This window comes from Zonotrichia leucophrys, chromosome 5 (assembly GCF_028769735.1).
Source record: "Zonotrichia leucophrys gambelii isolate GWCS_2022_RI chromosome 5, RI_Zleu_2.0, whole genome shotgun sequence".
Lineage (NCBI taxonomy): Eukaryota > Metazoa > Chordata > Aves > Passeriformes > Passerellidae > Zonotrichia > Zonotrichia leucophrys.
In genome coordinates this window covers 46067979-46352831 of record NC_088175.1, presented here as the reverse complement: position 1 = coordinate 46352831, position 284853 = coordinate 46067979, and the positions used below count along the sequence as shown (strand labels likewise).

Genomic DNA, 284853 nt, shown 5'->3' with positions numbered 1-284853 from the left:
CCCAGCAGCAGAGGAAGCCTTCAGCACACAAGCTGCCTTTTGCAGGGCAGGAGAAGTGAAATCCCCCGAGGTTTGGGAAGTCTGAGTGATGTAGTTATGGTTGGCACTTTGAATATATGTGTAGACTACTTCAGAATAAATATTTGCAGTTCTACTCTAACATACATCTGGGAGGGTGAGAACTAGCATGTATTGTTCCTTCAAATTAATAATTTTGAAAATTTTACAGTGAAATAATTTTGCTGTTGCACATAATAAACAGAGGTTGCTGTGGGTGCATACTGGGGAGAGAATCACCTGCCCTCTGTGGACACCATTTCCTCCTGTTTTGAAGGGAACCAGCCCTTCTCACATTTCAGCCCCTTTAAAGAAGGGAGAACAAAGGTAAGGGAGCTCTTGCAAGACTTGCCATTTTAATCTCTTGTTTTGACATTTGCAGCTTTTGTGTTGCTGAAACTCTCATTCACCTGCTGCCTGTGTGTATGAAGAGAACCAGACAGAAAAATTCATTTCAGTCCCCTGAGGGAAGTTGTGCAAGGTCTGATTTCCCTCCCAGTGTCACTGTGCCTCTGCTGTGTGCTTGATGCCACAGCTCAGGCCCTGCACAGAACACTCAGGGGGGAAGGAGGCTGGAATTGCACCCAGGATAAACACAGATGCCCTGGGAATTGCTGTATCTATGGAATGCCTGTGATGGGGCCCAGATCCCAGCCCAGGAGGTTCTTTCCCTTGGTCAGCACTGGAAACACAGAGGGTGAGTGTGGAACTACTCAGCAAAATGGGCTACACCTCTCAGGAACCTCAGCCTGACTCTACCTTTGTATGTTAGAGGGTCTCTCCAGCTCTATCCACAGTTTTTGTCTAGCTACAAGTGATAATTAAGTAGCTCAGTAAATCCTTCTGGATTTTGGAAGCCAAGGATTTTAGAAAGGACTGGTTTGTAGTCTCCAAATTATTCCAGTTATTTTCTTGATTATGCTAGAACTGACCCTTACAAATGCACTGATACTAATTTTAATACATCAATTATTGTGATTTCATTTTCTTAAGCTCTTCACGGTCTTTTCTCTGGAAATGAATTCTCTAAAATTTTTTCTTTGTGCTGAGTAAATTATTTCTTTCAGACTTACTGCCTGCTTCTGTTTCCATTAAATTATACCACTCTCTCCTTTCTTCAGAGTTTTCTGGGGCATGTCTGCATTTCTTCAGGATGTGGCAACCACTAACAAATCACTTCTTTTTAGGGAAAGATGAGAAATCAAAGAAAAGGAGGGGAAAAAAAAAGGACCGACCCAGTTCCTGTGTTGCCTGCTGCTGCTTTGCTGCTTTCCCTTTCACCAGGAGGCAGGAAAGAGCAAGGAAAGTGGGTTTGTCCCTTCAGCTTTTCTTGAGTAAGGAACAGTGGTCACACACAGGCTTGTCTCCGATGGGGGATGGGAATTTTTCTGAAATGTGCCCCTATTTAGATACATTGTATGGGAAGGGGGAGAAACACCTCCAGCTAATCTCTGCAAACAAATGATTTAACCACTTAACCAGCTTAACTCCAGGGTTTGAGCTGTCCAAACTGAGCCCCTCCTTCAGAGGGGATCCTGCACTATTTGAGCAGGTGATTTACTGCTTCTTCCCCTTTCCTCTTTCTCAGGATTAAAAACCAAGAGAGGAATTAGGCTTTTATCTCGTTTGTTACTCTTGAGCACTGAGCAGATTTTCCTCAGAGCTGTTGGCACAAAGTGCATTTGTAACACACAGCAGAGGTGAAACTGCAGGGCTCAGACAGAATGCTTGTGTGCTGAATCAAAACTCAGGCTGCAGCCTCGGAGCTGCCCTGTGAGGGGGCTTTCCATGCCCCACCGGGACTTGCAGCTTTACTCTTGGTGAAATAAACCAGAGCTGACTGGGCATTGTTAATACATTGGGCAGAGTGCTGCTGCTCCATGAAGCTTTTATACTAAAAATTGCCTCCTGGTTTCAGTGTCAGCCCTTTTGCTTCCTCCTTGCCTTCAGGAGAGTGTGGATGCAGTCGTGTATCTTTATTTAATCAGCTGGAAAAGTGCCAAATGGTTCCCAAGGTGAAAAATAAGGTGCTTTCATCCTCCTGGCCCTGTGTGCCAGAGTGGAGCAATGGTCCTGCTGTGTAATGAGCTGAGTCAGCACAGGGAATACAAATTATATTCCCCTTCAGACTGTCAGCCCTGTTATCCATCTGCAGGCTGCCACATTCACTGGGCTGGTTCGTGTGCTGTGGCCTTTCTGTGAGGCTGTGCAATGATGTGCTCGGGTTTTATGGCATTCTGACTCATCAGCTGCTTTGTTTCCCTCCTCTCTCGCAGGTCATATGAGAAGGGGCTGAACATACGTGGTCTGTCCTGGCTGCAGAGCTCAGATGTGTAAGTTTGCCCACGTAAAGGGGGTTGCTGTTCTGGCATCATCATTCCCCACTCTGTGCCAGCCCCACTCCCCAGGCCAGGAGCAGGAGCTGCAGGTGCCTGTGGTGCCTTGGTGAGCAGAAAGTGTGAGCCCAGGCTCTGCTGGTGGGGGAGAGCCAAGGAGAATCAGTGTCCCAGCTCTGGAAGTGTCCTACAAGTCTGGCTTGGCATAAATCCTGGGCTAAGCTCTGCTTTCCTTGTGCTTTGCCTAGCACATCAAAGGTCTCTCAGTTTAACAAGAACCAAGCCCATGGGGAGTGTTTACAGATCTGTGCTGTCTCTCTGAGGCAGAGCTGCATTTTTTCTGCGCCTAGTCCATGCAACAAATTGCTTGGAAAGCAGAAAGTTCAGGGAAGCACCTGCTGCTCTCACCTGCTCTTGTAGTGAATGAAACCCAAGTGTGCTATGAATCCTGATAAGAAAATGACCTTCTGTAACTATTACATTAGTCAGTCTCTATAGTATGAGACTCTATTAAGTTTGTTAATGTGTATTAGTTCATGTTGTACACTGTAATGTGTCGCAGACATCTTTTTGTGAAAATCCTTTCTTAGGATTTTTTCCTTCTGAGAAGCCTCAGAAACAAAATGCAAACAATGGTTATCTGCTGCTGTAGAATGCAACAGGTGGATCTGTGATTGGTCTCGTGTAGATGTTTAGATTTAGTGACCAGTCACAGCAGAACTGGGTCTCTGTCCGAGCCAGCTTCCTTTGTTTTCATTCTTTTCCTTTCTATTCTTAGCTTAGCTAGCCTTCTGAGATGAAACCTTTCCTTCTATTTTTTTAGTATAGTTATAATGGAATATATATATAATAAAATAATAAATCAAGCCTTCTGAAATCTAGAGTCAGATCTACATCTCTTCCCTCATCCTGAAAACCCCTGTGAACACTGTTACAGTAATGGAAAGAGGTATAGGAATATTACTGGAGGCTTTGTTCATGTTTAAATAAAACAAGTTAAAGGACAGGCCAGCCCCAGAAAAAAGGACTTTGCTTCTTGGAAGCCTAAAGCTGCCCATGAAGAACAAAGGACACCTCTAGGCAGCCAAGGTAATGCCTGCATCCTCTAACACATCTCCCAGCTTTGTCCGGGACCAGAGGTGAGTAACGACAGCAAGACTGGCTCCAGCAACAGCTGGATCATTGGGCAAGCAGCCCAAAAGCTGTAAAACCATTGCTGCTTTGCCAAGCTTGCTCTGATTAACAATCAGTGGTGTGGGTGCTGGTGATTAGTCACATTGTGCTATACCTGGACATTTGATGCGTAAAACCACATTTAAGGTGCCCCAGTGTGGCCGGGACATCTTTTGAGAGAGTTTTCCTGGGTGCTTGAGAGGCCAGTGATGATGCAGGCTGCTGCTGGCCATGCAGTGATGAGACCGAGGCACCCCGGGCACAAGGCACCAACCCTCCCATGGCCAGCGGGGCTGCATCCCCCGGCCCGGGGTGCGGCTCTCGCAGCTCCGGGAGCCGCGCAGCGCCCGCGGCCAGCCCTGCCGGCAGGGAGGGAGGGCGGGGAAGTGTTATCCTGTGTTATCCCCGGAGCAGCCCAGCTCCCCCCGCCGGGTGCTGGCTGCGCGCAGCGCTCGGGCCGCGCTACCTGCGCTCGCTCCGCTCCCCGCGTCACCGCGCCCGGCGTATAAAGCGCGGCCGGCCGCGCATCCCCGCATCCCCAGCGCTGATCCCGGACCGCGCATCCCCACATCCCCAGCACTGATCCCCGGACTCACAGCTCCGCATCCTCTAACCCATCTCTCGCCGAGGCAGCAGAGATGTTTTATTCGGGCATCCTGACGGAGCCGAGCAGGAAAGAAGTGGAGATCAGGGAAGCGGCGTCTCTCCGGCAGCAGAGGAGGATGAAGCAGGCGGTGCAGTTCATCCACAAGGATTCTGCGGATCTGCTCCCTCTGGACGGGCTGAAGAAGCTGGGCACATCGAAGGATACTGTAAGGCTCTGTTGTGTTTATTGGAAGGACTGCTAGGGCAGTGTCTGTGTCTTTCTTCACGTTGTTTTTCTGTTAGGAGAAGTTGGTTGCATGTGGGAACTGATTGTAAAAAATTGGACGTTTTGTATGTAAAAGGAAGGGGGTAGAAATATGATATTAGTTATAGCATGTAAATGGAAGGGAGTAGAAACATGATGGTAGTTATAACCACAGCTGTTTTCCTCTAGTAAGTACTTTTAGATGCCTGCCATTCAGAGTTAATGGCATTTAGGGTTTTTTAATTTTATTTTTTTAACTTTTGCATGAAAATGGCATTCTGTTTGCAGTACAGAATTCCCTCTGGGTCAGAGTAAGTCAAAATGGCTTCATACAATGCATAGGTACACACACATGTTGGCATGTGATCTATAGATACACACAACACATAATCATAAAGATTCAGTAAATATAGTCACAGCTATTTCAGAATATAAAACTCTCAAGATCATGCTCCAGTAAAGGCCAATGCATATATGGGGTTTCTTAAACCAAGGGTTTCTTATACCAATGAGACATAGGTTTAAAATATTTACATATGTAGTGATCTATGTGATCCTCTACTTGGCGTTATTCACCACGTCTGGGGGTTGGAGAGCATTTCTAAATACTGTGCAAATGCTTCAGCTTTCTCTACTGGGAAAGGGTACTCCAATGTGACATCAAAAGTTCTGACATTAGGAGTAAAATTTAGAAAACATATCTACCAGGGAAAGCTCCTTTAGGATTTTTTGCCCCAGTGTTGAAAATATTGTGCACCTTGTAAAACAGTATCTTCTTTTTTTCCAATGTTTGATATGGATTTTATTGAAAACCAAAGTAAATATTTTTATTTTTAGTGTTCTGTTTTGTCAGAGCCTTTCTCTTCAGCTGGGTTAGGCTTGAGACAAGTGGAGTGAGTTGGCTGTTCTCTGCATTGCACATGGAGGTGATTTTTTTTTAATATCCCAAGGGTTTTGCAATTGCAGGAAGTGAAGCTCCTGCCCAGGGAAATGGTCAGAAGGAGATTTCCTTGTTGCTACTGAATTGCAGCTCTCCAGCAGAGAGCTGAAGTGCTTTCTAGGGGAGAGATGGCTTTATTACTTTATTTTCAGCAGATTCTAAATGACATTTTGTGGCTCTGTGACCCCCAGTGAGCAGGACTGAGTCCCTGATGTGGGTTCTGCTCTGCCCAGGTAAGAATCAACAGGTAGTAGGAGCCAGGGGCACTGAGCACTGAACTCCCTTGCCCAGCAGAGTGAGGACCAGGTTTTGTGGCTGAGCAGGGGCTCCTTGACACCACCTTGGACACAGAAATGTCCCTTGGGGTGTCCTCCCTGCTCCTGTGCCATGCAGCACCACCCCTGCTGCACCACAGCCCCTGCAAGGAGGAACTGCCTGGGGGCTCTCTCCAGGGATGTGCCAAAGCCTTGGGGAGGCCACAGCTCCCAGACCCCTCCAAGAACAAAAAGAAGGATCAATGTGGCAGAGGTTAGATGCCCATGGGGATGGGGTGAGAACACAGCTGGCCTGGGTCCCCCACTGCAAAATGCCAAAATGTCCCTTGTCCCCATGCCACTGTGGGGGTGGTGGCACGTGTGGCCAGGGCTCCCTTGCCCCCAGCCTGCTGCCCCATGGGGTGTGCAGGGAGCCCCCAGAGTGAGAGCACTGGCACTGGACTGTTCCCACAGCCACAGAGAGGATCCCATGACTTCAGAGATGTGTCCCTGGGGTGTGTTGCAGTGAAGTGATGCTGCCACACTCACCCCTGACACAGCCAGGGTGGGAAAGGCACTGCTGAGAGGACACACTGTGTGTCCCCACTGCTGTGGCTGCCTGCAAGTCACAAGGGCTGTCCCCAGGAGGAGAGGGAGATTGGGCATCTCTGAGACTGGAGATGCTCCAGAATATGGGGCTTCCTTTGGCATAGCCCCAAATTGAGAGGCCCATGCCCAGAGGGACTGAACAGCATGATCAGGAGGCCCAGGGCATCAGAGCTCTTGGCCCAAAGTGTTTCATGGCCTCCCTGAGGATGGCTGTGCCTGTCCCCACGGAGCAGAGGTTCCTGTGCTGGAGCTGCGTGGCAGCCGTGGTGCACGGAGGGGCTCCTGGTGTGCCTGGTGTAATTAATGCAGGGCTTCCCCTGGGGCTTTTCCAGCAGCCTTGGCAGGAGCAGAGACGAGGGAACAGCTCCTCAGAGATGGTGACAGGTGGTGAGAACAGATCCTGTCTGTCACTGAGGCAGCTGGCACTGCAGCTTTGGGGAGAAATCCCCTTCCTTGTGGCCCTGTGCGGGGATTCTGTGCACAGTGAAGCTGCAGCAGGTCAGCAGGGTGGGTGTGCTGGCATGCCCTGTCTGTATGCCACCATCCAGCTCTCATGGTGATGCTGTGCACAGGCAGGTTTGATAAATGCTTCTTGTGATCATCCATTTCAATGCTCGCATTCCCAGTGAATTACTCTGGCTCAGACAGAACTCCAGCTCCTTGTTCCCTTTATGTACTACCCTCTGTCCAGTATGACACCAAGACATAGCAAAGCATGCACTGAATTTGGCAAATGTTATGCTGGATGTAGAGAGCAGAAATGGCTTTGTTTTGATGTCTCTTCCCTCTATTAGCCTCTTTCCTGAAGCCCAAAAACTGGGATGAGATTTTCTCTAGCTGGGATGGGGATTCCTGACGGGTAACCACAGCCCCCTTCCCAGCCTGGACAGGCCATGCTGCCTCTTGCAGCTCCTCTGACACTTGTTCCTTGCCCCCAGAGCCACCAGACCAGTTTGGAGCAGCTTTGTCTGGAGCAGCCCTGCATCATTTGACAACTTGGGCAGCAGAATTACAAATAGTAACAAAAGCAGCAACAGCAGCAAAAGCATTTCCCATTTCCCTCATGCCCTAAGAGCTCCCCTGGGCACCCTCAGCACACCCCTGGGTGGCCGCTGGCCCCAGCTCCCCACATCTGGGGCAGCACTGGATGGACTGCAGCACGTTCAGGTGTCCCCACTCCCTGCTGTGCACACCCAGAGTTTGGTGTGTCTTGCCTGAAATGCAGAAATCTGTGATGCTGTGTGCTCTGCCTGGCCCAGAGAGAGAGCTGGCTGCTGCCTGGGCACACAGGGGGCAGCTCTGTCCCCCCTCATCACCCTAGGAGAGCGGCTGGTAGCACAGGATGCTGTCAGGGACATGTGAGCTTGGGTTAAGGGTGGGAAGAAGAGAGAGAAACGAATTATTTCTTGGGATTAGCTCTGTTGATGCATAAAAACTCTTTTCCCCTTCCCCTCTACTGTCTAGGTACAAAGGGCAAACCTCCTGAGATGGGTTTGTGGAGGAAGGGAGCTGGTGTCTTCCCTGACCTTCACCTCCACCTCAGTGAAATTATTGATGGGTCTTGTCATCCCCAGATCTAGAAGCCAAACAGAGGGAAACCTGCCAGAGAAATGAATACTGCAAGCTGCAGCAATGCACTTGCTCACGAATCACAGAGGAAAAAAGCTGGGCAGAATTATCTGTGCTTTTGACAGACAGTGGTAAATAAGGTCAGCAGTAGATGGTGTCTCCCCTTGCTTCTTCAGGTTTTCACTGTGACATTTTTAGGGGATCATAGCTTTTTGCAAATATTGGGGTTGGAAATGGACCCATCTTGTGAAAAAAATCCTGATTTGTATTTATGTAGTGGTGAATGATAAAAGGAAAACTTATTGTTTTGCTGACACAATGAAATGTAACATTCTATACTTTTATAAAACTTTCAGTAGTTTTTTGCAATGCAAAGGAATATTGTGCCAGGTGATCTGGGTTCCTTCAAACACTGGAGGGAGAACACAGCTGCCTTCCTCACTGCTGTCAGGAGGAGGTTTTCCTCCTCTCCCTCCCTCCCAGACACAGTCTGCTTGCAGTTTGCCAGCAAAATGTGCATTTGCAAATGTCCCCTGGCACATTATCCATTTACCAAGTACGTATCCATCACTTGAGTCATTTCCGTGACTAACATCCCTCACTCTGGTGCACACAAGAGTCAAGGGAAATCCAAGTTAAAGCAAACTAATTAATAGCCTGAGACAGGATGGTGCTGCAGGGAACCTTTTCAGCCCCCTCTTGCCAGATTATTGCTGTATTGGAGCACAACATAAGGAATATTTGTCTCCCCAGAGGCAGAATTTGCTGTGGTTTTCAGAAGGGCAAGTGTCAACAAAAGGCAATCCCATTTGTGCTGGTAACTTGTGACTGCTGACTGATGGATTTGTTCCTTTTGGTGATGGATCCCATGTAAGATTCATAAAATCCAGGGTTTGAGAAAACCCATACATGTTACTGATTAACAATCCATAGGAGAATGTGTAGTTTAAAAAAAATGGGATTAATTCAATGTTAGATGACAGCTAAAATTACAATGAGGAGTGTGCTGGAGATTGAGGCCAGGCAGATCAGGAGAGCACCCAGACTGTCCTGGCTGATGGCATTCAGGAATTTCTCTTGGTGCTGCCTGAGTGGGGCTGGGCACAAGGACATGACGCTGTGGGACAGGCTGTCTTCTGCCAGCTGGGTGAACCTCCTCATTTATTTCTGCACTCCCCTATCCTTTCTTTTGTTGTTTTTAAATGATGTGAGCAATTAGTGTTCCAGCTGTGTTCCTGAGCTGCAGTCAAACCTAAAGGGTGAAAAGGACATCCCATTCACTGTCAGAAAACCCTGGCCTGCATTTTGCTCTGGTGAGGAGCACTGGAGGTGATCACAGGGCTGGAGGTGATCACAGTGATGACTGTGCACCTACAGCTTCTGCCTTACACAGGGAGCCCTCACTTCCAAACTGCTCTGCTTGTTCCCCCACACAGGGCCCAGTACCAGTCCAGCCAGCCTGCCTTTAGTGCAGTTAAGTGATGCTGGTTTCTGCTCTTTGGCCTCACTGGGAAGGCAGCACCATGTCAGAGCTGACTCCCCCCATCAGAGGTTGCTGCTCAGACTCAGGACGTGCTCTGTGACAGGTTGGTCAGACACAGCACCTGCAGCCCCAAATGGCCATGGGATTTTATTTCAGGCAGGAGGGTGGAAAGAGGGGACACAAGGAGCTGCCATGCCCCAGTGCCCACTGGTGCTGTGCAGCTGCCCCAGCCCACCAGTCTGGTCCAGCTCCGCTGCGCCCACAGCGCAATCTGACACACTAGTGTGGCTGCAGTTATTTTAGGATGATGCCAGGTTGCATCAGACTTTTGGAGTGGTGTTATTTAACATGCTGTGCACAAGGGTGGGCACTGCCCAACTTGGGGAGCCACAGCCCAAGGTTTTCAAAGTTATCTTGACTCTGATATTCCCTTCCTGAACCAGGTTTTCTGATTCAGATGTCTCTGCAGGCACACAGGCATGTTTAACATCAATGCAAAAATTCAGGGATAAGCCAGTAAAAATGTCTCACCATGGTGAAATTAAAATCAGAAGGAAAGGCATTAATGGGGAGGGCAGATTAGCCAGGCAGAGAAATGAGCAGATAATCAGGCAGAGTCATTTCACCTCCAGCAGAGTGTGTGCATCCATCTGAGATGAACATTAAACATAAAAAGGCTTTTGGGAAAGAGGTTGGGGGAGATCTTGAGAGGCAACATGCTTCTCCCAGAGCAAATGGAAATAACAGAGAGAGAGAGAGAAGTGCTGGGAATTCTGGGAGAATACCTACCAGTCTCAGATGAGCTTACCTCTTTCCTTCCTCTCCCCTTCCTCTTGTGGTATGGCACTCACGATTGGTCCCATTTAGCTGCCCTTAGCAGCTAAATAAAAGTACAGGGGAAAGAGGCACAGAGGGCCATTTTAGACATTATTCGTACTAAGGTGGTGAATATCATTGGAAAGGTGATTTGTTACATCCTAATTTTTCACATCACTATGGAATTCCCTTCATCGAGAGATGAAGGCAGTTGTGGTTGAAGCACCACCTTGAAAAGCTGGACTTGTTTGGATTCCTATATGCAATCAAACCTTGAATTTGAGCTTGGTAAAAGAAAGGCATCCCTCCAAGGTCTCAAAGGTTAATAGTTCGAAAGTATTGTTCTCTTTGCAAAGCAAAGCTCTTTTCAGTCAAAACAGGTAAGCCAGAACTAGCTGGGAAGAATAGATGTAGGCTGGGAATTAGGGAGAGTGAGACTTTAGGACCTACCTCCCATGACAGCAGTGCTGGCCATGGGCACCACAGGCAGTCTGGTGGCACAAGAACACTGTGTGGCTTCCCTCTGACCTCACCCTGCTCTTCTGTGTGTGCTCTCCCTTACAGCAACCACATAACATCCTGCAGAAGCGCCTGATGGAGACAAACTTATCCAAGTTCCGAGGCAGCTGGGCCCCAAAGGATCTCTCATCACAGACCAACAAGCTGAACCAAACCAGACTGGGCAGCTCAGGGAAAACTGAGGATGAAGAGCTCATAGTGGTGAGCTGCCAGGTAATAGTCCCTTCACAGCCTTTTGTGGGTTATTTTCCTGCAGATTTCATTTCCCACAGTCCCAGGCTGTGCTCTTGTTCTCTGTGTTTCCCAGCCAGGTTTGTGCTCCCACAGGACTGTCACAGCTCTGGGGATGCACTCCCTCTGCAGCTCCAGGCTGCTGTGGCAGAGATGCCCACCTGGGAATCACAGAGAGAACTGGTGTGATGGGTGTCTTCCCTTACACCTCAGGGCAGGGGGGACAGCTAAGCTGGGGCAGCATGCTGAAATGCTGGGGTATAATTATCCATGGCGAATCCCTGTGCTCACAGCCTGCTTGTTTTCCTCAAGTGCCATCCCTATTTTCTTTCCTAACGGCAATTTCACATTTCTCTTCCTTAGCCCCATGCTCATTTGTATTTTCCACTCTCCACAGCATTCCCTCCTGCCTGGGCTGTCCCTTCTACTCTCTGCAGGGGCAAATTGTGGAAACCCAGGGCTCCAGGAATATTTCCCTGTCTGTTCTGGGGTGCCCTGACCCCCAGGGGAGCACTGACTTTGACCCTCATTCATGGAGAACGTTTCCTAGACTTCAAGATAGACTGGAATCCACAAAAGTGTGAAATAGATGATAGAGAGTAGTGTAGGTGTATCACTTGGTGAGAAATTTAGCTTTTGGGATTTTTAGTGTGTTGTGGATGGAAGCAAGATGGAGGGCACAGGGTGTTGTCCTGGGTTCCTTCTTCATGCTTCTTCCTCCTTCTTCATGGGTTTGGGTGGCATTTTGTAATTGGGCAGAAAAGTCCCCATTGCAGGCTCTTTATTGGGTTAAAAGGGAAAATAATCTGGGTGTCAGTTCTTCATTGGATAGTTTAGTCTTAAAAAGACCTTGTAACAAGAGATTGTTGGCCATTTTGTGCCTTCTAATGAAAAGCTCCCCAACTCACAGTAGTGAGACTGTTTTACTGATAAGAAATAATCAACACCTGAGGCCAAACATGAGCTACTGTCTCAAGAGAACCTGATACAAATGAGCCAGGAAGGGATTGGGACTCCACAAGCATCAGAGTGTGCAGGGAGCAGGGATGAGCTGGCATGGGATAGTTCATGGGCACCAGAGCTGGTGCTCCTGGGCACTCTGGTGCTCATCCTGCATCCCACACATCATTTCCCATCTGCTCTTGCTCTTGCAGTGTGCGGGGAAGGAGCTGAAGGCCGTGGTGGACACCGGCTCGCAGCACAACCTCATGTCATCTGCCTGCCTGGACAGGCTGGGGTAAATATCCTGGGTGTCTGTTCTGCAGGAACAGGGCACCTGGCAGCACTGGCAGTGTCCTGGGGCTGGGGCTCTGCCCATGTCAGTGATGGTCATTCTGGAAGGGCTGGGCAAGCCCCTGACCCTCCTGTCACAACCAAACCCTGTCCCAGTCTCAAATGGCAGGGAGGTGGAACAGAACAGGGTGCCACCCTACTCCCCTCTGAGGGAATACCTTCAGAGGGCTGGATGCATTCCCATTTTTTCACTGCCTGCTTGTCACTCAGTGCCTCATGAAACAGCTGAACCTTCCCCAACCTTCTGTGTCCCCAGGGCAGCCCAGCCCAGCTCTGCAGGCTCCTGTGGCAGGACAGGGACCAGGCTGCAGGACATGCCCCCAGCCTGCTGGCCCAGTAATGTATTTACATTTTCCCATGTAAAGAAGCAATGTGCATGCATGTTCTCAGAAATGGGTGTCTGATGCTGTTACAAATTTCCCCAGTTACAAATTTCTCCTGGTTAAAGGAAAAGGGAATGTATTTATGGATTATTAGAGGTGCCTGACAGCCATTTGCAGCAAAACTTCCTGTCATCTCTGAGGAACAAGACCAGGCACCAACTCTCAGGGTATCAAGGTTTTGGCACTTTATTCCCATGGAGTCATTGCTTTTTGCAGCTAAATTGCAATAATTACGAAAAAAAAAAAGAAAATTACCCCTGCTCACTGAGCACTACTGCACAGCCCTGATTGAATGGTGCCTGTTCTCTCCTAACATTAATTACTTCTTTGAGCAACAGTGCTTAGTGACTAGAAGGTGTTTGTGCTTAATACAACCTTGTCACAACCTGTGGAGCAGCTCAGGCAAGCTTAGGATGGCATTTGGAGGCATTTCCAGTTCCTCTGCTCCCTGGGTTTGTTGCGTGTGTCTAGTGCAGTTCTTGCAGCCCTGCTCTGCTGCAGCAGCCCTTCAAAGAGCACTGAAGAGAGGTCAGAGCCTGTTTCTCCTGCCCAGCTCTCAGGGCACCTGGTGCCTCAAAGCAGCACTTGTGTATCTGATGCTTAGGCTCAATTCCCCCTTTCTTTTTCAGAGATTTTTTGTGTTTTGTCATGATGCCAGTCACTCTCTCCCCCTCACCCTGAGGAAAGCAGTGGAGCAGGCTCACAGCTTGCCAGTAGGAGAAATCCCCTGTGGAGCTGTAGGAGGAGCAGAAGGCAGCCAAGGAACTCACAAACTTCTCATTGATGTGTTCCTGCTGATTTTTAAGGCCACACTACAGGAAAGCAGCAGGGAGGATCCGGCTCCTTTCCCTGCTACCCCTCACCTGTGTTAAAGGGTGTGGGCAATGCCCACCTCAGTCCTGGAGCCTCTGAGGGGGCTGGCGCCCAGGACAGACAGACAGACACAAGCACTGCTGCAATGCGGCTCAGCAGAAAGGCACCTCAAATAGCTGAAATTTGATCTGGCTTTTATCTGAGGGAGAGATCTGCACCTCAAACAGCCTTCCCATTAGATTCTAGTTCAGTTTAAAAGAGAAACTGAAGCTAAATATTTAATTAGTATTGTCAGACTGCTTCAAAGGGTGTAGATAGAAACTGTACCTGAGGTATCTCTGACATCCTTTTTTCTTTTCTTTGGGCTGAATGTGATTGATCTGTCCCCATTTCCTCAGAACAAAGCCAGCAGCACCTAACAAACTAACACACACAGATTGGGCCACCCTGGATGTGAGGCATGTTTGGCATGGAGAAAAGGGGATTCAGAGGGTGCCTTTGTACTCTCTACAACTCCCCAAAAGGAGATTCAAGTGAGGCAATGAGTGACAGGACCAGAGGAAATTTCAGGTTTCAGGTTGTGCCATGTGAGGCTTAGTTTGGGTATCGGGAAAAATTTCTTCCCTGCAAGGGTGGTCAGGCCTTGGAAGAAGCTGCTCAGTGAAGTGGTGGCATCACCACGCTCAGTGAAGTGGTGGCATCACCATGCCTGGAAGTGTTCAGAGTATGTGTGGGTGTGGCATCTGGGGACATAGCTGGACTCGATGACCTTAGAGGTCTGTTCCAGTCTCAGCATTTCTATGATGCCATGGGGACACAGTGTCAGCTCCACTCGTGGAAGCTGGAGTGAACAGACCCTTCTTTACACCCACACTATGTTAGAAACAATTCCGCATTCCTCAAGTCTCGGGAAAATGTAGGAAAAAGATTCTTCTGGTAAAACCCCAAGTGCAGCACAGAGCTGTGCTTGGGCAGCACTGTGGGTCATGCTGAGTCTGGTGGCTGCCTGCAGAGCACCCACACACAACCTGCCTGGGAAGCAGCTTTCCAACAACAGCGTGGTAAATGAGCAAGCTAAGAGCACTTCAGGTGTAAGCACCCTCCAAACACCATGTGCTCCTTGCTGGAACAGCCCAGCCATGGCCATTTGATGTTAGGAGTGTTTTCAATGCCCACAGGTTAAAGGAGCATCTCAAGGCACTCCCTGTGGAAGAGGAGATGGTTTCCTTGCCAAACAAGATGAAAGCCATCGGACAGATCGAGGGTCTGTCTCTCATGGTGGGAGCGGTCCCTGTGGAGTGCGCTGCCCTCGTCGTGGGTGAGTGCACAACCAACCCTCTGCTCCCCCTCCCTGGGCTGGGGCTGCTTCCTCCCACCCCAGCAGGACAAACAGAGCTCTAGGAAGATGTTAAAATGCAAATAGAGTCAGTTCTTGTTTGGGTCCCCAGAGGGAAGGGTGAGGATGTGCTCACAAGCTTGGCTTTGCCATGCTGATGGGGCAATCACTGCAGGCACATCTGCCTGCCCTCCTGTTCTCCTCTGAGTCAGTCCCTCTATAAACAGGGTTTTGCTTAGCACAGCAACCACGAAGGAAGGATGGAGTCACTGACAAAAAGCCCAGGAGGGCATTTTGAATGTATAAATCTGAAATGTCCTGTATTTTTTTCAGAAGACAACGACCAACCCTTTTCCTTTGGGCTGCAGACACTGAAGTCTCTGAAGGTAGTTTTCCAGCAGGATGCTGATGGGGGAGCTGGGACCACTCTAACTTGCAGTTTTCCCTCTTACCTGAGGACATTTTTTCTCTCCAGTGTGTCATAAACATGGAGAAGCACCACCTGGTTCTGGGGCAGATGGACAGGGAGGAAATCCCGTTTGTGGGTGCTGACAGTGCTGAGGCAGGAGAGCAGTAAGTAGCCTGGGGAGGTGAGCTGCATGGGCATCCCTCAGCCTGCTGTCAGTGCCCCCTGGCAGGGCCACACAGAGCTGCCAGACCCTTTGCTGGAGGTGAGTGAGAGGTCAGTGGCCCCGGCAGAAATTGTTTGCATCAGCTCATCAAATTTTGAAATGGAGTCCCGAGTTTTCAGCAGCCTTTGCCAGCTTTTACTGCTTTTTTTCTCCTAGTAAACATTGTGCATCAAAGTGGGTGTCTGACAAGACATGCACAGGGGAATGCCTTAGGAAATGTACTTTTTGGAGGTCACCAAAAAGACTCCTTGAGGCTGCTTTGACAGCATTTCCAAACAAATCTCTGTCTGGAAAATATTTATGAAGCAAGGCCAACAAACCCACATGAATGTTTGAGAGATCCTGCCTGCAGATAACGGTGTTGCCACTTCTCCCCCATCACCCCAGCAGCCCTCCTGCCAGCTCCTCCTGGTGTCCCAGATTTTTCCAGCGTTATCTCACTAAAGCAAGAAAAATATGTGCTGTAAGTACAGCTCATATTTAAGTGTGTGTAGCTGTGGTGTCTGGCTCTGCAGGCAAGCAGGCAGGGCAAACCCCCACTCCCAGGCACTGCAAGGGGCTCTCTCTTGCAGGGTGCTGTGAACAGGAGATGTTTCACTGATTGCTGCCTCTGACTCACCAGACCTGAGGCACCGAGTGCCTGACAGGGCGTTTGCACTTCGGTGCCTTGGCAGGCAGCGCTTGTGGCTGCTCAGCAACCTAAAAAACCTTTGCTCACTGCTTAACAAAGTGTGTCTGGTGGGTGATGTGGGTCAGCATCTTCCTTAGCTGCCTGTCGTGACCAGCCAGGGGTTTGGGATGCCCGGCAGCCCCGGGGTTTGGGATGCCCGGCAGCCCCGGGGTTTGGGATGCCCGGCAGCCCCGGGGTTTGGGATGCCCGGCAGCCCCGGGGTTTGGGATGCCCGGCAGCCCCGGGGTTTGGGATGCCCGGCAGCCCGGGTTTGGGATGCCCGGCCAGTGCCCCGGGGTTTGGGATGCCCGGCAGCCCCGGGGTTTGGGATGCCCTGCAGCCCCGGGGTTTGGGATGCCCTGCAGCCCCGGGGTTTGGGATGCCCTGCAGCCCCGGGGTTTGGGATGCCCTGCAGCCCCGTGCTGCTCACACCTGCCGTGCTGGGGTTTGCTGAGCTCCAGGAGCCTCGGAGGGAGCAGACAAGGAGCGCCCTTCCCTCAGCTGGTTGTGTGCACGGGGAGCGCAGAAGGGATGCAGGGGCTGGTCCATTTCAGGAGCAGAGCTCAGATGTCCCTGCTCCGTGCCCAGCTCACCCCCTGGCGTGTGGCCGGGACAGCTGCTGGCCCTGGGGACAGCGTGTGAGCCCAGGGACACCAGGCACACACCGTGAGGCAGCCAGGCAGGAGGACAGCCTGGGCTCGCTGCCTCCTTTGGGACAGAGATGGGCAGACACAGCGTGGCTCTGTCACCATTGCACTGATAAATTATTTCTCAGAACTGCTTTCAAGGCCAAATTATGCTGCTTTTGCACCTGTTTTACTAAATGTCTTTTCCTTCTTGTTTCAGTTTGGAGGCATAAAGAGAAATTGAAACACCATCCCCACACAGGAGCTTGATATCAAAGAAATCCTGTGCAGCTGTTCCAGATGAAACAGCAACGTGCTGCTTTGAAAACGTTTATACCAGGCTACAGCTTGAGTAGAGCTAAATGAAATCCTGTTTGTAGCCAGTAATTTAGAGATATTGTCATGTCTCTCTATGGGTTTTGAGAAACAAACGTGTGCTTATTTTCTGGACTTTTCTATATAGTGTCCTCTTTATTACAAACAGTTGGGAAAACCTTATGAATTTCTTCTGATGAGAAAAATACTTTTTATAATGGCCTCCTATGAGTAATTGTACTTAGCTGTGATTAGAGGCTACCAGAATGAGATTTTTATTAATGATTTTTCCAGGGGCTAAGCGTTTATATTCACTTAATTGATATTGCCACATTCAAATGGCCATTACCAGGAAGTTACTCAGAGTAAAATAACAATGTTAATACCACCTAGGAATTATAGCTCATCCTCTTAGCATAGTATTGTTGCCATGTAATTAGGGATGCAACTGCTGGCTTGATGACAAAGAGCAATTGCAGAGTTATTAATGGGTTACAGGCTTCTCTGCAGCGGCGTGGCAGAAGCACAGGAACAGGGTCTGGGAGGGCTCCCAGGGTGATCTCCCACCGTGGGGCTGGCACCAGTGCTGGGGCTTGAGATCCTCTGGTCAAGCCTTGGCTGCTTTCCTGTGGGGGAAGTCAAGTAAATCAATCATTACACCCGGCCAAAAAGCAACAAACGAGCACAGAAGTGTGCTGTCTGGAAAGCAGTACACCCTTGGCTGCCCCTGCCAGCAGGACCTGTGCCTCTCCCTGCCCAGCCAGCCCCCAGCCTGAAGCCCCTGCAGTGCCCAGGCCACGGCTGGTGCAGGTTTTTGTCCCCAGCTGCACTTCAGTGCTGCTGCCAGAAGTGCCATGTTTTTTATACCTGTCTACAAACTGCTTGGGCTCTTAAGTGATGACCCTCAGGGTAGGGAGTTTTTGCCAGGCCAAGCATTTCATTTGGTGTCACTGTCCTGGAGCAGCAGGGCTGCTGCTTCCCGTGCCACACGGTATTGCCTGGGGGAGCCTGGCCTCGCACAAACGCGGCTTTTTATGCTTTCACAACCTGCTGGGAATGAATCGCTGTCATCTGCTGAAGAGGCATCTCTAAAATTCAGAATAATCTGCTTGTGACGTTGTGCATCTGCTGATGGCCAGTCCTGCTGCAGCTGGGTCCTTAAGGGATGCACTTGTGCTGCTCTGCCTTTCCAAAAGCACTTTGGCCCCGCATCAGCACCGCCAACATTCCCGCTTTGGAATCCTCTTGATGGCTCTGGCTGAGGATCAGAAAGTTTTGTCATCTCATGGCCTTTGGCAACCAGGCTCCTGCCAGCAGATCCAGTGTGTGCCCACTCTGCCATCCCATGCCTGCCAGAATATCTCAGCTGGAGCTTTACTTCCTGCAGTGGGTTTGAACCTCTTTTAGATATTTGGTATATCCAGCAAACCTGAGCTATCTGTATTTTGAGCTATTTTCTATTTTGGTGATAAGTTTCAGTGCTTTCTCTACACACAGTATTTTATATAACACAGCTATAAATATAAATATATAAATATATTTACAAGGTTGGGCTGCCCAGGGTAGTCCCACTGATGTGTTGTAGAAATATTTCACTAAATGTGAAATATATTTGATTATTTTATATGCTATGAGTTTGGTATTTTGGTACTTTTTTCTTTCTGTGCATATTACTGTGCTAAATGTCAAATTAAATCTAAATAAAGTTACACCTTTATCACTGTTTATTTGCTTGTGTGCTAGATAGGCTGTTTTTTATTTTGTTTTCAGAGCATGTCTCTGTTAAGAAAAGGGTTTGTTTCATTCTTAGGTGTGTTGGGGCTCTACAGTGCTTTTGGAAATGCTGTTGGGAATTGCCATTGAACCGAGAGAGTGTCAGTTGGGATGAATTAACCAGGGCAGGTTAAATGGCACACAGCACTCGGGCTAACAGGTGAGCACTTGAAATCCCAACCTTCTGTCACCATGGCTCTCCCTCCCAAGGGAGGAATGAGGTCTATGAGATCCTGCTGTTTCCAGGTTTACCCTTTGGACAGCTGTTTAGGTGTTTATGTTGTGTTCAGTTAGCTTGCAGGATGGATATGAGAGTCCTTTGTGAGTTCTGGAAAGCTGGGAAAAGAAAGTGGCCAGCACAAGAGAGGTGAGGAATGAGTGCCACAGCTATGTGACCACAGGCAGAGGTCAGGGTCTTCCCCAAAGCTTTGAGTCTGGATTTAGGGACTTCTAGCTCTGCCAGGATGGCTTTAGGATGCTTCAGCAGTAGTTGAGCTCTGTCTTACTGATGAGAAATTATCCTTTCACCCACTCCAAGTCCCACAGCTACAACCTTTGGTGGAGCAGCAATGCTCCATGCCCAGTGAAATTGGTTCTCCTCAATGACATTTTCTCTGAGCATGGAAAGAAACCAGGTTCCAGCAATAAAATCGAGAAAAAAATGAGAAGAATCAATGTACAGGCAAAAATAATGTCATGCTTCCTGGAGCTGCTACAGGATTCTAGATTTATTCGTGGTGCTAAAGAGCAGAGTCCCAGCACAGGCAAAGAGAAAATTAATGGGCAAAATTCCATCCCTTCTGCACAGTGGGGCTAGCCCTGGAGCTGGGGGCCCTCCAGAGGTGGCTCCTGTGAAGAGGATAAGACAGGACAGCTGCTATGGGAGACATTCACCTCAGTCTAGAGGGATTACAGAACAGGGGAAGTAATATCAGATCTCTGTGCCAAGCACTTGCATGGTCACAGGGCTAAATGGAACAGCAGCTGAGCATTGCAGACCAGCTCCACAAGCCCTGGGTGTGCTCCTGCTCCTCTCCAGCACAAGTGTGTGCCTGTGTCTCGCTGGGAACCTCTCCCTGGCATGGGTATGCAGGAAGGCCTTGTACCCAAGGGAGCTTGGCAGGAGGTGGGGGCAGAGAAGAGGGCAATGCCTGCAGCCATGTGGGATGAGGAGGACTCAGGAGATAAAGAAACAGCTGTGAGAGGATATTATGAGAAGCCTCTGGAGTGGGAGAGGGTTTTGTTGCATGTTTTATTCAGCTGGTTAATGTCACCATGCTGCACACAAACACCTCACAGGTGAGGCCAAGCACAATCCCCTTCCCAAGCAGCCTCAGGGAAAGTGAGCCAGCTGCTCCTTGGCCAAGGCACTGTCCCTTGTGCTCACGTGGTCAGCAGAATGTGGTGGGACAGAATGCCTTTGCTCCCTCTAAGACCACATCTTGTCTTTGTTTTGGTCATGCTTAGAGCCAAGCTAAAGCACTCAAAGAAGAAGACATTAAACAGAAGACATTAACTCTGGTGAGCTCATTGCAGAGCTTCAAAAGTGAAACATATGGGATCTTGATTCTTGGGCCCTTGCAATTAAGATGGCCCATGTGGGCAAGGCATCAACACTTGCTGAAAATTTTAGAGACCTGGAGATCTGGTGGAGAATGGCTGTCAGCTCCCAAACCCATGTCTGTACCTCATTGCAAGTGATGCACCTGAGGGCATATGGGCAGGCAGCAGAGGAGGAGCACCCTGGGGCTGCAGAGAGGGGCTCACCCCACAACCCAACCTCCTTCCACCACATTTGCTACTTAACTCCTTCTGGGCTGGCCACTCTGCAGTGGAAAGTCAGTGGCCACTGCCAGGAGCAGCCCTACAGTCATCACTCACTTGCACTTTGGGTCCTGCTGGGATCCACCAACATTAGTTCATCACCAGCAGAGCAGCTGATTAGATGAGAGCTGCTGGGGTGTCTCTTCACAGTTATCTCCAGGGTAATCTGTCATCTAATAGCTCTCCAGGGAGGTCCTTTTTACAGGCCTTTCTATTACTGATGATGAAGTGATGCTCAACATGTTGTGAAAACAAATCTAATTCTTATGTCTCAGAAGCAAATAACTTGATGACTTATTTCTATATAAACATATGCCTTGGGGCTGTATATTGTTGGGTTTATTTTATGGGGCAAACATCAGCTGAGGCCTGTATTGCTTTATCACCTGCTGCTTAATAGATGGAGGTGAAGTATCACGTTTCCATTAACTGAAAGTCTGCTCCTTTCCTAAACTGAGATTCCTCTTTTTTTCTCTTTTCCATGGGTCCTGCACTGCAGGAGGAGACCACCATGTGAGACCACCATGTGCTGACCACCACCTCCTCCTCTGTTAACAAGCACATGGCTGATGAGAGGCTGCAGGCTCTGGAGATGACACTGCAGGTATCAGTGACATTTCACCAGAGATGGCTTTGCTGCAAAGGCAATTGATTTAATGATTTTGTTACTAGAGCGCTGCTGCAACCACTTCCCCAGGATGAGATCTCATCACTCCCCAAGTGGGTGAGAAGACAGTCGCCAACCTAAAAATATCGGGAGTTTAGGAACAACAGGAAGGCGTGGCAGCAGAGAACTAGCTGGGGAGAAAGCTGTAGGGACTTTCTCTCCTCTTTTTGGCTGCAGTGGGATCGATGGATGAGCGGGGTTTGTGGCTGCCCCCGCAGGGAGACGCAGCTGGATCCTCCAGAAAGGCGCCTGGGCTCGCTCAAGGAGAGCTGATGTAAAGTTATTAAACATACGTTTAATAACATATAAACGTGCTAATTAAACATAAACCCACCCAGAACCCAGACACGGGTGGGGGTCTGCAGAAGGTGGGGAGCTCTTAATGCTGGTTCAGCCTGTGGTACTCACATGCACTCTGAACAGAGAGAGATTTGGCTTTCTCAGATTTCTCCTGTGAGAAGCTGTGAGAGAAGCAAAGAATGACCAGAACAATCCTTATCTCATTTGCTGCTCCTGTGTTTGTGCCCATGTGGAATGTGTTCTGGAGATTGTTTACCCGAGGTGATTGCTTGATTGGATTCTGGTGATGGTTGTTTGGATTCATTGACCAATTAGATCCATGTGTGTGTCAGGACTTTCAGGCAGAGAGTTACGGGTTTGCTAGTTAGTTAGTTAGTGATTGTTCTTGTTAGTGTAATATAGTTACAGTATAATATAGTATAATAAAGTAATTATTTAGCCTTCTGATATCATGGGGTGCTGTGCATCATTCTTCCTGCCTGCTGGACATCATAACACCGATATCAGCCCCTTACGTCTCCATCTCCTCTCCCTAGACAGTGCCAGTGCCAGCACGGATTTACTGCTCAGCACCTCTCACCTCTCCCTCTCAGAAACCAGGGGAAACAACCTCCTCCCTTCAGTGGAGCTGCTGCAGGGGAGGAAATCACTGCCTTACACCTCGAGGTGCCTCTGGGGTTTCATTGCCAGTGGGGCTGGCCCAGCCCCTGTGCTGTGGTACCCAGCCAGGGCACAGGGACCATGCTGGGGGAGAGCTGTCCCTGTGCTTTGGTTAGTAAGCATCTCGATGGCAATGCTGGCAAAGGCAGCATTGAAAAATACTGTGTAAGGAAGGAACAATACTGAGATCTGTGACCTCAGTGAGAAAGCCAATATATTTTAAAGTGTTGCTATAAATCTCAGTGCTCTGTTCCTCCACAAACAAAGTCACATGGAGAGATCAGGAGAGTGATCAGGCACTTGACAGATGCAAAACATACTGAGTCATGGAGAACAGGGGCAAAGAGAAACTGTGCAACACCAGACGGCACAGGCTAATAATTTGAAAATAAAAGTGTAATTGGGAGTTAATCACTGGTCTTTCCTAGATCACAAATCAAAAAACCATTTCAAGATCCCTGAGTGGAAGACAAAGCCTAGGATGAATGAGTTGCAGCCCAGTGACCTGGTTTTATCGAGGCCAGTAGAGATCAGGACACATGAAAATGTTCAGGACATTGCCACTAGCCTTTTTGATTGCTGGTGGGGAAATAGAAAACCCACAACTGGGTAAAATGTGGCTTGGAGTTGGAATAACAAAGAAACTGGGCCTCAACAGTGCAGTCATATGAGAATCCAGTGAAGTGGGTCTGCTGTGAGAGGTGCCCTGGGAAGGCTGTTCAGCCTTCTGGTTTGGCAGGCTTAGAGAGGAAATCTGTGGATTTCAAGCTCCTACTCACAGAGACCTTCTCTACTAAAAGCATCGTGATGCTTCTTGGTTTAGACTTCAATGGCATTTTTCAATTGACTTTTAAGGGTAACAGAAGGAGAAATGGGCCCTTGTTCCTTCAGGAGATGACAGTGTATTTTTAAAAACAAATTATGCATGAGGGCTAATTAACTTGGCATTTACAGCTTAGCATTCTCCTGGTTAAATCTGCTCCAACTGAGACCACGTTTTGTTGCAAGAAAACTTCTGCCTGGCATTTCCTTCCTTCCTTCTTTCCTCCTGCTGCTTCGTATGCTGTGACATGAAGGTCATGAGCCACCTTCCAATGTCCTTTTCAGTGACTTCCAGTGAAGATTGAGTGAAGATTTCAGGTTTAGCTGTGAGGGCTGAGACATATCTCAGTGGGGACATCTCTCTCATGGTCCTGGTCAATGCTCTCACAGCTAGAAAGTGCCTACTGGGTTCACCTGTACCTATCCAGAGAGCATCTGGGCACAGTGGCAGCTGCAGAAAAGCTGCTTGGAGAGAGCTCCAGCACAATGAATCCCTGCAGTCTGTACAAAGGGAGCTAATAGGATGCTCTCATTCACAAATTGTGTTAGAAGGCACTGATGACAATGAGCTCACATCAGTTGCTCACCCTGCACTTCCGCTCTCTGCCATCCCAAATCAAGTTAAGGTGATCTCGATGTGCCTCTTATTGCTTCAGGGGAAAACTGTGTCCTGCTTGCTCCTGGGGGTCACAGGTAACCACAGCACAGGCCAGGCACAGCAAAGGTACAGCCCCATCTCTGGCACTGTGAGCTGCCACGTTTGCAGGGAGGTCAGTGGTGAATCCCAAGGGCCAATCCCCAAGGCTCAGCTTCAGAGAGAAGCTCCCAGGGCTCTGCAGGACAGGATGAAGGGAAAACATGCACCAGCCTTAAGATTGGTTTGTGGGAGGGCTGCATGTCTACATCACTATGTGCTCATGTGAAAAGACAAACCTTGAGTTTCTCTCAGGGTTAGATTGATAGAGCTCTTTTAGATTCTTTTCTCTTGATTTTTTAAGCCTGAACTGACAAATCTGACCAGGAAGGTGAGTTATTAATCTTCCCTGTAATTCCTACAATACAAAACTATAAATATAAGTAGTGGTGGTGGGTAAACAACCAGATCCAAAGGACACAAACACAAGTCCCAAACAAAACACTCAGCTGTTGTAAAGCTCAGAAGCTCTAACCAGTTAAATTGTATTTAACAATACAGTTTGTATTGTTAAACACAATACAAATGGAATGGACTCAGTGTCCAGCTTTTGAGGCTGATGAGTTAAAATTAGGGCAACTTGGACAATCAAAAAGAGAGGCAGGATGGCAAAAGGAAGGACATGAGGTTTTAGCAGAATTAACTGTGTGCTAAAATAATTTTTAGGGGACTGGTATTAGTAACCAACTCTCCTGACAGCTCCTTTGCATGGAATATGCTGCTCACCCATCACAGCTGCATTTAGGTGTAGAAGCAGCCTGCCAGGGAGCACTGCTCAGAATGGAGGTAAGTCTCCAAGTAAGTCCCACTCTATGGAGGAAAAGCAAGGCTGTGTATTTGGTAGAATCACCTGCATGCACTTATTGACCTCCCCAGAGATCCTGGCTGCTCACCAGCACTAAGCCACAGGCTGGCACAAACGGCTTGCAAAGAAAGCCACCCAACTCTCTGAATAAGGCCCCAAATTTTAATTTTTTAATTGATGCAGCAAATGTCTTTTCTGCCCTTGAGTTGAAAGAAGTGGGTGCTCTTGTCAGGCAGAGAACAACCAGAAGCACATCTTAGAAGCACAAGATGTACTGAACTCTCTGGAGACTGCTAATGATGTTTGATTAATTTTCATTATCAGTGTGAGCAAGCTTTGAGCTCTCTCTGCATCTGTCTTATTTAGAGTTGTCTTTTCTTTCTTAGTTTAATAGCAGCTTCTACAGACAGTGATCTAATTGTTCCTCAGCACCTGCTTGAAGCCATCCAAGTTAAGGATGGACATTGTGTAATTTGCAGTACGTGTGATTTGGTCTTTAAGGCTCAGATCAAATAAAATGGAATAGCAAATGAGGCAGTAATTGAGTTAAGTGGAAGGTTCTGTGTAGGCTGATGTTGGGGACACAGAAATGCTTGGGCTGGACAACACTGGCAATGGAACAAATCAAAATACGTGTGTTGTGGCCACTCAGCAGCAGGATGATCAGCCTTCCAGTGGATATCCTGAACTCAATAACCCACAGAATGCTTTCTGTCTAACAAGGTAACTGGCTTTTGCAGTGGATTTTATTCTGAGTCTTTGCTGTGTTGCAAAGCCCTTCAGCCAGGGCCCAGTGAGTTCAGGTGCTGCTGTTAAGGGCCCAGGATGAGCTGTATGCTGTCACCTATGGGCCTGTTACCATCCTCAGGTGCAGTGCAGGGAGCCCCTGTCACACACCTCACAAAACCTGTCCTGGATACAGCCATGGCCATGCCAGGACAGAGAACTTCACAGTCAAAGAGCTGTTCATGTGGGAGAAAGGGGATAGATACCCTTATCAGCTGCAAGCCCCTCTCAGTCAGGCAGTCCTGAAGGAGTCCTTTTGTGGGTCGTTTGGTGAGTCCTAGTAAGGATCTCAGCCATTTTTTGGTTATCAAGCCTGATTTTGATTCCCTCCTAGCCAGATAGCAACATGCGCTGTTGAGGCAAATACTGAGCAATAGGGAGTGGTACAGCCAAAACCACAGTCTGAGCTCTCAATCTACATAGGAAAAGCTTAAAATCTGTACAGAAAAAAAGTTAAAAAAAAAGAAAAGAAAAAAAAGAATACCATCTTCTACCTCACTATAGCATTACACTGGACAGGAAGGCAGGAAAACTTATCCTACTTTCCTCCACACAGCTTCAATACTCTGAACTCATCTTTATGCTCCATATTTCTCATCTGCTCCTGCTCATTGTCTTGATCAGTCTCAAGGCTTTGCTCATGGAATGCCAGGAGGCACACAGCTTTTGGAGGACTGGCAGGACAAGGCTCACCCCCAAGAAAAGCAGATTGTTTTGTCCAGAACATTAGTCCAACCAACTATTTGTCATCTACTACATGAAACCAGGAGTTACTTGAAGTGCTGTTAGATATTAATTCACTTCAGCACGCAAGGAGAAGCAGCACTAATGAGGAAAAGAATATAGTACTGGAGCCAACCCACAAGCATGAATGGCAAACCAAACTCAGCCCTTCTCCCGTGTCTGGGTGCTGGGGAGCTTAATACCTCTGCTCTGCCCATCCAAACACCATTTGCTATTTCAAACTGATCTCTGCTCCTCGGAAAAAGCTTTTGGCAATCGAGGGAAGAGGCGTTGTCAGGGCTGAAAGCCGGAGCTGGGCACGCTGTCGGGCGATGAGGCATCAGGGGAAGCTGGCAGGAGCTGCTTTGCAGGGAGTTGTCATGGGAACGGAGCAAGTAGGGCAGGAGTGGCTCCGCATCCTCCTCCGAGCGCGGCGGCACAAAATCGATGCTGATTGCAGCGCCAGCAAAGCCAGCTCGCCCATTGTCTCCGGCAGAGACTGAACCTGAATGAAATCTCTGGCACAGGGCACAATCTCCCTTTGTGGGAAAGGGCAGTCACTCCTGATTTGAGTGGAAGACTTTGGTGCACATTTTAGCTGCCTGTGAATCTGTCACCCATAATGGTCAGTGGCAGCACACACTTGATCTTGGTCACATTTCATCTTGGTCACTTCCGTGGATCAGCATGGGCAAGCTCAGAATATAAAATATTGCCATAATGTCAGTGTTTGTGGTCATCTGAAGTATCAGGCTCACCTTGCAAAATGCTGGATTTGAATGCACCTTACTTTCTCTGTGTATGTGGAATTGTTGGAATTTTCTTTATGAGAAATATTTTTGTGATACTGTGGTTGCTAGGGACAAACAATGGTAGTGAATGGTTTCCTGGATAAAGAAGAATACAGAGATTCCTGCTCTTTCAATTATTAGGAATATGTATCTAAAAGGAAAAGAATACTGTTAATGTGGCACCACAGAGACCAGTGGAAGTAGAATTAAATGCAATAGGTAAGAAAAGATCTGACAAAGGCTGAAAATGCTAACAGGAAAAAGAGCAAAAGGCAATTCGTTGCCTCCAAGGTTTCATTTTGCCTATTTTATTTGCCCAGGTCTGCTGGCAAATAAAAGATCTCCTAATTAAAGCAGGCATCTGCAGAATGACTGCATTGCTGCCACTGACCCAGGCCAGCAAGGTGCTGAGTGAACACTCCTCATTTCCTATCCACAGTGAAGTGTGAATGAGGGGCCCGCAGCCATCCAGGGCTTGCTTGATTCGTGCTTTGGAAAAGTGACCAAAAATAGCAGGCAGGGAAGAAAATGGAGCCAAAGCATGGAGGGGTTCCCAGTTTGCTTGTTGAGGTCATTGAAAGCCCCCTCTGCTTAGCAACAAGTTTGAGGCAAGTAATGATGAACTTTGCAACAAAAATGCTTGGAGTTGTATCATAAACATAATCTTACCTTGCCTTTAACCTCTCTCCCTGGCTCTGGAGTTTTCAGGCAGGCTGCAGCAAAGGCTGGAATGAAATGGCTGGCACTGGGTAGAGCACATTCTGGATTCATAGTGACTTCATTCTAGTGCTGATCCCTTCGAGCATAAAACAGGAAGCACGAATGTATTAGAGCAATCCTTGTGGATTACTCCGTATGAGGAAGAAACTGTGGCTCCTTTTTGGGCATGTTTGCCTCCGTGCCTCTAGCAAATGCTCTCTGGGGTAGAACAAGGAGCAGCAAAGTGTGTGAAGCAGCACTGACCTTGTCTCCCCCATGAGCAATTCATGCAGGGCATCTGAGGCCTTGCTGGGTCAGGGCTGGCAGAGGCTATTTATAAGTTTTGCATTAAACAAACAAATGCAGAAGCTGTTCTTTGTGCTGCAAGGGATGAAGCCAGAGCTGTGGACTTGGAGACGGTGGTTAAAGAGCTGAAGCCCCTGCCTCAGCCACAAGCTGCTGTTTCTTGTATTTGCAGCATTGTCCTTTGCTGAAGGAAGGGGCATGCAACAGGAACTGCACTGACAAGAGCATGACATATGTCACTAATTGAAACCACACAGAGAATAGGGCATTCTCCCCATGTATGTGATGTGGGGACTCAGCTGCTGCAGTGTGTGAGAGCCCTGACTGACCTTGCATTGGCAGAGAGGGACCTTGAACTCTCACAGCCTGCAGAAAAGTCAGGGGTGGATTCATTGAGACAGAAAGATAAAATAAATGCACAGCTCTTTCAGCACTTCCCTCCATTTGCTTCATATCATAAATATCAATACAAATATAAAAATACAGAGGTAAACAGTTTGCCCAGCCTGCCCTTTTCATATGCATGCATTTCTGCTGTGAAAGGCTTTATGTAACTCCTGACAGCAGATTGCAAAATAATGCCTGGGTTATGGAAGGAAGCCACAAGCCATTACATTGCATTACTGTAATGTAATGGGTCCCTGAGATGAGCCAGATTTGGAGAGCTTGCTTTTATTGTAAACCTTGTACCCCATCCAGCCCACTGGCATTGATTTCTCTTTGTTTTCCCCAGAGATCAAAGACCACAAGTCCAGAATAGCAGCTAGACAGGAACTGAGCCACTGGGGTTTGGCCCCAAACAGAAACTCATCAGACAAAACTCTGCTGTTTATTTGAAGGGATGCAATACCAGTTACAGAACTTCTTCAGATGGAGGCTGATGACCAATCTGCTGAAAGGTGAATTTCTCATTAGCCTAGAGAAATGACATTGTAATTAATCTCTTCCTATGTTTCTTTGCTAAGTAAAGGCTGCTGTGACAAGTGCTGCCATCATTTAAATTTTTTAACTGAATGTAGGGAGTAGATGAAAAAAGAATCTGTATTTACTTTGTTTTTCTCCTGTGCAAATGTCACACCACTTTGATGTTGGCAATAAGTGCAGAAGTGCTGATTCGATCACTTATTAACATAATCCCCTCAATTTTTCTTTTATATCATTGTTGATAATGAAAAGATTTTCTCAGCTGGGAAAACAAAGGGAACTAGGCAAGTTCTGAATGTGAATAGGCTGAAGTGACATAAAAAGATGGTAATTTGCAATAGTAAAAATAATCAGAATGTGGATGACTGAAATGGTGGTAAATAGCATCTATCCCTACCTGCCCTGAGGAACATCCACCCCGCGACAGTTCAGCTGCAGCATGTGGAGCAGCCCTGCACCAATTGCTTGACACAGCACAGTGCAATTACCACAGAGCATGGAGGAACTTTGCAGAGAACACTTTTAAAATACTCATATTCACATTTTAATAATGTGCAGTACACTAAGGAGGAGCAGAGGCACAGCTTAGGGCACTGTTGGCTGCAGAGACCACGTGGATCCTGCAACAGGGAAGGAAATGCAGGAGCTCACCCTGCACATACAGTGCTGGAAATATAGAGCTCTTGATAAGCTATTCTTGTGAGATGACTGAGCAGGAAAGATGTGGCTCTGGAGCAGCTGCCCTGCCTAGAGATGCACAGCCTGAGCTGTGTCTTTGTTGCACAGCCTCAGTTCTTGTTCCCAGGAGCCCAGCTCAGGCTGTGCCCAGCAGCTCAGGGGGATGCACCCCTTCCATGGCTGGGGGGACCAGGGCTGCCTCCATCCCAGAGCCTCAGAGGCAGAGCCTTGAATAACCAAAAATACCTCCAGCAGCTTTTGGGGGCACTTGGTGTGTGAGTTTTGATAATGGAGACAAACATGAGAGGAAGCACAAAACTGTCAAACCTGTCATTCGACACAGCACACTGACAGCAAAGTGCAGGGTTTAGCTTAGAGAGGCCAGCGTAGAGCTACGACCCTCAAACAAATCTTGTTATTAAAGCAGGGGGTGTGTGTTTTAAAAAGCAAACTGGATGAGAGAGGTCATCTCCATTAACTTGAAGAGGATTGGTCCAGTAAGGAGAGAGGAGTGCAGGGAGCAGCCTGCTGCCACTGAAGCTCAGACTCTGATAATCCAGTGAGAGCTCTCTTGAAGATCAAACACATCTTCAGCCCTTCTGTAAGATTAGCAAGCTGAAAAGCAATTATAGTCATGGCAATCATTTAATAATTTCCTTAAAATCAAATTTGTATACATTTTTTAGCTGTCTTTCCCCTTTTTAAAAACTGTAGTTTAATAGTATTGCTTCTGATATTGGTATGATGACAAATGCATTAAAAAATAATTGAAACAAAACTGAAAAAAAAATCTAAATGTTAAGACAGAAACTCCTAAGTGTTATTTTCTTAATAATTCTTCCAGGAGCTTTGCTGACCTAACCTCTTATTATTGTTTTCTAGGGGAAGAATGGACTCATCTTCTGGAAGAAGTAACCTTTACCTCCTGCAGCACCAAGAGCCTGTGGCTCACAAGATCCTGTTTTGATTTTTTTAGTTCCTGGCTTTGATGAAGCTCCAGGACTGGGCTTGAAGCTCCCAAAAGCTGTTCCAGCCACCTAAATAAAAGCACATTTATTACCTGTGTATCAGAACCCTCTGAATGGGTAAAAAAAAGTTAATTTATCAGGCTCTCTTTCCCATCCCTTCCAAAGGCAGTGATATCTCTGAAACTGCGTATTGTTTACTTCAGCTCAAAATGTGATCTTTGTTTTTCTAAAGATTCAGCATGTTTTTCAACTCAGCAGTCAATCTGCCCATTGTAGACTATGGCTGTGGGTGGTGGGGAAGACACAGAGCCACCTTCACACTTCAAAACACTTCCATTGCAGATCCAGGCATTAAACAGACAAATTGTTTGGCTCAGGCTGAAACCTGATGTACGCTCATTAAAGTCTGCTGGCAATTTTCCCTGAATTTTAAAGAAAGGTGTTTTGTGTTTCCATAGTAACTCCAGCTCCTTTCCTGAGCTGTCTGATGCACTGCTGGTATTACACAACCTATTGTGTGAGGAGGGAGTGAGGAGCAGTGTTGAAAAGTCTACTGAATTTAAGGATTATGAAATTACAGCCACTGAGTGGGGGCTGGGGAGGGAGAGGGCAAACACAGCAGCTTTTGGCCATGTACAGTTTTGCTGCTTGAGAGTTTAGACAGAGAACCATGGAATTGAAGAATGGTTTTGGTTGGAGCAACCTTAAAGATCCTCCTAGTTCCAATTCCCCTGCCATGGGAAGGAACAACTTCCACCAGAGCAGGCTGCTCAGAGCCCCATCCAACTTGGCCTCGAACACTGCCAGGGATCGGGCACCCACAGCTTCTCTGAACAACCTGTGCCAGCCTCTCAACACCTCCACAGTAAAGAATTCATTCCTGATATCTCATCTAAACCTGCTCTCAGTCTGAAGCCATTCCTTTATCCTGTAAAGAGACCCTCTCCACTTATTGTGTAGGCTCCCTTCTGCCACAGGAATGGCTGCAAGAAAAACAGGAGGAATGGAAGGGAGGAGAAGGAATAAACAGGCTGAGTCACACTGCCTGCTGTTCCTCTGTGGAGCTCTCAGAGATGAGCCCGAGCTGTTTCCCAGGCTGGGCTCAGGCCCCTTTTTAGCAGTGCCAGGGACAGGCTGGGTCCAGCCATGGCAGTGCCAGGGGAGTTTGGGGTCCCTACACAAGGAGGGAGGCTCATAGATGGCTTCACTTGCCAGCTCCTGGGGAGCACAGCTGGAAATGCTGCTTCTCACCAAGGCTGGCTGCCCCCTGCAAGAGGGGGATCACAATAATTAATCACTGACAAATAAGGAACATTGCTGGATTTTAGTGATGTCTTAGAGAAACAGCTGTCTGTAGGGGGATACAGTATGGGTAAATGCACGTGGTATAGAATGTAATCTTATCCCCTAAAGAGCTGCAGCTGAACCAATTACTAAAGATTAGGAGCAGGCCTGATGTTAACAAGCCACACCTATAGCCAATAAGAAGAGTGTTATAAAAGAGTGGATTGGTGGGATCTGGAGTTAGATGACTGCTGCAAGGATGAGTTAGTGTTTAGAGGAGCTGCCTATGAGAAATATCAAGGAGGTATGAACCTCTAGCAATATGGAATGCTTGCAATGTAATGCCAATACAACTCTTGCACCATAATGACAATAGCTGTCTATAAAAGGCATGAAGATTTATATAACTGTGTGTCCAGATGTGTAAAAACTGGGTTATGTGCTGCTCACACACCTCATTTTGAGTGGTACTAATGATCAATCCTTGGATTAAACCCATTCCAATAGGGCCAAGATTGTGGGAACTACAGGCCAGCCAGCCTGCCCCACCTCCCTTTAAAAAAGGGCATCTTGATACTAAAGTGTGTCCAGAGAAGGATAACAAGGCTCCTGAAAGGCTTTGAAAATGTGTTTTATGAGGAGTGGCTGAGGGAGCTAGGTTTGTTTAGCCTGGAGGAGGCTCAGGGGAGAGCTCATGGCTCCCTACACCTGCCTGAGGGGAGGCTGCCGTGAGCTGTGGGCTGCTCTCTCCTGCAGGGAGAGGACTCGAAGAAATGGCTTTGAGCTGAGCCAGGGGATATTCAGATTACACACTAGAAGAAATTCTTTCACTCTCAGCGTGGTCAGGCACTGGAACGGGCTGCCCAGGGAGGCGGTGGAGTAGCCATCCCTGGAGGTGCTCAAGGCATTTCTGGATCTGGCGCTGGGTGACACGGTTTAGTGGTTACAGTGCTGTTTTGGTACTTGGACTGGGTGACTTTGGAAGTTCCATCCCTGACGATTGCGCGATTCCAGGTATATTTCTGTGCCGGCCGGCCCGCGCCCGGAACCACGGTGCGGCGCCGCCGTTCCCGCGGGGACGCCGCCAGGAGCGGCCGGCGCCCCACGTGAGGCGGCGGCAGGCGGAAGTGATGGCGGCGGGGCCCGGGCGGCGGTGAGGCGGCCACAGAGCGCCGGGCCCGACATGGCGGCCCGCGGGGCGCGCCTCTGCTCGCTGCTGCTGCTGGCCGCACTGGCGGGGCTGGGCGCCGAGGCCAAGGTGAGCGAGGCGGGGGGGGGGGGGGGCGGGTCACGGTGGTGCTCCCGGTACCGGGCCCTCCCTCCGTCCGCCGCCCCCGCCGGGCGCTCGGTTCCCGCGGGTGGTTCCGCCCTCCCGGCCCCGCTGCTGCCCCGGGAGCTGTAGGGGAAGGCCGGAGCCGGCGGTTTCGTGCGGGCGCTGCCCTGTCCCGCTCGGCGGAGCAGCAGGGCCCGCCGGCGCGGCCTCGGCGCCGGCCCCGGTTCCTGCGCTCCCGGTAAGCTCGTAGCCATTGTTGTCGCTTTGCCATGGTGCCTGGGGACACCGTCACACAGAGCTGCGAGTGGACATGGAGGTGCCGGGGCTGGGGGGGGCCTGAGCTCCGCTCGGTGCCCGGCTCAGCCGCGCTGGGCGCGGGCGCTGCGCTCTGGCCCTGCCCTCACAGCCGGGACTGTCCCGCGGCTCTCGGCGGCGGGCGGCGACACCGGGCCCTCTACGGTCACAGCACCCGCGTTTGAATTGTCCCCAAACACCTGTGGATTGTCTCCTTTTTAATGGTAGTCAGCGGTTTGACTCCTCAGCGGGGAGAGCAGGGTCGGTGTAGGGTGCGGTACATGGGGTGTGGATTTACATTCCTCTCCTGAGACCCCCTGCCCTGGTGCACCCTGCTCTGGCTCCCCAGCACTGCAGAGACGTGGAGCCAGTCCAGAGGAGGCCATGGAAGGGATCACAGGGCTGGGGCACCTCTGCTGTGAGGAAAGGCTGACGGAATTGGGGTTGTTTAGTCTGGAGAAGAGGTGTCCTAATTGCAGTACCTGAAATCCTCCCAGTACCTGAAATCTGTAAGAGAGATGGAGAAGAGCTGGTTACATGGGTAGGTAGTGTCAGGACAAAGTTTTACTATGAAAGTGGGTAGGGTCAGGTTGGATATCAGGAAGAAAGCCTTCTCTGTGGGGGTGGTGGGGCACTGGCACAGCCTGGCAGGGTTCCAGGCCAGCTTGGGCAGGGCTTTGAGCAGCCTGGCATAGTGGAAGCTGTCCCTGCCTGTGGCAGGGGGGGAGTTGGAGCTGGATGATCCCTTCCAACCCAAAGCTTTCCATGATTCTGTGCTAGTGCACTCAGGGTTTCCCAACTGACCTGTGCTCAGTGTTACTCTGACTTGGCTGCTCAGTACAGGAGTTCATTGCCAATACTTGTTCACACATTCTTTTGTAATGCCACTAGAAATTGTCCTGAGCTTTAGATAAGCCATGTTTATCCTCTCTCTTGTTATTTGCTAAAATAAGCTTAGCATTCTTTAAAGCTCATCACTGTATCTGACAAGCAGCTGTCCTTGTAAGCTGAGTAGTTGAGTAATCAACATCAGCAATTTCTGCATGTGTGGTTTTTCTTGGAAAGAGGAATGAGTTTAACTCCATTTTTCCCCCTCAAGAATGTGTTTCTATCTCAAACAGTAGTGTACTTCACAAATTGCTCTACTCACTTAGTAATTCTGAAGTAATTCTTGTTCTTAAACTTGCAGGAAGCCCTGAGTAAGACTCTTCAGAGATACTTGCAAGTTATTTGTGTTAAATATTTCAAGTCATTTGTAAAGAATGCCTGATAATATAAATTACATAATAAAATAATTTGTTCTAAGTGTGTTGTTTGCTTCACTTTTAGAACTCTGAGGATGTGCGGTGTAAATGTATCTGCCCTCCTTACAAGGACCATTCAGGCCATATTTACAACAAAAATGTTTCACAGAAAGACTGGTGAGTGTGTGTGGCACATACAAAATGATAATAAATCTTACTGGTTAAAGCCTTGCTCTGTAGAGATTACATATTGATCTCCTGTGGTGGTGCCAGGGCAGAGCAGAGCATTTCCATAACTTACTGGAGCTTTTCTTTCAGAAGTACTCCAGAATTCAGCTCTAGCAAGGGACAAGGCTTCAACCCTCTAGCTTTTGCTATGTTTTCTCTTTTGGTTTGCTTGCTTGCATGTTTAATTGTTTTTTTAGACTTGGAAGTAGTAGAAGGGAAGAAAATGATGTGTTTTGAATGCAGTGACTTGGAATGGTGTAAAGGTAAGGGAGCACAAGCCTGGAACTGGGGCTTGGGAGTGTTTTCTTTGCTTGCTCTACGCAAGCATTTCATCATTTAGGAACTGTTGTTTCTGGAGTTTTATGAGGTTCTAGTAGATTTTGCACTTTCTAGTAACTTGGAGAAGAAAAAATTCTGATGCTAGTATTTCTTATATTCTCATTAAGAGACCTTCTACTGTACTTAACCAACATACAAGATTTCTGCAGAGCTTGGGCAGTGTATTGATGCAAGCTTTCAGCCACAGGAACAGCAATTGCACAGAGTGCACCTGGCATGTATTTTTCATTTTTGTAGCTTGAATACTGCATTCTTCCACAGAGGAAAATGTTGCTCTGCTTTCACACAAATGAGACAAATAAACCTTCCACTCCTCTCCAGAGGCTGAGAGGTGGCACTCAGCAGTTGCAGCTATGAAGAAGAAGTACAAACAAGACAGAAGAGATGAGCTGGCACCTCCTGAGTGTTTGCAGCACTGTAATTTACCAGTAAAGTGTTGAGTGCCAGGCTGCTGCTGTCACTTGAGGCCTTGTGTTTCACTCCCTGCTGCTGCCTGTGCCAGCACTGGGGTAACCAGGAGAAAGGTGAAACAGGATCCTGGTTGTGCCAGTGCTCTGCAGGGACCTGGGGTCTGAGCTGTGAGTAACAGCCTGAGTCAGCAGGAAGAGCAGCATTATGGAAGCTGTTGTTGGAAGCAGTTGTCTCATGGCAGCTGGGTTTTAATGCTATAGAGAGCCCATAATATTGTCAGCCACGCTTTTCCACTGGGTACTGACTTACATTTGGTAATCTTTTAAGTCAAATGCTATTGCTGAAAGCTGAATGCTCTTTATTCACTGTCTTGGTGCTTAGAGAAACAACCCATCTGACTTCCTTTTTTATTTCCCCAATGTCTGTACCTTGTGATGACAAGAAATACAGTTTATGAATGTCAAAGAAAAGCTAATCTCCCTTCAGAGAGAGAAAGGATGGAATAAGGCTCTTTTGAGAATGGTGAAGAAAGAAGGGGAATTAGTAGCTGAAATTTACTTTTATCCATGATGTCAGTGTCAAATGATGCATTGTGCTGGATTCATATCCTTGGACTTGCTCTGCTAACAGCTTTAATACTTTCTCTGAAAAAGGAAGACATTGAGTTAGATCTTAAAACTTGTTTAGCAGCTTGTCAGTAGCTGAATTTCTCATTTAAGTGACATAACTGTGCTGTAGTGATTTATTTGCACCTGCAGTTTAGAACAGTTGAACTTAAGCAAGCTGAGCTCCTCAGCCCCTGCAGCAGAGTGGAACAGCTCAGCTAAAGCCAGCTCCAAACTGACTGGGCAGTTTCTGTGTTTCCTCAGTGATTGTCTCCATGTGGTGGAGCCCATGCCTGTCCCTGGACCTGATGTAGAAGCTTATTGTTTACGTTGTGAGTGCAAATATGAGGAGAGAAGCTCAGTCACAATTAAGGTAAGCAGTGAAATTCTGTTGGCATGTATCAAAGACTTCAGCTGTTTAGTAAATATGTCTATTGTCTTTTAGAGAAATGCTGTTTTTAAAGGGAAAACTGTTCTAAGGCAGCCTAAAATGTAACTTTTTTGTAGTAGCTGTTTACAATCTTGAGCAGTAACAATAGCATCAAACCTTAGCTGAAGAAGAGACCCTTTATTGAAAACTCCACTTTTGAGATCAGACTTTACATCTTGCTGAAATTCCGAGTATTTTAAGACATTTGGTCAAGCTTTGTGCTTTGTTTTCCTTATTATTTCAGAGGACCTCTCATTACACAACTGCCTTACTTTCTTACTGTAATTTTTCTTTATCTGTATTTATACTAACAGATGTTTTCTGTGCTCTTCACATTCTTGTCCCATTGGAGCCATTGAGGCCTGGACTGCTGTGAATGGACTGCAGAATGTCTTTTGGTTTTTGACAACACAGATGAGTTTGTTTTGGGATTTTAGAAGTTTGGTGTTTTGTTTTGCTTGGTGACTGAATTCAGGTCTGTGCTATACAAAGGGAGATCAGTGGGGGATGCCCCAGATTTGTCACTTGTTTAATGGCCAGGCTGGACAGTTGTCCTGGTGGAAGTGAGAGTTATAACACTGAATTGTTTACAGAGGCATAGCCTAAGATTCTTTGCAAGGTCTCACTGTTTCAAGCTGCCCTAAACCCTTCTAATACCATGTTGTAGTCTTTTCTTTCTGGGCTTTAAATCTTCTGGTGACTCTACCAAAGATCCAACTTTGCCTGTACTCATCTTATGGTCCTTGCTGCTTGTTGTGAGAGTGGGGGGAAAAGTCACAATCTTGGCATAAACTGTGCTTGCTTATGTAGGTGACAATCATCATATACCTGTCCATTTTGGGCCTGCTTCTTCTGTACATGGTGTACCTTACCCTGGTGGAGCCCATCCTGAAGAGGCGCCTCTTTGGACACTCACAGCTCATACAAAGTGATGAAGACATTGGGGTGAGTCCACCAGAGTCTTTGTGGACTTGGTTAGAGTGAAAATTGGGGTGGTTGGTTGATAATTAACTATTTGGCATGAGCAGCTTTTTTTGCCAGGCAGTGTAGATGCTTTTCCTGCTGGGAGAGGAAAAGAAAGGTGTGTGGTGACTCCTGTGAAGCCACTCTTTCATTTTTCACTGGGCTGGAAAGCAGTGAGAGCTGCTTCAGTTATGCCAGCTCTAGGCACAGGTTATTCTCACAGAGAAGAGACAGTGTAAGAATAGAGGTGAGAATATACAGCAGTACAGCTTTTTAGGAGTTAATGATCCAGTCTTGCCAGGCATCATGTTTATGGGAAGTGTTTACTGTTTAGATTGCTCTCTACAAAAAGAAAGTTGTGGGGCTTGCATCTTCTGTTGTTCCAGTTTGAGTTTCTTGATGATAAAGCTTCAAGAAGAAATTGTTATAATGAAGCAGAATAATAATGGATGATGAAATAATTTCTTAGTATTACAGTCAGAAATCAGAATGTGGCAGTAAATTCCAACAGGTCAGAAGAGCTTTTTTTGGGAGAAGAACGGGAGCAGTCCAGTAGTGACAGGATTTTCTGTCATTAATGCCCTTTCCAGTCGCTAGCACTGGGTAACAATCACATATTTTTGTTATGAAATCATGGTACATAAAGCATAGCTGATAAAAGGTATTGTCTAGGAAAATCCTGAATTTTGAGTACTTGATTATCCCCTTAGCAAACAGAAACACCTTTTTAAGTGAAGATGGCTGATGATTGTCCCACTACTTCCCTGTGTATTACATGTAGACATGTTTCAACTGTCTTTATAATGACAAAATAAGATTTTCCCAGTCACCTCTAGGAGAATTTTGGGTTGAGTGTTTGTTGGTTTGTGGTTTTTTTGTTTGTTTGTTTTTTGGAAGGAAGTATTTGAATGGCTCTTCCTCTGTGTGCATTCTTATAGCAAATTGGGCAGCTCCTTCTTGAATTAAGTGAGCTTGTGCTGTATGCTAGATCTCAAACAAATTTTTAGCTTAGATAAATTATCTTAATGCCTCCATGTGTGAGTTAGTCTTTTGACTGTAGGTGGAAGAAGTGAAATAAGTCCATGGCAGAGTTCAGGTTAACTGCAGAATGAATTTACCTCAAAGTCTGGGTCCATCTTAACCAATGTTATGTTTTGCTGTAGCTGTTCTGTGAACATAACATAATTTAAGGTCCCTTATGAATTATCCCCATTCTTGCCTTCCCTCTTGCAAGCTCTTGAGATATTCTTGTGGCACTTCAAAAATACCATATCCATGGATTTTGTGGCTGAATTTCAAGGCACTGTGTTCACTCTGTTGTTGCCCATTGGTGGCAGTGGCAGATGATGAGTGTAAGCCACTTCTGCAGTCCTCTTTCCTCTTAAACTCTTTTCCCCCCGTATTGTCTATGTAGAAATTGACAGTATCTGGCCTTGGAGCTGAGAATGTTGTTTGTCAGGAAGGCCAGTACCAGTATCAGTATCTAGACTGTCCTGTGTTCCCCACCATGTGTTTTACAGCAGCAAACCGTGTGTTGCTATTATGACTTTTTTCCCCTGTGAATGAAGTGATCTCTCTCCTGTTAAATGCCATTCTAGGTACATGCAAATTTTTTTGGTCAGGGCTTGTCTGTTGTTCTCTATGGGAATAGTTTTTAATGCTCATTGTGGCTTTAGGACTCAGAGTAATCATTTCAATAGGTGTCATTAATAATAATCTGTGTACAGCTTACAGTTGTCATTAAGCTGCTCTGCACAGTCATATCAAAAAGTATCCATTAATAGGAATGTCTTCAAAAGTGTTCTGGAAAAAAAAGGATGTGAAATGTAGGGATACAAAAAGACAGTTATTTAATATAGGACAGTTATTTAACATAGTTATCTATGTTATTTTTCATTATTTGTATGATGCTTTCTGATGTAGCTTTAGCAGCATAATTTTGTCCAAACAGTTTAATAGCCAAATAAGAAGTTCAGTTCCAACTCTTACTGTTTAAAACTTGGCTATATTTGCTAGCAGAAAATAAAGCCTTGCAGGTACTGTTAGAAAACAGAGTAAACATTAAACATAAGCACTTGGTCCTCACTGAGCTGTGTCACTTAAACAGCTGTATTGACACTGTGCTTTCAGACAGCTCATCACAATAGGCTTAGTTTGGTAAACACCAGGGTGTGTTGGTTTGATATAGAAGCTGTGTGTGAACATCCTGAACTGCCTGGCAGGTATGCCAGGAGCTGGCAGGGTACTGACCCCAATTCAGTTGTGGATTCACCACAGCCATGGGTCTGCTCTGGGCTGCAAATGGATGCAAGACTGCTGTGATCCTGGGCAGCAGCTAATTGACAGTGCAGTGAAGTTTGGGAAATCTGGATGTTCCTGCCAATGAGAAATCGAAGTACGGTTCCAACAATTCAAAAACCTGCTTGGTCATCGTTACTGGCCAGCTTGTTGGGACATCTCCTTTACCTTAAAGACAGACAAACCCAGCCAGCCCCCAGGTGCTGTGGAGTGTAGCAGCCCAGCAGGGCTGGAAGCTGCAGCAGTGACAGTGGCTCTCTCTTTGCCCTCGCAGGACCAGCAGCCCTTCGCCAACGCGCACGACGTGCTGGCGCGCTCGCGCAGCCGCGCCAACGTGCTCAACAAGGTGGAGTACGCGCAGCAGCGCTGGAAGCTGCAGGTGCAGGAGCAGCGCAAGTCCGTCTTCGACCGGCACGTGGTGCTCAGCTAAGGGGGCTCAGGGAGGAGCTCCAGGCGTGTGGACTAGTGCAAAGAGCTTACAGAAGTCTTCCTGATCCTGCCAATTCAGAAGGGTTTTCTTGAATGATTTGTTATTGATTTAAAAACAAAACAAATTAAAGTAGTATTTGAGCTACAAAGGGATGTACTGGAATGGAAGGAGTTTAAACAGATTAGTTAACCAAAAGCTTAAATCTTTATGTTTTCAAATGGCTTTTACTAACAAAAACAGAAAACAAACCCTAGGATACCTTGGGTTGCCACTGTGGTACATTCTTTACAGTTGTGACTTTATGGTGGTTTTTAACTATATATTTCTCTTTACTATTTATGTGGTTAAAAAGTACCTGAGAACACAGTAATAACTTACAACTCACTAATCACTTTATGTAAAGACCTTTTGTAAATATGTTTGGATTTTTTGCTGATTGATGCTAGGTATTGGAAGTCAAAGTCTTGCAGTGTAGTTTTGGCCTCAGAGAATGAAACCCTGCTGGCTGTGTTCATTTGGTTTCTTGCACTCATACTTTCAAGATGCTTGTATGGCAAGTGATGTCTGCAGACTTAAAGCAAAACATAAGTGGACACTGACTCCTGGAGCTGCATATTTCAAGTACTGTGATGTAGATAAATTCAAATGCAGTGCACATTCAAGACAGTGTTGACGTTTTGTTCTATTTTGCTTTAACAGTTTAATATATTGTAGGTGTATGATAACTCTTATAAAATCTTTTCCCTTTCTTTTCATGGAAGAAGTCTCAGGAGTAAGTATATGATGAAATATTTATTATAAAAATCTTCCTGCATTTGTCTGGATTGATGGTGTAAGGCACATACTTTCTCTAGCACCTGTCATCTTAGGAGTTAGGTGTATTTTTTTATCTGTGACTCTGTATTCAGCTCTCTTCAGAGGTTATACAGTTGCTGGATGACTAACTTTCATATATCCCCTTTGGAATGTAACAATTAAAGATAAAACTGATTTTTGAAAAATGGATCTGCGTTATCAGTTTGTCATCATTTTTCTCCTTCATTATGCTGCATGTAAATTCCATCTATAAAAGTGCTCCTCTAAACACGCTTCAGAGTAGAAATGTGTGCTTGTTCAGTGATTAGGTAAAGAAAGGCTCATCAAATTGTTAATTGAAAAAAGTTTTTAATCCCTGACTCAGATGTAGCTTGCATATGTAGTTGCATTATTGTGTGACAGTTTTCAGTTCAATGTGGGAGGTGGTCCATGGAAGAATACTCGGTTTTTGGGGATAGTTTTGGCTTGCTTACTCCATGCCTGGGGGACAGCCAGGTACACAGCTTTGTTTGCATGCCAGTCCTGTAGACTTCCAAAACTGAGTTAACCTGGAGTCATTTAAAGCAGGTGGTGAATTGGTGGATTTACAGGATTCTTGCTTTAAATTGAAAAAAAAATACTGCATGAGGATTGACAGGTCAAAAAAATATTCATGCTTGGGTTCAGTTTTTATGTTGAACGTGGCCCCAGTGAGTGGGAGCTTGTTCAGTTGGTGCGCTTTGGTTACTGATTGTGACACTTGGGGTCTACTAAAGAAAGAGAATGCAACTCGTTTGTGGAATACATGCCTTGATTGTTGAATCTCTCCCTGTCTCCCAGTCCTGGGAGTTGTTCTATCTCTTGGCTGCCTTTCCTGTGAGGCCTGAAGCTGGTGTGGGAGGGGGGAAGTTGGATACAGCACTGTGGCTCACACAGGGGCAGCAGAAGGTGAAGTTCTCTTGATTGGTGACAGTCACAAGAAGCAGGACTGAGTGTATGTCCATCTTTTCCTAGTAAAAGTATTTCTGTCTTACAATTTTAAGCTAAAGTGGTTTGAGTTTGGATTTTTGTGCGTGGTTATGATTTGATTGATAGAAGGGCCAAACCATGAGATAGTCCTAAGTGTCAATCCTGTAAAATGGGGAATTTTGAAGATTGGTGTCCTATTTTGTTGCACCTGTACAATTGGGCAGGTATACTGATATATGTAGCACCTAAGTATGTGTATACATTGCATTATAGATTCTGTACTGTTTCTCTTTTTAAGAAAAACTTGTGTTGATGCTGTTGGCTCACTCAAATCTTCTTATATATATTCACCTTTTATATGGTGTTACTCAACACTAAAAGAATTTCCCAAAATTACAGGTATAGTGATTAAATTTAAAGGCATTAAGCTGGCTAATAATGTGTCCTCACCTGTAGTGGAGAGAAATCCATTACAAATTTCTAAATAAATGCTGTTTTTCTGTGTTTAAAATGAAGCTATGGAAATGAGTTTGCTTCTGCCTTGACGGTGAATATTTACCTAAATTCTAGCCAATTGTTCTATTTAGATATTAGAGTACAAAATACCAATAAATGAAAATTCTGCTTTGTATTTTCATTACTATACTGTAGTAGTCTGCAGCAGAAGGCAAGCAGGAAGTGAACAAGCCACATTCCTGATTACTTTTTCAGGTAATCTGGATGTGTTCAATAGCAGTTTCAAAATTTCTAGCCCTTGATGCCAAGTTTTGTTGCCATCATAGCTGTGGTGTGGGTGGAAAAGCCCAACCAGAAATGAGCAGATCTAACTGTAAGCTACTTTGCATGTTGTCAATTGACTATAAATTGCAGCAGTCATTGACTCAGTGGAACAAGCTACATAATTCAGGTAAGAGACTTGCATGTTGCTGTATCTAGCCACAGATCTTCACTGAATATCAATGGTGCATTTGCTAACAGTGTTTTCATAGCTTTTTAATGAATCCTGTTTAATGTGATCTCTTATTTAATAAGGTGTAAGAAAAAATGGAGCTTTAACATCTTTTTTTTTTCTTAATATCGTTCAGATATTTTCGGGTATTCATCACTCTTTAAACAGCACATCTTGTTTCCCTGGATTTTACTTTCATCTGAAGATTGGTGAGTCTCTAGTCTAAAGGGAAAATGTTCCTAACACTTTTGTGCAGGTGTGGTGGCAGCAGGTAACTGTTTTATGTAACCTTGTTACACAGCAGAAGTGTCACTACTAAGCAACAAATACTGCAAGTGTCTCTTCTTGAGGGGTTGTGTTGGTTTTGGTTTCTTCTCTGGAGTGATGTTGTGCCATAATTTTTTTTGCTATGTAGCAGACTTTCCCTCAGTGTTTTTAAGTTGTTAGCAGCAGAAAGTTTTTAGGCAATAAGCCAGTCTTATAAGTAGAAAAGGGAAAGTTGACTGGCAGCTATTTTCATTTTATGAGGAGTGTATATTCACATATGTAAAAATATGTGAGTTTTTTGCATGCATAATAATGTGAAATGGATGTGTGTTCATGCTTTTAGCCTACCTACAGAAGTACCTGTTTAAGATGCATGGGACTCCCACTCATGCCTAACAGCTATAAATGAACTCTTCACTCACAGGATGTCTGTTGTGAAATCTATGTGCATTAGAAAAAGAGAAAACTCTGCATACTGAGGCATTTTCATAGAATGTTGTGAGAACAGGTCCATACCAAGTAAATATTCTCTGTGTAAATGTGGCAGGTATGAAGTCAGTAGAAAATATTACATTATCCCTATATCCTTGTGGTGGATTTGTGTTATGGAGTTGTGATTGGAACATGTGAAGCTTTGCCAGATTTCTGTGAGTATGGAATCCAGCAGGTTCTGGTAATCCAGTTTAATGTTCAGGTGTGGTTTCCATTTTAGAGGATGCAATAGAATCTCTGCTTTGGACAACAGTGTATGGATGTGCAAGTGGATGGTGAGTAAGAGCTTTTTGGATCAATTCTGTGTAGGCAAGTATTGGTTCCAATCTGTGAGGGTGGCTCATGGTGACTCTTTAAAAATTAGGTGGTTATTTAAAATGTATTTAAAGAAGCTGTTAGGTAACAGTCATTACATCCTTAGCAGTTAGGCTGATGTTTAGCTGTTGGAATAATGATATTGAGAAGGCACCATAATGCAGCTTCTTATAAACCACTGCAAGAGTATCTGTGTGACAAATATGTCAGGGTGATGTGAGTGGTTAGAGCTGCTGTAATGCTGCTCTGAAGAGAGGGAGTGAGGGTAGGCCAGTCTGACTTACAGGCTTCCAGCAGGGCCCCAACAGCTGGGTGCCATCCCTTCTTTGTATTACTAGGACATGCCTTTTTCCTTTAATAAAGTGTTCATTTCATAAATGTGACATATTTAATATTTAATTTCTAGCAGTAGAATTGTTTTCAGTGTTTCATGTCTGTGTTTAATCTGCAGGTAGGTGGAAAAGGAATGTGAGGGCCCAAGGAGGAGTTAGATTTAGTAGAAGTACTCTCGTCTCTAAATCTTTGTATGAGTGGATGTCATACCTGAGAGATGTGGAATTTTAAGACTGAAATCCATTGTCTGCACAGGTTTTCCATTTTGTTAAAATGATATATTGAATGTAGCATCCCATGAATAGAGAGAAAAATATTTTGTCTTTGAAGGCTCTTTGGTATGAATAGGGAGACTTTACTTAAATTGTAGATTTAGTTTTTTTCAGGGAGGGAAAGGGAGTGGGGAGAATGCCTCAGGTGTTGGCCTGCTTTATTTGTTGTCTGTAGACATGTAAGTTTTGGTGGATTTGGAACAAGCTAGACCTATGTGGAATACATATAGGTAGAGTCTCTTAATTTCTACAGCTGAGGTGAAAGGAAGCTGCTTTCTCTTTCCTTTAGGAAACTTTAGTGGCTTTATATTAATATCTGTTGTGTATTAATTTAATCAGTGTGACTGACTTGCACTTTCTTGTACTTTTCAAATGGGATGTTGTCTTGTTCCACCTGATCTCCCAGCATCATTCTGAAATGTCACTAATGCATTGAAAAAGTCTCTTCTGGAAAATGTCAGCAAGGCCTAGAGTTGGTAAATCCAGGTGAGTTTTTGATACTGTTCAGTGTGAGTTGTTTAAAGCACTCTGTAATTATGTGTTTCCAGGCTAAATGCAGAACCTGATGGATGGCAAAAGCTACTGTAACCTCATCTGTGCTGAGGCACAGCACATCCAGCTGGCAAGGCCTTTCTGTGCAGACCCACTGGTCACGTTTCACGTGTACCCAGAAGCACCAAGCCAGGTCCCTTTGGCTGAAGATTTGGCATTCCTGCCTTTCATGTCAGAGCATCTCATCACAGACACCTTCTACAGCGAGCCCTGCCCCTTTCCCTACCAAGTGCCCCACTCCAGTCTGCACAAAAGTGAGTACTCCTACGGCTCAGCTTTCATCAGGAAGAGGAATGAGAGGGAAAGGCAGCGTGTTAAGTGTGTCAATGAAGGCTATGCCAAGCTGAGGCACCACCTGCCCAAGGAGTATGTGGAGAAACGGCTCAGCAAAGTGGAGACCCTGCGTGCTGCCATAAAATACATCAGGGACCTCCAGTCGGTGCTGTGCACTGACTCTGGGGTGGCAGGAAAAGGTGTCACAGAGCCAAACCAGGCTCCTAAAGGCACTAACAAACCAGCCCAGTTTTTGGAGACGATCTGAAGAGTTCCAAAGCCAACCCAAGGTATCCTGGCAGGAATGTAGTAGCCGCTGTGTCAATGACGTGTGTGTCCTGGCACTCCTTGGGAGCAGATCGTGGCACACGTCACTGGCAGCCCACACAAGAGCTTGAACGTTGCACATAGTTACTACACTTAGATATGAGAGGGACAACTGGCAAAATCTCAGCTGAATGACTTAAGTTAATTCATGAAAATCAGAGCGAGTTTCTAAATTTGTCACCAACCTAAAAATGTGACACCTATATGTGTGAAGTTACTGTATGTATCATCACAACCTGCATGCTTTAAAATAAAATCTCTCTACTTATGGGACTGAGATTCTCATTTTCTGTCATGTTATTGGTTTAATCTCACATGCACTTTCTTAAAATATTCACTCTAATTGCCAGTGTTTCTTTTAAAATGCCTTTTTAAAGGTTCCAAGGAGGGTTTGTTAGATGCCAAAAGAAAGGATAATTTAGTTTGAAAGAGAAAAATGGAGTAGGGTAGGAGCTCTTTGAAGCACCGTTACTGAACATAGGAAGAGCATAAAGTTTTGTCAGTGCTGCTCCATCATTTTCTTATTAGTGAACATTTTAATCACATTGAAAACTTTTTGACATTGTGTAATTTCTCTTGAAAATTGGATTCTTGTACAGATGTCAGTGCCCTTAAAAATTTCTAGTACTGCTTATAAAATACCCAGTATAAAGAGAGCTGGCAAGGTTTTAGCCATCAGCATAAAAATAAACTGCAATAAAAATTTTGTTTGGACTTTGACTGATAATGGTTGAGGTCTGGAGTGGTCTTCCCCAACCTCCCAGTCTGTTCCTCTGTACTGCTGATGGTTTCAGTTAAGTGTTACAAAATAGAACTGTATGAAGATGATGAAGAGAGTTTAGCTCATAACCAATAAAATGTCTTAACATTTCCTCTGTGTAAGGGAATCATTGATACTAAATAATTCTGCTGACAGCATGAGAGCTTGTAGGCTGTCTGTGTAGCAGAATGTATAAAAAAAATGGTTACAGACTTGCCAAGTGATGGATCCTCCCTAACTGCCCTTATCCCACCCTCTGACATTGGTTTTATAGCAGTGAATTGAAACATGCCTAATAAAAGGCAATTAAGTATTGCAAGCACTTCTTCCCCCCAAAAAACCACAAACAAAGCTAACCAAACAAAAACCAACAAATGTCAACTGTCTTTCTTTTGAGGAGGCTGTGAAAATTAGGGATCTCAGCAGAGATTAACAGCTACGTTTCTGCATTATAATATGACATATTTTTGATAGGCACTTTGTAAGAGAGAGGTAGAATTCATTAATCCTTCTCCCTTACTGTGAAAGGAGAATGTTGTAAAGTGATTTGACCGTGGTTTGTCTCAGCTTCAACCTTTCTGTGCACGTTTCAAACATGTTGACTTATCACACCCTGTGGTGGTGCGCTTTTTTTAAAATTTTCCTTCACCTGAACTGTAACTTTGATGCTGGGTTTTACCCTGCAATCACTGAGGACACTGAGCTCTCTTACAATTCCCTCCCTGTGGTGCAGGAGATCCATGGGGAATTGAAAATTGAGCAAATGTGTGGCAGTCAAATGGTCCTCTCTGAAGTCACGTTCTGCTGGGTTTTAACCAGTCAGGTCAGGGTGCCCAATCCTGGCAGTAACAGCTCTGGCAACCTCCATAGCAACTGGGAAACACTGGCAGCAAAAGGCTCCCTGTGTCCAGCAGGAAAAAGGGTGGCATTTCTGCATTCAGACTAAATCCAAATGGTGTGTTGTTACCAATAGCAGGTAAGCCTGAAATACTGCTGTGCCAAAGTACTTGGAGCTATCCAGAAAAAGCAGCATAATTGCCTTTGTCAATGCACTGTTGTGTGTACAAACAGGGGTGTTAAAATGTGCTTTAATGTAGAAGTGATAGTTGCCTTTCTTTGCAAAGTATTACTGATTCCATCTTGTTTTGGTTTATAACAGCAGTTTGTGCATGGAATAAATGGATATATTGTGCTGATTTCCGGACCTAAATATGAATTTTTTAGCAGTTAGTCCACTCTTCTTGCTGGGTTTGCTGTGCTAGTTATCTGAAATTATGTATCTATCTGTCTCCATAAAAAAGACTTTCAGATCATATTGCTTAGATAAGACGCAAAATGTCATCTAAACATGAGTGCTTAAACTGCATTTTGTAAAATAAATTAAGCATTTAAATTTTATAGGTTGTTGAGTTTCCATGCAAATGTTATCATAAGTGTTTCTAAGCAATATTTAAAAAGAAAAAGATTAATGGAAGCTTGTCTGCTACATCTTTTGAAATTACCAGAGATAGCATCACATCATTGATCTTACTGTGACAGCCTCTGAATAGTTATCACTTGTCACATTTGAGCATCTCATTCTTTCATGTTGCAAGCCATAATCCTACTGTTAATAAAACATGACAGGGCAGCTGAAACATCAAAATATTTCCTCTTAATACATCATTATAAATAAATAACAGGGAAATGTAATCTAACATCAAGTTCAAAACCTGTCACGTTTACTCAGCTTGTCAACTTCAGCTGTAATTTCTGTCTCAGCTTGTAAAACAGGGAAGGTTTGGCTGGCTGTGTACAAGACAGCTTTAAAGGAAGAATGTATGTGTAAGAAAAGAGAGCTGGAAACAAAGAGGGAAACAAATATTGGAGGCAGGTGAAAGTTATTATTTTTCTGGGATTTTCACAGCATTTATAGTTTTCTTGAGTGTTTCTGCCTTTTGTCCAGGTTAGGATTTGGGTGAGTAAAGATCACTGAAGCCAGTCATGTGGGCTCATCTGGCCAACTGCCAGTCTGAATATTTTGAATTCAGTGTTTTTAGACAAAAATAAATGATTAACCAAAATTATAGGGTTCTTGAGGTACACTGGCCAGCACTTACTTATTGTCTCTTCCAGCAGGTCACAGCTGAGTCCTGCAGGCAGCAGCTTATCCAAGTATGGCTCGTTTGGAAGGGTCCCTGCCCAGGGGTCTCAGGTATTGCAGTGTGAGGCCAGCTTTGGACAAGTTTTCATGTTCCACTGTCATGTCCACAGTAAATCCCTGCTGCAGGAGTTCTTTTGTTGTGTACCCTGCCTGGATTGCTGAGCACCTCACCCTCCAGAGGTAAAATCAAGTTCCTGTTTAAGTCTGGGATTTGTTTTTTGTTTATCTAAAGGGATAAATGAGGCTGGTGTGTCAGATTAATAAATTAGCTTCTTGAACATCATTTGAGCTTTCCCACCCCTGCAGTGGCAGTTTTTTAGATGTATTAACTAAAGTTATTTGCTACCTTGGAGATTATGAAGAGCAAAGCTTGAGTAAGCCTCCTATCAAAGAAACATGCCTTTAATATTATTGGGATAAATAAAAGCATCTTGCCTTAGCAGTCATCTTCCATGAAATGTTGCTAATGCTTTGTGACAGGGGATTATTTTCCCAGTTTTGAACTAGAAGCTGTCATCATCCAGCAGCTTTGTTGCTTCCTTCTCTGCTTTCCCTGAGCGCTGCAGTGTAAACCATCAGCTCCAACACTCTGGAGCGCACCTACGCTGTGCTCTGTGCTGCAGTGGATCTTTTCTCCTGATCTAAGGGTTGCATTGTCTTGCCAGGTAAACAGCAAAGGGGCTGGTGCAAGTAATGCTGGCCCAGGATTCCAGCATGCTCCTGGCTCACTTCCTGTAAGCCCCAAAGCAAAGAATTCTGAGTAAAAGCAGGCACTGATGTGTTTTCCCCAAGATCAACGGATTATCCCAGCACAAGCAAGTTTTCTTTTTCTTCCCACACTATTGGGCTTGTGGGAGTGCTACAAAATGAGGTGGAGTGTTCCAGTTCTTAAACCTTACAAGATGATTTTTTTTCATGACCTGCAGAATCTGTTTCTTTCAGGGCTGACCCATTTCTTTTCTTCGAGGTGCCAATGGATCAGCCACTGCCTCCCCTCCCCTGGCCCAGCATGGAAGAGCCTTGGGGAATCAGGAGGGACAGACAGCAATGTGCCTGTGCTGGCTAGAGGGGAACAAGATGGATTTTATTACCCTGGTAGAGTAAAAGAGGAGATAGAGGTAAGTGATGGCTGCTGTGTGGTAGCTGGGGACATGTGTAACAGGGAGCAGTCCTCACACACCTGAGTTCAGTGTAGCAGTTTTTTGTTTTTCAGTGTAGTAGTTTTTGGTTCAGTTTTTGATGATATTAGAGAACAGATCACCAGGACAGCAGATGCTTGAGCAGCCTTGTGCTGGTGCTGGGCACTGAGGCAGCCCCAGTGCTGCTGCCAGCAGTGTAGAGGCTGCTGTTGTGTGTAGACACAGAACCATCAACAGCACAGGAAAAGGTTTTGTGTTTTATGTACACACGTCCAGCTTGAGTCAGCCCCAGACCAGGCTCAGGGTCTTTCCAGAAAGAGTAGTGAAAGCTTTAATTCATTGGTTTGTTAGCACTTCAAACTTAACACAAAAAGGAGCCTGTTCTTTCTCAAGAACAGGGAAGTACCTCATCTCATTGTTGATAGAAACCCTCTTGACAGGCCTTAATATAAAAGAAAATAAAAATTCCCAACAACCCCCCAAGAAGCAGAGCTAGTGTTGTATGTAATGAGGAAGGACTTGGGCATGAGTGATGAACAGGTCTGAATGGTTTCAGTTGCACACACAGCATGGTTTGTGAAATATACTTGTCTATAGCTTTTTCTCTTGAGAAAGAAAATACAGATCCTAGTGGCAGTGAATCTGAGCATATGCTTCACTCATCTTGCTTTCAGGTGAGCCTCATGGAATTTTTTTGGGGCTGTCTCAGTGCTGAACTAACACCACACATCCTAGCTGCTGTTCAGGCTCTTTTTGCCCTAGTCATATGGGCACAGGATGGTCTCCCAGCAAAAGTTGCATTATTGGCTGTTTTTTAGTGCAATTGTTATTTTGTTCCTGCTAACAGAGTGAAAAAGGCATGTTCCTGGTAGTTTGCCAAACCACTTGTGTCACGTGGAAGGCATCCAGTGTGTGTGCAAAAAACAGCACAGGGTGACATCCTGGAATATGTGAATGGGATGAAGCACTCCTTGCTCCCTGGAGACAGAGTGCTGGCACCCTGGGAGCCAGATAGGGCCAGGTATGGCCCAGGAACTGTCCTCAGAGGCATTGAGACAAGGGATCCCTTACGAGGTAAGAAAAGTGCTGCTCTCCTCCTCCTCTTGTTCCTCTGGCACACCAGTGAGATGAACTCCTGTCACGGTGCTGCAGCCAGATAAACAACAGAGCACAGACTGCAGCCCAGTGTTGCTCCAGGCTTGCAGGAGCTGATGAATTTCTGTGTGTAACTTCACCAGTGTGACCCTAAGGAAGTTGTGACCCATAAAAATGTCATCATCTGTGTCTGTGAGTGTAGCTGGGACAAGGCTGTGGCTGCCATGTGCAGGACTGTGGCCTTTTCATGACAGATACAAGTGAGACAAATTCCAGGAAGCATTCATCTGAGCTTAAATGCTTACATTTGTACCAAATGGTACATCTGGGGGTGATTTTATCAGCCAGACGTAGGAGATTTCAGCAGCTCATTCATTTTTCCTGTGTCTGACAGTCAAGCTCCACTAACTTACCAAAATACTATTCTCAGAGCAGTACTGCTAAATTTGGCAGCAACAACAGAAATTACTGTCATCTTGTTCTGTTTTCTTGTTCATGTAAAACTACTGTTTTCTTGTTCCTCTGATGACAGATTGGGAGGAAAGATGCTGCCAGGCCTGTTGGTTTAGTGATGGTGTCCAGGCTGCCCACTCACCTCTGTGGTGAGGTGTTAGAGAGGGGCAAGAGTTGATCCTGCCTCTTGACAGGAGCAGAAAGTGCAAAAAGCTGCAAAGCCTGATCTGTGTTTGTGCACTGCCCAGCTACTTAAGGCTGCTTGCTGTTTCTCTTAACAGCCTCAGAAGATGAGGAAATTACAGTCCAGTTCTGGAATGACAATCAAGTGAAAGTCCCCCGTGGTGTGGCTCTGTGGATCCCTCCCAGCCTGTGGGAGAGGATTGTGGAGATGATGCACATGCCCTTCACCAGCAGGGTGAAGCCCAGACCAAGCCAAGACTCTGACTCTTGCATTTTTCCCTGCAGTCCCAAGGCAGCCCTGATTCCTGTTTGTGCTCTGTGTAGCCTTGCCAAGCACTGCTTACTCTGCTCTCCCTGCTGGCTACATTCCCACCACCACTGTGCTGGTGGAATCTGCTGCTCACCAGCCTGGGCAAGGTGCATCTGCTGCAGCCATCCCTGTGCTGCTGCCTGGTGGCCTCTTCCCTCCAGGTCTCTGGTCTTTCAGGACAAAGCTGAAGAGGCAGAGTGCAGCAGTGAGCTCTCTCCAGGCCTTCTAGAACTGAAAGGCACAAAACAAGGAGAAGCTGCAGCTGTGGCAACGTCTTCTTCCTCTTCTGGTTCAGAGAGGGACCTGAAGCCATCCCCCACTAAGGGTACTGTGGGGGACAGTGCTGTTAACACAGGCTCCACCTGTCTTGAAAAGCCCAGGCCGAGGAATTCTGTAAGACCTGAAGGGGAATACTGGAAAAGAAGCCACAACAAGTCCCATTCCAGTAACTCAGGTACCTTCAAACAGCCCCACAGGAAAGAAGCTGTCAGAGGGAACAAAACCAAAAGTCTTCTGGGCAGGGCAGTCACTTTGCCTGCAGGTTATTGGTATTAATACTGTAAATTTGCATATCAGACTCTGGTATAATTCTTTCCCCTCCCCAGTGTTTCTGCTGCCTCATCTGGCTCTTCTTTTGGCCACTCTTCCCTTGGAAAACTACCAGAACAATTAATTTCATTTGGAAGCACAGATATTCCTCTCTGTTTTCTGTCATTTTCCTATGCCTTTTATGATGCTAACATCTTCATTAACCTGCATAGCTCACCCATTCAGAATAACCTGAAAGAATTAATTTCAGACCTCAGGTGCATTTTTCTCTCTTCTGAAATGAATGTTTCTCCATTTCAGTTCTGGTTTCACTCTTAGACACAATTTTACTCCTTCCCAGGACCTGGAAGTTGTACAAAGGGCCAGCTGGAATCCAAAGCCATCTCCACTGGGTACGTGTCCAGTGTGGCCCCAGCTCAGCAGAGTGCAATGTTTGAAACCACTGAGCAGACTCCCAGAGGGCAACTCACACTGAAAACAATCCTAAGAGACCAAGATTTCAAGCCATCATTGAGGGTAAGATAGTCTGTATTAATTCTGTAGTTATGTAAGCAGAAGGTTTGTTTGAATGGAAGAAACATTCTTAAAAATGGTTTGGAACTTGGCAAGAAAAAGACATTGTTTGTAACTGCTTCCTGAGGCCATCCACCAGTTTTGTGATAGGGAGGAAAGTTGTCCACTAATGAAACCAAACCAAAAATCCCCAAGCCTTTAGGAAGGGCTGGAGCTACGTGGTAAAGTGGAAACAATTGTCAGTGTGAGCATTCAGTAATGCAGATTTCAATTCAGAAATCTGCCAAATGCCCGTTGACACCTACCCAAAGAAGTCCTGTGTTAAATCCATAGAAAGGTGCTGAGCTCTGCCTATCAAATTGTGATAGTCACAATTTCTGTCTCTTAGAGATAAAAGCAGATTCTTTGGTAAACAGTCTTTGCTGAGTTTCTTCTCTCCCTCAGTGGAGGCAAGCAGTTTAACCAGCAGATTCCTGCTGTGAAGCTGGGAGATTCAGAGTAAGCAAACTGTGACACAGCTAGGAACAGCACCACTACCCTGGTTTTTAGGCCTGGTTTCCCTCATGTTTTAGAAAAATTGAAAAAAAAATCAGAACATGAATGCTAAAAAAAGCAAACTGAGAAATATGGAAGAAAAAAGTTGTTACAGGAAGAAGGGGAAGATGAAAGAGAATGTCAGGATGAACAGAAACAGTGCTCTGCACAAGAGCATCAGGGTAGAATGAATATATTATATTCATGAAATCAAATATTAGCTTCTCTGTACCTTCATTCTCTTGCTACTGTGAGCTGACTGCAAAGTAAAACTTCAAATGTTCTAAACTTGCATGGTTAGAGATGAATCCATTAATAACATGTCTTGGTGAACAGAGAATATACAGGAATACATCTTGTATTCTCACAACTGTACTCATTCATTTTAAGCAGATGCCAACTTATCAACTGTATGGTTCCTACTTTCTGTTCTACTTTATTGGTTAAATAATCATAGTTACATAACCACACACCTTTGTAATTGATTTCCTAGGAATTTTCAGGCCAGTGTGGAGCTCCAGGCAGGCATGCTCGATGTAAGCAGTGTCAGAGCTGTGCACTGAAGTGACATGAGTTGCCTTTTGGTAAAACTAATAAGAAAGCAGAATTGTTTCATTCCAGCCCCAAAGCAGCAGCATGAATCACAGCAGTGGATGCAATGTGGCAATACAGGGTATAATGACAGAATTTCATTCCTGTAAATCAACCCCTTGGGGTTTTTAGACCCACAAGATCCATTGCTACTCTGAGATAGCTGAAGCAGTTTTATCACATGCTGCAGGCTGCATCAGAAGTGGTTTGCAGCACACAAGTGGAGTGGGAGGACAGGCTTCCCAGAGGTACTCTCTGGGGGGCTGATGTCCCCTCACTGCAGTCAACAAAATCCTCCTGACTTCTGAAGTAGAAAAGTTTTTAATCAAAGCCTAGCAGCTTCTGAAAATCCTTTGGTCTTGCTGTCCTATTGTGTGTTTCAGCAGTAAAGTTTGTGCCAGCCCAGAAAATAGACCAGTATTAAAGCTGTGTGAGGCACAGGTACAGCCAGCAAAGCAGCAGTTAACAAAGACACTGATGCTTTTTTTAGACCAGACTTCTGAAGGATTTGTTTTCTGTCTTCCAGGAAGGCTTTGCAGCATCAGAACAAAGATACAAAGCAGCATCTGATGATAAATGTGAAGCCACTTGTGTTGGAGATGACAAACCTGATGTTACAGACCCTGTCAGAGCTCACTTGCAGCAAAGCAGAGAGAGACATGATCAACCAGAATTCAGTACATGTACAACTGATCAAGTTCAGGGGCTGAAATTTCAGGTAAACTGTTTCTACTCTATCAGTGTTATATTTTTTAAACAAATTAAGTTCTGCTTCAGGTACAGTCTCAGTAGAATATCTTTATGGATGACTATATAATTTTAATAAGTGAGAAACTCTGCTGTCACCCACATTAAACTTGAGCATCCTCATTCTTTATTCCAGAGTGCTACAGTAAATTCCTAACTATTTGGACTTGACTTTACAACTCTGGAGAGATCAGATGAGCTAGTAGGAGCACTAAAAGCCTGAACAGATGCACACCAAGAATCCAATAAACCTCCCATTTGTCTACAGCTCTCTGGAGTGAGCCACAGAAATTCATCAAAGCAGTTTCTGTTTGTAGAAAGCTAGGAGGAAGGGAGAAAAAATACAACCTGACAGCTGAAAGATTTTTTTGGGATTAAAGCACAAGCAAAAGTAGCCAGAGGCTAAAGGACCTGCTACTGTAGATACAAACAACAAAATGATTAGCATTCAAGCCACTGATTTTTGTATTCTGATGAAAATGAATGGAAACCTAAATAGTATCAGCTACAGAAAGATGACAGATCACATCACTAATTCTAAACATGGAATCTGGTCCTTTGGCAAAGCTAAGCATCCAGGGAGTTTTGTAAGTGGCACTGCTCGTGTTTAAAGCATATGAACTTGGCCATAAGCTGCAGTGTGCAGTTGTTTAGCAGTAAATTGGATAATTTAGGTTACCCCAGAGCCCTCAGAAAAGAGGTTTAGTGTAGTCTGCAAAGAGACAGGACCTGAATCAATAGTTCATGTGCCTAGACTGAACACCTGACACATATTTCAGCACGTTTCTGAGTTGGGGTTCTAGGTAGGGAATTTCATTTGCATTTCATTTCTTTACCAGACTAGCAAAAGTACAGACAGGAGAGTGGCTTGTGAGCCAGCTGCTCCAAAATCAATGCCAGCTTACAGAAGCCAATGTACACACGCATATTCACACCACATGGATCATGGTCTCTGGTCAACACTGTGACATGGGGGTTCTCTCTGAGGGTGATACAAAAGAAGCTGTCATCACAAAGGCTTGATCATATATTTTATTTCACTGATTGTGTCTTTAATTGTTTAGAGCAGAAGAATCTGGAATTACACAGTCACATAATTGGATTTAAAAGGCACACAATGTACAAATATTTATAAAAATCAATGTACAAAGTGGGCTGCATATAATTGCATTAACTAGAAAACAAATATACAGGCCATAAAAATGGAGTCCCAGAGAGGAAGCTACTGTTAAAGTGCTAACAAGAAAAAGATATTTATAGCTCATTACACACATTAAAAAGAGCCTCATGTTTTATTCCTGCCATTGCCAGGAAACAACAAATATCACAGGACAAAAGTTAAATCAATACTTTGTCCTGCACTGACATCTACTATGTGGGTTTGTTCCACCATGTCTTCTGAGATTGCTGTGACAGAATAGATGCCAGGAGAAACTTCAATGTAGAAATCTTTGGAATGTCTTCTGGGCTTTAAGAAAAAACCCAAAAAGTTATTGGTTAGTTATCTTAGATTTCCCAAAAAAAAAAAAAATTAATTTGCGTTTGGGTAAAAAAATTACATTTCAGCTGCTATATAAATATACTAAGATTTTTCTCAATATATGGAAGGCAGTGCAAGCAAAACCTTAAAATGTTTCTGTCAGTACAAAAATTAGCAAGTGCCATACTCAAAGTATTCCAGCTAATGTTTCAATTGGTGGAAATAATCACTGTGCTGTAATTTACATCTTACTAAACTGAAATTTACCAACTTAGACAGTTCTGAACATAAACCTGGGAATTCCTGTTCCCTACCCAAAGGTGCTCTCACTAATTAATAGTGTGGTACAGATTCAATGTTTCTCATCTTTTCTGGCTTGGAAGTTCCTGAAATTGATTTGCTGAGGTGTTAAGCTTTGAAAAATAAAACCAGTTTTCTTCTCCTTGAGAAACAGGAGTCTTCAGAGCCTGTGGGAGGGCCAAGTACAAGAAACAATTTGGTTTCCAACTAATTGTGCAAGTCTCTGTATGGCCATTTGACTGCCTATACATATATTATGATTGTGAATCTGCTGTGCCATCAAGGTCTCCAGATCTGTCACAATTTGTAACCAGCTGGATTCAAAATGATAAAAGAAATGCTAGCAAATACCTCCACTTAAAACCAAAGTATTCTATACACTTACCCTTTGCTGGCAAGCTTGAGCTTGGCTGGGTTCTACAGTACCTTCAGTCTCCTGGAAAGAAAAAGAGAATTATTTTCTAATAATCCAGCACACAGTGCAAATCCTGGCTAAGAAAGGGGAAGCTTTAGGTGCACAGAAGGATGGATAGGACACTGATAGGTGCCACAAGAAGTGACTCTGCCTTCCCCCAGCCCAACACAGGCTTGGATCAGTCCAGGTGTTTTTATGCCACCTTTCATCAAAACCAGAAGTACCTACTTACCTCTTCCTCTGTGGGATCCATCTTTCTTTCTACTGACTTGCCATGGTACTTGCAGAAATGTCTGATTTCATTCTCTTTGCACTTGTTGGTTGCCATGGACCTGTAGCACTTCTGGACAGCAAGGGAAACAGAAAATATCATGTGGGAGGTATCAAACCATACTTGCAGCCACTGCAGATTTACAATTGAAAGTAGAACTACACAAATACTGATGCTGTGTACTAACTGGCTGGTTTGTTCTCTGTGGGGGTGAAAACAAAGCCTGTACCTCCAAAGGCCACCTGCCTCTGCTGCAGGACTCTCTCAGGCAGGCCTGACTTTGTGTTCCTAACACAATATGTTATTGGAATTAAATACCAACAATATGTAGGGCAGGGACTCTGATCAAGAAAAGCCCTGATGGAAGAAGGCATAGTTTATGGGTCCTTCAGAGGACATGTATGCAAGCCAGGTGCTCTGCAAGCCAGTCAGTGAAGGTGGGTTCTGCAGGCCATGTGCAGCAGCAGTGCTCTAAAAGCAGAATATGTTAATATTGAAAAATAAATCAGTAAAGAAGCTGAAGTGTCTTCAAGGCTGGTACCATTTCCACAGCAGTTTTGGGAAGTGTATTAAGCACACAGCAGCCTTCATCTGGTTGCACTGCAGATGTGCTGGCATCTTCTACATGGCAAGTTAAACTCTTGAGTACAGTTCTGCTGCCATCTGTTGTCAGCACAGAACTCCTCCCAAGGTTACCTTTTTGACCACAGGGGCCAAAAAGATCCAAAATATCTCTTATTTCACGGGTTTTTCTCTTGTCCCTGACTGTCAAGACTAAATGTTACAAAATTAAGGCAAATAGAAATCCTTATTTCCAAATCTACTGCTGTGTTTTATTCCTTGAGCTTGTGCACAAATCAACAGATCTGGTTGCTTGTAGTGCAGTTTTTGTGAAGCTACAAAATATATCAGATTCTCTGACCTGGTGCATAATGCTTTGCAGAGCATCTCTTTTACATGATGGCACAGAGCAAAGAAATGAAATCCAACTTTTGGTGAGAAATGGGTAAATTTTGATCCCTTAGCAACCCCAAACATCTCATCTTAAACTACAGATTTAATTGCTTGCATTCAAGTGCCTAAATCGTTGTGTTCAGCTGTGGATTTTTATCTGCACTTTGTAAAATTTACCCATGAACTTATGGTCTGAATTTCCCCCCTTTTATGACTCTTCTTCTCTACAGAGATGACTGAAGCAGTACCTTCTTGGCTGATGCATAAATGTGGAAGTCATCCATTGCTTGTTCCAATTTTAATACTCTTAACAGGGCAGAAGATAGACCCAAAGAATAATTTAGGTTGGAAGACACCCGTAGCATTATAGAGTCCAACTGCAAACCTAGCACTGCCAAGTCATTGGTAAGGATGAGCCCCACTACACTTTGTTTTGTCTTCTGTAAAACTCTGTTCTGCCCCAGTTGTTCTAGCATCAACTGCTTACTGTGTATGTAGTGTTTTGAAATTATAAAGGAGTTGCTTGAGAGCTAATTGCTTGGTGTGCTGGAGTACTGTTTTCTCTAATTTAATTGCAGACTTGGTCTCTGTATTAGCCCTGCAGGCAGTGAGCTCCCTGCTGAGTTGGGATAACAGATCCCTAGGGGCACAAACTGAATGGAATCCTCAGAGTTCAGTGCAGGAGCTGGGCTGCAGGGCTGTGCTCACAGGGAGGGGCTGGCAGAGGGTGGCTCCAGTCTGCCCCTGTCACCCAGCAGAGCAGGGACACCTGCCAGCCAGAGCACAGTGGAGCTGAGCACCTGCACACAAACCTCTCCATTTCTGCTCAGCACACACAGAGCTGAGCCCATGCTCCCTCCCAAATCCAGTTTGGCCTGGTTTTGTCTGGGATACAGCAAGTTTTCCTCCTAGCAGTTGGCAGAATGCTGTGTTTTGGAGTTAGCAGAGTACAGTGTCGATAACAAAGTGGTGTTTTGGTTATTGCTGAGCAGTGCTCACCCTAAGCCAAGGGCTGCTCTCATGCTCTGCCAGTGGGGAGCTGCACAAAAAGCTGGGAGGCAGCAGGGCTGTGACAGCTGAGCCAAGCTAGCCAAAGGGAAATTCCATACCATAGAATGTCATGTATATAAACAGGGAGAGTTGTCTGACTGCTGCCTGGGCACTGGTCAGTGAGTGGTGATCAACTCTATTGTGCACTACTTGTTTTTCCTGGGGTTTATTTCCCTCTCCCTTTTTCATCACAATTATTACTGTCATTACCATTGGTATTATCATATTTTACTTTGTTTCAATGAATAAACTGTTCTTATTTCAACCCACGAGTTTTGTTTTCTCCAGAGTCTCCTCCCCATCCTGCCAGGGGAGGGGAGCAGGGAGGGAGTGAGCTGTATTGTACTTAGTTGCTGGTGGAATCAAATCACAACAGCAACACTAAATTCAAAACAAACACAGGACACAAAGCATCTCTGCACTCGAGATTCCAACTCTCCCTTATTTCCAGCGCCCAGAACAGGCTATCTATCAGCCAGCAGGAGTGGCTCACGTTCCCCTGATAACAACACCAGGTCACTAGGTCACAAGGCCGTTTCCCAGCAGAGATACTTTGGAGCACTGGAAACATTCCATACCTTGTGACACAATGTATTTTGTGATGCCACCTGACATTACTGTCTCTCTAACCATACCAAGAAATGGAGAAACCTTCTGCTAAAATCTGTACCAGGCTACTTATACTGTCTATAGAAAATGCAGATAGTGGTGTTTATCAGCCAGGGTGGAAACAGGACAACACTGCTGAGCTGTGCCCTGCCATGGTGCTCAATGCCCCAAACCTCCTCATCTCGGCCGGCACCCCGGGCTCCCTGCCGAGCCCCTGCCATGCCAGGAGCAAACCTGAAGCCCGATTTCTGCAGTACAGGCAGCAAGGCCTCCGGCAGGCACATCCCGAGCGTTCTCCTTTGGGCGGCTCCGGGGCTGGCCCTCACCTCGCATTCCTTTGAGACTCCTCTCATCAAATTCACAATCGAAGCGAACGCTGCATTGAGGCGTTCCCGGTCCTGGTCCTGCAACGAGAGACATTCCCGCTCACCCAGCGTGCCGCCGGTCGCTTAGAGCCACAGGGCGGAGGGCACGGAGCCGCAGAGCCCTCGGGGGCACCGGGCGGCCCGTACGGAGCTGCATCTCCGTGATCTCCCGGTCTCTGTCTGCATCTGTGTGTGTGTGTGTCCCGAGTGCGCGCACGGCACTGACCAGGACCGGGCCTGGGCGCGGGGCCGCGCCCGCCGCGCGCCGCCGCGCCCGCTCCAGCACCTCGCGCGCCACCGCCATCCCGCCCAGCGCCGCCGCCGCACTGCGCACGCGCCGCCCCGCCCTCAGCCCTCCCCGGCCCCGCCTTCTGCCCCGCCCGGTGGGCACGGGGCGGCCCTGCCGGCATGTGGCCCCGTGGAGGGTTCGGGGTGCTTTGCTTGTGCCTCGGGGCGCTTTGTTTGTCCCTCACGCTCACTCCCTGCCCTGCGGTAACGCAGGAGAGGCGCACCCGGACAGGCTTTCCCGGAGAGGGTCAGCGAGGTGGCCCCGGATGCTGCCCCCTGGATGTCGCCGCCGTGCGACAGCGGGGCAGAGCCCACAAAAGCCGGAGCCCCGCCGTGCCCCCTGGTCTCTACAGGGAAGCGGCGCTCCCCGATGGCTTTTGGTTAAAGTTGCGCGGTATGAGCTCCCGGTGCCGGTAGGGGGCGATGGCCGGCCGAGGGACGCGGTGCGGGTCACGGCCGGGCTGCACAGCCCGCTGGCCGGGCGGTGAGGGAGCCGCAGCGCTGGGCCCCGCCAGCAGCACTGCCGAGCAAACCGGCCCTGTCCCCGCAGCAGCACTGCCTAATAAGCCGGCCCTGTCCCCGGAGCTGGGTCTGTCCCAGCAGGGCAGCGCCAGGCTTCGGTCACCGCTCGGAGTTACCGGAGAGGCTCGGGAAGTGGCTGTGGCTGCGTGGGAGCAGAGCCACTTGGAGCCTTCGCTATCCTCGTGTGCACCGTGGTGACAGTAGTAAGGAAAAATAAGCATAAACAAAATAAGCATAAATCTTTCTTTAAGTCCCATATGGCCCAGGTTAACATGAGGCCCCGATCCTTCAAGTCCTTCATTCTTGTTGAGAGCTTTGCTAGCTGTAATCTCTCTGACAAGCAAGAAAAATAATCCCCTCCTAGTTTACATTTTATTGTCATCTCCCAGTTGCTTAAGCAGAGCAGCAGCCAGCCCCCGCAGTAAACAAACCCTTCACAGGCTGCTTGCTCATGAAGACATTGAAAGCCCCCATTCACTGCTCAAATCTAGCTTAATTTTAAGTTTGGTCTCCTGTACTCAAAAGAAAATTTCGGCAAGCTGCTGGAGTGCTTGAGGTCTGAGGAACTGAATGCAACATAAAGTGGGGAGGGGAGAAAAATAATATTTGATAAAAGCAATGTTAGTGTGTTTGATGTGGTGGAGAAGCAGCCAGAACAGCCTGCTTCCTGCTTAATTGGAAGTTGAACGTCCTTGCATCATGCCTTGTTAGCAATGGTCGCCTGGAGAGGTGAGTGGGTTTGCTATGTTGCTGCTCTTGTGAAATAGACTTGGAAAGGCCCTCCTATGTCGTTTTCATAACATGCAGAGAAAACTGATCATTTTTTCTTCCTGACAGGTACTTGCAGCAGTAGCTCGTTGTTCAGGAGGTAAATTATTTCTGTTGTGTTGAAATTTAAACTCCCACTATTTTTTGATGTTTGATGACACAGTACTCCTTTGCAGCTGAGTAAATACATCTGTCCCAAGAAGGCTGACAGCTGAAATAGCTTTTGCTTTGAAACACACATTCACATCAGAATCCAGATGAGAGTTACCCTTATTTCCTGTACATTCATTCTTTTGAAATATAATGATGGTTTGTGAAATGCTGGGCATTTCCACCAGATTCCTTGTTGTGTGGGTTGATGGATCAGAATATCTGAAGACAATGTATTTCATTTTGCTGGTGAGGTGGCAAAAGCCAGGAATAGTTTATCCTGAGCACAATGGATTTCCTTTTACTGGTGAGGTGGCAAAAGCCAGGAATAGTTTATTCAGAACACTTGGTTCTGGGCTCAGGAAAGCATCCTTGAGTAGGAAACCTCATAAGCATTTGCCTGATTGTATTTTGCTTCCCTTTAAGTCAAAGGAAAGAAAGTCAGAAAGTGCTTAAAAGTCCTAGAAATGTGTAGTGCTGGAATTTGTATTTCAAATTGCAGAATACATTCTACTCTTTATTTTTCTTCTGTACCTAGTATCATGTGGTTAATCTGTTGTGAACTGACTTGTCTTATCAATGCCTACATAACACTTCAGGATCTAGGAGCAGTCTCTGTATTTTGCAATACTCATGGTCCTGCTAAGAGCTAGCATCCTGCCTCTTCTGTATTATTTTATATCAACAGTTTTGGGTTGGTTTCTCATCTGCCAAACCATCGGAAGCCGTGGACACGTGTGCCAGGGAGGTGGCCCGCACAGACAATGCCATGCAGGGGCTTTCTTCCCCCCAGGTACGCGATGCCCTGGGGAGCCCTGCCCAGCCAGCGGGACACATCGGACTGCGCTGCGCAGGGAGCTGAGCGTTCCACACTGCTGCCAGGAGCTGCTCCGGGGGCTGCATCGGAACCCGTGCACCCGGCACGAATAGTTCAGAGTCACGCCGCTCCTCCCCGGGCCTCCACAGGTGCTGTGAGTGCTCGGAAGGCGCTCCGGGTGCTCCCCGGCCCGCAGCTCCCGGCTGGGAGCCATCGGCCCCGCGCCCGGCGCAGGAAGCGCGCCCCCCGCACTCCTCCTTCCTTCCGCTCTGCCCCGCAAGCGCCGCTGCCCGAGAGGAGCCCAGAGCTCGGGGGGCTTGAAATAAAACCGAGCGCTATCGCCCCTCCGGGCTAGAGCGAGGGGCAAGGCTGTCAGTCGGGGGGGCTCGGTCCTCTCATTTTCCTGTGCCCATCGCATCTCCCCGCGGACCAGCCGGCCCTGCCCAGCTGCTCCCCTCCCTCCCCCTGTCCGGGACCCGGGTTTGGGGCTGGGGGAGGCGGTGCCCACCCTTCCGCGGGGCCGGCGGGAGCGGTGGCTCGGCAGCCCGGGCCGGGCTGCGCTGCGCTGCGCTGGGGGAGCAGGTTTCTTTGTTGGCTGCCGGGTGACTGGTTCCCATTAATCTCCCGCACTGGTCGTGGCCGTCTCCACTTCCTGCCTTTGCATACTTTTCTCTCCCTCGATCTCAGTCCCTTCCCACCCCCCTCCCTCCCTCCCCCCTTTCTTTCCCTCTTCCCAGCTTCTCCAAAAAAGCTACAACCGCCCGGGCTGCGGGACGGGGGCTGCAGGCGGCCGGCGGAGGGAGCGCATCCCTGCGCACCTCGGTAAGGGCCGGGGCGGCGCGCTGCCGGGCGGTGGTCGCCTGCGGGGACCCGGGCAGGGGAGCGGGACCGGGGGGAGAAGCGATTGCTCGTGCTCCGGGTGGCCGTCCCTGCGCGCCGGGAGCTCCCCGCCAGCGGGGCGGGCCGGGGATGCGCGGCGGCGGCAGGGACTCGCCGGGAGCTGCGGCACCCGCAGCGCGGAGCCCCCGCGGCAGCGGAGCCGCCGGAGGCCGTGCGGGTGCGGGCCGGCCCCACGATCCCTGCGGGACCCTGCCCTGCCCTGCCCCGGGGAGCGCACACGGGCGGGGGTCCCTGCGCACGGGCGGAGCGGGGACTCGGGGCTCCCGCGCCGGTGCCACCGCCGTGCCTCGCGGGACGCTGCCTTTGGCGGGGGTGGCGAGGGCAGAGCCCACGGAGGGACAGAGCCCGCGGGACCGCTTCGGCCGGAGCGGGGTGACTCCGATCCGGCCGGGGAGCCAGCGCGCCCAGCGTGGGGCTCTGAGCCGGGGAGACGGGAGCTGCGGCGCTTCCCTTCCAATGCCCGCTCGCATCGTCCGGCCGGCTGCGGTGCTTGCGTGAGTGCTGAAAAGCGTAGAGGAGCCACCTGGACTCCGGCGGAAGACTTTAGGATCCCAGGACAGATTTGGCTGAAGAGCTAAGGGAGTTGTGCCGCAGTTCACTTGGTGGGAAAATCAGATGTCCTCCTCTTGGCTTGGTACCAAAAGTTTGCGTTACTAAGGTCACTGCAATGAAAGAGTAGCGGTTACATATGAGAGAGCCTTCTTGTGTTTACTCCAGTTTTATCACTCAAATGTACTTCGAATTTAGTAGTCAAGCTGAATGAAGCTGGGTGCATAGTATTACTGCATGGAGTATGTCAGTAGTAGTGTTTTCTACACCTTGTGCTGACTTGGGGAATAGGATTCCTTTCATTTTTATGCCAGCTAGTCAGACTTAACTTCAGGCATATATTAAATGATCCAAAAAATAGGAGCAATCAAAACCCATGGAAGATGAAGGACGAAACTGCTAGTTGTAGTCCGGTTTTTGGTGACAGGATGAATTGAAGTGAGGCTGATTTGCCTTTAAGACTTAAGAATGTTTTGTTTATACATGATTAATTTATTGTTGGTGGATGAAAATTTCCATATAGTGGAAGGGTAAGTTAACAGGGCAAAAGTAGGAGTATCATGCACTTAAGATGAGGTTTGAGGAAATAATTTATGTTTTAGGAGCACTAAAATTTAACTTTCATTGTGGTGATCAGGTTATGCACGTGACATAGTGGAAATCTGTCCCAAGTTGACATGTAAGAGTAAGATTTGTGGATTTGACCATTCATTTCCCTCTTTCTTTAAGATCAGTTATTTAAAATAAAACTGCAACACAATTATAGCAACGACGATGTCTTTATTAAGTTACCCAGGAGTATAGTCAAGCACCTTTTAAAATTAACTACTGTCTGTGCACTGTTAAGGGTGACAAGACTGACATGGAACTGAAATCTTGCTTCTGGGGTGGAATCAGTCTTCTCAAGAGTATGGAGTGAGGAAAGGGGCTTTTGGAAAGGTTGACAGGGATGATGGTGCTGGGCTTCCCTGGGGCATGGAGACTGTCCTGCTCCTAGAAGGATGTAGCATGTGTTCTCCTCTTGTGTGCAGAAATAAGAGAGCCCTGCCTGGCCTGGCTTTCTGCTGCTCCCTTCAGGGTGCTGAACTCCCCCAGCCAGCTTGGGTGGCATAGTCACTGCCCTTCCTGGCTTGGGGGAGAGGTGCCTTCTATCCTCTCCTACCCCTGCGGCAGGTCTGTGCTGTGGATGTGCTCCAAGAAGCTCAGCATCAAGCATTGCTTTTTCCCTTTAAGCAAGTGCCTTCATGTACAGTGTATCTCTTTAAGGAGTGTGTGACTCCTTATTATTGGTGACCCTGTAAACCATTGTGTAATCTGTTGACTGTGACATACCATGCCAATTTATTCTTGGTTGAGAAGTCTTGCCAAGGACTTGATGGAATAGCATGATTTTGTCCACTTTATTGTTTTCATTGTGTTTCATAAACATCTGAGACTCTCTGGGAAGAATCACTGGGGTGGCTGGGCCCCCTTTTCTTTAATTGCTGGTTAAATAAATGTTGCCAGTTTAAAAAAAAATTAAAGTGGTATGCAGGATCTTAAAACGCCTGGAACTGCTAAACACTCATGTTTAGGAAGCAGAACTATTTTTAGTGTAGGGGCATTTAAAGAAATGATACAAGCCCCTTGTGAAGAGGTCACTGTGAAGTACACTGAAGAGCTTGCATTTAACTGGAAAGTAAACCCAAGTTTCCCACAGCTGAGTAAAACAAAATAACCAGATTCATGTTTTTCCTGCTTAACTGATAAGGGAAAGGATGGGGTTTTTTTGTTAGTCTACTGTAGTGGAAGTAAGGATGCCCAAATTCTTATACAACAACAACAAAAATGCTGGTCTTAATAACACCCTCAGCTCTCTGATTTCCTCCAGTGAGTATCTGCAGTGAAGATGTAGGACTGAAAGGCATTTGACACTTTTGAAGAGCGGGTGGGAATATGGTGTATCCCTTGGGATCTGTGTTTGTAGGAGGTCAAAAGTCCCTTGCATGAATCCATGGTTGCCATTCTTATCTATACCTAAAAGAATAGGGGTAAAATTAGGGAAGAAAAGATCTTGAGAACTCCAGGTGATCTGGGCTCCTAAATCACTTCTGAATATGGGACTGAGGTTGCCAAATAAATTACTGTGATTCCAGAGAAGTCTTTCCTCAGTTTGTCTGCCCGAGAAATGGAAGTCCTTGCTTTGGATGGCTTAGGAGAATGTGGTTTAGGTCAAAGTTACCACTGTGTGCTACAAACATCATGTTGTCTATGAGCTCTTGAGTAATCTAGCTATGTTTAATGTTACCCAGGCTCCTGCAGGGCAGAGGACCAACATCTGGACTGATCAGACTTTCAAAATGTATGAAATGATAGTAGAGTTGATTTTTGGTCCAAACTTCATTGATGTCTTGTTTAGAGTAAGTTTAGTTTAGATTATGAATTGGGGGTTTTTCCTTCTTTTTTTTTTTTTTTTTTTCCTGTTGCTGAGTGCCATGTGTGTTAGTTTTGTCTGTGTGCTGTAAAATGTGTGCAACTGTTGCTTTTCAGATTTTTTGGTCTGCAGTTGGGATTTAGTTGGCAGTGCAGACAGAGACAAGTTTGGGGAACTGAATCCAAATATTTACATTCTCAATTTGGCCTAGTTTTCGTGCTTGTAAACATTTTTAGTCAAATTGAACTTTGGTGAGGTTATAAGTGGCTTTGCCAAGCTTTGGAGAGTCACACCCTACAAGACCTGAAATTCCCCCTTTTGGGAAGAGTTTTGGATGTTTTTTGGGTGTACATCCATCATTTGAGAGTTAGTACTCATCATTTTTATCCCTTATTCGACTGCAAAATCTTTTCCTGTTTGTTGGGATTTTTCTCATGTAGAAATGCCTCATGCTGGTGAGCTGTGTCAGTTTAAGTGTCATGGAGGAGAAGTCCTGCCTACTTATGAGGTCCTGTGCAGATTCCATAAATCCTGGCCAGATTCCATAAATTGTGGTCTCCTTTGCTGCTCTAGAGCTCTGCCCTGCTAGAGAGGGGCCATGGTGGAGATTCCCCTCCCTCTGTAGTTGCCTTTTTCCTGGCCCTTGTTGTTGCATTGTGCAGAAGATTTTAAGACTGATTTGAGCAATGGGGATGCTTGCTTATGGAGTTTCAGATTTAAATGCTCTTTTAATTCTTGTAGGCTTTGAACAGCTGTCAGATTTTACCAGAAACTTTTTATTCACTGAGGACTGAGCCTAAAAGATGAGTTCTCCATTAGCAGTTGAACTTTCTGAAGTCAACACTACTTCAAACTGTAGGGAGAGGGATAGCTACTGCATTAACACTTCACGGCCAACCCACCTTCTTGTGTGGGGATTGTGTGCTCCTATTTGGGGCTGTTGCTGATAATCAGTTTGCAGTTAGGATAGTTCAGTTGCAGAGAACTGGAGACCATTCTGGTCTAGAGGTGACTGCAGTGAGTTACAGTAAGAGTTCTTACTCATCAGCTGAGGTCTGGAGCTTTGTGTTCTCAGCCAGCCAAGTCTGGCCTGCCTTAGCTTAATCCACAGTGAACATGTTTAGAGCAATGTAACTTGGAGTGTATTCTCATGTAGTTAAAGCTGTTTGGGAAAATGAATGGTCTAATTCCTACAGCCAGTGCTTTGCAACATTCTGCTGAGAGCTTCTGACCTTGGAGATGTGCTTGGGAGATTGAGGAACACAGGACAGGAGTAGGTGTTCACTTTCAATGCCACCTTCATCCCTTCTTTGAAGACATGTTTGGTGGAGCTGTGTCTGTGGGCTGCAGAGCTGTCAGCTGCTGCAGTGCAGTTGAGAATTCAATGAACTTGTGCAAGGGGAGAAGTCCTGAAGGACTCAGGGAAAGCATAGTGGGTTTCTGTTGGAAGTGCACCCTGTGTGTGTTCACACACACAGGAACGGGATGTTATTCCAGTGTGAGTGTATCTGTCTCCTAATTGCTCTTTAAAATGAAGATGTAAGAATGCTTAATGTGTTAACATTTAGTGTTAGGACTGGTGCCAGCACAGGAAACCAGGTCTTTGAGTTGAAACTTTTAACATTATTCTCTAACTCCCAAGTTAATAAAAACAGTCACTGCATAAAGTTTTAAAGCCATAATTCATTTTATCATTTTGATGAAGTTGTCACACTGAATTACTGGTTTGCATTTTTCCCCTTAGGAAAAAGATTAGTAGTCTTCATGGGACACCCAGTCACAATCACAGGGGATGGATGCTAACTGACTAGCACTGAGCAGAGCACTCTGCTCAGCCTGCTGTTCCAAGTACTAGGGCAGAGACCAAAAATTTTGGGAGGGCTGGCCTGGAAGATCTTGCAACCCTTCTTCAGCAGGGAGCAGATGTTTCAGACACTGACTCTGCTCATTGTTCTGGGAAGTCCTTCAAGTTAGGAGATGAATCTGTCTCTTGACATTTTTCCTTTCAACTTGAGGGAGTACAAATAGTTTTTGCAATATGGGGTGAAATTAATGAGGAGTTCTAATGATTTTGATCCTTTGTCCTGATGAAAACTCCTATCACTTGAAGTCACGGGAAAGGGCCTAAAGTCATGTTTCTTTCTATGTGGGCACAAAGAAATGGGACATATTGATTGGCTCACTGTGTGTGAAAGTGCTTCTCATTTGGGCTACTGGGATTGTAATCGTTGAAGTTTCCAGTTTGCCTTGTATCTTAATCCTGGCTCCAGGCCTACAAAATCCTGTTATCCAGTGTTGTTCAAATGAGCTTTATGAGCCAGGAATATTGTTTTGAAGATATGGCAAATGAGGAAAGTGCAAAACCTTATCAAATAATCTGAAAGCTCTGATTATTTCCACTGTGAAGTTGCAAATCAGGCTGCAGTTCCACACCACAGCTTGTGTTTTTACTGCCTGCTATATTCCTGCTATATTGTTAACTTAATCTTTGAGCAGAACATCACCTGTGCCACTCAAACTGTATAAGAAATGACTGACTTGAAAGGAAGTTGAGATCAGGATAGGAAAGGGAAAAAAGGAATCATAAGGAAGAGTCATAAAATCATCTGCACCTCCCTGAAGGCTGTTTGTGAAGCTTACTTACTTAACAATCTCCAAAACCATAACATAGCATTCAGTTCTCATCAATACAATTCACAGAGCTTTAGGTTAGTGTGCATATTTCTGTTGTTGTTTTATGGATGTATCCATCACCATTTCTCCTGTGGAAATGAGTAAATATCTGGAATCATTTAATTACACTAAAGGGAAAAACAAGGACAAGCACAGAGAGTTCATGCTTCCTCCTTCTTGTTGCCTGTCTTGTTTGAAAGCCCTTGGGACACTGGGGGTACTTGCAAGTTTTAATGGCACAATCCTGATTGCCTGGCTTTGTCATTACTCAACCTCAGGGTATCCTGCAAGCCTCCCTCCCTGCTCCCACATGTGCTGTGCCTCTGCTCTTTCCTTCCCAGTGCTAAGGATTGGTGCAGAGGTGTTTGCTGCTGATTGGCCCAGTAGTTATTAGCCTCTGAAGCAGCACTGTCCTGGCTGCTGTAGTTGCAGAGCAGCTGGCAGAGGAACGGCTCTTTCTCTCCAGAGGTGTCCTCGGGCCTGGGAAGCAAAGGGGGATGTTGCCAGGCGGCAGAGCTACCTTCTCATCTAGTGCCAAGGTGAGCTGGGGATAATCTTCATTTCCCTGCTCTGCTTTTCCTGTGGCTGCATAACTTGGATAACACAGGTAACTCTCTAGAAAAAATAAATTCAGGAGAGGCAAGGGCTCCCAGACTCTTGCCATTTTACCTGTAAGTAAGGCTTCATCTAAATCCTTGTGCTTTGGGGAAGGTTGTCTGTTAGCTCCCAGGGAAATGTTATCTTTTCTCTTAGTGTTCTGCTTTTCTTCTTTCTCCTTTTAGCCCTTAGCTTCCCTCTGAAAGCACTCCAAGTCCAGCAGCTGGGCTGTAATGAACTCTGTGTGCCATAATCTCTGCTTGTGCCGCTGCTTCCAAGCTGTAGATGGATGTGAGACCTACTTTTGTTGATGCCACTTCCACTGTGGCTTGGGATTTGTTAAGCCCTAGAAAGGGGATAAATGGCGACAAATTCTTCATCCACTTGTGAGCATTGAGGCTTCTTGTCTGTCACAGACAATCCATGATAGCAGCTACTTGAGCTGCTGGTGACATGTTCCTTTGTTTGTCTGTTCTGATATTGACATTTGTATTTAGTGGAATGCCAAGAGAGGTATCACACTGCTTTGTGCTGTTAAAGAGTATCACATAAGATTTAATTGTGATTTCAGCTTTAATTCCGGCAATGTTTGCCATTGAATTGTCTCCCTGTGAGACAGTTACTGTTAGCTGGAGAAACCAGCAGAGAAGTTGGTGAAAGTTCAGCTAAGGCTCCCTGACAAAGCAGTGAGAGAGCCATGGAGTTTGCAGTGACAGGCACATGCTCCAGAGAGAATAACAGTGGAATGTAAAGTTGAGACAAGTACACTGTCTGCCTATTCACCTCCAAGAGATTGCATCTGGAGGGGGGAACACTCTGGGATATCTGGCTGAGGGGACCTGTGTGTCTTATCTTTTCAGTTATGTAGATCATTGTATATTGTGACATTTCTGGCAACTGAAAAATGACAGGAGAGAATACCTAGCTTAAAAGCACAGTCTGTGAAAAAGATGGGAGAAGTTTCTTGCTGCTCTGAGTGAAGCCAGCTTCTCTTTTGAAGGTTAATGGTTCACATTCAATCCATTATCATGTTTTGTAGTAGAGACCATTATTATGTACAGAGAGCATGTGATGAAACTGATTTTTGGCATACTAGTGTTGATCCAGAACTACTGCGGGTAGACTGATGTGATAGAGGAAAGAATCTGGCTTATTCTTAAATCTGGAGACACAGTAGAATGTTTTGCTCTGCAGAAGTGCAGCTGAGCCCCTGGGCCTGGAGGTGTGCTCTGGAAGCAGGATAATTAAGGTAAATGGTGTACTCATGTGATAAATTCAAATATGTAATGTATATTCATGAGCCTATGGATAATGGCTAAAACAGCAGGAATCCAGCCCTGCATAGCCAAGTGCTTTGTCTTGGACTAAAAACTTCCTTTTCCCTTTCCCATGTGCTTTGCAGCAGGGCAGGCTGGCAAGCACATCTGCCTGTCCAGCCCAGACAAACATGTAGTGGGAAGGTCAGCTGGGGTGGAGACCACACAGAGCAGTTGCTTTGGGCCACATGAGTTATCCCAGCAGTGTCTGCTCACCTCTTCCTCACCTGGCACTGTAGTTCTGCCTGCCACTTTTCAAATTGTTTCTGATTCTACTTTTTTTTTTTTTAATTTTTTTATTAACTTTCACCTCCTAGTTAGGCAAAGAGTTAGGGGCAAGTACATGTTAATTTTTTTTTTTGTGGAGACTTGGGATAACCCTAAATATTGGATAGTCAGTGAGAGATGTTTTGATCCAGGATTCACTGACATAAATGAGATTTTATATGTATATATATCTAAGTTTTTGTTTTCAATGCACAATGAAGACTTACCTCCATAACTTCTACAGACTGAATGGAGTATTCCTATACTGGGTCTAATGGAAAAAGGTTAATTTCATCTCTAGGCTTTATCATGTGGATTTAAAAAATCTGAATGATGAGGGCCTCTGAATCAAACTAAGATTGGTGGTTTTTTAGGGATAGGGCAAAGGTCAATAAAAAGCAGGAGCTGAATTCAGGTAGTAGCAGAAAGATGATGAGCTATAGCAACAGAGTAGCATCTTTCATTTGGAATTTTAAAAGCTCTGAACAAAATGGGAACAAATGAATAAAGGACTGCATCTGACTTTGGTAGATGAGGGAAACATCAGTGCACATGAGAAGATAGAGAAGATAATTCTGGTAACAGATAAACTCTAAAATGGGACTCTAAGTGGAGTTATTTTTCTTCAAGAGGTGTATGATCAGGTGGTAAGACTATCAGGAAAATTTAGGCTTTTAATACCATTTCTTCTCTGTGTAATCTCAAATATTTATAATGGACCATATTTAGAGATATGATGTTAATACTTTTTTTTTTTTCTTGAAAAGGATGAATTCTTTCTCTACTTATGTCTGATTTTTGAGTCTTAGTCATAACCATTATATCTGGTTACAAGGAGGCAGTTATTTTGTGTCTGCTATCCCCATCCTCCCCTCATTATAAACCCCTGCCATGAGGCAAATATATTTTCTGGTACATCAGTGTGCAGCTCAGGTTTACATCTTATGTAGAGTATATTTATCATGGCTATTCAAAACATATTAATTTACCCATTTCTTTTCACAAATATTTCAAACAGTGCGTTCTGTATGTGGATTAATTAGCCCTTTTAAAGGGATGAAAACAGATTTGCTTTGACACACAAGTTATTACAGCAGATGTTTCATTTATTGCTAAACTTCATTTTGACCAGTGACTGGAGGAATAAAGACCCCTTCTACCTTCACAGTTTCTGATCTTTATTAGCAAGTCCTCAGCTCTCTGTAAAGCCTTGACTAGGTTAGATTCAAATAGAACAAAAAATGCTCTGACTTTTTATACAACCCTGCTGAGATTTTCTAAGTCACTTATGATAATTAGAGGCTCATTTTCCATTAAAGTCAGTTTGAACCAAGTACAAAAATCCTTAGTGTGGCTTTGGCCTAATTGTTTAACAATAAAACATCCACATGCTCCTCTTAGAGGGAACTCGGGACCTTCACATTAAGAATGCGCAAGCAAAAGGCAGCAACATATTGTTTCAGTGTTTTCCTTGTATTAAAGATACTTCTATGTGTTGTAACAAAAATACCTCTTTCTTAAAACAATTTGGCCCAAAAATACCTGCTTTTCTTCTATTCCCACACTTGGAAGAACACAGGTTTGCTCTGTAACATTGGTATTTCTGTACTTTTCTTCCTTTGGTTTTTAACCACTCTGGGAATAATCACCCATGAGGAAGAACATGTTGATCTTTTTCCAAAAGAGAATAATTTATTTTTCATAACAACTAAGTACAATGTCTGTGGAAATAAATAAATAAATCTGGGTGAAGAGTTACTACCTATCAAATCTCTTGTCCAGTTGCTGCTTTTTTGCTCACTCATTCAGAAGTCCTCTAAGTCATTCCATTACCTGGAACCTCAGTTTCCCTATGTGTTCAATAGTAAGGCACAATTTAACAATAATAACTGATCTCTCCCCACGTATCCCTGAGATCTGCACATTAAAGAAGCAAAAGCAACCAGATGTTTGTATTTAGCTGTTTTTCATGACCCATACCTTTGCAGTTTGCTGCATTTCTTTTGGAACCTGGGGAGGTTGTGATGGGCTGAAATTGCCCTCTGAAGGGTGGTGGCAGTTTTCTTGTAGAGTTTCAGTGAGCCTGAGCAGAGAACATGGCTTGGGGAGCTCTGAAGCTGGGAAGGCTGAAACTCGTGTTTGTTCTGCGCCGACACCTCTGGTGAGCAAGGAGAAGGTGTTGATGTTGGAAGGAGCTGCAGCCCTGCTCCCTTGCCAAGGACGGGGTGAAGCCCTGAAGGAAGGAATAGCAATGATGTGTGACCCATCAAAGGGTGTTCAAGGCTTCTCCCTCCGAGTAGCTGCACCCTCTGAGGCACGTGAGCACTCACCATCTGCCAGCCAGGCACTCTTGTCAGAGGCTCAAAGCACCCAGGTTTTATAGGCCTGTTAAAGCAGCCCTGTGCAAGATGCTGCTTTTCTGTGATGCAGCAGGATTTCTGACTTTTCTTTTTCTCCTCATATTTCCCATTGTCCAGGAACTGTAGCATCTATCAAGTTACACTTTCATTTAAACAAAATGCTACCAATATGCTTACACTTAAACATGCTACATAAATACCTTATTTTACTGCTTTATTAAATGTGTAACAAATCTGTTTGGCAGCCACCTAATAGGAAATGGTGTATAGGTCTCTCTTGCACATTTACTGAGCTCTAAAGTTTTCAGGTTAAATTGGGTTTTGGATATCTCTTGCTTTGCAAAAGCTTTTCAAATAACTGTTTCTTTCTCAGTCCTCTGGATCCTGTAGGAACTCTGCTAGTTTTTTATATGTGCTGCCTGTTTGAATTGACTTGAGTCCTCTGAAGCAAATCTTGCTGCAACTTTTTCAAATTTCACTTTTGTGTAAATGGACTGCATTTGGTCAAATATTTTAAAGTTACATACATAAAATACTAAAGGGGGAAGAATAAGCAGGTAACAGGAGATTTGTTTACATCCTTAGCTGAGCTTTGGTTTTGCTGTATCTTTTTACAGATGTTTGGTACCACAGCCATAGTTTTTCTCCTGTACCCTCTCTTGTGGAGGGGATGCAGGCTGGAGAAGTGGACTGCTCTCTTTTCCTCCCTCACTATTTTTTCTGCTCTTTCTTTACCTTCACATAGACATTTCCAGAGCTTGGATCACAAGCTGGGTTAGCTGATCTTTCATGTCAGTGCTTTATTTTATTTATCAAAAGTTTCTTTCAATATCATATTAGATTTGTTGCTACTCTGGAAACTCTTCTTTCCTTGTAAACTGATGGTGGGAGATAGTTTCATCAGGAGACCAGGCAATTTCTGGCTCAGATGGAGGAAGAAGGAACATTAAAGGGACATAAAGTGCTTTCAACTTGTATGAGAGTGAATGGAGGTAATTTAGTATACTGGCTGCATGTTTTCCTCAGAGCTCTCCTCTGTCCTGAGGGAGTCCCTCCTGCAGAGTCTCCTTGGTTTAGGCAGTTTGTGACCTACCCCTGGCCCCACAGCTGCTCCATCCTCAGGCAGTTTGGGCATGTCTTTACAGTGGGCCAAATGCCAATTGCATATTTGGGACTGAAACCCCATGTGGGTTTCTTTTTTTCTTCTTTTTATTTATTTTTTTTTTTTAAGCCAGAAAAAGGAATCATGAAAATGTGTCTGTTTTTTGTGTTTTGCAAAGGATGTTGTTCACAGTAAGGGCAATGGGAGTCTAAACCTCGAACTGCATTAACACACTTGCATTTTGTTGAGGTAACTCAAGTATTTGAGTGCATGCAAACAGCACGATACTGTATTTCTTAGAAGAGGATCATGAGTAATGATAAAAACTCCCAACAAGGTGAAAGTGGGCTTAGGCCTTTCCAGTGGTTTTGTTTCCCATCTGGAAACCTGATCTATTGATTGTTTTCTCTACTGTGCTTAGTGCAACAGCAATTGAATTGAAAGCAGGGGCAAGTATCTCTTTTCCCTAGCTGATGCTTAACAAGATCAGATTCTATATCCTGTAAGGCTGAGTGATGCCCAGTTTTGCCACCTGGGACTGTAGTTGTAAGGAAATCAATGCCTTTAATACACTGGATTTCTGCTCCATTTGTTTAAAAAGCTGCTCCTGCTGCACAGTGAGGATTGTGCTCCTGGCTGGAATTTGCCATGCCCACCCACAGTGCCCTTCCTTACTCTTAGATTGAATGTCAGTCTTCTCAGCAATGTTGTTTGAAAGACCAATGAAGGAAAGTAGCCTGTACCCTGCTTCTCAGGGTATTTCCTACTCCACCTAATGTAAAAGGATGAAAATATCCCAGTATGATAGTGTGTTACCCTTGCTTGGAGAAGCAGGATGACATTTTCCAGCAGCCTTGGAAGCAGAGTGGAATCTGCCTTTGAATAGGACTGTGGCTTTGGCAAAGCAAAGTGTGTGATATGAGACTGGTTTTTGTCTCTAAAGTCCTCTGAAACATTTTGACTAAACAGTTTCTCCTGGGCTAGACAGACTGGGAAAGGCTCAGTCTGTGGGCAGGAGACCTCCCCAGAGCCTGCTTGGTTCTGTGATTTAGCTCATGGTATCTGTCCCCTGACCAGAGAAGATGTGTGCCAATGGTCCAGCAAGGAGTTAGGGCACAATCCTCTTGGACACCATGGTTTTCAAATGAGATCTGGATCAGGTGCTGGGCTGAACACTTGTGCCTCTCTGCCTGAGGAGTTATTGCATCTCTTGGATCTAAGCAGTTGTTCAAGGCACCTTGAGCTCACCAAAATGTAATAATGATTGCCCTGCAACATTAAAGTGTCATCCAAAGATAACACAAGACCAGCCTACCAACACTGTTAAACAATCACAAACAGAACAGATTAAGTTAGCCACTAAATCAAACCAGGAAAACCCTCCCATCTACCCTTACCAACCCCTACAAAGATTTGTTGCTTTTGACTCCTCCTTGGAAGATTACCAAATTTGGAAATGTGAGCTATTTCTGACCAGTTTGGCATCAAGAATCGGGTGCTATTTAAGTACTTTTATTTTATTTTGCTTTACTGTACTTCTGCCTCCACAAACTTTCCCTCTAGCTCTAAATGGATACAACAATATTTTGTCCTTTGTGCCCTCTATGCTTCTGTGGCTTTGCACTGTTAAATGAGTGTTATGTTTTGCTCCAGAAACAGCTGTATTCCAGATGAATCAATTTGTGTGAGTGTCCAATTTTCACTATTTATTTTTCAAAGGTGTTGCAAGGTTACTAATTGTTTAATGACTTGAAATTCTTCCTTGAGGAATAGCCTATGACTTGAAGCAATGGTTAAGTCAATGAAGGCAGAAAGGTGTTGCCTATATGTATTTTGAAGTCTTTAGCTCATATTTGTGTTGGTAATAATACCTAGCTCTGATACAGCACTTTCAGTGCAATTCTCCAAAGTGCTTTGCAAAGCTGGAGGGAGCCATTATTACTAGAGCTAATTAAAAGGTTTTGATTCAATGAAACATGATTAAAATATGCTGTTTTGCTTGTGCTGAACACTTTCTGGAACTCATTTGATGCTAGGAGAACTTCCTGAGGGGCCAGAGTGGGCTAAAGACCCAAAACAGAAACAAACCCAGCAACTGCTTTCTATGGGAGAATGGACATATCAGCACAACTGGCTAATTGTGCAATATCAAGTTTTTTGGTTTTATTCAAACATGAGATAATAGCAGGAATGACACTGTGGATATTGTAATGTCCTGGAATAATTTTAGGCAGTATCTCCATTTTGTAGGTTAAGAAATCAAAGTGGAGGAAAATAAAATTACTTGCATGATTTGAATTGCCCAATGTGCCAAAGATGGAGCTGGGGCTTTGAGTCTTCTGGCCACAAAGCTGCCTCTGATGCTTCACCATAGTTTAACAAGGCACTTGCTTTACCACTTTTGCATAAAACCCATTATTTTCAGAAATTAAAATTCCAAGCAAAGTGAAATGTGTAGATAAATAGTAACAGTGAATTTCTCCCGGTCAAAGAAAAGGGAAGCTAGGTCTACCTTTAGTGTTAAGTGCTTATGCTGCAAATGAGAACAAAGCATTCAGTGTTTCACTTCTGATATATTGCAGTGTGCATGGAGCTTCTTGGAGTTTGGGAGCGGAAATGGAACCGGAATTGATTTCCTCAGAATTATAGAAAAATAAAATTAATTCCTGCTGTTTATCAGTGTCCCTAACAACGTACCTGTTATGACATCATAGAACAGATGACAAAAGAATAGTGAGATATACCTGTGGCAAGGTGGATTTCAGCTAGAAATTTTTGAAGGTAATAGATCCAGACAAGTACTGCTGTGCTGCCTCACTCTTTGAAGTCATCCTGAAGACAGTGCTTACTTTGCAACGCTTTGCTGTTGCGAAGTGAAAAGAAGGTATGCCCTCGAGTCAGAAAAGGCCTTCCTCCAGCAGAAGGGAGAGATTCAATGCCCCATTTATTGTCTTGACATTTTGTTTTATTGTTTCAGTTTGCAGAGCAGTCTCCAGAGGTTTCTAAAGTATGCATGAATAAGACAGAGAAATGAACTTTTAGTTTCTTTTGGGAATTTTAGCTTGGAGACAGGCTTGTCTATTTAAACACATCTCTTGCTCCTATTGGCTTTGGCAAGAATCTGGGTGGCACAGTACCCTCCTACTTCATCTTCTAATTTTTCTCTATATATACCTTTATAGTTCATGCTATGCTGTTTGTTAACAAGTCTTAGTTCTCCTCAGATTTTTTTTCCATTGACTGTCCTTTATTACCTTTATTCATATTCCAGTGTAGTCTACAACCACCAGCTGGTGATTGAAGCCAGATTTTTTGGTTTTCTACATGCGTGAACCATGTCTGTAAGCAGTATCAAAGATCCCTTTTTGATGTAAAAAAAGCAGATATAAGAAGTGGACAGGAAGCAGAGAAATACATGTTAGCTTTGATTCATTTATTGGTAATATACTAAAAAGAGGTCAAAGATATCACCCACTAAAAATTTTCTGAGGTTGTGGGATGACTGGGATATAAGTACATTTATGCAGCATTGGTCTTGAAAAATTATGTATGGGAATCTTCATCACATATGGGAGAGAAGTTATGTTTATATCCCAGAATATAAATGAGATTCTAACTGGAACAGCTTTGTAGTGTGGAATGCCTCTCTTTCCTTCACAGCTTTACATAGTTCAGTGCTTCCCCTTCTTCATGTCCTCATGCCTAAGGAATGCAGACAAATAGCTGGAAAAGGTTTGTCTTAGTGCTGTTGGGTCATTAAGGTTCTTGGCCAAAACATATCCCTGACCTCCCTGGTCAGAGGAAATGTCATCAATGGCAATGGTTTCACTGAGACTTTAGCTGGAGTGTCTCAGCTGCTGTGGATGAGGCCTGAGGGTGCTGAAGGGGATAGATCAAAACCTGCTGTAACTTTTGCTAAGTGTGTGTCTGGTGAAAACCTCTATGCCTCATTTCATGCAAGGAGAATGCCTGCAGACAGTACAGAGAGGCATTCCTCGTGTGTCCATGTTTTTGTAAAACTTCAGGGCACTTCTCATCAAAATCCCAGTAACAGAGGGTCTGTTGGCCTCTCCAGCTGCAGAAATTCAGCTCTTAGAAGGATCTGGGCATCAATTCACAATTGGTGTGTAATTAACACTGAACTGATTGTATCACAAATATTGAAGCAAACTGCTTCAAAGAAATCTATGTGCATGGACATGAGGCATTTGCATTTTTTCCATAGAGGAGCAATCAGCACAGCTTCCTGCTGCACAGCTCATGCCTCCAGCAAGCTCTCTCTGAACTGGAGCTGCCTGTAGCCTTGCAGCACAAATGGATCTGAGCAGTGTGGTCTGAGAAAATGCTCATGAAAAACACCAGAAATGTTGTCAGGCTGGCATCAGGAGGAATGGTAACACCTGAGCAAGGAGAAGCAAGAGCCAAATTCTAGGATCTTGGAATCTAGCCAGCATATTGGAATTTTGTAGGAAGCAATACAAAAATCTTGTGGAATATTCTATATTTTTCTTGCAGTACAGACAGCTGTTTCTATATATCTGAATATAACCAAATAATACTCTGAATAGACCATAGAATCCTTTAGGTTGGAAAAGGCCTCTAAGATCAGTGACTCCAACTGTTAACCCAGCACTGTCAAGTCCACCATTAAACCGTGTCCTAAGTGCCGCATACTCATGTCTTTTAAAATACCTCCAGGAATGGTGATTCAACCACTTCCCTGGCAGCCTGGTCTAGTGCTTGACATCCTTCTGGTGGAGAAATTTTTCCTTGTACCCAAACTTAACCTCTCCTGGTGCAAGTTGAGGCTGTTTTCTCTCATCCTGTCTGTTCTTACCTGGGAGAAGAAACCCACCCCCACCTTGCTACAGCCTCCTTTCAGGTGACTGTAGAGGAGTGGACCTTTACATCTTCATTAGGAAAGGTCACTTGATCCTGTGGAAAGTGGAATACCCTGACTGTTTATAAACTGAGCCTTCAGTAAATATTCCTGTGGTGCTGGGAATCCTTTCCCATTGTCCCTCTGAGGAACATCAGTAATTGAAGAACATGCACCTTAAATGCAGATCAATGTGCAAGTCACATCTGTTATTTGACAGTGCAGTGCTTTGGCCTTTCTGATAAAGAGCCCATACATGGGGAGTTGACATAATCTTCCTCAAATCATTAGTAACTGATTAGTTTCAGATAAAGTTTATTTTCTTGCCATTATTGTTGTTCTTAGTCCCAGCCTTTCCTGTTTTGTGACCCTTATAGGAAGGTTAGGTCTCATGATGGGGCCAGGCTAATTTTGCCACATCCAGAAACCTAATGATTTAAACTTCTGGATTCAGTTCCAAATGACCTGTGTTCCCATAAGGCTTGTGCTCATTGCTGAGCATTGTTGTATGTATTTTCTTTATTATATTAAAATTTTATGTGGTCACTGTTATGTACAAGTACCTGCAGAACTGCAGTGTCTTTTGGGGAAGCTGAATTTTGGTTTTTTGAGCAAGCATGCAGTATTGAAACAGAGCAATGCAGACAATGTTAGAGCCCTAAAGTTGTCCTTAGGGAGAGAACATACAGGATCTCTCTTCTTCCTCCAGGTTTCCCTCCTGGAAACCTGGACTACCTGTGGGACTCCCAGGACACACATTGCAGCTCACTTTTGCTCTTCATTATCTCATACTGTCCTTGCACATGTTCTCAGAATACGAGTGTGACTTTGGTAGGCATCTGTACCTGAATAACCACCAAAGGCTGAAGGGCAAAGCCCCTTTCTTAACTTCAGGGGAATAAAAACCCCAAACACAATCTCTCCCTGCCAAATCCTTAGTCCTCCCTGAAAAAAAAAAAATATTTCCAGAATATATAGGCAGTGATACTGCAAGAGCTTTTGGTTGGTTATTTAAAGACAACACTCTTTAGGGGTGGGGTGTGGGTGGAATCAAACAATGCAGGTAGATGATTTAGAAAGTAGACAGCTGTATGTAAAATGGCATCTCTCCCAAAACAAAATAATCTGTCTCCAGAAATTCTATCTTGGTTTGCTGGTAGCATATAGTGTAGGATATCACTTATGAAGATGCCTATAGATTTGTTACTATTTTGAAAAAAAGCCCAGATTTGAAACCTGCCTGTGTAATTTCTCTGTTGATCATATACTTAATTTTTGGTTGTATTAGTTTTGCATATCCCTGTGCCACTTTGCAGAAGCTGCAATAACTTCTAAAAGTTCATACAGTGCAGCTGTTCTTGGTGTCTGTTCTAAGTGGAGATCAGCACTCTTGATTTCTGTCTCTACCTATGACCAAAAAAGAGAGAAAAAGGTTTGTTTATTTGTTTTGTTTGAAAGGATGATATGCAAAGAGGAGGAGTGACTCTCCAAGACCAAAAATAAAACAGCACCAAACTGGACTCCAGTTTTCTTCCAGTGCCTCTAGCCTGTGCTTCCAACAAGCAGAGAGTAAGGTGAGGCCAGAGTGCTCACAAGGATTGCTGCATATCCTGAGGAAAACGCTCTGGGGCAGTTCTAGTTTTGCTGTGGGGCCGTAAGGATGCTCCCTGCCACATTGTATTTAGTGCAAATGGCAGAAGCTTTTGAAATTTTGTTTTTAAAAAAGAAATTGTTTCTGTGGGAATAAAAAACTTATTTTAAGGTTTTGTTTTTACCTCAGGCTAGCTAGGAAAGTCTGGATAGCTGAGAACCTTGCTGTGTGTGAATAATTGAATTTATCCATCAGCCCTTTTTGTGAGCAGGAAATAGTGTGTTTCTGTGATGCATTATTTCTATTTGAAGAGAGATGATTGCTTGTAAAGGTGCTTTTCCTGTTCATGCATCTGATTGTATAAGCAGGAATGTTTTGAACTCTGCCTGAACCAGACCAGTATCTTACCCTGGAATTAATCACCAGGAAAACCAGTGACCCAGTTTCCTAAACCTGCTCTGATACAGGTTAGCTGCTACTTCTTCAGATTTTCCATGGGTCAAAACCAAGGTGTTGAATCCCTCTGAAAAAGTATTCTGATATTTCTCCTTGCTCCAAAATTCCCCTTTAATGCCAGCCCCTGGCTATCATGTGATGCTTGTCCTAATCATGCTCCAGGGTCTGTCAAGCCAGAGAGGGTGACCAGCAAAGGAAAATGGTAAATAACACATGCCATGGGGTGCATGGCGCTGTCAGGGAGCAGAGAGCAAAGGCTGAACCATGAGAAAGGATGAGCCAGAAGCTGAGGGTGACCCCTGCACAGGTAGGACAATGTTCTCGCTGACCTCAGCAAAGTCCCATGGTGCCCAACTGGGACAGCTTGGTGACAGTGACAGATGTCATTCATAGCCCAGTGATCACTGTAGATGCAGAGGGCAGAGCTGGGACCAAGCTAAATCCATGCAGCAAGTCAGGCCCAGCAAGGACAGGGCTGGGGGTGGTCAAACCTGCAGCATGGCTGAGCCTGAGCTCATCCCAGACTTCTGGTCTCTTGGGCAGTGGCTTTGGGGGTGCAAGTGCCAGGTCTGACTGGACAGGGCATTTAAAGGTTGTTGGTGCACTTGTGGCCCTGACAGCTGCTCTGATGTGGGCCAAGCACTGACATAATTAATGGCACATGTTATTTACTATGTAGGAATTTCTTCTGGGCTCTGTGAGACAGCTCAGTGACTAAAGTGCTACTGAGCATGAGTAAGGATCAGTAGGGTTTCCTTTCTGGAGGCCAAATGGTGAGTTATGAGTGTACCCCAGGGCAAAGCAAGAAAGGGTCTAACATTTCACTTCCTGAAGAGCAGACTGAGAAAGTGGTTCAATCTTGATGGGCTGGGGCTCCTGCCTGTTGATGTCCCAGGGTAAAGCTGAGGTGGACAGTTGTGTGCTGAAGAGAGGGACATTTTTGTGTTCATGAATTTGAGTGAATGTAATTTTCTCCATATTTCTAGCCTAAGATTCTCATGGCCAGTTTGTGTCTAATTTTTCTCTGTGCTGGGGAGAAGAAAATGAGCACAGTGAGTGCAGTGAATAAGGTCTGCCTTGAGGGCTTGTGGAAAAAGCTAGCTGAGCAGGTCACTGTCCTGGCCTTGCAGTAGTAGGGTGGTGACTCAACACTTGCCTGAAAATCCTCAGTGCAGTTCTGATGTCCTTTAAAATGAAGGAATGTGAGTCTGGCCTGAAGCTTGGGAAGCCTGTGGAAAGGCCCATGTTGACTTCAGTGGTCTCGAGAATGAAGCTGTGCAAGGTTTGCACAGAGCTGGCGCCAGATGCGCCTCCCACCCACAGCTCCAGCCATGAACATGTGTGCACAAGGTTGCTGCAATTAGAAGAGAGTTCAAAGGGAGCTCTGCATCCAAGGAGAAACATTCACAGGCTGATCTGTGCCTCAACAAGGCACTTCCACACAGCAGCCATCCATAGCAAGAGGCTTCCCCAGAGAAGGGAACATCACACTCACCCTGTCCCCCAGGGCTGAGCTGTGCATGTGCTCTCTGGGAGATGAAGTTCCTGCATGTGAGGTTCACAAAATAAACATGCAGCAAAGTCCTGCAGCTTGCTTGTAGTTTGAGCTGTAAGAAAGGTCTGTGGTAGCATGTGTTTTTGCAGTCAACACAGATATTTTTGGGGAGTGAGGCTGAAGTGTAGGCAGCATGTAATGATTCATGAGGAAACAGTAATTGCAGCAGTTGCTGTGGTGGGGGTTACAAGAAGAGCTAGTGAATGAGAAGGAGATGTTCTTAACTATCATGGCCTCTTGAGATAAGCCTGATGTGCACATGACTATGCTAATATTTGCTCCAGGAAAATACTGGAAAGTTTGATGGTGTGAAACCTCCTATCCTGGGTTGGTGGATCTCATCTAAATTGTTCTTGTTTTTCACCTCCAGAAGTGCCATCTTTTTGGGTATGAATCCCTCTGGTGGAGCAGGGAAGAGTTGACCTTCATTAGGTAGGATGGTGGTGGGTTTGTCACATCCTTGAGTCCCTGTAGGGACACTAGATCTCTGTCAAACATGGTGGCTGCAACCTGCAAGAAGTAACAGTCAGCTTTCACCTAGAGAGACAAAGCTGTAATTGGAACACCTGATGGCTATCTAATATCTCTTGTTTGTGTCATCAGAGGTGGCATTGCTCACATTGGGCCAGGGTGTGCTGATCTGACCCTCCAGTTATCCAATTTCCAGACTGGTTTATTTCTCTCCTCTTCATCTTTACAGCCTCTTCATCTCTCCTCTTCATCCTTACAGCCTCCTGTAAGGCTGCCATGCTGTGGTCCAGGTGCTGCTGTGTTTTGCTGGCAGGTGAAGCAGATCCTGTTTGCTCTGTATACAGTTACAGTGACTAAGGAATTTTAAAGTAAGGCCTAGAAGTGTTGTCACCAAAGTGCTCTTACCCAATGTTCTTTTTCCTTTTGCTTTTCTTCCTTACTCTTGTCAATTCTGCCAATTTTAATGTAGGATTTTTTTTTTTTTAATTTGGGTTTTTTCCTACCTTCTTTTAAGGCCAGAGTTCCTGGAGCTAAGTGACTATCAGAGATATTTACCCTCTCTGGCTTTTATAGCTATACAGGAAAGCTTTAAAACATGAGTCCCAGAGGCTTGAGATCTGTAAACCTAATAGGAGGAATACCATCTTTATTTATTCCTAAAATTCTGAGATTTGTTTAGGTCATGTCACAGCATCTAAGTGATTTGTTTCAAGGCATAAGGTACTTAAACCCAGTAAAGACAATTTTGTCTTATTTTCACTCTCCGCTTGTTGTGTGATGTTGGAGGGAGAGCAGGAGATCAGTCTGTGACTCAGTCCCTCTCCTGGCCAGCTGAGAGGTGACAGGAGAAAATTGTGTCTACCTGGCATGGTCAGAGATTTTGTTCCCTCAACGGAAAGGAACTGGCACTTTGCTCAGGGCTGAGGTGAAGATGGAACTTCCATTATTATCTTTCATACTGCAGAGTATTGGTAAGGGATGGACAAACCCACTTTTTTCTTACTTATTATTTACAGCACTGTTACTTCCCTACTGATGTGCCTGGAAATAGCTTTAATTGCTGTAATCTCCAAGCATGGCCAGAGGTCAATGAGAAGAGAATCTGGGACTCCAGAATTCCAGCTTTGTGTAAATAAACAAATATTTTGGTAAATCCCTGAGAATGGAAGCTGGGGGCCATGACACGACAAGCAAACCCATCAAAAATATGCTTCTTGTTGTTTGTCTTGTATTTAGTTTTATTAGCAGACTGAATTTTCCAAGCAGGAGGATTGCACATACTGTATGCAATTTGTCTGAAAAGGACTTTCTAGAGAAAGCTGGGGGAAAGGGAAGAGGAGGAAAGGAATAACTTTTCAGAGGCATTCTCCTACTGCTTTTGTCTTTCATTTAAAAAGAGGTGCTGAGTCATAAGCTAGAAGCTTTCTCCTGCATCAGGATACTACAGCCTTATGGCCATGCCCTCTGCTTTGCTCCCATTTCAGGAACTGCACTGAAGGTGAGCAGGGCTTTTTTCAACCCAGGCACTCTTCTCTTGTAACATCTGTTTTCAGAGCAGAGCTTTGCAGGAAGTCAGATGTGATTGTGCATTGAGAATTTTTATCTTCCTGCCAGCCACACAGATGAAGCTAATTTGCTTCCAAAGTTTTTAATTGGGAAGAAAGCATTTTGAGGTTTGATTGTCCTTGGCACCTTTCACTGCCTATCCAGTTCTATTAGGCAAAATGCAAGCAGGTTGAAAACACTGAACCATTAAAAAAATAAATGGATCCAATCCTCCAAACCCCTGCCTGCAAAATCCTTCCAGGATCTGAAGTTCCACAGAAACTCACCTGTTGATTCTGACAGCATGGCATGGGGGAGGAAGGTCTCCTTAGCACCAATGATAACCAAATTGAGTGGGGAGCAGCTAGTCACTCTGCTGTATGATTTTTGGGTGTCCTGTGATTTGACTGCACTGTTGCAGCTTTAAAACTGGGCAGATTCCCAGGGTCTGTGTATATATAAATAGCTGTGTCCTCCTGGTCAGCTTGGGAGCCCAGTGGCTGGTGTGATGTCTGCTTTTTTGTGGGCACATCAAGGACAGGAGCAGTCATTCACCTTCAAGTGGCTGTGGATGGAGTTTCTTATCAGTTATTTCAGCTCCTGACTAGCAGGTGCAAGCAGGTACTTGTTCATCTAACTGAACTATGCCTTGAAAGCTGCATACCCCACTTAATGAAGCAGCCTCTGTTGGGTAGATGCTGTGTTTTTTGTAAAGGACTAGCCCAATTCACCTTGTACTACCTTAAATTTACAAGCTTAAATCTATATTGCTGAATATGTGTTTGCTTTGTTTTAAATAGGTTTTACAGGGCATAATTTGTTTCCTTGATGATCTCAGTGTGAAGGTAGTGGTTACAACTCTATAAGGCATCAGAGGAGCATTAACCATCTGCAAATGGTAACAATCTGGTTATTCTAAACTGCATCTTTATGATAACACTTGTTTACCTAATACATGGGTTTTAACCCTGCAGTGAGGCATTGAGATCTTCATGTGACTTTGAGTAAGCAATGTTAAAATGAAACTTAGGGTTTGGAAGGTCTTAATCTGTCCATGCTGTCACTGGCTGACCCCTGGCTCTGAGCTTGCCTCCAGGTGACCTTTCTAACTGGGGATTGCAGAATCTTTTTCTTCTGACGTCTGCCAGTTTTTATTTTTGAGGAAAAGAGGCAGAAAATCAGGACAGTTAAAAATAAGTTAAATATAGCATTGTGAGGAACCAGAATGGCTTTACTTTGCCAAGGAGAGTCATACTTCACATGTGAATGATCTTCTCTTGAACTAAACTTAAACATGAGTTCAGAGAACTGCCATTTATAGAGTTGGTTAGGTCTGTAAGTCACTGTGTGAATAACAGGATGGTCTGAAAGAGAAAACAAAGATCCTTACTTCTCAACAATGAACAGAATAAAGACTATCAAATTGTCTTGGGTTTTCTTGTTGTTACTTGTGCTTTTTTGGCTTTTTTTTTCACGAAGAAGAATTGGTGGGGTTTCAGAAATACATTCAACTAGTGCACATAATTTCCTATTGTGGCTGGCAGCTGTTCTGTGTTTCAGATGATGGGCACAGCAACACATCTTAAGAAACAATTGCTTGCAAAGAACAGATGAGTCTGAGATTATGGTTAAGGGAGAATGCACTCCCAAAAATTACTGCATTATTATATATCAAGAATACTTTTGTAGTCTATCATTGAAGCAACTGTTGAGTGGGATTCTGCATCCCACGCTTGAAAATGGTCCCAGCTTAGCCAATGGTCCCACTTGAGCATGTGCTTGAAAGCTGAGCATCGACTTCAGCAGCTTGCCTAAGGGCTGACTCAGGTTCTGTGCTGGTTTGGAAGGCTGATGGAATTCTCACAACAGCTCTCATGTGGTGTTTCCTCTGGTGAGAGTGGACAGTAATATTTGTGTTCTTCCTGTCTTGTGAAGTACAATGATCACTCCTTCTTTGCAAAGTTCATTACCTGGCTGGATCACCGGGGAGGTGTTGGGCTGTGAGTTGCTCAAAGCTCACCTGTTGTGAGATATGGAGTTGCATGACACAGGGAGCAAAGTTGGCATGGATCAAGCAACTCATGTTAATTGGTGTAGCTGCCTCCCATTAAGGAAGGAAAGCCAAATAAAAACATTTGATTGGTCAGGATTGAAGATGATTGCTCAGGGTTGACTAATGCTCTTGGTTTTCTGTGCCACCATCCTGACTTCTGTAGCATGTAGCCTTAGTCATGATGTCTCACCCTGAATAGGACAAGATGTGGTATTACTGTGATGGTTATGGATATTCCCATAATGATGTTATTTTTTTCCCTTCAGAATATTGTTTTATAGTTTCCTTTTTTTTTAAAGACAGAAAACACTAATTCAGTCTCAGGATATTGATGATGAGTTGATGTATTAGAAAGCTACTGTGTCAGGTAAGCAGCTGGTCATGTGAAGTTGTAGGTAGGAGATGGGCTGTAACATCTTAAGCATATCCTGGCTCAGTTTTTGTACAGATTGCTGGGAGATCAAATTCATTATGCTCATTTATTCCTTCTGTATTGATTCAGAGTTCTAAAGTGAAGATAGTTCAATGCAGAGATAATAAAGAGAAAACAAGTCTGACAGACATTTTGTCGTTTTTGGCAAAAGTAAATAACGAGTTTGCAGAGCTGTGCAGCCCTGCCTTTGTGTTTGGAGAGTGCACATGATTGACTGCAGGAATCAGTTTGGCACAGCATAGCTGTGCCGATTCAGCAGGACCTGCCATTATCTTGTCATGTTTTTTAGCAAATTGACTTTTACAAGGCAGCAATTCAAAAACATGAAAGAGAAATGCGCTGAGCAACCCATCCCTTCTTGTCCCCCCATCCAGTGTGTGCTGGCAAATCTGCCACAGTTGTGCCCAGGGGCACGATGATGCTCGGCTCCTCACTCGCTTGCAGGCTTTGGGTGTTCTGTGTGCGTGAGCTGGTGTGGGTCTTGATTTGATTATTGTGTTCTCAGGCTCCCAAGTTGCTGACTTTTCAGCTAAGCACAACAGTTCACACATGGCTCTCTGTTGTGCTTCGCTTTACACTTATTAGGATTTTAGTGGTACAGCAGGAGTAACAAAAGCACTGTTAGCAACATTTTGTAAATCTCCCTGCTTTTTGGCTCTGCTCACCCACAGCTTGCAGTCTCCCATGGACAGAGGGAAGTGGGCAGAAAGCAGTGAGGTTCCCGGGCTTGTCCTGACTAGCACTGCCTTTCACTTCCTCTGAAGACAGAGTGTTGAGCTGGAGGCACTGCTGGTCTGACCCTGAAGGGCATTTTTGGTGTTTTTAAAGCACCTCTCTATTCTAGTCTTAACACTGAAGTAGCTGTAGACACAGTATTTCTGCACTCTGATATGATTGGTAAACATGCATGGATTGTGTTTATTTTTAAGGTGTTAACTTAAAATCTGTAAAACTTTCCTACCTTCTGGGAATTTGGGATGTTCAGCTCCATCTATGCCTCAGCAAATGGCTTCTATTTAATAACGTCTTTGTATATTACTATTGAGAGATGCCTATCTTGGAGACCTAATCTCTTTTTCACCCTTGGATGTGCCCAAGGGTGAAAAAAGAGCAAAAAGTAAGACTGAGAGGAGGGGAGATGAGAGAAGGAGCATTCTTTCTTTGTGCAGGTTTTTTGAATGGATAATGTATGGGATGAATAGGGGCAGAGATGCTCCAAGAACACTCTGAGATAACAAAACAGCTTGTTTAGCTAACCAGGATGGAAATGACAACCCATCCTTCTGTCTTGCTCTCCTGTGAACTAACCAGTGCTCAAGCAGCCCTCATCATGCTTGGGGCAGGACTGTGCACAGCTGCTTTTCTGTTCCTTTGGGTTTTGAGATGACACTGCAGAGCTAGTGGGGTTTTCCCTCCAGCTCCTGAGCGTAGCAGCTTCTGTCTGGAGGCTGATGACTCTGCCAGCTCCTCATGTTTGGACAGGTCCTCTGGCACCAGTGTGTGCCTGTGTGTCACCACACTTCATGAACCTGCTCCACAAACCCTGTCTCAAGCCACAGTGCTCTTTTTCTTGAAGGCATGACTCTTTCCTCAATAGAGCTTTCCTCTTAGTAAGTCCTTGTTTCCTTTCCTTTCCTCTGCAGAAAATATTTGTTACTCAAAAGGTTCTGAGGATTAGCCAGGCACACCAGAGAAGCCAGTGAGGGAGACCCATCCTGAAGCAGCAGGTTTTGGATCACACTGCAGCCCATCACTTGTGTAGGTTTCCCTTCCTCTCTCAAGTAAGGTCTTAAAGTCTTTTGAATTACTCACTCAATAGGAAAAAACTCTACTCTGTACTAATGGTTAATGGGTCTTTCTAGCAGATGTGAAATCCAGTGAAACATATACAGTTTCTTTAGTTTTAAGAGGAACAGATGATTTAATAAGCAGCTATAAATCTCTTGGGAATGTACAGACATAGTCCAACAGAAAACTTCTGCCAGATTTTTCACTGACTAGACTTATAGCCTATGAGTCATTGCAGTCTGCTCCACTCTCCACCTCAATTGCCTGTTGTTGTTTTGGCTTTTAGGGGTGCTCTGTGCTGCGTATGGATTTTTTATCACCTTCTCCTGTTAATGGGCTTGCTCTTTCATCCAGAAGACAGCCTCCAAGCAGTTGACTCTTATTCTCTGTTTCTGCATGACAGTGCATGATGCTTCTTTTCCATTCCCTAGCTCACTGTGTGACTTTTAAATTGTATAAGGAAAATGTTTCTGAGGAATGTATTAATATAGCCTCCTAAATGGGCTTAATAGTGGGAGTCCAGTTAAATTAAAAGAGATATAACCAGTCTCTTCTTAATATAGTAATGCTTTTCTTCCAGCAGTCTGTTGCCATCTTATAGAGGTTAATAACTTTATTGTAAGATTATTTTCAATAGATTCAGTTATTATCAGCTCTTTAGAGATAAGGAAACAGGCAAAAACCAGAAAGTTGTTTCAGTTGCCTGTGTCTCATGCAGAATTGCAAAGGATGGTTGTATTTTCTAAAGTACTGAGCCGCCAATCCAAAAGGATGTAAAATGACACGCAGTGTTTTACAAACATCTTCTACATTGTGCTGGCCTGCTGGCTCTCTGTGTGTCTGAGATATCTGGGAAGGGGGCCGTCAAGCTCTTGTTTTATTTTACAGCCGGTTCACCAGCCTGTGAATTATACTTGGGAGCCACTCTAGAGGAGGTGAGGAATTAATACTATTAAGACTTGCTCCAGGTCACACCCAGGTAAACTAGAGATAAAACTAGTGATAAGACAAGACCTTGTGAGGAATATTTAACCATTGTAGAGGCTTTTACAAGACAGGTGCATTGCAGCTTATTTTGAATGCAGCTCTACAGAGGGGATTTAAAAAATGACCCTCAGCATAGGTTTTTTGGGATTTTTTGTTTGTTTTAAATCTCACAATGTAACTACAGAAATCTAAGAAAAATTGTGCAAAATTCTCACTTTTTCAGAATAAAGAGTTGGCAGTAAAAATCAGGTTCTAATTTTTTGAGTGGCTCAGGACAGCATTTGCATTACTTGCTCTCTAGGACCATGTAAATGGTGAGGGAAAATTCTTTTTTCAATGGTAAGGATGATGAGGAAATCCTGTTCATGCTTGACCTTTTTCAGGCTGGAGTGAGTATCAAAAATGCATAGATGTGAAGCAGGTTAAGAAATTGGAAACAGCTTAGAGGCTGTTTAATGTTCAGAATCGCATAATGTGACCAAAAATAGATATTGTTTGAAGTTCATGGTGGAATTACAATTTACTGCATTGTTCCAACACCTTCAGAAAGCCAAACAGGCCTTGTGTTACTAGGCAAAGAAAGCTATCCAAGGTCATATACCTGCATGGTGTCAAGAGCAAGAACAACATTTGACTCTTGTGACTCCTTGTTAGGCCTCTCCACACAGTGCAGGAGGAAGCACAGAGGTTTTCAGCACCATGCATATGTGCAAAACCAGCTCTTTCTGGCAAACTGAGAGCATTGCTTTATGCTTTCAGTAAGCACAGAACTCTCATGTTTACTGATGGGACTTTCACACGTCAGGAAATCAGAAAACTGGAGACGTAACCAGCGTGTCTGTTCTTGAATGAGGAATTTTCCCCAGAGCGAGTTGTGATGTGTACTCTTAATGATTTGCATCTTACAGTTCAGACTTTCCATGAGCTGCTTCCAGCACTGTAGGCACTAACTTGTGTTTGAGTGCACACACACCCACCCAGCTGCAAGGGTAACAGCCAGAGCTCCCATGTTCAGATCCTGGCATAATTTTGAGTGGGGATGTCCAGTTCCTTTGGCAGCCTGGCCCAGCTGTGGGGTGTAGGTGGAGATGTCAGTGCAGCAGTCAGTGCTACCCCAGGTTAGAGGTTAGCTAGAAACTGAGGCTTTTAGGAGAGGTTTTGCTTGCCCTTCTTCACTAGCAGCAAGATCTTTTGCAAACTTTCTGGTGTGTGGTCTGTGCACACTGAATGGCTGACACTGAGCCTGTGTTGTGGGATTTCACCACTTCCATAGGATGAACAGCAAGCAGCAGCAGTTCCAGGGAGGGAGTTCTGTCCCTTCCCTTAAAACAATGTACATAGCAATGGGGAACATCATGTGACTGCATGGACCTTATCCAGTGTTGTAAAGGGAAAATATCTCTAACAGTGTCCTGGCCTATGTAAACTGTATAGTTTTCCCAGACTTGGAAGAAAAGCACTGGTACTTTCCCAAGTTCCGCCCTTTTCAGTTTGATGTGAAAAAAAAAAGGGTTGATTCTTGCTTTCCTTCTGTCTCTAAAATGGGAAGTAATTTAATGAAAATAAGAAATTATGCTTTTTCATGTCAAGAGGCAAAATCTTATCTCTGAACCATCTGTTTGGATGAGAATGAAGCCGAATGTGTACTTTTTTTTCCTTAAGTAATAACCTCTACTCTTAGTGGTGAAGAAAAGATGTGTAGGTGTGTGATTCTCCAGCAGCCTAAATGTAGATGTTGGGATAGTCCACCCCGGATATTGGGGATATTTTCAGAGATATCTCCCAGCTTTGTTTGGAAGAATGCACAGAATTGAAGGAGGAAGGATGACCTTGCTTTTAAAGCATTCATCTGGACCTTGGGTGCTGGGAGCTGAATTTGCAGCACTGGGACTGGCTTCCTCTGTGGTCTGCAGTGTGTTGCTCTGGGAATGTGTGTGCCACACAATGGATGTCAGCACAAAGGGCCCTGGAGCTGACTCCAGGAGGTCTGCACCGCCCTGCACTGTAGTGGGGCACTGCCTGGTGCCAGAGCTCCCTTCCCAGAAAAGGCAGCTGCACCCGTTCAAGCCCTGCTTTGTGCTGTTGGAGCTGTGCTGCTTCCAGTTCTGGCATTCAAGTGGTTGTGGCTCATTTGGACATCTCTGTACCACACTCCCATTGTAAACCCAGGAAGCACTGAGGTACTGAGAAACAAACACAGAGTTCACAAAATGTTTTTGAACTGTCTGCATGGTCTGGTTTTGGATTTCTTTTGTTTTGCACAAGCTCATCCTAGTCACTCCAATGTCACTGACTTTCATTCCCTCTGTGGCACTGGAACCCAGCTAGGAAAAAAGCCTCATTTTGGCTGTTTCCCATGCCCAAACTGTTTTCCAGAAAACTCCAATTTTGACTGACCCCAACTGCCTTCCAGGTTCTAACTCTGGCCTTGGCGCCAGCAGCAGAGCCTGGTGTTTAGAACACTGTTGGGCACTCAGAGTTTCCAGAGGGCCACTGTGCAGACTTGCACACAAAGCCATTGAACTCATGTTTCCAAGCAGCCACACTGGAGCGACGTTTATGTGGCTTTGCAAAGCACCCTGAGGGCCTTGAATGAAAGGATCTCTGCATATTCAAAGCAATATTATGTTTATCTGCTCTATCCAAAATAGAGAAGAAAATGCTTTATTGTCTGTGGCTTGAGATCTGCCTGCTATGTTGTTTATGAGAGTACAAAAGACAAACTCGGTGTCCCTGAGAAAACATGCACTGCCAATGGCTTTGATTTCTATGGAGTGAAGGTGGTGGGAGCAGTGCTGGGCCAGTGCTTGCACTCGCCATCCTCCCCAGAGATGAGAAGTGGAGCTCACAGGTATCCCCCTATCATGTTAGCAGCAGTTCACAGAGTCTCCAGGCCAGCTTGGAAGTTCAAGTCACGGCTAAAATAAAGGAAACCAACTGTGATAGCACACAGAGAAGTCATTGCCTTTTGTCCAAAGGAACATCAGGCTGACACTTTCTTCTTGGAGTCTCTTGGCTCCTAGCATTTGGAAGATAAGATCTGTCCAGTCAGAGGGGGCTGTATAAACTTCCTGTGAACTTTCATAGTTGATGATCAAAAGGAATCACAAAACATGTTGTCATTATTTATCTATTTATTTATCTATTTAGAAGTTCAAAGACTGTACAGTGCTATTGGTTGTGATTTTTTTTTTTCCCCTCATGTAAACAAGGTGATATCATACTGGATGCACAGCCTTGGGCCCACATTTTCCATTTTGAGTTTAACTTAAGAGCTGTTTTGCTCTGGAAAGCATCTTTGCGAGGGGAAAAAATGTGAAAAATGCAACCACCACCCATGTTCTGCTTCAGAAGTCATCCCTGCAATGTTTTCTGTCCTTGTGTCCCTTGCTTTGCTAAAAGATTCTCTTCGCTTTGTTAGCTTCATATGGCCAGTGTAACAATAGAGATGGTTCCCAACAGCATCTTTTTCTTTGTTCCACTGCCTGGGACAAAGTACAGGTAGTGGGATACCTTGACAAGAATTTGAAAAGTTCCCCTTCAGCTGGGGATTTGGCTTACATGACCTGTAATACCATAATTCATGTGCTCTAAGAAGCATTCTGCCCCTCTGTTCCCATAAAGTCCAAGCTTTGCATCACTTGCTCCGATTCACACAAGATTTGGTCCTCCCAAAGTTATATTCTTGTGTGTTCTGCTTCAGTGCAATTCCAGGTGTGAGGGGATCTGTTTTTTGAATTGTCTTCTAGTCCCATGAGGAGCATCTTGTGTCACAGGATGTGTGCTGTGAACAAAAACTTGTCTTTTCACTTCTATTTGAAAGAAACAGTGGTGAAATGAGACAAATGGAGACCTTGCATTCATGTGGGGTCAAATCAGAAATCCTGTGGAGTTTCAAGCAACTCATTGACATCTCTCCTGATATGGCTGGTTCCCAGAGGAAGTCTGCTTGTCTCATTTGCCCTTCTGCTTGGGGCATAAATCCACCCTTGATGGGGATATACAGACAGGACAAATAACCTCTCCTGGGGGGCTTCTCCCCCCCCCCCCCCATCAGTTTTGGACCTACAGCTTCCTGTCTCTCCCTTTTGGGCATGACTGGGATGCAGCAGAGCCATGCAAGGAAGGTGTTGACTGGAGGGAAGATGGGTTGCAGACAGGGCTGACTCTGGAGAGATAAGGAGCAGAAGGACTTATTTACATGAGATTCCCACCTTTGGTTATCCCTCTGGCTTGGCTTGTGCCTTGGCCTGGTGCCATCTGACACAGTTTGCAGTGCTGGGATGTTGAGGGCTGGTTGCATTGGCTGCCTGGGCCCAGGGCCAGTTTGTATGGCTTGTTTGACTTTGAACTGCTTTTCTAGCAGGGTGAGCTGTAATATGTGTCTCTTGTCATGAATCAGAGCATAGGTATGGATAATTCTCAAACCAGGCATTCACATGAGTTAATTCCATGCTGTTCACGTTTAAAGTTGTTTTATTAAGGAATTATTCAGCTTATTGCTCAGCAAATTTTCAGTATCATTAGTAGGTTTAGAATGAGGGTTGTGTCTCAGTATGACCAAACAGTGTCTTAAAGCTTTAATAGCCAAATAAAGACTCCTTCCACCTCTCTTTTCTAAAATATACGACATTACTAAACCTCCACTTCAGTAAAATATTGTAGCATGTATATTTAATTGTATTTTTAAGTTCTTTTGAAGTCAATGTTTAAGTGCTTTGCTGAATCAGATCCTAAAATAATAATAGCCACAAAGTTAAGCCACTTCATTTTTGAATGAGTGTTTGCACAGCAACTGAGTGCATGTCAGCTTCTTGTCATGACCCCCAGGTGCAGCTCTCCCCTTAGTTTCAGTGAATTAGAAACTTTTTTCAAATTGCTGTCTTGCACACAGTTGCAGTGTCAGGGTCAGACCCAAGTAGGGCAGGCTCTCATTTGCAGAATGAGACCAAACTGAAATGGGATATAGGGCCATAAAGGGATTGGCAGCATCTCAAAGAGAGCACAGCTATCATTAGTCATTTCCTATATACACACTATATAAATACTGGGGATATACACACACAATTTTTTTCTTTTCTGGGTTAGTGAAACCAGTACTGTGCTAGATCATTGAGGAGGTAATGGAAAAGTAATTATCCTGTTAGAAGGGAATGGATCTGATATAAGTAATGGATCTGAAATCGGGGAAGAAAACAAGTCTATAGCTGAATGATCTTAGTTTTTCACCTCTGCAGCCCCCTTGCAGCTGGGGAGCTCCTATGTTGAGTCAGCTCCTTTGCTATTGTTTGCAAGGCTACAATCTGCTTTTGTGCTACTTACTTGGATACCACAATCCTACCAAAACATGTAGTGGGGCAAAATGGAAGTTAACATGCCACTCACTGAAGGCAGTGGAAGGTTTAATCACTTTGGTAGAATGATACTTTTGGGGTCAGAGGTGTTGTCTTGTGCCACTTGCTTTGTTTCATGTTCTTACGCCCTCATGTTGGAGTGTTTCTAATAAGGGCCAGTGCTGTGCACTGTTAATTTAGAGAACTCAGTGGTGCTATGGGACTGCTTCAGAATGTGTTGTGGATGCTGCTCTGCCTGTCATCACTTTGCCCCACCTGGTAGTCCACAGAATTCCCTATGCAAAAGTATTGAGTGCTGGCTCTCTATAAAAAGAGCAAAGAACACAGTTTTTGCAGTGCATGTGTGCTTTACATTAAGAGCTGGCTTGGGCTTTTCCCCTTATTTCCATACCTCTGCAAGTCACTGCCTGGTGATGAGGAAGTGCTGCTCCCGAGCTCCCTGCCTCTCCCAGGGTGAGGTCAGCAGGAGCTGCAGGCACTTTAAGCAGTATTGGGTTAAAACCATACTGGAACAGACTAATTAGGTTTCATTTTTGCTGTTGAGTCTGAAATGATAGAATTTCAAACAAATACATATTTGTTGAAGTCACTGGGAAGACGGTCAGAAAATGTGTGGGGATGACACAAGGAAGAGCAATAAGGTGGCCATCTTCAATGGGAAAGGGGCAAAAGCCCTCGTGAAGGGCAGAAACTTATTTGAGGAGGAGAAAAATCTTCACTAACTTTTTAGGAGTGTTTGTATCTAAAAAATGCAAAGGAAAATGTTACTGAAGTTGAAGCAGTGAATAACTGAATTTATGCCTACCAGAGATTTGTGCTGCTGTTGTGGCTGACTTAGTCTGGAGCTCACCTCTGATGTTGTGTTTTCACCTACTGAAAGTGATAAAATTTCATGAGGAGCAAGTCTGATTTTTGTTTCCTCTCCTGTTGCTGCTGATTGCTGCTTGGAAAGCACTCAGTAAAGGATCTCAGACTGGGCATCTCGTGTTTCCCTTTCAGGCAGAGCCTCCAGGTGTGCCTGGTGAGGGCTCCTGCTGTGCGCTCATCGTGCTCAGTGCATGTCTGCTCCTGTGCCTCACGTGGCTGCTCCATCCCGGGGCCAGGCGTGTAGGAAGGAGTTGCTCAGCCAGTCAGAAAGGGGAAGTGTATCTGAAATAAGGAACTCAGCATCAGCTGTGTGTGAGTAATGGCCTGCCTGTCTCCTGCAGGGAGCTGAGGGTACACACTCTGATGCCTTTTTATGGCAGGGTAGCTGTGATGTTGTAATTAATGCAAAATCAGCTGTTTACCATGTCCTCTGTTTATGATTCCGGAACCTAAATTGTATTCTGAGGTATTGATGTGCTGAAATGAAAGCTCAATGAGAAAAAAGATGTGGGAATGATCTCTGGGATCAATCTGAGCTACATATGTCCCCTTTTGGCAAGGAACTGATTTGGGGTGTATTCATGGGGCTTAGAATAGACATGTGCTTGTCTGAAGGCTTCTGTGGCAGTCACCTGCCCAAGGCCAAAGCCTGGGTCATAGCTTTACTACTGTGCCTTGTTCCTACATATTTGTGTATGCATGATATATTTTAACAACTTTACTTGCTTTGCCTGGAATTTTAAACTGTAACAGAGTGTGTATGTAATGCACACAGCATTTTCCATGATTTATGAATGCCAGCTTGCCTGCTGCCCCAGATCCTTGCTGTATATGCAGATGTGGTCACAGAATGAAGTGCCACAGAGCCTTGCCATGAACACTGGAGTGGGATGTGATGCAGATGGTTGGTACCTACTCCCATGTTACCAGTAATAGGCTCTCTAGAAGGGCTGAGCATGATCAGCCATTTCACTTGTGTCACTCACATTCCTAGGGTGTTTTTTTATTACTTCTGTGTCTTTGAACACTCCCCCTGCAGTGATGCAGTGTAAAATGTAACTTTCCTGTGAGGAGTTAGCAGTTTCCCTCTTTCCCCAGTAATGCTGCTGAAACTGTGCCCACTTGCAGTATGTGATAAATTTACCTTAGTCCTACACCAAAGGAACTTTTCAGGACAAAACCAAGTAATAATTCCTTAATATTTGGTCCTCATGGCTCTGGCTGGGCATCACTGATGCATTATTAGTGGAACTTAGTGTGAAATTGCAAACTTAGCATATGGTGCTTTCACATCTAGGACCTATTTGTTGCGATGTCATTTCAGCATCTTCTGGACCCCTGACAGCTCAAGTAGCTGTTTTGCTGTGGTTATCTACCTGTGAGTAGTCTGCACACAGTTTTTGGTGGCAGTGTAAAATATGCCTCATGTGTATGCTTTTGTGTGATGTTCTTGTTAGAGAGAGAGGTGGTTTTAGTGTGCATTCTGCTGGGAGCCCTGTCACTCACAAAGTTCAGAGTTTTCCAGAGTACAAGCAATAATATGCTCTGGTGTAGTTTATGTGTAAGAATGGCTATATGGGGACAGGTATTCCCTGAAGCATCTTGGCTATCTCACACAACCAGAAGAGTAATATATTGGACCTCTTTAATCTCCTCATGTAGAAACCTAGTTATGTTGATCATATCATGTACATTTTCTTGGGTTCAACTCCCAAAATAACATATAAAGGATTTCATATGTTGAATTTTTAGTTGAGTATTAAATGCAGGGGTTGAGCATCATAGCAGCACAATGAAGTGGTTAATAGATACAGAAGAAATTGATTTCCTATTTAGCTTGGCAGAGGCAGCTTTGCAATTTTCTGTCCGCTAGAGGGACTGCTGCTTATGCTGCTCATTGCAGAACACACACTCATGAAGTCCCTTCAGTATCTTTTACAAAGTTTTAAAACTTTGAATGACTGACTCTGATTAAATCTTCTCAAGAGTAAGTCTCCAAGGTATCTCTCAAAGTGTAAAAACTTTGGGCACAGTACTCTTATTCTGAGTCCAAATATTTTTAAACTGAATTTTCTTAATAAATGTTCTTTCTTTTTAATAAAGTATTTTCTGTTCTCTTGATTTATCACTCCAGACTTTCCTATATGACGTTGGTGGGGATTAATTTGGATTCTTTTTGTCAAGGAAAAAATGTTGTATGTCTTTATTTATGTTTGGTGTAAGTTTTGTTTTGCAACCATGGTGCCAGTGAATATGGTAAACTAATCAGTTCTTGAATTCTCAAATGTCAGTGAAATGGGTTTCTCCTTTAAGTGGGAGATAGCAAGCTTTGGGTAAGCAGCAATTAAACTTATAGTCAGTATGAGAAAACTTCCAGATGTATCTCTGTGTTCTTGTTTAGCTGGGGGATTTTTTCTGTTTGTTTGTTTGATCTGCATGCTTCTGACCTGCCCAATTTTCTTCTTAATTACAGAAACATGAAAGAATACAGGAAGTCCTGCATGACCTTATGAATACCTGTGCTAATTAAGTCACTGGCTTGGTACTGGGAGAACAGCAAGGTAAGCAGTCAGGCCATGCCAGCAGAATTTCTTGTAATCTGCATGATTGTATTTCAACAAAGCTTCAGTGCTTTCACATATCAAATTCATAAGTAGTCAGGCAAAGAGAAATAGCCTGCAGGTCTGAATGTGATAGATTTACTTTTAGTTCAAAGCTTTGGTGAGTAAACATCTCTTTTTTTCCTTCTGGGAAAAAAAGTACAAGTTTTGCGGTCGTTTTCTCTTTTTTAGAAGGCGATATCTCTAATTTCCACAATCAATTCCTGCCCAAATCTCAGCTTCCTGGGCTGACTCTGGGGAGGGGCTGGAGGAGGGGTGGAATGTTTCAAAACTTAGCTGATGAAAAGGCATGCTGTTTTGTGGATGCCTCCCAGAATTGTTTAAATCTGTGTGTGTGCGCGCGCGCTTATGAAAGGGGGGGGAGAGAGATCTCCATGACAACTGGCCTGGCCAGTCTGTGTTCTCTGCAATCATTGTGGCTGGAATCAGTGCTGAGAGAGGTCATATGAAGGAGTTATGGGAAGCACAGCAGGTATTAGACACTAAACGACTGGTTTTCTGATTGCCTCAGATAATAACACAGAGTTTTGTCTGGGAAATACAAATCTGAGAATGGAGTGGAAAGGGAAATGCTCCAAATTTCAGGTAACAAAAATTGCCTTTTTAATGTTATGTCCTCCCATTGTAAAGTTTGATGATTTTTAATTTTTTTTTAACTTGGTGGTGGTGTTTACTCCCAGCCGAGAGTGCCGGAGTGAGCTTGGATTCTCTAACTCTGGGGAATGATGTCATGCAGCAACAGTTGGATTCTATTAGCCAGGGAAAGAGGAAACATCCTGCATTTTTTGTTTTTGGGGTGGGAGGGGGGGGGAAGGGAGTTACTTTGGCTCTCTGTTGAATCTTGTGCAAAGGATACAAGAAGTGTTTTAAAGAGTTTGTAACAAATTAATTCCCAGAAAATACTATTTAGGACCCAGATAGCACCAAAGCTTAAACCCACTGCAATGATTACTCCTATATGCAAGAAAAAATTATTATGGAAATGTTACAGAAATCAGAGGATTTTTATTTCATCTTGAATGCTCCTATAGTAATCTTTAATGAAAAAATTAATTAAACCATAATTAAGCAGAGGATTTGGAGCCTCCCTGCACTTGGGATCCTTTAGTAATTGTTTGGAGAATGTGCTGCTATAGAGTTTCTTCTGGGTTGGGCCCTCTCTCAAGCGGCTGCTCATGAATAGATGATGCTGGCAGCATTGTTCTTAATAAGGTTTTCAGGTCTAGACTGTGTATTTAATAGCTGTAGCCCAGCCTTTTAGGGAGAAGACAGTGGGGAAAGAAAGCAGAAAACTCATAATTTCAGCAATTTGAAAGGGACTTTTCTTCCCACCTTTCCTTTTGCTAAATGCTGTATTAAATGCTCAATGCTAGGGCATCATGCATAGCATTTTAAATTAAAATTTTAAATTTTAAGCAGAAAAATACCTAATGGGTGTACAACTGTTGTATCCTAATGAAAAGACTTAAACACTTAATATAATCCTACTTTGCCAAAACCACATTGTATCAGTAACCACGATGAATATATTAGGTCACCATTGTGCTGTTTAAATTCCCCTTTGGAGATGCTCATTTCTACTTTTATGCTGCTTTGTTCCCTTCAGTGCATTTCAGGCCTGATCCAAAGCTCCATGGAGTCCATGAGAGTAATCCCATCAACTTCAAAGGGTTTGAGATCAGCCTCTGCCTGAGAACTTCCCAGCCTCTGTGTCAGTCTTTTGACTGCAGGACCAGGCCACAGGCTCTGCCTTTTCTTTCCTGAACTTTCCCAACAGAAGGTCTTTTGTGTTTCTCCAAACAATGCCAGATGCTGCTGACTGGCCTCAGTGTGGCTGCTAATAACACTTGCTGGAGATGATGGTGATGCTGATCTCCACTTTCTCCTCAAACCTTCCTAGAGGGGGAAGAATGGAAGTCAGATCCTTCTATCCCCCCTCCCTCCCCACAAATGGCTGTTGTTTACAAGTATATGTGTGTGTGTGAAAATTGTTCCTCGATTATAGGGCTGTGCTTCAGAGGAGAGTTCCAGGAAGACTTTAGGGAAAAAAAGCTGTCATTGCTGTGACCTACCCCAGAGCACTCATGCAGGAGGAGCAGGCTGTGTTGGAGCAGAACTGACAGCTGTCATCTGTAAACTGAGGGCTCATCAGCCCTGCCTAACGCTTTGTGTCCACCTCTTGCCCACTAGCTTGATTCCATAAATACTACTGTTAGCAAATTTCAATAGCCTGGTTTGGAAAAGAAAAATTAATCTCTTTGATGGCTGGGACCAGTTTAATATGAAATCCTTGCGCTGTTTTTGACTAGAAATGAAATCCCTACGGAGTTGGTGTGCTAATTTGAACTGTCTCCCTCCTTAAGAAAGAACACTGTGATTATTTCCCAATTTTAAGGTTCTTTTGAGGGAAAAATGCTATTAGTCCCTGAAATTTCTACGACAGGCAAATCTAATGATTTTCAATGTTAGAGCTGGTGCTTTTAAGTGCTTACACTTTACAGATGATCATCCTGGGAATCCTGAGAGATCTCTGCAAGGAGTTCCAAACCAGGTATTCCAAAGGCAGCAGTGGGGTTTTGGTGTGTCTCTGTTTGCTGTGGTGCAGCAGGAAGCCTGGTGAATTCTCTCCTAGGGTTTCTGGCTGAGTGGCATTTCCCTTAATGGTCTGTGCTGTAGCATTTGCAAGTTATTTTGAAAAGTGATACAAGGCATCATTCCCTTGGTCCTTTAAGATAATTTCCATATGTTCTAGCATTCTGAATGGTTTCAAATAAAGTTTTCATATGTTATGCTATGTACACCTTACAAGTAGGAGATAATAATAAAAATTATAATGTATTTGTAACTACCATTGTAACAAGATTGACCCCTTGTTTTTTCATCTATTGAGGGAGTGAGCAATTCAAGAAGGCTGCTGGTATAGCTGGTAAGGCAGGTGGAGTCCTTGTAGGAGTCTGTGCAGGTGTAACAGCTCTGTTTTCATCACCGCACCTCTGGACAGGTCCTTAGCTCAGCATTTGCAGCTTTCTGTTGTTGTCACTTTATAAGTGCATTCATGTCTGTATTTCACAGACAGTTGCTTTGTGTTGTCCTGATATAAATCTCCTCACCGGTCCCAGGTGTTCACCATGTTTCTGCCAGTGGCTGAATGTCCATATTCTGTCTGGATAGTCAGTGGCTCTGAGTTTTCCAGAGATGTTTGGTGGGATTAATTGCTTTCTGTCTCTCTGTACTTAGAAGAAAAGTGGAGGGGCACAGTAGAATTTTTTTTTGTTCTCTGTTCTTGATTGTCTACAGAGTAATTTTTATATTTTGAGGTAAGTGTTTTAATTGCTTGTTTCATCTTGCATGGATCCTGTCTTCTGTAACTCCTTGCACACCCTCTATCCATAGGCTGACAGCAGATGTTTGTGTTGTCTGTTGAGGTCAATTCCAAGTTAACTGCTAACATGATGCATTTGTCTTTATTACTTAGAAATACACTGCTTTGCAAATCAGCTGAGGCTACCTAGAAGCCTAGGACTGACTTTGTACAATTCAATATTAGTTTCTGCTCTTAGTCCTTTCTCTAGATTACTACAAAGTCCTTTCTATTTTTCTTCTTAGGGAAAGTCTGTGAGACATTGGAAAAACTCTGTAGTTTTCTTTTTTTTTCTGCTGTTTCTGTTCAAGGTTGATCTTCAGAGCACCTGGTGCTGTGGACAGATGTTCCCTTAAATTCTTGAACACAAGATCACCTTGTGTTCATCACGTATTCTTCATCTGTAACTTTATACCCATTATAGGTAGAATTAATTGATTGAAAACAATGATGCTGCATGTTTAGTAGAGCTGCTCATGGTGATGCTCAAATCTTTCCTGATTTTCTATAAGTTAATTTCAATTCCAGCAGTATGAACAATGAGTTCTCAGTTGTTTCCTCTCACATTCTGTTTTCTGGTCATCAGTGACTTCCCAAGGTGTAAAATGTGACACACAAAAAGATCTGTTCTGTGCAGCTCACACTGGAGATGGGTATGGCTGCCTTTAATTACAGCAAGAGCCTCGACAGGATGGCACTGTCACTCTGCTCTGCAGTGCAGGCTCTCATTAGTGCTAATCAGTGATCTCTCTTCTGGCTGTGCATCTTTGACCCAGTTACTTTGCTGAACTTAGCACAGTTGCTTGTGTGACACGAAGCAGACTCTTGGCACAGCCCTGATCACAGAGCAGGGCAAGATCTGGCAACTTTCACACAAATCCATTATAATTAAGGCTTCCGGTCTGGGATTTAAACTGTTTCTTTCTCTTAAAAGTCTGAGAGGCTTTAAAGAGTATTTTTTTCAGGCTGAAAATGGACTCACTGCTGGTAGAAGCAAGTCCCCAGGTGGTACTAGCTTTAGGCAGACCTGGAAAAAGCAGGTGCTGCTCTTGTTCCTTCATCAGGCTTTGCAAACCTGAGTGCTTTTTGAACAGAGCCTCCCAGTTGTTCCTCAGTTTCTTGTGACAACAGAGTCCCCTAAGCAGTTACAGGAGTGTTGCACAGTTGGTTTTTCTCCAGTGCCAGCTCTTATTCTGAGTTCAAGCCTCATGTAACATTAATCTTCTCTGCCCACTTGGAGCCAAACTGCTGTAGTCAAGGGGCTGTTCAAAAGAATCCTGTTTCCCAATTCTCTCAGAGGCAGTGCTTCCTCCTGGAACCCTTTTTGCTCATCCTCTTGCAGTTTGATGACAAGAAGATGAATTGGAGGCTAAAACTTCTGCCAATGGCAAGAGTATAGTCTGGCATCCTCTGTGCAGCTGGCATCCAAAGGATACAAGCCATCAAATTATCTGTGCTCCTGGGCCAGCTGAGCCTGTTGGTTTATGACCAGAACATCCCTCCTGTCTTTAAAGCTTCCTTGAAAGTTAAAAGGTGTCACTGAACATTTACCACGTTTATCGGGTGTACTGAGGACAGCTGGGCAATTTTGACAGTCCAGAACCTGTTCCCTACAATGCTGCTTCATGCCTTCTTGGTAGAGCGCAAAAAGCAATTTGAGCTGTAGCACTATAGAAACATTTGCAGCTGCACAACTCACATTCCTGTGTTTCAGTCTCTCACAGGCTCATGCAGACCTTCTATTATTAGTTTTAAAAGAATAGCTGACAGCTGATTAATTTGAATGGCGTGTTCCAGAGAGAGCTGTTTTATGACTGTCAAGAGTAGCAAGCCAAGAAAATATTGACTGAAGTTAAAAAGAGATTTCTGATGTAGAGCACAATCTTGTTTATCCAAAAGATTTGTAGGGGACAAAACCATCTTCATACCACCCTGCTGTCAACATGTTCAAGCCCATGCTGGGGGAGGTGAGAAGCTGAACAGCTCAGCCTGTTTTGCATTCATTCCCTCACAGTTTTCTGGGAGAGTTCCCAGGGGTTTCCTGGCATGCTGTCACAAGGCAGGGGCAGCATTGCAACTCTGCGTTTAAAAACCCACCTAAAAAATAATTTCAAGTGACTCATTCTGGTGTTGTGTTTTGGAGAAGAGTCAAGTTGGTTTCAGAGAGGAAGAGTGAAAATAAAACTATTTTGGACAATGGATATGCTCTGTGTAATCAGCTGATGCTGTGGATTAGAGCTGCTCTCTGTGCATCAGACTGGGTTTCACTGTTGTACTGACCCTGCTGCACTCAGGCAGCAGATGGGCTTTTGGAAGGGAATGAAGATCTAAGAGCAGACATTGGTTTTTCAGTGGTGTCTGGTCACCCCTTTCATTTCCTGTGGAAAGCACTGCCCTTGTGTGCCACTTGTAAGCAAGGCACTGCTCACAGCATGGACAGCTGAGGCACTGTACTCTGGCCCTGACCTTGTGCTTCAGGGGAGAAGGAGAGCCAGTCTGTCCCTGGAAATGATCCATTTAGGCCTTCTGCCTCCTTCAGCATCAAGCCTCTGCTATAATGTTGAAATGTTACTTCCTTTCATGGACCCGTTCCCACTGACTTTCTTGTGGGAGACTCCAGTAGGGCAGGAGTCACAAAAGGTCAGAGTGAAGAGAGGCACTGCACAAAAAGGCAAAATCATGCCCTAGTAATGAGATTTGTTTCATGCAAAGGCTGGATGAAGGCAGAGGCTGAACTAACTGCATTTAGAAACACTGACTTTGTTCCCACATGTTTGGAGCTCTTTTCATGGTGAGGGTGCTGCTATCCAAGCTGGTGAGCAGAGAACCCTCAACCAGTTATATCCTTTTCTGCTCCAATCTCAGTGCACAGTAGAATGTGTGTCAGATTTTACATGCTCTCCTTTCCTATGAACATGTTATCCAGGTTTCTGCTGAAACACATCACGAGCTGAGGTCCCTGCTGTGATTTATTTACTATTGGCTGATGTATATGGACAGCAGAAAACAAATGTAGGCATGACTCAGTACACAAATGTCAGCCTGACTTGGTGCCATGTACTGCAGTAGCACAGGATGCCTCCTGGGGTCAATAGCCATCTGCAAGAGCTGGGCATTCAAAAAGCAGCCTGAGGTCATCAGCCTGCAGCGCCTTATCAGCAGCTCCCAGTGCAGCTCCTGTGCTCGTGATTCTGATGGTGGGTGTCCTACCTGTTCTAAATGTGTGGTGAGATCCTCAGAGGAAGGCAGTGGAGTTATGCTAAAGGTTTTCATGATTGTTCTGAAAAATCTGTGTTCTTATTCTAGGTAGGGCAGGCTGATTGAAAAGTGGCCATCTACCCAGAGAGTTCAGGAGTCAGGGAATGGCTGCTCCAGTCAGGCTCTGAGATGCCCTGAAATCCTGAACAAATTCCTCTTTCTCCACCTCAGTATTTCCATGTACAAAACCAGGCTGCATTAGGTGAATTCTCCTGTGTACCAGCCTCTTGCTGAGCAGTATCAGGTGTGTAATGTCATTTTGGCAGCTGCATTTCTGGTGAGATCTTGGCTACAGCAGCAGTGCCCCCGGGCTGACTTGTCTTCCAAGATTTGTTATCACGAGTCCCTCAAGGTCACAGTGACAGGACAGACTGCAAAGTGAACTGCCACTGGTTCCTGAGAAGGGTGAGTTTTTACTACCTGTATTGGTGCCAAATGATATGCTGGCTTCTGGAAGCATTAAAGTGTTTACTATTAAAAAATGGTTTGTCATAAGAAAAGGAGAAACCTGTTGCCTGCAGTGAGGGAACAGTCACCTGCTCCTGAGTCTGAGTGGAAAAGGGAAATGCTGGGAAATAGCTGGAGGAACAGGGCAGGAAAAAAAAGCCAGCTGATATTGTGAAGGAGTTGAGAGAACATTGTTAAAACATAATTATTCTTCTGGCTTTTCTGTGAGGTGGGCAAAGTCAAAACCCAGGCTTCTGGCTCAGCTTATCATTTCAACATTTATCATTTCAAGATTTGCTTGTGATCTGATTTAAAAGCAAACTTTGTAGACGGGGAACACTGTAAAAATTTTTTTCACTATCGTGGACATTTTGGTGTTCCCAAAACAAAACAGTCCAGGACACTTTGTGGCAGTGGGGTGATACTGGGACCTGCTGGGCTGTTTCACTGCAGAACTGGAACAGCAGCTCTTGCCTTGGACAGGTTGCTCTTGTGACAGTGGCTCATCAAAGATTGTCCCATCAGTTATGTTTCTGTGACAGCCTCAGGTCTGACAAATGTGACAAAGTTGTGTTTTATCAGCAAATCCCCTGTGGGCCCTAGTCAGGAAAGCATATGGATAAGGAGAGAAAGTTATTCTTCCTGCTCTTTGTTACTGACCAACTGCTCTTTGTGTGTGAAGCAGCCAGCTATGACTGGCTACATTTCTCTGTGATTTGCAGTACCTCCTGTGTGGGGCTGAGCCAGTGCTGACTCATTACATTTTCCATTTATTAAGTAGTTTTATTTGTTGTTTTGGGGACCAAGTAAGCTCTAAAGGTCAGATTAAAGTTTCGGAGATCCAAGCACCAGTGGAGGTGCTACAGAGAGGCCTGGGCACCCTTGAATCAAACTGACTTTTTTGCAGAACAGTTACAGAAATTGAGATAGCTATGTTGGCCAGGGTTGAACCTGGGGGGTGAGCAGTTAGACTTGTTCTCTTGCAGTTACTTAAAAAAATTAGCAAGAGCATGTCATTTATATTCAGCTAATATCTCGCTTTGAAATTACTCAGTGAACACTACAAGATGCAGCAGTCTGCAACCACTTGTTATCTGTAGGTTATCTATTAATATGTTGTATGACAAATCACACTCATGCATAAAACATGGAGAAAACAAAAAGATAAAATGATAGACATGGAGAGCTCTCTTTCTGTCATGCACATATCAATCCTGATTCCTAGAAGGATCTGTAATACCAGTATTTGTCCTTCCTATGCAGGGAAGACAAAAGAAGGGAAATAATAGTTGTATAAATAAGATAATATGACATAACTTATAAAAAGGACGACGGCTTTTTGAAGTAGAACATAATTGTAGGCACACAGTTTGTGGGAATTGGGAGTGGGGCTGTGCCTGAGCCCCATCGCCGATGGGATACAGCTGTGAAAGGCAGGTGAGCAGTGTTGGAGGTGATGAGCCATGGAGTGCTGAGGGGTTACTGAGCAATCACCAAGGGGAACAGAGGGCTCACAGGTGCAGTGCATCAGCAATAAGGGGTATGAAAGGTTGGGCTGAAGGACAAGATGAGCAGATGTTTGCAGTCTTCTGAGGTGAGATGATGTTACTCTGTATGGGCAGACACCTGAAGCCTTCTGATATGGTAAGGTGTTTGTGTGAGTTGAAGCTTTCTGGTATTGTATGATTACACTCTGTACGGTGGCCCTCTTAACTGCAGCCTATGCTGTGGTGTGTGCTGTGACACATAATTGCCCTTTCCTGAACAGAATCAGATCTGCTTAGTAGCATTCAGTCCATCTCTGAGGGGAATTGCAGACAGGATGCAGCTTTGCTAATATTGGCAAGTATTGGAGCTTTTTTGTTAAACTGAAGTGATAGAAGCTAGGTCTCTCCATCAGAAGGTCATGAGATGAATCCTGGTGCTACACTCAGAATGCCAAAGAAAAAGGAAGCAGGATGTTGCTCAGACTAAATTTTGTCACGTACAAATCGCAAATTCTAGTTTCTGAGAGAGTGGTGAGACACTGGAGCAGGTTGCCCAGAGAAGATGTGGATGCCCCATCCCTGGAGGTGTTGCAGGCCAGGTTGGATGGAACTTTGAGGAACCTGGGATAGTGGAAGCTGTCCCTATCCATGGCATGGGAGTTAGAACTAAATGATCTTTAAAGGTCCCTTCTAATACATACAATTTGATAACTTTATAAACTTTTTGACACACCAAGCACAGTCAGTGGCAAGATGAAAGACCAGGGATGCAAATGGGTTTATTCTCAGAGGATGCTATGCACCTCAGCACAGCTGGGTATGTGGGGAGGGAACACCTTTGTTTTACATTTTTAATAAGTTCAAATGTCCATTTTGAGAAAGAGGAAAAAGACTTCTTAAGGACAAGGTGTTGCTTAATGAATGAAGTATTTCTATGCAAGATTGAAATTCTGTTGTGTTTTTTGGCATTGAAAGTAGAAAAGGCAACATTTGAGGATAGTCAATCAAAAGGATCTGACAACCATTTTATAAGGCATGACTTCTTATGTAGGCTCTGCTGGCAGCAGTGGTGTGCAGCATTACCAATCATGTTGTATATTCTTTTGCAAAACTACAGCAAAATGAAGCATTAGGTGACTCATGAAGTTTACTGCAAAGTTTTCTTTGTCTCCTGGTAACAGCCAGTCTGCAATGAGCCTCTTCCATTGCACCTTTGCAGGGATGGTGTAAGAAATTGCATGGGTGACATCACAGCAAACTCCAATTGCTGCAGTGTTTGAAGAGAAACTACTCAAGTGAGACCAACATTTGGAGTTTTGTTTGTATAGTGTTCACCATGCTAAGCCTTTCTGTGTTTCTGAGGTAGTGGATGTAATAATAACTGGGTTAGTAAAGTTCAGGCCTGATAATCACCACTGTTAAACTGAGTAGAATATTGCCTTTTTCTAGCTGTAGCTCTTCTAGAGAACACACATTTTGATTTTCAAGAGCCATTAACTATCTTTTGGTTAAAAGGAAAGGTGAATGAGTCAATGCACATCAATTTTCTCACCGCTTTCTCCCAGTCCTGTTGCAAACCTGTGGCTAAAAATGCAATACTTACAAAATCTCTCCATCCTGTATCTCAATGGGAAGTTTGCATTTCTGTTGTTTTTCTATAACTAGCACATTCCTGTTGGCAGTTCAGGTGGGGAAATGGAAAACCAGAATTGTGAAAAAGTGCTTTGTTTCTCAGCTGGCTGCACCCTAGCTTGCAGTTTTCATTCTACCTTGAAAATCTTGTCCCAGAAAAATGAGTCTGAGCCCTAGACAGTATTCCTGTAAAAGCAACTGAGCCATTGCAACTGTCAAGTAACTGCTTTAGTGACTGAGATGAACTGGTAGCTAGGAATTTGCTGTAAATCTATATTACACCATTAATCATTGTTTCTTTTCTGTGTAGTTATACAGGGAGAAAGCAGACAGCATTGCTCTGAAACACGGTTTTTTGTGTGTTTTTTTTTGTATTAATGTAGTAGCAGGCAAAATGAAAAATAGTGTGACTCATAAGGAGTAAGGTGGAGAATTAAGAGATTTTTCTCTCTTTTTTTTCCTTTTTTCTCATCATCAAAGCCTTCCAACCAATACAGTTTTTGAAGCAGTTCATATTTCACAGCTAAGTGTTAAGTTTCCCCCCACTTATACTAGCTAGGTGGATCATCTATTTGCAGTTTCATACCTGAGGCTTTATTAATAATCTTATGCATTCAGGTGAATAAACATGACAAACATCTTTGTGAAGAAGTTTACGTGCAATAAATCTGTGGTGTACACAAAGCAGCAGATCAGGTCTCAGCAATGTGTGTCTGTGAATAGGTGATTATACAGATTTTTATTCTTCCTCTCTCCCTGGTAAAAAGGACTATAGGTCCAAAGGGGATGTGCAGGATACTGTATTCACTGAAAGCTGTTATGGGTGGGAAGGAAATTGCCTGCATTTCCACTTGTGGGAAAGACATGTGGACAAATGCCCTGAAGGGCAAGAGGTGTGTAAGGCTGTCAAGAAACAATGAAAAGAAAGGCATTAAAACTAATTGAATAATTAGATCTCATTCAAGCAGTGATTCATAGAACTTGGTTTTGGCTGTCTTTGGACAGAGACTTTGGAAGAAGCAGTAGCCAAGAGATGATTGAAAATGCACCACAGCTCTCTTGGCATATTGCCTTCCAAAATAGATGGTGAAGCATCTCACTGGGGCTGTTAGCTGCTGTGTTCAAAATGTTTCTTAGTCACAAACAGAGCTACCCAGAGATGGGTTTTAAAAAGCTATTCTGCAGCAGCTCTAGTCAAAGCAGGGTTCATTCTAAATTGTCATCCATGCTGTCAAATGACTGCTTAGTGTCAGTCAAAGAGAGATGGAAAGTTTGAAGGGATCTAGTCTGTTTTATTAGGTGACCAGGTGAATAAAATATGTGAATGCAATGCAAAGGATATGTGGTAGTGGCTCTGACTTATCAAATGGAAAGCTTTTTGTAGAATGAAAAAATTTGGTTACTTGTCAACAGATTACTAAATTTTACTGTATAAGATTTCTGTACCTGATGTCTGTGATAATTTCCTTTGTCTTCATTTAAAGGTTTATGTTAACTGAAGTCTAGTTTTTACTTCTCTGCATACTATGAAAATCTGATTTGTGGTGTGGTATGAGTGTATAATGATCAAGAGATTTCTGGTGCAATAGGATCTGTGAGAAAAACTAGTATTTAAAAATGACATGTTAAATCACAGATTGAATTGCTGGATCACATCCTTGAGCTGAAGGACCATGTCACCAATTTCCCTTCCCTTTTTCTGGAAGAGGAAATTGTTCTAGTCCAGAAGTTGATGGGATGTTTTTTGTAATTATTTAAATTACTTTTACCTGGTTGTATACTGGCAGCAGATGCTTCTTTCATCTTGCTCTATGTGGAGAAGCATCAATGAAAATGTATTCAACTCTGCTGCAATTTTTGCAGTTTTCTCTTTTTGCCAGAGAAATATTTTAAGACAATGGAAAACTATAGACAACTTCTGCAAAAAGCAGTGACCTTATAGATTGAAATTGGTCATGCCAGTGTTGCTGAATCCTAAATTCCTTTTAATTTGAATATCAGAAGTAATCATTACCTAGAGAACCCTAAGGAGGCTCCTGAAACAGCTCAAAGTTTAACTGATGTAAATAAGCCTGTACCTTTGTGGTACATGTTAGCTGCAGAATATGCAATGACTGGGAAGCACTGGTTATTTTTTGGGGGTTTGAAGCTGTCAGAGAGCATTACTGTGATTTTACACAGGAGTAATGGAGCTCGGCTGCTGCACAGACAGTCTAGTGGTAACTTAAAAACAGAGCCAAAGTCTGAGACCCCACTTATGCTGTTACTGAGCTAAACATTTGAGATACCACTTATGCTGTTACTAAGGAAAGGGCCTTTCTGATGCCTTTCCAGCTCAGACTGTTGAAGCTGTGTGTGCACAGTAGGTTTTCTTTTCTTTTAGCCATGTGGTACATAACTGGACTTGCTTCTTCATGTCTCTGGGCAGTTGGATTCTGCTGTATTTTCTCTTTATGGATGATCCTGGTTGAAAAGTCTGCTAATCTCCATTGGACTTGACAGAAAAAAATGTTAGGGATATGATTTTGAAACTGAAAAGTGCAGCACTGTAATAAATTGTGGCTCTCTGGTTGAACATGAGGATAAAATTCATTCCAGACCCTGTGTTCAAATGGAACAGTTTATGAATGGAAGCACAGCCCCTGGATTGTATTTCAGCCTTAGTCTCTGGTTTGGAATGGTGCTGTTTCCAACACAGACAAGGATATATATTTTATAAGCTTTCATTCTTCCACTCTTCAGATTGTTTGAGGACAAAATCTCTTGTGCTGGAGTTGGCAGAGGATTATATGCCATAGGAAAAATATTTTAGTTTTTTGAAAATAGCTTTGCATTTGACTGAAGGAGAACTGGCTAATACTTAAGAGATATCACACTTGTATTTCTTCTGCTTACCTTAATTTCTTACTAGCCTTATCTTCTGTTCATCACCTCTGTCCCTGCTCTGATGTCTGTCAGATGGGGACAGCTCTGTCAAGTGGCATCACAGCCGTGTGTGCTGTCATTTGAACAATCAGTGTTCAATGAAGCTGCAGTAAGTGTCAATTGGTATTGGTTGTGTTCAGATGGGCAAGATGGAATACAAGGATGGTGTAGTTATTAAAGAAACAACCAAATCAAGAAAAAACATGCTCAAGCAGCACCTAATAGGAAACTAGGAGTCTTGGCCTGAAGTCTGTGAATGTTCCAGCCCCTGCTGCAGAGAAACAGCAGCTGAGTAATAGATGCTTAAAGATGAAGACCAAGCCAAAACCTCCTGTCAGTTAACATGCTGTGGTTTCACCCACTGCCTAGAACTGTTTAGTTTTAAACCTTTCAGATGGTTTATGTTACAATGTTGACAGAAACAAAAATGAGATGCAAAAAGAAAAGCTTGGGGAAAAAAAGCTTGAGGTGTGACTTTATGTATGTTAACTGGAAACCTAATTTTTTAAAAATGTATTCCTTCTCACTGGGATATTTAAAGATGCAGAGCTCCTATAATTTTGGCTGAGAAATGTTTATTGATGTCTAGCAACTTCTTCATCTCAACTGACAAGATAGTGTGTTAGTCTTGGTTTTACTGATTAATAAGGAGGTGAAAGACTATTGTTCAAATAGGAAGTTTATTCAGTCTATCAATACATTAGTTACTTTTTTTTATAATTGGAAAGAATTAAAAGGGGGATTATAACAAGGTTTCTTATTTCAAGTAGAAAATTGTGATAGAGCTACAGCAGCTAGTTTGTAACATCAGATGGACTGAATTGTTCAGGCACGCAAATATGAAGGACACATGAAAACAACTGTTCCAGCAAAAAAATCTCTGGAGATGTTCAAACCCCACCCGGATGAGATCCTTTGGAACCTGCTCTAGGTGAACCTGAGCAGCAGGGGTTTTGGACAGGATGGTTTTCAGGGGTCCTTTCCAGCTCCGGTTATTCTGTGATTCTGTGACTTTTCTAGCATGCTTGGAAATTGCAAATATACTATATTTTCCAGAAGAGGAAAATTCAGGTCAGTGATTCTGATCATGATGAACCAGCTTGGAGGGAAAGGACTTGTGGAGCCTTGGAGTTTAAAAGTAAAAGATAGATAGATTGTGCTGAGCAGTCCGATAACTCTGAATGCTCTGTTGTAGACTCAGAGAAGTGGCATGTTTGTTCTTTTTGGACTTTTGCTCAGTAGGAGAACCACAGGGAGAAATTTAGAATCAGTAGAGCCACTGGAGAGTGACTTGATAAGGGTGTTAAGATAAGACTACTGTTGAGAGAAAAATATCATGTTGTAGAGCTTATTAATGAACGGCTATCTTGAGACTACTTTCATCCACTATCTCCATAAAAATGTTCATTAAAAGGAATATGCAGTTAGATTTTCTCCCTCTACACACCTGAGTTGTTGATTTTTCAGACTGAAATAAAGGAAATGGCATGACAGTGTCATCACTTGAAGATGAAGACAGCCCAGGTGGGCTGAAGGCAAGCAAACACAAATTTTAACTGAAAGTAATCTTGTCACAAGAGCTGGGGGCTATATGAAGTGAAGAGCAAGCCAAGATTGCTATTGGGGCAGAGCCTTCAAGTCTCTTGTTTAGAAGAAGAAACACCCTTCCCTTCAACTGCTGATTATGATTTAAAATTTTTCCTGTTTTCAGTTTTAGTTTAGCTTCTTCTCATAGCCCTTACTGGTAAGAATATGTGTAGGCAACAAAGTGGGAACGGATGTTGCAAGTCTTTTACTGACTTTTTGAAAGCTGTAACACAATTGAGATAAATTAGCAGTACCAGCAGCCTGTGAACTCTTCTCAAGAATGTTCTCTTAAAACAGAGGGTAGCAATCTGGGTCAAATCCATTTGTTAAGTGATGTACTAAATATTTTTTTGTTGTTGTTGCCAAAGTGTTAGTTTAAAGAGTTATTTGTCTGCATGTTTCTATTTTTTGGTTCTTAATGGAAGCATTAATGTGTATTTTTAAAATGCTTTTCTGCCCATAAACCATACCTTGAATACTTTCCAAAAGAATTTTTAATAATAGTTTCTGCTGAAATTAGTTATTGGGGGATCCATGTGCTGTTTGATAGAGGAAGTGTGGGTTTTCTTTGTTGTTTATAGTGCCCAAAGAGAACTTTAATTTTCACCCCCACAACAGCCTCTAACAAACACCAAAATCCCATGTTTTGCCCAGGGGCTCAGAGAGTACTCAGTGAGACTCAAATTGCTTGGCTAATCTGAACAGGGCTGTTGGACCCCTTCAATCAAAGTCAACATTTCTTTTAGCCTTCCCAGTTCCTTGCAGAGAAGAGTATTTCTAATTTAGTCTTTGTTTCTCCTTAGATGGTTGAGTTTCCAGGTGGCTTGGTAAGTCAGGCAGTAGTAATAATAGAGGCTTTGCAGTATGTGCTGCTAGATAAAATAAAATAACAATCAAAAGTAGATAAAGTTTATGTGAAACAAGTAAAACTCTTGACTAAATTAGAACTGATTAAACACTTTTTACCTTGGTTTACCTTGACCTTATCACTGAATTTTTCAGACAGCTTGCTGTCTTAAGTCTTCTGTATGATCTGTGGACATCAAAGCAATCTTGTCTAACAGCACAATGATTAATGGGGTTTGGCTGAAGCAGGGTAGCTTTGAAGGAAAATATTTGGCTGGCAAATAGTTTTTACTTCTTCCAATAGAAAAAGAAAATTATTTCTTAAAATGTATTTGCTTTTCCTTAACATGGGTAAAGTACCTTGCTGACAGTGTTTTGAAAGACTTCTGTAATACTTTTAATGATATTGTTATGGTGCTTCCTCATGTGGACTTTTGGCTCTGTTTTTTTGTCTATTTTCATTGGGCATTCACTTGTGGAATTAGTCTGAAAATGTGCTGTATTGAATGACATACACTGAAAGTCTCCCTCTTTTCTTGTAAGAAACAAGATTCCTTTTGCAACCTGAAAGCCTCTTTGTGTGTGGCAGGAGGGAAATACCTTTGAGAAACATGAAGCTCAGTAGATGCTCTCTTGAAGGCACCTGTGCAGCCATCCCCTGGACTGACTGCTGAGTTTAATACTTTTGTGTTGAATGAATTGTCTACTTAAAGCAGCACTCAAAATTAATGCTCATTCTAGCACTTGTGCAGCACCATGAAATACACAAGATGCAGAAGAAACGACTCTTCCTTCCCCACAAATTATGTGTAGGGGAAGGATGGATTGATTAAACTCAGTGCAGTGAAACAAAGTGCTGGGTACATCACTGTGCGTTGACTCACCTTTAGTCACAGATTTAAATGTGGTACTGCCATGTAAGAGTATGGCCAGAGTGGGATCTGAAAGGACTCACTGTCAGCAGCCTGTTGAGTTTCAAATATGTTATTCATATGATTCTTTCCTCCCTCCAGCTCTTTCCACAAATTGGAAAGGCTTTATTTCAGTTTATAAATGCCATTTCCCCATTGTTCATGCCCACAGATATTTTCCATGCCCAACTATCCGTCCTCCCAAGAAAAGAAATCCTGACCCTATAAAAGAAGCCATGTGGAATGATCCTTTGAGGAGAAAGTCTAAAGTGGCACAATATTGGATTTGCCATCTGCAAAGTTTCAACAGCTGGTATTCCTCTGTTGCGTATCTGTGGGTGGGGACATGGGGCACAGAGCAGAAAATGAGTGGGGTGTGGTTGCATTTCCAAAGAACTCTCATTTTTTGTGTTGTGGCTCCAGCTTTCCCATTAAAACTGGAAGGGCCAAAGCTCCCTTCTTTGAGAACTGAATGGAGTAGTTTCTTGATGTTTTGCTACAGCATGAGGTGAATTTATCACACACACACAGAGACTCCAACCTCATTGGCTTTTTGATGAAAAATCTGGTCAGAGTTGAGATAATGCAGTTGTCTGAAAGAGCAGAGATAATACCTTGAAGCTGCCATAAAATTAAACTGCAGTTTGAAAAAAAGCCCTCAAACTTCAAGCCATTTTCTGACATGTGTTTTCTTTAGTGCCTCACCTAGAACACAGCTACTGTGAAGAATCAGCCACAGTGAATTTCATGTTTGTCACACCTTTATGTTCCCTAGGATCAGAAAAAAGCTTCTTAACATGACTTTTGCATCTAAAACATAGGATGAAGAAAACTTGTTACACATGGATGTCCCACCATGCATTCTTCTTTAGGTTAAATAGGAGAATATTTGTCTGGGGAAAATGAGGTAGGAGTTTGGATATTAAGTAATAGGCACAGACTAGAAGACAGAGGCAGTTTTTCCATCAGGAAGCTTCAGGAATTTATGCTTTGTAGGAACCTGTGAATCCTGGTGCATTTATAACACCTACAAATTTCAACACAATTTATCAGACCATCTCATCCCTAAATGGTCAGATGAGTAGCTAGTCACAAAAGGTATTTGAACTGGATTCATAATCTTATAAATATTTACCTTTTGGAGTTGTAAAAAGCATTTTTTGTTGTAGCAGGGTGGAATTTTCTGTCAGTCAGCTTTTGTCCACTGTGCACAGGTACAATTTTATTTGCCTCTATAATACAAATCACCTTCCTGGGACCACAAAAATGTCCATAGGTATTTACCTACCTTTTGGAACATTAGGACTGAATTTTGAGTGAACTGTGGCCAAGTCCGTGGTACCAATTGGAAACCACAGGGAATCTGGCAATGCAGGCTTCATGCCAGACAAAACTGTTTAGTATCTCTCTTGAATGTTTTGATTTGTTCATTAATCAAACACAAGTGAAAATACATTCACAGGAAGCTGATACTGAAGAGTTTCTGTGTAATTGATTTTTTTTTCCTTAAAAGATTTATTTCTTTTGTCATGATGGAATTTTTAGTAGCAAAGTGTTGTTTATATACCCTGTGTTTACTTTATTCTGCTCAATTTACTTACTGGAGAAGAAGTTTTATTTGTGAAGTTTTATATCAGATTGTGCAGTACATCTATCTGTAACAATGTCTATTTGTAGATGCGCATTTTAAAATTCTGGTAGTGGGAAGATAAGTGTGCATGCACCTGAACTGAAGGAGGAACAGTGACAGGAGTATGAAACAGAAGAAGTCCGAGCTATAATTTCCTTTCTGGTATACTCTATGAACAGTAGCAAAGGAGTGTCTGAAACTAGAGTTAAAGTGAGAACTGCATAAGCATAAACTCTATGAAAGCAGAACAGAGTTGTAGTGTTCCCTTTCACTAAATGAACTGTGTTATCAGAGAATAAGCTGAGTTGGAAGGGTCGCATGAGGAGCATGGAGTCCAGCTCCTGGCCCTGCACAGGACACCACAAAAGTCACACCAGGTGCTTGAGGCCATTGCCCAAATTCTTCTTGAGCTCTGTCAGGCTTGCTGCTGTGACCACTGCCCTGGGGAGCCTGTTCTAGTGCCCAAAGATCTCTTGAGTGAAGAACCTTTTCCTAATATCAAGCCAAAACTTTTCCCGACACAACTTCAGGCTGTTCTATAGTTGATCACAGCAAAATCTGCTTTGACATTTTTGTTGTGAGTAGACAGGTCCATTTCTGGAGGTCTGGTTGATGCAGAGTTATTGTCTACAGTAACCACACTTCAAAAGAAACAATAAAAGTATTTTTATTTAGGGAGCAGATCCAAATTGAACTTCTGCTGCATTCAGCTTAAAACCATAGGAAAGAAGAAAAGAAAGATGAATTCCAGCTTTAGTGCCAGTGCCACTCTAAAGCTTGCTCAAATATGGACTCCCATGAGATGGGGAAAGTTTGAGTCAAACTCTGCTGTGGGGTCACTCATGTTCCAAGTAAGAGAGCATGTGTGTTCAGATAATAGATATTATACCCTGGCCTTGTTGTGAAGAAGATATTTCCATATGGGTGCTATACCAAATTTACCCTACTGTGTGTGGAATGCTTTCTGCTTGGCAAAAGGCCAAAACATTCCCTGCAAGGGAGAAGGGGCTGAAATTTTATCTGATCAGAGTGTTAATCTGTGTCCCTTAGGCTTATCTTGTGGCTGTTTCTGTGCTGCAAGGGCAATGCTGCATATGCCTTTTCAATGAGATCATTGCAAAATCAAATTGCTATTAAATTATATTTTGCTCACAGTTTTGAACTGAGCTAAAGTAGGAGCACCAGTGTTAAAACTTTGAGTAGGAATGCTGATGCTGGAGCAACATTCCAAATGCTGTCTGGATAAAATTAATGATTTCACACAAATATTTCAAGTTAAGGTTACATGTTTCAATATTGTTAAACATAAGTGGTAGCACATTATGGCTCTGCAGCCAACCTGCAAACAAGAAATGGGACCCTATTCCTGCACACACTGGCTACTTGTTATTCCTGGACACATCCAGCTGACTGCAAGGGCGTGGGATCACATTTTCTACCTGACACGTTTCTGAGGCTATGCTCTCCCGTGCCCTCTCTGGCATTACAGATGTTCAGACTTGGATTGCAAGCAGAGAAGTGGGATTTGGGAAGCTTGGGAGCATTCTTCACAGGCCTGTGTGATGAGGGCAGTGCTTGTCTGACAGCCCCTGTGGGTCTCTCTCTCTCCAATCTGAGAATAAAGCAGGTCAGGCTGTAATGCTCCTCTGTGTCAGGTTTACTCCTGCTCTGTGGGCTGTGAAGAAAGATTGTTCCCTGAGCAGAACTCTCCAGCACAGTGGGTCTATTCAAGCCTGCATCTGGGAAGATAGTTAGTGCCTTCATTTGTGAAATTCCTATCATAGAAGTGTGAGTTCTTTGCAACAGCGGCTGGTCTCTTGAGAAGGCTCCAACATGACATGTACACAGCTGCATGTAAATCATTTTCATAAAAGGAAAGAAAAGAAGCTCTTTCAAATCATCAAATACCATCTCCCAGCATGTGAAGGTTTAAAAGATATGTGATACATTCACAGTTTGTTTGTGGATTTGTTTCTGTTTGCCTCCTCCTAAACCCCTGCGGTTCCCTCCTGCCACTCTGGATGTAGAGCGTATGGGAACAGAGCTAGAGTTTCTGTGGCTGCTGCTGGGTTTTCTATCTCTGCTGGGAAGGGCTGCTGCTGCAGAAATCCTCAACAGAAACTCCACTGGCAGAAGCCACTGTCCAGAGTGGTTTGGTGGCTGCAATCAGCTCCAGTTGGTGGATGGGGAGGTGTTTCCCTGCCTCCTCCTACAAGGAATGTTAAAACAGGTTTAAGTGTTTCCAGTTGTTTCTCTGGCTAGTGGTTGGAGGCCTGATGAAAGGTGATTTATAACACTTTTGCTTGTGGTAGTTTGTTGAAACTTTCCTTTCATGCAGATGGCAAAGGTCAGTGCTGTGGGAGCTGAGCCCTTTCCTTGGGAAAAGCGCCTCTGCTGATGGCTGCGGATACCTGTGCCCGAGCCATGGGTGGGAAGGCATTCTCTTCAACTCACAATCACCTTGTGATAGTAAGGGAAGAAAGCTTATTTACATGGTTGCTATAAAGCCAGGGGATATCACTGAGGACCATGATATCATGTAATTTTCAATACATCCAGTTTTTCATCATTTTGTCTTATAAAAATGTCCTTTCTAGGAAGAAACAGTTCCTTCTCTCTTGGCTCTTACTGGCATTTTTTACATTTGTGAAGGGCGGCTCTTGAAATTCCTTATGTTTCTTCTACTGGCTTTTCAGTGTAGATTCACACTTTCCTTTTTTTTTCTTTTTGGTTTTAGTGTGGAAGAGTGAAATTCCAGCAAGGCTGACTTAGTGAAAACTGAATTAGTGTTGATGGCTGGAGAGAAATGTAACTTGATCTTCTGTCTCCAGTGCTTGAATCAGGAACTGAAATAATTGTTCTAAGACTCTGGTCAAGTTGCCAGAAAATGGAGCAGTGCTTCTGCCAGATGGTCACCGCAGAAGTGCCAGACATTCCTCCCCTCTCTGAGCTTGCAAGTGTGTGTGTTTGAGGAGGAAAATACACCCAGGCAGCAGGGAACTGAAGTGCTTTTCTCCCTGAGATGCCTGCTGAGTATGCTGTGGGCAGCACCCACAGGGATAGCAGGGTGTGGTGGCTGGTGAGGGGATGCAGGCAAAAAGGCTTGGGCACAGGAGATGTCTCTGTTGAGTGGTGACATTAGTCACTCTGTCACAGGGCTTGGCAGGCAATATGAGGTAAATCCACCAGAAATGAGGCTGCAGGGCCAGTCCTACAGCAAGAGAGGCGAGTTCAGTGCCTGAAGGAATTGTGGCTCACTGGAAGGGATGGTGTTGCCTGTCAACTGCTGAGCCCAGCTGTGCTGGTTAATGATTGGTGCCTTTAACTGAAACCACGGTGCACTACTACAGCCCTGCCTTGTAGGAGCTGCTCGTGCCATAAGTCTTATTTTTTCTGTATTAGAAAACTGTGTTCTTTAGAGATATTGAAGTGTCTTGGACTTTTTTCCTCCATGCCCCATTTTTGTTGCTATAGCTACTATAATTTTCATTAACAAAGAGAATAAGTAGTTTGCTGTGCATAGTTTGTTACTGTCATTCTGCTATATTGTCATTCTGCCAATATTCTCTCAGTGATTTCTTTTTCCTCCAATCTCCCTTAGAACCAATTTTGTAAAGAAACTGCAGGAACCTGTGAGTTGCAACTCTCCTGCTGCAATCACTGCAGGGCTGTTTGTGAGGGGGGGTGAGGCTTCTACCCATGAATCAGGGACTCAAAAACGTGAATTTAGATTTGAGCTTGTGTGTTGAATGAGCAGCTATGCACACCCTGAGCACTTCTCACTCTTATGGACTTGCACCTGCTTTGCAGGACTGCAGCAATTTCTCTCTCTTTCTGTGAAGTCTCATGTCAGTACTGCAGATTCATTTTTCTTGAAGTATCTTCAGAAAAATTCCAAGTTTATTCCATGAGGAGGATTTTAGGCATGGAATGAAAACATCCTGGAGCATGAGGAAAAGTGGGCTGCTTTCTCTGGGGGACACAGATTGTGTTCCCAGTGTGGAGGGGAAGAAGGAGGCTGTATTTCTCTTCCCACCTGGGGTTTCTTATAGCCCTTTCATATTTATAAAAAGTCTTCACTTTCTGGTTTCCCATTTGTGTTTTTCTCATACTATGTTAGCTATCCTTCACCTCACCTTTGCTCTATCAGTCTTGAACTCTTCTGATGCTTGTCTGGACCTCACCCCTCCTCTCTGCTGCTTCTTTTGCATACATCCTCTATTTCAGCAGCTAGGAGGGAAGTTGGGATTCAGTGATTTTTCTGGCTCCATGTTTCTCTCTGATAATCCTTTATTTAGTTGTCTGAGGTGGCAACTGAGGCAGGGTGTGGACACACCCTTCAGTCAGGCTGCTCACACCTCATTGCAGTTTATCATCCTGGGAGCACAGGGGACTTGGGTTTGCTTCTTTTGGCTTGGGACATGTAGAGCGTGAAGGAGAGGGAGGTGGTAGCCAAGGTGTTCATAGACATGAAGGGAACCTGAATCAGAAAGCCACTGTGCATGAGAGAGCTGCTCATTGCCTCAAATCAGGCCAGTTTTAAGCCTCCATCTTTGGTACAGCAGTGATATTTGGAGATTTGGATAGATTCCTGAGGTAGCAGGAAAAATAGGAGCACCTTTGAGAAAATGGGCCATTGAGCCAGATGCCAGAATGTGGGTGGTGGGCTTTAATCTCTGGCACTGAATTTGCAGATCTTACCTCTAAACAGGTTTCCTAAGATTGGCTGAAATCCATGTCAGAGCTCCAACACAGCTCGGAGCTTCTGCATCCTGCAGATGTTGCTTTAAGTGCAAGAACATAATTTCTAAATGTAAACAGATACCTTCCTGAAAGGTTCCTGCACAAATCCCTAATACAAACAATGGACTTAGCTGCCATCCCATTTGTTGCTGCTAATGCCTGTGTCCAGGTTCACTTCTGGATGTACTTTGGATACAGGGGAATTAAGATCTTCTCTAGGGGAATTAAAATCTTTTGTGTGCCTTTCTACAGATTCCCTGGGTAACTGCCAAGAGCTAAAGAGACAGACCCAATGTTGTTCTCATAGCTTTGTACAAGCCAAGACAACTTTGGCCAGTGTTTTCCACTTACATCCCTGAGGTCTCCAGCCCATACCTCATCCTCCCAGGGTGCTTTTATATCATCATATTGAGACAGTCCATGCAGATGAATAGTTTCTTCACTGGAAGAATAGCACTTCCAGCTTGGGTATCATGGACAGGACCTGCTTCTGGGAGGCACTGGCTCAGAACAGTCACTAACACACAGTGATCTAACCACAAGGACATTCATGGTATCACTGCAGGTCACCTCTTGACCTTACTGAGGTATCCAAAGATGTTTGCCCTTCCTCCCATCAAGTGTCATTAAAACACTTTGCAAGGCCTATAACTGCTAATAATTTTACAATTCTTTCTCTAGCAGGGCTCTGAGAGGGAGCCACATGTGCCTGACAGTCAGGAAGGGAGGTATGCTGACAATTCTGGGCACAGCAGCTTGCTCTCTAGGATAGCTGTGACCTGTGTTCTGCCGCAGATGATGCTCTAACAAATCAAAACCTCCATCAGTTGCCAAGCCAGGATGTTTCTCAGCTGTCTGGCAGACTTTGTCAGTCAGCCTTGGTGTGAGGAGGGCTCAGTCATGGGTGTCAGCTCAACTGGGAAGTTGCTGCTAAGACTTACTAAGACTTTTGTCTTTGTTCACTCTGTGAATTGCATTGGGATGTTTTTAGAGACTGGTCACACCCTGTGGGAAATACCAAAGGACATTTTCTCATCTCTCTCTATTTTCTCATTTATTGTATCCTTTGTGACACAAGAGATATTAATGAAAAAGAATCTTTGTTCCTCAAAGCTACCCAACTCTCATTCCTTAGCAAATTTATAATTTGGTTTTTGTGTCACAAAAAACAATTAATTATTGTGCAAATGGTGTTGATGTCACCATTAGAACATTATGACTTCATGGAGGAGTAGTGAACAGGAACAGGTGAGCTCCTGAGACTTAAATGGGGTTGTTTTTATGCAAAAATCTTGAGAATGAAGGGAGCGAACAAAAGAAGAATAATACAAAATAATTGTGATGTATGTTGGGCATAGTTTCTAAGTAGGCCCTTTCTACCCTGGTATCTCAAATCAAGATATTTAAGCTTGAAATAGTCAATGTATTTTTTAAAACCCAAACCTTTTCTTTAGCCTACACAGGGAAAGACTAATTTCTGATTCAGTAACAGACAGGTTTTCTGTTCATGCCTCCTTCTCTAAACGTTTTCTTCCTTGATTTTCATGTTGTTTTCCTTCCAGTTTGAAAGCTGTGGTCGCCCTAGGATTGCTAAGGGTAATGGAGGAGCTTAGCCCTAAATTCTTGCCTAGTTCAGGCATTTGGTTTGGACTGCAGAGTATTTCAAGTGAGGTCTGTTCTCTCCACCAGGTATTGCCCGCTTTCAAATAAGGAAAGAGGGAAGAATAACTTGAGAGAAGATAAATGAAGTAAGAAGATAAAGCAGGATGAGGAAGACAGAACAAAGGCACAAAATAGGAAAGAGCAAAAACATCAGAAAAGGGAAAAGCATTTTAAGCAGCAGAAAAACAGGAAAGGAGGGTGAACGGTGCATGGGGAGCTGTTTTTGCTTTAGTCAGAGTGCCTGGGGGAGGTAACTTTCCCCTCCAGTAGGTGCTGTAACATCAGTTTCCCAGTAGCACCAGCTCAGTTCGGTGGGGACTGAAGTGCTGAGAGGGTGGTTTGGGCATTGCAAGGGTCAATGGCAGCCAAGTTCACCACTCCTGCTGGTTATAGTGGGGAGTTTGTGCTAGAATTCAAGTTGCCACCTAGCTGTGAAAGCTTAGCAGAGAGACTGGTCACTGACTTGTTTGAAAACAGGCTGTGGATTATAGGGAGAGAAATTTTGGATGAGACTGTGGAGTTAATCCCACTCCAGAGGACAGGTATTCCTGATGGAGTCTGATAACCATGTTCTCAGGAGTCTCTGCAGGTGCCCTCTCAAGGCAGGAATCTTTAAACAATTTATTGGGCTTTCCAGTTGATCAGAACTGACGTGGTTCTGGAAGGACACAATTATCTGTTTTAATGGAAGGGAGTAGGCAAATTGCCACAAAGCAGGCTGTAACTCCTAAACAAAAGTTCAGCTGTACTACACCTCTTGGCATGTGGGCAAGCTCCCTCAAAGCACTGAGAAAAGCAAATTAATGTGTTAATCTAACTTATTAATGGCTAAAGCCATTCTGTTGCAGCTACTGTTAAGAGAAAAATAAGTAGACACATCAATTATTATAAATATATTTATGAAAGTCTGTATTTATTGTAGTTTTTCAAAAACATGAGTTTGTTTTAGCAGCCTGTAGTTCTTCCCTGTTATGACTTCCTGTTATGCCTCCAGGTCTCTGCCCTATGGGGCTGACCAAAGGAGTAGTATTTTCCCATATTTTCCAGATTCTAGATTAGTGGAATTTCAAGGGGAAGGTAATCTGCATGAAAAACTCAATCAGAACTCAAGATCTCAAGTAGATTGCAAGACACAGTGATAATGCCTTGGAAGAGGGCTTGGGAACCTACATTCAGAGGCACCCTTCTGAAGTCATCAGAGACCACATGTAAACTCTTCTTCTGGGTTCAATGATATTCACCTTCCACAGAAGGAGAGGAAGGAATCAGTTCTTGGAATGTGCTAACTGATGGACACTATGTATTAGAAAGCAGGAGGCTTTCTTGAAGCTATAAAGCAATTTAGGCATTCTGTGCTGCCTTGACTTTCCAGGTGCTTGCTCCAAGCCTCACTTCTCAACCCACTCCCATTCACAGCTTTTAGTGAAAAAAACCCAAACTTCCACTTTTTCAGTGACTGAGAGTGGGTGCTTCCAAAGTGTTGGGATGCTTTAGGAAATTCGGAATAATTTTAAACTGCAGAGGGGAGGAGCAGAGGGTTTACCCCTCCCCTGCTAACACCTGTTAATGGAATTAGGCATTCAGTGGTGCTGTACTGTTCATTGGCCCAAAGTGTGATGGCTTTCAGTGCCCCATTAAAATCTCCAAGCTACAGTTTAATTTAAAAAGTGTAAGTGTACCATAAACAGGGGGGAAGATGGTCCATAAGGAATATTCTGTCATTGGAGCTTCTTGCAATGATAAAGATCTCTTAGGAAACATCCACTTTGCAGCAGCCCTTTTTAGTCTGGATGCTGAACCTTGCCTGGCATGAGCAGCAGATCCCATGTTGCCATCACCTAATTTCTCATATCTGCCTGTCCTCTTTATTTTTTGATCCTGATAAATGGTTTGTGGAGGCTTCAGGCAAAATTGATATAATGATTCTACCATTTGGGCTCATTAAATTGCCAATTTGAGAGCTATCCTGTGAAATTAGTAAAACCAGGTCTGGAGCAAAGCACAAATTATGGCTAAGTAAGGATTTCAGAGGAATTCTTTACATTTACAAATAAAACTGAATTCTGCATTTTTAGACCAGGTTTGTTAGATGGTTTATGAGACAATGCAGAATTTGTGTGACATGATTATTTTTGGATTTGTTTTTAACAGTATGTCACAATACTTGAGAGATTTTGGTTTCCATTGCTTTGTGAAGAATAATTTGCAAATAGTGTAATGTGGAATGCTCTCACCCAAGCCCAAGGGATGTGATTCTGACCCTACAAAGGTTCAATAAACTTGCAGGCTGTCAGACTCATTTGAAGGCTATAAAATAACTTTCTATATAAAAATGACATTTACTTTAGGTTTTCTCTCTTGTTTCTTTGTCTCGGTTTTATTTTTTTCCCTTTATTTTTGGGATGCAGTGGTGGATGGGGGGGTGAGGTTTTTGGGATGAAATAAGTCTTTCCTTACAGGCACCTCTGTAAATGACTGAACATTTTTCTGCCCCGTTCATGTTGTTTGCATTTTTTCCTGCATATGCTGGGATGATACCAGCATCACTTGCATTAAAATATTAATCCAAAATAAGCTTTAAAGGAAAATAGAAAAGTCAGTTGATATCACCATATATATCATAGTCTCAGCTGCATGGGAATGAGCACACTTACAAATCAGTAAATTTGACATATCTTGAGAAATTGTCTTTAGGAACTCAATTTATCATCAGTTGAAAGCAAACCACTTTGTTCTACTTGACATTTAAGGAGGCTTTGAAATGCAACATTTAAATAATCACTCCTTTTGAATGTTGAGGATGATGATTCTACCAAGCTTTGACATACTTTTCTTCCCTCCTCCCTTTCTGTTTTTTGGGTTTGGGAAAAGTGGACTCTCAAAACCAGCAGCACAAAAGCACACTGTATTTTTTTAATGTGTCAGTTCAGTCTCCCATCTTTTTGAGGGTCTCTTCAGCTTATTTTTGTCTTGAGCAAAAAGCAAATCTTGGAAAATTAATGTTACACATGCATGCTAACAGCTATTGTTCTCCTTACTCTCTTATTTTTCTCACATTAAGTGCTAATAAGTGATTTAGATTTAACACAGTAAAAGCATTGAACTGGTGTGTGGAAAACATTAAAAAAACTGCTTACTCTCTGTGGAATGTACAGTCCTAGAAAGCTTGGCCAGCATTAGCAGGCTGCCTTTTTTGTCCCAAGCAATCCCTTTTCCAATCGGAACAGGCAGTTCTGTAACAGTCCTGTAATCTTGATAATGTAACACTAACAATAACAATGAGACACTGGAGGAATTTAGGGAGCTTCGGTGTAGAAAAAATGTTACCAACCAGGGGGAAAAAAAATCTCTGCTTAATCTGGGAAAATTGATACAAGGCAACGGAGAAGGACAAGTAGACCTGGAGTCTGTGGTCAGCAGGATTTACTCTGCCTCTAGAGCTGCAGTCTGCAGATTTTCTGACTGTGTTTGTGGCAGAATTGCTTGGAATTAAGTGGTTTAGAGAATGTCCTTTGACTGTGATAGATCTGTTAGTACAGGGATTTTTTTGTGTTGTTAGCCCCCAGCTTGTTTTGCAGCATCACATTACAGTGGCTTCTCAAGCACTGGACTTCCTGTGGGTTTGAGTAAACAAGAAGTTTCGTAACACTCCTTATTTTTGCATTAGCTGTGCTGTTAATGGTTGTAAAAATTGGTAGTTCTGGTCAGACCCTGGGTGGCAGTGCTGTAAACCATGGTAGATATTTTAGTTTATAAACTAAGCAGCGTCTCAGAAACCACCCAGACTGGTGCCAGTAGAGCCACAGAATCCTTCAAAAATGACTCCTGTAGCATCAGGTGGAGTAAATACTGTTCCTTTCCTTTCTCAAGGGACTCTGCTGGCATTTTAGGAATCTTATCACGACACAAAAATACATTCCTCCCTCATTTTGCAAAATATTTCTCAGGAGATTACAATGACAGAAGAAATGGCCACTAAGAGCTGTGCTTTACACTGGGATATAGTCAATGGAGGGGCTAATGATGTCCCAATTAAATTAGGGATTCCTGCTTTTGCATCCCTTGGGTGACATCCTGGCCTTTCCTCATATCATCATGTTCTTCCTTCAGTCACAGCATGACATTGCTGTTAAGAGAGCAGAATGAAGGCAGGATAAATCATGGTACTGGGCTGTTTCTTTGCCAGTGTGCAGCAATGTCACAGAAGAGAGACCCATCTTTTGGGCACACGACTTTATACACAGGGCTGAAAATAAGTTCACTGCTTTTGGGATTACCAAATAGTTAAAAAACAGCTAGGAATTGATAAAGATTCTTTATATTACCTGAGGTTTTATAAGTATCCTAAGACAGCTTTACTTAAAGAATCTCGAGGCCAAAAGAGAAAAATGCTTGTGATATTTTTATATCACAATCAGATTTGAAAGTTATATTCAAAATTTCATCAGTGAATAAATTTCACTATTAGAATATATTTCCATAATAGAGTTGCACTTTAAAGGTGAGAAAGCTTTTTTTACTCCTTGGGATATCTGTGGTGTGGTCAAATTTCCAGTCACAGCTATGGTGTTTGCAAGTATCACACAGTGCTGTTGCTGGGATTTCCACATACTCTGATGGATGGAAGAACGACACCAAACCTGTGATCTTTTGTGAACTTGATATCAAGCTCTGTTCATCAGACAGGCCGGCACCTGAAGCACACACCTACTTCTCATAAGTTATTTCCATTTATAGCACTGGGCTGTGATAAACTTGGCTGTGGATGTGCAATAGCAGCAGTAGAGGGTTTTGTTTTTCAGGATCATCACTACCCTGATTGAATTTCATAGAATGAAAAGCAACCTGGAATTCTACCTTTACACAGAATAGTAGTTCAAGGAGTTAATTGTCTTTTGGGCTTGCTGAAGCTTAATTGACTTTTCTTCTCACAGATATCCACATTTCTAGAAAGCAGAAATGACCATGACTGCCAACAAGAACAGCAGTGTCAACAGCAGAGCTGGAGGGAGTAAAGTGCCTCAGGACACTCTGGATAGGTAAGTGGAGAACTGCAGGATTTGCAGATTTTGAGTAAAGTTTGTCTGTGTTTGGAACAAGGTGTCTGTTCCAGGGTAAGCAACCTCTATTCTGACAGAAAGAGAGCTTTGCTGGGCTGAGGGGAGTTTTTTGTAGGGAGTGGAGGACCCAGGTTATGAAGAAAGGTTTCTTATTGAACAATTTCTGCTCATGGGCTGGCTATGATGGGAGTGATTGCAAGGAAGCACCTGTGTGGAAGGTGCTGTATAGATAGCAGAAATTTTGGGCTGAATTCCTCAGCCATGTGATGGCATGCCAGCTCTCCTGCACTGCCAATGTCCAGTTGGTATTTTGTGTTGGTTTGTGTCACATTTCCTCTGCTGTTCTGCCTTCACAAACCATGGTCAGACCGTCTCCTGTTGCAAGTCAGGCAGCGGGTGGGAAACGACTGAATGTAAAATATAGAGCTCATCTCTGCTGCTTTGCTTATTTGTTCTTTCTGTAGCATTAAAATAATTTGCAAAGTGGTCTACCTTTGTAATTCACAGTTAGGGGAAAGGCTACACTTTTTAAAATGTGCAGTCAAAGAAAGATGCAGACAATCAGCATCCATTCTCTTTTTTTATTAAGTATATTATGCTGTGGTAGAGCTCAGCAGAGGTGGGCTCCATATCCTTGTACACTTGCCAGTTTGTGTGTTTGCCATCTCCTAGTACAAAATAGTAAAAAGATAAAATAATGAGGGCTAGGGGGACTTAAGGAATTTCTAGAGAGATATTAATATATAGACATTAATAACAGTTCCCTAATGATCTCTGGAGTTCTCAAGTTGTTTATTGTCCTTCCACCAGTGCAGACAGATTGGTGCTGGGAACTTGGATCTAGACTTTGGCAAACTTTGGACAAGTCTCTTATTTCAAAATAATTTCCATTCTGAATAGCTTCAAAAGTACTGTGGGATACTAAGTTATTTGATAGTAACTGTCAAATAAACTGTCTTTCCTTATCATCATCATCTGTTTCAATTAGAATTTTTCAGGAAGAGATTTTTCCAAGTACAAGTAAGAGCCTGAAGCTAAGGACTATCTTTAGGTGCACGTGCTCCACAAGGGATGAGATGAATAGGTGGTCATGCTTCATTTCTCCATCCATTATTTTGCCTTATGTAATCTTCACCTGTCTCTGAGAAAGCCTGCAAGAGGATGTTATCTGAGCCAACCATGAGCATTCTTCCTTTGAGTCAGACTGTAAATCAGTGTTGTAAGTGCTGGCATTATAAAAGTTTCAAGCTTGCAAAACTTATTGTAAACATGTTCAAAGATTCACTTAAACTGAACAGTCTCTGTCTCTATTTATTGTGGGATTTGACTGGGCATTTGGAAACCTGCAAATGTACTTTATAATGTGACAGTAGTTAGTTTCAGTTAGTGCTGATACTGGTGTAACAGGTGTAGCAGTCTCCTGGTTGCTAAGATATATTTTTAAGAGTTATTTTCTTGTCAGTCTTAGTTTTGGTGGGGTTTATTGTTTCAAGATTGTTCATTTGATAGTCTTAAAGGTATTTTCCAACATCAGTGATTCTGCGATTCTAAGATGCAAGGTGTGATTGAGGGATATGGTGACATCGGCTGATTCAACATTTTGTGATTCCTTATAGGTCAGAAGCAAAGGTCAGTAAAGGCTCTAGAAGTCTTTCTAATTACTTTGGCTGTGATTCAGATCTCTATAGATCAGATTGAAATTTTAATAATAAAAATCCTCAGTGGAAAGAAGGTGCCTCCAAGTAAACATCCATACAGCTGCATGCTTTGCAGGCATTAAGATTCTTGCAGTAACTAAAATTCCCTTGGTCCTCACCAGCGTGGGAATTAATTGTCATGAATCACCAGAGCCATTTTTCCACCAGAGTTGTTTGAATGGCACCTCAGGAAATGAGGGAAAGACAGAGAACAGAGCAAGGACATTATTTGGGAGGATAACTGTGAGTTTCACCTGAGAATCTGGTTGTGGGCTTCATGGGTTTCTGCTGTGAGCACAGGAGGGGAAAAAGAACTCTTGGATCTGAAGCAAGTGAAGTGTTTTAAACAAAAGCATGCTAATGCATTTTTAAAGGTATTTGAAGTTCATTCACCACTTGTTAAAATCTGAGATTTTTGTGTGTGTTAGGAGAGAAAACTTGACTGTGTTCTGAATGGGAAAATTGTAGAATGACAAGGGTGGTTGAAGGTAGGAAACATTTTCACCACAAGACAAGAGTAGATTTATTGTGACTCTTCATCCTAGAAAGGGGATTGAAGGGTGAAGAGGAGTATCTGAAATGAGATATAAAACAGAGATGATAAATAGGGAAAAAATACTCTTTCCATTTAAGAACTAATGCAAATCCAATGAAACCAGAAGACAACAGGCTGAGAATCAGTTGAAAAGAAGGCATTTTTCAGCAGCATGTTTTTAAACCATTAAACTTACTCTTATGTGATGCTGCAATCAGACAAATCCATGGAAGAAAAATCTTCCAAAGCCTTTAGTCACAGAAATAAAATCTGAGTCAACAGACTTAAGCTGGTTAAGTTGTGCTGCACGTTCTTGTTCTCTTCTCCAGGCACCTGCTAACTCTCATGGTCAGTGACTGAACCTTGGACCAGGAATGCTTTTTTGGTCCAAGCCAGAGGGAACATTCTGATGTTGTTTGGAACAAGAGTCAGTTACAGGAAGCAAATTGGAGAAATAGCAGAAGGGTTGTTATGCTTACAAAAGGAGACTCTGGCTTTCAGTGAGCTTCCAGAGTACGACTTTAATCCTTCCTTGTGAGTCACTGAGGTGAATGCCAAGGAATGGAGGGATAGGAAAGCACCTTGTGTGTAGCTGGAAGTGACTTCTTAGCAATTTTGGCAGGAAGCAGCTCTGTGAAATCTTCTTAATCCTTCAGAAGAGGACAAAGGAGCCCATAGTATGAATGCGGCTAGTGCACAACCACAACCCTGTTGCATCAAATGAGTTTGATTACACTATAGTTATGAGGATCAGTGTAACTCTGAGGAAACCTTAGGAGAACAGAAGTCATAGAAAGGCATAGTGGTGTTTGTAGGTCTCTCTCCTTACAATGTGGCTTGCTTTCCCTCAGCAAATGATTTCATGTTTATCTGGAGTATTTTCGTTTTATCAGAAACTCTATTTGTTATTAGGTATTTGTCCAAAACTTGTGTTTTCTCCAGTGCAAACAAAGATAAATGTAGAAATGGCACTACCGTCTTTGACTTAAAAATCGCCTCTACACTGTACTGTATTAAAACAGGGCAATAATTATGTCTATGAAGTCATGCTCTAGTTAGCAAAATGCAGCTTTCACACTTGTAGGCTGTGTAATATAACAGATACAAGGAGTAAAAAAAAATCCTGAACAAAAGATTTAATATTAATACATCATTATATCTTAAAATTGCAGCTTAGTTTGAGATGCTAAATGCAACAAGAACCAGTCCAGAGATTAAAAACATTTAGAGTTGTGTGGCTACATAACCTGTGTAAATTATTCTTAAAGTCTTTGCCTCTGGCTAGTATGCCATCTCTTAACTGTGCATCTCAAGGCATTTTATACACTTGAGCCTTCTCAAATGCTGCAGAAACTGAAGCACAGGAAGGGTTTGTTTTTAGAGGACCCTGTTGTTCAATTTTTTATCAGAGTTTATTGCCTGAGGCATAAATAACATCAGATTTTCAAGATACAGACTTCTTCCAGTATATTTGTAAGCATCAGAATTTCTCTTTGCCTGTAAAATGTGGTGTGCCTTATGTGCAGGGTGTGCCTTGTGTATGGGTCCCAACTTGGAGAACAGAAGAGGGCTTTGGAAAGCTCAAAAACATTTTAGAAAAATAATTACAATGAACAAAAATTAAGTTTTCTGCAGGTAAATGTTTTACTAGCGTGGTGATTTTGGTAGAATATATAGAGAGACTATTGTGATGAGCAAGAACAAACACTCGAACTTTCAAATTTAGTGTCCCTGAGTTTGATTTGGGAAGATAGCCAAGGCAGAAAACAGCCCTGATTCCAGTTGTGGAAAAGGACTGTGTCTGAGGAAAACTGTTCTCAGAGGCTTTGTGCCCAAGGGAAGCTGTGCCACTGCAATCACAGGTGTTTTGTCACAGTCTAGATTTTGTGATGTGAATTGTTGTCTTTCCACCCAAGCTCCACAGGAAGGGTGGTGTCCTCACCAGAGGATATTGGTGGAGGATGTTCTCCAGCTGAGCAATCATGATTTATTGGCACAATAAACTGGGGGTGCTGATGTCAGGGGGTGCCATAGCAAGAAGCCAGAGATTTGTGCAAAAAAGGGTTACATCTGCAATTTGCCAGGAGCACCAAGTTACAAAGTGTCTATTCAAATAAGGCTCATAAAACTTCTTTCTAAGTACTTTTAGTTGAATCTTTGAACCAAATACACTCTTACTTAGTTAAAACTGCACTCTGCTATCATGAGTTGGATCTTTCTTCTTGCTTGGGAAGAACTGAGCTGAGTACCCACAAACTGCTAAATACAGGCTTTCGTTTTTATCTCTCAGCAGCGTGTGAGGACATTCATGATGTCACTGAGAGTTTGTCACCCCCATTAGCCGCAGCTGCTGAGACATGTTAGCACTGGCTTTGTGGCTCAGAACTTTTTCCTTCTCCAGAATTTAAGTTAATAGGACAGAAATCTAATTGGTGGAGCTACCTTACCTCTTGTGAAGAGAATAGAGAAGCACCACAGAGTCTGGACTAATGTAACTAGAGACACCCCAGGAATGTTTCAGGTGGATTGTTTATGATTCTGTAAGTATCAAATAAAAGAATGACTTAGATTTCTTAACCCAGTAAGCCCATGGGTTGGTTACTAGGAATACTGTTTTGGGTTGGTTTCCTCTCTCCATCATGTACACAAGTCCCTGCTCAGCCATTTCACATGCATGCCAAGGTCCTGTGTTTTATTACTGTGTTTCTCTCAAGGCAGAAACAATCTTAGAAAAGTCGTAGAAACTAAGAAAACTTCTAGAAAAATTTTAGTTGAAGGAAGACTTCATGCCTGTGCTTCAGCCTTAAAACCCTGAGATGTGTGATCATTTCCAAAATCAGTCATACTTAAGCCAAGCTCATTCAGTTTTATATCAAATGTATTTATTTATTTTAAAGTGAAATTAATTCTTCGTCCACATTACTAAATCCAACTAAAATACTTTGTTTCCCTTGAAAGGATTATGTGGTTATGGGCTGGGCACAAGTCTAGAAATATTTTGCCTTAGGAATTGACACCTCCAGAATTCTTAAGTAAAAGAATGTGCAGATACATCCAGTGCTGGAGTTAAGCAGTGCTCTGGTGTCAGGGCTTGAGTAGGGCTGGCAGTTTTTTTGCTCTGCTGGCTTGTCCTTAGAGTGCTTTATTCTCTTCCCTTTCTACAGTAAATTTTTCATTTCAAAGATAATCTCATTTCTCAAGGAAAACTCATCTGCTTGGGGAGAAGATTCGTCTTCAGAGAGGGTGCAGGACATGTCTCTCATTTAGAGACATCCCTTCATGGATGCAAATGTGGGGCCTTTTTTTGTGTTATCAGATGTGTAACAATTCTTATTCATTCAATCCTTCTGCTACTTCTAATACAAGAAAAAATAATGCAAATTTTCAAGTGCTCCTCAGCTCTATGTTGAACTGTAGGAACTGCCCAAATTTATTGTCAGGTCATTCATGCAGATGTGATCCAGTCTGCCTGCACTGACAATGAATTTTCCTGTGACTAATGCAGAAGAGTTGTGTTCACATCCAGGGTGGATGACTTCAGGGGCAGAAAGGGGAGGACAGCACTGAACAACTCCCTCACCATTTGTTACAGAGCCTTGGGAGGGAGATAACTCTGCATCCACCACAGTGGAGCCCTGGTCCTACTGTAAAAACATTATTGCCAGTAAGATAAACAAAATGTAATTAATTGCATTCATGTATTTCATGTGAATATAAATTTAAAGACCGTGAGATTATTTTTTTTTTTTACATACCCTGAGTTTTCAGATTGGAGAGCATTGAGAAGAATGCAATACCTTAAAAATCAAAAGATGCATCTTCAGCTCTGTGTTGCTCTAAAGCAATGAGGTTTTGATCTTATTTGTAATTCTAATGTATGCAATTTTCCCACTAATTTTTGCATGGTTGCCATTGTCTTAGCACATTTATGGTAAAGTATTTTCTCATCTCTTACTCTTTCCTTGCTTAAGATGTGGAAGTATTGCTGTGAGTAATAGAAAAGCTGCTTGTTTCCCTTGTGAATGGCTGCATTTCAATTACAGGTGAAAGGCTCTATTTTAATTAAAGGTGAAAGGTGCTCTCTGCCTGGGCTTACACTTAGTACACAGGAAGAGGGAAGACAGCAGGTCTAGAAGTGGTTGCTGGCTGTTTACAACTTTTGACATTTGTGCATGGTTTGGAAGGTTAGTGGATACTGTTTTGTGCATATTTGGGCGTGCAGGTTTTATCTGAGGGCCCTGAGGAGGAAGGACTGAGAGCAGCTTGAAAAGGAGAGTCAGTTGCGTATGCCTAAAGCAGGAAGCCAAGGCATTTTTTCATTTTTATTTTAAAATAAAAAATTCTGTTGCCCCATCAGTTGTGGGGTGGCCTGGGCTAAAACATGTCCCAGTTTTTCTAGCCAGAGCAGCCATCAGGGGCTTTGTTAAAGCAAGAGGCCAGTGGTGTGAGTTAAGCTCACACGGTTTCAGCAAGTCCCAGCCTCTCCCCCCTGCCTGGGCTGGGACCTCTCCCTCAGCTGTGGGAGATCTCCTGGCTCAAGGAGGGCTCAAGGCAATGAGGTACTCCACACTGAACTGCTGAGATGGATTTTCCTGCCAAAAGCATTTGCCTACTGCTCAGAAGTACTAGTGAGAACATTTATTAGCTCTTTATGAATTTGTGAGAAAGAAAAAACCAAATCCCCTGTAGAAAATGTTTGTTAACTCAGAAGAGAACCAAGTTTTAATATTTTGACAGTGAGCTTGAGAACAGGAAGAGTAGTGATTTAATAAAATTCTAAGACTAAGCAATATGCTCAGTTATTGGAGCTGTGATGAAACACAGCTTAAAAAAATTTGTTTAAACCACTGAGATTTAGAAAACCATATAAATAAACTTCAGCCAAATAATGATGGAAACTGAATAACTGATATGAAATCTATTAGCAAATACTGTACCCTTTCCTTTACCAGCAGAAACAGCCTGAAACATGCAGCTGACAAATTTTCAGCAGCTCAGTTCCCAGCAGTGCAGTTTCATTTGGTTCAGCAGGGAATAAGAGCTATGGGTTACCCTGTGAGACTGGAGGTGCATTTGGGACACGAAACTCTGGCAGCTCAGCTCTGAACTGGGCCATGGGAGGTGGGAAGGCCATCAGGAACAGAAACATTTGCAGTGGGAAGGAGTCACAGTGCTGGTTGAGATGACCCTGAGGCTGGGAAGGGTTTGAATGCAGGCTTTGACAGTCCTGCTGATTTCCGACGGTCGGGGCGCGATGTTCCCCTCCCTCGCTGGGCACTGACCCCGGCCTGGCAGAGCTGAGCCTGCTGCAGCCTCTTCAAGTCCCTCAGCAGGGCTGCAGAAACACTCTGGTGAGCACAGTGCTCTACAGACACGAGAGGAATGGTTTGTGAGACAAGGTGACAGCTTCTAGTTAGACCAAGAGAGAACTGGAGAGGTGGATCTGCTTCTGGATACATCCTCTGGGCTTCCTCAAACAGTGGGGAATTTTGCTATTCCATTTCTATTGCTGGCTGCTTTGTTTCACTTTAGTTTTAAAAGTCCATTCAGGAAGAATGTTCTTGCCAGTCAAAAAAATAACTTTTTCTTAGCTGGAAATTTTATCTATATCTCCCTCCCATTTGCATAGGTTCCTAGGAAAACACCCCAACAAACCCTAAAATTTTGATTGGATTTTGCTTCATAAAGCTTCAGATCAAGTTGACTTTATTATTACTTAAAGGCTATAGGAATGTTGTGAATTCCTTCCCATTGTAATTTAATTCTCATTACACTTTGAATGCTTTATGTTTTTATATTAAGCAAATCATAGCTTATCATTAAAATTACCTTTTCTCTTCTATTAAGGTTAATATTTGCCAAAACCACTGGAAACTAAAAAATTTAAAAGAGAAACTAAGAAGTCTTTAAAAAACAGAGTTCTAGGTGAGAGGTTACACTAAAGAAGCATTTTAAATGCAACTATTACAGTATGAAGACTGCAATATTGCAATAGTGTACAATATTGCCCTACTTAGACTAACACTGCAATCCTTATTTGTTTAATCACTATATTTACAATAAGGTGCTCAGGGGTACTAAGATCTGAAATAAACTTAGATATTTTTACAGGAAATTATTACAAGAGCTTGATTTTGGAAATGTTTCTGATATCTTTCTAGTGCCTTTACTGCACTGAACTGTAGTGAATAGAAGCAATGAGGAAGACACATGTTAAAACATCCACAGGAGTCCCCACCTGTGCAGTATCAGAGAATCAGAGCTCAAGTTTTATGTGAATTTGTTTTTTGTGTGACCATAAGAAGTGAGGCTGAAGTCCTCAGGGAGTAGGGCATAGTAGTCATGTGCATAACATTTTTGCATTATAATGCCAATATTTCAGTTTTTCTGGAATGAAACTCTATTGCTTTATGGACCATGGGACCATGGGAGATGCTGCCAATCTCACTGAAAAGACCATCAAAGATGCAAGTGATGAGCATTGCAAATGATTTTTCATGTTCTGTGAATATCTGTCCATTTAGGAGCGAAGACACATCTCTTTACACTTGAGCTCTTGAAAAGCCACCAGTGTGGGAGAACAATTTCCATTCTGTGCCCTAATCAGTCTGGATTTGAATCAGTGGCTTAGAAATGAAAGAGTCTGTGTTGTCTTAATCAGTTTCTTGCACTGGTTATCCTAAAAGGATATTTTCCACTTGTGCAGAGAACAACATTAAAAGAAGACATAGCAGAGTTTTTCAAGATTGAATTTGAAAGGAAGATCTGAATGTATTAAGATAGATAATATATGTTTCTCCCCTGCCTGACAAAAACCAAAACATTTGCCTGGGAAAACAAAGCAAGAAGTGCACAGACAGCACCCTCACAGGCTTCATCCTGTAAATAACCTGGCCACTATTCACCAGGCAGTATTGTGTGATGAAACTGGGAATTAGCTCAGTGCTTGATTCAGTCTCCACACTGAGCATCACCTTCAGTCCTCACACTTGACAGCAAATGGTCTTTAAAAGCAAAAAAAGCTGTAAGCATTTTTCTTCAAGCAGGAAAACAGGGGCCAATGGAAATACACAGGTAGCATCCATATTATTAAAATATATACCTGCAAAAATGCCCAGTGTTCCTGGGAGACTTTTTTGAATTGTGGTTTTGTCACAATTCCCATCATGCACTCTAAAGTTATTTCCATTCTGGCCAGGTCCTGTGTATAGAACTGGCAGTGTGTCACAAGGCAATGTGTCACATTCCCTTGGCATCAGGGATCCCTGGAGCTGTTGAGCAGCAGGCATCTGGTAGGATGGGCTTCAGTGCTGAAACCACAACTAAATATAACCATTGTAACAGATATGCTATTCCCAATAACTAAAAAACACTGAAAAAATTGATTTATTGAGTCAAACCATAAAATTCTATTGTAGTCAATGGGAATGTCAGTTCCTGTAAGATTTTTTTGAGAGCCTAAATATTCTTATTTTTATTAACCAGAGAGGAAAATTTTGTCCAGAGCATCCATATGTTGTTCCTGAAGCTATTTGTTAAAGCGCTATTTTTATAATGGAAATATTTTATGATTAGCATATTAATGATGAGCTTTATTGCCAATATGTGTTAGTATTTTATTGTGAGGGAGCTGTAGTAAATTGCTGAAGTATATGAGAAGTATTAATTTGTTTTCTTCTCTCTCCTTAGCTATAGAAAGAAAATGCAAGGTCTGTAAAACAGGCTTATGTCAACATAGGTGATCCACAACACTGTGGTTGTAGAACAAGTATGGTTTTTGGCAAACAATAGCAGCTAATAGATGGAAATGGTATTTTTCATTTTGGATTCCTAGGATAAACCCATCATGCATCACAATTTCCTAAAAGCAAGCTTTTTCCAGGTAGCAACATAACTATTTCGCTGTAAAACCAGAATTCATTGCAGTGGCAGCAGCACAGAAAGGCTTTGTGATTCAAATTCTGCTAGCTAGACGCTCAGGAGGTGCTTTTAGCAGCCAGTGCAGGCATACAGGTGGGCTGATGGTACAGGGGGCTTCAGTGCTGGGCTGGGCAGTGTTGGTGACACTCAGGTGTGGGTTAATCCTCCTGTTGTCACAGTGTGGATGTCTCCAGCTGACTCACACGTTTTATTCTGCAATGGGACACTCACCCTGACTCACCCTGGCAGTGGGGCCTGAAGAGGAGCTGTCAGTGCACATAACCTAACAAATACCCAGTAATGACACTGCTCCCACACCAGACCTCTGCCCCCTCGGTTTGTGCTGGGGTGGGAAGCCACTTTATGTCAACACAGGCAGAGGGGAGATGGCAGGCAGCCTGTGGCCCTTTGTTGGCAGGGACCTGAAAGTGTTTGAATGTGGATTTTTAACCTCTCCTTTTCCTGTCAAACAGCACTGTCACCTGTGTGGGCTTCAAGATAGGGGCTGAGCCTGGCAGGCTTGCTGTGTCTGTGTGTGTGGTTTGGTCCCTGACACAGCTTCTATGATTTCTTTAGCATCAGGCAACCTCACTTCAGAGCTTCAGGAATGAATTGCAAACTGTTGCTTCCTGTAACTTTAAAATACAAATTCAATTTTTGTGGGCTACCAAGAGCAAACTTCTGGCTTGCCAGATTTCCCACACACCGGTGCCTTCAAAGCCAACACGTGTGTCTGCAGAGAAAGGCTTTGCTCCTGTTTTGTTAAAGATTAACAGCAGTTTCCTCCCCTTAAGCACACAAAGGGACAGAGGTTTGACAAACCCTCTCAGTGTGTCATTTGCTGCCTGACAAGTGAAGCAGGCAGTGCTCAGGGAGCACAGAGGCTATGGCAAAGCACGGACTGAGAATTCCTGCACCTCCATTCTGCATCTCCCCAGGAGGGAAGAGCTCCTGAGTAAGTCTGGGTGTGCTGAAGTGATGGCAGTGGGTGGGCAGCTGTGTGCTTGTCGGAGGCATGAGGGGAGGAAACAACACAGCAGAAGGGAAGAGCATGAAGTGCCACAGCACTGAATTCCTTAGTGTCCTTTCCCACAACCAATTTTGCAGGAGATGAACTGTCTACTGACAGGCAGGAATTCAACAGCAACCTTCTGCTTACTGAAAGCAGCTAGAACAGTAGCTTTAATTTCCAGAGTTTGCAGTTCTGATATAGGAGAAGTGACTTTGTAGGATTAAAACTCATTTTAAAGCCCTTCGCTTCCCTTCCTCCCTCTAACTCTCTTACTCTCAGGCAGAACCTCATCTCTAAGGCTAAATGCCTTTTTCTTGTCTTGAGATTCCTTTTTATCCTCTTTAATTCTTAAAGGTGATTATTAAGTTATGCAGCACTGTTCATACCCATGCTAAGCTAAACTTGTTTTTATTGTACAGAAAGTGCTGGTCCATTAGAGAGCGATCATAGTTGTTTATACTTAGGCTGAATATGCCTTACAATGACTGTACTTTTCTAACTGCTGAGATGAAAACACAGCATTAAATGAGGTGCTGCTGGCACACTTTTGTGTGTTGTATTGGTTTTGATGCCTGGTTTCAGGTCTTGGGTTTTTGTGGCATTTTTTTAAATATACTTTCTGTGAAATGTGCTTTCTTGGCTATGAGATAACTTGCATTTTTTCCCCCATTGAATAAAGAGCATAAGTCACAGGCTTGTGCTTTTCAGGAAAAAAAATCAGTATTATGGGTCCAACTCTGTGAGGTTCTGAGGGATGTAATTTAGGGTCAGAATCTGGATTTCAATTTACTGCTTCAGGTATTCATTATCTGAGACCCCATGGGTAGCTGGAAGGAGTTTGTTGTTTGTGTTGTAGTATGTCGGGAGCAAATACTTTCAGAGCTGATGAGCTTGTAAATGTTGCCTGTTGGTTTTTCTTGCTGCTTTATACACAGACGTTGGTATTGTCTCACTTGCACCATAGCATTTTTATTTTCTGGGTGCTTTGCCTGGTGCTACCTATGTGGCTTCCTGTAGGGATAGGAAACTTAATTTTGTCCTGGAAGTGAAAGGATGTGTGACAGGAAAAATGTCTTCTTGCTTTTACTTGCTCTAAGTTAATGTTTAGTTGCCTTAAACTGAGCAAAACTTTCAGTTGACTGTGCAGCATTTATGTTGCAGGGCAGTGGCCACAAAATATTTTCATCCTTATGGTTATACTACATACAAATTCTCTCATAGGAAGTAAAAAGTGAAGTGAAATGTTAATACATGCTGGCCTGCTCCTTATAGAATCTAGTGTAAAACTAAATCCACAGTTTTATAAGAAGCCAAGGTCTTGTGAGAATCAAAAGCTTATAAAGGATATATAAATCCCCCAGCTATTATTCTGATTCCAAATTTAGGCTTGAGATCCCACAGCTTTTGTAGGTGTGGTGCTGAAATCTGGTCTGGGAGGCTCATTTCAGCTGGATGAGTAATGGACACGTTTAAGTTACCCTTGATCACAGTGAACAAAGTCGTGGGGAGTGTCTTTCCCTGACCTAACTCTGCTCCTGTTGACAGTTATGGGCAGCAAAAGGCAGAGACAAGCCAATGTCTGAATCTTTTGGAAGATTTCCTTTAGATCATGTTTCTGAATGTTGGTGTGCGCAGTGCTCCAGCACTGGCTGATTGTTCATTTGTTAATATGCAGTGAAACTGAATTAGGGCACATGTAGCTCTCAGTCCAGTTAAATTTGGCCTTGTCTGAACTCTTAGGTAAATAAGTATAATAGCAACAAGTATTGCAAATCACAGCTTGGCTTTTTTCTTTTGCCTTTCTTCCCCTTTTTTCCTTCTTTTTGCAAATTTATTTTGAAGTTTATGTGTATTTGCCAACAGATTGGGAAATAAATAGATCAGAGTTTTTTAAAGCTCTGTTCAACTAAGGAAGAACTCCAACAACCATTGGCTGGCCAATTTTTTCATATGATGCTCAGTTGTGGATATGCCCCACACATTTCCTCATATTCCTGGTTTGTTTAGATAAAAGTAGAGTGAAGCCCACTGTAACCTGTCAGATGTAGTAACCTGATTTACTTTTAAGTAATGTTATTCAAACATTTAAACATATTTAAACCTAAACTTTATTTTTCATAAGTGTGCACTTGCACCAGATCAATGCTTTAAATCTTCCTGCACTAACTTTTGCATCAGTTTGGATATTTAGCAACTTCTCCTTAGCAACACTTGATTTGTGCTAACATAAGGCAGAAGAAAATAAAACACTGGTTAATAGATTTTTAAAGGAAGTGAATGAAAAGAAATTCCCTCATAAATCCAAATCAAGTATACAACTTCTTAATCAGTACAAAGTCATTGTATTGGCCAAGGCCGAGCCCATCGGCGACAATGGCAGCGCTCCGGGGTGACGTATTTAAGAAGTGAAAAAAGTTACTGTGCAGGAGCTATTGCAGCCAAAGAGGAGAGGAGTGAAAATATGTGAGAGGAACAGCCCTGCGTGCATCAAGGTCAGCGCAGAAGGAGGGGCAGGAGGTGCTCCAGGCACTGCAGCCCATGGTGAGGCAGCTCTGCCTGTGCAGCCCATGGAGGACCACGGGGATGCAGAGATCTGCCTGCAGCCTGTGGAGGAGCCCGTGCCAGAGCAGGTGGATGCCTGAAGGAGGCTGTGACCCCATGGGAAGCCTGTTCTGGAGCACACTCCTGGCAGGACCTGTGGACCCGTGGAAAGAGGAGCCCACTCTGGAGAAGGATTGCTGGCAGGACCTGTGATCTTGGGGTGGACCCACACTGGACCAGCCTGTTCCTGAAGGACTGCATCCTGTGGAAGGGACCCACCCAGAGCAGTTAATGAAGAGCTGCAGCCATGGGAAGGATCCACCTTGGAGAATTTTCTGGAGAACTGTCTCCCGTGGGAGACACCAAGTGCCGGAGCAAAGGAAGACTGTAACTGTCTCCCATGGGACAGACCCCGTGCCGGAGCCGGGGAGAAGTGTGACTGTCTCCAGTGGGAGCAACCCCAGTCCAGAGCAGGGCAAAAATGTTCCTGTCTCCAGTGGGAGCAATCCCATTCTGGAGCAGGGGAAAAATTCTTCTGTCTCCAGTAGGAGCAATCCCATTCTGGAGCAGGGGAAAAATTCTCCTGTCTCCAGTGGGAGCAATCCCATTCTGGAGCAGGGGAAAAATGTTCCTGTCTCCAGTGGGAGCAGTCCCATTCCGGAGCAGGGAGAAAATGCTCCTGTCTGCATTCGGAGCAGCCCCATTCTGGAGCAGGTAAAAAATTCTCCTGTCTCCAGTGGGAGGAATCCCATTCTGGAACAGGTAAAAAATATTCCTGTCTGCATTGGGAGCAACCCCATTCTGGAGCAGGGGAAAAATGTTTCTGTCTCCAGTGGGAGCAACCATATTCTGGAGCAGGGAAAAAATTCTCCTGTCTCCAATGAGAGAGACACTATTCCAGAGCAAGGGAGAAGTGTAACTGTCTCCATTGGGTGTGATCCCATGCCAGAGCAAGGGGAGATCATAATGGTCTCCAGTGGGAGTGACCCCATTCCGGAGCAGGGGAAAGGTGTGAGTGTCTCCAGTGGGAGCGACCCCAGCCTGGAGCAAGGGAAGAGTGCAGTAAGTGTCTCCAGTGAGAGTGATCCCATTGTGGAGCATGGGAAAAGTGTGACTATCTCCAGTGGGAATGACCCCATTCTGGTGCAGGGGGAGAGTCTGAATGTCTCCAGTGGGAGAGACCCCATGCCAGAACAAGGAGAGGGTGTAATAACTGTCTCCAGTGGGGGTGATCCCATTCCAGAGCAGGGGAAGAGTGGGACTGTGTCCAGTGGGATCGACCCCATTCCAGAGCAAGGGAAGAGGGTAACAACTGTCTGCAGTGAGAGTGACCCCACTCCAGAGCAGGAGAAGGCTGTGAAGAGTCCTCTCCAGGAGGAAGAAGGAGCAGCAGAAGCGCTGTGCGATGTGCCGACCCCAGCCCCGGTTCCCCGTAGCTCTGTGCTGCTGCGGCAAAAGAGGTAGAGAAAATCGGGAGTAAAGTTCAGCTCAGGAAGTAAAGGGAGGGAGGGGGGTGGGGGAAAGGTGTTTTTAAGATTTGGGTATATTTCTCATGATGATACTCAGATTTGATTGATAATTGATAATTTTTTTTCCCCAAGTAGTGTGATGGTAATTGGTAAGAAATATCTTCCTGTCCTTATCTCAGCCCATGAGCTTTTGTTGCATTTTCTGTCCAGCTCTGGAGAGCGAGTGACAGAGCAGCTTTGGTGGGCACCTGGCATCCAGCCACATTTATGAACACTGGCAAGTGTACCAAGGGTCATGTTTGTCATCACAGCTGGAATGTATTTTGCATTCCATAAGGTCAGAGTGACTGAAAAAAATGATAAGAGAGGCCAAGGGTATAAACTTTGAAATCTTTCCTCCTTCAGATACAGGATGCAACCTCTGCAGATGAGATGTGTTGTATACTCAATTAATAGGCTTCCTTCTCTCTTCCTTGCTTTGGCACCTCTATGAGTCATCCTTCACTTATCAGCTGCTCCCTTGCCTTTTTGTTTCTCCAGGTGCCAAAAAAAAAAATAATACTGCATCTGCTTTCTTTCTTTCAGTTATTTATATAAGAGAGAGACACTGTGTATGTGTGAGAGATATTACTACTGCTCCTGACCAAAGTCTGTTATGAGTGCTGGGTTACATAGAAAATATAAAAAAAAAGAGTAACTTTTGGTAGGAAAACTGTTTTTCCTATCCTCAAAGGTTGCAATTAATGTCTGTGTATGTGTGAGTGACAGATGAGTTTAGAGGTGCAATTGTATAACTCAGTGACTGGAAAGTTCACAGAGGATGGTAATAGCATTTATTATGTTGGAAAAATAGTCCAAGTCTGAGACACAGACATCTTTGGTAATTGAAGCAAGTGGAAATCCACTCTTCTAAGGGACAAAAGTGAGAGGGCAAAACTTAGAAAATGAAGTTAAAGATGAAGAACAAGGGCGCATTTCCCAGCTGTGTTACTCTTTGTACAAAAAGTGTCCTTCGGGGAGCAGATAAGTTTTCCTGCCGTGGAGTGTGCTGGTTTTATGCCAGTGCTTCAGCCTTTTGCTTGCAGAGGAAGGTTGCAACAAGCTGAACTGAGTTGTTAGAGGTGTCCTGCTGACAGGATGGCGCTCACCTGCTGATAAGAGATGAGTCAGCCCCTCAGAGGCCTGAGCACTCTCTGGGCAGAGCTTGGGGTCAGAATCAGCTCTTGTTCCCTCTGCCTCAGATGGTCCATATGGCTTGTGACCTCCCTGCCCAGTGCATGAGCTCCAAGTGCACAGTGCAGTGAGACAGGCTGGGGCTGACAGGCTGTGTTTAGACAGGTTGATGCTGAGATTCTTCTGCATTCCCAGAGATAGTGCAGGACATTCTAGTCTGATGGTATTTTAAATTTTATTTTGTTTTGCTTTGCTTGTTATTTCCTCTGCAGTTCAGTAACTCCAGAAGCAACACAGATATTCTCAGATCTTTTCAATCCCTTTAGTATTGTCCTCTGTGACATATTTTATTTTCTCCAGATATCTCAGGCTTCAGACTTGATGGACTGTGATACTGGTAGTTGAAATGATGACATGAATTAAGAATCCTGTTTCATAGCAGACAGAGGGACAATGGCCTTTGGTTTTATAATCTGCTCTTCTGGGATGCTTTCTCACTGTGTCAAATAATCTAATTTGAAAAACTGAACAAAAGAAACCTCTACAGAAAAATCTCACTGGACACTGGCAGCACATTGGGGACCACAGCTAAGCTGGTGAAACTGGAAGGAAAATGTGGATACTGGTAGGAAAGGCAAATAAAATATTTTATATTTATTCTGAAACAAACTCCTCTGAGTAGATGAGATTAAGAAAGTTTGTAGAATATGAGAGTTCTGAATGCTTACTATTTTTCTGTCCCTGTTGGATAGTTATACTTGAGTCTATTTGATGAGGTTTTGCATGACCTAGAAGCTGATTTATATGTGAGGCAGGGAAAACAGATTTGTCTCTATTCTGGATTAGTGAGTAGCTAGGATTTAGGACTTTCTGAGTTCCTGTTCAGATATTTTCTCTGTGGATACAGAGTATTTCAGAAAAGTATAGAGTGACCTTGTGAGGTTTTCTGACTTGTCAGGGCAGAAGAGGGATGAGCCTATTTCCCAACAATTTCCAAACTCAAATTTCAGATTTGGAGGTTGCCAAACCCAGAATGCCCTCAGATATCTTGAAAATTGAGTGTCATAATTAATAAAAATAATTTTTTATGCTTCCCAAATTGCATTTGCATGAGCACAGAAAACTTGGAAAGCTTTGTCAGAATTAGTTCCACAGAATTTGTTGCTTTGATATTGCAGGACAAATGAGCAAGCCTGTTGAAAAATCACCTGTGCTTTGAAAAAGCAAAGTTGAGAGCCTCTATGTGCACTGGGATTTTTAACAGTCAGCATGTTCAGACATGCTGCTAAAGAACAAGTTTCAAGGAAAGGCAGTTCTTAAATAGAACAAATGAAAGTTTGTGCTTTCTGCCTGGTTTAAGAAAATAATGCCATCTCTTGCTGCATTGCCACTCCCTCTACTGCAAAACTCCCAAGATCTAAAGATATCAGGTAAGACTAAAACATACTGAGCCAATTCCAGAACAATAACTATAGTGGAGCTGTGACAATGGAAATATGTCTTGCATAAATTATTATTCAGAACATGTTATTGGAAAAGAGTAACTCACAGCGAGTCTTCCCTTTTTCAACTTTGAATCACATTTTTTGAGGAGAATGTGAGAGATGTCCCATGAAATCAGTGCAGTTTACTTTGGTGGAAAAGAGAGAATGGCTTACTCTGATTCTTCTGTTCTTGCTTTTTGATTTTACCACAGTGAGCTTCTGATGCTTGTGATGGAAAGTACACCCCAGGCTTGTTGGTATTCTTTGCCTTGGGCAGTTATTTATGTCTGAACAGAGGAGGTGAAAAAGGCTTAAGGGGGGAATTGTTTGAAGACCATCCTGCCCTTGCCTTGTAACAGGACACAAGACAGCCATAAATCTGGAGTGGCAGGGAGTCTAACCCTCTGAGTAGAGATAATTTCACAATTTCCTGTTATCTTCTTCCCCCTCACTTGGCAAAGACACCTAGTGCATGCTGATTGATGGCATTTTATTTTACAGTCATTCCTCATGGTCAGATTAGTCTTGCTGTCTTGGCTTTATGGATCCAGGCTAATTCAAGTATTTAGAATCTGACTCATCAACTTTGATTTCTTTGCCCTTATTTTGTACAGTGGTAGAGCATAGTTGCCACTTCATGTAATTTACTTTGGCAGAATGACTCCTGCATTTCCCTGATGTAAATCAGCTCTTTTCGCTTCTGAGCCATAAAAGCACAGTTGAGCTGCAGTCAGGTGTGACTGTGCGTGCTTTTCTTCATGAACCAGCTGCAAAGGCCCAGAGCTCTGGGGTGGGGGGATGTTAAACACAGGAATTCACCACAGCGCCCCTGCAAATCCACCCCACAATTGTTATCATTGACTCTTGGGGGCGCAGACATTGGGGCTTTTAAAAACCACACAGAGAGCTTGATCTGTTTTTTTTCTCTGTTTCACAGTCCTATCATTCTGTAGCTAGTTCTGATATGGTTTCAGTTTTTATTCAAATGGAAAGTATCAAAACTCCTTGGGGAAAAAAATTCAGAAGTACAAATAGGAAAATAATTGGTGTTTCTATTTTTATTGTATCTTTAAACATTTTGTCATTTGTTGTCCACTTTGATTTTACTGCACATTCTCTCCAAGTGCTGGGACTTTTCCATCCCAGCACAAGTTCATGAGAGTGAGCCTGTTTCAAACAATGTTATAATGCAGACTCACTGCTCAGTTTACAAAGCACAAGTTTTTGTCTTGTTTTTGTCACAATCCCAAAGTCAGCAATAACAGGGGGATGTTATCTGGAATGTAGATTTTTGGGGATTTTTAGCCAGACTCCTGGTGAGAGCTCAAAGATTATAAAGGGTCTGGTGCAAGAGGGATTGTTCTGCTACTGTGTACCTCACTTTTAGAGGCAAGATATGACAAGTTGCACCACTTGTTCCAGCACCGAGTCAGCTCAAAAATCACCTTACTGTGTGCCCAGCACTTGAGTGTGAAAAGTTCACCTCCTCTATTCACCATAAACTCTTATTTAGATTTAAGATAATTAAATACAGTCTGTAATTATCTACTTGAGTTATGTAGAAAATGAAAATGCTGTGTGCTGTGAGAGTGCAGAAGATATTATAATAGAAGGGTTTACTGCCAAATGTGAGTGGATTTAAATTCAGTAGTGCAGGAGGTCCCTTTGGTCTTAATGTTCCCATAATCCCTAGTTACAAGAAGTAACAATAGCAGGTTTTAAAGTCCTTTCCTGCTCCTGGAACAATTAATACACTCTAAAACTCAATTTATTTTCTTTGGTGCCATATACAAGGCAGCAGTCCAAGCCTAGATGATCATTTATACTTGGAAAGAAAAAGTCAGAACTCAAAGGATAATCAATACATGGGATTCTCATGGGCCACCTCAACTAAGCAGCAAAGCTTAGATTCTTAGATTTCAGATCACCTGTTTTGGTGATGGTTGTACATTTTACCCTCATATTAACCCAGTTAGAGCAGCCTGACTCCCTGCATTTGTCCCCTGCTGAGTCTTTGCAGCAGTCACTGTCACTGCCTCTGCCTGTCTGTCCCCTCTGGTGAGGAAAGGGCACATTGTCACAAGGAGATAACGCTGAATCCACGCTGCTCTGTGAAATGACTCGTTCTGTAACTCCCCAAAGTGCAACCCCACCACTGACTGCTGCTGTTGAACAGCTAAGAGTGGACTTCTCTCAGTCCTTTAGAGGAAAGCACAGAGGAAATTTATTACTAGTTCTTGTAATAGAGAGAAGAAGAGGAAATTTTTGGAGAAGTTCCCTCATTGTTGCTTCTATCAAAGTCTTTATGTTTTTTTGGTCTCTCTCTATGTTTTTTTAAATTACTCTGCCTTTTTACACCTGAAGAGGCCTGGGAAATTGCTGTACTGCAGTGGTGTGTTCAGTTTCTGTTTGTGCAAAAGTATTGATTTGTACTGGGAGCTTTCCCAAGAATGTCTGACAAAGGCAGAAGAGTTTATGTGCTCTGTTTGTTTGCTCTGTGATTTTCTGGCAGCACTGCCCTTGCTGGGGTGTGAAACTGTACTGGTTTCAAGGAGCTGTGGTTACTGAACCTCTGCAAAGGGCTTGTTCTGTGCAGGTCACAAAAGCAAGGGGACAAAACCACCGGTTCTAATTTGGGCTTCTGTTGGTCTCTACATGTTTTCTCTCCTCTGCCTGCTTTGTCAAATCAAGTGGAAGTTTGATGTAAATGAGTATCATCGTGAGCCCTTACATCTCTCAGCAGCAGCACACCAAAATGTGCATGGTATAGTGAATGATTCCAACTAGCAGGTAGCAGGGTGTGCTTCTCTCACTTTGCCTGGCTCTGGGAAGGATGGATTCCAGGATCTGCACTCAGAGGGGCTGGCACTTGGTAGCTGAATATTCCTTAGCATTCTCTCTTACAAAATTTCCAGAAAATTATAAAGTTACATCCTCATTTACCTATCAGGGCAGCTTTAGTGGATGTATTAAACATGAGTTTTGCTGCCCTTGCAAAGAGAAATTTATGTTGCTTTTGTTTCAGATCTCCTTAAATATTGGCTAGAGCAACAAGAAGTCTAGTGCTGGCCAAATCTACTCATTCCCAAACTCACAATCCTATGGTCACAGCTGATTCTGATGTTACTGCTACCCTCAAACAGGTTAGGTTGTCCTGATGAAATGTCACAATGCCCTGAGAAGAACCAGGAATGAGAAAAAAACCCCCTAAATAAAATATTTAGAAAGCAATATTTTTTTCTAATAAAAGTGGGGAGAAAGTCCTGAGGAATAAAGTCACTCCTGGGGTTCTTTGCACCCAATATCAGTGTCACTGGGAAATTATGGGACTTCATCAACAGGAGCCTGGAAAACCCTTTTTGTCATCATGTTCCTTGTTCTTCTTTCTGTAAATGGGCTCCCATGCATGAGCATGTTGGAGTGAGAAATTCCCTGGATCAGAGAGGCAAAATCTCTCCTACTATTCTGTACATGTCAGTTTAAGAAGAGCAAATGGGATTTACAAACCTTAAGAATTGCTGAGTGGTTTCTTCCAGCTTGCCTTTCCTCAGAACAGAATGATCTGTGGGATCACTCCTGACCCTTGAGGAAAGCTAAAACAGTGCTGCAGAGTCTGAGCTGCTTAGCTCAGAGGTCAAAACAGGGCAGTGAGAGCTGGGAGTCCTGTAACTCTTTCAAGGCAAGTCAATTAAGCACCCTTCAGTCACTGTTAAAGCCTGAAATGCAACCTAAGATTTTTCTTAGTGTGTATATAAAGTGTATATATTGGATAAAGTGTATGCTGGATCTTGGATGCAAATGCCTCAATAAATGCACATTCTGATTATCCCCCCAAGACACAAACCCAGCTCTAGAGCCACCCTTCTGGCTGCCTCCCATTATTAAAAGTTACTCGTGAAGTTGTGGGAGTTTTCTGCACCCACTGCTCCTCTTTCCTGGAGTTGATATTTGGCATTGGAAGCAGGAAGAGGCTGTGTCTCTGATCAACTGGATCAAAAGGCCAAGCCCCCCTCCCCTCAGTTTTAAATACTAATTTTGTATTGCTCACTTTTAGAGTGGTTTCCAGGAATTAAAATTTTCCTCTTCTACAAACAGACAAATGTTAGCACTGCATTTTACAGGAAGAAGATTGGTATCTTCCAAAAATTAAAGACTTTTTGACTTTTGGGTCAGATAGAGGGTGAGAACTCAGGCACTTTTGGCACCAAGAATGAGCCCTTTTCCATCCCCACAGATTTTTAGTACAAGTTAGCCTTGCTAAAAGGCGGGAACTCAGTTTTTCTATCTTTTGCCTTGTGATGAGTAGGTTGCAAATTATCTTAAAGGAAGTCTGTCTGTTCTCTTCTTGATGCAGCTCCACTGTTATCCACGTGTGGTCACTGGACCTGGTGAAAGGAGATGCCTTTACTAGAGACAACAATAGAATATATGAATATTTGAGAGCTGCCCTCAAGAATTACAGTTGTTGTAAATTACAAGCTTTTTCTGTTTGGGTGAGAAAAAGAGAAACTGAAGAGACTGAATCAGAATGTGAAGATCAGTTGTATCTACAGTTCAAAATCCTCCAGAGGATGACTGATATTATCAGTTTCCACTTACTGTGGGTAACTGCTGATTTCTCAAGGAACAAATCACAACAGCAAAGCTGAGCATGATCTAGAGAGCTGGAAAGCACCTCTTGGAATTCTCTCTTCTCTCCCTGGTGAGCAGCAAAGAGTCCCAGCAGAAAGCTGCTTCCAGGATCTGCCACCTGTTCAGAGGACATTGTGGGCTGCTTGGCACACCTGACTTGCCAGGGGTTTGGGCACTGCACACCTAGAGCTGTGTGTTGGAAGAATGCCCTTAGGGAATCAGAGCCACTTATAACAGTGTCTTTTGTGAAATGCGGATATCCTCAAAGAAATAACCCTTGCCTAGAATGAAGGTCAAAGGAACTTGTTAAGAAAGCTAAACTTGATTCCATCATCTCTATTTATAGATGATATTTGGAAAGTGTATGTAATGATATGCATTGTAGAGTGCTGCACCATATCATTCTGTGTGTACAAAACTTCAATTAAAAGCATTTTACTCTACAATCTTTTTGTGGAAGATTGCAAGTTTCCTAATTATTCATCTGCCCAGTAATACTGGTTATAAAGTCTGTGGACCTGTTGTGCCTTCAAGAGAACACTCTTGTAGTGGAAGTAAGTTTCTTGGGGAAGAACCATTTTATTATCCACTGATCAGCCTTTGGACTTGTTTTTTTCTTTCATTCTGTTACTTTCCAGCATCCTTTAGAGAATTCATTCTGAAACCTTTGGGACAAAGCTCTGTTTCTCTCTGTTGTTGAGTAAGTCCTATAGATTCTCTCTGAATTGCACAAATTTAGGGTGTAATACAGTGTAAAACCGGAATCTATTTCTTAACTGGGGTAACCCAAGTCTTTGAGGGCAAACTCCTGCAGAAGCCCTGGGGCTCTGCAGCCCCACTCTAGCACAGTGGAAGTGATTGGGAGTTTTATAACTGAATTTGGGGGTTTCAAGATGAAGCCTTAATTGCAATTACCTTACTGGGAGCATGGGGTTTAAAAGAATGGCTCATACCTCTTAAGAGGAAATGTTTTACAACTTCTTCAGGTTATGCAAAGCATAATTTCCCCCTTTTCCTCTTTCCCTGATGAATCACCAAACATTTTCCTGACAGAGGAAAGAGCTGAAAAGATATTTCTTAGATTGTAAGGAGATGAAGGACTATGCCTATGGTATTTTCAGTGCTGTGTGTCAAAGGCAGAGAGAGGTGTCTGATTATCTGATTGTCAGCGTGTTCTTCACCTCTGCTGTTCAATTTTATTGACCTTATCCTTGTCATTTTATAATTTATTCTTGCTATTGCCAGCACAGAGTCTAATAAGCAAGTTGTAACATGCTAAACCATTCCACAGGGCCTCTTCTGTCCCTATCCTGTAGCTGAATCCTGACAGTGGATTTAGCCAACATGCAGCTTCTGAGGCTGTGATGAAGGCTGTAGTCTTTTGACATGAAATACTGGAAAATACATATCACTGGGTAATGCCTGTTTCCTTGAGAGAAATGTCAGTGCAGCTCTGGGATGGGTCTGCATGACATGACAGAATTAGGAGAACATAATCTCAAATCTACGTTAAGGCAGTGTTATGAATAATATAAAAAATTGGCTTTTTGGTATCAACCTGAAGAAACTGAGATGAGACAGGCTGAAAGAATGAAGGATCAGGGTGCCCCACTAAGCCTGAGGAGGCTGATTTAGCTTTCATCTTCAGGCACTCTAAGGATATGTTGGCCAAGGTAATTCCAGGTAATCCACTACAAACTGAGCAGCAGCAGCCAGCCAAAACCACTCATCATCTGTCACCTGCTTTTGATCTTCTCAGATCTCTTAAGACACCTGTCTGCAGCTGTACACAATGGCAGGAAATTCAACTTGTAGGATGCAAAGAGCATATTCTGGGATGCATCCTTTCTTGTCCTGCTTTAGGCAGTTGTTGTAGGAGTGTTTGCCATTATCTTTGACATGAGATCTCTTCTCCTACAGGCATCATTATCTTTCAAAACAGTAACGAAATAAAAGTCACCAAGCAGTGTAACTTTGGTGACAAACAGACTTGCTTGTTCTCAGGCCTCTGACAACAGAGAACAGTTCCCTTTTGTGATAATTTGATTATTTTATTTTTCTCACCGTTTTTGTGTGTTATCTTGAGCTTTGATTGTGAAGTATCTGCTGTAGGAAACTGGGATGAAATCTGATAATTGGTTTGGGGCTGCATTTGAAAGAAAAGAAAATATTTCCTGTGTCAAAGTAAATTTTTCAGAAACCACCCCAGTGCCCTAGATTTTTTGGATTAATGCACAGAAATTGGAACTTCTGCTGTAGGTATTGGCTGGCTGTTGGGAAGAAAACAATATAGCAGCAGAGATCTTCTGAATCTCTTCTCCCTTTGCTATAGTGCAGACGTTTGCTCCTCTGATTTCTTTTGGGCAAGCAGTTCTTTCATTTGGATCTTGCCTGAGTACAGGACAGTTGATAAAAAACAGCTTGTCCACAGTCTTTGCACAAATAAACTTAATAGCATATGCAAGGCATTACTTATGGTCCTTCCTCTTTTTCCTGTACTGTCTGAAACAGAAAGGAGTTGACATTCAAGGAGTTGTGATTACTTCTCCTATGATTTGTATGTATGGATTTTGGCAGGGTGGCAAACCCCCTTTTTTGACACAGTTTTGGCTTAATTTCCTTACTGCTGGCTCATCACTGATGAGCCAAATGATTAATGTGTTATTTAATGTCCTTGTGTCTTTTTGTTCTTAAAAGTCCTTGCAACAATGTACAAACCCCCAGTAACAATAGCTGGTTTTGCAAACCACGGCTAGAATTTGTTCCAAGGGTTTTTTCCAGGGTAACACTGAGATCTTTCTATGTAGTTTATATTCTTCAACACATACTGTGAGCAGATTAATGTGTTTTTTCAGTGTGTAATATTCTTTTGATAAGAAATTACTTCTGTTTGATAAGGGGAATTTAATCTGTTGGCCACAGCACCAGATCAAAGATGAACCAGGTCTACTTATCTGCACGTGGTAGATGCTTTCAAGGCAGAGGTTTGCTATGAGAATTTCAGCTGGCTTTGAGTTCAGGAAACTTGGAAAAGCAGGGAGTCAAACAGAGGTGAGAAAACTTGTTTTGGAGGTGCCAAGTGTCCTGCTCATGGCCAGTTAAAGGCTGCCACCTCCCACCCCTGACTCTGTGGCTGAATGGTCACTGGTGTCTCAATGACATTTTTTGGGGGGGCTTTGCAGTGTGGAGACCTGCAGCCAGAAGAAAGTTGGCAAATAACTCCAGTTTCCCCAAGGCCTTGATTTTTTCTTTCTCTCTGTTTCCAGGTGCCAGTCAGCCAGTCCGCCGCCCCTGCTGTCCCCTCAAAGGAGCCCAGCCTACCCCCTCAGTGACAGCGAGGACTCCTCCCGCTCTGCTGGGCTCTCCAGAGTCTCCAGCTCCAGGCTGTGCCTCAAGGACTGGAACAGCCGCACGTCTGCGCTGCGCAGCGCCTCCACCAGCCCCTCGGACACCGACTTGCCGAGCCGCCCCCTCAAAGCCATCAGCGTGGGTGCTCTGGATAAAAGGCTCTCCGTGTTCAAGGCTGACCCAAAGGAGAGTCCAACTGAGGGCCAAGATGGGGAAGCAGTAGGGAGCCATCCGCTCACCCGGAGCACTCTGTCCTTGAGCACTGCCACCAAACTGAGGACCCTCTCTACCAGCAGGGTGTGCGTGCGCTCGCAGACGCTGGACATCAGGCAGAAGATCACAGAATGGGAGTGCCGCCGGGAGCTGTCCCCCAGGGCCAGCGTGTGCATGGACAAGAGGGATGCTGGGGAGAGGTCGGGCAGTGAGAGCTGCCCCAGCGTGCTGACCTCTCCCTGCAGCGACAAGACATTTGATTTCAAAGGGTTCAGAAGAATGAGCCGAACATTTTCCGAATGCTCTTACCCAGAAACAGAGGAGGAGGAACTGCTGGACAGGGATTCCTGCCATCGGTTTGAAAAGAGACTGGGCAGGAGTGAACCTCCTTCTGCCACTTTCCTTAAGAGCCATGTGAGGAAAGAGTCCTCTGCTGTGCTCAATAGAATCCAGAAGATCGAGCAGGCACTGAAGGAGCAGTCGGGCAGAGGCCTCCCCCAGTTACCGAGTAGCTGCTACAGTGTTGATAAAGGGAGGAAAAAGTCTGTGACTCTGGCTGCTGTGGAGGGACTGAGCGAAACCCCGAGCGATAGCAAAGGCGGGGGTGTTACTTTGGGGAGTGAACCAGAAAGCCCTCCTGAGGCTGAGAAAAGCAGTAAAACAAAACAGGGCGTTGCTGCGAGCTCAGCAGGCCCCAGAGCGCTCCTGGACAGCGCGCCCAACAGCGCCGTGAATCCCGTCCCCAAGCCCAAACGCACCTTTGAGTACGAGGCTGACAAGTCCCACAAGAGCAAACCAAGCAATGGCCTACCTCCATCTCCCACAGCTGCTGCTCCTCCTCCCCTCCCGTCCACGCCCGCGCCCCCCGTCACCAGAAGGCAGAAGAAGGAGTCACGCTTTCACCGAAAGTCCCAGAACAGGTAAAAGCCAAGGAAATGTGTTGTATTTGCAAGGAATACCTCGACAAAGGCAGGAATGATGTATCTGACTCCATGCTCTCAGAGGGCTAATTTATTACTTTATAATACTATATTATATTCAAGAATACTATACTAAACTAACTAAAGAACGCAGAAAGGATACTTACTGAATGCCAAAAAGATAGCAATGAAAACTCATAACTCTTTCCAGAGTCTTGACACAGCTTGGCCCTGATTGCCAATGAGTCAAAATAACTCACACCAGAATCCAATGAAACAATCACCTGTGAGTAAACAATCTCCAAACACATTCCACATAAACAAAACAGAGGAGAAGCAAGTCAGATAAGAATTGTTTTCTTTTTTCTCTGAGGGTTCTCAGCTTCCCAGGAGAAAAATCCTGGGCAAAGAGATTTTTTCAGATAACGTGAATGCCACAGAAACGTGCTCGGTTCTCCAAATGGATAAATAAGTGGGCTATATTTTTGCAGTAGCAATATTCTAAATTCTAATATTCTCCCTCTAATGCAGTGCTTTTGATGTAAGAATGTCTAGGGATTGCATGCAAGACAAGTGGTTTTTTCTGTGCTGGTCTGCACTGATGGAATGCACTGGTACAATACCTTTGAATGCCTTCACTTTTGGAGTTCTAAAATCTGCATACCTCGATCCCCCAAAAAGCTCTAGGTTAGGTGTGCTAAAGGTTATCTACTTAATTCTGGCACAAATGCCCTTATTTGTGGTTTTTAATGGACCATAATTTCATTATTGTCTGGTATGAGACTGTAGCTGCTCCCTCAGCTTTTTTTTCCTGTAAAATGTACCTGCCAAGGTTTTCTATTTCCAAAGTTCATTACTATAGCAGTTGTGTCATTTTTTATGCAATGTAGGTGATTTTATTTAATTCAGTCCTTAGGAATATTATCCTAAATTATTATCAACAACTATAGAGAATTAATGCTGAGAGAGCTGTTTTATCACAGAAAGTCCTCTATGTCTTCCTGAGTTAATGATGGGGAGAGTGTATGGCTACATTCCCCCAGCAATTTGTGGAGCTTGGCTTGTTTTAATCACGTGATTCCTCTTGAGCTTTAGACATGGTAAAACTCATTCTGCTCATTTGCTTTGAAAATTGTAGGCGCAGTTGTTGCTGAGCATTCAAATTGCAGCATTTTTAATGAGTTCACCTGCCTGTGCATGATCCACATTTTTTTAGCACAACCTAGTTCAAGAAGAGAAGAGGAGCCTTCAGGTTCTGTCCTTTTCTCTCAGGAGACACCTGCTCCTGAGAGATCAAACAGCTCTGCTGAGGCAGGTTGTTTCTTCCACAAAGGCATGTGGAAAGTCAAGCTCTGATCAGCGGTGCTTATCTTTTAGTCCTGGTAATAATCTCAGAGAAAGTAAATCTAGTTGTTAAGGAACATTTGTGAAGTAAAGCTGCCTTCAGTTTCTTCAGCACAGCATTTGCAATGTGCAGAAGACGAACAAAAATTTTTAAATGCTCTGGTGTAAATGATAGCCTTTATCATCAGAAAACGGGCAAGTCATCTAAGAACCACAGTATATTATCTTAGTGAGTTTTTGAGATGAAGTTTTGAAGCTCCTTTTCAGAAGAGGTATAATTCTGCTTGCACCTCCTTTTCTGCAGATTCATTCTCCTGTCACAGCAGAGTTAGATAACAGCATAGTTCAGCCAAGGAGCTTCAGGCCTGGGTTAGGGCTAGGGAAAACAAGCCTTCTAAAAACCATTATTTATCAATTTAAGTTATAGAATATAACTTAATTAACAGGGTTGTCATGTGTATCTGATAATTCTTGCAAATCAGTTTGACATTTTACTGAGTAGGTATCCATTCATTTGTAACAGCTTTACCCACTGTACTTTAATGATTTGTCTGGACACATCTCCTGTTAACCATGATCTAAATAAGTTCAAATCAACCTCCCAAATATCTCAGGTTTGCTGGCTGACTTCAACGCTGAGTGGAAATCCTTTATAAAAATTTTAATTTTACTGTCTTTGCTACTGTTTTTCCTTCAGTTACAGAAAGGATTTACAAGATTTACAAAGCACTAAAGGCCATACAAGTCATTTAAGAATGACAGCATTTGGTTGATAGTAATTACTGAAATCTCAGTACCTAAGCTGTTCTCATTTTGAGAGCAGACATAACGCATTGTGCCTGCAGCTTGTAGCTGTGTGTTTCAGACTGAACATACACATGGTTTGCATTCCCTGCAACGTCATGAGAATGGACTGAGGGTATTTTTTTTCCAAATACTTGGGTTGAACGCACTGCTTTTATTTTTGGTGGCTAATTCAACACTCTAGTAATAGGGGGGAAGTCTCTCATGTTTGCCTGCTAGCAGAAAGCCAGGCTGGATCTGGAGAACCTGGTGCCAAGAGTAGCTTTAACATTTCAGAGTGATGTGAGCTGGGTGTTCCCCCACAGCTGGAAATCCTCTGGCACACACACAGTGCAGCAGAGGAGTGTCACAGGATAGACTTGGGACACATGGACCACACTGAGTGCTGGTCCACAAAGCCATTCCTGTCATCCTACACAGTGTCACCACATCAGAGGGGTGCCTTGAAATCTATAGGAGCTGGGTATTGAGCTACTTCCTAAAGTCTCATTTCATCCACAGCTGTGCCTTCAGTGTGTCAGCATCCTTTGTACTGTATGTAGCTGTGGAAGAGCAGGTGTCTGCATCTGATTGTCACAGATTGCTTCTGCCACAATCCTAATGTGACTAACTTGGATCTGGCTATTCTGAAGATTAGGGAAAGGAGAGAGAGCAGGCTCTGAAGCCTGTTCCCAGCTGTAAGCCTGTTCCAGCAGGCAAACAGGAAATGCTCTCAAATGCAGTGTTCTGTGTTACCTGTAGGGATGCTCAAACCAATTCACAGGCCAAAGTGTCTCATGAGGCTCTGTCACTGCCATATGGACATGCTGTAACATATGCTGCACTCCAGCTGGGAAGAAGAAAAACAAGGGGGGTTGATGGCAGGGTGATTTATTGTTAATCTAGGCTGGGGCTCAGGGAGTGGAGTATGGGCACCAGCACAGTCCACACAAGCCTTGTAGCACCGTGGGATTATTTATGCTCTGGCCTGAGCCTGTTTTTTCACTGCTTCATCCTCAGCAGTAAATCCATCCCATGAATGCCAGCCCTGTGCTGCTGCCACTGCAAATCATGGGCCTCCCACTTTGAGTGTAGTTACTGCCCCAGAGAACAAGGGCTGGGTGAGCTGAGAGTGGGAAGGTCTTGGGAGAAAAGCCCAAGAACTCTCAGGAACTGCCCAGCAGCACTGGGGCAGGGGTGGATGGGAGACAAATTGTGTGGGTGACCCAGCTGGTCCTCACCTTCCTGCCAGAAAAGCCAAACCTTCAGCCCCTGAGCCACCAGCCCAAGCTGCTCACACACCCCAGAGAGCACCAATTTCCTCAGGGCTTTCTCCTTTGCTGCCCATGGTTGGCATGGGGCATGCAAGGGATGTGGGTGACAGGCATATGGGTCTCCCTTTGGCATTTGTGCTCTGAGCTCTGCACAGGAACACATCCAAAGGCTCAAGACATGTGAGTGGTGTCAGAGTAAGGGATACATCTCCCAGAGCAACCAGTGCAGGAATGCTTTTCAGAGACTGTGTCTTTCTTTGGAACAGAGGGCCACGTGTTTCTGGGGCCTCTGGAAAGAGCAAAGTAATTTCTAATCTGAGGACTGTGCTGCTAACTTATTCTGTAAACTTGGAAAAATAGAACATATTTTCTTGATCTTTTCTTCCTGTCTGCATAATGGAGATAACAAAACTTCCAACTTAATTACGTTGTCATAGATGGCTCTACTAGAGACGGCTCTGAGCACAGGACTTAGTGTCTGCTAAAAGCTAGCTCTTAAAGCATGATGTGAGATTTTTTTAAATTATGGTTAGTTTTATTTATATTTCTTAACATGCAAATAATCATCTAAATGTTTGAATACATTTTCATTCTTGTTACTAATTATTATTGTTTTAAACTTTAGAAAATCCTTTGAGTTTGAGGATGCCTCAAGCCTGCACTCCCTGTACCCTCCCTCCCCGACTGAAAATGGAACCGAGAGCCAGCATAAGTTTGGATCCAAGAGCACTTTAGAAGAAAATGCCTATGAAGACATTGTAGGTAAGAAGCTGCTGCATCACATGGGCTCACAGCAGGATGCTGAGTGGCTGTGGGCAGGCCACAGTACTGCTGAACACATGCCCTGTTCAGGAACGCTCAGTGCTGTCAGTAGAGAGAGATTAAATGGAGGCTAAATGGGTTTGATCCCTCAGTGCAAATGGAGCTCTCGGGCTGCCTGCAGGAAGTCTTGATTCTTTCAGTCTTCACTGGGTAGGATTGGAAACAGACTGTTTAATCAGCTTTTTGCCAATGCTTTTCAAGAACCAAATCATTCTTTTTATCAAGGCCTTGGCTTGAAGCCTTGAGTGGTGTAAAAATGTAAAGAACAGGACTCAAGACAGTGTTTACAGAACTATCCAACAGCAAGATTAACCTCAGAGGCCTTGTGTGGTCAGCTGAGCTTTTCAGGACTCCGGTGTGTTCTGCCCCAAAGCAGTTGTTTGCAGCACAATTCCTGGTCTCCTCCAAGTCCCAGTTCCTGGTTAAAGAGGAATTAATTTCCTTTAGCTATACACCATCAGGCATGCACAACAAAAAACACTGTTTTCATTAAGCTTCATAAGAAAAACATGTTTCTTTTGGTCTTAGAAGGAAATGTATGGCCTATGCATACATTCTTTTAACATCTAAAAAAAGTTGTTATAATTACTGAAAATTGGGCAGCCCTTCAGAGCACAGATTTTCCACACAAGTGATGAATATCTGTATTGTTTTTAACTCTTTCAGTGTTAGATTATTACAACAGATACAAAGGGGACTTCATTTTACTTTGGACAATGAATCTTTACATAATGAAAGCTGGAGGGCTACCAAGACAGTCTGGGACCCTAGAACACACATCCTCTGAAGAGACACTGACAAGCTGGGACTATTTAGTCTGGTAAAAAGGCACTCTAATTGTGCTTACAAATGTTTGGGAGGCAAACAAAGACAATAGAACAAAACTATTCTTGGCCCTATCAGTTGATATAGCAAAGAACAGTGGCCACAAACTGGAGCCTGGGACTCTTTGTCAGGCCCAAATTCTGCCTCTGGCTTGTCAGCCTCAGTGAAAACAGGAATTTACTCTTTCCATTTACTTCCTCTGTGCCATTAAAGAAAATGCTTTCAGAACTGAAGCTTTCAACTCCTGCTCAGTGTCTGTTAGTTAAAATGAAAACTTTGTAGATACTGAATAGTCTTTTGCTGTATGGGGCATCCTTACATTATCATCATTCCTTTCTATGACTGACCACCATGGTATTCACACTTGAAAATGTATTGTGTGTTAGTTACAGTGCTCATCTTTGCTCAGGACTTGTCAATGTGGCACCAGATTTTAAGTGGTAATGATTCTTTTCCCTGTCTGGTTCGTTAAATATCAAAATAAAATGTGCAGGACTGGTAAGAAGCTTTCTTCAAATGAGAAGAAATCTTGGGTTCAGTAAAACGAAATCATAATGGGCTTTTCCAACTCACGGGTACTATAAACCAGCTCCTTCAAGACTATAATTTGGGCATTTTGGCAGGGCAGTGGGAAGAGAATGCAAAATTTCAGATCTGTGGACAAACACAGAACTTCATTGTTTTGTACTGATTTTTAACAACCTCTTTCCAAGCACTTCATTCAATACAGCAGCGCAGGGGGAATACCAAATCAGTGTAATTCTTATAAACTGTAAGGCATGATTAAAGACAAGCCAAAGTGGTTTGATCTCCAGCTTTAAAGAAGTGATCGTAGCTTTGGGGATCACATCTGCATAATTTATACCAGTGGTGCTAGACCCCAGTCTCCAAGTAGCACTTTTGTGCTCATGCAAACCAGGTGTCTGCAAGAGGGAGTTTGTTTTACAGATCTACATCTGCTCCAAAGCTATAAAGGGCTCTGTCCCTGTGCTTTGAGCTTTCTTTGCAAACAGTTCCCCTAGAGGTGCTGGTGGGTCTTTTTTTCCTGTACCTTATTGAATCTCTTGCCTCCCTAAAACTTGTAGGCAGTTAAACATTGTTGCTGTAGTAATAAACTTAATTAAGTGTGTCATGTCCCCCCTATCCCTTAGAATTAATATTTGTAATGTAAGGAATTGTTAAAATACAAGAAAAGAGAGCTGTGAATCTTGAGCAATGCTCTAAGCATTCTAGTGTGAGACAGAAACATAAAAAAATTGGGTTGGAAGGGACTGTGGATTCATCTGGTTCAGCCTCTGCTCAAAGCAGGGTTAATTTCCACTTGAGATGAGGTTGCATAGGGCTTCATCTCATTGATTTCTCTAAATGCCATGGGAGGATGGCTTCACTGCCTCCCTGTGCAGCCTTCTCCACTGCTTAGCCTCTGTTGTGAAGAATGTTTTCTCGATGGCACAGTGAACAAATTCTTCTTTCCATCCAGTGTGAATTCTCCTTGTTGCTATTTGTGACTGTCGTCCTCCATCATTTCACCTCCAGGAAGTGCCTGGTGCTGCCTTTTCCATTTGCCCTTCTGGGCAGTGGCAAGCAGCAGCTGAGTATCCCCCAGCCTTTCCCAGGCTGAACAGCTTCTGGGCATGCACGTGCTAGGTCTGCAGTCATTGGTTTTTGTTTTTTTTTTTTTTTTTCCCTTGAGTCATGCCCCACATGGCCTCTTCTTGTGGGGCATATGCACACTAAGGCTTTGTCTTCCTCCTGCTGCCTTTGTATTGCTTCTTCTTTAATAAGCAGGGCAGCAATGAGCTGCTGTGTGTATTTTATCTTATTTTGAGAGCTCACTTTAAAAAAAATTAGTAAGTTTTAGGTATATTGAAGTTGAAAAGGATTATGCTTTGAAAGCCAGTGGCATAATGAACCAGACACTTTGTTCAATTTTGTAATATTTCTGTAGACTTTAAGAGATTAAATACCTGCATGGTAAGTTCAGGACGGGTTTTGGATTGGACCATAATGATCCATTCTGCATCAATCAAGCAGGCATAGTATAAAGGGGTGCACATTCCTAATATAAATCAGAGCTGTACTCCATGTGCAAGGAACCATGTGGACTTCATTCATCTTCTGTACTAGCACTCCCAGAAATGTGGCAGTCATAGTAAACTTAACATTGTTTTGCTTCTTGTGGTTTTGAATGAGCCTTTAATCAGACCAAAATTGATGTGGCTTTCTGAATCCGGTTGGGGAAACCACGTTTGGCTTTGTGTGAACTCAAGAAACTATCATAGTATTAAGAGATGGCTGAGATTGTTGCTTCTGCTGTGTTTGTGCACAACAGTATTTCCTGTCATATGGACCATAAGGTTCCAGTTTTCCAGTCTGCTCCCCTAAGTGCAGCTGAGATGTTGGAATATTGTTATTTAAGGTCTTGTGTCTCTGAAACATTGTTGACCTGACATCTAGGACAAAGCACTCATTATCATAACAAAAAAAATTGAATAAATAACATGAAGGTCAAGGGCATAGTATTAAGTTTGAATTGAGAAAATCTAGTAAAACTAGGTGAAAGAAATAGTGCTGCATTTAGAAATTAAATGTAGTGGAGGAAACCTCTGGCAAGATAAGGCTTCTTACCCTGTAACTCCCCAGAGGGCTCTACACAGCAGAACAGGTGGAGATTTCCTCTGAGAGGACGTTGCAGATGTGCAGGAAACCCATTGCTCAACTGGGCTCTGTGTGTTGCCTCTTAGACTGAGAATGTTTAACAGAACATTGCATGATTCCATGTCTGCTTTGGCAGCTGGAGCTGAAGCAGTCTAGACAGAAAGGCAATGCCTCAAAAACGTTGCAGTGGAATCTCTAAATCCAGGATGAATTTCTAAATGGGATCTTGCTGGTGGGTTCCCATTGGGAGTGTCCTGCAATTCACTGTCCCAGGGGCAGCTGGCCCTCTTGGGGAGGGTTTCTTATGCACCCTTCTGCTCTCTGGGCCTGTTCAGTGCCATGTTTAGAAGACTTTGAGCCCTTTCAGTAGCTGACACTTCTATTGACAGATATTTTTTGCACCTTAAGAGGACAACCTAATCACTGCTTCCTGTAGGGGCATATAATATAATTGAACCTTGTTACAGCTGACACCAAAGGTGACTGAGAAGAGCAACGGTAGAGTCATACACAATTGCTTGGCTCTTTTTCTCTGTCAGTTTGAGATAATATTGCTTCAGTTTGGGCTAACCAGTTTCTTCCTTACCTCTGCATTAAAACAGGACAAGTCACCCCCTTTATCCCTGCTGTTAAGGCAACTGATCTCTCATAAACCAACGAGTTGGTTCGATTTCTTGTGTAAATTTGACACAGCGCATGTCATGTAACAAGATGGGATGAGTTAGGTGTTCTACTGAGCTGTCTGCTGTGTGTGATCAGAGCTGCAGCAATGATGACTGAGGTCAAGCTGGAAAATGTTCCAGCTTGACATTGCTTTCAAATTAGAACATTTGCAAGGTTCTTTCAGTAAATGTGGGAAAAGGTTAGAAAGAGACAAAGCTGATCTTTCGAGTAAAATCCCATCCTCACACACCACATTATCGCCTGTCACACTTTTGTAGCACATTTTAGTCTGTCATATTATCATCCTGTGACAAATCAGGGAGAAACTGGAATTGCTGGGCTGCTGTGAAGCTGAAGCAAACTTGGAGAGATTGCAACTCTGCCAGCAGTGCTGTGCTAGCTGCTTCCCTAAAGACATTTTGGGCTCTAAGTCAGACACCAGCAAGTCTCTGGAGCTAGAATTGATGCAAAGTGATGGTACAGGCAGTGATCACAGAATAATATATTCCTGTCTTATTCTGCACCCACAGTCTGCCAGTGACAGCCTAAAGAGAATGTGAGATTTTGGAAAGTGTAATAGTGTCAAGTTTAATAATAGACACTGTAGGGTAATGGCAGCCAGAGCACATTAAATCAAACAGTGTTCATATGGGCCTGTCAAAGAAAGGCCAAATACTTCAGCTGATCCTGTTGACAATCAGCCTGCTGCATTGTTGTTACATGGATTTCAGTTATTTTTAATAATTATCTTGTGTCCTATTTAGATCTCAGTTTTTCTCTGTGGAGTTTGTCTCATCTCTGTAGCATCCACTACAGCTTCTCGTGACAGTCTCTGTCAGCTTTGCTGCCTGGCTTTCTAGGCAATGCTGCAGTAAGTAAAACAGAATAAAAGACCATGAGACTGCTCTCCCAAATCCCCTCTCAAATTGAGAGACTGTGTTGAAGGCAGCAGCAGGGTAACACCCCTGAAGTGCAGGCAGCTCAGGCAAGCTGCTGCTGTACTGTGCTTATCAGTTGCTTATCAGACATTTTCATGCACGTGATTTTGGACTGAGTGGTAAACAGGTGATTTCTAGGGGTGGAATTTCTTGTTCATTTATCAGCCATGTTAATTCTTTTCCCTTGTGCTTCATTATGGTTGCACTCTCAGCAGTCTCTGCAGAGACAGCAGGGAGCTGGAAGCATCTGCAGTGTTTCTTCTGCTGATTGCAAGGGCTGGAGGAGTTCAGGAAGCACAGGTTGTTGCCTACAGACTCCATGGAGCAGGGCCCAAAAGGCTGATTGCATTTTAGACTTGCCACTTTGCTTGTTGTAGATGCTGTACTGCTTTCCTGAGCTCGTGGCACTGAGTGGATGCACTGACTGACTAGCAAGTAAACTTGGTGCTGCTCAGCCAGAGCTTTTCCAAGCAGCTGTAAATGTATGTTAGCTGTAACTTGAGATTGAAATAGTTCCTCTTTCTGCAGATTCCCGGGGTAAATTCCCCAGCTGAGATGCACAGTTGCAGCATCTCTGATATTGAAAAAGCTCATCTATGCACCAAAGAGCTAAGTTTGGACACTTTATGGGAGTGTGGAGATTTACTGGTTTTCATCCATTTGATCTGAACGTGCTCATAACCATCCCAATGGCCCAGTTTTCCTCCAGCACTGGTGGTGTGGATCTGTGCTGGTGTAATTTTATGACTGAAATGAATGAGCAGTGCACTTGCACTTCATTAGTGAGGTGATAACTGTCCTGGCCATGCAACTCAGGCCCCTGGGCTTTCAGAGCAGCCAGGAGGAAAGGCAGCAGGCTCTTAGCTTGGGCATCACCCTGTGGATTCAGCATCTCCTCTGTGAGTGCTGGTTCCCAATTCAGGCACCCAACTTCACACAAGTTTAGGAGCCCTTTCCTTTACTCTATACTTGCTGTTCCATTCCCCTCTCTTCCTGGCAGTGCAAAAGGCTGGAGCTATAACCAGTACTCTGTGAATCACTTAATTCCTCTGATAATAGCTTCTCCCATCTAGAAAGAAATGATGCATTTCCCTGCTTTCTGCAATTTATAGAGAAGTGTCTGCCTGCTTCTTTTTTTTTCCTCTCAGCCTTACTTTTCACTCCTTTCTCAGCATGAGACAGGCTTGCTGAGTCTGCCTCTGCTTCCCATTTGCCACGTGTGAGAGGCTGAGCACAGGAACACTGTGTGCTGCCTCAGGACCCAGTGGGGCTGACTTGCACCAGGCGTGAGGAACTGCAGCCCCTGCAGGAAACTCATCCATGCTCAAGCTCAAGGCACTGCATTCCTCAGGACTCTTCTAAATATCCGTGGTTATTTCATCTTTTTTCTGTTGTTGTTTTTCTTTTCTCTCCCTGATGGACCATTCATTACATTGTCTGTGAGACCTTCTGGAGATAAATGTTGTGTAGATCAATGCCCTGTGTTAACTCAGCACTTTGGTACGTAGAATCTGAGAAAACGGGAAACTTGGAAAAAATGCTTATAGAGGGAACTGGTCTGGGAGTAGGGATGGTGATTAGAGACAGTATTTGCCAAAGACTTACTGTTTGTGATCATATGCATTCTGGGGGTATGATTCAGCTTCCTTTGAAGTCTGTGATAATCTGCTGTTGTCTTGTGTGGCTGTTGGATCAGCCTCATTAAGACAAGCCTGGCCTCTATACCACATAATGTTTCTCCCTTTGGCTTCCAATAGAGACATCCATATGGCAGGAACAAGGAAGTTTCCCTGCTCTTTCATTGTCAATATGTTTCCCTTTTGCAGCAAATCCAAGCAGTGCAGCTTGCAAACATTCCTTGCCTGCAACTTGGGACTGGAGAAGTGGTGTTGCTGAGGAGAAAGCTGTAAACCTCTGTGCTAGAATTATATGGAAACTTTTCTTCTTTTTGTGCTGCAGCACAGCAGCAGCAGCCACCACCACATGTCTCCCCAAGACCTCACTCCCATGTGGGACAAGCACCTGCTGGTGGCCACCACTTCCAAGGTGTTTCTCCCATGGAAGGGGGTCACTGTGCAGTCAGATGCAGTTAAATGCTGCTTTAAGGCAGTTCAGGGTATTTTTCAGCATTTTTAGGTTACTTGACACCTTTGATTCCTTGTCACTTCTACAGAAACCAGTCCGGCCTGCCTCTTTTTTGCATATCTGGTCTTTTGTGTGTCTCCCAGGGACAGCAGATACTAAGAAAGGGTGGCTGAAAATTGCTGAGGAGATAGTTTATTTGTCTGTCTCTTCTAGTTCACAACTTGAACCAAATACTTAATTAAAAACTCATGTCTGCAAAAAACCAGGTGGTTTCTGATGGATCAGACTATTTCATTATCAGAGATTTGGTGTAGAGGGAGATTCTTTAAAAAGAAGTGTTGAGGTGTAATTGATCTCAAGGCATTATTTCAAAGTGAAAAAACCCCAAATTCTGAAATAATTTGGTTTCTTTTAAGGAAATGAGAGAAAGAATAGACACAGGAATTCTTGAACAGCAAACCAGTAATCTGCAGAAGCTCTCACAGCTTTAGGGGAAAGGGTTAAAATCCCTGTGGTGTCTCCTCTGACCTTCTCATTACACTGAAGAGGAATTTGGCCCAAGCTCTCTTTTGGTAGAGACTCTGACTCGGAAAAAAAGCCTCTGCTCATGGTTCCTTTCTCCTCCCTCTTCTCTCATCCAAGACTTCTCTGGGCCCTTTTCTATCCTCAACATGTCAGGTCAATGTCATTTATACGGAGTTTAACTGGGTTCAAGCAATTCTGTTTTACATTCTGTTTTGGAAACAGAATCCCTCCAACATTTATAAATGCTTTACATTGTAAAAGGGGTTTTTTCACTGATGGGCTTGTTTCTTCCTGGGAGTTTGGATACTCTGTAGACCAATACAGTAACATTTGTTTTCACAAGGAAGTGCATGTTTGAGCCATGTCTCATGTAGCTGGGTATTTTGAAATCTATTTATCCATTCCAAAATGCTTGTTTGACCTATACTTGACTTGGGCTCACAAGAAATTTTATGACACTACTAGAGCCCAATCAGCTGGAAGTAACAGCATTTTGCAAATTCTACTCTTTATCATTGCTATGATTATAATTTCTAGAACTGTAGAGTCTGCAAGTAACAGAATGAGGGTGTGAGATCTATTTTTTCTTCCCACAGGAAGACTCAACCACTTCTATAGTCCTCCATAGCATTACCTTTTTTTAGGAATACACGTTGCTTAATATTTACCCTGTTCATTGCATTAATCAAAAGGGCTTTTTTCATGTACCCCAGACACCTGAGGGTGTTCTTTCCATGTGGCATAAGCATTGGCCACAAGGATAGTGCAGCCTCTAGAATCAGATTCCCTCTGGATGAAATAATAAGCTGTGATTGCCAAGTCAAACATTCTTCAAGAGCAGCAGTGATTCAGCCTTCTAATTAGAACAAAGCTAAAACATTCACTCTTGGGCTTATGTTTGACTAGAAATCTTACTATGATGCACTACCGAAGCAAAAGTCGGTATTTTTATTTGTATTGTGAATATGTGAACTTGCTCAGCAAAACTTCTTGTGCCTGTAATTGATGAACCAAGCAGTTTCAAGCTTCCAGGCTCAACAATCAAGTAGAAAGCACAAACTGCTTTTGTTTTCTTTTGTGCAATAAGGAAATTTAGTCTGCCTAGAACAACATAGCTGGTAGTCACACAGACTGTGGTAACCCAGGCCTTGCTCTCCCTGAAAACACCTATGTCCCAGCTGTCATCTCCTTCAACACTCTGAATATTCACACTGTGAATATTTTCTGTAACACTGGAATAATGAACCGTGCTGCAGCTTTCTGTCCTCAGTTCTCAGTTGAAATTCTTATATTAGATAGCTTGTATTGCAATACACAAATAGTACTAAACCCATGGGTTTTTGAGCCATCTTCAGGTATAAAACCAAAAGCAAGTTGCTTTAAAAGCTTTTAACTTCCTGCTTTTTTCTTGACAATTCAAGTCTTGAATTTGAGTAGATCAATATTTTTGAGATGATTTTCTGTTAAAGACAGTTGGAAAACTGGAATGACTGTGTTTGAAAAACCTGGAGTTCTAAATCAGTTGCTGATTATCAACTGTCTGAAAAAATGCATATAAAATGTTAATTTTATTGATGGCACTTGTTCATCTTCATACTGCTTTGTTCAGTGAGAGGTCTGGTAAGTTCAGGAGTTTTGAGAAGATGGTGGGTATCAGATCTCAGTTAAATATGGACTATAAATTTTGGTTCTGGTTTTCAAATGGTAAAAATTCATGGGGTCTGCTTTTTAATTTTTCATTTAAGTAATATTTAGTGATTAATTGGTTAAGCCTCTATATATAACTAGTCGGATGATTTTCCTTCTGGGAGATAGGAATTTGACATAACTTTAAATGAATAGCTGCCTAATTTGAAGACAGGATATATTTTAAAGAACACTGAGGATGCAGGATGATTGGGACAGAAATTCTCCTTTTGCCTTTTCAATCTTGTCTCTCAGCACTGCTGAGCTGGAGAGTTTTTCTTTCTTTGCCATCTCTTAGGAGAAGACAAAAATGAAGGTTGCATCAAATAAGAATTGTCTTGTTGTGTGTAAGGGTGGTGTGTTGAGCACAGTTATTTATTGGTCTTCATTTCACCCCCTGCGAGTGGCTGTTAGGGATTTATAAAATCTACTGATACACTTTTAAGAAGTTAAGTGCCTTAGCTTTTATACATCAATAAATTTTCCACAGCTGTGGATGCTCAGAAGCACGTCTTGTGAAATCTTCACATTTTCGTTAAAAAAAAAAAAGGGACAGTAAAAAAATCCAAAGAAACTTGTCGAGCTCATAGCCAAGTTCTTCTCCAAATACTTCCAGCTGCAGCTAGAGGGATGAGTCATGCTGAAAGCTGAGGAGCTCTTCTAAAAGCCTTGGTTCACATGATTTTTACTTTTTTTTTCTAATTTTACATTCCTGTCTGTTTTTCTTCCTTAAAAAAAAAAAAAAAAACCCACCAAAAAACAACCCCAAAAAAACCCAAACCCAAACGTGCAGGCGAGTCACCCAAGGAAAACCCGTACGAGGATGTGGAGCTGAAAGGCCGTCACGGGGGGCGAAAGTCGCATCAGCTGTCCGAGAACTCGCTAGACTCCCTGCACAGGATGTGGACGCCGCAGAGCAGGAAATACACGGCACCTCCGCAGGTAAAGCCGGGCTGGCCGCGCTCGGAGCCGCTCCCGCACGGCCCCGGGCAGCGGCGCAGCGAGGGCGGCTCTGGAGCCGGGGGCGCCTCCGGCAGCGCCGCTCCGCTCCGGGGCTGCCCCGGCCTCGCTGCGCCCTGCACAGCCCCGACTCTGCTTGTCTGCAGCCGGGTCCGCACCCGCATTAACTCCTGGGAATGGCCTGTGCTGCTGGGCAGGGACAGCAGGGGAGAGGGCAGCTGCTGCTTTTGTCCCTTTGTTGTTACACGAGGCCCCTGCTCATGGGGAGTTGGTAGTGTGAAAAACGCCAATCACTTGTTTTTAAAATTTTAATAGTAATAAAATGGCTATAAAATAGTAATACAATTAGAGTAATAATAATTTGGACAATTTGAATTAGGACAATATGAGACAATAGAGGCAAAGAGTTACGGATGTCCGGGTATCTTTTCTGGGCAGCAGGAGCCCGAAAAAGGACACACGTTAACAAAGGATTAACCCTTAAAAACAACAGCCTGTTGCATATTTATACACTTCACACATGATGCATAAATTCCATTCAAATACAGGATTCTGTCTGGTCATCGCCAACTTCTTCCTCCGAATCCTAACAGCGCCTACAAGGTGGGAAGAAGTTCGTTTCTTCTGATAAGAGGGCAAAAAATTCTTTTTCTCTGAAAGATTTAGGTGTCCTGTGGCTGCCATCTCCCTGCAAGTCCTTTCTTCACAAAAAAAGTATCCTACATAGCATAGTTTGTATTTTAACATTTTTTATAACCTAAAACTATACTTAACACACTACTTAAGAGAATTAATACAGCATTACTTTCTAACCCATCACATATAATATTCATTTTAATATTTGCAAAAAGCCAATCATAAAATACATGCATTTTTCACATTAGTGTGGCATGTTTAGTGTAAGAATGCCAGGTAAAAGCCCTGACTAAATACGTGAATAATTAAATAGTCAGAAAAACCTGAGTGTCTGCAGTTAACAATTGTGTATAAATTATGTTTATAGCATAAAAAGAAAGATGAGGAACTCTGCACAGACTTTCAATTTGTGGTGAATTTGCCAAAGTAAGCCTGTTTTTTGTGAACACCATGAAATACCAGGTTGCTTTGTTGTTTATGGGATCACTGTGTTCATAAGGAAGAATATAAATCTCACCACATAATTAATTTTGAGATTCAAAGCACCCTTTTAAAGGAACTTCACTGTGCACTGAATTAACAGAAAATTCACAGTTGAACAAAAGGTCACAACAATTTACATTTTTGTCCTGTAAAGAGACCTAGAAAGAAAACTGAATGCATTTTCTTTCACTTGCTTTGTGTGCATGCAAGCATCACAATCCAAAAGAAGGATCACCAGGGTTCTTAGTGACTCCTAGCACATCCCCTGTAAACCATGAGTGACCTCTGCAAAGCTGCTGGAAAGGAACAAGTGGAGAGTAGTAATGAGGCAGAGAAAGGAGAAACAAGGTACTGCAGTCATGAGGATAATAGGGAAATGTCCCTCATAGTGGGACATGGTGCTTAACAACTATTTCTAGCTGTGTGTGTGTTATCAGGAGTTGTGTAGCATCCAGAGGATCCCTGAGGCTGTGTCATTAGGCTGGGGACCATACACATCCATAGGAAGATACTGACCAGAGGGTTACCAAAGAATTTACCATTTACAATTCTCTAACAGAGGGCTACCAAAGAATTTACAAATTTAAGTGCCTTCTGTAAAGTTTTTTCAGTAAATAAGAATTCTCTGGTACCCTTTGCAGCAGGGCTGGCTTTGTTCTGGCAGCTTCTTTTTGAAATGCTGCTGGGGAGTGCCCTGACAGGAGTCAGTCCTGCCATAATTGCACTGTCATTGTGCTGGTATTTAAAATGAAGAGACACTAAGAGCGGGTCAGCTTTGGGCTGGGTAATTCTCCAATGACCAGAAATAGAAAAGTCTGAATTTCCCGAAGAATAGTAGCTTTGGCAATGGTTTATCACCCAGTTTTTCCATCATAGCAACAAAGCTGGGTTAGCAACATGACTTTTCAGTCATGGATGAAGATAAACAAGATGGAAGAGATCAGAAGGTCAGCAAGCTTCCAACAATCATCTCCAAAAGGAATTCCTTTCAATAAAGGATAGACTGCCACCAGTTTTCCTGGAGTGCTAACCTGTGATATGCAGAGACCTCTGAGACACTGGTGTTATGGTCATTTTGAAACCCTGTCTGTTTTCTTTTCCCACTAATTATTTTCAGTTTTTGAAGTCATCACGTATGAATGTTTTATGGTGACATTGTATTTGTGATGCAACCCCTCTCCACAGAAACACCTGTGCTTAATCCCAGGTGGGATGGCACTGCAATCAGTCAGCCAATAAATGGGACATTTATTGCTGCAGGTTTATAGCTTTTAACAGAGCTGATAGAATGTCAGTAAATGCCAAGTGACAGATGCTTGACACAATAGTACTTTTTCATGCTAGGGAAGCTTATTTACAGTGTTTGTGTTTGAGAGGAGAAGGAGAGATCTGGAGCTGGGCAGAGCTGCTCCTAGGACTGCTCTAAAAGACCCCCAGTTTTTTAAAGACAGATGTTACCCGGTGCTTAATCCTTCAGTGAGAGTTTCCCTTTGCCCTGTAGTGATAACAATTTCATGTTTTAAAGGGAATTTTTTGGGAATGTAGGGAGAGTTTTAGCTGCACCTTTGCTCATGGTCAGGTCTTAAAACTTCTTAACACCATGAAAATAGCACAAGGTAAATTTTTCTACATTATTTTTTCTTGGCTAAAATAGCATGAATTTGCTGTTGTAGTTATTACTTTTGCACTTAATTAATATTATAATGATTTGTGTAATTACTCATTATTTTCAGTGCTGCAAGTTAGAGGAACGGACCAGGCCTGTTGGGTCAGCGCTCTGCTGTCAGCCAAGCCTTCAAGTTAGATTTTAGGGCTCACAGAACTGAGGGGATGTGGGTGCCTGGAAATGCAGCAGGTCACAAATGGTGTTGTTCTCTTTGAACTGTAAATTCTTAGAGGCTGACCCCTGTCCCTTCACTGTGACCTCGACACACATCCCGTGGAGGGTGGGATGTGTGGGGTCCCTGGTGTGGTTGGACAGAGAGTGTGCCACCAGGTGCCCCAGGTTGCTGGAATATCAGGGCAGAGCTCAGGCTGTGCTTGTCCCTGCAGCTGCCCTCGAAGGTCAGCAGCCACTCCATGCGCGTGGGGAACTGGTCGGAGCGCAAGAGCCACCGCCTGCCGCGGCTGCCCAAGCGGCACAGCCACGATGACATGCTACTGCTGGCCCAGCTGGGCATCCCCTCGTCGCCCTCCAGCCTCACCGAGGACAGCCTGAGCACCGCCAGCGAGCTGCTGTCCTCGCGCCGCGCCAGGAGGATCCCAAAGGTACCACAGGGGGCTCAGCCTGTGCTCCGCAGAGGGCACCTGCCTGAGAGAGTGGGGCATTGCTGGGCACCTGCTGAGGCTGATCTTCTCTGTGCCAGGGTCAGGATTAACTGCTCAAAGTGGGATTTCTTGTTGGGACTCAGATGTTTGTTTGTTTTTATCTATATCACAGTCTCACAGAACGTGAGTTCTACAGCACCTCACTCTAACACACTAAAAAATGGAGCTGTGTCTCTCTACAAGGCTTCTTAAGGATAAACTGTCCAACTAAGAAATGACACCTCAATTATTTTTACTTTTAACCCAATCACCAACCACCCACGGCCTGCAACAAGGACTTTTTTATCCAGTTGCACAATACCACCTAAACCCATGAGGAGGAAGGTGAAGAGGAAGGACCAGCCTCCGCCCTAAAACCTCCATTTTGCTTTTTATATATTACTATATTCTAAAACTTTAAACTCTAACTTTTCTTCCATGTGATATTACAAACTTCTATTTAAACTACACATCCATAATCCCAGTTCTATCAATCAATTTTGGAAGCATTCTCTATAGCCTCCGGTCAATTGCAGTATTCTCTTGGGGGTCAGTGCCTGTGAGCACAGAAAATGTAAAGTTCTCCAGGGTTCTCCAGTAACCAGGGTTCTAACAGCCAACCTTAACACCACTGAAAGCTCTTTTTGTACCCTAAAGGAACATTTAGATCAAAATCCCTTTCCTAGAAGGGATAACTTTCCAATTCTCCAAGAGGAGCAAACATCTGATGGCCATCTTTGCACAGAATTGATTTTAAGGCAGTTCTGCTTTCCACACTCTTTAAGATCTGTGGACCAGAGAATTGCTGTGTATATAACTTTAGGATTTTGAATGGGTGATGGCCAAGCAATTATTATTTATAATGTGAAGCAACATCTGAAGTGGTTTATTTCCCCATCATTTGTTTCCAGGAAAATAACTAATTGGCCTAATAAGTTTCCCTTCATTTACTCACAATTGACCCCATCCTGATAATCATGCTGTCTTGATGGATTTAAAGTAAAATTTAATTTTTTATTTTTTAAAGAGTTTTTCGATTCAAAATGGATTGTGAAAAAAGCCACAAGACAACAACCAAAAAACCAACAATACAATAGCAACAGAGAGGGGGAGAACTGCCAATGTGCTTCATTTTGGCTTGTGAACAAAGTTGATTTTTACTGTGTATTCAACTCTTTCCTGTTCTTATTAAAGAGCATATTTTAAAGTGCATGGCTATAAATACTGCGAGTAGAGGGAGATTTTTATGTTTCTGTGAATTTGTTGGAAATTCTGTTTAAGGAGGAAATTAATCCTACATCCTTAATATTTACTGTATTTTTACTTTCTTGGAATATATTGTTATACTTCATCAATGGGCAGACATCTCTGGAGGAAATCATAGGGTAGTAACCCTAACAGAGTAACTTACCACCTGATTTTGAGTAAAACTTGGAAAGTTTGGCTATTAATTTTGCACCCATTTTTTTTAATTGAAGGGACAGATATTCTGCCTATGTGAAATTCTGATTTCATCATATGAATGTTCACAAATTTATTGCAAATCTTGTGATAATTTCTGTTTTCTCACTACATTACCTTTCAGGATCACGTGTTCCTGGAGAATATAATTTTTTTAAATTGACATAGTGTTAGGTATTAGAGGGAAAATCTAAACAGGTTTTGTTTCAGTCTGTGCTCTGTTACTGCCCTTCTGCAGTGTCTATAGCAAATTGCATCCTTTCTCTCAGTTTATTTCTCTCTGGAAGCTGAGGTGAAACAGGTTTTGCAAACTGTATTATAGTTCTATGAAGAAATCTGCTGTGGAATTAAACATACTATTCCTGACCTATAAAACATCATGAAGATTAATTGCTACATATTTGTGACTCTCCCATAGTTATAATATCCTGTTTAATGTTGAATTCTTAGTAATCCCAGACTCTTGCTGAAAACAATAAACACAAGTAATCTCATTAATATTTTCCATAATCTCAGATATTTTTGGGGCAGACAGTTATTATCTGCATTAGCTGGTCTATCATCCATGTTTTGTTTGAATACATTAATAAAAGTCTCCTGACAGAAAAATGTTTATTCTTAATGATTCCTCATTTTCTTATTTTGCAGCTTGTCCAAAGAATCAATTCCATCTACAGTGCAAAAAGAGGGAAAAAACGACTGAAGAAACTTTCTATGTCCAATATTGAGACAGCATCCCTACGAGGTATGGTGCCAGTGTCAGGTTAAGTGAATCCATTTGGATGCTACAGGATTAATCAATTTCCTTCTTTCCTCCTCATCTACCCTGGACTCCACCTAGTTTAGAACTTTTTTCTGTGAACAATGATAATTTTCTCTCTGCAAGAGGAGAAAATGGGGATGAGCTAAAAAGAAATGAGATTCTCAGTATTGTGTATCCTGTTAATCCCATGGTCTGCTTGACTTACCCAGCTTCTTCTTTAGTCCACAGTTACTGTAAGTTTTGACCAAAATTCACAGTTTTGACCCTTCAGTTCTCTCATGATTTTTCCTGGCACTCACAGTGTGTAACTCACCCTGTGCTTCAGAATTCTTCTGGAAAGGAAAATTCAGGCCCTGTTTGTAAGAATACAATAGGGCTTTAATCAAGAACCCCTCAGTAACACATCTTGTCATAAGGTTACTTTTGCCTCTTAACTCTAACTCAGTTTGGTGACTTCTGGTGATTGGGAATGTTTCCCAGGCAGATAAAGTTCATAAAGCTTACTTTGACTTCTCAAGTGCTGCATAACTTAAAAAAAAAAATAAAATTGAAACCTGAAAACAAGATGGGAAAGAGTTAAGACCTATTTTCCAAATGTCACTTTTGCAGCTCAGCATAGATGGGGATTCAGTGCAAACAGTTGCTGTAATGGAGAATGAATTTTGCCCTTTCATCAAAATGAAGTTCTTACTCTCAAGCAATATTGAAACTGAATCCAAGGAAAACACAATCCAAGGAGTCATTCAAACTGTTTATTTCAAGATATTTTAAGCCTGAGGAGAAGTGCATGTGTGTATCACAAGGCTCAGAGATGTGAGATAGGATTTTTCCCAGTTGCAGCACAGTGAGCTGAGTTTGTTTGCTCTAGTTTTGCATTAACTGACGCCTCTGTGTCCTCTGCAGATGAGAACAGCGAGAGTGAGAGTGACTCAGATGACAGGTTTAAAGGTAAGGGATCAGCCTTCATTGACTTCTAGTTAGCCCCTGTCCCTGACCCTATCAATGTGTGTTCTGCTGCTGCTGCACATTGTTCCTGTCCATGGCCTATATTCTCTATAGTTTCCTAACTCCATTGCTGCAGAGCTCCCAAAGTTCCAACACAGGAGCATGAAGGTGGAAAGCAAGGACAAAATGGGCTATGAAGATCTAACAAGGATTTGGCAACTGTGTCACTTAATGAAGAACAGAACCTTTGATAGATTGGTTTTGTCAGCCACTTCAGAGATGCTGATCTATTCCAGACTGACTGCTGGGTGCAGGCTTAGAGGGATGGGACTGGATAAAGGTGCTCCTTTCTTATTCATATGCTGCTTTCAGTATTTACTGCTCACTGCTGTTGGAGGCAAGGGTCTGGGTCTGATCCAACATTGTGGTTCTGAGACTCTTTTATAAGGCTGCAGTCTCCAAATTGTAGAAATTCCTTTATCAGCACCTGCACAAACTCTGCCTGAGCCAGGCCACTAAATTAGTCTCTCCTGTTCCTAAGTCCTCATACAGAAAGAGGTCTATAAAAAAGTTGAAGACAGCAGCAATGGAATTCATTACTACAAACCCATCATGCTGTCAGTAGGTGAGGGGTAAAAAAGACTAGGGTGTGGAGCTATTATAAGATATGGGGTAATCATCCATGTCTACCTACTGCAGATGACACCTGCTTGCTGTACATGCAGCAAAACTTTCTGGAAAACATTGTCTTAGGGAAACAGATTTGTGCCAGATAAGTGGTGGTATGACCATCCAAAACAGGCTGTATGCAACATTGTACAGTGATGTGGGGAAAATGCCTCCTTGCTCCTTTGTCTACCTGTACCAACCCCAAAGCACTTGCAGTTCTGTTTCTCTTTGTGTCAGAAAATAGAGGGTTTTTTTGGTGTACCAGAACTGGTAGTGATGTTAATGACCAGTCCTCCATAGGTATCAAGGAACAAGTCACTGGATCAAGGCACATTTTTGCCTTCATGAATGACCATGAATTTAAGATCATCCCCCAACTGAATTAGCACTAACAAAGCAACCCACAGGAGGCAATTGGCACATCTTTCCTTTCCTCCCTGTCCCTCTTCCCTGGAGGTTATTCCATGGCTTGCCTTACGTGGTGTGTAGCAAAAAGCTGTGCTGTGTAGGGACAGGGCACAGAACTGTTTTTCACTGGGGCAAACCAGGCCTCAGATGTGTCACTCTGGAGGCCCCAGTGCATTTGCACAACCACATAAGGGTTTATAATCCAGTCTTATGTGTGAAGAAAAGCCAGACCTTTGCCAGGATACCAGTTATGAACTGCAAATTATTTCAATGACTGAGTGTTGCATAACTTCAGTACTTGGAGAGAGTTTTGATTTATGGGTGCAATTAGTGAGGGAGACTACAGGTTTGATAACAAGGAGGTTTGCTTTTGAAAGGAGAACATGCTTGGAATAATACTCTGGCAAATTGAAAGTGCTTTTTGAATGGCTGTGGCTTACACAAACACATTGCAGTCTCAGGTAATGATCTGTCTCTTTTTTTATTCCCTTTTCTTTTTAAATGGCAGCTCACACCCAGCGCCTTATGCACATCCAGTCAATGCTGAAGAGGGCTCCAAGCTATCGAACCCTGGAGCTGGAGCTGATTGAGTGGCAGGAGCGGGAGTTATTTGAGTATTTTGTGGTAGTGTCCCTGAAAAAGAAGCCCTCTAAAAACACTTACCTCCCAGAAGTGACATACCAGTTTCCCAAGGTAAAAGAAAAATTCCTATGTACAGCTCATTCTAAGATCAGTAAGGTGAATAAATGGAAAAATGAATAGAAATCCAGTTCTTAAACTGAGTTTTCAGAATTGTTCCAAAGCAATCTGTTCCAAAGCAAAGGGCACGGAGAAGGTAACTGAAAGTTTTCCCTGTTTTCAAATTTATCTTTTCCGGAGCTGGAGAATTTGGCCTGATGGTGGATGCTTTAAACACTGTGTTTAAATTCAGTTTCTAAATATTTCACTTTTCGGCTATATTAGGATTTGTTCCAAAACTTGCTGAAGTCAATGGAAAGACTTTTGCTGATCTCTGGCATTTCTCTTGTGCTCTTGCAGCAGAAAGGTATTTGAGCCAGGGCTGTGTTTTAAGTACAACAAGGGAGTTTCAGACAATTAAAAAAACGTAAAGCCTGTCCTGGAGTCATGCCTCTCTCTGCCAAGCACAAGCACAGGACAATGTGATGGCTCTCAGAGCTGCTCAGTGACCGTGGCCCTGAGCAGAGCTGCAGGGGACACCCAGGGCTGGCTGACCCTCGCTGTTCTCCCGGCAGCTGGAGAGGCCCACCAAGCAGATGCGGGAAGCGGAGGAGCGCCTCAAGGCCATCCCACAGTTCTGCTTCCCTGATGCCAAGGACTGGCTCCCTGTCTCTGAGTACAACAGGTGAGTGCTCCAGAGCTGCTCTGCACCCTGGAGTGGTGCTGCAATGGTGCTGGAGCGCATTGGAACAGCCTCAGCCTCATCAATGCCCAATTAAGGAAGCAGCAGTTTGAGTCTTGGCCACTTTGTGATCAAGCAGCTGTATTTAATTTTTCCTTCTTTTGAAGTTCTGTGTTCTTTTTCTTCCCTATTCTGCCTGCCTCACAGGCCTGTGTGGCTGAGGGGAAGAGGCTTGAAGGTTCCTCTGAGTGCTAAACTCAAAAGAATAAATGGAAGTATTTAAAATAGATCTTAAAAAGGATGGGGCCCTGCCCACCCCCTGCCCTAGTCATTCACCTCAGAGTGCTTGTCTAACATTGCAGGTTACCCCTTCATTTGGCTCAAAATGTTGCTGTCTGAGACTTTATTGGAGCTGTGCTCTGTCCTAGCAGAGAAGCCCTCTCCTTCCATTGGAATGAATGACTGCAGGAGAAGGGCAAGGAAAAAGGGAGACAGGCTTGCATTTTCTTTTTCCTTCAAAGTGACCTCAAAAAATGTATCATTTTTTCCCCCCTGCCCTGATATGTGAGAACTGGTTGATCCAAAGGTGTAGAGTGACAGGATAAGCAGAAGGGATGGAATTGTGGGATGATTTGGGTTGGAAGGGATCTTTAAAGGTCATCCAGTCCAACCTTTCTGCCATGAGCAGGGGCATCTTCAACTTGATCAGAGCCCTGTTGAGCTTGACCTTGAATGCTTCCAGGGACAGGGCATTCACCACCTCTCTGGACAACCTGTCCCAGTGTTTTACCACCCTCATTGTAAAACATTTCTTCCTTTTATCTAGCCCGAATCTACCCAGTTTCAATTAAAAACCATTACCCCTTGTCCTATGGCTACAGACGCTGTTAAAAAGTCTATTCCCACTTTTCTTAGAAGCCCCTTTTATGTATTGAAAGGCCTCAATAAGGTCTCCCCAGAGACATCTGTAATTATACAAACCCTGGCATTTCAGCACCAGGAATTGTTTTAAATAATAGCATTTAAAACTTGCAAAGCAGTCAGGAATGTTTCACAGCCCAGGCACAAATTCACAGATCACCCATCCCTTTACCTGTGAATTCACCCATGCCTTTACTTGTGCTGTTTTTTTACTGTAAAAGTGTTGTTTTACTGCAAAACTGCTCTTTTACTGCTCTGTCACAAATGGTATTTGCCCTAGGCAGAGACATAAAATGAGCTGGATTTTGGAAACCCGTGTTGTTTCTGGATTAGAAAATTATTACTTTCAGAGAATATCTAAGATCCTTGTTTTAAGAACAAATCTCAGTCCAAAGACAGGATTGAACTAAAGGTAAAGGAGCATCGGAATACTGTCCTCAAAGTCTGATTCTCATATTTCTTCTGCACCCATCTCTTCTGATAAGACAGCTGGTTGTCCCTAACCATACCACTGCCAGAATTTTTCCACAGAGTGTGTCCTAATGATGAAGGCCTTGCAGTGGGCAGCATCTCTCACTTGATGAGTGTCCCTTGCTAAGTGCTCCACCTTGTAGCCATGCTGTAGTTCTGCTATAATCTCTGCAATGGGCAATTCCCTTTCTCCTAGTGAGACCTTCTCTTTCATGCTGACTGGGGAGGACGGGAGCCGGCGCTTCGGCTACTGCAGGAGGCTCTTGGTGAGTACATCACCCTCACTTCAGAGGGCAGAATCCTCTAGAAAAGGATCTACAAACTACAGGCTGAACTGAACGTGTCTCTCATGGTTTTGAAAGGAAACAGGGTTTTCTCACTCTGAAATTTGGAAATGTAAGGAGATCAAGTTGAAATAAGAATTGTAATGGCCATTTTAATCAGATAGATCCCAAGGTTTGTAGCGAATTCCTGAGAATGTGGAAAGTTTCTTGTATGAGCACTTACTTCATAAATTCTTAATGCTATGTACTTTCAAGCACAATCAGAAATACTACAACACTGGAAACAAAGGCAAAGTTGGTATTTCTAAACATTTGTGAGTAGTGTTTATCTCTTAGGCAGCTGCTTACATCTTGAATGACTCTGCCAGCACTGTCATCAGACTGCAGCTCAGAGCCTTGCAACAGGCTGGTGCCAGCAGTGGGAAGTCTGGTTTCTCACACAACTTTCAGTCCCCATGATCAGGGGTGGTCAAGAGATGAGGTGGGGAGCCTACAAACAGTGTTGTCCCATCACCTGGAAGATCCCTGGACACTTGATAAACTGAGAGCACAGTAGTGTGTGTATTGAGGGGGAGGAATCTGCTGAGTGTGTTAAGGGAGGTGGAGTACAATGCAATTCTGGTGTCCATCCTGCACACCTGATGGGATGGCACAAAGCAGAAAGCAGTTGGTTGTCCCTGCACTGCCCTTGCACCTCCTGGATGGGTTTGGAGCTGTTTGTGAGTGACTGGATGGGAGGCCATGGCTCCTGTCCTGTTCTCATGGCTGTTGCCCACGCTGGGCTGGGGAGCTTATATGGATATTGGATGCTGCAGGAGTCTTTGGCTGACTCTCTGTGCCAAATGAATGTCTACAGCAGTTTGTAAATAGCTGTCCCCTCTCTAAGAGTGACTCACACTGGCACTTTCCCCTCCCTTCCCTTTCTGGCATGATTTCCCACCTTTTCAGGCAGGGATCACCTGCCTTCAGTAGCTTCCAGCTGAGCACTCCCTGTCAGTTGCACAGCACCCTCTGTCCTGCACTGCAGCTTGTGCTGACCCTGCTCTTCCCCTGCTCTCTGTCTGGGGCAGAGGCCCTGGCGTGCAGACTGCAGATGCTGTCTGTGTGTGGCTTCTCTATTTGTAAGAAGTTTCATTAAGCTAACATAACAGAAAACTTGTTTATCAGTTCTGGGGGCGGTGTTTGCCATAGGTAGCATCACAGATACTCACTCTGTATAAAACAGTGTGTCACAGTGGGCCACGACAAGGTTGATGTGTGGGCAGGAAATGTCTAACTGAAGGCTTGTGCTGCAGTAAATCTAGGGCTGGTCAGGGGGTAACCCAGGGATGAGCAAGGAAAGCACCTAGAATTCATCCTTGCTGCTGTAAATAAACATAACAAGATATAGGGCAGCAGTACAAATCAATTGTTTTTTAATGAGTTGTCATTTAAAAGGATAATAAGATCTTATTTGGGAAAAAATAACAAAACCTCTGAAAATGTTGGTTAGAATAAAATTATGGATTGTTTTCGCTCTACCAGGTGAAGGTGGTTTGAGACTTATCTTTCTGAGAGTGTCAGTACATTTGTAATCATGCACAGAGCTTGCCTCTGTGAAATGCCAAATGGTTGATCCTGAACCATGCTGAGACTGAAATAACCAGTGACAATAAAAGAGATTTATACACAGGAATGTTGAATCAGTTTTTCAATGAAACATTAACAGTGGTTTTTTTAACTCATTTAAAGCTCAGTGAAATTCACCCTACATTAAGGACAACATAAAAATAGAACACTGACTTTCAGCTGATGCAAAAGATGGCTGAGTATATTAGGAAATACCAGGAACAGAATTAAATCAATACTGCATGCTTTTATATAATGGTGTTTTGAGACAGCATTGGAGATTTTTATCCTCCACTGGATAAGACAAAACTCAATCAAATAGCAAAAAGAAAAAGGGAAAATAAGTAGTGCTTTGCTAAATCTATCTTATAATTATAAAGCCAGTTATAAAGCAGATCTGCTGCTGCCACCTTGGGTGATCACTTAATTCAAGTTGCTTAATCTGGATTCCAAACAGAGAAGCCAGTAGATTCTGGCACAGAGAAGCTGACATGTCTCATCCTACTGGTACAGCCTCCTCAGCCAAGGAAAGGAAGGTGTGATGCCAGTGCTCTTGACCAGCTGTGCCCCTTGTGGGGCAAATGCAGCCCTGCCCATCTGAGAGCAAAATTGGGGCTTAGTAAGAGAGGGCATTTTGGGAGCTGCAGAGAAACACCTCAGCATTTCTTCTACCTGGAAGAGTAGAAGAAAGTAGTGAAAAAGGCAAAAGTAGTACAAATCTTTTATTTTGGTGCTGCAACCTCCTCCTGTCCTGCTGGGAGAAATGTGGAATCTGGGTATTTACCTGAAATTTCTATAGGGTTTGGAAGTGTAACAATTTCATGTCCCCTGCAAAGGCCGGTGCATGGTGGGACAGCCTCACTAGTGTGTACCATGAAACCCCCTAAAATTCTTATAAACTGCTCCACTTTAAGCCAAGCCAGCTGCTGTGAGGCTAATTCCTTAGAAAATGTTCCTCAGCTGTCCTGGTGGGGGATGCTCTTGTAATACCCAGCAAGAGGTGTCTCACACCTTCTGGTGCATTTGGCAGCCTCGTTGGCAAAAGCTCCATGGCTGGCTGATCCTGTGAGGATGCCTGGCTGCTCTTCTGCAGGGTCTGCTGTGCAGATTCCTGCATTTAGGAAACAATTGTGTTTTGTCAGCCTTGCTCTCCTTTGGCGTGTTGTGATATGAACAAACTGTTCCACTTTTTTTCCTTCTGATCTCAGATTCTTCCAGACCTTTTCTGGGGTCTGTGTGCCAAAACTACCTCAAGGGATACAGTGACAATTATGTTTTGTTTGTTCTACAAATCTTGTACAGTATCCCCTTTAAATGTATTTATATTGTTTTGTTTCATTTTGGAACAGGATTAGCATGGAATGTAACCTATTGTCCCACAGCAGACAATCTGCATTTCCATAGATAGCATGAAATTTTCCAGTTACATCTTGATACCTCCAAGGCAATTCTGCAACAGCTTTTCTAGTGAGTGCACGTGTCAGCAGCAGAAATGATTTGGGCACCCTTGCAGGGGCTGTTTCATCCTACACCTCCCTTCCCTCCCACATAAAATTTGATCCTCCAGCACTTTTTTAGGCGGAGACAAGCCAGCCCCAGGAGTTCATGGAGGAGCAGCTGCCTGAATGTGGTGTGTACCTGAAAACATGGAAAGCAGTTGTTAGATGGGACTAACCTGCATTTGCTGGGGGCAGGAGAAGGGCACTCATTACAGTGTGTAAGCAACTTTTGTGGGGTGCGGACTGTTTATGGAGCTGCAAAAAGCTCACTGAAAAACCCTTTTTCTCCTTGCTCCCTCCCATCCTGCCCTTACCCAAGCAGTTTGACAGTCATGTGTACACTGAGTGCTCTGGCACCCAAAGTTCATGTTTTACAGAACAAGAAGTCTTTAACAAGTGCTTTTGGATTTACAACACCCACAGTTTTCTCATGGTCACAATTTGGATTGGCCCTAACAAGGAATCAAGAGCCTCCATAGAAACTGATTTTAGCCTCCCAGTGTTGGAATTGTTCTGATTCCTGACACCACTAAGGAATAGAATATCTCTGTTTCTGGATGTACTGGATAGTGCATGTGCTTTGCAAAGGTCACTTCCCTCACAGCACAGCTCAGTGCTATGGCTGACTGGGAGGAGATCTCTGAAGGCTCCATAGAATCCAAGCACATGGACAGGGAGGTGAGATTTGAAAGAGAAAAATGGGAGGCTTAGTTTTTGGAGCAAAAGCCTCTTGTTTTTCCTGTCAAAGATTTTGGAGTGGGCTTTAGTCAGTAATATTCAGATTAAACTCACTGTAAAAAAAGGTTGTCCTGAGCCATGTGTGGACCAGCCCTGATACAGAGCTTGGCTTCTCCACCTCAGCCAAGTTCTTGTCAGTTTATGTTCGTAATTTTGGGAAACTGTCTTGCTATCATCAAAACTCATTAGCATTTTCATTCTGTGATACTGGACTAAGGCTGAAAATATCCTGGGCTCCACAAAAACAAATTGAAATGAAATCAAGCCCAAACCATCATCCCCTCCATCTCTCTTCTTTCAGGAGCAGTGCAGTGCACAGGGGCAGAGTCACTTGGGTGCCTCTCACCTGGGCTACTTCAGCATTTTGCTCTCCTGATCTGGACCCGTTCTTTGTGTGCAGGAGTGAGTCCTGGATGGACAGCATGACTCCAAGACTGTGTAGCCACCTTGTAGAGCACAGTCTGCCATTTGGGAGAGCTCCCTTTTGGGAAGAGAGGAGGTTACACTGGTCCTGACAGGCAGACCCCAGTGTCCCCTAGTCACAAGGGAGGATTCCAGGCAGGAGTGTCATTCATGTCCCACAGGATGATCTTGCCCAGGAAAGAAGCAAACTAAAGCACACTGGGTGTTTTAGGTCAGTCTAAAGTGAGGTGTAAACTGATGGCTCTGAGGGGAGGTTATGCGAAGGGTTGCCAGTGCTCTAAATTTGTCAAGTTCTGCCCCTTAGAATGGCTCTGCTCAAGGTTTTTGCTTGCTGCTCTTACAGCTGATGTGTGTGCATCTATGAGGCTGTGCTGTTTGCAGGAAAAGCTCTCTGAAATAACAAAAAAGGATGTCCTACACAGTGAGAGCAGGGAGGGAAGAATCCCAGCTCCCACAGACATGTAGCCTTTAAGACATTTGAAAGCAATGATATTTCATAAAGGAGAAACTTGGAGTAAGTGTTAAGCAGTTATTGTTTCTGGTCTTATAGATGACCCAGGAATGTGATGTTTTTACTGGCACTCAGTGAGACAGCTCTTGGCTGGGAGCTGTCCAAGGCTCCTGGCATGGCTTCGGCATTCCTGCAGATTTGACACAATGATTTTAACCAAAATCCCACATGCTTGATATAATCACTCAGTGCCTTTGGAAAGGATTTTATACCTAATATGGACAAAAAAGGGCTCTGCTTTTTCAGAGATGTGACGTGTAGTGAGCAGGTTTGGATCCAGATATAGACTCATCTGTATTCACTTAGCTTTGGTATTTTTTTTGTGATCTTTATTATAACAGGCAGGCACCTGCTGAGTGTCCAAGTCTAGAGTGCAATATTCAGGTTTAAAAAGCACAGCTAGCCCTCAGTTTCTCTTGAGTGTCATCTCTGTGGCATGTGAATTTCAAACACTCCATGGGGAAGTTGAGTACCAGTAGAGTCTAACAAGAGACAAAGTGGAATAGGCAGGGTAGCAGAGTCCAGCATGCTGAGGAAGTATCATTTGATTCTCCAGGATTAATCTTATGTGGGATGGTTATAGAGGATGGTCTCCACAGTTTCTCTTGGGGAGAGGCTAAGAGGGATGTGTATCATTGATTCATACCTGCCACAGTTTAAGTTATGTGAGTTTCATGTTTATCAGGAGTTGGTCTGAGGAAGTTAATGGTTTACTCATGCAGCCTGCTTTGTTTAGGTTGTGAGCTCCCTTTCTGTAGTTGAGCTCTCTCTGAGCACCATGGAGTGAGGGAGTGGGGACCTAAAGCCACCGTGGCCTCCCTTGGTGTTGCAGTTCTCCTCTTGCAGCACACAGCCCCAGGGTGGCCCCACACCTTGTGCTGCAGCAGGAGCAGGGCACAGAGATAGCAGAGGCATGAGTTACAGCCCTGGTTCCATGTGCTTTTATGGCTGCAAGCTGGAATGAGGCTGGGATGCAGCTCCAACAGGCTGTGATTTCCAAAGGGGATAAGCTCTATCTGTGCCTTTCAGTCTCCTGCCTCATGGAAGAAATATGATGCTTTTCCAAGAGCAGCTCTTTGTTGGAGAAGCAAATAGTGAGAGATGCCACATGATGGCCAAATGTGTGGTCAGGGAGAGAAGTGTATTTCCTCATGGCTCCGCATGAATGTGTAATTCCCATCTCCTCTTTGCTGTTATCAGCCCAATGGAAAAGGCCCACGCCTACCCGAAGTTTACTGTGTCATCAGCCGCCTGGGGTGCTTTGACTTATTTTCTAAGGTAAGGAGATAGTTTTTAATATTGCTTTTTAATTTGATTGTTTACTGAGACACATCTGCAGTGATGAACCAGGCTGGAAGAATTCCTTCCTTTGATGGGAGATAACTATTTTACAGTTGCTGTTTTGGATATTCCATCCCTATTATTTGGTAAATCAAAGAATGTCTTATTACTTCTGTGACTGAGGCAGAAATTGATTCAGAAAACATCTGGGTGTCTGTGTGATCTGGCTGACCAAAATTTTTTCCATTGTTTTCTACAGCCGTTCCGTGCTGAGCTGTAATTCTTGGCATCCACAGTTTGTATGATGGGCCAGTACCACTTTTGCTCCAACACCGTCTGGAATGATGAGCTTGAGAAAAAAGATTATTTGATATGTGAATTCTATACACTTAAAACTAGGGACAATTTTATTTTTTTTCACTCAAGGAGTTTAGGGGAAAGCACAGATGATCTTTTGATTGGCCCAATTTTAATTGATTGTGTTTTAATTTGCCAGATTTTCACTTCAGATATGGGAAATCTCTCAGAACTTTCACAGATTTTACCTGCTAATTTTCCTAGAAATAAAGTGGAGAAGAGCATGTAAATCATTGATGTTAAATAAAAGCATAGCATTTCTATTTTTCATATGATCTTATATTCATACAGAATATTATCTTTAAAGCAGGTTTTGAGTTTTTCTAGATAAAACTTTAACACATTTAACATTTGGTGAAGAACAACAGTTCGGTTGCAAATAGTTAATTGTAATTTTGCTTCTGATGTCTTTCATAAAGCTCTGAAATCAAGGGTTTATGACAGTGTCTCTTAGATGTAATATGTATCTAAACCCAGATATCTGTGAGGGAAATGGAATGCATTGTTCTGGGAGGATCACCCAGCTCACCACACTTGTGGTGTGCACAGAACTCATAAGGCTTTTTGTTTGCTATTACATTTTTATCTAATTTAGATAGTGCTCTATTTTACAAAGGAAGATTTGGGAGAAGGAAAGAAAAATTAAGTATCTTCCTTAGAACCAAGTATCACTGCAGCTGAGGTATAAGGTCAGACAGCTGGCCCTCAATACAATGAATAGCTGTCTCTGCCTTACACTGTGAATGATGAAAGAGCGTGGGATATTAAATCTTGGATATTATTTATCACAAAAGCAAAAAGATTCCTCTGTTTTAAAATGTTTCTTTTCCTATTTCTGATAACTTTATTATCATTGCCTTCCACAAAGCGTTTCCTGCTCACTCATTGTTGTAATACCTATTGCTGAGACAGACTTGAGAACCACAGATATTTTAACTTCCTGCCAGTACATTTGGTCATGGTTTCAACAGCTGTTTCTGACCATCTTGGGATCTCTGTTCAACTTTTATTTGGTTTAAATGCTCCTTTTATTTGCGTTGTGAAGGTCTTTGGAGCCAGGCATATGACACACACATGACCCCAAGTCCAGCAACAAAATCATTAAATAGCCAACCCTGTGGCTGCAGGAACACAACTGAGTGCTGGCAGCATGCAGGAGCAGCAAGGGACCTGGGCACAGCCCTGCTTCATTGCTGCTTCCCACTGGTTTTGTTTGCTGAGGATGGCTGTGCTGCAAATGACATCCAGAGTGAAATCCATGGCCTCATTTACGGTTTTCTGCCACTTCCAAGGGCTGGAATGCAAGTTATGTACACAGGGCCAGCTTTGCTTTAGTTAGGCCTTCATTATGTCACAGAGAAGAAGGGGAAGCTATGCACCAGTGAATGCCTCTGCTGGCATTTGGTGTCACCAGCTCTCCTTACAGGTCACCAGCTTGGCCTTAAGTGTCTTTTAATGTTCTGCTTCAGTGAAAATCATTTCCAAGAGAAACAAGAGAAAATGTCTGGCTCAGGCCCACTAACTCTTGTATGGCCTTTTGCTCTGGAGTGGTGGTTAAAGGATCACCTTGCAGGTCAAACCACCACCTGCTTTGAACCTTGCTTTCTGTCTTCTTTAGCTTTATCTTCTATATGCTCAGTCTAATGTGGGAAAACTTAGCTGTGGTCTAATCTATCTTGCCCTATGTGACCAAAGAGAGAAGAACATTATAGTCTCCTCTATATTTAAGAAGTTTCATCTGCTTATTTCAAGACTAGATTGCCTGCTGTTTCATCAAGAGAAAATGCAGGCACCAGTGTGAACAGCTGGGTGTGCTTCAGGGGCAGCTCAGGGTCTCCAGCTCAGCACAGACTCTGACCTGACAGCCACTGCTGGGACCCTTTCAGGAGCCCTGTCCTACTGTCATGGTGGCAGCATTGCTTTCTGACTTTTTCCTGCCTCTCTCAGTTGAAATGGAAGAGATGCTCAGTGCACAAGAAAGTTTTTCCATTATATAAATTTCAAGATGTACCACTGACATGTGATGCTGACCTGGGCTGTGATCATGGGATTTGTCTTCATCTTTCTCTCCTTCAGCTCACCCTGTTGTTCAGGCATAATCCCAGCAATATATACATTCCTTTAGTCATACTGAGTCTTCTTTGAGTCTTCTTTCTCTTTTCCAGACTTGTTAATTCTTCCTTGCCTCTGTGTTAATAACATTCACAAACAGGCTTCATTTTGTAACAGAAAAACATGGATTGATGGTAATGAAGAAATACATGGCAGAGGAGACATAAACATAGACCTGCCATATGTTTAGGCACACATGGGTCAAAGGATGCTTCAAAAGTCTATGTGATGCTGACATGTTCTGTCTCATTTATGTCTTACTAATGGACCAGATCCTGGATGAGGTTGAAAGGAGAAGGGGAATATCTGCTGCCCTGGTATATCCATTTATGAGAAGTCTGATGGAATCTCCTTTTCCTGCACCTGGAAAGACAATCAAAGTCAAAACCTTCCTGCCTGGAGCTGGAAATGAGGTAAGAAGCAACTGCAAACATTAAAAGTCAAAGCCTTACTCTTTACCACTCCAGGATCAAAACAGCAAAAGAAAAGCAGGAGAAGACAAACAAATCCTGCAGAGCTGTGGGGTGGCTAACCCTCAAAATAAGCAGAGTATGAGCTGCACTACTGTGGACATGCTAATGCTAGTTCCCATTGATGGCTATAGGCCAATTTATGGTTAGGTATTTATTATTTTATGTTTATTATTAAGTTGTGTGTAAGAAAAGCAGCCAACACAAATGTCCCAGTGTGCCAGGCCTAGTGCAGCTCAGAGACTGCAGCCTTGCTGGGCTTTACCACAGTGATAACAGGCCAGTGTGAGCTTCCCATGCTGTCTGTACCTGAGCACTTGAGCAGCTGCTTGTTATTTCAAACCTTGTTACTGCTGGTCCTGGCCATGGTAGGAGTGACCAGCAGCATTTAAATGGCTCTCCCTAGTAGTAAATACCTTTAAACTTGCTCTCAAAGGAAAGTATATCATGTAAAGCTCTTTTGTGTGCGTGTGCACACATATAATAGATGCCACTTCTTTTTATTCCTGACTCAAGTAGCTAGAAGCCTAGCATTAGACAACATGTGCCTTATTGGAAATGGCAATATTGATTAAAAGGCTTTTTCAACTTGGGGCTGGCCAGCCATTTCCCATGTCAAATTCTGTTCTCTGAATGCCCCTATGTAAGAATAGAGTAGCTCCACTCAGATGGTCAAGCACATACAGGGGATTCATTACAGAAGACAGGAATATAATTTGTCCCAGTTATTAAAAACAGAGAGAAGAAACTCCCCTTTAGTGTTATTTCACCCTCCTTAGGGTTTTTTACTGTGCCTTTGTTATTTTTGCATTAAATTGTATTTTCTCTAAATGTAACACCACTGACTTCAATGGAGTGGGGCTGTAATGTATGGTATGAAATGTACAGGGTTCCTTGTATAAGTGACTTGCAAGGCATTTTAAAGTCACATGCATTTTCTTCTGAAGAGGCAACATCTGAAAGAGTGATTGGCATAACAGGGAAAAGAGCTGACAATGCTTTTTCTGTGTGAATGTAACTGGGAGCCATGATCTGCAGCTTCTCTATCCTCTGCTCAAGCTTCTGAACTCTCCCAGAGAAAAATATTGAGATAATTCCAACAAACAAACAATTCTCTTCTGGCTGAGCTTTGCTCTCTGTTGTGCTAGTACAAACTCGTTATTTAAATGGAATGCACTGGCTTAATTAGGAACAGAATCTTATCCTCCCATTGTGGCTCCTCTTGCCTAAACAAAGATGGTGATTAATTGGGAAGCAGACAGTGTATTTCTTTGTGATGAGCAGACTGAGGCAGCAGGCTTTGCCAGGCAGCAGAAAACATCCCTGGTATTTGTAAAAGCTGCCATAACTTGCATTGCATCCTACCCTGCAGCAAGATTTTCGTGTTGGCAGGTTTGCAGTAGAATCAGCCCTTCCTGATTTGGCACATGCACTTGATTTGAGCTTGCAATCCCAGTGCTAAGGAATGGAAGTGGGCACCTTTGCTGATTGTGAGAAAGGGTTATGCAGCATTTCCAAGGAGACATTCCTGGTACAGTCACTCCACAATTTCTTTCTTGCTGTTGTTTGGGGCAGCAGCAATGGGTGTCTATACATCACACTGTTCCTGTATTTCAGGCTTAAAAAACCCAAATCTATTTGATTTGATACAGACTGTTCTAAGAGTGGCTTTCTTTTTACAGTTGTGTTGCTGATCACAAACAATATCACAACTAAACTGATATGAACTTACTTTGTTTACAGTATCCTGTTATCTTGAGCATATTCTTAAAACAGTGTTTGTGAGGAATTCTGTAAGGGCTACTCCAGTTAAAACCTGATCCAGTCTGCTTGTGGAATTTACTGTCACGTGCATGAAAACATAAAACTAGTCTAAAGCAATAAAGTGATGGTGATTTTTGGACATATGGAAAGAAGATGCATGCATGTTCCCGTTGATATATATTCAGAGATTTCAACATGGCTTCAAGTTGGCCAACTTCTTCCCTTTCCCTTCTGTTTCCTCAAATTCCTCAATAGTCAATCATTTGCTCTCTTGTACTTCATATTTTTCTCCTTCTGTTACTCTCTTCTTCATGTTATTTTTCCCTCTTCTTTTTTCTGTCCTCTGTCTTCAAGTTCCACATCTGAACATGTCAATTGCAGAGTAAAGGAAGATGTAATAAAGGAATCAAGGAAAAGGCATTTGAGAAAAGGAAGGAGAGGGCCAGAGGTCATGGATGAAGTATGAAAATTAGACTGTAAAGGCATGTCACAACTCACCTTCTAAGACCTTGTCCTGACTCCCCAGTTAAGTATAAATATATATATGTATGTATATTTATATGAAAAGAGAAAGATTTTAAACATTATCTAGTGAATTGCACATTACAGAAGAGAGGAAATGAAGTAAATTGGGTTCAAAGTCTTCCTGGCCTTTTAGTTGAGTCCCAGGCTCCTATGTAGATGTTAATATGAATTGTTAGCCAAGTTCAGAACCCAATTTACCTTGACTTTATGGCTCTTTCAACCCTGTAAGCTTCCATCTCCAGTGTTTGATTGTTTACTTGCTTCATACTCTCAACTCAGCCAAGCTTTACATCCCTTACAGAATGTTTGGAAGGGGGAATGATGCTTCCCTTGGAGATGACAGCAGACAGTGCACACAGCTGTATTCTGGGAAGAATGGCATGCCAGGAATTGTGCAATACACCATTTTTCTGTGCCTGCACATGAGGAGCTGGGTCACTGTGTGTCCCTTCAGGCACGGGGCAGTGCTGCAGTATAGCAGATATTTTCACCCCCAACTAAGGAGAGGAATGATGAGGAGGACCCCATCTTATCAGAAGGCTAATTAATTACTTTATTATACTATATTATTCTATATTATATTACACTATATTATGTTACATCCAAACTGAATCTGCCAAGCACTCAACTGGACTCTAGTGCACAGAATCTTGTGACTGTCAGCTGACAGTCCCCACACGCACCCCTGGATTTGGGTAGTCAGGGAACAAAACAATCCAGTTATCAATTCTCTTCAGGTAAACAATCTTCCACGATGCATTCCACTTGTGAACAACACAGGAGCAGTAAATGAGGTAAGAATTGTTTTTTCTTCCTCTGAGGTTCGGAGAGTGTGAATGTCAGAAATATTCTGGGGAAGAACTGTGCCTTGCTTTTCTCTGTGAGATGTGGGCGCCCTGCAGGGCCGGACTGGCTGCAGGCCCCTGGCAGGCCGTCCTGACCCCGCTGTTGCTGGCTGTGTGCAGGTCATCGAGCTGCGGAGGCCCATGGACTCGCGCCTGGAGCACGTGGACTTCGAGTGCCTGTTCCGGTGCCTGAGCGTGCGGCAGATCATCCGCATCTTCGCCTCGCTGCTGCTCGAGCGCCGCGTCATCTTCGTGGCCGACAAGCTCAGGTGAGTGCTGCGGGCGCCCGGAGCACACATGCAGGTCGGTGCTGTCTCTGGATGCACAAGGCTTTAGGGAATGTACTGAATGGTTTCCAGATGTCAGGATCCTTTCACTGCAGGATTTAAAAGTCTTTTTACATCCATGGGTGTTCTGTCTTTCCCACCTGTAAAATGGAGATACAATTTCTCACCTTCTTCACAGTCAGCAAATGTTTGCACAGCAGTTTGACACAGTGTAGTGCCAGCAATGTTTCTGTCAGGTTTGGGACACAGAGTACTCATAAAGAGTAGCAGGAATTGTCACTGAGGTGCTTTACCTTGTGCTTATGCAGTGCAGGCAGGGAAGTGAGAGCTCCCCTGATTTGCTCTGTGCAATATGAGACTTTATGTTGGGGCTGTTTCAATTCCTGCCCTATAAAACCCAGCCAGTGCAAGTGTTAAACTGCTATCTCAGTGCTTCCCAACTATTTAGGATATTTTTCCTGGTGCTCATGTGACCTGGAAACATTTCCTTTTGGAAGCTCCACCTTGGGCTCCTTGCTAGAACACACCTTTTGCTTCCCTGCCCTTTGATTGCAATCTCCCCTCTTTGTTCCTCTGAAGCACGAACTCATCCCTAGGTTAAGGAGTGAGAGCCACATCTCCACATGGCCTTTCCCAAGGAAATGGGAGCTCTGTGTAAGCTGCACCCCTGCCCCACAGCAAAGAAACATCTTATTTTTTTGATGCTTCTGTAATCCATACAGAAAAGTGTGGGTAATGTAAAGAAGACATTCTTTTCTGTGGCATGATACATAATAAAAAAAGACAAATAAAAGTAAAGCCTGTAATTTATTAGACTCAGGAACATCCAGCATCTTTTAAAAGGACACCAGAGGCTGTATGGGAGGTTAAAAACACAGATGGATCTACCCAAACAAACTCTGCTAAACATTTTATCAGTCCCGACCTCCTCTGAATGACCGCCAGAAACAATAGCTGCACTTAGTGGCCGCCAGTGTATATAATAGCAAAAATACTTTGCATAGTAAAAGCTTTACAACCTTTAAGGGAGAATTTCTTAAAGCTGCAGACCCTTCTCAGGTTATAAAGTTACTTCCTTAGCAGTCTTTTTTGTGTCTAGAACAACAGGAACATTTTATTTTCGTCCCTTCTCTTGTCAGTAACCCTTGGTTTAAATGACCATTTGGGGTGCCTCAATTTCACATAAACCTGTGATGAGAATTGTGTAACTAGAACAGGGTTTCTGCAGTACTTTAGTAGATATATGAATCACACCATGGATATTGGAGCAGGTAGCTTTAGAAATACTGTTGGTGTGTTCCTTCTGACTTTTTCTACAGCATGTTTATTCACCTTATTCTGTCTCTTTCTGTTTTGCCATTCTTTCAGCACCCACAAGTCTGACTGTAATTCAGATTGGCACAGGTCGGCATTCCTTCCAATGGCACAGCGATGAGAGTGGGAACTCACAGAAGTGGTACAGCAAAAGTGAGGGCTCTGCTGTGCAGCTGCCAACTGCTGCTCTGCTCTGGAGCTCCCAGTTGCTCCTCTGTAGTGTTCTGTGGATCACAGGCACAGTCCTGCAGGGAGGCCTTGCTGTGGGAAAGATCCTCAGCCATGAGGGATGAGACAGACAGCAGCCATTCCCTGGAACATTTCCCTGGGACAGCTGGCTTAGCCAATGTCATATGGTGCCCTGGGCACTGTCCAGGGAAAATCAACAATTAAACATACTTTGACAGGCTCAAGGTAGCTTGGCATGGAAAACAGTTGTGTTGCTGATAGTGAGGGCTTGTGGTAACCCAGGACTTTATCAGGCAGCCAGGGTTTTATACATTGCAGCCCTGGCTGGGAGTTCAGGCTTGCCTGTGCAATTACCTTGCTCTTGGTAGCTGCCTAGTCCCACAGGCCTTGGAGCATGGAATAAGATTTCTGCTCACAGAACTCTTATACTTATAGAAGAGTATATCACAGAACTTATACTCTTTTGGCACACAGAAATAGGGCACCAGGAGCAACAGGAGCCAGGAATTATAAAGATCCCTTTTGGTAAACATATATCCCTACACTGTGCTCTCCTGCAGAAACTGTTCTCCGGTGAGCTGTTTTTTCTATGTCAGAGAGGGCCATGGGATAAAGGCCATAACACAGGAGAAAAGAGAGGATTCACATGGATCTGAGAGGCTTGGGAGGTTTTGTGCTTGCTCCTGTAAGAAGGGACAGAACTTTCCTTACAAGAAGGGCTTATGTTCATATGCTTTACTATATTCACATGTTCCCTTTATTGTATGTATATACTTGGTTTCATTTGGTAAGAGGGTGGCAAAATCTGATGTGGTAGATAAGGTTCTGCATTTTGTGGATCCTGAGCTATTCCTCTGACCTGCTGAGTGTCACATGCTGGAAACATAGCACCTCTTCCTTATCCTTTGTCTGCTCTGTCTGGGATCCCAAACACTCTGGGATGGAGACCACTTCCTGCTCTGTGTGTGCAGCAGCTCTGCTTTGTGCACTGTGGTCCCTCTCAGCACAGGGATCTAGGAGGTACTGTAAACCAGAAACTAATAATGAGTCCTTTGACAAGAGCCTGGAGAAAGTGACAGTGGATTTAAATTCAATACTTACTGAGATTTTCATGGTTTAAATAGGGATGAAGTCTAAAATGAAACACTCTGGCTTTGAGCTAGTAACTGTCTTCTTGGAACCTTTGCCTTGTCTGACATGAGTTTTATTTATGGGCATCCTAGCTGAAACTGGAGTTTACCAGTAATGTGGGAAAAAAAGAGAAGCTAAATATCTCACAGGCCCACTCTGTGCCCAAAGAATGAGAGCAGGAAATTAAAACGATTTTACAAGGGTTTGATTTCTGTGTGTACCCAAAAACTAGCTTAGAAATAAATGATGGTGGGGTTTAGGCTTCAGACAATAAGATGCAGTGGGCTTTTGTGGCTGCCTGTTTCCAGCAATAAATGATTTCACACATTATACAAGTCTGGGAGAGTCATGCCTGGTGAAGTGAGATTCATTCAGTAAGTTGTTATTTATGGTTCTTACAGCGCCCAGAATGTGCCAGAATTTAAAGTCCTTGATCTTTGCGAGTAGAGATTGTTGTTAACACAGAGTGTGATGCTCCCAAGTACTGAGGAAACAACAGCAAAGTTCTGAATGACAGCACTGTGTGGCTGCCCTGGATAGATATGTGCAGTTAGGTTTGGGTATTTTTTCCCCCAATAAGTTGATTATGTATTTTTTCTGCTTGAATTTGGGTGAATAAATCCCTGCAGCTATTTGCTCACCTTGAAAAATGAATGTGAACCTGCCAGCAACCTTTCAGAATTTTGCTTTCTGTGAACAGTGGAGCAGACAACAGAGAAACAAAAATAATGATAAAGAAACTTGGAATAAAAGTAATAATAGTAATTGTAATAATAATAATAATATCACAGCTCTTAAAAAGGAAACTTAAGGCTCCAATTCCTTAAAAATCTGCTGAAAGCACAGCTGATGTGTTATGCCTCATGCCAGCTGTAATCCCTGTCCCACTGGGACCCCCTGTTTATGTTCCCCACATTCTGCCTGTTCACCCCAGCTCTGGAATAGTCCTGTGCCTGCCAGCTGCAAAGGGGGGCTGCTCCTGTGCCATCCTCTGGGGTTTGAGAGGCAGCAGATGCAAAACCAGTGGGGCCTGGGGCTCTGGAACATTGACCTTGCTGCAGGCACAAAGGTAGCAACAGAAAATAAATAGAAGGCAAACACTGGAAGAAAAACATTTCTGTGCTTGTTTTAGTTTTATGCTGGGGAAACAAATTTGTGGACGTGTTTGTTGAGGAGGTGATGTATCCATGTGTGGGAGAACAGTGTCTTTGCCTTTTCCCCTGAATGTTTGGAGAGGGGAAGGGAAGGCCCTGGACATAGCAAAGCCTTTTTGTTATAAGCCCATTTTTTATATATATAAACCACTCTTGCTGTAATCCACTATATTGGGAAGGACTCTGAGGATATTTTGCTTACATTTCACATACGGGTCCAGTCCAATGCCAGCCACAGTCAGTGGGAGTGTTTGGATGAAGTTTGTTTTTTTGCTATGGATCCAAGTCCTCCAATATTCTTCTTTTGAAAACTTTTGGGGCTGTGAAATGCTTCTATAGAGCCCCTGCTCTTGTAAAAGACAAAACAGCTTCTCATTGTTGTGAATTTTGGTTTTATATGAGGTATTTCAGCTACTTCTCAGTGAAGCAGCAGCATGGGCCTCAGGGAGAAAACCCTAACCCTGCTCCTCCCCACAGCATTTGGAACTGCAGGAGGAATCTGTCTTCCAGCACCATTGTAGAAAGTCCAGGCAGATCCCAGACCTGACCAAAGGTTACAGGCTGGAGACAGAAAAACTGACTAACACAGGACAGAGCAGAAATATGTAAATAGTGGGGAAGTCATCCCACAGGCATGTCTCTGTTCACTCTGGAGCACAGGAGGAGCAGAGTGTTCTTGTGTTCAAGGGCAAAGGCTCTCAGAACACAGCAGTGTTTCCCCATTCTCACGCACAGACACAGTTCAGGGCTGGCTCTGCTGTGCCCAGCATGTTCAGGGAGTGGTGATGCCTCTCCCCATGCTTGAATCTGTTGTTTTGGGGCAGGCTAGAAGCTGGCAGCAAGAGCTGAGAGGTAGCCTGGTCCTTATTTCTTGGTGCTTACCTAAAAAACATCCTTTAACCTAGCAGCCAAAATCATAGCATGATCTTGTAGCTCAAGTTAAAATGTGCAAATTTAAATAAGAGATAAATGGCAGTGTTTTAGTAGTAAATCATTGCTCCTCAGTCCAGTAGCAAGGTCAAGTGGAAAAGCAAGAATAGCTAATTTCTGGGGCAACTTACTACAGTGCAAGCTCATTCTCTATTTCTTTATTGTTTCTTTTTTATTAACAAAAGTAGGATTTAATTCTTACAAACCAATCATGGCCATGACAGGTCTGAACAGCTTCACCAACTGCCTGGGAAAGCTCCTTTCCAGTAGCTGTCATCTTGTAGCACTTGCAAAATCTGCCAACCTGCAGCTTAAAAGGTAAAAACACTTGAATTAGCACAGAGAGGTGTGCTAATAGAGAGGTAAATAGATGTGAGCTTTGGCCAGCAATAAAGACTTCCTTTACTTTCCCCATCACCAGCAAAAGAAGGTTGAGAGAAATTTGACAAAAAATAAATGCCAGAAACCAGCTTGTGAGGGAGAATTTACTGCTGTCAGTCTCTGACTGGTCTGTGCCATTTCTGAGCACAGGCCACAGGGTCTTGGTAGTCTTTTAATTATCAACTGTTCATTAAAGATGATGTTTGGAAATGCAGACTGCTGCACCTGTGGAATGTGTAATAGCTCCCAGATCTTCTCTCTAAACCCAGGAGAAGTATGGATGGCTGACATTTCTTCTGGTGTATTTTTATCCAAAGAACTTGAAGAACTATCTTAATACTGTCAGGATTATTGTGCTTGTCTGGTCTGGTATGCTGAAGATAAGCTAGAGAATTTCTTTCACTAATTTCTGCAGTGGAAGGAAGGAGCCCTTGTATAATTATCCAGTGTAGACGGAATTTATTCTACAGCAAAAACATCCATTTCTCATGTATGTAACCAGAGAGTTTCTGTTTCCTCCAGTGAGAGCCAGACCAGCCCTTGTTCAGGGGGCTAGCAGAGCAGTCTCCAAGATTCTTGAGAGAAATTTTGCACTTTTCTCCCTCTTCTCAAGAGGTAACTTACATTTTGTACCACTTGGATTACTTTGTCCAGCACTTAGATTGGTGATGGCTGATGGCAACACAGCAGCTGTACATGGACAGTAGGAAAATGTATGTCAGGCAAAAGGGACAGACAAGAAACAAAATGAACATTCAAAGTCTCTGGCTTGTTTAATATTCCACAGTCCCAGAGAAAACAACCTAATGGTAACATTTTTAATATGCCATGTCCCATGAAGGGTACAGCTTGTATAATTTTCCTTTTCTTCCTTCCCTCCTCCCCTGCTTTCCAGTGGTATTTATTTATGTCACTCCAGGCTTTGGCCAATGCTCTACAGTGGGAAAACATAATTTTTCCATTTTCAATTTGTGCAAAAAAATTCCTCTCCCTTCCCCATGAATGGAAATGGGATACAAAGACAGCCCTGCTGCTTGGTAATTCCCTTCTGGATTGCTTATTGGCACAATGTGGCAGTAAATTGCAACATCTTCCCAACTTCACTTTTTGCTCCTTGCAAGAGGATTCAGATTCCCTCTTTTCAGCTTTTAAATGAGATAGATTAGGGGGAGATTGTTCCTCTCCTCACTGGTTACTACCTAGAAAAATGCTTCACCCTGCTTTACAGCTGTCCTCTGTTAACAGTGGAGCAATGGCCTGGGAATCTGATACCCTCAGTGTGAGCAAAGACTGGTGGGAGCAAAGGTCCCAGTGTGGAAAGAGCAAGGAGTTAACTCTGCTCTGGAGCACCTGCTCTGAGACACTTTTGTTCTGGATTCATGCTAACAAATTGTCCTGCAGGAAAAGGATTGGAGGATGTTATCTGTGGATACAAAGGATAACTTCACGCTTGGAAATGTTTGTTTTTTCTTGCAACCACTTGACAAAGCTTGGGCAGGTAGCTGATGTGTCAAAGCAATGACTTTTTTCCCCAAATCCCATTTTCTTGAAAAGGCAAGTCCTCATTCTGTAGGGCACTTTGCATGTCTCTTTCTCCAGGGGCTTTCATGTGCCTTGCTTACACACAGGTATTACAGCAGCAAAAAATAATGCCTTTGTTAATACCACAATCCCCTTTAATCACCTCTTCTCTGCTTTCTTTTAAATTAAGTACTTCAAAGCTACTCTCTGAGAGAGGGAGAGCTCTCCTAAAGTATTCTCTGCTCTGCAGCTCTCAGCTCCATGGGATGCAGCCTTGGTCTTTGCCTGAGCCAGGGTTGTGCTCTGCAGGTTATCTGTAGGACCCCACACTGTCACTCAGGTGCTCTCCAAAGGGATGGAGAGCTGGTTCTGAAAATGCAGCTCTTACTGAACTAAAATCTGACAAATGATGTAATTTTTGGAGATTTTTGCAAAATTTGGATAAAAACCAAAAAGATAGCCTCTTGTACAGTCAGAATGAACCTACACTTACTCCTTTTATATGTTCTAATGAATTGTTTAATTATCAAACATTGAAAATCTGAATTACTTTATATGACTGAAAAATCCACTGGCTTTAAAGAAAGAACCTCTGAGGGCACATCATCTTCCATGGTGTCCATCTCTGTGAAGCTGTGGGAGCACGTTCAGTGTCAGTGATGGATCCATGCTGGGGGTTAAAACAGCCCAACCAGGACAGGATGTTGCACACTAAAGCTGAAGAGCATGTGGCCAGACAAGAGTTTATCAATGAAGATGTTGCCCACTCAGTTTTCTGTCAAGTACAAGAATGAAGGACCAGAAAAGGAGCCCAGATGATGACACAAAATGTTGGGCAATTCTGCTCCATGAGCAGTGCTCCTTGGCACTGCAGTGAGGCAAACCATGGCTCTGTGAATCCAAGTCAGGGAAAACAATTGCAGAAAGAGGGTTGTAACCTTTAGTTCATCATAAAAAAATTTCCTCCTAGGAATCATCAATAGCACAAAGGCATTGCTGCCTCTGCTCTCCATAACTCACCTTCAGTAGTCACTGGACCTGTCCCAAAGTTAAGTGCGTCACTGATAAGGAACTGCAGCCCTGCTTTTGCCAGACAGGTGAGGACACACTGGGATTCCTGAGAGGTTTACAAACTTGGCTGTTCTCCTGCTGCCCTGTAGGAAGCACCACACAAAACCTGAAGTGGGACTTGTTACTTGTAAGAGAAGGCTTGGGTTTGAGTTTAGCTCCTTTGCATGGGCCAAAACTGCCATGTGAGTGGTGTGAAGGTTAAACAGCTTCACTCTTGGAGCTGAGAGCATAGCTAAAGGATTTTGGAAAGGACAATAACTGATAATTGGCCTGATGTGATGTGGAAAATATGCATTTCCTCAGTCTCAGTGCCCCCCTCTCCCTGCCAGTGTTATCACTTGTTTGCATTCCATGAGATATCACAGAGGTCACTTGCAGCAAATATGTCAGCATTCAAATTAGGGAAGCCACTGTGGTTGGACTCTGCCCTTCACTCTGGCACCAGCAGAGTTTGGTTCTCCGTTCTGCACCAGGCTGCTGCTTGCCAGGAGAGGGGAGTGTGGATGGACCTGAGGCTGAGGGCACAGGTGCCAGGGCAGCCCTGCTGGCTTGGCAAAGCAGCCACCCACCCTAGCAAGTGTTCACTTGCTGAGCAAGGTTCTTGTTTTGTCCAGCTCCTGTGCAGAGTGAGGGATTTTCACCTGCTTCTGGACTGAGCTGTGGCCTCACTGCTGGGAGTACATGTGGATATTTGTCAGGTCTGGGTGAGAGATGTTCCAGCCCATAACAGACAGGGAGATCTGCTCTTTGTGCTTTGGGGAGCTCCTTACCCTGTGCCAGAGGTTCACTGTAGCAGCAATTCTTGCAGTGTGTGTGATGATTCAGCTGTGAATTGTTCAGAACAGGCTGCTGAATTTGAGATGGGCCAAATGGACCTGCCTCACCATGATCCTCACATGGATTGCATGTGTTCCCATCCATCATCACATTTACACTGGAGAATTCCCAATTTTATTCAAACACAGCCTTCCATTGGTGGGTCTCCTGTGCCATCAAGAGAAAAAGCAGCCTAAAATACGCACAGATTTGTCTGTGTTTCCTGAAAAGAAGGGTATTGGGTACTGATCAGAGATACAAATTAGCTGCATACTTTAGGCCAGCTACTAAAGACCTCAGGTGGTGACTCTTAGTTCACCTCTTATTAAATATTTGCTGTATAAAATAAATGCAAAATATTACTCTGGCTTTTACAGTCCAAACTCATGCAATTTTCCATGGAATATGAACCCATTATTTTGATTTTAAACATCTTATTGATTAGTGTAGAGAAATCAGATTTATTAACAGGAAAATCAGCAACTTGAGAGCTCTCTTTTAGGTCACACATGCAACCACTCCATCCTAAACTTCCTGCAGACACCCAGATTTTCACAGATTCACTTGAAGGTCAGGTGAGGAGAAGTGTTTGGCAGCAGTAGGGGAGTCCTCCCCTCTGTGTACCCCTACACAGAGCTGGACCCTTTACAGAAGGATTCTGCCACAGGGGATTCTCAATCCAGGACGTTAAAATCTAATTATTTGACTTTAAAAATAAATTGTATTCTTAAAATTAAAAAATGTATTAATAATACATTAACATGAAACTACAATATTTATTAGCTTCAAAATTACAGTCTCTAGTTCCAAACCACCTTAGAAAGGCTTGAAGGAACCTCTGTAGTTTGCCCAGCCCCTGAAGGGCTTCTAGAAAAGTAAAAAATTATTCAAATTTCCAAAGCTTCAACATGCCTTGCTGATGAGAGGCAGCCTTTGCAGCAGCCTCTCCCACAGCAGTGAGGGAACTTGTGGTTCACAAGGTGTTATTATGTCTTGAGGGCTGGTCTGATTAAAACAGAAGTGGGAAAATAAAGGTCTTTGAGGCTTTATTTCAGCAAAGTATTTCAGCACAGTGAAAGTAAATTAAAGCTGAAGCTTCTGCTGAAATACTGTGTTGAATCAAAGCCTAAAACAGTAATTTGCCTGTCCCCTCATGCTTTAATTGGTGAGGTGAGGCATGACCTGATTGCAACTCCTGCTGCTCTGTAGTCATTGGAAAGAATTATTTTATTAGTGCCCAGATTATTTACTGGATTAGAATTAATTTGGGCCAAACAAAAATATGTTAAGACCAAATTCTGGTGTTTATATTGGTCATAATCTTTTTCCTCTCAGGGACAGGTAAATGTATTTGTTGTGGAAGAAACTTTTCAGTTTGAGAATTTTTCCTGATAAAACTGTGGGTTTGTGTCTGCTTAGCAGCAGTGGCAGAGGTGTAGAGCGCTGGTTGTATTTGATTTCCATTTGATTGTCAGCAGTGGGCTTTGAGCTTCTGTCACCTTCAGCTGTCCTGGTGTGTGACCTTCCCTCCTGCAGCCTCTGGCCCTCTCATCCTCTCTGGTACTGACAGAGGAGGAGCAAGTGGCATCAGACAGCCCCACCTCCTTCCATCTGTCTGTAGCAACAAGGAGGGACCAGTTTCACCTTGGCATCATATGTGTGTGATAGCTTTAGTCATGTTCATATTAAATGGTTTTCCCTGGTCCTTGCATTGTTCAGCCCAGCCAGTCACTGTCTTGTCCCTTAATTCTCCATCCCAGCCTCTTTGCCCTCAGTTTCCTTTTCACCTGCTCATCAGGCTCATTTTGTCTCCCTCCCCTCCCAGGTCTACCTCCCAGATCTTAATTTTACCTCCTTGCATTTAATTCAGCCTTTTCCTTTTCCTTTTCCTTTTCCTTTTCCTTTTCCTTTTCCTTTTCCTTTTCCTTTTCCTTTTCCTTTTCCTTTTCCTTTTCCTTTTCCTTTTCCTTTTCCTTTTCCTTTTCCTTTTCCTTTTCCTTTTCCTTTTCCTTTTCTCTTCCCTCCCCTCAGGTTCTCTGCAGGAAGAAGAAGATCTCTTTCTCCCAGAGGAACCTTCATTTCTCAGTGTAGCCCAAGGCTACAGAAGGAGGTTTTTCCTTAGTGCTAACAATTTATTCTGAAGAAATTAGCAGCCAAATAAGGCTCTTTTTAGTATGCACAACAAAGATTTTTTAAGACGGCTTCTAATATAGCCAAATCAGAGTGAGTTTAGACATCACTAGGTAGGAGTCCTTAGCACACAGGGCACTCCCTCCTTCACAAAAAAATTGCAGCAAAGATGTTTAATATAACAAAATAATGTATAATTTCATTTGGTTTTGGAAATAAACTGATCTGATATCAAGCATGGGGGAATTGGATCAGTTGATCTCCTGAAGTTTCTTCCTACCTGAATTATTTTGATTCTATATAACCTTGCTTTAAATTGGAAACCAAAATGGTTATCCAGAGGCAGACACACAAGCTCAAAAACATCACTGAAAAAAAGTCAAATTTTCAATCCATATAATGTGAAATTGAGCCTTACAAATGCAAGCAATCCTACAAATAGGGAGGTATCCCACAGCCATCAGGAATGGCAGCCCTTAAGGGTTAATTCTTGTTCAAAAAGCTGCAAAAACATGCCATTTCTTTGATTTAAGTCAAAAGACAAGAATTGAAGATTTTTTCCCCCAATTAAACATCCTAGCAGTGGCAACAGAGAAACAGCGATGATTTTGTATAGGAAGAATTTGTATTTGTCATGTCTGATAATTTTATACTGGCTGGAAAACTGGAGATGTCCTGCACCATTACAGCAAATGAAGTCTTGGATTCTTATTTTATTCCTCTCTGCCCTTTTTGGTGAGTAGTTGGTGGTATGTGGGTTAACAAAAACTGTATCCTCACAGCACAGAACCTGGAATGAAAGACAAACCATTAATGTGGGGGCTCAGGGGCCCTCAGGAGCAGAGCACCTGGGGATCAGGGGGAGTCCTGGAGCTGAGCACCCACACTCTGGAGCAGGGAGAAAGCAGTAACATGTCCCCATTGTCACAGCTTTTCCAGGGCCAGGGATCCCAAGGCTTGCTTCCAGAGCTGACCTGCAGGAATGCTGCAGGAGCTCACTGCAGCCAGCTGGAGTTTGGAGACTGTCACTTCTGACACTAATTTTTCATTTATGTCTTGCCCCTGATGCTATTACCTCGTCTTATCAACCTGATTAATAATGCTGCTCTTATTTATTCTTATGAACTTAGAGAAACCTTTATTTTGTCAGGGCCTTGGAGTGCACTGGATCCAGCACAGCACAGCACTGCCCTGAATTACTGCCAGCACAGCAACAGCAGTGCTGCCTGCTCTCCATCTCCACACAAAGTCTATCAGGCTGCCACAGATTTTACTTCCACTTGCCCTTTACTTGATGCTTTTCAAGTTTTCTACTTTGTCCTTTCCACTTCTGCAGCCTGTATGTGCTAGAGGGGAGCTGGGCTGAGCCCTTGGCCTGCAGCCTCTCCCTGGAGTCCTTCAGAGTCCTCTGCAAACCTCTCAGACTGTTTTATCTTGCAGAGTTGTCACAGACCTCTGTGAGAGACTGGAGTTAATCCAGGATCAGGAGAGGCATGGAAGGATCTAGAAGGGAAGTGTCAGGGATCTGTTTTGCTACACAGTTCATCAGTGGCCCAAGGGTAGGAGCTGTCCCAGAAAAGCCGGGCCATGGCTGGTGATGAGGAGACATCCTGGTGTGTAATACCCATGTGAGTCAAGGGATGGGAAGGACACCTGGGAAGGACAGAGCCTCCAGACTCCAGCCTCAGGTGGGAGGAAGCTCTCCTGAGCAGACAAGGGATGTGTGTCAGGGAGGTAACTCAAAGTGCTTGTGGGCTCAGCATGAATGTGGCAACAGGGCAGATGAAAGACTTCAGCAAATGTGGGCAGAGCAACATCATTTAATCAGCAGGGAGAGATGAGGAACATAAAAAGATTGTGGAAGAGTAAACAGTGGAAACACTTTTTTGTGAATTTACGTTTTTGGCTGTGTTTCTCAGTGTGAGGGAGCAGGGAGCCCAGACTGGGTGAGTTGGTCCCAGTCCAGGGCATGGTCCAGAGCACTGGCACAGCTCAGAGCTGGCACCACCCAGAGCTGCTGGGTGGCTTGGCCCTGCATGTGAGGGGTGCCTCCCTCTTCTCCTGGCTGAGGAACCTTGTCTGTCCCTCAGGGGAGGGGAGGAAGGAAAGGGATATTCCTGCTTCCTCCTTCAATGCAAATGCCAAACTGACTGTGGAGGTGCATGTCAATAGTGAGGTGGGATCAGGGAGATAAAGCAGCAAGTGGTTGTCTGTGCTAGAGGCTCAATCCTGGATTTGGGAGATGCTCAGTGTGTGAAGCTCCCTTGGGCCTGTGAGAAGTTCTAGGTGTGGAGGGAGAAGCAGGAAGGAATGACTGTTGGATATTGTTAGAAAGAAAAGAGACTTATCAAGGGTATTTGTGGAATATTTCCATTGGGAGTAGAAATTTTTGTATTGTAACTGAATATTATTATATTGTAACTGAATATGACTTCAGCAGTTTGAGAGAGTTGGTGACTTGCAGTGTGCAACAAGGCACAGTCCTTGAAACAAGCACAGCCAGCACTGACATCCCAGCCAGGGCAGTGTCCATTCCCTGCAGCAGCTTGTCCTTCTCAGAGCGTGCTAATTGTGCTGTGATAAGATATGGATATAGCCTAAGCTTGGGGTTGTTTGTTGCTTGGCCAACCCAGAAATTGCTACCAGACATTCTTCCTATCTAAAGGACAGAAAAGGTTCTTGTTAAGTCACAGTGATTTGCTTTTTGATGTAGACTTGAACGGTGTTCATAAGCCATCTCCAAAATTCAGCTGAGTCACAGCTGTGTGTGAAATTGTGGTGCCTCAGCTCTCAGTCTGAGCTTGCATCTCCCCAGCCAGCGACACAACGAGGAAAAGGTTCTGTGTGCTATCATGAGAAAATGATTTGGGAAACAAAATAGCCCAGAGGAACATAAATCAACTCTGAGTGGGAAAGAAGCAATGTCATATTTTGCCTGTAACATGATAAAGGATCTCTTCAAGAGAAATTTGTCTTTAAGAACTGTCTCAATATACTTGTATAATCTTGTATTACTGACTTCACGGGAAGAAGATCAAACACTGAAGGTCTTTTTAATCTAGTGAATAAAAAGGCACAGAGAAAACCAAAATGTTGGCAAATTCCAAATAATTTCTTTACAAGATGAAAAAAACCCATGGAAATCAAGAAGTGTCAACAACAGCTAGAACATTATGCAGCATTCCTGTAAAAATGCACAGGCCAAATGGAAAAGCCCACTCTCCAAACCAGCTCTCTGAAACTGCCCTAAGTGAAAATATTTTGAAAATCTAATTTTGATGATTCTGTTGCTTTACTTTGTGTGCTTCACACACCTTAAAGAAAATAAACCATCTGACCTTACTGCTTAATTCTCATAAACAAGAACAGTTGGATAATGTGTGGGTTGCACATTTTGAAAGGAAAAACTGGAGCACACTTGGTTTCCCAGGGTAGGCCTTTCTTTTTTTACTTTACTAACCATGCTTCTCATCAGTAATATCCCTTTAAAAGGTTCTGAACTGTATTTTGGAGATTCAGGCTGGGGGTTCCTTTACACCCATCACCTCTGAATTTTATCTTACAAACTGTGAAATTTCACTGAAGTGAAAGGTGTGTATTCATTCTAAATATGAAACTTTCCAGCTAGGGCAGGCACTTTGTACAAGCAGGACTTTGGTGACAGCTGTAGGAGTCCTGCAGAGGGGTGTCCAGCAGGGATGGCAGCAGGAGGTTCTGGGGGCTGGAAGCTTGGAGGGGATGTTTCATGGGGATGAGATGTTCCAGAAGGAAAGATTTTCTGAGGCAGAATTTAGGAGCTGTGTGCAGAGTGCTGAAGTGCAGAGGCCGAGGCGCTGCCAGGGCAGTGTTACTCGTGCTGGGGTGCTGGCAGAGGGCACCCCTACTAGAGCTGGGTGCTGCCACAGGGCACTCCTGGCACTCTGCTCCCTGCCCTGCCCCAGCTGGCTCCCAGGAAAGTTCAGGAAGAGATTCCAGTGGCCTGGGCTGGAGGCTGAAGCCTCCCCAGCGTGGGAATAGCAGGCACAAGAGGCTGCAGGGGCTGATTTACGTCACAGCACTGCGTGTAACATAACATGTTACAAAAGGGCATTTTACAGAAAGGAAACAAATACTCACTGAAGAGCAGAAGAATGTTTGTCTTCCTGCTTTTAGCTTAACATGGCTCTTTTTTTAGTTGCTCAGCTAAGATGACTGCATTTGTTGTAGGTGAAAATGCCAGGGAGTCATTGAAGTGATCTTGAGGAAGTGCTGGGAGTCTGTACCATGTTCCACAGCTCTTCCAAAGCACACCAGTGTGCTTGCTGTGCCAAATGCTTGAGACCAAAATACGAGGCCATGACAGCACCATTGCTTGTTATATATAAAAACACAAATTAGAGAAATGCATACTTTTACAAGAGTCTTGTGTCAGGCAACATTCGTTATAAACCCATGCTGGGATTGTCAGATCTTAAAGGAAGTGTCAGTTAAAACCAATGCAGACTATTTGCAGTAAAACGTAAGGATTTGCTCTTCCCCAACATTTTCTCTCTTTGTCCCCTAATTCTCATTTTTCTTCTGCAGCAAACTTTGAAGGTAAATCACTGATGAGAACAAACAGGTGAAACCTTTCCTCTGGCACTGGAACAATTCACAATTGAAGTAAAAATGCTGATGAAGGTTATTCTGGTGGAGGTCTGATGCCACCTAAAGTCTCCACCAAGTCTTGCAGTAGAAGAAATGAGCATCTCTCCCCAGCATTTTAAAGCAGTAACAGCACTGCAGTTATTATTTATACTTCTTTGTGGCTACATTGAGCACAACAGAAGTTTGCAACGCAAGAAAATTATTTCAGTCATGTTGGATCCAAATTTCTGTCATCTCAGCCTGTGAGAGGCAGACATTGTAGCTACAGCTACAAATATGGAGAGCTTGTTTTTATTCCCCGATGTTAAAACCCACTTGGTCATGATGTTCCTTAATTTTTAACATTTGGAAACCATGTGACTGCAAAAAGGGAATTGGATTCAGTAGATGGAAGGACATTTGCCATAATAATATCAAGCCTTAAAGTTTAGGAGCTAACTAACCTGTATTTTAGAGTACTCTGCTGAGCAGGATCAATACCTTTATCACTGAAGTTGGTTAATAAGTCCTTTAAAATGTATTATAATAAAAAGATGCTATTGTCAAAATATGTGCAATATTTGAAAAAATGTGTTGCTTTTACCAGCTTTCCTTTGGAACAGGTATTGATTGTTGGGGGCTTTTTATATCTGATTTGGTAGAGTTTTTTGTGAGGATTTTTTTCCCAATTTTATTTTACTTTTCATTTGCCTTTGTTCGTGTAGTTAAGAACATTACTATTATGTTGTTTTACTACTGATATCATCATAACAGCCAAGATCTGAAGTTGCTTTTGGGTTTTAAGAATTGTTCAAAGTGGCTGCTTTTGAGTGCTTTTGGGAACATGGAATCTTGACTTCTAGATCAAACCATCTCCTATGAAACAAATGGATTGTAGTTTGAAACAAAGGGGTTCTAGTTTTGTACCTTTGGTTTGAGGTGTGCTGTGAGCTGCCACACTGCCCAGCACAGAGAGGGTAGGGACTGGAAGGGGACCAAGGCTGTCTGAAGACATGATTGCCAGAGGCAGCACCTTGGGCACTTGTATTTCAGCAGTCTCTCAGTGGGTGGAAGGTGCTGTGAGCCAAGAACAGCCTTTGCTGACCTGGTTGTTGCTCTCTCCCCAGCACCCTGTCGAGCTGCTCCCACGCTGTAGTGGCCCTGCTGTACCCCTTCTCCTGGCAGCACACCTTCATTCCTGTCCTGCCCTCGTCCATGATTGACATCGTGTGCTGCCCTACCCCCTTCCTGGTGGGACTGCTCTCCAGCTCCCTGCCCAAACTCAAGGACCTGCCCGTAGAGGAGGTAGGAGCTGGCACCACAATTGTTTGCCTGGAGTAACGCTGGCCTCTCCTAGGAGGCTGCCACTGGGACATAAATTTTCACATGTTTAATTTTTAATCTGCCTCTTTGTTTCTTCTCTGCCTGGTTCTCATTGGCAACTGCCTCTTGGCAAAGCTGCAGCAGTAGCTTTATTCTTCTCTTTTATTCTGCCTCTCTTCCACACCTGGCACCTTGTCAGAGACAAGTGAATGTTCACCTGGTCACCACTATTTAGGGTGTAAATATGCTGATTTGTTCTGGAACAAGAGGAAGCCATCTGCTATGACACCTCTTAATCCTTATGGAAGTGGTGCATAAAGCCATAGCCCACACAGGAGACAAAACCTTTAACAGTTTTAACTTCTAAGACTTTGTTGTTACTATATTGGAAATCAAATGAGAGTTGCACTTCATCAGCTCTTCCAGTAAAAACCCACAAAAATACTCAAGGACACACTCTTTTCTCTCTTGCTCCTATTAGTTTCCTGTCATTTTTCTAAGGAATTTTTTTGTGCTCGCTTCCAAGGCCCTGTGTGCCTCTGACCCAGGTAAATCTCTCCTCTATTTTCCTTCTGCTTTCCTAACATTGCTCTTCTGCATCTTCCCAGCTCCATCTCTCAGCTTTGCTGCTTTTTTATCATGAGTATTTCACACCCTTGCCCTTTGGAATCCCTGCTGCCTCCACATTGTTTTCTTTAAAGCCCTTGAAACACTTTTCAACTGCATGTTAACAAAATTATTAGTTAATATAACTTGCATAGATTTAAGAAAAAAAACCCTTTTAGCTTTTTAAATATATTAATCTAGTGTGAGATCTGTTGTATCTATGTTAAATTAGACTTGTAGCCCTAAAGAAAACCTTCATGTTGTTTCATAAGGCACACAACCTCTTGTTTCACAGTAGGAATTTGATTCATGTTGAGGCTTGTTCAGCAGATGATCTTTTGCTATTAAAAACCAATGAACAAATGAATGTTTTCTGTGTCTTCAGATACATTTCACAGCAGTGTTTTCTTTCCTGTAGGCTTTGATGGTTAACCTGGGATCTGATCGATTCATCAGACAGGTAAAGTACAGCTCAGAATGCTGCCATGCAGTCTGGCAGGCTGTTTAGTCCTCTGGTGTGATTTGGTTTCTTTGATCAGAGGGATTTGGCAGGAATTGTGTGAGCAAAGGGAAAGCGATGAGGGGAAAAAAAGTTCTCATTTTCTGTTCCACCTGCAAATAAGAACTTCTCAGTGGGCAGAAGGGATTGAGGCTGTGACTCTCACAAGGAATCAAGAACTGTATGCACAGTGGAAAGAAAACATCCAGAGACAATAACATCACCTTAGCAAGAAAACTCACACACTGTTGGAGGTGAAAAGGACAAAAATAGCAAAGAAAATTCCCGAGTGAGAGCACAGAGGTGGAGAATAGTTTAATGTGAGAGGAAAAGCAGAAACCTTGTGAACAAGGAGATGAGGGATCACCATCTCCTGACAGTCATGTGGCACTAAACAATTTCAAACCAACAGTCTGCAGGTTGCATGGGGAAGTTTTTGTGTTCAATTCCCTGGTTGGTGAGCAGTGGCTGCAGAGCCAAGGCTCCTGTGCTTACCTGGCTTCTGCTGAACAAGCATAAAATAAAATGAAGAGAGCAACAGGGGCAGGACCCAGAAAACAAGACAGACTAGAAAACAGTAAAAACAACTGTCAAGGACCAAAGGAGCTGCCTACAACTAACTACAGCAGCTGTGTGTACATCTAGCAAGGTTTCACATGATGTGTATTTAGTTAAACAGAACTATTTGGACTCTTTGTCATGTGAAGAGCTGGTTCCACATTTCTGTGTTTACCTGCTCTTTGGATTATCATTCTTGACTTAAATCTTTTTAAGAGTGACAAGAAATTTTTAGAAGTATTTGTTAGTTGCACATAGATTCTCATTCTTTTATTTATGTAGCCATGACAGTAGCAGATGCAAATATTTTTCATCTGAATTCTAAACCTGCTGAAAGTATTTGCTGGAGTTCCTGAATAGATTATTGTGGCTTAAAGATTTTTTTTTCCCTCCATCAGATGGATGATGAAGACACACTATTGCCTAGAAAATTGCAAGCTGCTCTGGAGCAGGCTCTAGAGAGAAAGAATGAACTGATAAATCAGGATTCAGATAGTGATTCAGATGATGGTAAGTTCCTTTGGAAACAGGGACTTGTGTAATAAACAAATGTAGGTAGAATTGTGATTTTCCATGCAGGAGAAACAAAGATGGGACTTGAGGTCTCAAATACCTCTGGTGACATCAAAGGCTGTCTCTGAGCACACAGAGAGTATGAGACTGACGGCATCAACAGACAGTGATACTTCACCTGTGGTTTATTTTAATTTCTTTGCAAATGACAAGGACTCCTATGGGTCCCTCTGAACTTTTGCTCAAACAGAGGTTTGCAGTTAACTTGGCCCTAACTCAATCCAGATAATTCTCCAGGCTTAGGGGTGTGTCTGAGCTTGGAATTGCTCTTGGCACTCGGTATTTTCAGGGGAGAAGCAGGTACCACCAGAAAAGAATTTTAGTCCAAGATGGGTTGGGCTGTCTCTGAAGGTTCACATTTCTCTTCAGCAGTGATAAAAACAGCCCAGGGTGAATTGAGATGCCTGTGGTTAAATGGTATGAAACAGGCCCTTATTCAGTTCTTGGAATTTATTTCTAATCATATGCATTACATATATAAGACTGTTTGAACATCTCCGAAACGATGAAAGCCCAAATTCTACAACAGACCATTTTTGATCAGTTTTTGGTACAGACTTATTATCCTCAGAGAAAAATATTTTAATGATGAATCATTCAGAAGTTTTTGAAGAGAATTTGCTCAAGAGTGAAAAGAGGAGGTTTGATTTTGATGAAACACCCATCAAATGTTTAGTTTGCTGAGGATTTGTAATTCTCGCTGACTCCTGGTCACAGAACACCAGTTCTGCAGACTGGCACCGTGGCTATGGCGCTGTCGCCCTCTCCGTGTGCATCCAGGTGTGCAGGGAGCCGCTGCCACCCCTGCCAGTTGTTAGCGCGGCGTCAGGGAACCGGGAGATACACGGCCTGGCCCTGCGGGGATAATGCTGACAGCTCGGGTAGCAGCTGATTTTGGTGTCTTATTGCTGCCTTATTTTGCAGAATGTAACACCCTGAATGGATTAGTGTCTGAGGTTTTTATCCGATTCTTTGTGGAGACAGTTGGCCATTATTCCCTGTTCCTAACCCAGAATGAAAAAGGAGAGCGTGTCTTCCAAAGGGAGGCTTTCCGTAAATCTGTGGCCTCCAAGAGTATCCGCCGCTTCTTGGAAGTTTTCATGGAATCCCAAATGTTCGCCGGTTTCATCCAGGACAGGGAGCTGAGGAAATGCAGGGCTAAAGGTACGGGTGGGTGTGTGCCCTGCGCTGCGGGTCGCGCTGTTCCGCTGGGGTCCCGCGGATGGCGGCAGCGCCCCTCCATCCCCCGTGCTCGCCGGGAAGGCGGAAACCATCCCTGACATCCTGCCCGGTGAACCGGAAGGTGGCTGCGAGCGGAGGCTGCCGGGGCGGGAGCCGGGCCCTGCGGGGATCAGCCGCACACGGCTCACCCATCCCTGTCTCCCTCTGCCGCAGGGCTCTTCGAGCAGAGGGTGGAACAGTATTTGGAGGAGCTCCCGGACACGGAACAAAGCGGAGTAAACAAGTTCCTGCGAGGCCTCGGTGAGAGAAAAGCTTTAGAAGTGTTTCTGAAATGAATTTTCAGTGTGATGGTGGGTTTTGGTTGTGGTGTTTTTTTTTGTTTTTAATTTGAAAAAGCCGTACCCGAGGTGAAGTGAGGTAGTCAAGTGGTTTCAGCGTAATAGGAATTACAAAAAAGAAAGCAATGAAAACATAGTTAAAGGTATAAAACCAGATTTAATGACGGTCCTTGTTAACACTTTCATTTTCACTTGGGGATGGGGGAACCAAACTGTGAAAAACGCTAATCACTTGTTTTTAAAATTTTTAAAAGTTTAATAGTAATAAAATGGTTAGGACAATATGAGACAACAGAGACAAAGAGTTACGGACGTCCGGGTACCTTTTTCTGGGTATCATGAGCCCGAAAAAGGACCCCCGTTAACAGAGGATCAACCCTTAAAAGCAACAGCCTGTTGCATAGTCACACTTCACACATGATGCATAAATCCCATTCAAACACAGGATTCTGTCTGGTCATCTTCAACTTCTTCCTCTGAATCCTAACAGCGCCTTCGAGGTGGGAAGAAGTTCGTTTCTTCTAATAAGAGGGCAAAACATTCTTTTTCTCTGAAAGATTTAGGTGTCCTGTGGCTGCTATCTCTCTGCGAGTCCTTTCTTTTAAACAAAGCATCTTACATAGCATATTTTCTATTTTAACAATTTCTATAACCTAAAACTATATTTAACACAGTACTTAAGAGAATTAATACAGCATTGCTTTCTAACACAACACATATAATATTAATTTTAATATTTGCAAAAAGCCAATCATAAAATACATGCATTTTTCACACAAACCATGACCGAGAAGTGGAACAGGAAGGGGTTGGGGCAGTCGGTGTTCTGTAACTCAGCTCTCCCTGCTGGAGCTGATTACAAGTTACACCCATTTGCTGTCACTTGGATTGACTTTGCTGTCTGCTGGAGACTGACGGTGTGCTTCCTTTAGGTAACAAAATGAAGTTCCTTCACAAGAAGAACTAGCTCCTTCCTGCTGAAACACCAACCCAAAACCTATTTATGGCACCGTGTGAGACACCTGCAGCGCTGGAATGCGGAGCGGGAGGAGAGCGGAGCAAGCTGAGGCAGCTCCAGGAGAAGATCCATGGATGCTGTGTCAGGGTGCCACGTGGTGGCTCCTCCGTGGTTTTGGGCAGAGTTTGTACATAATGTGCTGTAAGCTTTTGTAACTGATTTTGTAATGAGCGAGAAAACTGTGGTAAATATTTGTATATTCCTGAGAATACCAGGTGCTTGTTTTTTTTTCTTTAGTATGAGTTGAGTTATGCTTGGTGCAAAAACGAGTAGCTGATTTATGTGCAGCTGACTGTCTCAGCAGAACCACTGACTCCAAGGGGTGTTTGATGCCTGAACACTGCGGGGTGAATGAGCTCGGGTACGTGGGAGAGGTTGTACGCACGGGGCTGCTCTCGTGCGGCACAGGCGCTTGGCTGTCTGTCTGTCTGTTGCCTTCAAACTGATTTTAAAGGAGAAATAACAAAGTAACTTGGTAATAAGGTACTTGGTTCACATTGCAGAACCTCCACTTGGTTTGAACTCTGGTCAGTAAACTCCTTATAAGCCACTGTGCACTAAGATGCTAAGCCTGGGGAGATCCCAGCTCTCTGACATGCAAGCTGCAGCGAGTAGGTACAGTACAGCCTTTCCTAGTGTATGTATGTATGGATCCTAATAAACTCTGTAAATAGACCTGTTTGTTTATATTCATTGCAAACCTGTGCACTTCCTCATGTGGAGCAGGTACAAACACAGCAACTCACCTGTGATTTCTAAATGAATTTGTAATTAAAATGTAAAGTGGATATTACAAACCTCTCTTTCAGTAGGTTTGCTGTTTTTGTTTTCACTTTGGGGTTTCTTCAGTGTTTTTCACCAGGGCTAAGACAAGGCATTTTATACCCCTTTTTACAAAATTTTATCCTAGCAGAAGCATCTCTTAAAAATTTTTTTCATGGGTTAGAAGAGAATGGTTTTATCTTTGTATCACACATACTGCTCCTGACCTATGGAATTTTCAGTCGGCTTTGTGCTGTGTGTGGTGGTCAAGTGTCACATTCTTCCTTGATCTAGAAACTGAGCTCCTGTTAAGGTTCTGTAAGTTTTCCCATAGTCTGAAGAAGAAAATATTAAAAAAATATAAAATGCTTCAGATAATGAAAATTAGCTGAAGCCTTTTACCTTCAAAGGAAACCCCCACGCTCTGGTTTTCGTCATTCTCAGCGTGACTGCTGTAGTTAGATGGGCTTTGAGGCTTGCGCAGTTCCTAACCTGACAGTGGTTCTGGTTTGCTATCAGCCTCATAGAGCAAACTCGAGGGGCTGTTCACTGAAAAGGTGAAGTCGTTTCCTTTTTCAGTTACCTCCCTCACACTCCAAAATCCACAAAAGCATCTTAAGTGTATGTCAAATGTCAGTGAAATACCAGGTGCTTTTGCTACAGAGGAAATGTCACCACAACTGGTAACTTCCATTAGTTTCACTCTGTGATATGCTCCAAGTTCCAGAATGATTGCTGGATGTAATTCTTGAGAGTGGAAGGAGTGACATCACTTGTACAGGTGGCTTCTGGCCTTCATATAAACAGCTGCTAGTAAACGTAGGGGGAAGTACATAATTCCTCTGCAGAAAATGATGGATAAAACTGTATCAGGACATGCTGTGGAGTTACTGCAAAGGCAAGACAAAGCCAATGTACAAGAATGTTGTGCTGTAAAACCCATCTCCTGTGCCAAAGCTGTTTTGCTCCATTTGCACTTTAAAAATTAAAGGAGAAAGCTTTTAAACATTGTGTCATCTGTCAACGTGTTCCCATTTTTGTAATGTGAATCAGAGGATACAACTGGGCAAGGTGAGATTATAGCCCAAAAAATCTATGGGTGCCATTTTGATCCTCAGACTAGAGCTGTGTAAAACAATCCTTGTGCTATGTGGGGGTCTGTGCTTGAAGGGATCAGACGAACAAAAACCAAGGAGTGCATTATTTTCCCTACTAAATTAGTTGTTAAAACTAATGGTGTTCCTCAGCATGGAACATTTTAAGTGCACCAGAAAAATTCTGAAGAAAAATAAATCCAGTGCGAGGCCTGTGTTTAAAATCCATTAAAAAAACCCCTAGAATAAAATCCCTTGAAAAAACCCCTAGAAACCAAGCTTAAGAAACAGTGACACTCCAGGAATTCACACTCCAGTGTGGCAAGTAATTGTGTTTAAGGACGTAGTGTTCATTTTCCCACTATTATGGATGTTTAATAAAGTGACCAAATTTCAAAAATTGCTAAATTCTGTTTAAAGCTCCGCTTCCCGCGCTGGGAGCAGACGGGGAGCGGCGCCGGCTGTGGGCGGGGCCCGGCCCCTCACGGCTCCGCCCGCCGCTCCCGCCTCAGCGAAGCCTCGCGAGATCTCGCCCCGCCCCTCTCGCCTTTGCCTGCTCTCGCGAGAACCTCGCCCTTTCTCTCCCTCGCGCACGCCGGCAAGATGGTGGGAGCTGCGTCCGGGCCGGGATGGGCTGGGACGGGATCGGGATCGGACCGGGACCCCGCGGCCGCCGCCCCTCGCTCCCGCGGCGGGACGGGACTGCCGAGTAGCGGAGGGTGGTGGGGAGGCGCGGCTCCGAGCCTGCAGCGGGCGGGAGCGGTGCGGGGAGGCCGGTCCGCCATGGCGGCCGGCTGCGCGGTTCCCGGGCGGGCGCGGGGTTCTGGTGGCGCTCGCTGCCCGCCTCACTCACGGCCGCTCTCCCCCTTCCCCGCAGCCTTCCCGCCTCAGGAAGACGCGGAAGCTGAGAGGACACGTCAGCCACGGCCACGGCCGCGTGGGTGAGTGCAGAGGCGGCCACGGGGGCGCCGGGGCCTCCGCGGCGCTGAGGGAATGCTGCTGCTGCTGCTGCTGCTGCCCTTCCCGCATCCATAAAAATGCAGCTGTGCGTACAGCGCACTGGGGAAATATCGAACGGTGCCGAAGGCCGCAGCGTGCCGCGGTGATGGGCTGATCATGTCCTGCACGATTTAGACTCCCTGGGTTATAACTCCAGCGCTGCTCAGCCCATCAGTACTGGCTATGCGACATCTTCAACTTGCAGGGCAGTGCAGTCTCCCTTACAACTCTATCCATTCCAACCGTGTCGCACCACAAGATAAAACAATTAGTTTAAGTTGAGTATTGTGTGTAATATTAATGTAACAAGCTTAATGTTTCTTCTCAGGCAAACACAGGAAGCATCCTGGAGGTCGTGGTAATGCTGGTGGTTTGCACCATCACAGGATTAACTTTGATAAATAGTAAGCTAACGTTTTGAATGTCTACTGGCAACATGCATGCTCATGAAGTAGAAGCAACTGAGTTTTATATGTGAATAAGCAAAGTTTTCTGCAATCCTGTGTGTTTTTTCCTTTAATGGGAGGTGTGGGATTACAGCTGCTCATGTCCCCACTTACCCTAAAATCAAAAACCTTTTCACTTGGCATGTTGGGGAGTTCATTGTAGCATTAGGTAAAGCTGACCAAATTTGCCTGTTAGAGTGTGGTCCCTGCTTAGCAGTGCACTCAGAGCAAATTCAGAACGTGAATTTGGTGTTATATCCTGTTGGCTGTACCAGGTAGAGGGGAGGGATGTTGTGATTCCCGAGGCTATAGAGTCACACTTGGGCCCTGCCTGTGGCCCTGGTGTGCTGGAGTGCTCGGACAGGAACCACTGATCTCTATTCACTGGCTGTGCCCTGCCTGGCTCAGTCAGTCACCGGGTCAGTGACAGCAGTGCCACAGCTTCCCAGGCACGACAGCCCTCCCTGGGTCCCTGGAAATGCAGCCTTGGCTGGGAGGGGGATTGAGGTGTGAGTTGTAGGGGAGAAGGGACACTTAGAGAGAGTGTAATTGTTCCTTGGTTTGGATACTAATCATTATTGCACCTAAATTCTACACATATTAACATGAAAAAAAGGTGTAATGTGACATTGTGGATGCTGTGATGTTGTAAGATGCTTGTTTCAGTGTTAGTTTAGAGTTGTGCTTGTTCAGGATGAGTTAGAAGTGGGATCTAATGTGGAATGTGTTTGTGCCACAGCCACCCTGGTTACTTTGGGAAGGTGGGCATGAGGCACTACCACCTGAAGAGGAACCAGAAGTTCTGTCCCACGGTGAACCTGGACAAGCTGTGGACGCTGGTCAGCGAGCAGACCAGGCTCAACTACGCCAAGAACGAGGCGGGCCTGGCCCCGGTCATCGACGTCGTGCGCTCGGTGGGTGCTGCTGGGCTGGGCCCTGCACTGCTGCCCTCCCTGGGAGCCTGGCACTGCTGGGGCTGAGCCCTGCTCTGCTGCCCTCCCTGGGAGCCTGGCACTGCTGGGGCTGAGCCCTGCTCTGCTGCCCTCCCTGGGAGCTTGGCACTGCTGGGGCTGAGCCCTGCTCTGCTGCCCTCCCTGGGAGCCTGGCACTGCTGGGGCCGAGCCTGGCACTGCTGGGGCTGAGCCCTGGGCTGGGCTGTCCTGCTGGGGAGGTGCTGAGCTGCACATCAGCTGCAGTGCTTTGTGCTCAGAGGCTCACCACACGGATCCCTGGGCTCTGAGTACTTACAGGAGCACTTTGGGTGTTGCATTTTTCCCTGTAAGAACCTCTTGTCCTGCTGGTGTGAGTGTGTGGGCAGGCACTGCCCTCCCTTGGGGAGGTGGTGAAAGATGGCTGGTTGGGAATGTTCCTGAGGGAACAAAGCCATGGTGGAGCTGGTCTCCCACCTTGTCACCCTCGAGACTAGAGTCACATCTCCACATGTCTGGTTGTCTTGGTGTGCTATAGTTCTCGGACAGGAACACCTGATCCATATTCACTGGCTCTGATGTCCTGTGTCTCAGCCAGCCACTGAATCAGGGACACTGCTTTGCCTCTGCTGGCCACTTAGGGCCACTTCCCACCTCCTGTGACTCCAGCAGCTGTTCTGTTCATTGTCTTCATTCATGATTGTCCTTTTAATGTAATGAATTGACTGGATAAGGTCATGGTGATCATGGTTCTGTTTTAACCGGTGTGTGCTAACAGGCCTGCATGTAGGAGCCTGTGAGCTCATTACAAACACTGAACTTCTTTTTTAAATCTTTCTAGGGCTACTACAAAGTGCTGGGCAAGGGAAAGCTGCCCAAGCAGCCTGTCATTGTGAAAGCCAAGTTCTTCAGCAGAAGAGCAGAGGAGAAGATCAAAGAAGTTGGTGGTGCCTGTGTGCTTGTGGCATAAAAGTTTTTGTTTTATTCAAATTTTTTGAATAAACAATGCATAAAATGAGCTGGTTTACAGAAGTTTGGGTTGTTCTGATTTTTCTTTCCTGACCTCTCCAGACACAGTTCACACTTAATCTTACCTGTATAATACTTGATCAGTGGTTTGACTGCTTCTCACTTAATGTTGAAATTGCCTGACTACAGTTTTCAGTACCTGCCATGTGCAGATGTCTCATTGTTTTGTGGGTGGCAAAATTAAGTTCTGAATTTGTGCTGCTCTTTTGTTAGTGATCCTTTCTACAGCTGTCTGAAAAGAGGACTTGATGTGATTTTGATGGGGATTCTTGAAAATTGAAGCGACATTTGGGGGAAATTTGTGGGGATGGTGCCCTGGCCTGTGAGAATGGAACAGCAGGAGTGTGGACGAGGAAATGCCAAGTGACAGCAGTGCAGCAGTAACTGTAAATTGACATTTGCAATCCCTGCCCTCCCCAGGCTGTGTGTGCATTTCCTGCTGTTCCCAGCTGTGGGACAGTTGGTGCCAGCTATCCTCAGCCTTCCTTACAGCTGGCAAAGCAGTGGCACAGCTCTGGAACTGCTCTGTGTGCAGTGCTAATATATTGGTTTAAAATGGTTACCTGAAATAATCCTTGCTTGGCTGTAACATCAAAGCAGGACTTGTGGTGTCTGCAAGGCTTGGCCCTGTGTGCCAAAGCAGGATTTAATGGAAGAAATAACTAATAACTAAATAACAAATAACTAAAGCCAGTGAGCTGGTTCTCAAGTGTCAGATCAAGAGCCTGTAGATACTGTCACTTATTTCAAGCTTGCTGCTGAAGTTGATGCACATGACCTTCGAGTATGTGTGATAGAATCCTGGTTAATCAACTTCTAACCTAGTATTTGGCAGCAATTAAATTTAGAGGGCTTTTAGGGTGAGGTTGATGTGCATTCCACTTATAAAATAGTTTATCTTAGCCAGTGGTCCTGCTGCTTGTGAATATCTGGCATAAGTGGGCAGTTTGTTCCAGAATACAGAGGAGTTTGGGAGCTGTGTCTCAGCAGCTGCTGGGACTGCTGTTTCCTAATTTGTGATGCTGATGTAGCTCCATCCCCCACTCTGGCCCCAGCCATCCAGCCAGCTCTTTATCCAGTGCCCAGTGACCCCTCCAGGCCGTGGGCAGCCAGTTTCTCCAGGAGAATCTATGGGAAGTGGTGTCCAAGGCTTTCCTGCAGACAGACAGACAGACAGACCAACAGCTACAGCCTTTCCCTCTCACTGAAGGGGTCACCTTGTCAGCAGAAGAGATTGGGTGGGTTAGGCAGAACCCCCCTTCCATGAGCCCACACTGACTGGGTCTGATGCCCTGGCTGTTGCACAAGTGTCAATTGATGGTGCTTGAGCTGATCTGCATCACGACCTTCCCTAGCACCAAGGTCAGGCCTGTGATTCCCTGGATTCTCTTTCTGGGCTTTGTAGCTCATTGCATTCATCAGCCCTCTCCTCCAGCTGCCTGACTACTGCTGTGCATACCTGCCTCAGAACTAAATTTTAAACACATTTTTTTCACTCTTACTCTTCCCCTTCCTACCAAAAAGCTTCTGCTCAGTTTTGCATGTTGTTCAAAAGGCCTAAATTGAAATTTACAGTAGCCTGCTTCTGCTCATCCTGCCCCAGCTTTGGCTTGTAAGGTGACAGAGCATTTCCCAGTATTTGGCTTTGTTTGCACTGGTTCTCTGTGCATGGATGCCTTGGGCTGTGGTTTCTCTGTCAACATTGTGGTAGTTTCAGACCTCAACTTCCTACTGCATGACATGTTTTTGTAGGTGCAGCTTTGTCTTAGCAACAGGAGCTGCAAGAAATTACAGAGATGAAATGGGGTGAGAGGCTGTGCTGCTTCGGTGACACTTGTCCCTGATAGATGGTTGATAAAGATGCTCTGTAAAAAGTGAGCTTGTGTAATAGGCACTGATAAAATGTTAGTTAAACCACAGGTACAGCTGGCACAGCTCATCTCCAAAGGGCCCTCTGATTTTTGGAATTGGAATCTGAAGTTTTAGTGGTAGGTTTGAATTTATTTAAAGAATTTGTCAGTCAAGTTGGTGGGTATCTACCTAGTTGAATGGGTCTTGGGTATGAAATAGGATGCAGACTTTAACATAGGGTCCATTTTTCTTCTAAAATATTTTAAATACTGAAGACTTCATGATACAATGCTTAAAAAAACTACTGGTTGTTAATTTCTGAGACAGTCATAATTTTTTTGCATTTCAGAATAAAAACCCAAATCCAGATCTGCTTACTAACCATTTCCACTGGAGTCTACCAGAAGACAGAATCCCTCAGGAGAAGAGATAGCCTTAAGATTAGAGCTGCTGCTCTTCTGTGCTGGGGAAATCTGCAGGTTGAAGCTCACTCCTGTAGCTTCAGTTCCATCCTGCTGGTAGCAGGGCCACCATGCCAGGGCCATCAGCAGCTCCATGGGACTCTGGTGCCAGGGGGCTGGATCAGCTGGAAGGGTGCCTCCAGAGGAAATGAGGCTTCATCTGCTTTCTGTCCTCTGATACAACTTGCAGGATTTGCTCTTTGCAGTCTGTATCTGATCAACATCTCTGACAATCTCAGAGCTGAGGATGAAACATGAACTGCAAAACTCTCAGTTGACCCTGGGGAGCTTAGGCTGCTGGGAGGAGCACTGGGAAGCTCAGGTTTGGTCTATAATCTGATCTGTGGTCGTCCTAATAGCTAAAATTTGATAACTGCAAAGTGCTTTTTCTATAAAGAAGATTGTCAGAAGATGCTGTACATTTTTCAAAGCAGCTTTCTAAGATGCATTGCTGAAATGATGGACTTGTGGGTACTATTTTCTTTACATGAAAACTGTAAAATATTTGAGTGAAATTGTAAAAGCAGCCAGAGAATCTCATCATTTTAATTGCAGTTTCAGTGCTTCTAGCAGGAAGTGTACAGCGTGTGAAAATTCAGCTTTGTAAGGAGATCAATAGAACAGATTAGTTCAGTTTCTACAGAAGTTGCAAATACTAGAGAGATAGTGGGATCATGGTTTGTAAGCCTTAAACCACTCTTTCCTGCACAACAATCTGCAAAGATATTCTCCTCTGTAAAGCAGGTACGTGATTTTCAGCTGCAAGGAGATTTTTTTTCCACAGGGCCACATGAATGTTTATTTGATCGTGCATCCCGTGTTGCCCTCTGGTTTGCACTTGAGAGATCGAGTGTTTTGTGAGGTGCAGGGCTTGCCATGAGCCATTTTGTGACTCTCCATGTTTTCAGGGCCACACTGGAGCCAGCAGGGATGGAGGCCCTGGATTTGTTGTGGAATTGTTTGGTGTGCAAATGGGAGCTGCGGAGGAGGGAGCCCAGGATGCTGCCCTGCCTGCACTCCTTCTGCAAGGAATGCCTGCCAGGCTTGATCCAAGGGTACAGCTGTGTTCCCACGGAGTATGAAGTTCTCTATGAAGGTAATGCTTAAAAACCTCTGGCTTGTGCTCTTTGCAATGCAGTGTTATAAAAAGAGATGCGCTGAGAAGCACTTTTTGAAGCCTATTCTTCTATAGCACTACTTTGAATTGATAAACTAAGAGAGTAAATATTTGTGTGAGCAGAAAGTGTATTGGGAACAAGCCACCTTTGTAATGTTTTTCATCCAACATTGGCAGCATTTTAACGTTTTTTTTCAGAATGGGCTGAATGTTTCACTTACCAAGCTGACATTATGAATATTTGATTTTCTTAGCTTAATAAATAAATAAATGCTACAAGATAGCTTCCAGAGCAAATTTTTTTGCAAACATTTTGACATGCTGGACCTTTCTGTGGTTCTGGTTGTGGTGACAGTTTTTCTCTTCCTTCACCCCGTCCTTCAGTGCCTTCTCACTAACAACACAAAACCACCCAGTTCTTTTGTTTCTGAGAGGTAATAATAATTGTTATTACATATGTGTATTCTGGTGCACTGAAACTCTTGTTGTGAGTGTTGTTTACCTTAACCCTTGTGGCTGTAACTCACCCTAACAAGCTGAGTAAACTAGTGAGGACAAGAAGCATTTTTTGGCTGTGCCTTTTGAAATCTTGGACAGTTCTTGGTCATGATGTTAATAGAAGATGTGTAACTTTTTTTTTTTTTTAATAAAACCTCAATGGCAGAACATAGTAATTTTAACTGAAAGTGTCTTAATTGCTATGGGGAGGCATTCCAGACTCATTACTAATTTATAAGATGAGCAAAGGCATGTAGATAACTTCTATTTTCACAGGCTTTGAACTTTAGTTGAGTAGGAGGCATCATTTATTGTCTCTTCTGTAGCAGATTTTAGAAACATGTAGGAAGAGAAGACACCTTCCCTGAGGTGAGGGTGATCAGAACTGATGAGATGACATAAACCAGACTAGTTCAGGTTTGAGAACAAATGGAATCCGTGTTCAGAGGTCACTGTTGGAAGGCTGGCACAACACAAAAGCGAAAGGAAAAGGCAAAGGATAAAGGCTGTTCATGTGTAGGGTACAGGGGAAAAGATGTGAAGGTGGGAGAAGGAGAGAAAGAGAACAAGGCAGTCATTGCAAGTAATGCCTCCTTAAAATTTTTAATGCTTGGTCATAGTAGGCCTTAAGTCTGAGGGACCTCTCTGTAATAAAATACTGTTGAAAAAAGCACTCCATTAATTTTTATGTATCCTCATTTGACATCTCAGCCATTTCTCCATTTCTCTCCTCCTCTTTTCTGCTCACCAAGTGGAAAGGTGAATTTCTGCCACTTGCTTATGGATGAAGTGCAGCTACAGGTTCTAATGAGTTGTTAAAATGTTGGATATTTCTTTAAGGCGGATCATGAATTGCTTGTATATAGCAACATGGAATAAATACTAGTTTATTTCTGTATTCCTGAAGTTTCTCTGTTTACTTCTTCATTCTTGTGTAGATAGGGAACTTGTGTGGGAAAAAGCAAGACTGGAGACAAGAAATAATTAACAGTGATGAAATGAGACACCAGGTGCAGAGACTCAGTTAATCTATGAGCAAGGAAAGCAGCAAAACCAAAACACCTGTGTCTCTTAATTAAGCCAATGACTGAAACTGCAGCCCCCATAGGTCAGACAGGATAAATTTGTGAACTCTTCTGAAGGCATGATGTTAAATGTTGCTTATCTGTACTGATTGCTGAGTTATGGGCAGTACAAGTCCAGTTTCCAGTGTCATCTTTGAGTTTGATCCTATGCAGGTGTCAGTGGTAAAGGGTAAGTGCAAGTGCTAAATCATTGTAGCTGAGTAAATGTAAAACATTGCCTGTAAGAAAAATCTGTTCCTTGTTCACTATGAATTCCTCAAGCAAGATGTAAGGGTGGAAAAAATGAATGTATTTGCAAGTGAAGTTATTTTGGCATTTGTCACAAAAAGAATATTTGAATGTGCAGGTTTCTGTAGGCTTTACTACAAGTAGGGCTCTGCTAACATAAAACTCTTTTCTAGTTTATTGTTTTGTACTGAAGTTGCTGAGATTCTGGGAGTAAATGGTCCTGAGGTTTGAGGGGGGTTGGTGTTGGAACTTTTATTCCTGTGTGTGTTTGAGGTGACTCCTGAAAAAGAGCCCTGAGGTAGCAGCTAGAGCTCCTATGGAAAAGCTGCATAGCCACCAGAATTTGTCCAAACTGTGAGAACTAAGAGTTTGGGAGTAATTTGAGTGGAAAAAGGAAGTTATCTTTGTGAGTTTGGCTCCTACATAGGCTTTTTTCTATGAAGGGAACTTTAAGCTTCTCAGTCTTTCTTTTATGTATATTTTTCTTTTTGGTTGGTTTTTTTGGGGGGGATTTTGTTTTTGTTTTTTTTGCAGGCCATTGTTGCTTTACTATTTTTATTCCTTGTCTTGTAACAGAGGATTCACATCCTCCTCCTCTACAGATCTGCATGTTATGTATTTCCAGTCTGTTTACTGCATGGGTAAAAGAATAATTTTCAAGAGAGGGCTTGAGTAAGGAAAAGAGAATGTTCTCACATCTCTTGAGATGGAAATGTCTCAGATTAGGACTTTCCCAGCACCCACCTGTGTGAGTTGCCACTCATGGTACAACGTTGGTTCTTGCTTCCTTGGGTCTACCCCTTTCTCATGAAGGTGTAAATACATTCAAAACCAGATTAATCCAGGTTCCTATGTTTATCCCTCCTCCCTGAACTGGAGGTGGATGCCAAAATAAATTACCCCACATCTGCAAATCTTCCTCTCTGTAAGATGTTCAGGGATAAAAGCTCATTTAGTGCTTTAAATATCACCAACATGTTCATTCCAGAAGTAGTCAAATGAGGACCAGTGGAAGTGCATTGTTGGGAGAAGTCTATGTTTTTGCAAGATTGTCTCAGCTAAAGGGTTTATTGGGATTTTTTTTCCTTAAGAAAAAGAAAAATCACAGGGAATTCCTGCTCAATCACAGTTAGGACCCCTGAGAACAAGGCAGATCAAAAAAGATGTATTGAAACACCTTATGGAATTCTGCTAGCTGATACAAGCCCTGGAATTCTTAACATTTTGTGACCAAATTGGGTAATTAGCCTAACCTGTAAAGTAAAAGGTTATTAGTAGTTTTTCATTTTTGTAAATTGCTTTGTGAAGTGGTGGATTTAATTGTATGATGTTTTTGTATTGAACTTGTGTGTTGAGCTATTACTTCCTGCAATTGCATTTTAAAAATGTTCTTTGCCCTTTTGCACCTCTCGAAGTTGGATAACAAAAAATCCTGGAAAATGGCAGTATAATTTCTGCCCATATTCTCTGCACAACTCTAAAAACTGTCCATGCTTGTGTTCACTTAATGCCAAGAAATGTGATAGGGTCATGTATTAGAGAAATGCAAACAGATTGGGGAAAATCAAGAGAGAACCAAAGTTTTGAAGAGAGACAATGTGGATTCAAGTATTGACAGATGTCCACTTGCTGCATTTGATTATTTCCTGCTGAAAGTAACCAGTTTTCTTCAGCTTGTGTGGTAGGAGATATGATTATATATATAGTTTTATTTATATATAAATTATGTATCTAAAACTGTGGATCCTTAACTGTGAACACTTGTTAGTGAGGCACATCCAAAACTTAGCAAGGTGTTGGTCAGTATTGGTCAGAGAGATCTTCAGGGCGTTTATTTAAGGAAAATTACTGAGTTCTATGACTGCTTTGGCTCTGGGCACGTTTTCAGTATGAAGTTTTGGCACAGGAATTGTGGAGCACTGGCTTCAGGAGACTCCAGGTGTCAACACACAGGGCCTTAGCTTGTATTAAATACTTAGCCAGTATTTAAAGAATAAAAAATAAACAGATGAAAGAAAGGCCATCTACAGAGTTCTGTAAGCCACAATTTAGTTCACAGTGAGGCAGTTTAGCTGCCTTGGTGGAGCCGTGGCATCTCCAGGATACCAAATAACCTTGTTTTGATGCACTCATTGAAGGCTGGTGATGCAATGCAATGATCTGTTCATCCTGAAGGAGAACAGCCTTTTGCTTTAATTAGAGCCACTCAGAACCAAGGGCATGTTTTACCTCTAAAAGGGGAGTAGAAAGATTATTTTGAAGAGAGAAACTGTTCATAATGTATATATTTAGTAACTTAAAGTGGGTTTAAAGTTAGTGAACCCTTTGCACTGTGCTGTTTGGCTGCCAGACCCAAAAGGCCAATGGAACTTTGAGGGGTTTAGTTATATAAATATGGAATTTTGGAGTGGGAGGTTGTCTTCAGAGCTGTTTCCTATAACCTATAATTGGGTCTCCAAGGAAATGTAAATTATGCCTGCAGCTTGAGGTGTAGTTAATGCTCTCTGAGAATAATTATTCTGATGGTTCTTGGAGGAAAAAGAGCAGAGGAATAGGTGCAACATGTGGACAGCAAGTACAAATGTGGTGTGTGTAGCAGCTCCACTGTTTGTTCCTTTATGCTAATCGATCCTCATGATAATCATAAGTAAATTATCTACATTGATTTATTTCTGAGGCAGTCAGCTTGCAGGTTCTTTCTATTTAACCCTGAACAGGCTGGAAGACCTTGAAACAAATTTGAGCTGTGGCTTTTGATGAGCTTGGTGTCCACGGGTGGTGGAGAGGTTACAGTTAGCACTTCAGAGATGATTTCTGTAAATGATCCACAGCTCTGTCCCTTAGAAATTAGATTACTGCTGTATAGGTGGAGTAAAAACCTTGAAACTATTCAGAAGTTCTAGTTCTTTCTTTATTTGTGCTTTTACAAAGGGACACCCTAAGTGTTATTATTGCTGGGCCTGATGCATTGTGGAGCTTCCATTTACAAAATGCTGTGGGATGTGAGAGATCCGAGCTGGGGCTTGGGCAGGATTAGGCAGAACCTTGTTCTTTTCCTAAAGCTGATTTTGGATGTCCCAGGTGTGGAGCTGGAGTGTCCAGACTGGGCATCTGTGTCTGACTAATGGATCCACTGCCTCTGAAATTCCATTTCTTCCCAGTCCTCTGTTGAGTTACTCTGGCTGAAGGGAGTGTGAGAGTGGAAATATACCTGGTGGCTGCTGGAAAAGGGCTGCAAATTAATTCTGCCAGGAAAACACCTGCTGCTAAAGCTTTCCATGGCTCAGAGGTGCCTGTGCATAAACACAGCCCGAGTTTTACCTCTCTTTCTGTGCTGGTGCCTTTTGTGGTGATGCTCAGGTGCCCAGGGATGCTGGGGATGGGGCTGAAAGCAGCAGTGGGGCCCTGGAAGGATTCAGATTTAGGGCTGTTCCTCCACATGTGCTGACACTTTGTAGGAGTCTCTTCAATACAGTGTGGTCTCCAGAGATTCTTCAGTAGCTGATAGCTCAAATACACTGAGAATATCTTCTGTGTGGTTTAACCTGCATATAACTCTGAAGTAGGGCTTTCTTCTGTGTATCACAATGAAATAGGGCTTAAATCCAGCATTAGGATCCTTGCTTTGTTTTGCGGAGAAAAGAAGAAACCTCACAACTTGTAAAAGTTGTAAAGCCCGGTATGCTTTTATTACGACGCGCGCCGGACGCAAGACTTCTCAAAAGGGCATGCGTACCCCTGAAGATTTCAGACCTCCTTTTATCCCCCTTCCAAATGCATATGCATACAGTTTCACAATAAGTTCATACATATTCATCTTGCATGACACTTAGCACTAATTCTTCTTTATCGGAGGAATTCCTAGGTCGGGGGCAGATTGACCTCGTGGTTTTTCTGTTTTTCTTTCTCTGTCTCCTCGCTGTCTCTGGAACGCGGCCTCTCCTTCAGCTTTAGCTCCACAGACCCTTCACCTCTCCCAGACACTTCACCTACTCTGTCTCATTCCCCCCTTTCCTAGGAAATAAGTAAATTCTTTTACTTAAGGAAAATTTCTACGACAATAAGTGTCTTTTAGCGCTTTACCATGTACATTCGACAAAGAGGTTAGTACAGCTATTCGTTGTAGCATCCTACAGTTCCAAATTAACAATATAATAGACAATCCTAAGCTTATCCCAACTAATATTAGTAAAACTACAATGGGGTGACACAACTTATTAAGGACTCCATTCGCAGTTGGTGACCATCCAAAGATCACATCTCACCAGTGATTATCCGTATTTTATTCTTTGTAGAACTCTGGTTATTTCTTTTGTACTATGTTGGACAGTAATTAAGGTTTTCTTTCCACTTTCTCGGATTTCTTTCAAGACTTCTAATAAGTCTTGGTGCTTAATTAATTGTTTTACCAATGTAAGGTTCACCCCGATAGGGGTAGGTGGTAGTCTGTGATACATTGTGTAATTGGCTGTAATCAGCTGGTGGGATGTTACTGGTACCAAATACGAAAAATCACACCCAATAATCTTAACAAAATTACAAATACAAATACAGAGATTAGAATGGTTTCTACTAGACAGAATAACATCATTGCTATTAATTTGTACAGCAGCACAAACAGTTCTCAAACATGCACCCTTTTCCAGTATATACGAGCACAGTTTTCTGGTCAGTGACTGGATGAATTTCAAAGTGACAAATACTCTGTTCAGTGTCCAAACACATCCTGGGCATTAGCAGTATTGCTTTCACAAATGAATCCCATTTGTTCTCTAGTAATGCAGGATTCTAAGTTTACTACCTGCCACTTTTCATTCATCTTTTTGTGCCCACACTCTATGTTCTGAAGGATAGAGTGTTGTTTCTTCATGGTTTAATCTTAGGGCAATGATGGGATGGATAACATAAACAGTGGCATTACATATGGTAAGCACAAAGGCAGTGGCCACATTAGAAATAGGATCATAGGTGAAATTCACCATAATCCACCAGGATTAAAACTTCCTTTCAAAATCAATTGCATTATCCCATTCAATTTTCTGAATTTGAGCTGGAAAATTACCTTCACCCCTTTCCTATATGATCAGAGCTGCTGTTGCTTGTATCCATAACTGTGCTTGTATACAACTGAAAGCTAAAGACACATTATCTTGAACTATACTAAGTGCTTCTACTATCAATTTGTGGTCTTGGTCCCCGGCCTGTTCATTCTTCTTTACTTTGGCAGTACTTTTGAAATCTGTCACTGGCTAGTTCCTAATGCCAGTAGAGATTACTATAAAGGCTGCTTCAATTTTGTTAGGCTACCTGCTGCAGCAGCCAGTTTATTCATCAGTATTTCTGAATCAATTCTATTTAAAACTCCTAATCTTGTCCCTAATATGCCAGTTAGATGTTTGTTATGGGGAACAGGAACTGCTTTCTGTCCATGATCATCCCTCCCTGCCAGAGGGATGTGCTGGGCTCTTACTACAAATTCAGACACACTTCACAAGTGTATCTTACAGAGGTTTAGGTCATACTTGAGACAGATGTTTGTTCTGAAATGTAGAGACTTCAGGGAATCTAACCCCTCTCTCTCCCTCCAAAGCACCTGATTTCTCAGATGTGTGGCAAGCAGGAATGTCTCTCCTGGTCACCCACCTTGCCCTTAGCTAAGATCAAGCTGTGGACTGTGTTCAGGGCAGAAGATAATGGAGGGGAAATCTTGAGAGAAAAGCCTAAATTCATTGCAGTGCCTCAGAAGAAACTGGGATCAGGTTTCTGCTATTTGAAACACTCAGCACAAAAGTGATGCTCAAAATCCTACAGCCTGCTGCTGAGCTCTGAGGGGGTCTCTCTCTCTCTACCTCTTTTAAGCAGAATCCAACCACCTCAGACTGGGACAATCACTGATCCAAATCTCAGTAGGAAAAGGGATAGCTATAAATAAGGAAAATCACCTTATAAGGCCCCGCTGTGGTAAAAAGTGCAGTGTCCACTTTGAATTCAAATGAAAATCTGACAGTAACTTGAGCTCAAAGGCAGGTCACTTCTACAGGCTGTGTCAGGGTGAAATTACACCAACAGTCTGATTCACTTAGGTCATCACAGACTTCCTGGTGCTCATATACACCAGGGGAGGTTCAGACACTAATTACATCTGGTCTCTCATAAGCCATCCTATTGATGACTAAGCACTTTACTTTGATTTCTTCTCTTCAGATTCCTTGAAGTGTTTACAGCTCCTGTTCTTGCTATTCTTACTGCTCACATACTTGATTCTCGTGGATTACTACAGTAGATATGTTTAATATAAACCTTCTTTATCTCAAAAGGTTTTCCTATGGATCCAGTATACTGATTAAATGCCAGGGACCAAGGCCATTCAGCATTGCTTTGGGTAGAGGTACTCTCTAGTTCTAAAACTTCAGTTATAATTCCATACAAAACAATTCTGTACATTAAAGTATGGGCTACTCCCGACCGCAATATACTCATTTTGCCCGAGTAAGTTTTAGTCTCAGTTCATTGTCTCCTGGTGTCACTCCTGAAGGGGCTTCTGGGCCTTCTTCACCCGAGAGTGATGGATCCAGCATTCTGCTCCTTGATTTTGATTGCAGTGAGGGTGGTGAGAGGTACTTGCAGTGGTCTCTCCCACTGTGGTTCCGAAGTCTTCTCTGTAAGAGACTTAACATATACATCAACCCCAGGCTATCCAACTCCCTGCTCCGAGTTCCAGCCACAAGTTTCTCAATTACTCTGAGCTGTTTGCTTAATGCCACCATGTAAGTGGACATTCTGGACATTCCCCTTGTATTCTATTGTCTTCTATAAGGCATTCCAAAAGGATTCAGCATTCCTTTAGCTCAAAAGGTTTAGTTTGAATTTGCAATAGTGCTAGTGGAAGAGCTTCTTGCCCCAGTCTTACGATTTTCTGCTTAATCAAATGATTCATTCTCTCCCCCTGGCCGCTTGATTGGGGGCAGTATGGGGTGTGAAGTTCTTAATCTATGCCCAGATGGCTACTAATCTGTTGCACTATTTTGGAAATGAAAGGTGATTCTTTATCTGAGGATATTGTGGCTGGAACTCTGAAGTGTGGTATTATCTCTTGTAAAAATGATCTGGTCACCTCTTGAGCTTTGACAGTTCTGGTGGGGAATGTTTCTGGCCACCCTGAAAATGTATCTATTAATACCAGTAAATACTGATACCCCCCTTTCCTTGGGAGTTCTGAAAAGTTGATTTGCCACTGCTATACAGGCCCATGGCCTCTCCCAGTCTGACCAAGTTTTGGCCCGGGGTATTTTGAGGTTAGTCTGGAGGCAAGGATCACATTATCAGCTCACCTGAGTGATAGTGGCATATAGATTCCTGACAATGATACAACAGCCCTTTCAATCAGATGTGTGTTCTAGAAAGCCTGTGGGAATTACTACTTCAAAGTCAACACTTCATTCCAGTGCACTCTGTATCACTCGCAGCCTTGGTCATTTTGAGAAAGGAGCCACACTCTATAAAAGGCTTTAAGTAATTAGGCCCTAGTGTGTTTTCTAGTGCCCTTCCTTCACTAGTAACCACGAAAATGGGAAGGGATTACTAGCTCTCTTTCAACGGTAGCCCGCCCCTTGCAGTTGTACGTCTCTTTTGGTTAGTATTATTGTATTATGGCTTACCTTCGAGGAAAATCTGTACCTCACCCTTTGCTGCTTTCTTTGCCTCTCCATCCGCCAGCTCATTTCTTTCCTCCAATTTTAAGCTCACTCTCTGGTGTGCCTTAATATGCCTTTTCAGGTAACTGAACTGCTTCCAGCAGCTGGATTGTCTCTTCTTTCCCTGTGAGGTCAGCAGTCCCCTCTCCTTCCAGATGGCTCCATGTGCATGCACAACTCTGAATGCCTTTTGCTGTTTCTAAGGCATGGGTCCATGCATTTATCTCAGCATCCTGTGCAGAGGTACCTGTCGGTAAGGGTCCAGACTCTATTACCTCTCTGCAGGTAGTCATTGTGAACTTTGCAATGTTGCTTTCTTGTCAGTGAACCAGGTCTCTGCATCGTCCGGAGGAGTGTCCTTTAGATCTGGGCGGCTGGAGTAGGTAGCTTCAATGGTCTCTAGGCAATCATGGTGTACTGCTTCTCCTTGATTCCACTGAGAAAAGAAGCTGGGTTGACAATATTAGTCACCACTATCTCTCCATCATCTTGCTCTACCATGATGGCCTGGTATTTCAGAAACCTCTCTGGTGAAAAGCCAGTGGCCACCCTTTACTTCCAGTACTGCAGACACTGTGTGGGACACTAGCACAGTCATTTTTGTCCCAGGATAAACTTGTGTGCCTCTTGAATGTTCAGCACAACTGCTGCTACAGCTCTGAGGCAACCTGGCTATCCTTTGGCTGTTGCATCTAGTTGCTTAGAGAGGTAAGCAACTGCCCTCCGGTATGGACCCAAGTCCTGAGCCAATATTCCCAGAGCAATTCCTTGCATGGAAAAATAGAAAGAATGCTTTACTTACATCTGGAAGTTTCAAAGCTGGAGCCGACATGAGGGGACTCTCTAGCTGGCGAAAGGCCCGTGTGGTGTCTCTTGTCCACTGAAGATCTCAGTTCCCATTGGCAATAAGAGCATAGAGGGGTCTGGAGAACAGTCCACAATTATGAACCCACAGCTGGCACTACACTGCCATGCCTAAGAAGGTTTGGAGTTCTTTCGTTGTCTGGGGTTCAGGGTTTGGCATAGGGCTTCCCTGCCTTAAAGTCTGCTGCTCAGCACTCACTTCTTACTCCAGGTAGATTACCTTCTGTTTCACTACCTGTGCCTTTTTCTTTGAGACTCTGCATCCTTGGAGTCCTAGGAAATTCAAAAGGCTTACCGTCCAGGCTTCTCTTGCTTCCCTCGTCCGAGTGGCTACTAGAAGACCATCTATGTACTGCAACAGCCTCCTTTCCTCTTGTGGAGCTTCCTGGGACTCTGGGTCCTTGCAAGCTGTTCTCCAATCGGAGTGGAGAATTTTGAAGCCTTCAGGCACATGGACTGTGTGAGCTTGTGTTTGAATGCAAAAATGTTCTGGCTGGCTTCATGGATAGGGAGGCAAAAGAAGGCATCTCTTAGACCTAAAACAGTGAACCAGGTTAGCTCAGGTGTTAAACAAGTTAGTAAGGTCTATGGATTTGCTACCACGGGGTACAAATTCTGTGTTATCTTATTGACAGCCCTTAATCCAGTACTACCAGTTATTGGACTGATTCCTTCCTTACCTTCCTTTTGAGGGTACTACTCAGTTCTCACTGGTTGTGTTCTTTCATTAAGCTTGATGGGGGAGCATCCCATGGGGGAGCATCTTTCACTCTCCCTGGTGCAGCAGAGGCCCATACCCTTGAAAACACTTATTTACTTATTCTAATATCTCCTTACTAATGTCTTTCTTAATTTCAGTGTCTGTTAATATTAAGCCTAACATCTTTATATTATTTGCCTCCAGAGTAACCTTTCTCATTTGAGAATGTTTAGCAAATTGAGCGAATTGTACAAAAGCTTTTAGGTACACATAGTACACATGTTACTTTAAAGGTTTGCAAAAGTATGCCTTTTCAGACTGGCCAGTTGTTCATTCCCCACACTACAACATAAACATTCTCCACAGGTACTAAAGCTTTATTTAAAACTGAACACATGACCCTTGTGCTGACAAAAATTCTTCCCTTTTGGGAAGGTTACCTTTACCCCTCCTCCCTTACCTTGGGAGGAAGCCTTTACAAATCATATGTACTCATTTTGCGAACTGTGATTGCTTCGCATTTCAGCGTGATAACCCTTGCCTGATTTCATACGTTGCTATCTTATGCTGCATGCTGAACAACATGTTTGATTTGCTTTCTCTTTGCCTTGTTTTCCTTTTCAGGGGCCAAGACCAGAGAGCAGTCTGATCTCACAGTCTCTTTGTCATTCTGGGTGATTTCTTAAAACAAAAGACATTTCAGCATACAAAAACTATCCCATTTATCTTCCTATTATAAAACAGTACTAACAGCAATGAAGCACTATAAATCTTTTTATTTTCTGAGCTGCTCTTACTGGCAACCTCCTCCCAATGAGCCCCTCCCAAAAGGGGCTAATTTAGGAACCTGTTTGCTCTGGTCAGTTCTTATTATTTATTTCTCCTTGCCCTATCCCGCTTCCATTCAAACCTTTTTACAGACCTTCACAGTAGTTTCTCAGTTTTCCTCCTATACACACAGCTCCAGGTGGCAGGTATCAGATGTGATTCCCACACACAAGCTCTAAGACCTTAGGTTCTGAATCCGCTTGACCAGAAACCTTTAATTTACACTCGGGGCGTGTACCCTGACACTTATTGGAACAGCAAAACAGCAATACCAGTGTTTCTCATAAACACCGCACTGCAATAATACCTGCACATCCAGCTTTTGCCCACAGGCCATTCCCGTGTTCCCTGGGGAGACAGGGCAGCCAGAGCTGTCCCTGTGCCCAGGGCGCAGCCACTGTCACCTCACACAGCCTGCTAGCCTCTTGATGTACCAAAGGCTCCCCAAAATTGCCCGCAAAGGCTGGCTATTCTGTTTATTACAGAGAACTTTAAATCCTTTCAGCAGATTGTTTCCAGTAAAGACTTACTGCAGTACCAACCGAAGTCTCATAAATCTCATAAGTCTCATTAACTAATTCATCTCATTCATCCCTTCTATATAAACTCTGTTTTACAAAATATCAGTCTTTTCTAGTTCTCTTCTTGCACAATCTAATTAAGCATTGTGTCTACTTACACTTGTTTTGCTGCTTTGCAAAAGGGCTGTGCTAGTCACAGCCAAAACTCTGATATACCTGCAGACACAGACACACGCACCCCCCCCCCCCCCGCCGCCTTATCTCAAATTCACTAGAGCCAAGGCTTGAATTGCTGTGAGGGGGAGAATTCTTGGAATTCTTTTAACTCACTTTATCGAAGTTAAACATAAATCACCGTACTATAGCTCTCCTATGTAAAATGCTACTCTTGTTGCAACAAAATCTTAAAATCTCCACAAACACCACTATACAATCTGAGAATCAAATTACCACAATGCAGCGGAAGAAAATCACCACACAAAATCACTGGGGAAGGGCATATTTCTCAAAGTGCTCACTTTTCTCAACACAACACAGCACACCATAATTCGGCATTTACTCAAATCAATTTTTCCTGGACACAATCAAAATAACAGCACACAGTCTAGAGATCAAGTCCAAACATCCAAGGCAAAGGAACTCTCTGAGCTCATACTCACGGTTAAAATGTACCAAATCTACACAAATCACTACATTCAAACACGATAAATACCATCACTGACATTCCTCCACTCACTTCTCTGCGGGGCACTTCTCTCCCTGCCCCCGCAGCCTGCTGCAGCCGGCGCCTCTGGCCTCACTCGGCTGCTTCAAACACGGGGAGTACTGACCCATCCCCGCACTGTAGGGCACTGTAGATTTACTCTCTTTTATACACCATACACATATCACCTGCACGATCACAAACACAGTGCACTGGCCACACACATTAACCATACAGCAACACAGTGTCCGGACATCACACACACACACAAACAAAACACACGGGCTCACCAGTTCTGCTCCATCAGAACTATGAATCCTCAATACACACATACACGGGTTCACCCGGCTTACCCCCAAAGCCGCTAGCGGTCTGCTCCATCAGAACGACGAACCCGGCCTCTAATACAGCTGCTCTATCAGCTGAACCCCGTTTCTAATACAGCTGCTCTATCAGCTGAACCCATGAACCCAGACGTCTCTGGGTGGTTTACTCCCTTTCTCTCCTTCCTCCCCCCCCTGGGGCCCCATACATACCGTATTCTCCTCCGCAGGCCAGCGGGTCGTTGTCTGTCCTCGCAGGTGGCAAGTTGAGACAAGCGGAGCCCCACCAGGAAAAAATCCTGGGGCGCGCCATGGAGGTCCGTCTATCCCCCCTGCCCCGCGGGGACAGAGAACTCCTGCCTTGGCTCGCCAAAATGTTTTGCGGAGAAAAGAAGAAACCTCACAACTTGTAAAAGTTGTAAAGCCCGGTATGCTTTTATTACGACGCGCGCCGGACGCAAGACTCCCCAAAAGGGCATGCGTACCCCTGAAGATTTCAGACCTCCTTTTATCCCCCTTCCAAATGCATATGCATACAGTTTCACAATAAGTTCATACATATTCATCTTGCATGACACTTAGCACTAATTCTTCTTTATCGGAGGAATTCCTAGGTCGGGGGCAGATTGACCTCGTGGTTTTTCTGTTTTTCTTTCTCTGTCTCCTCGCTGTCTCTGGAACGCGGCCTCTCCTTCAGCTTTAGCTCCACAGACCCTTCACCTCTCCCAGACACTTCACCTACTCTGTCTCAGCTTGCCTTTCTGAACTCATGGCCATCTCTTTAGCAGCAAAATGGGACGTCATAAATAACAATTTCAAGTGCTGAACAGCAGGAGGCACTGAACTTCTAAAAGATAATTTGTGCAAATGCTCCTACCTCCTTCCTACCAATTTATTTCCATGGAAAATTAGAATGTATCAACATCTCTCTCAGCTTTTTGCTACTTCTGGAGGTTTTGGTATCAACACTGGCCTCCCTTTAGGCACACAGTTGTACCTGATCTGCTAACATGTAAACTGTTGGAGTCCTGCAATTCCTTGCTGAGTTGCCTTTCAGATCCAGAAATTGCATCATTCTCCTACTTACAAACACTGAGTCTCCAGGGCTTCTGAGCACTCTTCCCTTCACCCACAGTGCTCTAATAATGATATATTTAAATGAGCTGTCTGCAAAGTGCAGGTTCTTACAACAGATGAGCAGAGTTGTTTGGAGGCAGTGGCAAGGTAGGAAGGCAAGGAAAACGCTGAGGTTATGGTCTGCAAAAGGTACAGTGGGAGTGAATGGCACTGAGACCTGCTGCTGTCTGGACTGGGAAAAGCTCCTTTCTTCCCTTCTGCTCCAGTCTGAGGATTGAGGGAAGACCCAGGCAAGGAGGGAAGTTCTTGCTGTTCATTTTGTTTACTATGGTATTTTTATTTGGGAAAAATGCAACCAAGGCAAGCTTTCAGAGGCCTGAATAAATCCTAGAGGAAAGGGCAAGGAAGAAGGCAAGAGGAGAAAAAGCTCTGCACCCTGCAGTGACTCAGTGCACCTTTCTGCCCTGCTGGCTGGCCAAAAATCCTGGCCAAAGGAGAGGAGCAGTGACTTCAGTGTGCAGCACAGCAGTGCTGATCCCAGGGAATTCCTGTGTGTGCGGTTCCCACCACCCGCTGTCCCCAAAAACAGGTGACTCCATGGGTGGCTCTTTATCCAGAGCACAGGTAAGGGAAATTTCCAGGAATTTCAATGTGCCTTGCTGGAAATTTCCAGAAATTTCAATGTGCCTTGCTGGTGGTTTGCACTCTGAGCATGAGCACAGTGGGATGCTGCTTGTGGCTGTTTGTAAATATGGACGGAATTACTTAATTTCAATTTAATTGGTCCACAGTTCATTTTGGATTGTATTTATTTTGCCAAGCCAACTTTTGATTCTTTGGGGAATTCATATTGAAAAAGATGGGGCATTTCCATGGAGCAGAGGTTTTCATTAAGGGGAAAAGGTATCAAATAAACCCAATTAGCAGAATGTGTCATCTCCAAAGCCACCATGCTCAGCCAATCCCTCTTCTAGCAGGATGCAAATTTGTCTCCTGTGCTTTAATAAAAGTTTTAGGTGTAGGATTCAGTATTAGGTGGTTTTGATTAGCCCACCTGTTAGTAGGAAATGGCTTCCAATACTCTATTGCTGTGCTGTCCCCATTATTTTTCCTCTTAACTACTCTTTTTACAAATTTTAAATTTTTTAAAAATTAAGTTGATGGCTCTGCATGCCTTCTGTTCATCCCAAGGGAATTTTAGATTTGAAATCATTATAATTTGCAGTTACTTGGATATTTGAGATACACTCTGATATTTACTCAATCTAAGCTGTATTTGGTGGTTTAAAGTAAAGCTCTGACCTGTGCAAATTGCTCCATGTGTATTTCTGGAACAGCACTGATTTTAGCAGCAAAACTTGGATCTAAAACCTGGGAGAAAATTGTGCTGTGCCATCCAGGGCACCACTTTTCGATGTCCCTTAATATGAATCACCAGTAATGTTATTTACCTTCAAATTGTTGATTGTTTCTTAGCACATATGTAAGGGAGGCTTTTGTGCAGAACTGAATCCATGCATGATTTATGTTTTCTAAGCATGAAAATTATTGAAGTTTTTTTTTATTTAAAAAAACACTATAAAGATTGTCTTGCTCATTATCAAACTAAATGCATTCTAATAATGCTGTATTCTACCCTTCACTGGTTTGTAACAAATTAGCAGAATTTAAATCTCACATGAACATGCCTGAGGCCATAAGCATTCCACGAAGTATCATTCAATTGGCTTAATTTGATTTAACGTTCTGCACTAACAGAATAGTGTTGGAATATAATGAAATAGTTAAGGGAATAAATCACATGGGACTCCATTTTCTTTGTGGTGGAAAAAGGCAATTCTTTATTCACAGAACTCCTTTTTATACAGTTTTACAGACCTGGTGTGTGACTCCGATTGGTCAGTAGCTTTCTTGCCAGTTTCTTTATTGGTTAGTAACAAGTTATTGTCCTGTACTGATTGGTCACTCAGACCCCAGGGTGTATCTGCAGGAAAGGTTGTTTGTGAGAAATAGTTTTCCTTTTTCTATCTAACAGTGTAAAAACAGTTTATATAGGTGCTGGTTGTTTTTCACCCAGGAGTAGATTGTTGTGCTAACAAACTGCTCACACCAGGATTCCTTTCACATGGGAACTTGCAAAGTGCTAGCTTGACTTAGAAGAAATGACAGCCTAACAGCTTTTTGAGGCCTTTTTCTTATAATTTTTCCACTTTACTACAACAAATAGTGACTTCAATAGTAACCTTTCTTTGCCTTGTGTACTGTGTGATAGAAGCTGTCCTTGCTGGGACAAGGCCTTGTGCCTTTGTTTGCCAGTCTGCAGCTGCTCCCAGAAGTGTTTTGTGCATGCTCACCCATAAATGAGAGAGAAACTGAGAGAGTCCTGCCTTTCCTACTTCAGGAAATCACCTGTTGGCCATTTCCCTCTTGCTCCATTTGCAGGGTGTTCTGTAGCCTCTTCATGGAGATTTTCTCTCACTGTTAGCCAGATCAAGAGCTGGCAGTGCTGTTAGGGGAGAAAGAAACTGGTTCCAATCCCCAAGGCTCCAGGTGGCTCTGTGAAGTCAGGAGCTGGTTTCTCCTGACTGCTCTGAGAATTAGAGCACATCCCATGAGACCTATTTGGGAAGCTGCTTGCAGAGTGGGTGTCTTGCTTCCTAGCTTATCAATCAGATAATGTGTCTGTCTTTTTATTCCTGCTGCTGTTCCAGCTGTGCCACTTCTACAGGGCTGCCAGGGAAGCTTGAGGAGCGTTTCAGCTCCCAGGAATTGGTGCTGCAATTCACCAGTGCATGTTGTAAGCATCATTTACAAGGAGGAGGAGGAGGAGGAGGCCGTGTCAGTGCAACACAGCTTGCCTGGCCTCCTCCTGCTTTTGCATGTCTCCAGAGAGCAGAGCTGCCAGCAGGCACCTGAAAGGCTCCTGCTCTGCAATTTGGGAAATCATGGAGAGGTTTCAGGGCCACCAATATATGAGAATTGTGTTGTGCTAGGGTGTAACGTGTGGAAATGTGATTAGCTACAAAATTGTAGGTAATTCAGATATTTTTTCAGCTTCAGTCCCTTATAGGAAGGATGCGAAGTAGAGGAACTGCTAAAAAGAGCTCTTCAGCTTTCTGCCACTGTGGGCGTCTTTATCAGATAATTTTTTAGCACTTTGTATCTCCTGCCAGCAAACACCCTTTAAGAAGGCTCAGTTTATGCCTGATGAGCAGAGCGCTGGAAATTGCCTGTGCTGCCCTTTCCCCTGGGGTGACTTGTGGCTGAGTGGCACAGCCACCTGTGGGCACAGCCTGCTCCTTCTCATGCCTGCATGACCTCTCAGGGCTGTGTGAAATGTACAGAAAAATGAAGTTTGGGTGGATTGTGGTCTGCTGCTGTTTGGGCCCCCAAACCACAGCGCTGCTGTAAATGCAACCTTGGAAAATGCAAAGCAATTATGCTTTTCATTTTGTACAAGATTTGGGCTAAAAAAAGGCCTAAACCTCACAGAAGTGGTTCTTAGGGATACTCTTAAAAGATGTTCCAGATCTCAGTGTTTCCTCGAAGCATTTGTGAATGGAGGTGAATGTGTTCTGACATCTGAGTAGTGCTTTTGCCAGAAGCAGAAATGTTGGGATGCTTTGGGGTCTGTGCATCCCTGTCAATGTAAAATGCTGCTGTTAAAGCTCCAGCAGCCCAGCTCTGAAACTGAGGACATTCAGAATTAGCATCCTGCCCATGGGCAGGGACTGCAGGAGCCATTCCCAAGGGACAGGCAATGCCAAGCACCTGAACAACAGGAGAGCCTCTGATAATGGTGTAATGTGAGGAGTAATAGAGAGCTTAAGGTTTAATTAACTTACAGGCCACTCTCCATGTGCACAGACAATTCTGAGTCAAGGAAAAAAAGCACATGGAACAGTAGAATGTTGTCATTGATCTTGCTTTAAAACCTTCTTTTTGGTGAGTTTAAACCATATAGTAATTGAAAATACTGGTGTTAGTTATCATAAAGAGATGACTTGGCAAGGTGAGCATAGCATGGAAATTCTATTTTTAAGAGAATGTAAAAATTTTGGATTGAATAAAAGATGCACCTTGATAAGGTAGACTGGCACACCACCACCCTCTCTAAAGAACTGTTTTCACACATACAGTAGTTTGCAGGAATGTGGCCAGGAAAATGCAGTGTCCTTTGACAAAAAACCCCAAACCAACAGAGCCAAATACAGTAGAGCTCCTAGGCCAAGAAGTCAAGGAATGAATATCAGCAGTGCAAAAATGCAAGTGTGCAGTTATGGACACCTGCTTGAGCTCTTGGTTCCCAGCCCAGGCCGACACTGAGGTTCACCCCAGCTGTGCTCAGTTATTAATGAGGCTGGAGCAGGTTCTGCTGCTCACTTTGCTTCGGGGGAGATCACATTTTGCCACCTCTGGATTTACTATAATAATTTTCCTTATGAACTTTATAAAATGATTTTTCTTTTTTCTGACTAGCTGCTTCTGCCAGCAGCACATTACTCCTCCATCGCTTCACCTGGATTGCATCCTGTGCTGTATAACTGGTACTAAGGAGCTTGTGTTTTATGTTTGGGTACACCTCTGGGTGGGTAAAGCTGCTCCAGAACCACAGAAAATCTCAGCACAAGTAGATCTGTAACAAGAGGGCACAGTCTAAAGTGCAGCTCAGTTTTAATAATCTCCAAGCCCAGTGAGAATTTGGATATGCAGATATCATCAATAAGCACGGAAATGAGTCAACTGAAATAAGGTGTTTTTCTAGGAGTTTTGTTGCCTTGTTTTTATTTTCTGTATGTTGAACCAGGTCTAGCCACTTAGGGCTTGAAGGATGCCTCAGTTTCCTGGAACTGCCCATGTGATCCAAAAAAGCCACAATACTGAAGTGTGGTTTATAGCATTTCCTGCTTCGCATGGCTGGTTGTGCATTGCTTTATTTCTGGTGGTTTTCTTTTTTCTTTTTTAAATTCAGGTATCCTTTCCTGCCCTGTGTGCAAGCAGACCTGCTTTGCAAGGGATGTAGTTGAGAATTTCTTCCTCAAGGACTTTCCAGTTGGTGATTCAGCTATGGCAAAGGTAAGTGAAAGCCACCAAGTTGTGGCTTGTTGAAACACTGTCAGATGAGCACTGAAAGCAGAGAAAACCTTGTTTTAAACAATGAAGATTCTCTGATAGTTTGCTTATGCAGCACTGTAATTACTTCGTTACCAGAGATGGAGACACTGCCTTCATAGTAATTTTAAAACTTTAGTTGAAGAATGAGTTTTACTCATTGTATTTTAAATAGTCCATTATAAGTTTTGATACTAATCTATCTGTGATAATCAACATATTAGGAAGGTACTGAATGTCTTGGATTCCTCATTGTCCTCTTAGCTGTCAAAGTAAGCAGTCATAGAATTGTTGGGATTAGATGGGATCTTTCGAGGTCATCCAGTCCAACTCCTCACCAAGGCAGGGTCACAGGAGCAGAGGCACAGGAACACCTTCAGGTGGGATTGAAGGTCTCCAGAGAGGGAGACTCCATGAACTCCCTGGAACAGCTGTTCCAGTGCTCTGCTCCAGTGCTTTTACTCCTGTAAAAGGTGACACACCTTCATGTTGAGATGGAACTCCCTGTGTTTTAGTTTATACCCGTTGCTCCTCATCCTGTCCCTGGGCACCACAGAAGAGTGTCTGGCACCATCCTCTTAGCCCTCCTTTGAGATATTTATAAGCATTAATGAGATCCCCCTCAGCCTTCCCTCAGCTAACCAGGCCCAGTTCCTGCAGCCTCTCCTCACTGGAGAGGTGCTCCAGACCCCTCACATCCCCTTTGAGGCCTCTGCTGGATCCTCTCCAGTATCTCCTTGTCTCTCTTGAGCTGTGGAGACCAGAACTGAGGAGAGTGCTCTGGATGTGGCCTCTCTGGGCAGCTCCAGAGGGACAATCCCCCTCTCTACCTGCTAACCAGAGCAGCTGAGTCTTGGCTAAATTGTTACACCAACATCACCCCTTAGGTCATGTGAGCAGTTACAGTTTTCTGATTGTCTGTTTTAATGATACAAAAGTCACAAGATATTGCAGTTTACCACTGGGGAATGGATTCAAGGGGAGGTATTGGGTTACTACTTTGGCATTGTACATAGGTGGATTTAAGTTCAGTTTAATACCCAGTGAACAGGCAGGGCTATTCTCACAGCTTTGCAGTTGCCACTAGTTTCGGTGGAGAGGAGGAACAGAGAAAGCTGGGTATTGTTAAAGGGTAAAGAATGTGTAATCTGCTCCACAGTGTTCCGGGGACATAAAAATAATTAAAGCAAGCAAACTGTATTGACATCTTCAGGTGTACACTGCTTGCAGAGTGCAACCTAAGTTGATCTAAAACAGAAGGGGTGTATTAACATGCATATTAACATGCACTCTTCAAAGAGAGGAGGAAAATTCAGAAGATACTGCTGATTTTTTAAAATGCACTTATTATACTGGGATTTCTTAATTACTGTGACTTGCATAATTTACTTTTCAATGAGAATTTGTGTAAAAAGGAAATCAGATGAGAATATCTAATGTCTTCAAAAGCATTAGATTATTTTTTCAAACCATCTTTAAAAGAAGGATTTTCTACTCTGTAATCCCTCAGGAGTCCTAAGAGCAGTTCAGTAATGCAGATTTCTCACTGGAGCACAGGAGTACCCTAGAGCAACTTGTGAACCTTCACAGTTTTTAGCTTCCTTTTCATTAAGTCAAATCATGTAGCTTTGCTTGCTTTCTGTCTTTAACCACCACCACCACCACACTCCAAATGAAAGCCACAATTTCACCACCAGTGACACCAAAAGGAGAAACACCAGATCATCCACCTGAGGCACCTCTGAGCTGCCATCATCGTCTTAATTTGTCTTTTGTGTTCAAGTGGGAGTCTGTCAAGGCTTGTAACAAAGTGTTTGGAAGCAGCAAGCTGTCTCAGGGTGTGAGAGAGTGGAGCATGAATGATAGGATGTGCTACATGCCAGCAGCAGCACTTTCAGAAATACACAATTCAGAGTCTCCTGCCCAAAATCCCATTTCCACATCGTAAATAATGCAGCTCTGGGAACACTCTGCACCTTATAAGTGATGTTAACACAGTGCCGTGTCAATACACATTCCGGTCAGGCTGGCAGCTGAACTGCTGCAGGTGAACCTGTGCTCAAGCAGTTCTGGTGATGGCAGAGAAGGCAGAGCATTCCTCAGCTTTTGAGCTGGACCTAGGTGGGTACATTTGAGACAAGTCACTTATTTCCATATAACAATCTTTATTCCCCAAATTAAGTATTCTTGCATTTTGATTATATAAGTTTTATTAGGCTTTTTCATTTAAATTATTGTATGTACCTTCTGGAAAACATTGCTGATAAGCAAATGGCTAAAATAACATATTGACTTGCACAAACAACTCCCTCTCTAGACAATGAAACACATTTTAAACTTTGCTTCGTTGTCTTATTGTCAAGAATTGCCCAATATGTTTGTGAATAAGTATTTAGAAACTCTTGAGTAATGGCTTGATAAGAGACCTGAATGAAATGCCAGACCCATGGAAGGAAATGATACAATTTAAATTAATTTTATCAAAACAACAAATTTAATTCCTGTGCCAAAGTGAGTCAGAGCTTGACTTGCTTGTGTCACGGAATTTAGGTGAATATGGATTTTCCACGAAGTGTTAAAGCTGTGATTTAAAACTAAGACAACCAGCTAAGAGCTGCAGTAGTTCCTCCTTCAGACTTTCTATTTCCTGAGCCACCATGAGCAGAAACCCTTCCCAAGTTGACCAGAACTTGCATCCCTGATGCATCAGGGGTTAAGAGCTGGGCACAGGCTGCTGTGTCCTTCTCTTCACGTTCACATCAAATAGTTGGGATGCAAATATTTCAACTCCCAGCTTAATTGAAGATCAGATGATGCCCAGCAGAAAGGACCCCATAGGAAGTGATTTTTGCCATCTATTCCTGTTTGCTTGAGTAGCCCTGAGCAGAAGCAATATTTAGGAAATTTGTGTGTGTACATAGCTGTAGTACATATATTGTAATCTTGAGGGAAATGTTTGATTTTAATCAAGTGATGGCAAAGCCTTGGTTTTTATCCTTTGATAAAGGTAAATTTACATCACTGTGCTCGCTCTGCCCATGAGTTTTTGTGGCTATGAATATTGGGAATTTTGAAACAAGATGTTTTATGCCTAAAGCAAATAATTTTTAGAAGAATTGTCATTGTAGCTGTCTTGAAATTACTCTTGAGTTCATTCTGGATACAAGGCGTTGAATTATCCACTTCATTTCTGTGCTGCTCTGTTCATTTCTCCCCAGTGACATGTCCAGGGAACATGGCCTGTACAGCAAAGGGCATTCCCTAAATTGTTGAATCAATACAGAAAATACTAATTAAGGTTTCCAGGTGTTCCTGTGCCTTGTGTTTGCAGTTCACCACATGTGATATCAAGATATAAACTGAGCTCGTTTCTGGCCAACTCTTTAGAGGACAGGAGCTACGCTTTTCATTGATAGTACGTGGGTGTCCCCACGTTGTTTTCTACATTGTCTCACCTTTAGGATGTTTTATGTACTTTCCTGCATGTTACACAGTTACAACCAGACTCTTAAAATAACCTGAATTGCTTTAGTCTGAGGACAAAAAATATTAAAAAAAATATTAAGGTCACCAATGAGCATGATAGTTTAAGGACAGCAGTTTGTACAGCTGATTTGTCATGCATGTGTGTAATTGCACTTTTTGTTCTTAGAGCTGCTCCATGTGCAAAGAGAAGAGACCAGCCCACAGCCTCTGCACCAGATGCAATAAGTGGTTGTGCAGCACATGCACAGAGGAGCACAGACATGGCCAGGACCTTGGAGACCACTTCCTGTCGTTGTCCCTGAAGGGCTGCACAGGTACTGGGGGCACGCTGGAATTTTCTTTTTTCCCGTATCAGTTATTCAGCTGCAGAGGGAGCAGTTGCAGGCTCTGTGCCGCAGACAGCAGGCTCTGTGTGACTCAGAAAGATATGTACATGTCAGCAAGAGATTAGGTGATTTTTCTCCGACTTTAGGGCCGTTGCCACAATCAGCATTCCATGGTATTGGGAAAAAGTTTGAATATCTGTGTTTGACAGATAAGATCTCCTCTATGTGCTTTTCCAATGATGGGGCAGGGTTTGGAGAGCTACAACAGCAATAGGCCTTGCCTTTTCAGTATTTCTGTCCCAGTTTGGGGAATTTCATTGAGGAAACCATGACAAAGCAATTCCTGTGCAGATGGATAAAGGTGTGTGAGGGAGCCACAGACAGCAAAAGGCTGTGATAGCTACAGGATGTTCCTTTCAATTTGTGCTTGAGCAAACACAAATTAAGCCCACTGGCAAATATGTCTCACCCCTCTACAATGGTGATCTACAGAAAGTATTACCCTATTAGTCATTATTGTCTTTACCAATAGGTCAGAAATCTGTAGCAGAGTACGCTAACCTAAACTTATATAAGCAGTTTTGAACTAAAAATAAGAATTTGTGCTGTGCATTTATCCTTCTTCATAAGGAAGATGAAGGGCAGAAAAAGGAATTAAACCCCACTGATTATTTTTATTTTATTTTCCTTTAGGATTTTTCTTGTAGAAGACTTGCTATAGATGTTTTTTTAACTATTGGGCAGTCATATCAAGCAGATTTTGAGGCACTTGAGACAAAAATATGCAATTGCTAAATAGAGTGTAAACAAAAGAAGTCCATAAGAATGGTAATAATAAAAACCACAAATTACATTTAAATGATTTTTGGGTCTTTTCTAGAGAATTATATAAACTGAAGTCCCCCAGTTTCCCCTTACATGTCCTCATTGGATGGCCAATATGTTTTTCTTCTAAAGCTGATGACAAGATAAGGACTGTGGTTTTGAGTCTCCAATTGTTTATAATTTCATGTCACTTCAGCTGAGATTACCATCTCACATTGTTGACAAATACTGGTAAGAAATTATATATGTGGTTTAGCTGTGGGTCTCTGTGTGCTATATAAATAAAAAGATGCAGACTCATTAAAACATGAAAGAGAATTTTAGTTTAGTACTGAACTCTCTGTGTTAAACAAAACATGAACAAGGAGCTTGGTAGTTCATATATAGACTAGTTAATAGAGAAATTATTTGAAATGTAATTGGTGCTTTTATATTATATTATTATTATTAATGTATGTTTTATCTATTTATGACAGATGCCTTCAGAACAGTTCAAAGAAAGCAAATCCTGGGATATACCAGAACTCAGACTGTTTGTATTTTTCCCTTCTGGAAATAAGCACACAGCATTGTCAGTCAGGAAGGATTTAATGTGTTTGGTGTGGGATGTTCTGAAAATAGCACCTTCTTTGTGATCTCTTGAAACTATTCAGAGGTCTTGCACTTTTCAACTGTTCTATCCTTTGCCATTTCCCCTGTAAGGGCCAGATCTTCTTCTGGCAGTGGTAGATTCCTTCGCTCAGAAATGAAGTAAAGTAGCAAAACACCCTCACCAAACACATTAAATCCTTCCCATTTCTAGTAATTTTAATAAACTATTTCTTGAGCTTTTCTTGAGAGCAGTCTGAGTCATTGAGAATTATGGAAATGGAGGCAGAACTCTGTTAGCTGAGATTGCTTTTCCAAAATTGACATCATCTGATCAGAGGAGCAGAGATTTAAAACTTTGTTAATTATTCAAGAGATCCACCTGAGATAAAGAAAATATGGGCTGTAGAAAATGGTGAATTATCAGAATTTAGGGCAGCTGAGCTTTCCCTGCTCACCAAGGGAGGTTCTTTTTAAGAAGCTAAAATGGGTAGTTGTGGTTAGGTGTTTGCTTCTAGAAAAAAAACAAGGTTGTGCCCTTGTTTAGTACCTGATTTCTAAGTATTAAATTTATTTCAAAACTGAGAAGTGTTGCTCTGAGCTGAGTAAAAAGTAGGTCAAGAATGCCATGGCTCAGTGGCAGTTCTCACTGATATGTCAATTGATCCAGGGGATTACTGGTGGCAGAGGCTGTGGGTCTGTGCTGCAATTAGATAATACTGATTTTATTCTTAGTTGGCATTTGAAATCTGCTTGTCTCTTAAATCTGACATGGTATTAAAAACCCCAATGAATTTTCTGGGATGATTGCAATCACCCAAAGGCTAAAGAACTCTTCAGAGAGAGAAAAGGGGGAAATCGTTATATAGGATTGTAACTTCATGATATTAACTACATGGACATTAAAGACCACGTCTCATTATCAGTTTGAGCTTAATATAGAAAACTTGATCTTGAGTTTACAGAAAAACAGTTTGTATGCTCTGCAGATACTGAACACTTTGAAAGGCTTTTCCAGCCCATAAACCGTCAGAAAGTTATTATGGCCTTCTTTTTTTCCCTTTTAAGATGTAAAATCTGATCACATAGGGGATGATCTTTGACATCCTCCTTGGATATATATTGGTTGTACAACCTCGTTATGTGCTTGTCAGCTGCAGGTTTTAATAAGAAGTACATATTTGCAATGTAATCAGAAAAAAAAAATTGTTGTCAAGGTGAATTCAGTTTGATCCTTTCTAGTAGAAAATATTGGAGTGGGTTAAAAAAGCCCTAATCTAATTTCCTCCTTTATTAATGCTACCTATTAGCATTTGATTCAATAATGACATGAACCAATAGAATTTCCTGAAGAGTAAAGCAGGGTGCTGCAGTAAATAATTCATAACAATGTGAGCTATGTAAGGCTGTTACATAAACTCTTGGTCTAATCTGTCACAAATTATTTTCTTGCACATTGTTAAGAAGGCGGAATGAAAGTCAATGGAACTGGAGGAAATAAATCAAGCTCCTCAGAAATATTTAGAGTAGATAGCAATCTAAAAACTGGGCCATTTGACATGTGTTTTTTAGAGAGTGGCGTGGATTTTCTCCATATTTGCATTGTCATTGTTAGCCAGGAGATTTTCTTAGCTTTTGTACTTCTCTGTTGTGAATTTTACAATTTGAAAATGAAGTGGCTGAGCCAGTACAGCTTGCTGCACTCTGTGGGTCTGTGTAATTGCAATAGTTATCACTTCTGAATATACAAAAGGCTTCATTTTGCTACAGGATGAGAGTATGGTCTCTGTCCTAGGTTGGTTCTTAAAAAAGTATATTGATAAGTAAGAGGTTTGGTGTGGGAAAATGGAAATATTTCCTCTTATTTCATATGAGCAGATAATTATGTATAAATAATTAATGCCTTTATATAATTTTAAATTTTACCAATATGTGTTATCTAAGAATGCTTGTTTAATTTCTCACATGCTAGTAAAGAGTAATGGGACAATGTCTTTGTTGGATACTCTGGTGAAGCAATCAAGCCTTTCCTTGGTGGTAGAGGGTTGGCTTTGCCATGGTTTAGCTTTGTCTTTTTCTGGCATCTTTTGTTGACAGCATTCCTTCTTTCTAAAACAATTCTACCATTCAGAACAAAGGCAAGAATAGATTGTACAGAAATAATGCTTCCACTTTGCAAGCCCACTATCCATTCTTACTCTTTAGAAAATCCTTTTAAGAACAGATTCTAGGGCCTAGTATCAGCCCCAGCTGCTGGAATTTGTGAACTGCATTGCAACAAACACAAATTTGGAAAACAGTTGCTCATGTGACTTTTTAAGAGCAAAGGGTTTCCTTGCTTCTGCTGTGACTGCAGGTTTATTTAATTTATTTACTATTCTACATTTTTCAATCGTTTTGTTGAGTGGTTGACCAGACCAGGACATTTAAAGTTGTGAGGCAGGTGCTCCAAATCATGATACTTTAAACTCATGAGTGTTTAGTATGATTTGTTTGATGGCTTGTTCCTGGTGTGCTCAGATTGTTGGATGTGTAAGGAAAAAAAAAAGCAAACAAACCCAGCCTCAGATAATCAGATAGTTCCAGATTCTGTGCTTTTAAAAAATGTCATTGAGACTTTCCATGAAACTGTGAGGTTGGTTACTCTTTTTCTGAGCTCCCCTTGTGGATGACAGCCTTGCTTTGCATTCCTCAGCAGCTGAAGATGAAGCGAGGGAGTTTTCCTTGTTCTGCCCAGTGCACCCTCAAGAGGCCCTGAAGGTGTTTTGTGAGACCTGTGACACCCTCACCTGCCGCAGCTGCCTCCTGGCCGAGCACAAGGAGCACAGGTACCGCACTGCAATGGTGCCCGCCTGGGCCTTTCCCCCCTTTTCCGCCTGGGCCTTTCCCCCCTTTTCCGCCTGGGCCTTTCCCCCCTTTTCCGCCTGGGCCTTTTCCACCTGGGCCTTTCCCCCCTTTTCTGCCTGGGCCTTTCCCCCTGTGGTAAATAGGTATGATTCGTGCTGATAAAAATTGAAACAGTAATCAATATTGATACAGTAATTAATATTTGAGAATAATATAATAGTTAATAGTTAAAAGTTGTAATGCCAAAGAAGAGAGGGAAAGGAGGGGCTCCACCCACCCCCCCTTCCCAGCAGATGTTCTCAAGGACCACAGGAAAGAAGCTGAAGATACAGTTGCTAAAAATGACCAAGAACCTGGTTGGGTCCAAGAAAATGCTAATTATAAAGGACTTATTGCTTTGATATGTAGATGCAGTGATATGTTAGTCTTGGCTTACATTGTACTGGCTTGGTGTGCATGTGTAACCCAAAGGTGAATTAAAGGACAATGAAGAAGACTACAGGGCCTTCATCAGTGACGACCCCCAAAGACTTGTGCGACCACCAAACCGAGTGGTGGTGCATGCATGGTAAAGGTGGTAATGAAGGCGGAGACAGAAAAGTGACGAACCGAAAATAGGAGGAGATGGAATTGACACATGGCATATAAGGGGTGACTTTTACTTGGCGAGCTTGTACGTGAAGTGGCAAGGGTCAAGAACCCTGCCCTCCGTACCCCACGGTTGTTTTTGCTTATGCGCTATTATTCGAACCAAATTATCCCTTATTTATATATTTTCTAGACTATTCAATTAAAATTGTTGCTATCTTAAATATTGTTTGGTTTTTTTGATGGGATAATTGGGCAAACATAACACCCCCTTTTCTGTCTGGGCCTTTCCCCCCTTTTCCACTGTGCTTGCCAGCTGAAGCTGCAGGCTGCTCTGAGTTTAAAAGCCACAGCAACCTCAGCTCAGCTGTCTCACAGGTGATTTCACTCGCATCGATCTCACTGCCCTGGCAGAAGCCCTCCCTGCTCTCACCTGTTTCCATGAGCATGGAAAACCACGGTGTGACATTTCCCCTTCTTTCACAGGTTCAGGCATCTCGATGAAGCGCTGCAAAATCAGAGAATTATCCTGGAGAATGTCATAACTAAGGTGGAGGAGAAAAAAAATGGGATTCAGGTTTCAGCTAAACAGATTGAAGACAGGTAATTGCTATGTTTCTTTTTTTTTTTTTTAATGCAAGTAGGTGATCGGTAAAAATAATATTTTCACTAAATGTAGGTTAACGGAATTAAATGCCGCTTTTTTTTTTCTTGGAAGATAGAAAAGAATAGGAAGATTAAAAATGTCAAATTCATGTTTAAGTGGTACTGACAAGTCATGGCATTGTAATACACGATTCCATGCTCTTTGTAAGGCACGTGACAGCTGAGTTCAGAGTTAAGATTTCTTTGTATAATCTGTTTCTGAGCTATAATTTGACAATATTACAAATAAATATAATTTTAAGATACAAGGTATCTTCAAGAAACCTCAAAACAGGATGCAATTTCAGTCAAGATGAATATGAAAAAGAAAATATTTAATTATTTGAACTGGATTTCAGCTACTGATTATGCATTTAGTAGCTGTTGGATCTCTCTTCTGCATTAATAAAACCAAGAGTACAAATCTATTTATACTGTTTATAATCTAGTATAAACTGGAAGTTTTGGATATATTATGTGTGTATTTGTTGAAAAAGAACTAAAGACTGTTTTGGCATGATGTTTGAGAGAATCCATCAGCATTAGCATGTCACATCCAGAGAGGGGTGGTCAGGGTTCAGAGAAGTGGGGGAGCACTGATGGGAAATGATAATGCAACTCTCACTGCTGTTCTGTCAGTAGACAGGTCAGTTCTTGTAGCAAATAACTGCTGAGCAGTAAATAAATGTCACATCAGGGATATGTACCTCTTACCCACAGGTTGCTTGAAGTAAAACATCTGTACAAAAAGGTGGAAAACCAAATAAAAATGGCCAAGATGGTTCTGATGAATGAAATTGATAAACGAACAAATATCCTCCTTGAACAACTGGAAGTGAGTAAGGCTAGTTGCATTTGATACCTTGGGAAATCAAACTAAATTACATTTAATCCCAGTGCCAGTAGAACGAATATAGACTGTGGGATCTATTGTGCCATTCCTTATATTTTCAAATATTTGGGTTTTTTTCTGCAGACTTTGATGTGGAATCAATGGTCGACAAAGATTCAGGGCAAAGTGGCAACATGTTTCTTTATCATGAGTTAACCACAATTTCTAATGCATTTACAGAGAATGTGCGCACCTTTTGAGCACTTAGAAAATAAACCTGATTCTGATTTTGATGTTTAATTTGTAGGAGCCCATTAACAGCTCAATCTCATTTCAGAAATGATTCTTTGGTCTAATTTCTGTAACAGAACTTGTGAGTTTTGACCCTTCAGTTTTTGGATGTCCAACTGAATTATATGAGATTTTGTTTTGAAATGTGCTGAGGAGAAAAATTGCTGATCAGAAATTCCAGATGAGAAAGTGGCCCACATGCAAATTTGATCCAAGTTCTACAGCTTTCTTGGGTGTTATGTTATTCTGTTAAACCAGGGCCAGAATGATGCAGATTGTTTGCTCCTGGGGAAGTCATTGTTCTTCCTGAATTCAGACTCATCTCCTGAGTTGGATTTGCTTTCTTTCTGTGATGGGTGGTTTGAAGAGATTGTGAAGAACAGTATTGCTGCAAATACTGCATCATGCAGTGCCAATGATTGCATCTGTTATGTGTATCTGAAGAATGACAGCCCTTTTCTACTGATTCATGTTATCAACAGAAAATCACCAGTGAGAGGAAGCAGAGACTGGAGCAGCAGCTGCAAAGTGTTGTGGTTTTAGGCAGACAGGTGGAACACGTCCAGAACTTCATCAGCTGGGCCGTGTGTAGCAAAAAAACCATCCCGTTTCTCTTCAGCAAGGAACTGGTAAGAGCAAAGCTTGTTGTGCAGTAATTGTGAGAACTACTTTAAGATCCTGACGTTGATCAAATAAAACATTTTCCACCATCTTAGAATTGTGAGTAAAATCATTGTCCTTTAATGTGCCCCCAGATTGTGTTTCAGATCCAGCGCTTGCTGGAGACAAACTGCAACATGGACACGGGCCCTCCTCTGAAAATCAGGTTTGCTTGGGATCCCTCCTACTGGACTAAGCAGCTCTCCAATTTGGGTAAGAAAATTAAATAGGCAAATGCCCAAAGCTAAGCTAGACTGATGCAGACAATACAGTGCCTCCCCTAAAGGGCTCTCCTTTCTTGTTTTGATATCCACTTCTGAAACTCTTGCTGTGTTCTGAAAAAAAGGGAGTGTGGCTGAACTCTCCTGTTTTTCTCTCTCCATTTATATCCACTCACCAAAAGACCATTGAGATGTCTGGTGCTTTCTGGTACATCACTAAGAGAGATGTACTGCTCTCTTAGTGGCCAAATGAGCTGAGCACTGTTGAGACACTTGCAATTGCTTGGCACAAAGATGGCTTTAAGACACTGTCTGGACAATAATTACAGTGATACCTATATATAACATGTCCATACTGTGACTTTGTTTCTCAGCAGCCACAGGTTTTCTGCAATGGCTTTTTACCATAAATTCAGCTCAGTGGGCTGATCACTGATCTAAGAGATTAGGTCTCTTCCCATTTTAAGGTATTAAAACATAAAAGGGGTAAAATGCTATCAAAAGTATTTTAAAAGCAGGGAGTAATCTCTTGATGGACACAATCATTTCATAGGTCACTTCTATTTCCAGCTTTTACAAGTCTCACCTACATAACATAATCTTTTATTTTTGTCACTTGCCCCCTGGAAGCTGTTTTTTGTACCTGTGCTTATGGATGAGAAAAGCTCGTACTTCTGTACAAATTGAAAGTATAAGCCATATCCATCAGTTAAGATAAAATACGGTCAATGTTTCAAAGTGTTTGCTGGGTAATTCAACTGTGAGTTCAACTGACATCAGTGGGAGTTTGGTGTGAATTGAAATACTAGATAAATATTGGAAAATTTATCTTGAATGGATGTTGGCAGACTGTTTGGATACAATATTTGAATATCTTTTACATTTGAAATGTGCATGATGGCCATTTCCTTGAGTACAAATTTTATTGTATACATTTGTTAAGACTATGGGAGGGAGTAAATTTGCTGGTTTTTTTCCAGGGGGTTTCACAATGGAAGGTGGACACCTTACTCACCCAGATGTACTGCTCTGTGGAAATATGCAAGGGTTGCAGCCCTCTCTGTACCGTGGGCACCCCTCGCCAGCCCCCCAGCTGGAGAGCAGCCAGCCTCACCAGTTCCCCGCCGCGCTGCCGTGCTCTGCGCCCGTGTGCTGCTCCCACTGTCTCAGCGTTCCTCACCCCAGCAAAGCCCAGCCTTCCTACCAAGACATGAGCCACCACAAGGGCTTCCACCAGCCTCCTGCCCTTCATCAGCAGCACTTCCCTCTGCAGTACAGCCTGCAGCCCCAGGACAGGGAGCCACGGGCTGCCCCCCAGCCCGTGAAGCTGCCGCCGGCCGGGCTGGAGCAGCAGCCGCGCTCGGAGCCGGAGAGCGCGGTGTCCGGGAGGGTGGCAAAGGCCTTCCCAGCCCAGCAGCTGCACCAGGGCTGTGCTGGGGTGTCCCACGAGGCTCAGCAGGTTCCCTTGAGCCACCCACAGGCTCCTCTGCAGACATCAGCTCTGGGAGTGCAGCTGGGCCACGTCCAGAAGATAAAACCCAGCCATGTGCCACAGCCACCCCCACAGCAGCAGCAGCAGCCCCTGGTGTCCCCCCCGGCAGGGCACGACGAGAGCACCCACAAGCAGGTCATCCAGCAGAGCCTGGACATCATGCACCACCAGCTGGAGCTGGAGGAGATGAAGAAGGATCTGGAGCTTCTCCTGCAGGCCCAGGGACAGCCCAGCTTGCAGCTGAACCAAGCCAAGCAGCCGCAGCACGTTCAGCAGACTATAGTTGGTCAGATCAACTACATAGTGAGGCAGCCAGCTCCAGCACAGCAGCAAGTCCAAGATGAAGCCCAAGTATGTTCTCTCAAAGTTATTTCCTACTGCATTTAGTCAGTGTAAGCTCAGAAACTGGACACACCTTTTATTGGCATCTTGTCTATGCATGCAGCAGAGAGGCTTCATGCCTCATGCAGATTGGGCCAAAATTTTCTGCCAAGTTTCTCTTTATTTTTTTCAAATTTTTTGTTCTGCATAACCACCCTGGATCCCAAAGATCTATATCTCTCAGTAGGCAAGGTGAGCAGTAATGTGGGAGAATAAAAGCACCATCACTCCTCCTTTGTGAATAGATGACAGGAGGACTGCCGTAGTTGCACTCTGCATTTCAACTCTTATTTACTGGAAACATTAGGACCTGAGTCCTTAAAAAGCATTAGATTCTGAATTATTATTGAAGAGAGAGAAGACAATTTCTTGGTTTGAGGGTTATTTCCCATTCTCTTTTTCTGCATCATGTCATTTAAGATTATCATCATTATCCAGGCATGCTGTTGTGCTACAGTTTTTTAGCAGGGCCAATGTCTTCCCTTTTCCTCTGTTAGTGAGGAGCCTGCTTTTGAAAGAGGGACAGTCCTTGGGGGTGAGCATCCAAGCTACAAGGCAAATCAGCTGCAGAATAAAGTGGCTTAGAAATTAATTTAAAATGGTGGAAAGGTGGCTCAGACTTGCCATTGTGTAAATTCTGTGGAGCTGCCACCTGGATAGTTCTCAAGGTAGATTACCTGCAAGGGCAGACTGCAACCTTTTGGTGTAGCTGCACATTTCAGCAGGTATATTGAGTCTTTTTTTTTTTTTATTTTTTTAAGAATTCATAAATATTTGAGAGAAAACTTTCTCAATTTATCTCCCTGCTTAAGGTTGCCTTGAACATCTCTGTTGCTTTAGAGTCTTTTTGGGCTTGTCATCATGTGTATGCTGTGAGTTGATGCATATTTGTTACTGTTTTTCTTCCTGAGCAGTTGAAAAGACAAATCCTCATTTGTGATTTGTAGGTCTGTGAGAGCTCCACAGAAGCTGATGCCCAGAAGCCTGTCATTCCTCTTGACAAAAGTGACAGTCCCTCCCTGTCACAACCCTTAGAAGAAGAAGCCAGTGGCAGGAGCCACTCCCCTGAGAGCACACTGCAGCAATCAACTTTCCATCCAGTGAGAAAGGTATAAAGAACTTATTAAAAAAATTAAAGGGAAAATAGGATTTTATAATACTGAATGTGGCATTGGAGTTTGCAATCAGGTGGAAAAATTAAAATGCAATAGAAGTCAGCCAAATGGCTTGTAAGTTTTGGAAGACAGTCATAGCCTGACCATGTGTGTATGTCACAGTAAGGTGCCAGGATGAGAAGCTCTTCTAGAGGCTGATGGTGTTTAGGTCTGGCTGGCATGATTGTTAGACATGAACTGGGAAATAAATAGATGCTCTATTTCTTCACTGCCTGAATTCTGCCTAGCTTCTATGTCTAGGGATTTAATTATTAGGAGTCGCTAACTACCATACTAGGAGCAGTTAATTTGAAAAAAATAAATAAAGCAGGAGTCAGAGGTGCTGATGAAATCAGGCCTGAGAAGCAATCTTCAAAATAGTTGCCTCAGAAACAGCACCACTAATTACTGCTGGAGGTGGGGTGCCTGAAACTCTGTTATACTTCTTCTCATTCCTCATGTATAAGCAGAAAAATCACAATTTCTCTATATCTAGAATATTTTATTATAAAATAGAGCCAGGCTTTGATCTTCCCACCTACTGTGAGGCTCTGACCATTGAAGAAGCAGCATGAACGCAACCAGGAAGGCCAATAATTATCACTAGACCCTTGCTGGCTCTGGATATCACCTGTGCTTTTGAAGCAGAGAATCTGCTTTTACTTCTCTGTACAGCTTCTTTAAAACACTCTAAGCAACATGTCATATTGTGGTTTTTCAAATCTGTTTATTACTTCAGTGCATGACTCATTTTGTGTACCATGTAGATGATCTTCATAGGTTTTTTTTCCTTGGAATTTGTCTGTGGAATATTGTGGAAGTACTTGTTTTTCCTTTCTATCCTCAAGCAGCAAGTTATTTTTCCTTCTTTTGTATGTGACTTTGTTGATGCAACATGTTTATGATGCAATACCCATCCAGAGAATTGTTGGAGATCCCTTTGGGAGTTGCAGAGATGTGGACCTGGAAGCAGAGTGCAAATCAGATTTGAAAGCCACGAAGAATTCTGTTTTATGGACCTGTAATGGAAGGTTATTCCCAACAGCTTAAGCAAGAAACATCAGAAAGAGGAAAGAAAATGGAAGCAGATGTGGAAGAGGGAGACACTAGTATAGTCTGATAGGAAAAGTGGGAGTGATGAAGGAGAAAAGGCTGATTTGTTGCTGTAGAAGCTGAGAAGGTGGCAAAAGGAGAATACTTCGAGGGAAAAGAAAAAAGGATTTTTTTCTAATGGTGCTGTGGAGCATATCCTCTCGTGCAGAAAGTTCAGGGGTGTCTGGTTTTTTGAGGTGCCTGCTACCTCTTCAAGAACGGAGAAGGTTCAACAGCTACAGAATCCATCTGTGATTGTATTCCTCTCTTCTAATGAGCTGTTTGTGATGAAGACACCTGGGTGGGTGAAGATACCGATAGCTCTGGCAAGGACAGATTAGAAATGATAAAGGGAAAAAGTAAACCCTTGACATATCTTCTTCATGAATGCTCCTTAAAGATGTCTGAGTGCTTTTGCTTTACAATTGGATTAAATCTGAGTTTAAATTGGAGATAGGTTCCTGTTTAAGATCAAGGGAATGTGTCTGTTCTCATCTGGTCCACCTGATTAAATGTTTTCACACTCACCTCCAGACAAAAATTTCTGCATAGGTGTTTGTCCATGTGCTCTCACATAGATTATGCTCAGAACATTTCATCTCTCTCAAGATCATCCTGGAAGACATAGAGAAAGTGAATGTGGACAAGTCTGAAATACCTGAAAAATACGGTGGGGAAAATGACTGGATAAATCTGCTGCCTGAGGAAGAACTGCTGTGTCTTTTGGAGAACAATTGCTTTTGGACTTCTTGGTCTTGTGTTGCATTTCTGCTGAACTCTGGCAGCCTTCAGCCAGGCATATTCCTAGTGGAGTACAGAATTCCCTGTTTGCTGAGATTCTTTCATTAAAGAGAAAGCAGTGTGCATCTGGATTAACTGTTTAGTGGTGTGGTTGCAAAGATCTGTCCAAAAAGGTCAGAAATAAAAGCTTTCTTTAGCTTGGTGTTTTCTTTTATTTTGGAGTGGGCAAGACTTGATTGGTCATGTAATTATTAAACCTCTGTGCATTAATTTTGAAATGTTTTTGTGGTATGAATTTGATATTATTAACTGATAACTAGATGAATTGTCTGGGTACAGGATTATATTTATTCATAAAGCAGTACAGAGAAGATGCTCTTAATAGTTCATGATTTAATTAGTTTGGGGTAGTTTTAATTTGTTTTACTCATTTTGGAATATTCATGGTGATATTTTGTCAGTCTTTCTGTCTTTCTGTACATTCCTCTAACTAATCTTTTTCTGTGAATTAATTTTTTGTGCAGAATAAATGTTTCTATACTTAGACCATTGATTGTTTGATATAAGTTAAGTGCTGCACTTTGCATAATGCTGGGCTTGATTAGCACTTTTTAAGAATCTCGCACTAGGAATGAAATCTTTCTGTTGATATGGAAAATAGATATATTTCATATTTCTCTGTCAGAATACCTCACTCACATAGCCAGGACCTCTGGTTTGGATTGTGGAGTTGTTCTGTCTCCATGCCTGTTAAATACCAAACCTCTCCAGCAGAGAGCAAATTTCTGAATAACTTGTGTTACCTGCACTGCATTTCCAGGGAGTTGTGCCAAACTCTAGCAAACAGATTTTACACAAACTATGGAAATGCTAATTTGCAGTGTGAAGGAATGAGTACTCGGTTTTAACAGTTTTGTGGAGAGGGTCACCAACCTCCTGCAACAATATGATCTTGCTGCTTTTACATAGTATGCTATCAAGTTATTAATTTGTGCACAAGACTAGAGAGGTCACCTATTCTGGAATAAAGGTAAGAATAATAAGATATTTTGGGCCTAATTGTGTTTTCAGGAGTAATAACAGGAATACAGTCTGTTTTGTTTGCATGTACCTAATTGTCATTTCTGCTGTGATGAGCAAGAGGTCTATAGGCTGCATCTAGCATGTGAAGAAATGTCATGATTACTGTAGATCTAAAGCACAGATTTGTAATTTGAGCCTCAGGCACCACTGCAACAGCCACTGGTGTTGATGCAGAGCTGAACATCTCTCCTCCTCACACTCCATAAAGTGCAGCCCCTTCTCCCCACTTTGGAGCAAGACCCTTACCTCTGCTAGCTAATCTTCTGCTTAAAGTGAATCTCTGAATATGTTGTGCACTGCCTTAGTGGGTTATCACTGAGCAGCTGCACCTGATCCTATATAAATATAGTCAACAGGAGATCCTTAGGGAAGGGCATCAGAAATAGACAAATATAAACTGATGGTCCACTATCCCAGATTCTGGAAGCCAGCACTTCAAGGATTTTCTGACCTGAAGGCTGTACCCAGACAATTGTGGTTTAGAGGACTTTCCAAGACCCCCCCCTTCCAGTGAATTAGAAAAAATCAGTGGAAAGGAGTCTATGAAGAGCTCTAAACCACTATTTTGAGTCCATTTTAATACTAGTGTAGAATACTCCTCAGCATTCTACACTAGTTGAGTTTTGCACTTCATGAGATCATCTGTTTGCTTACCTTAAGTCTCTTGCCTGATACCTTCTGATTTTTGTTAGGAAAACCAGTGAATAATCAGTCTATATTCAGCCCATTCATAATATATGTATTTTGTAGGAATACATTGAATTTACTCTTGAGAGTTTGTTTTTGGAGCTTAAAAGGAACTTCTTGCCTCTCTAGAGTTGGGTGAAAGCCATTCTGTTCTTCGGTCCTTTGTGTGTTTGACTATTTTCCCCATATTTTGTGGCTTTGATAAATAATTTTTGAGACCAAAATTAGCAAAGAAAGTGTAAACACTTGGAAATGATGTGTAGTGTATTATATTTGTTGTATTCTTTTTGATTCACAAAAAGTTCCAGCTTCTTAGTCCAACAGCTCTGTTTGTCTCAAGCACCATAAAGTACCTGAAATGGGGAAATCCTAGGGAATATTCCATGCTATCCATGCATCTTCAGAGCACTCTGAGAGGCTTCTCTTTTATTCCAGATATATGCTGTGGCAGCATTTCATGAATGCATGAATGGTGACAGTTCATGGTGAACTTCTCTTTTTTTTTTTTTTTTTTTTTCCTTGAAAAACCCATGAAATTTGTGTGAAGGGTGCTGTAGAACCGAGTACAGATTTTATGTAATGGTAGTATTGCACAGAGCATGTTGTGATTACTTAGTCACTGAAAGTAATAATTATTTAATATCCAGCCCTAGAACTTCAAATCTGACCTTGGGACCAAAATGGATTTCTTGCTGCTATTTTTTTCCCCTTAATTACTATTAATTTTAGAAGAATTAGTGATGAAGGAAATAATAGCCTGGAGTTTGAGGTGCTATAAATTTCTCAAGTAACAGAGTATGTTTTTTACTGTAAAGAATTGAGCCGCTCACGGCACAAATACCTTCATGCTTAATGCAATTAGGTACATTTCCCAGAATGTTAATTTTACAAAACCCTTTTCCTTTGACCTGAAAAAAAGAAGATAAATAAAACATGATGCTGCTTGCTCCATGCAGTCTCTTCCTCCTTCTGCTTTAAGCCCGCTCCAGTTTATTCAGACAAATTGCTAAGGAAGATTTGGATTCTTTCTGTCTCGTGAAAGCAGGAAGGAAATCCTTCGGATTCTGTTCTGAAACTGGGAATGGGAAGCGTGTGCAGCCCGTGCTATCAGTGCTGCTGTGTTAAGCAACTGGATTGGAGTAGTACATTTGTTTAACCTTCCAGCATAATGAGCTGCCAGGGGGATTACTCCACTTAATAGCAGCCGTTCATTACTCTGCATCCATTTGCAGCGTGGTGTTTCTCTCCCATAGCAAAGAGAATTGGCGCTTCCCAGTTTTAGCTTCCTTTATCAGTGACACTTAATGTCAACAGCCCCGAGGCTTTGCCAAAACAATCCTAACAAATCCTAATCCCACTGTTTCAAGGTAAGTATTTGCTTCTCAGAATTCTTCTGTATTGGTGCTGCATGTTTACGCTGGACCTTTTTGGAATGCAACAGTGATCAAAGAAATATTTAAACTGAACCATGTGTTTATTTTTTATTCTCTGCAGGCACTTTGCATGTTCTTTTTTTCTTACTTTTCACTACCATAGCTAAGAAAATTGTGGTAGAAGGCGTTTTGGGGTGGTGATGCTGCTGCCATTATATTATAAGGATCATCAGACCAAAATTAATTATGAGACAATGAGAATTCCATTTATAGTGACACAGATGTAGTTCAATGTGCCAGGCTGTACATTAAAATGTCAAAAAAGTTCAAAATTTACCAACAGCTGAAGCCACCCTCTGCCCAAGAGCATAATTAATGCTTGTTGTTGTTCAAATGTTGCAGTGTAAAGGCAATAGAGCTTTTATAAAACAGATAAATCCTTTAAAGGCGTCCCATTTGCAAAATCTAGCTGAACTGTCAAGGGAAAAGAGAAATTTTTGCTAATGGCAAAAGAAATGATTATTTTAGGGAGTGAGTTAATAGTCTATTAATGAGCCTTGTTCCCAGTGCATTGTTCACTTCACACTTGACAGCAGCTCCATGGATCAGAATGGAATGTGTCTGTTCTTAACTGTGAGTTTTAATATTTTGCACTGAAAGATCATAATGTTGCTTCATCATTAAAATAACCACAAAATTAACTTTTGCCCCAAGGGAAAGACAGATGGCAGTTTGATGGCCTCATTATTCTTTTTAACAAGAGCAAGGTTTGCCATTGGCTTATATAATCTAAAAAGATCTCTGAAGAAACTGATGCTTGATATAAGAGTAAAAAGGACATAGCCACACCATGCAACTAAATTTCACCTTCCTGAAAATCTTACATGTGTGTCTCCATTTATTTTCCCTTCAGTAGGAGTCATCCCAGTGACTACTCCCAGTAAGTAAACTTGTGTCACTGCAAGCCAGGAGAAATCCTAAATTGCCTTAGGAGGGGGAACATTTCACTTGAGCTGCACACAGAGGGTCAGGTCTCACCACATGAGATGATGGTACGTGCTTGTAAACGAGTCAAGGAAGGTGTGGGTAGTGATTGGAGGAGCTGAATGGCCAGAAGGTCTCCAGTTAACTTGGGAGCAAATTTGGGTGGTGTGCCTGCCCTGTGTGTGCCTCAGCATGGCCATTTCCAATGGAGCACAGCTGTAGGGTACTTCTATGGACTCAGGGATTTGTGGATGCTCCATGCTTTGGAGAACCTGACTAAATAAATGTTTAGCTACCTCACAGGGGCTTAATTAATGCTCACAGTAGACTCTGAAGCAAGGGGAAAAGGCAAGGGCAGATTACAGTTTATCTTCAGCTCGAGCATGAATTCTGCTTGTTTATTTTAGTCTTTTGAGAGTGGTATGGGAACAATTCACATGTTAATTCTGTCATCTGAAAAAGGCTTGTGATAAAATGAGTGATGGAATGAAAAGACAAATGGGTACTTTGTAGGTCCCATTTGTCACTGCAATTGCAGGAACCTGTTACAAGCAAATTGGGGTGGCAAAGAAACATTTTTGATCTTTACGGACTTTAGTACGTGTGGCCTTGAAAAGTGGATTCCTTGCTGACCTGTGGAGATAACTTCGGTTTGAAACCTCAGCATTTTTAGGAATGCTCTGTCAGATAGTCTAAATGGCAAGTTTGGGCCTCCTCTGGTGCATTTCCTTACTGACTGTGGTCCAGTTTTCTGCTCAAATGTGAGGTGGGAAGAACATGTGTGGCCAGTTCCAGCCGCTTCCAAAAAGTTGTTCCAGCTCAGACAGCTTAGGTTCAGGGATGTCCATTGGACTCAAGAGGGGGAGAATGACCAATTCCCTGGCTGCAGGAACCCAGTGCTCCTTGGGGTGCCTTCTGCATGGAGGAACTGCTTCGAGCAGGCTCACTGCAGCTCTGTGTCCTGCAATGGCACAAACCTCCCCTGGCCGTGCATGGGAGCTGACCTCTTTCTGACTCAAATGCAGGTGTATTTTGTCTCATCAGATTAAGTAGTCACTCTTCAGGCAAAGCTCCCATCATAGCATTTATTGCAAATTGGCAAAGAGGAAATTAAATTGCATCCATAGTTAGGTGGGAATTAGTGTCTGTGGGCAGTGTTGTCCCGGCCCAGAGTTGCTGTGCATTGCAAGCAGAAGAATTCAAGGCTGGCAGGAGGAAGGATTTACATAGGCACATCTGGCAGCTCAGTCTAGGCTGCAGTCTTTGCCACTGAGGGGTTAAGATGGACAAAAGTATCAAAATCCCAAATGGAGTTTATGTTGAGAAAAAACTACTAATTAAATTTAGGAAATGGATTCTATCTCAGATTCACTTCTGAGTCACAGGCCTCTAGTGGAGAAATAAGTACAACAGTAAATTTAAACTCTAATTCAGATGCAATAGACACATTTCTATTGTCTTGATTTGTATTAAAATGAGTGCTACCTACTGTACTGCAGTCAAATGAAAAGGATATAGTCAGTCTAATGTAAAGGACAAAACACGAATGAACTATGATGAAATCAAGGCAAAATTGTGTATTCAAGTGACACAGATCTGTACTCTTCCAAAATTCCTTCTCTTTGCTTCACATGAATGCTGGAAGAGTCTTGTTTTCAATAGAGTCCCCCATTCCAGGGTGTGAGGCAGCTTAAGGACGTCACCTAGATGAGTGGGTTTGCTTTGGTTTGTGTAACAGCGACTCTGTGGGTTTGGTAGTGGCAAATCATGAGACAGTCAAAAATGTGTGTTGATACTTTGGTAAATATTCCCTTTCTTTGGAAACTGGGCATGTATCCTCATTAGTACATGTAGGATATTTCTGCATTTAATCTGTGTTATTTAAAGGGGAGGAAGTGCTTTAGGTTTTAATGAGACCAACTCACTAACTATCATAAAGTTTTTAGTATCATTAACAGGAGAAATAACTTCATGTACTTAAGTCAGAGTTAGATTTTATTTCTTCTGAATCTTCTTTCTGAATGATTTTATGTTCTTTTAATAAAATGACAAAATTTCTGATTTGAATCTTATTTCTTCTGGGAAAATTTAATGGAAAATAATAGGGTTTATGTCAAGGATTAATTTGGTACAGTGTTCTACATAGATTTCCCAATCATTGTAGGAGTTAAAAATCAGAATCCCTTGAATTCATCTAAGGAAGACATTTTTTTTGTAAGCACCAGAAGAGTAACCCAGTTGTCTCCTTTTCCAGTTTTTGGTTTTAATGGTGGAGAATCTAAAGCTTTTGGAAACAGCATAGGATTACAATAGATTCTTACAGCCCTTGTGACACAACTGTTTGACTATGTCAAGCTGAAACTGAGCATCTCATCTATTATAGAAAGAACAGTAGCATTTTGCTGCTGAAAAGCTGATTAATATATTGCATTTTTTCCTTCTTTTTGCTCTTCCCAGCGTTCAGCATCCCTGAGCTTTGTGGGCTTTCCAAGCAGTGCAGAAATGGAATTATCTCCCATGAGGTTACTCAGCTCAGCTGACTCAGAGGCGAAAGGTGCAGCTGCTGTGACACCTGGCCTGTCCCCCAACGCCCTCTGTGAGTGTGACCCTGCAGCAGAGCCCCTGCCCAGCTACAGCCTGGCCCTGGGCAGGGCTCCCAGTGACCCCAGCCCTGGGGCTCCTGCTGCCCCTGCACCCAATGATGCACTCCAGGGAGGCACCAAATGCAAGGTAGGGATGGCTCACACTCCTCTGCTCAGAGGGAGTCCGCTTCCCTTTACAGCACGTTATTGTTGGTCAACCAGTAAAAATGCTGTTTCAATTACAGTTTTCCTTATCTGGTATTTGAAGACTGATTACAAATTATATTCTTAACATGACAAGAAGGAAAGCTCATAATTGAGTTTTGCATTTCTTTCTCCCCTTTCTCCTGCAGCTAGAAAATGAAGACTTCAGTGCTGTGGATTGTCTTCTAGAAAACAGCTTGGCTACTGCTGGGCAAGAGGTAGTTAATGAATTAACTCTTTCTATGCAAAAAGTGATGGAAGAACCTATTAATCTTTCAATCAAAAAGTCCCAGCATTGCACTTCTCCTTCTGAACTGCTCAGCAACCCTTCTTTCCTGCCTGTGAATGCCAGAATGAGACAACCTAGAAGCAAAGAAGGTACCAGGCTTTTAATTATTTCCTTTAGGTTTGGGTTTGTTTTTTTTTTTTTCTTAGCACTGTGCATTGCTAGCATGGCAAAGCAGTATGCTTATTAATATACTTACATGTAAATGTGCTTTTCCAGCAAGCTTCAAATGTTATCAGAGTACTTAATCCAATGGAAAAGTGTGTTTGATCTCATTTGTGGAGGAAAAACATGGAAATAATATGCTTTGAATTTGTAACATCCCTCATCTGTGAACCAGAAACGAGTGTGACTGTATGAAGTACCTGGAGTATTAGTTCTTTTAGAAGCACTCCTGTTAATGAGACCTGCAGTTATGACTATTGAAGAGGTGGTTTGAAGAGTTCAAATTCAATTAAAAAAACCCACGTTACTTCCAAAATGTAATGTGCCTTCTGCTAAGTCCTCCATATCAGTAGCATGCCAAATTTTTGTTAACACATTGCTCAGCATGTGCCTTTGCTTGGCTTTGTCTACTGTGGAATATTCCCTTCAGCCAAGGCCTATTTCTTCAGCCCTAATGGAGAATTAGGCTTTACTTAACTCTTTTCATGGGCAAATTGCCAACATTGTGCTACACTCTAAAGGCTCATTCCTGCAAACTCTGAAAGTCAATGGGACTATTCATGCAAGCAAGGGATTGCAGGATCAAGCTGTTATCCCATGACTTATGCCAATATTTGGCTGCATTTCTCTATAGAAGATGAATTAATATTTCTCTCTCTGTGCTGTATTTTTATTCAGAGAATTCTAATTAGTACAAAGGAGGCCTAGCCCAGTGAGCCAAGGAAAAGTATTTGTCTTCTCTTCAATGTCCCACGCCAAACCGTGGCAATTATGGCACAATCATTTGTGTGAGCTGTAAGAATCAGGGGCACCCCTAAAAAGCTGTGCCTCAGGCAGGCTGAAGTGTCTTGGGGAGGAGCAGCAATGTGGTATCTGGGGTGGCTTGTGTGACACCACACACAGGGGCAGCCCCAGCATTCAGAACCTCACTGTCAGTAGAGGATACTGCAAATTATCTGGCTATAAAATGCAGGCCCTGTTGTGCAAGAGGCTGGAAAGCCTCAAGTGCTGGATTCAGTGCTGCTCCCTTTTCACAAGGAAGGGTCAGGAGCGAGCAGTTCTTATCCTGTCAGTGTTTAGGGGCATGCAGTGAGGAGATAGAGTCACCAGTGCACCATAAAACACGAATTCTGCTGCAGAGGCAATGCTAACTCTGCTGGTGGCTCTGGGTAGGACTTGCTGGCTTCAGCAGTGCTGTGCTGCCAAGCCTCATTCCTTCTGGTAAATGTCTCCAGTGACTCATCCTTTTCTAATAGCAAACCTAAACATTTCAGCCTAATTTAAAACAAAATTATTCTTATCCTAGGCATACAGGATGTGGTAAAAATTGTGCTGAGATAATTTTCCCTCTTACAGCCACTTTTTTTTCTTATGACTTGCATAAACACCCCTCCCTCCTCTTCTCTTTCCTAGACTAAACAAATCTGATGGTTTCAGCTTCTCCTCATGGATCAAGGGTTTGATTTTTTTCAAAACCACCTCATTCCTCTGTGCTATTTTGGGTTCTCTGCAATTAAGGAGTGCTGCCCACAGCCAAATGCAGCGCTCAGCTGAGGCCTCTGGGATGCCATGAAGAATCAGGGTATCAGCTCCTTGTGTTTTACATTCCTTGCTGCTGGAGATAGCCTGCAGGATGGCATTCCTCCCTTCTGCAGCAGCAGCATTAGGGGGCTGACTGTGTAGAGAACAGCTCACTTTAACCCTTAATTCCTTGCAAGAACATTTTCCTAGGCAGTTTTCCTTTGGGATTAGATTCATCTGACCCTTTGTGAGCACAGTGACCTCAATTCAGTCCTACTGATTTAGGAGATTTTTTCCTCTGATGCCCTAAGGTCTATTTTTAACTGAAAACATTGTCCATGGTGCAACCCCTCTAGTTTGGTGTTTCCCACAAATTTTACAGGCAGTATTTTTTGATGGGCTCAGTTGCTGATGGAAATGTTGGTTAATGTAGGAAGCCAGCACCACTGGAACATCCTCTGCTTTGGCAGTGTGCAACGAGAGCTGCTCCTTCAGCTTGGTGTGCAGTCTCCTTTAGGAATTCTGTCCATAACAGGGCTGCCCACCCTTCACCAGAGCAACAATCACAAGTGAATAATGCCTTAGGTGTGATGTGAAATGCACCTTTCCTTGTTAGTCTTAATTTTATTGTTCCTTGTGGCAGGTACTGTTGACCTGAGCTAGATTTTCTTTTAAAAATCGTCTTTTTTGGCCCTCTCTTATCTCGACATAGCCATGATATTGTGTTTGTTTCTTGTTTGTATTGACTGTGTCAAACTAATTCCTAACAAAAGGTGAGATTACAAAATTTTTCAGTTGATTTGTATTTCTGAGGGCATCCACTGAGGCATTTGTCTCTATCCTATCCCATCTCCCCAGAACTGTGCTATTACTTGTGTTTAATGTCAGTAAAAACTACAGCCAAATGCTGATACAGCTACAAAAAGCTACAGCTAAATAAATAGCAGATAGTTTTGAGTTCACGTGTTTATGTGTTCCAGATACTGGAAAGGAATTATAGTGTAACTTTTGTCCTGTGGTGGCAGATGGGAGACACAATTTACTTCCTGTTTTCAAGTAACTGGAATTATCCAGAAGCTTCTTTGCATGGAGCTGGAGACAGCAAAGATTTCCTGAGCCCTGGGGGTTCAGACCTCATGGGGTCTGTTTTTCTCAAGTGAAGGCTGTATGGCAAAGAGGATTACTTATGTTGTTTCCATGTATATGGATGTGTGTGATATGGCTGTGTACATAAGTAATTCCCTGGGAAATAAATAATTTCTACAAAATATTTCATATATGCTCCTTATATTTGGAGCAGAAGCTGTAGTTAAAAGTAAAAAAGAAAGACAAAGGCTCTGCACTAGAACAGAAAATAGCATGCACATTTTCTATACATATAGATGAAATTATTCCATATTTCACTTATGATATCATATTAAACACCAGTCAGAAGTACATGAATATTGAAGTACTTTCTACCCTAATCTGCCTGTGATATTATAAATATTTTATTCATTTTCTTATCTTCTGTTCCAGATTCCAATAACTGTGAAAAGGAACATTTTGAAATGGATATGAAAAGCAATCAGAATGTCAGGTAGCAGAGTCTTTTTTTTATACAAAAGCACTGGCTGTGAAATTTTATGCATGTATTTAGAAAATTTGTCATACTTAATGATGATGGAGAACTTAAAAAGATTTCTAGATTCCTTGTAGGTATTAGTTCTGAAAGTTGTAAAGTGCTCTCCAACTTGAAAACAGCAATGAAAAAGATGTGGTGAATTCATGTATTTCTGTATAATTTTCCAGAATGAATAAACACTTGCAAACCTATCTCACTTGAACAATTAGAAAATGTTAAGCCCCAATGAAGGCTAAAAGATATAATGGAAACAGGATTAACTTTACCCCAACAATTTTATAAAATTTGATTTTCAACCATTGCTGTGATAATATGGTAAAGTTGATGATGTGCTGTGCTCCTGTTGAAACCTGCCACGCTGAAAAGTATAAAATATGACTTTAGTTGCGGTAATTAAGAATACAGAGAGCAGGGCAAAGCTTTAGCACAGGAGTTAGTAATGTATTTACACATATGATTAATTTAAAGTGATTGCATTCACATTTCTTAACGAAATGGTTTGTGAAAAAGTATCAAGATTTTCAGTGTCTGGCCACTGGAGTCAGAGTTACAAAGGAAGAGGAGCACAAACACTGGTGCATGGAACTGAGGAGAGAGGAGAATTCTGTGGGATGTTGATGAATTTAATCCCGTGTCCTCTTCACCCCAGAGGTGCCCCCAAGGAGCAGAGGATCCCCTACGTGCGGCTGGAGCGCCTGCAGATCTCTGCCGCGGAGGTGGGGGAGCTGCCCGTGTTCAAGCTCCAGCCACAGCACAACGGGCAGGAGGGCAGCTTCCTCCTGGTCATTGAGTGTGGCACACGCTCCTCAAGCATGTCCATAAAGGTGAGGGGATTGTCTTCAGGATTTACCTGCCTTCTGCCCTTTATCCCACTGGTTTGCAGGCACAGTTTCTGGAATATTGTACAGTAAAAAAATCTGCTGATTGTTGGACTCTTGGGTACTTCTATGATGGGTTGTGGTAATGACAGTACAGCTTTGAGCTTGCTCCTGCAAAGCTCAAGTGGAGCTCCCTGCATCTTCCATTTCTGAAACAATTTTGTTTTCATGTTCTAAGGAGCAACAGGGCTCACCTGTCTAGTTACAAATACAGGATAAGTAGCTTAAAACTGGCCTGAATATGTATTTGAGTGGTAGGAAGCAATCCCAGAAATTACAGTGTAATAGATTTTAAAAAACTATGTAGTCTATTTCTTCAGTGGAGTCTTGGCTGTGAAGACTTTCCACAGAAGGAAACAGGAATTTCTGGTGGGGAAAAAGACCTACACTTTTTTTATGTTTGGGGTTTTTTGGGGAGCTTGAGTGTTTACCATAAAATTTGCAAGTGATATTGTAGACTATCCTATTTCTATCACCTGCGGTGTAGAATCTGCACAGCTGTCTCACAGTACTGTGTGGAGGAAATGACCTGACCAAGGTGACCTGGCCAGCCAGTGGCAAGTGCCAAGAGTGTGGACCTCCTGAACTCCAGTAGAGTTCCCTGCAGAGAAGCACTTGGAAGCACTTGTTGGAAAATTGTTGGTAGTTGTGCCTTCCAAGTACCAGAAGTATTTGGTTATTTGCAGATAACCAATGATGCTTTATGCTGGTGTGTGAAAATGATGATTGTGTGATCCCAGATTTTTCTTCCTTCAAGATAAATAAAGATAATCCAGCTGAAGGACAGAAGTCCAAAGAGGAGAACTCAGAGGATGGGAGATTTCTCATCTCCCAGGCAGCAGGACAGACACAATCCCCATCTGTTGATCAGAAGCTCAGCAATGGCATCTCCAGCATGAAAAAATCCCCAGTTACTCAGGAAGTCAGTCCAATTGAAAATGAGGATTTCTGTGCTGTGTGTCTTAACGGAGGAGAGCTGTTGTGCTGTGATCACTGCCCCAAGGTCTTCCATCTCTCCTGCCATGTTCCAGCCCTGCTCAGCTTTCCAGTGTGAGTACGGATGACATTTCACTACTGTGCTGTTCCTGCTCACTGCCTGGGGGCAGAAGATATCCTCAGGGATTGATGTTTCAGGCTTATGCAAGGGCTGCATCTCTCACTTGCCTCTTTTGTTACTTTTTTGTCTTACATGCAAGGAACCAGATGAATTATGAAAAAGAACTACTGTGTCCTGTCACTGTGTCCTTTCTGCAGTCAACTGGCCTGTACAGCAAAGGAGGAGGCAGACCAGATTAAAAATTATTCATGTGACTCACTGGAGAAAAATAAAATCCTAACTCTCACATAGCACCTGGAGTGTAGACATCAGCTCTTCTTGGCAGAACAGAGACTAGCACAAGGGAAGGGCAATCAGTGAGGTTTTATTCAGTTTGTTAGCAAATTTTATGGGAAATATAGGATTATCAGGGCTTTTGTGGAAATATTTTAGTCATTTCTTTGCCTAAGAAGCAATCTTTTGCAACTTGTCACAGATGGATTGTATGCAATGAACCAGAAATAGACACATGTCTACATACCAACCTTAAAAGTGAGACTGAATAATGTGCATTACTGTGGTATGCAATTCTAAATTTGTTACAAGTCATTACTAAGTGGAACTGAAGTCTACTTAATTTGAGCCAAGCTCAAATCATTGTCTCAACTGTGAAAAATATGTTGTAAGGCATTAATTTGGAGATTCTGGTTTCTCCTTTCTGTTTAAAAATCAGGACTTTTCTTCTCTTGGGTTTCATTCTTTTCTCTAGTGGTGGAGTCATTACCGTCTAGTTTCAAAGCACTGTGAAAACCAAGTTTTCCTGTTAGAATAAACTTTAAAGGCAAAGTAAAACTCTAATGAAGTAAATTAATTCCCTTAACAAAAGTTATATGTTAATAATTCTTGAATATATCGTCATCTGTAGCTATTCAGACCCTAATGTTGTAGAAATTGCATCACTGCCTTCACTAAATTCCTCAAGAGGTTTCTGAAAATGCATCTACTAGCATGGGCACACATGCCCTTGCAGGATTATGTCTGTTTGTTTTGGGGACCTGTGTTATCATCACACCTTTTCTGATATGTTGATTTCTTAGATAAATATGTCAATTATTGTATCAATTGTTAATTAATATCTCAGTTATCAAAAGGGTCTGGGTTTCTCTTACGAACAGTTGCTGCCTGTTTTTCCTTAGTGTTTTTTTTTCAAAGCAGAACTTGAATCAGTGCAGCTGCATACACTGCTGGTAGATTATTTCAAACACAATTTTGTTTTCTTTTCCCTTGTGACAGGAAAAGAGCTGTGAATAGAATCTGAAATGATTATACTTCTAAGTGGATTCAGATGCAATGCAAAGTATCAAATACAATGGGCTTCAGATTGCCTGCTATCATAATGCTAGTTAAGGATGAGGCTTTCAGTGGTTTCTGAGGTTTGCTGTTTGACAAGGTTATAGAGAAAATTCCCCACCAATTTTTTTGTTTCCTGTTTTGCAGGGGGGAATGGGTGTGCTCGCTTTGCCGTAACCCTGCCAAGCCAGAGGTGGAGTATGACTGTGAGAACACTCGCTACAGCCACAGCCACAATGCACAGTATGGCCTGGCTGACTGTGACCAGAAGGTGGGAATCATTATGTCGTGCTCTATTTGGAGCAGGACATATGACCTCAGCATGAGGCTTTGCATTTTCATGAGATGGTTTTCACTTGGCTGCTACTCAAATGTTATACACAGCAGTAAATACAACAAAAGCATTGTTATTATTTGGTTATGTATTATTTTGTATATTAGTTGGTCTTCTTTCTAGACATTGCTCTTCAATTTAAAAATGTTATAGAAAGATGAAGCAGGCAGATGTGGAAATTCTTTTCTACATTGAACAGGAAGTCACACTCAAGAGCATGAGTCAGTTTTGCCTGGTTTGTGACCCTGAATCTTTTTGCTTTAAAACTTGGCACCTTCTCAGGCTTCTATTTGGGTCAGTGCAATGACATTTTTGTGATGAAGACACTTTTTGGACACTTTTGAATTGGATTGAAATCATCAAACTGTCTTCTTCTTATGTCCCATTAGTTCCCTTGAAGATATTTAAGCTATTAACTCAGTCTAGAGGAAAGATCACTTGACACACCTATTACTAGTTTTCTCTACCAAATCTTCCATTAAATAATGACCTTTTCCTAAAGTCCATAGTGTTTGGAAAGCACAAATTCAATATAGATGTCATATGTATGTTGACGATAACTGGACAGAGAGGAAGCGTCCCCACAATTGAGCGCAGATGATGAGCTGGCCCTGTTTCTACTGTATTTGTACAACTGGGCAAAAGTTATTGGGATTTGGTTCTCAAATAGTGAAGTCCTATTTGGAAAATTGAATTAAGAGTTCCATTTTTGTGAGAAAATATGGTTTATAATGCCTATATAGTGCATTTTTTTCTCTAATAAACAAGCCAAACACTAGTATAAGTGTTTTACAAGTTAATGATGATTAAAGGGAATAGTTTTCATGCAGTACTACCAACTTATATCCATTCATGGAAACCAATGTGAGCAGTGGGAAACATTGCCCATTTAACTTTCCACATTGTTAGTGCTATTCTCCCAGTTGAGAGCCAGGGAATAGATCTGGAGCACACAAAGTAAATAATGATAGTCATTAATTCCCAATCATTTCCAGGAGAATGTTGCCTTTCTTGCATTTCTTGACTATCCTTATTTTCCAAGGTCTAACAATGCTATGAGGCAAAACGTTCCCCTGACTAGAGTGAAGTGTGCCATTTTGCATCAAAAATTCATTTGAGAATTATCATTTTTAAGTATGATTGGTTAACTAAGGGCAAGAATGAAACTCCCTTGTTTTGAACTAAAATTTATTACAATTTTGGCTTCCACAGAAGTGTGAAAAGCTGGTGCTCTCCCTGTTCTGCAGCAGTATGAGCCTCCCATTCCATGAACCTGTCAGCCCCCTGGTAAGTACTGCATGTGCAGGGATCAGAGAGAAACCAGAGAGCCTCACAAGCTTCTCCTTTGTCTTCTTGAAAGATATTCATGAGGGCTTTTTTCTGAAAAGTATTGCTTCCTAGGGAAGGGTGGGTGTTTCCTCTTCCAAGTGCCTTGAAGGCATCAGGCCAGAGGCAGGGAAACATTTGGCCAGTGCTCAGGCCATGTCTGAGTGCCAATTTAAGAAGCTGGTAGAATGGCAAAGGTGTATAAGGGGTTCCTGTGATTAAAAGAGTTGACTTGTTATGTACATGGAGAATATTGTACAGCCATAAGAGAAGTTTTCTCTAGAAGCAACCCTGAACTCCCTCTTTCCTTGCGCTGTGCACGCAGAAGGTAAATGTGACTGTGCAGGGAAGATGTAGAGATATCTGCTTCATCCGTCTACTCCACATTTGCAATGTGAACTGTCGTCTTTAAGGAAGGTGGTGACTTACACTATTGTAACAGTAGAGCACTATGTGCTAAAAGTTGAAGAGGGGAAAAATGAAGGTTTTATATGAAGGAGTAGTTCAAATAATGATTAAAACCCATTCCACCTAATAAATCTTGCAATGGACTTATGGAGCAAATTACCTAACAAGTAGGTTTAGACCCTGAAAGATTTAAGTAGTGGGATATCCTGGTACCTGATGCCCATTGACATAAGCTTTTGTTGAACTTTTTAAAGAGTGCACAGTGTCCTATTTTGAGTCACTCTTGACAGACTACTTCCCACATTATCAGCAGAAAGTATCACAGCACATTCTTTTTGTAACTGCTTGTGAAAAATGTCAGCTAGTTGTCAATTTACATATATTATTGTTCATTGTTAAATTTGGGTTATGGTTGTCTGGGGATAAACTTTACAAAGTGCAAGCAGCAGAGTAGTCACTCAAGTGTGCTGTTTTTAGGATCAATCTTGAAAACAAGTATGTTTTAATCAAATCCAAAAGCACCCAGGAAGACAATGTGCAAGTGTAGACACTAAAAGATTAGAGCTCTCCATCCTTATGCAAGGATTCCTCTGCAATGACTTCTGTCCAAAATTGCATAGAAGTCACTGGAGAGGAAATGTTTTAATGAAAAATGTCACATACCTGCCTTTTATTCTTATTGCAGGCTCGGCATTATTATCAGATCATCAAAAGGCCAATGGATTTGTCCACCATACGAAGGAAGCTGCAAAAAAAGGACAAGTCCCACTACTCTGCACCTGAGGAACTTGTGACTGACGTGCGTCTCATGTTTTGGAACTGTGCAAAGTTCAATTATGTATGTTTCTAAAATGCTTGGGTGGGGGGACACAAAGCAGGGGCTGGCTCTTTCAGTGGCTGTCCCACTGGTGCAATTACTGCTTCCATGGAAGTCAGATGTAGGATTGGGATAAACAGAAGTATTGATTAATTTTATTCTTTGGAAATTATATCAGGGCTTTTTCAATGACAGGAATGAAGTTTGTTTGAAGTTATATACGTATCTGAGAACTTGAGATATAAAAAGAGGGATCTAAAGAGGGGCATCTTCACAGACAGCTCTACAGAATGTTGCTGTGTTTGCTGTAAGAAGCCAATCATAGCCAGCAAAATACCTAGGGAAAATAAAATGCACAGAAATTCCTAAGCAGTGATCACTGCTGTTCTTTCTAGTTCACTGTGCATCTCTACTTCTTAGAGGTGCACAAACGTGCTCCTTAACAGCAGCATCAGGTTTTTACTTACACTGGAAATGCAGAGAGACTAATGGGCTGTAGGAAGTGTGCAGAGACTAATGGAGATGTAGCAGACAAAGCCAAGGAGAGGTGTTGGGATGGGGTAGTTATTTGGATTTGATCCTGGATGATTTCTGTGTGTGGTAGCACTGAATGCTTATTCATTCCCTCACAGCCGGATTCCGAGGTTGCTGAGGCTGGACGATGCCTGGATGAGTTCTTTGAGGACAAACTGAGAGAGATCTATCCAGACAGGCATTTCCCTTCAATGCAGCAGGATGACTCTGATTCTGAAGACTTGGAGAGCCAGAGCAGCCCCGTGGCATCCCAGGATTTCCAGTGGCCGTCGTACGGGCAGGAGTGCGTGCAGCCCAAAAGGAAACGGCGCCACGCTGTAAGATTGCAAAAGCAAAAGCACTTGGTTGCCAAGTGGCCTCCCTGCTAGCTCTGTTTACTGCTACTGATGGGAAGTTTTGGCAGGGCTGTCTGGGAAAACTGTCAAGCTTCTATCACGGATGTGTGATCAGTTCTACATGTTATGTCACGGTCCCTTGAGTGGAATAAAGTGTCAGATGTGTATAAATGTGCGAGCAGGAGCAAATGAAGCCTCTCAGGCTGTACAGTTATCTTCCTAGCAGAAAGCTCTGTCAAGGTTTGTAAAAAGATTAAGCCCTTTAGCTATTCATTGTTTGTTTCCTTTGTACACAGGACAGCGAAAAAACTAAAAGAATGATGTTTCAGCCAACTAACAGCCTTCCTCAGATATGACCTCCTCAAGATATGAGATTTGAGGAATCCAGCAGCATGACTGGCAGAGTTAAGGTGTGTGGGAGGAAAGCAAAGCGCTCGGGCTGTTTATTGAAACTCTCCTATCCTGCTGACCATATGCCTTATTTCTAGATCTTGTGGATAGACAACAGATCAAAATGTTTGTTTAAATCTGTCAACATCCCATCTGTTAAATCACATGTATGTTTCGCAGTGTTTACACTGAAGTACTAATGTCTTGGTCATAGGTAATGATAAACAATAATAAAAATAACATCCTGATAATACCTCATACTGCACTACTGTTTCATAATCTGTTCAATGTGGCATTGCTATTTTATAGAGCACAGGTAACCATGTAATAATCTTGCAGCCTCAGTGTGAATGCTGGCCATGCTTTGTGACAAATACAATGTGTAGCCATTAAAGCTGTAATCCTGTTGTCTTATTCAATGATTTTTCTGGGAACTTGGCTGCTCCAAAACCTGTGAGATAATGTGATTATCTGATTAGCTGTTTCTTTTGAAGCACAGCGTTTTCATTAAATCAGGAAAGAACAAGTGATAGTAATGCTAACGCAGGGGCTGTTTGAGGGCTGGTTCTCAGTGCATACTGGATGCTCTGTTTGCAAGGCATCATTCTTCTGGAATCTAATTCATGCTTGGTAAAGCAGTGTGGGATTTTGTAGCTCTCAAAGGCAGCATTTTTATACAACCCTAGGCAGTTGTTTTTCTATAAAGTAGATATTGGAATTCCGCAAATTAACTATGGAGTGAATTACATGGTTCTAGAAGTGCCTATAAAATAACGTCATTTATTTCTGATTTTCTTTTTGCTTATTACCTGTAGCTGTGATTATCAGCAGTGCTAGAAGATGATGATAATATAGAAGCTCAAACAGAAAGGCTAAGATTTCTTTTTTTTTTTTCCTAAATTTCACAATGTATAGGCAGAACACAACCAAGAACAGATTTAGAGTTCACTTGAACAAAGGTTGTGTGTCACTGTAGAGTCTGAAGGGTGGGGTGGGTAACAGGACATAACACCTGAGCAAAGAGTGAAAGTTTGCAAGCTGCTTCCCACCCCTTCCAGCAGCAGGTGAGCCACATCTCTGCATGGCCAGTGCTTTCCTCATGTGTGTGAGGGGCATCTTCCTCCTTAGAGCTCTGCCCAGCAGAACAATCCAGACTGGGGCCTAGCTCTGACACAGGAGGTTGTTGCAGCCCTCAAACACAATTAAAGTTCATTTTAATTAGGTTCCTGTAAATAAAGATGATATTTTCAGCATATTTTATATGGGCTATTTTGTCTGGTAACCATGTATGTTATTTTAGATAACACTTTAAAGGTTTATATATGCAATAGTAATAAGACATGAATGTTATATTCTACTGTGTGTGACTTACTGTTTGCCCTGTACCTGGTAGAGTTCTAATCTTTCCTTTTCTTTGGAGAAATGAAAATCTGGATATTAGAAACTGACTGGCAAACTGTGAGATGAAGGGACAGCCTTCACATTTTCCAAATGTGAATTCATATATGTTTGCTCTCTGTCAAATTCCTCAAAACAGTGAGAGTCTTGGCACAGGACAATGAGTGCAGGTTTGTCACTGAATTATTCGCCCTTATCTGTGCTGCAGGTATCACTTTTTCTCAGTTCCTCCACCAAAGAACTGTCTTTTTCCATTACTAATGCAAAAATAGTATGCTTTTTAGACTTCATCTAGGGGCAGTGGTAGAAATGTGAGAGATTAGTGATGACTTCCTCTTTTCCTGGAAGAGCAGAGTCAATGACAGCCTCCTTCTGTTTCTTAAAGGCTGTCAGGTTATTAACTGTACCATTAGTTTTGGAGAACACCTATTTAAATAAAGTTTATTTAGGGTCTATTATGCTTTTATTAAAAGTAGAAATTTCCAAGCTTGTTTTTGTAACTAAAACACCTTTTTGGGTGTGTTCTGGCAGGACTGAATGACCTGAGCACTCTTAAGGCTAACTTAGATTCTGATTAATACTCTAAGACTAGTAACAATTGAAAAAAACCCAACTTCATAAACCTCATGTAATGTTGGTAATCAGAACAAAACCTCAAGTCCTAAGTATGACTTCATATATTTTCGAACATGAATCCATAGGTCAGCAAATTCCCAGTACAGTGCAGGTTATGGGAACAATATAATTTTTTACATGTAATGGGTTACATGTATAAAGGGAAAATCCTTTCTGTATTTAAACAGCTGGAAAAGAGATTAATTGCAATTTCATAATAGGTCAGTCAAAGAAGAAATGACAGCTACAGGTTTAGCTTTGATTATCCCCCAGACAATTTCCAAGACCTGTGTGTTCCAGCATTGTGACAGGAGAACGGCATCACAGTTCATACAAACAGGTGTTTAACCATACACATTAACCAATGACTGCATGTTTGTATGTGTAATGTGCATTGCTGAACAATAAAACATGTGAAATGTCTTTTTGCACATCAATCTGAAATTTTTGCTCTCAGTACATCTGCTTTCAATTCACGTATGGATTGTATAATATAATTTAACAATCATCAGCTAAATTGCTCATAACTTCTAATAGCAGAATAAAGCAGTTATGAAAGCAGCTATGCTAACACAGGAGACAGCTTGCTGTTTGTGCTAATATTTTCAATAGCAAGTAGATATTTTGCCTTTTGGTTTTTCAGTTGCTCTAAGTCATTGAGAAACAAACATGACAAGAACAAGTAGCAAAAAATGTTTGTTGTTTAAATGTCTGTACACATAAAGTGCCAAGAAACATGCTACTTATTAGTGAGAGGAAAAACATATTGTAATGTATTAGTCTGGGGGAATCAGAAGAGATATTCTAAAACTGGAAATGCCAAAAATTGGAATAATTTACCAAAAAGAACAAAAATTCTCTATTGGCAAGAAGTCAAGCAGACACTGCAAGTGTTTTTATATTATTATTGGTTCCTCTCTGTTTGGTTTTTGGGAAAATAAAACTACCAGCACCAACTTTCTGATCTGGGGACCTATTGGCTTGAAGGGTAAGTAATCCTTCTCTCAGGGTTACAGCTGTGCTGATCTTAAGACATAATTAAGAGATAATTTATAGTTAGAGGTTACTTTTTATTGTATAAGTAGGAAAGCATAGAAAATCTTCTGGGCTTGCAATTCCTTCAAGTGTTAAATACAGGCAGTAAGGTCTGTTATAGACAAAAAGCTAAATATCAGCTGAGTTTCTCTGATTTTATTTAGCTATCAAATGAGATAATCTGGGGGAAATAAAGATAGGCAGTAGTCATAGGCTGAGGAGTATGCCCATCTTTTGAGGCTGTATTTGTAGACCAGGAGCAAGAAAAAAGAGAAGTGTTTTTTTGAGAAATGCTGCCCCACTGTCTGTTCCTGTCTGTTAGTAAATGTTTTTAAAAGTATGTTTTATGTGTGTTCTCATGAGAGCATTTAGTAAACTGGTAGCATTTAGATTAAGGGGACTTTGTAGAAGCTTCTATTAGGATAAGTAAAACTAGGAAGATAGTATTTGGATGCGTTTTTCTGGTAAAAGTGTTTGCTATGGTGAATATTACTGTGGAGATGAAAAATTGCAATGCTCAAATTTGCTGTCACATATCCAGGTCCAGTTGTTCCCTTTTCATTCCAAGTGTTCTAAAAGAGGTTCTTGAAAGATAATTTTTGGATGACTTGTTCCTGTTTAGGGTGGAATTTGTAACAGAATCCCTGTAAATTTCAAAGCAGAACTAATGTTTGGGTTGTACCTTTAAAATTGTGAGATTTGCACATTGCAGAACCAGCTCATTGCCAAGTCTTGTGCTGACTACCTGCACCAGAATGATAATTTCTCCTGGCTGAAGGAACAAACACAGCACCCTAAAAGGGCTTCAGATGTTGAACTCTGCTTACAGAAACTCACAGAATTTAATCTGGTTTTATGCTGGGCCTAGCAAATGCCAGTGTTTAGAGATCATTAAAAAGCATCAAAATTTGATGTGATCTCTTTGGTTAATGACACTAAAAGAGATAGACTGTAGTGCCAGGTTATTTTATACAGTTATTCCTGGATTGTATGGTAACTTATAAATTAGTGTTCATTCTGTAAATAATCACATTTTTGTTATTTACTACACTTTTAATTTTTTTTGCAACAGCATTAAACCAGGCCTAGATTTAAGTCAAGGAAATAGTTTATGCACGTGTCTATACCACAGTGTGTAGCCTGTGGTGCAGTGCAACACTTCTGAATTTACAGCCTATTGGGCCAAGCTAAGCAGTCCTTTCTTGTGACAGAACAGCAAATGGAAAACACCCTTAGTTTCTAATACTGAAAGTATGAATAGAATAGGATGATCACTATAGAACAAGTGTTCTGTATATTACAGAAATTAAACCAGAACTTTATAGGATATTTTATTCTGTGTTATAAATTAAGGAACAATATAGAGCTTAGATAAAGTGAAAATCAATTCAGAATTAATCTTTAAATCCTACCCAAACTCTGTCCTGCATCTTACACATAATTTTGAATACCTCAGGCATCTGCAGTGCAGTCTATTATTAACATATACAGGTGGGCTTTGGCTTATGAAAAATAACATTAAAGAATTCAGTGCTTTAAGCAAACACTGGACACCCCTCTGTTTCTTTTTCCCCGTGGCCTCTGAGGGCTTTAGAAACACTGGTTAACTGGCTTTCATCCATGTTTGTGATGTACTTATAAATATTTCCCACTTACAACGGTAGAAAACAGCATGAGAAGCTAACGGAATGAGCGAGCAGCAGAGATGGAAATTGAATACAGCCCTCAGGCCTGGCTGCAGGATTATCAGGGAGCAGTGTTAAATGAAGGCATCATGACACATCTCAGGTTTGGGATACTGAAACCTTTCATTATGGAAGAGGGGATTTGGCTCTGACAGCGTGCTGCAAATGATGCTTGAGCTTAGCACCTGCAGTCCTGGAGCAGTGTCAGGAGCTACACAGAGCTTGTTTTACCTGAAGGGCAGTTCTGTTCAGGGAGGGGCACTGGGGCAATGCCCAGTCCAATGCTGCGGACTCACCTGTGCCTCACAGCATAAAGAGCAGCTTCAGTGCCCTAGGCAATGCAGGAACTGCAGCCATAACCTCTGGCTGAGCCAGCTTATCTCAGGCATGATACAAACAGTGGGATTTTCACCACATAAAGGCTCCCCAGAAGTAACATCCCAAACCATTCAAGAAAGCAGAAAGTCTTAATCTTTATTTTTGGTCTTTTAAATACCACAAAAATCTCTTAATTGGAGTGAGCCTGCTGAACAAGGAGTTCCCAACAATGACCTTTTGAGATGACAGTCTCACTTCCTAGCTCTTGCATCATGTTCAGAGCTCTTTCCAGTGTGCTGTGCTGTGTTGCATCATGCCAGCCCCAGCCCGGTGCCATGGGGCCGGGAATCCCTGGGGGCAGGGAGAGACAGCCTGCTCTGGACACGTGCTGGAGAGGTGGGAACACCCTGGAGACATTCTGCCCCTCAGCTGGGAAAAGTGCTACTGCAGCACACCCTTCATCTGCTGTCTAGATGACTCATACAGTGAAAGGATATTAAATGGAATGGGAATATGCAATTTCTTCCTTTCACCGATCCTAATTAGGGTATACTGTAAATACATGAGTATATTTATAGCCACAGAACTCAACCTTTTACTCTTTCTGTGAGAAACCTGCAGAATTAGCTTCATTCTGTGTTTATTGGGTTTTACTGCTTCCAAATAATGCACAATTTACAAATAAATTTATGCTGGTTGCCTCACCTCTTCCCAGATGTACTATAATGCCCTTCTCATTTTTGAGCCAAGTTCTCCATTATTAATTCAGCAGTTTGTAATTAAATGCTTAACTAATCAATTTTTTTTCCTCCTGAGTACCTGTGCAAATGCATTGAAGGCTGATTGATTTAACTGGGGTCACTCAGAGATAAATTGAGCCTTAACATTATTAAGTGAGAAACAATGAGGAAGAGGCTCTCTAAGGAGGGAATAGGAGGACTCAACTTTTAGCCTTGTTGATGTTTTCTTATAGTTCCAGTGGAGAGAAAAAAAACGGTTCTCGAGCTAGAGATCAAAAAATTACATGGAAATTTGTGATATTACTTTACCTGCCAAAGCTGAGATTCAGATTTTAATGGGTGTGACAGCATTAGGTGTTTTTTCCCTTTTTTTTTTTTTCCTACTGTCTCATCATATGGGAAGAAAATGAGAATTCTTTTAATGGAATTGAAGGTGAGTAAACACCAATGGTGACGCTGGGGAGGGGTGGCACTGCAGTTTTTTGTTGGTTTTGTCAGCAAAGTCAAGTTCTGTGTATAACTTTCCTCACTGATTTATGCAAAGGTGTTTCTGCAGCTCTTATGAAAGATGAAATTTTTACACAGATGTAAAGGGGTGGAGATGTTTTTTATTTTTCTCTCGGTTGTATTTTTCAATTGAATGGGTATTTCCTCAGGTTCCTGGGAAGGATTTTGGGTGCTGCTCACTGCCAGAGGTGGTGGTCCAGCCTGAAAGGGTCGGTAAACTTTAATGAGGCAGCAAAGCTCAGCTTTTCCCGATATTTCCTGTACCACGACACAGCCTCTGGGGTAAAGCAGGTGGAAGTTCGGTGCTGGGCTGGCTGCAGGGCATCGGCAGTGCTGGTACCTTCAAAGCATGGCAGCTGGCTCCCTCTGCTGCTTTCAGCACGCTCTGAGTCGTTTTAAGCAAGGAGAATTCGCCTCCCCCAGGTCCTGCGGGGTCCTGTATCATTGCACCTTCTGGTTTTAATGTGTTCTCCTTCCACGGGAGGTAGCTACGGGGCTGTGTGCTCCGCCTTAGCTTAAAATCTGTGCAGACCTTTACAAAGATTAATGTATGTATTTATAAGCGAGAATCAAGCTGTAATGTGGCAGCTGAGTGTAAGCATTTTAGGTAAGACCTCCATAAAACCATAATTACACCTATCTGTTTCCCTTAAGTACCCGGTAGAAAACAGTTAGCACTTACATATCTCTTGATAGCTCTCTCTCAATCTGGTGTTATGGGGAAAGAGGGAAGTTAATTTCCCCCTTTATTTTCTTTCTAGAAAAAGATGGTGCTTAAATTCAAATTTGTGAGAAAAGCAAGCTGAAAGTGTTTGTCAAAAGAGGTTGATTTGTAGATGGAGAGTGTCAAAGCAATAGTTTTTCTCAAGTATCTCTAACCCTTATGCACCAATTATGGAAAAGAACGAAAAGGCACAATTCTAATAAAACTGTGGCCATATGAATAGATATTAACAATAAAAACTCCCACATAATATTTCTTAAAAATATGAGCAGTTTCATCAAAACTTTTGGATATGCAAAGTGCTGGGCAACTAGGTGTAAACTGAATTCTCATTGAGAAGGTGCACAAACTAGCCCTGCCCTTATGGCTGGGCTGTTCTGTAATTATTTGACCAAATTATCTTCACCTGGTATAAATTTGTGAACACCTCAGTGGAAGAGGAGTATCAGG

At 43.2% G+C, this 284853-nt stretch overlaps 8 protein-coding genes, 1 long non-coding RNA gene and 2 other non-coding genes across 27 annotated transcripts in view; 10 read left to right on the top strand and 1 right to left on the bottom strand.

Annotated features, from left to right (window-relative positions):
- Nucleotides 1-2938, top strand: part of LOC135448628 (uncharacterized) — a 4153-nt gene extending 1215 nt beyond the window's left edge. Inside the window, exons 2-4 of one of the 3 annotated variants that reach the window (XR_010440535.1) lie at nucleotides 440-754; nucleotides 1245-1363; nucleotides 2334-2938. This is a non-coding gene — a long non-coding RNA (uncharacterized LOC135448628). Of the gene's footprint in view, nucleotides 1-439; nucleotides 755-1244; nucleotides 1858-2333 lie in introns of those variants that run through there. The other 2 variants (XR_010440534.1, XR_010440533.1) reach the window with 2 other exon arrangements.
- A 948-nt stretch (nucleotides 2939-3886) lies between these two features.
- NRIP3 (nuclear receptor interacting protein 3) lies at nucleotides 3887-18630 on the top strand. Its single transcript, XM_064715072.1, has 7 exons — nucleotides 3887-4378; nucleotides 10652-10819; nucleotides 11992-12074; nucleotides 14505-14644; nucleotides 14996-15048; nucleotides 15138-15235; nucleotides 16811-18630. Exons 1-7 carry the CDS (start codon nucleotides 4205-4207, stop codon nucleotides 16821-16823), a joined length of 729 nt encoding a protein of 242 aa, XP_064571142.1. The 5' UTR covers nucleotides 3887-4204; the 3' UTR covers nucleotides 16824-18630.
- Nucleotides 18631-31851: 13221 nt separating this feature from the next.
- On the top strand, nucleotides 31852-41127 carry TMEM9B (TMEM9 domain family member B). Of its 2 annotated transcripts, none has more exons than XM_064715070.1 (5): nucleotides 31852-31913; nucleotides 34506-34597; nucleotides 36268-36376; nucleotides 37244-37378; nucleotides 39969-41127. In XM_064715070.1, the coding sequence occupies exons 1-5, from the start codon at nucleotides 31896-31898 to the stop codon at nucleotides 40122-40124; spliced, it is 510 nt and encodes a 169-aa protein (XP_064571140.1). In that variant the 5' UTR covers nucleotides 31852-31895; the 3' UTR covers nucleotides 40125-41127. The 2 variants fall into 2 exon arrangements, with proteins under 2 accessions (XP_064571140.1, XP_064571139.1); XM_064715069.1 differs by lacking the exon at nucleotides 31852-31913 and adding an exon at nucleotides 32710-32867.
- A 2502-nt stretch (nucleotides 41128-43629) lies between these two features.
- On the top strand, nucleotides 43630-45919 carry ASCL3 (achaete-scute family bHLH transcription factor 3). Its single transcript, XM_064715067.1, has 2 exons — nucleotides 43630-43651; nucleotides 45065-45919. Exon 2 carries the CDS (start codon nucleotides 45070-45072, stop codon nucleotides 45607-45609), a length of 540 nt encoding a protein of 179 aa, XP_064571137.1. The 5' UTR covers nucleotides 43630-43651; nucleotides 45065-45069; the 3' UTR covers nucleotides 45610-45919.
- Nucleotides 45920-48431: 2512 nt separating this feature from the next.
- Nucleotides 48432-54596, top strand: C5H11orf16 (chromosome 5 C11orf16 homolog). The gene is given in 7 exon segments (XM_064714913.1): nucleotides 48432-48751; nucleotides 49539-49689; nucleotides 50558-50580; nucleotides 50582-50784; nucleotides 51540-52299; nucleotides 52601-52816; nucleotides 54465-54596. Coding segments are annotated over 6 exon segments (1479 nt in total). The 5' UTR covers nucleotides 48432-48584; the 3' UTR covers nucleotides 52776-52816; nucleotides 54465-54596.
- Nucleotides 54597-55699: 1103 nt separating this feature from the next.
- Nucleotides 55700-60433, bottom strand: AKIP1 (A-kinase interacting protein 1). The gene is made up of 5 exons (XM_064715068.1): nucleotides 60356-60433; nucleotides 60091-60168; nucleotides 57113-57223; nucleotides 56851-56901; nucleotides 55700-56153 (listed from the first exon to the last, which is right to left on the bottom strand). The coding sequence occupies exons 1-5, from the start codon at nucleotides 60431-60433 to the stop codon at nucleotides 56010-56012; spliced, it is 462 nt and encodes a 153-aa protein (XP_064571138.1). The 3' UTR covers nucleotides 55700-56009.
- Nucleotides 60434-62687: 2254 nt separating this feature from the next.
- DENND2B (DENN domain containing 2B) lies at nucleotides 62688-215775 on the top strand. 10 transcript variants are annotated; one of them, XM_064715060.1, is made up of 24 exons: nucleotides 62949-63496; nucleotides 99304-99391; nucleotides 99963-100036; nucleotides 123968-124026; nucleotides 128875-128979; nucleotides 154730-155944; nucleotides 159971-160107; nucleotides 170341-170489; nucleotides 173679-173894; nucleotides 176043-176139; nucleotides 177061-177105; nucleotides 177239-177442; nucleotides 178688-178872; nucleotides 179433-179542; nucleotides 181128-181197; nucleotides 187195-187272; nucleotides 190017-190157; nucleotides 193469-193617; nucleotides 210005-210182; nucleotides 211225-211266; nucleotides 212262-212373; nucleotides 213361-213600; nucleotides 213832-213918; nucleotides 214889-215775. In XM_064715060.1, exons 5-24 carry the CDS (start codon nucleotides 128900-128902, stop codon nucleotides 214921-214923), a joined length of 3570 nt encoding a protein of 1189 aa, XP_064571130.1. In that variant the 5' UTR covers nucleotides 62949-63496; nucleotides 99304-99391; nucleotides 99963-100036; nucleotides 123968-124026; nucleotides 128875-128899; the 3' UTR covers nucleotides 214924-215775. The 10 variants fall into 10 exon arrangements, with proteins under 10 accessions (XP_064571125.1, XP_064571134.1, XP_064571133.1 ...); XM_064715055.1 differs by lacking the exons at nucleotides 62949-63496; nucleotides 123968-124026 and adding an exon at nucleotides 62688-62823; XM_064715054.1 differs by lacking the exon at nucleotides 123968-124026.
- Nucleotides 215776-217218: 1443 nt separating this feature from the next.
- RPL27A (ribosomal protein L27a) lies at nucleotides 217219-220222 on the top strand. Its single transcript, XM_064715065.1, has 5 exons — nucleotides 217219-217436; nucleotides 217708-217771; nucleotides 218158-218233; nucleotides 219015-219189; nucleotides 220046-220222. Exons 1-5 carry the CDS (start codon nucleotides 217434-217436, stop codon nucleotides 220172-220174), a joined length of 447 nt encoding a protein of 148 aa, XP_064571135.1. The 5' UTR covers nucleotides 217219-217433; the 3' UTR covers nucleotides 220175-220222.
- On the top strand, nucleotides 218575-218707 carry LOC135449284 (small nucleolar RNA SNORA3/SNORA45 family). The gene has a single exon (XR_010440710.1). It is a non-coding gene; the product is annotated as a small nucleolar RNA SNORA3/SNORA45 family (small nucleolar RNA).
- On the top strand, nucleotides 219691-219822 carry LOC135449285 (small nucleolar RNA SNORA3/SNORA45 family). Its single transcript, XR_010440711.1, has one exon. It is a non-coding gene; the product is annotated as a small nucleolar RNA SNORA3/SNORA45 family (small nucleolar RNA).
- A 3199-nt stretch (nucleotides 220223-223421) lies between the features above and the next one.
- Nucleotides 223422-278116, top strand: TRIM66 (tripartite motif containing 66). Of its 5 annotated transcripts, none has more exons than XM_064715047.1 (20): nucleotides 223422-223641; nucleotides 243156-243259; nucleotides 246948-247095; nucleotides 251216-251348; nucleotides 252442-252558; nucleotides 253321-253435; nucleotides 254206-254352; nucleotides 254479-254596; nucleotides 255585-256447; nucleotides 257425-257586; nucleotides 266049-266321; nucleotides 266527-266755; nucleotides 269868-269928; nucleotides 270623-270797; nucleotides 271609-271901; nucleotides 273385-273508; nucleotides 274784-274858; nucleotides 275991-276104; nucleotides 276755-276973; nucleotides 277288-278114. In XM_064715047.1, exons 1-20 carry the CDS (start codon nucleotides 223422-223424, stop codon nucleotides 277345-277347), a joined length of 3750 nt encoding a protein of 1249 aa, XP_064571117.1. In that variant the 3' UTR covers nucleotides 277348-278114. The 5 variants fall into 5 exon arrangements, with proteins under 5 accessions (XP_064571117.1, XP_064571116.1, XP_064571120.1 ...); XM_064715050.1 differs by having other exon boundaries at nucleotides 223461-223641; nucleotides 251219-251348; nucleotides 275991-276143; XM_064715049.1 differs by having other exon boundaries at nucleotides 223461-223641; nucleotides 275991-276143; nucleotides 277288-278112.
- Nucleotides 278117-284853: the final 6737 nt, after the last annotated feature.

Bases quoted from the DNA above. Each gene is read 5' to 3' on its own strand.
- RPL27A (XM_064715065.1), top strand. The intron at 217,772-218,157 runs GTGAGTGCAGAG...GTTTCTTCTCAG, and splicing joins CCACGGCCACGGCCGCGTGG to GCAAACACAGGAAGCATCCT. The intron at 219,190-220,045 runs GTGGGTGCTGCT...AAATCTTTCTAG, and splicing joins TCATCGACGTCGTGCGCTCG to GGCTACTACAAAGTGCTGGG.
- AKIP1 (XM_064715068.1), bottom strand. From the start codon at position 60,433: ATGGCGGTGGCGCGCGAGGTGCTGGAGCGGGCGCGGCGGCGCGCGGCG. The intron at 56,902-57,112 runs GTAAGTAGGTAC...TTTTCTTTCCAG, and splicing joins TGGATCCCACAGAGGAAGAG to GAGACTGAAGGTACTGTAGA. The intron at 56,154-56,850 runs GTAAGTGTATAG...TTTTTCTTAAAG, and splicing joins CTCAAGCTTGCCAGCAAAGG to CCCAGAAGACATTCCAAAGA.
- TRIM66 (XM_064715046.1), top strand. From the start codon at position 223,422: ATGAGCCATTTTGTGACTCTCCATGTTTTCAGGGCCACACTGGAGCCA. The intron at 223,642-243,155 runs GTAATGCTTAAA...TTTTAAATTCAG, and splicing joins GTATGAAGTTCTCTATGAAG to GTATCCTTTCCTGCCCTGTG. The intron at 243,260-246,947 runs GTAAGTGAAAGC...TTTTGTTCTTAG, and splicing joins GTGATTCAGCTATGGCAAAG to AGCTGCTCCATGTGCAAAGA.
- ASCL3 (XM_064715067.1), top strand. From the start codon at position 45,070: ATGCAGAACCTGATGGATGGCAAAAGCTACTGTAACCTCATCTGTGCT.
- DENND2B (XM_064715055.1), top strand. From the start codon at position 128,900: ATGACCATGACTGCCAACAAGAACAGCAGTGTCAACAGCAGAGCTGGA. The intron at 170,490-173,678 runs GTAAAGCCGGGC...TTGTCCCTGCAG, and splicing joins AATACACGGCACCTCCGCAG to CTGCCCTCGAAGGTCAGCAG. The intron at 213,919-214,888 runs GTGAGAGAAAAG...TGCTTCCTTTAG, and splicing joins CAAGTTCCTGCGAGGCCTCG to GTAACAAAATGAAGTTCCTT.
- NRIP3 (XM_064715072.1), top strand. From the start codon at position 4,205: ATGTTTTATTCGGGCATCCTGACGGAGCCGAGCAGGAAAGAAGTGGAG. The intron at 4,379-10,651 runs GTAAGGCTCTGT...TCTCCCTTACAG, and splicing joins TGGGCACATCGAAGGATACT to CAACCACATAACATCCTGCA. The intron at 12,075-14,504 runs GTAAATATCCTG...CAATGCCCACAG, and splicing joins GCCTGCCTGGACAGGCTGGG to GTTAAAGGAGCATCTCAAGG.
- TMEM9B (XM_064715069.1), top strand. From the start codon at position 32,793: ATGGCGGCCCGCGGGGCGCGCCTCTGCTCGCTGCTGCTGCTGGCCGCA. The intron at 34,598-36,267 runs GTGAGTGTGTGT...GTGTTTCCTCAG, and splicing joins AATGTTTCACAGAAAGACTG to TGATTGTCTCCATGTGGTGG. The intron at 37,379-39,968 runs GTGAGTCCACCA...TTGCCCTCGCAG, and splicing joins AAAGTGATGAAGACATTGGG to GACCAGCAGCCCTTCGCCAA.